Source organism: Bos javanicus, chromosome 13, assembly GCF_032452875.1.
Source record: "Bos javanicus breed banteng chromosome 13, ARS-OSU_banteng_1.0, whole genome shotgun sequence".
Classification (NCBI taxonomy): domain Eukaryota; kingdom Metazoa; phylum Chordata; class Mammalia; order Artiodactyla; family Bovidae; genus Bos; species Bos javanicus.
This window is the reverse complement of record NC_083880.1, coordinates 29,757,258-30,016,408: the sequence shown is the minus strand read 5'-3', so window position 1 is coordinate 30,016,408 and position 259,151 is coordinate 29,757,258. Positions and strand designations below refer to the sequence as shown.

Here is a 259,151-nt window from a genome sequence, read left to right as displayed (position 1 = left end):
TTTTCTATTGCTTATTCCATTAGTTTGGGTAAGTTCTGTTTTTCAAGGCATTTGTCCATGTCATCTTATTTGTTGAATTTATTGGCAGAACGTTGTTCATAATGTTCTCTTGAAAGAAAGTGGAAGTCACACTAATATGAGAAATAAAAAGAAAACCTAACTATAGCTCTTAAAAATGATAAAAAAAAATGTTCTCCTAGCATCTTTTTTATCATTTATAAGATCTATAGTTAGGTTTCCATTTTATTTCTCATATTAGTGTGCCTTCTCTTTCTTTCTCTCTCCCATTTTTTTTTTTTTTTGCTTGATCTGCTTACTAGAGATTAATACATTTTATTAGTCTTGTTCTTTATTTCAGTGCAGTTCTGCTGATAGCAAGTTCTCTACAAAAATATCTTTATTTCATAACAATTTTAGAAGGAAATTTTAAATTACATATAGTGTTCAAAGTTTTCAGTTATTTTCTTTCATCACCAAGAAGATGTTGCTCATTGAATTATGGCTTCCATTGTTTCTGTTTTGGGGTCAGCTGTCAGTCTTATTGTTCCTTCTTTGAGGTTATGTTTTATCACCCTCCAGCTGCTTTTTGGTATTTCCCTTTGGCTTTGTTTTTTTCAGCAGTTTTACTATGCTGTTCCTACATATGGTTTCCTTTATATTTACCCTGAGTGGCGATCACAATGCCTCTTGAGCCTGATGTCTTTAGTGGAAACTAAAATTTGTTTTGCTTTCTTTTAAATTCTTCTGGTTTCAAAGGTAATAATCAAATATTTCCCTGATATATAAATTCAAGAAGTAATTAAAAATGCATACAATAATCACACATATGAGATCAAAATATTAACTTTATTCCTAATAAGTTTAGAGTGGAGGAAAAAGAGAACTAAGATGATAAGCAGCTCTCTAATAATCCACCTGAAGACTAGACTTCAGAACAACTTTCCCAAGGGAGAATTTTCATCTGCAGAACAGGCATCTTTTCTCTGAATTGCAGCCTAACACTTATTTAACCACAATAGTAAGAAAGAGGGAAATGATCCCATAATCTAGAAGGTAGAGCATGTATACTTACCTCATGGAAAACTGAGGCAGAAATCTATAAACATTCTCTGTGGACAAATAAGCCAAAAAAAACAGGAGGAGCCAATTTTACATACTCAGTTCTTTATTTTAGTCTCATTAATCAGATAAACCACTTCCTCTCTCAGGTGAAGGGACAGGAAGGGGTTTCTCCCATATTTTTCCCTCCTGAGGAATCAAGTTAAAATTTCCCCCACTCCATGGTGATAAACTGCCTGAGATTAGCATTTCCCATAAGGTAGATAATACCTACACTAAGAAGCCTTTTTTTCTATCCGGTTCCTGATCCAAAAGTTTAATTAATTTTTTAGTGCATAATTTAGATTGTCTAGAAATTCCTAAAGACTTGATCCATATTCCTTTAGCTTGTGAAAACTTGCAAAAGTAAATACAAGTATATTCAAATTTCAGTGCAGATGAACTCATGGTTAGAGAGATTGTACAAACTGACAAACTTTGATTTAGTCAGAAAAAGGAATCATGGAAAGTAAGAATGGCTGAGCTGAATTATGAAGAATAAAATAAATATTCCGAATCCTAGCATGGACACAGAGGTATAACAGGCTGAACTTGGGCAATTTGTAACTTTTTACTGCTTTACACTACTTACCAATACAGTGAAAGTAGGTCAAATAGTCTAACATTTCTTCTAGTTCTAACAGTTCATGTTCCTGATGTAATAAGCCACAGTATATCTGAAAGCTCTATGAAGCTCTATGGATAGCATTATCCATGGATAATGTTATCGATGGAACTATGTTTCCCCAAAATTTGTGTGTTGAAGTTCTAACCCTCTAGTACCTCAGAATGTGACTGTTTTTGGAGAAAGTATCTAAAAGAGGTAATGAAGTTAAAATGAGGCTGTTACGGTGAGCCCTAATCCAGTCTGATAGGTGTCCTCATAAGAAGTAGAGATCAGAATTTATAGGGAGACACCAGAGGCATGCTCCGGGATGCATAAACAGCAGGAGGATGGCCGTATGCAAGCCAAATAGAGAGACCTCAGTGGAACCCAACCCCTCTGGCACCTTGATCTTGGACTTCTAACTCTAGAAAATAGAGGAAATAAATTTCTGTTGTTTATCTACCCCACCCAGGGTATTTAGTTATGGCAGCCTCAGCAGACTAATACACAAGGGGGCCCCCAGGCTACCTTGAAACTGGTTTTAGCAGGATGACACAGTGAGAAGGAATGTCTGTAGCTCCAAAAAGCCTCAGAAAGTAAGGTAAGTCTTTCTAGAATGTCTCCTGAGGAGACACAAAAGGAGAAATTACGTTGTACAACACACAGGAAAACTTCCTAAAACTTGTGTTAAGCCACTGCTTTCCCTAAAATTCCACATCTCATAGCAACTGCTTATCATCTCTCCATTCCTCCTCTTCCTCCTTCAAAATAAAAAATGAAAAGCTCCTCCAAGCTCTTCTAAGATATTTTAATCTTACCAAGATTAAATACATTTCCTTATATATCTAAATTGAAACTTCTCTAGACCTCTCCCTGGAGAAGGAAATGGCAACCCACTCCAGTACTCTTGCTTGGAAAATCCCATGGATGGAGCAGCCTGGTGGGCTACAGTCAACGGGGTTGCAGAGAGTGGAACACAACTGAGTGACTTCACTTTCCCTCACTTAGACTTCTCCCAATCCTCTCTACCTGTCTTGCTATTAGCATAAAAAAACTCATTAGTGAATCCATGCAATCCTTAAATCCTTTCTCCTTCAAAGCTGGGATAATATAAAGAAACTCTAACTCATATGTGAATATATTTAATGTGTCTTTTGTTATTTCTAACATATGTTATTTCAACCATACTAGAGTTTATGTTAATGTAGTGATTTTTGGAAAGCACCTAAAGATGGAGGCTGGTTGCCAAGGGAACCAATGATGGATAGAAGGTTGGAACTTAAGCCCCCACTCTCTGATTTCTGAGGAGGGGAGAGTAGCTGGAAGTTGAATCAATCACCTGTGGCCAATGACTTAATTGGTTATGCTTATGTAATGAAACTGGGTTTCCCAGGTGGTGCTAGTGGACAAGAAGCCGCCTACCAATGCTAGAGATGTAAGAGACGCTGGTTCCATCCCTGGGTCAGGAAGATCCCCTGGAGGAAGCAACAGCAACCCACTCCAGTATTCTTGCCTGGAGAGTCCCATGGACAGAGGAGCCTGGCAGGCTACAGTCCATAGGGTTGTAGAGTCTGACACGACTGAAGTGACTTAGCATGCACACATGCGTGTAATGAAGCCTCCCGTGTCAGAAGGACACGGTTTGGAGAGCTTCTGGGTGGAGGTGTGGGAACACGAGGAGGCTCTGGAGGAGTGTGAAGCCTGGAGAAGGCAAGGAAGCATCAGACTCTGTCCCACACATCTGCATCTTTTCTATCTGGCGCTCCTGAGTTCTCTCCTTTTATAATAAACTAGTGATCTAGTTTATTATAGGGCTTCCCTGATAGCTCAGTTGGTAAAGAATCCGCCTGCAATGCAGGAGACCCCAGTTTGATTCCTGGGTCAGGAAGACCCTCTGGAGAAGGGATAGGCTACCCACTCCAGTATTCTTGGGCTTCCCTTGTGGCTCAGCTGTTAAAGAATCTGCCCACAATGCAGGAGACCTCGGATCAATCCCTGGGTTGGGAAGATCCCCTGGAGAAGGGAAAGGCTACCTACTCCAGTATTGTGGACTGAAGAATTCCACGGACAGTATAGACCATGAGGTCGAAAAGAGTTGGACACAACTAAGCAGCTTTCACTTTCAATGATATAATATGTAAAGTGCTTCTCTGAGCTCAGTAAGCTGCTCTAGCAAATTTATCAAATGCCAGGAAGGGGTCACTGGAACCTCTAATTTATCGCCAGTCAGAAGCACAGGTGATAACCTGATCTGTGACTGATGTCTGATAGGGGTTGGGGGATGGGGCAGTCTTGTAGGACTGAGTCCTTAACCTGTGAGATCTGTCTCTTCAGCAGATAGTGTCAGAGTTGAATTATAGAATACTGTGTGGTCAGGTCAGTTAATGTGATTGCTCTCTTGCTCTCTATACATCCCCTGTCTGACCAGTGCCTGCTTCACCTACACCTACTCACACAACTGACCTTCCTGGTACTTGCCCCAGGTCTCACCAGCTGGTGATTATTCTTAATCAAAGGCGAGGTTAAGGGTGTGTTCCTCAACTGGTTTCCCTGGTAACTAATGATCCCACCTGAGGTCAATTTCCCTGTAACTGATAATTCCTCACACTCTCCTACCCATCCTACCCACCTTCCACCTCTAAACAGTGGGGTGTTGCTCCAGGAACTTGCTTCAGACATGTAAGATCCCTCCCCACCCGTTAAACCAGTGACATCTCTATTGCTGACTTCGGAATCTCTTCAGTCTTGAAGCACAGCCTTGAGATTCCCAATTGTTGTCTGAGAGTGCACAGTGGTCAGGGAAATCCCCATGTCATAATTGGGTACTGATCCTTTTTTATGTCCCATCTAGGAAAACTCAGTGATGTTTAGAAAGTGAAAATTTCAAGAAGCCAGGTTTGGGGGATGGTGGCATAAATTGCCAAAACAACAATTGTGCATTTATTTGGTTTGCTTTCTTTGTTTTCTAATTTGCTTTCTTTTATTCACAAATTACCATCTGTGTGAGTGAATCAAAACAGTTGTTTTGATTTCATATAGAAAGAACTTAAATATTGAATCATCTAACAGCAACAGAAATGTTTCATAAGTAAATTAAGTGAAAAGACTTCAGTATGTTGATTTAAAAGGAAAACACATGCTTTAATTTAGGAAAAAAACCCAGGAAATTCCCTGTAATAAAAAAAAAAAAAATGTGTTTTAAAGGACACACTGAATTCCCCTGAGGCAATAGAAACATTTTGTGTTGTATAGTTTTCCACAGATGAACTCTACAATGCCAGGGCAGGCTCTGTTCTTACATGTAAGAAAGATGTAAGATCTTTCTTACATCTTCAGTGCCAGAAAGGAAGGGAATCAGCAATTATCCTAATATTAACAAGTGATTTTGCTTTGGCGAGTCTTCTCCAAAGAAAATAAAGGTGGTTTACATAAGGAAAGCCATCAAAACAAAAGGATCCATTCAGGAGAAATCGGCAAGAATTTGAACAGCTACTGAAACTACTCTCAGTCAATTCCAGCAGGAAACTTACAGTGTTTTCCATTTCAGAGAAACACATCTTACCTCAATAATTATTTATCAAGACATGTGAAGTGAAGCAACTCTTTTAAGTATTCTGTTTTATAGAGAATAGCATAAGGGGAATTTCTGGAGAACTTAATGATCCTGTGTGTGCCATGATAAATTCCTTCAATTTTGTCTCACTTAACGATGGGGCAGGGGTCCAGGTGGGTATACAAGGAAATCTAAATCTATAGCACCAGTCCTCCAGACTCCTTGAGAATCAGGGTGTTGTCTTATTCATTCACAAGGACTCAGCTTAGTAGGTCATAGAGATGTATTTGTTTAATTAAATTACATTAAGTCAAATGGTATTTTGAAAGCTACAGTTTCATTAGGAAAGAACAGAAACTAATAGTACTCTTGCCTGGAGAATCCCATGGACGGAGGAGCCTGGTAGGCTACAGTCCATGGGGTCTCAAAGAGTTGGACACGACTGAGCGACTTCACTTCCTTCCTTGTACTTTTTCTTTGATCCAACTGAGAAGCTTCTTTTGCCTGTCCCTTTATTCCTTTGCTCTACTTGACAGCAAACATCTTGAGGAAAAGGAACCTGCCTTACTTGTCTTCCTCCTCTCAGTGTAGCATAATAAGAGTTCAATAACTACTTTTTAAATGAATGAATGGTCAATAAATAGTTCTTTAGATTCCCTTTTATTAGAAATTACAACACTATCCCCCTGCAGAGAATCTGGTTAAAGAAATTGTGACTCAGGGACACTGAAAAATAAAATCCAAAAAAGGTGATGGGATGACAATACATAGACTAAGCTTGCATGTCTTACCTCTGTCCAGTAAAAATTTCAAATCTAAAATAGATATTCTGGGGTCAGCAGAAACGCAAAAGACCAATAGAATAATACTAATAAGGACTGAATTATGTGCATCAATATACAGTCCAAACTTTACAAGTTTTAGTATTAGGAGACAACATAAACCAAATCAGAAAAAGCAGTGTAAATGCTAAGTTCAAAACAAATGGTCAAGATAAGCAGTGACAAAAGGGACATATAATTAAGGTGATGATAATCTTGCTCTAGCTGCCACCTTGACCCCAAAAACTTGCATTGTCTTCAAGGATTCCTGAATTTCCATCAACTTGTAAAAGATAATAACAAATCGTTCTTAAAGGTTATTAACGGTTTGGCATTTGTCATGTTAGTCCTCATAATACCCTAAGAGGGAAATATCATTAATCCAGTTTTATAGATGAGCAACTTGAAGTTCAGGTCTGCCTGACTCCAAAACCTATGTTCATCTTTATTTTTTAACTGAGATATAATTATATATAATAATGTGCATTTAGGTGCAAAAAATGTAGTTTAAGGTGCGTTGATTTGATACATTTGTATATTGCAATATGATTACCACCTTAGTTCTAGCTAATACCTCTAACATGTAACATAATTATCATTTCTTTTTTGTGGTGGGAACAATTAAGATTTGCTTTCTTAGCAACTTTGGAAGTTTATAGTACAGCATTGTTGACTATCATCTCTACCCTGTGCATTAGCTCTCCAGGACTGATTTATCTACCAGTTTTAAGGTTTACCAACATCTCTCTTCTTCCCCCGCATCCCTACCCCATGGTAGCCACCATTCTGCTTCTATGGTATTGCTGTTATTTAATTGCTAAGTCGTGTCCAACTCTTCTGCAACCCCGTGGACTGTAGCCTGCCAGGCTCCTCTGACCATGGGATTTTCCAGGCAAGAATGCTGGAGTGGGTTGCCATTTCCTTCTCCAGGGGATCTCTGCTTCTATGAGTTTCAGCTTTTGAGGGTTTTTTCCTGCTTCTATGAATTCAGGTTTTTTAGATTTCACATGTAAGTGATACACAGTATGTGTCTTTTCCCGCCTGACTTGTCTCAGTTAACACAATGCCCTCAAGTTCCATCCATGTTGTCACAAATGGCAGCACTTACTTCTTTCTCATGGCTACAGAATATCTGTCTGTCTGTCTATATAACATCTTCTTTATCCGTTCATCCATTGATGGACATTTGGGTTGTTTTCATATCTTAGCTATTCTGAAAAATGCTGCAGTGAATATGAGGGTGCAGATATCTCTTCAGACTCCTGATTTCATTTCCTTTGGATGAATACCAGAAGTGGGCTTGCTGGATCATATAGTAGTGCTATTTTTAACTTTTTGAGGAAACTTCATGCTGTTTTCCAAAGTTAAACCCATGTTCTCTATCACCATCCTCAATTACTCTGTATCCTTAGTAGTTTATTGACATCTGGAGCACAAATTGATCAATTTTATAAAAGTAACAAGAGTCTCTCACAGACATAGAGAACAGCTTATGGTTGCCAAGAGGGAGGGGGTTGGGGAAGAGATGGATTGGGAGTTTGGAATCAGTGATGCAAACTATTATATATAGAATGAATAAACCACAAGGTTCCACTGTATAGCACAGGGAACTGCATTCAATATACTGTGCTAAACTATAATGAGGAAAAGTATGAAAATGTGTATTTATGTATATCTGATGCCCTTTGCTGTACAGCAGAAATTAACACAATACTGTAAATCAACTATACTCCATAAAATTTTAAATAATAATAGAGTCTCACTAGTTACAGATCCAGGGCTTGAATTCAGCTGTTTATATATTTAATTCGGTATGATTTCCGTGACACGCCTCTGTCTCTCCATTGCTAGATGCTCTATTGCTTCTTTCCAAACACATTTCCTCATCTTTTTCTAACGTGAGTCATCCAGTCCCTTGTCCTTGTTGCTGAGGTTATAGTAGGTTCTATTGCAAGCCCGGTCACTGCCTTGTATGGAACAGGGACAATTGCCAGTTCTAAGAACTTGACATCTACTATCTGCTCCTGCTGCACACATCTCCCCCTCCTGCTGTATCACTCCCATGCACACACACACTGCATGGCCACCACCCAACTATCCCAACCGCCTAGTAACCACAGACTCTGTTTCCTGTTTCCACCCCCTTGTGCCTGACCCTTTCTAGTCCAACTGCCCTCCTTGTTTATTTCCTCAATTCCTAGGTCAGCCTTTAAGAAGTCCATAGTGCTCGTCACCAAGCAAACATCAGAATTTTTAAAAAATGGATCCACAGAATCAGACTTCAGTTTCTGGAAAGATGATATAGACAAGATAGCCTGAAACTTTCAATGTAAAAATGCTAGGTCAAATATAAAAATCACCCTTTTGTGTGCAAAAATCAAATCAGAAGATAATGAGGTGAATTTCTAAGACCAGGAACAAAGAAGAAATACAAATCCATTTAGGGCAGGTGGACACTGAGGCCACCTGTTACCTTTGGGCCTGACTGCAGCCACGAAATTAAAAGACACTTGCTCCTTGGAAGGAAAGCTATGACAAACCCAGACAGTGTATTAAAAAGAGACATCAGTTTGCCAGCAAATGTCCCTATAGTCAAATCTGTGGGTTTTCCAGTAGTCACGTATGGATGTGAGAGATGGACCATAAAGAAGGCTGAGTGCCGCAGAATTGATGATTTTGAATTCTGGTGTTGGAGAAGACTCTTGAAAGTGCCCTGGACTGCAAGGAGATCAAACCAGTCAATCCTAAAGGAAATCAACCTTGAATATTCATTTGAAGGACTGATGCTGAAGCTGAATCTCTGTACTTTGGCCACCTGATGCAAAGAGCCAACTCATTAGAAAGCTGGGAAAGGTTGAAGGCAGGAGGAGAAGAGAGCCCTAGAGGATGAGATGATTAGACAGTGTCACTGACTCAATGGACATGAATTTGAGTGAACTCTGGGAGATAGTGGAGGACAGAGGAGCCTGGCATGCTGCAGTCCATGGAGTCTCAAAGAGTCGGACATGATTGAATGACTGAACAACAGCAATAGAGCAGGGAAGGTAAATGACAAAGCTGGGAGCTCTTGCAAAATAGGAAGTCAGGTCACAACCTTCCCCATCCCTGCTCATTGGTTGTGCAGTGCTAAAGTCTCAGGGAAGGTGTCAGTGAGAAAAGGCATTGCCCTGGCAGGAGGATTGTGAAGGACATAAAGGGGTGGATGGCTGCCTGTCATTGTGGCCACAGAAAACCTTGCACAAAGGTGGGACATAACTTCACTGCCTTTGCAGCCTAGAAAACCATAAGCCAGGAACTTTCTTCTAGAAATGCACCAGCAGAAGCAAGTGTAATTTCTCTCAGCAGGGTGGAACCTTCAGCCCATTTTGACACCTAAGAGACCACAATCTGAGATTTTATTTTAAAAGCAGGTCAACTCATTGAAATAGTCTTGCTGTGTGGCCTGAACCATGACAGACCTCATTTGGCTATGGTTGAACATCTTAGGTCTCCTAGAAAAACACAGCCCCTATAGGCAACTGGACACCAAGTTGGAATAGATGTTCTTAATCCTTGCAGTCTAGAAGAATCACCAGTAGCAATCATCATTTTGCATTCAAGTTTTTTTTTTCTTTTTTTTAATTTTATTTTATTTTTAAACTTTACAATATTGTATTAGTTTTGCCAAATATTTTGATATCTATCTGGGGATCCACAATTCTTTTACATCCACACACAGATCCAGATCTATTTATAATCAGTATTCTGAAAATGAAGTTACATCATTAATGTCTTATTTTAAATGTTTTTACCTATAAGAAAGAAAGGAGCCAAGGAAAACAGGTGGCATGATTTATGCCTATTTCCTTTGTTTTTATCGGAAACCTGAACTCAGAAAATGTATTGTTTTTGTACGTGGTTATGATTTTGTTATACTAGTGATTTTATACTTTGCTTTTCACCCCACCCCCCTTTTCACTCTTAAGGAATAGAGGCATCCTCTGTAACATGTTTTGAGCAGATGAAGGAGAATGGTACTCAACAGCATCTGTCTCTGCGAAAGGCCTTGACAGAGAAGTGTGGAAGGGGCTTTGGGGGCCCCATGTGAGTCAGTGGCAATGATGTGCTTGGGTACAGCCTGTGTGTCATCGCTAGAGGACTTTAGCTTACAGGACTGGAACGAGAGGAAGAGGAACCTAGTCCACTATCTTGCTCCATAAACACGTGACAGGTGGGGGCCCCCAGACACACGTCAGAACCAAAGGACAAAATGCCCAAATAGCAGTGAGTGCACACAAACGGTTCCCAGTGGTAGACACACATCAGCAACAATTGGCAAAATGCCCAAAGAGCACTTGGTGCTCAGAAGAGCAGGCAGCCTGGGTGCATACTGGTGGACTTACCTGGTGTTGGAACTTGTCAGCTCGTCCAGATGCATGTTTCCGTTCCACGAAGGAAAAGTGTACATTGACAGTCACTGCCAAGCAATGGAGAAACAGGGAGGATCCCCAAAAGAGATGGTTTTGGCAGCTGCCAGGAACATCCCCCCAAGCCCCTCTCTCAGGCCAGGTAACCTCAAGCAGCAGCTCCTCACAGCCATCCTGGGGTGTCGTCCTGGTGGCTCTGCTCAGTGAAAACCCCCCAGGAGCCAGATATCGCAAGAGCCCAGCAGCCCCACACTGGGAGCCAAAAACTGTAAGCAATGGTGGGTCCAAGGACTTCCCTGGTGGTCCAGTGGCTAAGACTCCCAATGCAGGGGGTTTGATCCCTGGTCGAGGAACTAGATCCCACTTGCTGCAACTAAAGATCCTGCGTGCCTCACCAAAGATCCCACATGTGGCAATGAAGATGCCGCGTGCTGCAACTAAGACCTGGTACAGTCAAAAAAAAACAAAAAACAAAAAACCCCAACAACGTAGAAGTTCTGAAGTATAAACATCATTTTAAAACAAAGTGGGTCCAGCTGCTTGCCACTCACAAGCCAATAAAGAGCCAATAAAGAGGCAGTCATGTCTGACTCTTAGCAACCCCGAGGACTATACAGTCCATGGAATTCTCCAGGCCAGGATACTGGAGTGGGTTGCTTTTCCCTTCTCCAGGGGATCTTCCCAACCCAGGGATTGAATCCAGGTCTCCCATTGCAGGTGGATTCTTTACCAGCTGAGCCACAAGGGAAGCCCAATAAAGAGGCAAGTTTGGTGAAAAGTTGCTTTCTTTCAGAGGCCAGCAACCTGGGGGGCAAGCAGCTTCTGTCCATAGGCCAACTTCCACTGCCCCCGACAAATGGCAGCTAGTGGGCAAGAGCTTTGATAGACGGGTGGGGGTGAGGGGCAAGCTACATGCATAACAGCACAGTCAGCTCTGACAGTCATCTTGAAATTGGTCATTGGTGGCCTGACCAGCATCATCTTGATTGTCTTCAGTACAGTTAATGTTCAGTTCCAGGGTTGGTTTGTTCCCATTTCCTTGAGGCCAGTTCTCAGAACTGTGTCAGCTTATGTGATGGAATAGGAAATGGCAACCCACTCCAATATTCTTGCCTGAAAAATTCCAAGGACGGAGGAGACTTGTGGGCTATGATCTAAAAAGTCGGACACGACTGAGTGATTGAGCACACAGATGTCATGGCTACAGTCTGCTCATCATGTGGTTAACTTCTTCCAGCTGGTGGGGCTTTCAGTATCTGTAAAACAGCTCAAAAGATATGGCTCAGAATATTACCTGTAGCCCTTGCTGCTGCTAAGTCACTTCAGTCGTGTCCGACTCTGTGCGACCCCATAGACAGCAGCCCACCAGGCTCCCCCATCCCTGGGATTCTCCAGGCAAGAACACTGGAGTGGGATGCCATTTCCTTCTCCAATGCATGAAAGTGAAAAATGAAAGTGAAGTTGCTCAGTCGTGTCCGACTCTTCGCGACCCCATGGACTGCAGCCCACCAGTCTCCTCCATCCATGGGATTTTCCAGGCAAGAGTACTGGAGTGGGGTGCCATTGCCTTCTCCAGTAGCCTTTGAGGAGGAACTAAAGGTCCTTGACTTTGCTTACTTGACTCAATTATTATTGTTTTGTCCTGTTTGACTGCTCTTATTTGCTTATGCATTTTCTCCCTTCTCTGATTAAACTTTTTGTCTGGCTAAAGTTTCTCTGCAGACAAAAGACAGACGAAGGCCACAGGGTAGGGGCCCCAGGGTGCTGCTGCATTTCATTTGGGTTGTATACAGGATAATTGTATAGATTTGGGTGGAAGCATGACCTTGTCATTGTCTTTATGGTTTAAGGGGATGGTTATGGATGTTCGGTAGACAAAGAATGCAACCCACTCCAGTATTCTTGCCTGGAGAATCCAACGGACGGAGGAGCCTGGTGGGCTACAGTCCACCTGGTCGTAAAGAGTCGGATACGACTGAGCAACTTAACTTTCTCACCAACTATGGGTGTTCAGTAGACAAAGAATAGACTGTGATTATCAGTTTTATGTGTTGGCTTGGTTAGGCTACAATCCCAGTTATTCAAACATGAAACTAGGTGTTGCTGTGAAGGTATTTGAGGTTGTGACCAAGATCCATAATCATTTGACTTTAAGGGAGGTTATCCTTGATTATTTGAGTGGGCCTGATTTACTGAGTTGAAAGGCTACAAGAACAGAACTGAAGCTTCTTTAAAGAAGAAAGTTTGCCTGTGGAGAGAGCTTCAGCATATGCCGGAGGGTCCCACCCTGTTCTTCTGGATCTCCTGCCCTGTGGATTTCAGCTCTCCTCCAGAAGCTGACTCAGATGGAGGTTAGAATGCAGAAATTGCATTGGGGCTGTAACTGTACATAACACCTATTAGGAAGGAAACGGGAGCAAGATTGGACAGAATGTATGAGTCTACTGGACTCAGGCTATAACCCTCAGCCTCTCAGGAAATTTGGAGGCTGAAGAGAATTTGGACAGCAGAATACTTTGAGGTGCTAGCTGACATGTATATACAGAATAAAATAAATCAGGTACAGAGGCCAACACAATATTGTAAAGCAATTATTCTCCAATAAAAATCATAATTGAAAAAAAGAAAAGCTATGCATTGAAGTTCCTGTAAAAAAAATAAATCACGTAAAAGAAGAAATTAAAAAGGAAGCAGTATGTTTAGAATGACTTAGTAAGTTTCTAAGTAAATTTCTAAGTAAACTAAGTGAACTTCTGCACACATACTCTTTTGTTGTCTTTTTAGAACGTAATTCTTAACAATATTAGCCCAAAGTAGAGGGCAGGATTGCTTCTTGAGGGACAAAAAGATCATACTTTTTAAATGTATAAACCAGATGTACATAAAGTGCATAAACAGATATGTCTGTGGCATTAAAATTTCATGGCAGGAGTAATCTGGAAAAGATGTCTTAACAAGGCTTCTTGTGCGCCTAGTCGCTTTAGTCGTGTCCTACTCTTTGCGACACTGTGGACTGTAGCCTGCCAGGCTCCTTTGTCCATGAAATTCTTTAGGCAAGAATAATGGAGTGGGTTTCCATTTCCTTATGCAGGGGATCTTCCTGACCCAGGGATTGAACTTGGGTCTCTTACATCTCCTGCATTGGCAGGCAGGCCCTTTACTACTCTCCTGGGAAGACACCTGGGAAGGCCTAACAAGGCTCCTTGCTGCTGCTGCTGCTAAGTCGCTTCAGTCGTGTCCCAACTCTGTGCGACCCCAGAGACGGCAGCCCACCAGGCTCTCCCGTCCCTGGGATTCTCCAGGCAAGAACACTGGAGTGGGATGCCATTTCCTTCTCCAATGCATGAAAGTGAAAAGTGAAAGGGAAGTCACTCAGTCGTGTCTGACTCTTCATGACCACATGGACTGCAGCCTACCAGGCTCCTCCATCCATGGGATTTTCCAGGCAAGAGTACTGGAGTGGGGTGCCATTGCCTTCTCCGGTTAGGGACAGGCATCAGGCTGGAAAATCATAGCTCCTCTCTAAAAAGCAGCTTCCAAAAAATAAAGTAGAAGAATCTTTGTACTGGTTTCCTGGTCTACTGTTACTTTGGTTTATTTTGTTTACATTTTTTGCTTTGGACTTGCCAGGATGAGAATATTGTGTTATACATCACCTGTTGACACAAAACTTGGAAAATTATTTCTGGCTGAAGTCCTTAATCCTGCTCCCAGAGCACTCACTTGCTTATTTTTGCTTCTGTTTCACAGTGAAACCACCAAGGGGCAGGATATCCAATATATGAGCCATCAGAGTCTTTATGAAATCATAATGAGTCTTCCTGTTATCCAGAAAGGCACGGAAAGTCACTCCAAGTTACATCATTCTGTTGTGGAAACTCATGCTGGATTGTTTGCTTTTTTGTTTTAGATTTCAAAGCGCCTTTCCCATCTGTTTCCTACTCCTCCTCTCACATGGAGCTGGTCTGAGGGAAGAGAAGTGAGCCTACTCACTCTGGGCCAGAGGTCTGATTACCTGAAGTGGTATAGAAGAGCTGGTGACAAGCTCCTGTGTTGGTGATGGTCAGAGCTGGTGTCAGAAGCATCGCTTGGTAGAGAAATATCTCTGCTTCCAGGCAGCCAGCTGGGAGTGAGAAGTGTTACATCAACATTCATTGACTTCTGAATCTCATCTCCTACCCTCTCAAAATCTCTCCTCAGGTTAGCTCATCTAATTAAAGAATGAATGTAGGAATCAAAGGTGACTCATAAGTTTTCTTCATAAGTTTTTAAACTGTGGCCACACATACATAAAATTTACCATCTTAACCGTTTTTCAGTGTGCAGATCACCTACATGAAATCCATTCGCGTTGTTGTGGTCCTGTCATCACCATCCATCCTTGGAACTCTTTTCATCTTGCAAAACTGCAAGTGTTTACGCATTAAACACTAACTCCCCTCCCTACAACTCACTGGTTTTTTGTTTGTTTTTGTTTTTAAATTTTTTATTGGAGTATTTACCATGTTGTGTTAGTTTCAAGTGTACAGCAAAGTGAGTCAGTTATACATACACATGTATCCACTTTTTAAGCCTCTTTCCCCATATAGGTCATTACAGAGTATTGAATAGAATCCCCTTTGCTACACAATAGGTCCTTATTACTTATCTATTGTATTTTGCATATAGTGTATATGTGGTGATCCCAATCTTCTGATTTGTCCCTCTCCTCCTCCTTGCCCACCAGGAACCATAAATTTATTTTCTACATCTGTAACTCTATTTCTGTTTTGCAAATAAGTTCATTTGTAGCCTTTTAAAAAAAGATTCCACAGATAAGCGATATCATATGGTATTTGTCTTTTTGTGTCTGACATTTCACTCAGTATGACAACCTCTAGGTCTAGACATGTTGCTGCAAAATGGCATTATTTTGTTCTTTTACCCTCACAATGGGAGAAAATATTTGCAAATGAAGCAACTGACAAGGGATTAATCTCCAAAATATAAAAACAGCTTATGTAGCTCAATGTCAAAAAACACAACCCAATCAAAAAATGGGCAGATGCTCTAAATAGACATATCTCCAAAGAAGACATTCAGATGGTTAAAATGCACATGTAAAGATGCTCAGCATCACTAATTATTAGAGAAATGCAAATCAAAACTGCAGTGAGGTATCACCTCACACTGATCAGAATTGCTAGCATCAAAAAGCTGCTCATTAGGGACCTCCCTGGTGGTCCTTGCCATGCAGGGGACACAGGTTTGATCTGGTCAGGGAGCTGAGATCCCACATGCCCTGGAGCAGCTAAGCCCATGTGCCACAACTAGAGAGTCCATGTGCCACAACAAAAGATCCCTCGTGATGCAACGAAGATCCTGCATGCCACAACTAAGTCCTGAAGCAGTCAAATAAATTAAGCACATAAATTTTTAAAAGGGACTCATTTGTTTTTAGTCTGAGTGATAGAAGAGAGGCTGGTCCCCACCCTTTTCCTTTACCACTCATGATGATTGCCACTCATCTTTTGATGGTATCTCCTTTGGTTTGACCACACTATGCTTCAGTGCTTATTTAAAGCTCATATAGAAGTATTGTTAGTTGGAGTCAGACATAGTGATTTACGTGTGTGTGTGTGCTCAGTCACTCAGTTGTGTCCAACTCTGGGACCCCATGGACTACAGCCTGCCAGACACCTCTGTCCATGGGATTTTCCAGGCAAGAATACTGGAGTGGGTTGCCATTTCCTCCTCCAAGGGGATCTTCCCTGGGTTTATTGGGACAACCACCTAAATACAACTCATGGTGATTTTTAATTTCAGGTTTTCCAGATGTCTACTCCAGGGTGCTGGTATCTCTAATCTCCCAATGGCCAATGTTTAGGGTCATCTAAAGAGGGCATCTAATCCCTAAATTTACTGTGAAAGTCATGACTTCCATGGATGTGACTTGGAAAGGAAGACAAAGGAAATTTGAAATAGTAAGGAGTTTATAGTCACTATTATTATGTGTTTAGAGCTTTCAGATTGCTGAGTGCTTTCATTTCATGTTTAGTCTTATTTTGTCACCTCCACAAACTCTATTTTCATCCCATTGTTCAGAAATGCAGAATATAAGTCTGAAAGAGAAAACTTGGCAAAAATCATGCAATCAGGGTCTCTGCCCCAATTGTCCCCAAAAGGGAGAAGTTCTTGAACTTGTAGAAAATCCAAACTGAGTACTATAATTGCTTCCTTGGAAATTAATAATCCAATGAATAAACTAGCCAGTTGAGTTTGGGCTATTTTTTTAATTTGGTTGGGAGAGATTCAAATCTACATTTCTCATCTCAGTTTCATTTATTTGGGTCTTTGAATTACTGCCATCTTGAAAATTTGCTTAAATATTCTCATTTCTTATCTCACTTATTCTTTTACCATAATGAGGTATATATCTTCATCTTCAATCCTCTTCATAAATTTGACTGCTCACTGGTCAGTCATAGAAAATTGATGTTCCATTTCCTCTTAAATGGTCCTAGTGCCTCTCAGATTCTCTTCAGCTTACCCTCGTCTTTCTGCATTTCTGGCACTGAAGTAAATAAATGTACCTATATTAAAGTGGTAAAAAATCTCACTCTGTCCTTGTTCATTCTGTCCTTGTTCCTCTTCAGAGTTTCCTCCAGCCCCCCCCCCCGCTTTTTTTTTTTTGCCACCCCATATGGCATGCAGGATCTTAGTTCTCAAACAAGGGATTGAACCCATGCCCCCTGCCTTGAGAGCCAGAGTCTTAACCACTGGACCACCAGGGAATTCCCCAGCCCCTGTCTCTTTATAATTGGCCACCTTTCAGCTCTCAGGACCTCAGCACAAATGGTTACCTTAGGGACAAGTTGAAACACTAGAAGAACTTATCTTTATCCATCATCTTCCCTCCACTGTACTTTTTACATTGACCAACTTAGCGTGAGGAGTTTTCCTGGGCTTTACTCCTCAGCAGCTGGACCGCAGTGTCTGTGGTGGGGTTATGTCTGCAGCAGCTCCTCAGGTCTGAACCTCCCTCATCTTTCACCAGGACAGATGGCGCTCTCAGTGGGGGAGGAACCGAGCAGATGTGAGCAGCTATCTTCAGGTTGTGGGGGAGAGACAGGAGGCCTGAGCTCCCAGAAAGGGAAAATGATCTGTTTTCAAGTCCCAGAGGCCCCGCATCTAGCAAAGGCTGATCCTGTTCTCACAACGCCAGGTGATATGCGCAATTCTAGAACATCATGGAAAGAGGTGGTTTCCTCGTTTTATGGGCCATCTCATCCATTGTTAACTTTGTAAGATTCTGTATGGAAGAGAAAGACCTTGGATCTTTCTGAAATCCCATGGAAATCTTCTGTCCACTTTCACGCTGAGACTTTTTTCATCAAAGTACAGTTAATTACAATGTTGTGATAATTTCAGCTGTACAGTAAAGTGATTCAGTTGTGTGTGTGCATAAATATATATGTATATTCTTTTTCAATTTCTTTTCCATTAGAGGTTATTACAAGATATTGAGTATAGTTCCTTGTGGTATACGGTAGATCCTTGTTTATTTTATATATAGTAATCTGTTCATCTGTTCATCAGTAATCATACTGATCATAATCAATTCATATAGCAGTCAGTATATCTGTTCATCCCAAACTCCTAATTTATCTCTCCTCCCCCTACTTTGGTAACCATAAGTTTGTTTTCTCTGTGAGTCTACTTCTGTTTTTTAAATACATCCATTTGTATATTTTTTAGATTCCACATAAAAATGATATCATATGGCATTTGTCTTTCTCTTTCTGACTTACTTCACTTTGTATGATAATCGTTGCTGCAAATGGCAATATTTCTTTTTTTTATGACTCAGTCATAGTCCATTGTATATATGTACCACATCTTCTTTACCCATTCATCGGTCAACAGACATTTAGGTTGCTTTTCAAGTTATTGCGAGGCTCAGTCCTACTGACATATTTGCAGTGCAGTGTGTTTTCTGTTTTTTTATATTTTTTTTTTTCTATTTGGTTTCTTAATGAGTTTCTTTGAGTCTCCACAGTTCAAGCAGAGAAGGACTTCCCTTCATCATACGTGTTCCTACAACTGCTTTTCTCCCTCTGCTCACCCTCCCCTTTCTCTACAGAGCATCTTCTCTGCACTTACTTTTTTCAGTCTCCTCAGTCTCCTTGACATGTATTACCTTGTCACCAAAAACTGTTTTGGTACCTCTACCTGCAAATCCCAGTGTGATGTTGTAACTATAATCCTCGCTGTTTTACATGGTACTCTCTATAGATAACTGATCTGCACAAACGGTTTTGTACCTCCCTCCCTTCCTCCCAGGCATGGACTGAAACTGGACCAGGGATGAAACCTGTGACTTTGCTTTTCTTCAGCACCCAACACTCAGTCCTTGCTGTGAGGCTCCCGTTCTTCTCCCGTTCCTGCTTCTTTGCTGATAAGCTCTTCCTTCCCCTGTAATAGAAGCTTTGGAGACAGGAAAAATAGCAGTTTCCTGTTCCGCCTGAACTGTTTATTATGTTTAATTAACTCCTCTATGGTGATTTCTATTTTTATTGGCCAGGATAACACTCATATTCAAGAATTCAGTTTTCGGCGATGGTTATATTCTACAGTATATAGAAGTCAATCTGTATACTGACTGGCTTGTGTGATTTACTCCACACACATGAAAAAAAGACTGTCCTCTCCTCCTGCCTGGGAGGCATCACAGGTGGTGGTGTATGGTGACCACTTGGGCATAAAAGACAATTAAGTTCCCGTTAGGGAGGTCAAAGGCAGATCTGGTCACTGTTGGTGTCTGATGCAGATGTATGTGCGACAAAAAGAGAGAATGATTGTAGGTTAAATTTCAAAGCGTAATAAAAATTTAGGGTCTAAAACACAAAGAATTACCATGCTTTTAGGGTCTTTCTTCCCCTGGTGTAAAGAAAAGCTAAAGAGGGAATTAACTGGCAAGTCCAGAGTTTCTGATTTTGCCGTCGTATGTCTCTCGTACACTTATCCACATGGAAAATATCCTAAAAGTGCCATCCTGAAAAAGTTCAGTCTTCTGGAAGGTTTTCTTCACTGTGATAACAGCCACAGTCAGTGAGCATCGGGGAGTTAGGTAAATGCCACTTCCTCCTGAGGGAAGCAGTAAAAACCAGTAGACTGTGGGCACTCCCCATCTCTCTTCTCCAACCGCATAAGCCAGATTCTTTGGGTTGAGCATAGAAAGCCCAATTCAAAATGGCTAAAAGAAAAAGAAATGGAGTTTATTCACTCACCAAGTGAAAGTCCCTGGAAGATGCTGGCTGGATTTGTATTACTCTACCTCTTACTCCTGCTTTGCTTTGTTTTGGCTCCATTCTGAGGTTCTTACCTCTTGGTGCAAGATGGCTGCCAGACATTGCCATCTTTTATCATCTGCTCTCGTTAATTCCAGCTGGAAAAGCTCTCCTCTCTCTCAAGAGTTTCAAATTCTAAAAGTGTTTTGGAATTGATTCTAATTTGAACTGACTGAATCATGATTCCACCTCTGAACTGGCTAGATGTGGGGGTGAGGGTTTCCATGCTGACTGGCCAAACCTGGATCACATGTCACCCCTTGGAACCTGGACTGAGAGGAAAGTGAGGGTAGATGCTTTAGATAAGTATCAGTTTCATTACCAAATGCAGGGAGTCTGGATGCCCTGCAAGCAAAACAGTGAATGTGCACTGAGATCAAGTCATAGCTGCAGCTGCCTCTGGAGAAGTTTAATGAATACAGCTTTTTTCTAGAACTGTTTTTTTTTCCCCCTGTAATTTTACTATTGTAGTATAATTGTTTTCTCTATAGCTCATATCGTAAAGAATCTGCCTTCAATGCAGGGGACCCGGGTTCAATCCCTGGGTCGGGAAGATCCTCTGGAGAATGGAATGGCAACCCATTCCAGTATCCTTGCCTGGAGAATCCCATGGACAGAGGAGCCTGGTGGGCTATAGTCTGTGGGGTCGCAAAGAGTCAGACACGACTGAGTGACTACTGCTGCTGCTGCTGCTGCTGCCAAGTCGCTTCAGTCTACTACAATTGTTTTACAATGTTGTGTTAGTTTCTGCTGTACAACAAAGTGAATCAGCTGTATGTGTACATATGGATCATCCCTCTAAAGCCTGCCTCCCACCTCCCTTTTCTAGAATCTTCTAAGGTAGATTCTATTCAATTCATCCAACTACCATCTTCCCCCACTTCTTTCCTGGATGGCTGTGTCCATTTTCGTATAATTCTAACTCATGTATAATTTTCACTTGCAATTGCTATTTCCTTTCATGTCAGTGGGCAGTAGATCACCATCTCTCCCAGGTTTTAAAATCTTTTATTTTTATGCACTCAGTGTCTGACTCTTTTTGACCCCATGGACTATAGCCTACCAGGCCTCTCTGTCCATGGAATATTCCAAGCAAGAACACAGGAGTGGGTTGCCATTTCCTACTCCAAGGGATCTTCCCAACCCAGGGATCGAACCCAGGACTCCCACATTGCAGGCAGATTCTCTACTATCTGAACCACCAGGGAACCCCTGTGTGCTTCTAACATTGTGGCTAATCCCCACCACAGATGTGTATGTCAAATATCTCCTGCAGGTGAATTCTTTACCACTACACCACCTGGGAAGCCTTTTATTCTTATGCAAGCTTTAAAAAAAGTAGACCATAATTTTTGGTGTGTGGGTGTGTTTGAGGGCAAAAGTTGAAGGAAATGATTTCTAAGTTCAAAGTTAGATACACTGTCAGAATCACATTCAAGCTCTGTCAGCCACAAGTACCTACCTGCTCTTGATTTGGCTCTCAGTTTAGAACATAAATTTCCAAGGACACCAGTAAAACAAAATGCTCTATTTTCTCTCCTGTATTCCAGTTTTAACTTGCAAACATTTTGTGTAATGATACTTATAAAAGAATCAATTCCAGATTATGTTTCACGCTTTGTGGCTTTGTTAAGAGGAAAAGCATCTTCATACTTTGACAACTTGGTTATTTTTTTTTATGTGAACTGGTAAGTAAATTAACATTAAAGACCTCAGATTGCGTCCATGTCCTGACTATTGTAATTAGTGCTGCAGTGACCATTTGGGTACATGTGTCTTTTTGAATTATGGTTTTCTCAGCCTATATGCCCAGGAATGGGATTGCGAGGTCATATGGTAGTTCTATTTTTAGTTTTTAAGGAACCGCCATACAGTTCTCCATAGCGGTTGTATCAATTTACATTCCCACCAAAAGTGCAAAAGGGTCCCTTTTCTCCATATCCTCTCCAACATTTATTACCTGTAGATTTTTAGATGATGGCCATTCTGACCAGTGTGACGTGATACCTCATTGTAGTTTTGATCTGCATTTATGTAACACTTGCTAATGTTGAGCATCTTCTCATGTCCTCCTGGCCATCTGTCTGTCTTCTTTGGAGAAGAGTATATTTAGGTCTTCTATCCATTTTTTGATTGGGTTTTTAAAAATTGAGTTGCATATTTGCAAAGTATACTTGAAGTATATTTTGGAGATTAATCCCTTGTCAGTTGCTTCATTTGCAAATGCTTTCTCTCATTCTGAAGGTTTTCGTTTCATCTCGTTATGGTTTTCTTTGCTGTGCAAAAGCTTTTAAGTTAAATTAGGTCCCATTTGTTTATTGTTGTTTGGGGGCAAATGTCTTTCTCCTCCCTGACTTCCTCAGCTGGTCCTAGCCTGCACACTGCTAAAGACGGCCTGGCCATTCTCCCACCCTGTTATGCTTACCTGGCTCTCCCTTGAACGAGATAAGACAATGTGACAGGCCATGGAAGGGAGCCCAGGGACTGCTGATTTCCACTCTCCTCCATGAAGCATCTGTCTTAGTCCAGGAGGCATCTGCTTCCTTCATTCCTTGCATCTGGGGGTCTGTGCAGGGTCCACAGCCCAGCAGAATGGATTGTGAACAAGAAAGTTCAAAGTCACATGAGTGTCTGTCCTGGAAGAAACAGCTTGAAAGCATCTCCACTTCATCTGAAGAGTCAAAGCCAGCAGCACCACACAGGGCAGGCTTAAGGCCAAGCCAGTGGTCCCCACCGCTGCCCAAGAACCTTTCAGCTTCAGAACCACCCTCTTTCTGCAGGGAGAAATGACTACTTTGCATACCACAGCTGCTACCACAGCCAGGCTCTGTCCACTATCTCACCAAATCTACATGACAGCCCTTGGACAGAGGTACCACTCTTTTTGTCCCCACTCACAAAGGAGCAAACCAAGACAATGAACAATGAAGTGACTGTCTTAAGAGTCACAAAGCTGAAATCTAAGCCTGGCCAGCCTGGAGTCAGCAAATTTGCCTCCGTGTACAGAGGGTTTACTGTACACGGGAAGACACTGAAGCCTTCCAAAGAAGGCTCCCTGCAAAGGAATCCTATTCTTAGCAAGGCATTGATTTGGGAGTGGGTGAAAAGGAAACCTCTAGGTTGTGGCATTCCTCAGTCCATTTGTTTGATGCTTTTTGTCAGCTTAAGAATGTTCCTTTTGGGACTTCCCTGGTGATCTAGTGATTAAGAATCCACCTGCCAAAGCAGGGGACATGGGTTTGATCCCTGGTCTGGGAACTAAGATCCTACCTGCTGCGGGGCAAATAACCCCTGTGCCACAATTACTGAGCCAGCGCTCTAGAGCCCAAGCCACCAAAATGAGAAGCCCGAGAACCACAACCACTCAGGGCAACTAGAGAAAGCCCTCTGGCAGCGATGAAGACCCACCAACAGCCAAAATAAATACATTTTAAACATTTCTAAAACAATGTGACTTCTTATTCTCCTCTCCTATACTTTCCCACTCAGGGCTCCTGGCAGTCACCTGTCAGTGTGTGCCGAGTGAGGATCAGGCCTCTTCAATTCAGTACTTGGTTTTGTAATACGTATTTATTTACTTGGCTGTGCTGGGTCTTAGTTGTGGCACATAGGACCTTCTATCTTCACTGCAGCATGTGAGATCTAGCTCCCTACCAGGGACCAGACCTGGGCGCCCTGCACTGGGGACCTGGGTCTTAGCTACTGGACCACCAGGGAAATCCCAGCTAGCATTACTGAGCATCTACTTTGTGCCAGATATTTTTTCTAGATGCTGGGAATATGGCGACGAGTTAGACAGATGCTCTGTTCTCAGTAGAGCTTAGATTTTTAATGAGTGGCTGAATGACTAAATTAATATTATAATAATTAATGTCTAAACCCATTGTGTTGTTTGAGCTGGCAAATCACCTCTTCGACCCCACGTCCATGTTTATGGGGCCTGTCATGAAGGTCACTGTCGGAGGAAGAGAGCTTTTGTTTAATAATTAAACAGGAAAATGGCAACCCACTCCAGTACTCCTGCCTGGAAAATCCCATGGATGGAGGAGCCTGGTAGGCTGCAGTTCATGGGGTTGCTACAAGTCAGACACGACTGAGCGACTTCACTTTCACTTTTCACTTTCATGCATTGGAGAAGGAAACGGCAGCCCACTCCAGTGTTCTTGCCTGGAGAATCCCAGGGACAAGGGAGCCTGGTGGGCTGCCGTCTATGGGGTCGCACAGAGTCGGACACGACTGAAGCGACTTAGCAGCAGCAGCAGGGCATTAGGAGGACTTCCCAGGTAAAGAACGCGCCTGCCAATGCAGGAGACTAAAGAGATATGGATTCAGTCCCTGGATCTGGGAGATCTCCTGAAGGAGGCCATGGAAACCCACTCCAGTATTCTTGCCTGGGGAATCCCACGGACAGAGGAGACTGGCTGGCTAGAGTCCATGGGGGTCACAAAGAGTTGGACATGACTGAAGCAACTTAGCACACAGCACAGGGCATTAGGAGAAATGACCTGGCAGCAGGTAGCTTTGGGTCAAGAGCCTCAATATTAAGCAAAGAGGAAATGACGATAAAGGAAAAGGGTAAGCAAGTACCACTCAGGGACTTCCCTGGCGGTTTAGTGATTAAGACTCTGTAGTCCCAATGCAGGGGGCATGGATTCCATCCCTGGGCAGGGAACTAGGATCCCACATGTGATAGTGTGTGACCTAAAAAAATAAAAATAAATACCACTCAGATTGAGTTAACCTGAAACTGACTGGAGCCTACAGCACAGTGAAGCTTTCCTCCCTGTTGGGGGTACAGAATGAGCCACAAAACATGAGCTCAATTACTGTTAATTACCTTCTCCATTTTCACCATTAGCTTCCTGTCTTTTCCCTAACTATGTTTTTGTGCAGCCTAAAAGTAGAGAATTATATTTTATTTGGTGGACATACTGGGGACTTAAGCCCAGGAGACAGCCTCTCAGATAGCTCTGAAGGACTGTCCCAAAAAGGCAAGCGAGGAGCCAGGAAATACCGAAATTTGGGGGGAAAAAAAAACACAAACAAGCAAACAAACAAATAACCCCCCAAAGTAAGCAGTTGGAACATGAAAAGATTACTGCTAATTAAAGAAACACCAAACAGAACCAGTTAATGAATTTAGCTCATTTCTGTGTGTGGAAAGATGCAAGAGACTGGACTTACTGAAATCATTCCTTTGTTATGCACCTTAACTATTCTGGGGGCCAGGAGCCTGCTTTTCTCCATCCTAAATCCCATCAGGGTGCACAGTGAGGGTGAGGGGGCTGGCTGCAGAGACTGAAGCCTTGATGGCTGCAACATCCTTTGTTTACTGATTTGACAGATGACATTCCTCATCCACAGAAGCTGAGGTTTCTACTTTCCTTGAGCCCCACTGGACTACAGGACTGTCATTCAATCACCAGCAAAGGTTTGAGCTAATGGAACAGGCAACCAGGTTCTCAGGTATCTGCCAGCCTCTGAATAGCCTCTTCAACAGCCAAGACCTACTGCTGCATCCCAGACTCCTCTAGGGATGCAGAGGCATACAGAAGAACAATTATACAGGGGACCTGAATCCCCTACCCCAGGGAGTCACTGTTGTAGGTTAATACACATTTGCAACTTCTCTCAGGAAGCTGAAAGAAGATCCTATTGGAAAGGCTCATGGACTGACATGGGTATGACTCACCAATAGAGGGGAATGTGCAAGCATTAGGAACATCAGCTCCTTTTCAGTAATTTCTTCACCTTTCATCATTGTCTTTTCCAAATGGACGGCCAAGACATTTTGAAAAAAATTGCTGAGCCCTTCCAATTTCCACCTCTGGCTACATTTTATCTAACTTTAATAAAAGCATCAGCAAACAGGAGTTGGAATGGCCATGACACACTTCCTGATCTGTACAGATCTCATACTGAGTTTGTTGTTCACAGGCTGTTTCTCACTCAGGAGCAGACCAGGGGGAGCATGGGGTCAGGAGGAGAAAGGGGAGAAGGAAAGACACACCTCTTGAAATAAATTCAGACAATTAAAATTCCACCTCACGGGCACCAACATCAGGAAAGATTTCAACAGGAGAAATAATCTTAGACTAAGACACCTTGACACAGCCTCTGAAGTCAAGGTCTCTGGAAAAACTCAGCCAGGAAAGTTCTGTATATGGCATCACTGCTTTTGGCAGAGAACTCGAAAATTGAAATGAAATGCAGTCAGGCAACTTCTAAGCAATTTCAAGTAAGTACAGTCATAATTCATCTTTAGTCAAACAATGTGAGATTTTAATAAGAGCAACAGGAAAAGTTCTAGAAGGAAAGAACACTTCTGATTTCCATTGTTCTGCAAACACTCCCTCCCAAGCAGTGACTCCCCCACCCCCAACCCCACGGTTACTAAGTGGGAGTCTGGTTTCTGAAACAGGAGAAAAGGTAAACCATATTCTTTTATTCTGGTAGTGGAGAAGGATGATTATTTAATTCTTATGTAATGCCGGGCAGATAATATGCAAAGTGCAGTTGCTGGTGTGATTTTGCAGAATTTGTGTGTTCTTAGCCTCCCACCCAAGTAGCTGGAAAACATCCATGTGAGGGCACAATGTTTACAGGGGCCTCGGCTCTCTCCTTGGCTTTGAGATGGGTATTTAACCTCTTATGCAAGGTATTTAACCTCTTTCTGTTTCATCTGCAAAATGGAATGGGGCTGGTGGTTCTGAAGCTATTTATACAAGCCTCAATGGTGCTATCAAGATATATAAACTGCTCCTAAAGTGCCATGTCATCCACAGAAATTTCGTTACACACACAGTAATAACAACTATTATCTTGACCATCTACAAGTCCTGACTGTGACCCAAACTTGATTAAACTAATCAATGTCTTTACATAGGCTTCTCCCACTCTTAAGAGTTCTAGAACTCTATATTAGCATAGATATAGGATCCCAAATGGAGAAGGAAATGGCAACCCACTCTTGCCTGGAGAATTCCAGAAGAGTCTGGCAGGCTACAGTCCATGGGGTTGCAAAGAGTCAGGCATGACTGAGCAACTATCACTCACTCAGGATCCCAAATACCGGTGTTTTGGGTGAACAATAAATCTTAGGAGAAAAACAGTATAGAAGAAGGTTGGTTTTTTTTTTTTGAATAATGACAGACTCACAAGAAGTTATAAAAGACCTGCAGAGAGGTCCCTAACACCCTGCACCCAGCTCCTCACAGCTTCTCCCAAGTGTAATATCGTATATAATTAAAGCACACTATCAAAACCAGGAAATTGACATTGGCACAATACCATTCATCAGAAACTATTAACAACATTCAGACCTTACTGGGATTCGAATCCCCGTTTGTAAAACAATGTGAACATAGCTAGAGGTAACCTGAATCATTGGCAAGAAATTTTTTCTTGGAGGTAACCTGATATAGGGAATTTGAGTTTGCGGCCATCAGACCCAGATATTATGGGCAAATTATTTGTCACTGAGCCTCAGTTTGTTCATCCATAAAATAGGAATAATAATACCACCCAAGTAAGTTGTTACGAGAAGATATCTCCAATTTGAGGGTGGCATATACTAGGAACTCCAAATATAATTGTATCCTCAGTTCCCTCAGGAGACCTGACACTTTGCTCACAGGATGTTGTAGGAGTCCCAGGTAAAGTAAAACTACCTAGTTCTCTATTATTCTTTTGCTCAGGCTAGTCTTGTCTCTTAAAACCAACATCCCGGACAAAGGCATATCCTCAAAAGATATGAAGGGAGAAATTTCAGCTCTGGGATGGACTTAATGTCTCTTTTCTTAGAAGCAGCCCCCCCAGCCCAAGAAAGTGACTTGAAAACTTTGAGACTGCCCAACTGCAACAGCCATCCTCCACCCAGCAAGCTCGGGGGCCTGGACTCTGTACTCCTGTGGGCAGGAACCCACGCTGGACTTGAGGACAGACTTATCCCGAGGGTCCTCTCACATGCTCCTCTCTCCTGGCTCTGATGTGGACTCTGGAATTACCCTAAGGCTTTGACACTGGAAGTCAGGAGGAGGAGGCATCAGGCAGTCCCTAATTGTGGATTTTCTTTTCTGCCTTCTTGACTACCCCCAACCCTGTGCAGGTGCCCAGTTTGCACTAATTGAGGCATTGGTCCTCCGGTGCGAATAACACACACAAGGGCTTCCCCTCCTCCGGGTTTTATTGTATCTCACAAGGATTGTCTATAATAAGCCAACTGGGCAAGCGCCATCCTTCATTCTGTTTTTGGTACAGTGCCTGCCATGCCTTAATGCCCAATTAATAAAATTACAGTAATAACCCTCCTCTGGCCTACTGTTCTGGAGGCAGCACTGGGCCTCTGGTGAGCCTGTGTGGAACTCCCCAAACCGGAGGTACCGGACAGAGGCCCCAGGGTCCCCACAGTGCTGGTTGGAAGATGGGGTGGAGAGGGTCAGGGGACATGAGGGTTGTATGGAGGAAGGCACCCAGACAAGAGCAAGTTCTGGAAAGGAACTTGGGATGGGAGGTGGGAGTACCTCCCGAACTTTTTGTGGAGAGCGTCAACCCAGGGCCAGAATGACTGTCTTATTGGAACGTTGGAGCTATGTGCTAAGGACAAATTCCTTAAATCTCCTTAGGCTCGATTTTTCCCATCTGTAAATGGGGTCTACACTACCTACCTCTGAGATCATATATTATGAAGACAAAAATGGGAAGCAAAAAGCACTTAATAAATGTAAATTTCCTCCCCACCCTATCCTTCAACCTGGAGATGTTCACGGTCAACGCTTAGGCGCTGAGGGCCGCCTGCTGCACACATGGCCTGGGGCTTTCTGTGCCCGCGGACCTTGGACGTTGGGTGTGGAATCTCCCCTAAAGTTCCCGGGTGGATTGAGACAGGAAGAGCTGCACAGAGGCGCGATCCTGCAGAAACCAAGCTAAGTCACATGGGGAGCCCCCAGTGCCTCCGGAGGGCCATCAGCTAACCAAGTGCGAGGGTATGGGCCTGAAAGGCGGGTGTAGTTACTCCCAAGCGGCCGGGCGCTGTGGGCGCCAAGGTCTCGTCCACGGCCCCCCGAGGTCGGCGGGAGCGCAGGGTGGACCCGAGCGGGTGGCGACGCGGGCGAGCGGGTGGGCGCGCGGCCGCCAGGTGGCACCATGGCCCCGGGCCGGGGCGCCTCGGCGGGCGGGGGCGCGAAGGGGTTAAGGCGGCGGCAGCGGCGGCGCGGTGGCGGCTCTCTTCGGGGAAACCCACCGGGGCGCGCGGAGGCGGGAGCGGCCGTGGGCTGCGGGGCCCGGCGCCGCGCCGGGCGGGGGCGCGGCCAATCGGGCGGCGGGGCCCGGCGCGCGCGGAGCCAGGCGACATGGAGGGAGGCGCGGCGGCCGACCGCCCGTGACGCGCCGCTCCGAGCCGGTGATCGGCCAGCCCGCGCCGCCCGGGGCCCTGCGGCGCGGAGATGAGCAGGTCGGCGGCGCTCCTGCTCTGCCTGCTGGGCTGCCACGTCTGGAAGGCGGTGACCAAGACGCTGCGGGAGCCTGGCGCCGGAGCCCAAGGTCGGTAGGCAGCGGGGCCCGAGAGGCTCGAGGGCCGGCGGCGGCGGCGGGCTTTGTGTCGGCCGCGGGCCTGCGGCAGAGGCGGCGGGGCTCCCGGGCCGCATTGTGTCCCCGCGGCGGCCGAAACCCGAACCCGAGCCGCCGCCACCGGGCCCGCAGCCCAGTGCCGCGCTCCCGACGGGGGCGCCGCCGCCCGGGGAAGCCGCGATGCCCGGGCAGATGCTCCCGAGGGGCCGTGGGCCGCCGGGAGTGCGGGTGGCATCCGCTGCAGGCTCCTCGGGTGGCAGGTTTGGATGCAGCCGAGGATCCTTTATGCACGACGCGGACACGCGGCTCCATCTCCTCCTTCGCCCGGGCTAGAGCCGTCGCCCCCCGGTAGCCATCGCCCGCTCCCCACCTCGGGGCTCGGGTGCTCGAAGCCCGGTCACGAAGGCTGCGCTCGGCCCTTTTGTTGCGGCGGCTGACGGGGTGGCCGCCGCCCCTGGGGTGCCCCCTGCGCCCCGGACCCCCGAGGTCCGCGGTCACTGCCCGCCTACAGCCTGCCGCAGTTTGGGAAAGTTTCGGGGTCTCCTCCCCTTCCTTATCCCAGGCCTTAAGGGATTTGCTGGATAGCCCAGGAATCATCCCCGGAAGGGGAGACAGAATTGGAACTGGGAGGCCCTAATCAATTTTGTTGTTGTTGTTGTTATTTTAAATCATTTCCAGGGCTCATGCCTTTTGTCTCATCTTTGGCCTTTGCCAATCTGCTTTCCAGCCCTGGGAGGAACGTGATCGCCTCTGAGAATGGCCACAAGCCTGTCTTTTGTTTTCAAAATAAGAATGTATTTGTGGGGGACGCCTAAAGCTTCTTTTGCACCCGTTTGTGGGGTCTAAATTGAATGCTTCTCTGTTGTCTGGCTTTTCAAAACGGCGAATGAGGCCGCCCCAGGTAAACGCCTGGCATACCCCCAGGACACCGATGCTGGGCCTCGCCGGGCCTCTCAGGTCCACCTGGAGGATTTCCCTGCAGCTCTGTAGCCCCCCACCCTCGCCCCGACTCCCAGACTCCTCGCCTCGAGGTGTCCTTTCCTCCAGGAAGGTGTGTGTTCTGTGAAGTCTGCCTTGCAGACTGAATGCACCGCGAGCGGTCCATCCTCCTGCTGGACCTTACCTTTCCCTCTTTCCTTCTTGACCACCGCTCACCGTCTTCCCTTCTGACGAATTTTCCGAGCCCAGGAGTGCCTGGGAGCAGAGAACCCTGGTGGATTTCCACCTCTGATGTTCCGATAGGGAAAGTAGGTGCCCCCCACAGTCCGCTGGGTTTAGTTTGTTGAGTTAAAGGTTTTCCTATTCATCGCCTGAGACATTATTCGCTGGCATCTCTTTCATGAACTGCTTTTTCTATAGCTGTGCTGGAATAGGACCATTCTGAATTGTGTATAAATTTAGTCATGCATGTCAGGGAAGGGGGACATTGACAAGGTACAGAAAAGACTCATGTATCTCTTCGTGTAGGAAATAAATGTTTAGGACATTAGCTCATCAGTGTTGAATTGCAGCCTTCTTCATTAATACCCTACTGATGTTTGAATCAGCTATTTCAATGAATATGATATTTGTGTTTCAACAAGGCCATTAATTCCAAGGAATGGGTGGAATTTTTTTGTTTTGCACTTGAAATAGGAATATGGAAATAGTAAGTTCATGTACATATAAAATAGGGGAAGGTATAGCCTTAACTGGAACAAAACAGATCTACTAGGTTTAGGTCTAAGACCACATTTTGCAGAGATATTGCTGCTGAAAATCTTACCTAGTAACTGAAGTCTCAAAAATGGAATATTCTGTGCAGTGGGTGAGAAATGCTCAACCTTAGCAGCAGCAGCAGCAGCAGCAGCAGGAGTACCTTGGGCATCCAAGTGGCACAGGTAGTGAAGAACCCATCTGCCAATACGGGAAACATAAAGAGATGCGTGTTTGATCCCTGGGTTGGGAAGATCCCCTGGAGAAGGAACTGGCAACCCACTGCAGTATTCTTGCCTGGGGAATTCTGGACAGAGGAGCCTGGTGGGCTATAGTCAATGGGGTTACAAAGAGTTGGACATGATTTAGCTTCTAAACAACAATAACTAAGGTACTAAGGAGTGCCTTAGTATGTGGTATGGTTGAAGTGGGAGATCCAAGAATCTTGGAATATTTTTCCCCAGGATTACTTCCTTGACTGTGTAGGATGGTTTTTTAAAACGTTGAGCCCAGGAGCTCAGCCATGACACAGGGTCTCACTAGCTGGCATCTGGATTTTGAGCTCATAGCATTTTTCAGGCAACAGGACAATTGCTCCTTTGATATTAGAAGGGCACCTTCATCCAGCTGAGTTCTTCAGATGGTCTTGACACTTACATCTTGTAACATAGTTTTAAAATTCATGTCTTCTCTGCTCTCTGGGGCCACATACACAATGAAAACGAATAATCCCTCTGATTTCACTTTGCATTTTCCACAGCAGGTTGTAAATGGTTTAGCACAGAGCTGGCGTCGAAAGGGTAAAAAATTGAAGATGGCTAGCACCGCGTTGGCCAAAGAGTTCACTAAGGTGTTTCCATTCCATCTTATGAAAGACCCAAATTAAGTTTTTGGCCAACCCAATACATGTACTATAGGGCACCATGCATGCATTTTAAGGAAAAAAACACCTTCAATATTTACTTTCCTGGAAACCTAATTTGTAAGAGTTTTGCTTTTACTGTAATGGAAACTATGACATGAATCATACTTGGGGATTTTGTTTGTTTGTTTTGTCTTCGAAAGCCAGGCTTGCAGTATCTTAGTTCCCAACTAGGGATTGAACCCATGTCCTTGGCAGTGGAAGCTCAGAGTCCTGACCACTGGACCGCCAGGGAAGTCCCTGTGAATCATGCTTTGAACTTGCATTGTGTTCACACAGATGTTACGTACCAACCAAGTTTAGATTAGGAAAAACTAGAGATCTTGAGCACACAAATCATAGACCAGAGTATTCCCATTATAGTCCTGGGGCTAAATGACACCTTCTTTATTAAATGAACCTCTGTTCTGTCATCTGAGGAAACTAACATCTGCAGAATTTCTTGGCATAACTTCGCTCTTTATATATTCAAGATAAAATTTAAGGTTTGGCTCTTCCTACTGTAGCTGCTTTGAGTCAGCAAAGGGGCTTCAAAGGCAATGGTTCGCTGTCACCATGAGGCTTGGCTTTGCTGATTATGTATTTGAACTAGCTCCAGCATATGATTGCATGTTTTTATGAAGTGTTTTCATCTAAGTTGCCCTAAAGTGTTTACAGTATCTAATTTTTTTCTGGGAATTTTACAGAAATGATTATTCACAAGCATCCACTCATTCGGACTTTCTCCCTCCTCTTACACAACTGTACACTGAGACTGGCTTGATGGGGGCAGGGGGCTCAGGGTCAGGCCACTTGAAGAACCATAAGCTGTGCAGACATGGCCCACAGAGATGTATTTGTGAACCCCAACACTCTCTTTATGGGATTTCCCAGGTGGTGCTAGTGGTAAAGAATCCACCTGCCAATGCAGAAGGGATAAGAGTGGCAGGTTCACTCCCTGGGTCAGAAAGATCTCCTGGAGGGGCAAATGGCACCGCACCTCAGTATTCTTGCCTGGAAGATTTCATGGACAGAGGAGCTTGGTGGACTATAGTCCAAGGGGCTGTAAAGAGTTGGACACAACTGAGCGCACGCAGGCACACACAAAACCCAGAAAATTCTCTTTATATGACAAAAGAAAAATCAGAGCTAGGTTGCCGTTCACTGTCTAACAGTAAGGTATTTTGTAATGATGTGCGAACTTTTTGTTCATCTCAGAAAAGCTACAATCTGTCATAACAACTGAGATGAATGGTTGCCTCTCTCTCTTCTCTGTGAGAGATCTGTTCTTAGCCAAATTTAAATTTCTGTTGTTAGAACATCATGATCAGATCACGAAGGGATGAAAACTATCAGGAGGTTCATCCAACAAGCATGACTTATGCTGACAGTATATTAAGAGCATAACATCTAAATAAAACTCACATCTAAATAGGCTCACATCCTGGGAAACTGTGGGACTTGAACTTGCCAAGACTGCTGGGCTTCCTTGCAAGCCAGGTGTGGGAATGCTGTGCAGAAGCAACTGCACTGTCAAGAATTTCTGGCGAAGTCTTTGAAATGACTTTAAGAATTCTTTTGGTATCCTGTTTGTACTTGGTAACTTACAACTTGTTAACTTAAAAAATCTAACCGAGAGAAAGAAACCATTGGATGAATTCCTGAACTAATAGCTTGCAAATGAAAGTACTTTCTAAGTTTTAATCAAGCCTTCATTTTTAAACAAATTACTGATATCTCTGTAAATCTAACAGTTTATCTTTACTATTTTTGGCAAACACTGTGCTGTGCTTAGTCACTCAATTGTATCCAGTTCTTTGCAACCCCATGGACCGTAGCCCGCCAGGCTCCTCTGTCCGTGGGAATTCTCTAGGCAAGAATACTGGAGTGCGTAGCCTATCGCTCCTCCAGGGGAACTTTCTGACCCAGGAATCGAATCGGAGTCTCCTGAATTGCAGATGGATTCTTTACCAGCTAAGCCACCAGGGAAGACCTGCTAATTTAGTAATTTTAGTAAATGCTACTTACTAAAAAAGCACAGGGAAATAAGTTAAACAGACAACAGACATATATAATACTGTATGTGGAGGGAGAATTGTATGTAAATGTTTTCATCCATTAGATTTCAGAAGTCTAATTGGAAGAATTTGTCCTGTGATAACACATATACTTCAATAATGCTTTTATAGTTTGATCCAGTTATAGAGTAATATTGTAAACAAGTCATTTTTATTTGATTTCACCAGATATGACTTCAGGACTTTTTATTTATTTTATTTCTGGTTGAGCTGGGTCTTTGTTGCCACGTGTGGGGTTTCTCTAGTAGTAGAGAGCAGGGACTACTCTCCAGTTGCCATGCGCAGGCTTCTCGTTGGTGTGGCTTCTCTTGCTCCAGGGCATGGGCTCTAGGCACTCGGGCTCAGTAGTCCTGGTGCATGGGCTTAGTCGCCCCGCTGCATGTGGAATCCTCTGGACCATAGATCGAACCTGTGTCCCCTGCATTGGCAGGTGTATTCCTGCCCACTCTACTATCAGGGAAGTTCCTACTTCAGGACTTTGAAAGACCACAGCCCTGGCTGAAGTATTCAGCTCCAACAAATATGGAAATGAATGTACTTTAAAAGTATTTTTAAAATTAAGCTTCAGCATCCTAAATAGACCAACCTAGATAGCATATTCTAAAGCAGAGACATTACTTTGCCAACAAAGGTTCGTCTAGTCAAGGCTATGGTTTTTCCTATGGTCATGTATGGACGTGAGAGTTGGACTGTGAAGAAGGCTGAGTGCTGAAGAATTGATGCTTTTGAACTGTGGTGTTGGAGAAGACTCTTGAGAGTCCCTTGGACTGCAAGGAGATCCAACCAGTCCATTCTGAAGGAGATCAGCCCTGGGATTTCTTTGGAAGGAATGATGCTAAAGCTGAAACTCCAGTACTTTGGCCATCTCATGCGAAGAGTTGACTCATTGGAAAAGACTCTGATGCTGGGAGGGATTGGGGGCAAGAGGAGAAGGGGACGACAGAGGATGAGATGGCTGGATGGCATCACTGACTCGATGGACGTGAGTCTGGGTGAACTCTGGGAGTTGTTGATGGACAGGGAGGCCTGGCGTGCTGCGATTCATGGGGTTGCAAAGAGTCGGACACGACTGAGCGACTGATTTGATCTGATCTGATTATATGAAATTAATCGTTCTTAAATTCTGCAGTGTGACCCAAAACCACCCACTTTAGAAAGGGTTTCATAGTGAGTTCCCTTAAAGTTAACAGTTCAGTCTGCATATTTAAGATGACTCCACCTTCCTCTGATCAAGCCTCGGTTTGAAATGATTTGCCAGCTCCTCCTCTTCTCAGTAAAAGTGAAGCTCCAAATGTTTGCTCTTTCTTCTTTCCTTTACCCCTTGAAGGATCTATTAACCCATAGAGATTCCACTAATTAAAACCTATTTGTGGATGATTCCAGATTTTCTCTCTCTTGCCTTGACCTGGTGTCTTTGCTCTATTTCTTTCTGTCCAGCAAGCTACTGGACATCTCTAATCAGCACATGGTGTTGACAAACTCAACCGCCAGCCTCCTTCTCCAATTCACCTTACCTTAACTTAGCAGCTTATCTATTAACTGGACTAAAATCTGGATGTGCCCTTAGATCCTTTCTCTACTTTAGAAGCTGTTCAGTTGGTAATCATAAGGGTGCATCTATAGAGCACAATTATATAGATGTCTTTAGATCCTGGTAGATGGGTTTATACAGTGTCAGAAGGATCTTTGAGGTTAAGTTTATATTCTTCTTCTGAAGAGGAGGAAACCCAGTCTGAAAGTGAAGGGACCCTCAGATAATGATGTTCTCTAGCCACACAGACCCTGTGGAAGATGGAGTCATGGCCCCCAAAGATGTCCACATCCTGCTCCCTGAAACCTGTGAATACCATAGTACTTTACATTGCAGGAGGGACTTGGCAGAGATAATGCAGTTAAGGATCTTCAGATGGGAAGATGACTCTGGATGGTGCTTATAAGAGGGAGGCAGGAAGGTCAGAGTCAGGGAGGGACATGTGACAACAGAGGCAGAGGGTCAGAGAGACAATGAAGATGCTTCACGGCTATGAAGGAAGACAGGAAGGGCCAAGTGCCAAGTAATGCAGGCAGCCTCTGGACAAGGGAAAAGATGAGGAAATGGATTCTCCCATCTGGCTCCCAGAAGGAATGCTGCCTTGCTGTCATCTTCACTTTCGCTCAGTGATGCTAATCTGGGGCTTCTGACCTCCAGAACTATAGATGGTAAATTCATGTTGTTTTAAGCTGCTGAGTTGTGGTCCCTTGCTAAAGTGGTATAATAGAAAACCAATACAGTACTTGCCTGGTGGTCCAGTGGCTAAGATTCTGTGCTCCCAATGCAGGGGGCCGAGGTTCCATCCCTGGTTGGGGAACTAGATCCCACACGCCGTAACTAAGAGTCTTGTGTGTCCCAACTGAGACCTGGCACAGCCAAATAAATAAATATTAAAATAAAAATAAAGAAAACCAATTCAGGCATCGACCCCAAGGACTATGAGAAGAGATGCACCCATACACCCAGGGTAATTGTTCAGTGTGGACCACTTTGGGGGATCAAGCTGCTGCTGATAACATTTGGAGACGGGTCTGGACTTTTTTTTGCATCTATTTAACAAGATTATACCAAATTGGAACATTGTTGGGGATCATTGGGGGAAATCTTAAGGGCCTCACCACCACCACCACCACCACCACTACCACCAAAATCACTCACATTTTTCCGAAGGAGCTCAGTGGACTATGACTTTTGTTTGTTAGCAAGATCTTGCCTCGTGTTCAGGCATCATTCTTGCCTTCCCTTCTCATCTCATCAGCAGTCATTCAGTCACCTCTCTGCGTTCTCCCTCCCAGGCCTCTTTTTGCCCTCATAGATACTTGTGCAAAGTAGTGTGTCTTTCTGGAGAAGGCAATGGCACCCCACTCCGGTGTTCTTGCCTGGAAAATCCCATGGACAGAGGAGCCTGGTAGGCTACAGTTCATGAGGTTGCAGAGTCTGACACGACTGAGCAACTTCACTTTCACTTTCAGTGTGTCTTTCTGTTGTAGTCCATTCTTTCAACTCAAGCTCTCTCCATGTGACCCTCTACAAACACCATTTTACTCATGTTTCTCTCCCACAGAAAAACTTGACTCCTTCGGTTGCCCAAAGTATGGAGTCTAAATTATGACATCTGGCCTTTCCTCACATGTCTGTTCCAACTTTATCTCCTGTTCTTCGCCAGGTTAAATCATCGCCTCCAGCTAGACTGTTCCATTGTCATCCCCTGGGTGCTGGTTGTATATCTTCACTTTCTTCACTCCATGCTTCTCTTTTTTGTCCTTAAAATCCTAAATGTTGAGCGTCTACTGTATGAAGTGTGTGTGCTCAGTTGCTAAGTCATGTCCAACTCTTTGTAACCCCATGGACTGTAGCCCACCAGGCTCCTCTGTCTGTGGGACTTCCTGGGCAAGAATACTGGAGTGGGTTGCCATTTCCTTCTCCAGGGTATCTTCCCTACCCAGGGGTTGAAGCTGTGACTCCTGCTTGGCTGGGGATTCTTTACCACTGAGCCACCAGGGAAGCCCCTCTGTATGAAGACCCTGTGCTAAACACTTGTTATGCAAAAAAGGGTGATGTGGAAGGGACAGTATATTTTGGGGTAAGCTTGGTTACTTAGGGGTGCTTACCCTCTCATATTTTACAATCCAATCAGAACAGAAATAGAAAAATAAATTAGGAAGGACCTAACCAAGGTACTTTAATGTAATTAGACAAGAGTCTCTTGAGTATGATGAAACCTATTAACACTTGCATGACTAAAATCCAGCTCTAAGTTCTCTATGATATTTATTTCTAGATATTTCAAGGATTTGTCCACAGTAGGACACAGGAAGTTGTATTTGAGAGAACATAAGCACGCAGAACAGAGAAGGCAATGGCACCCCACTCCAGTACTCTTGCCTGGAAAATCCCATGGACGGAGGAGCCTGGTGGGCTGCAGTTCATGGGGTCGCTAGGAGTCGGACACGACTGAGTGACTTCACTTTCACTTTTCACTTTCATGCATTGGAGAAGGAAATGGCACACTCCAGTGTTCTTGCCTGGAGAATCCCAGGGATGGAGGAGCCTGGTGGGCTGCCATCTATGGGGTCGCAGAGTCGGACATGACTGAATCGACTTAGCAGCAGCAGCAGCAAGCACGCAGAACACCACTTATTGCTTCTAAAAGTTGTAAGTTAGGAAAGAGGTGGCCTTTTGGTGATCAAATATTTAAGCAGGGACAGCATTGATTGGACAATATTGATGCTGTGGTGATTTCCAATATCAGTTGAAGCTGTGAATAGTAATTTTCATTAACAATTAGGTAAAACTCATAGTGCTTACATTGGTGATAGTATGATCAAATACAGATTTAATATGTTCAAATAGTTCAAACCCTGAGTTTTCTATGAAATACATAAACATACTCAAATATGAGAACAGGCAAGATTTTTTGAGATTGTGGAAAGTAGAAAAGGGTTTTGAAAAAGCTAGCTTAAGAGAAGTGAGTACTGAACCTATAAAAGACTGGTTTGTTTCTCATTTGTTTTGTTTTGAGCTGTACCCCATAGGGATAGAGACAACATGAGTGTAATGAGAAGAGACAACCATGTCCAAGTCAAATGAACATTTCATGTGCCTAGACGTACTTTTCTGAGCTCGGAATTTGAATAGAAAAATTGCTGAATTCATATTGAAGGAAAGAATTTACTGTCACTTTGACAGAGCCGAACTAAGACTAAACATTGATGAAAGCTAGCTCAGTCCATAAGGTGAGTCATATTAGTAAGACCTCTGATTTCAAACCAGTAATTAGTAGCAGAGTCTCATGAATGACTTTGTTCTGATCATAGTCGAATGTGGTTGTGGTTTGTTTCCTTTGCACCACAATTAGAGCTGAGATCTTTCCTCTCAGAGAGAAGGGTCAACAAGAAGCATTTTTAAAATGGAAATCTGTCTTAACAGAGAAAATTAAAGCATGTGTGACTTGGGTCTTAATATTTTATTATTAACAGCATTCTATTCATTTGCTTGTTCTTAGTTTATTTATAATTTATAGATGATTTCTAATACTATTTTATTAGTGATTTGAATGACTACTTTGTTGGGAGAGTGATCATACTTTCTTATTAAATAAAGGTGGACAGTGGATATCTTAGTCCGTTCAAGCTGCTGTAACAGATTGCCATAGACTGGTGGGCTAATAAGCAGCAGAAATTTATTTTTCACAGTTTGGGAGGTTGAGAAATCCAAGATCAAGGAATTGGCACATGTGGTGTATGGTAGGAGCCCACTTCTGCTTTGCAGATGTCCTCACATAGCAGAATGGGAGAGGGAGCTCTCTGAGGTCTCTTACTTATCAGGGCACTAATCCCATTCATGAGATTCCCACCCTCATGACGTTATCTCCTCCCAAAAGCCCCATCTTCAGATACCATCACATTGGAGATTAGGTTTCAACATATTCATTCTGAGGGGGACACAGACATTCCATCTATGGCAGGATGGATTTTGGACTGCCTTGAATTTGTGGTTTCTAGAGCAGATTCAGACATAAACCTGCTGTGTCATGTGCTGCTCTCACCACACTTGGAGAATTATATTTGGTCATAGGAGGCCAAATTTAAGCTTGCTGTTTACCCTGAAGAACATATTCCAAGGAGAACTTGAATCTGGGTCTCTTGACTTTGTATGCTGTGCTTTCCATTTCACGTCCATAATGTTAGCAAGCACAGGGCTGGACCCAGGGCCCCAACATTCGCACAGTCCTCCAGTAGAACCTCGTCCTGACTGGTCATCACAGGTTCAGCCCCAGAATAGCTGAACCGAGTTCATCAGATGGAAGAAGTTGGGGGCATCTCATTGTTGTTCTTAAAAGCAGGGCAGCTAAGTGAGCAGCCTCAAAGCCTTGTTTGTGAAAGATGATCCAGTCCCAGAGAGTGTTTGCTCTAAACGAAATAAATAAATAAAGATACCAGAAGACCTGCTGGGAAACTCAGGTATTTTAAGGGCTATTACATTCATTTTCTACGGCTGCTTCACAGATTAGCCCAAATCAGTGACATGAAGCAGCACGGATATGACCCCACAGTTTCTCTGGGTGGGAGGTATGGGCACCGCTCAGCTGAGGCTCTGCTCAGGGCATCACAAGGCCAAAATCAAAGCACCAGTAGGGCAGGGACCTTCTTGGAGGCTCCAGGTTAGAGTTCGCTTCCAAACTCTCATCCAAGTTGTCATCAGAATTGAGTTCCTCACAGAAAGCAAGCAACGGTCCCTGTTTCTTTGCTGGCTGACAGCCGCGAGCCTGTCTTCACTCCTTAAGGCCACCTGTATCCTTTGTCACCTTGCCCCTCCCACTGCCAAACCAGCAGCAGAATGCGGAGTCCTGTTCACATGTCATATCTTTCTGATTTCTCCTTCTGCCCTGTCTCTCTGACCATGACCAGAGAAAGTTCTCAGCTTTTAAGGGTTCATGTGGTTAGGCTGAAAGTGAAAGTGTTGGTGGCTCAGTCGTGTCCGACTCTTTGCCACACTATGGACTATGAGCCTGCCAGGCTCCTTCGTCCATGGAATTCTTCAGGCAAGAATACTGGAGTGGGTTGCCATTCCCTTCTCCAGGGGATCTTACCGACCCAGAGATCGAACCCAGGTCTCCCACATTGCAGGCAGATTCTTGTTGGGCCCACAAGACAATTTAGGACAACCTCCCTGTCTTTGAGTCGTGGCCTTCCTCGCCTCTGCTGTAGTTCTTTTTGCCATTCCACGTGACATTAGAAAGTGCTACCGTGAGGGTGGGACAGCTTTGGGCATCTCGTCCTGCCCACATAGCCACAGTGTAAAGAGGGATCATGGCATCTCCAGTGGACGGAGAGGCTGCAGGCAGGTTTCCCTGCTGCTGGAGATGCTGAGAAGAGCAGGGAAGAAGACAACCCAAGGGTTTTCTTTCCAAGAGTCTCAAGAAGGACTGTTGTCAGGGAGTCTTCTCTGTCCCTTCCTGCCCTGAGGCTGTAGGACCCTAAACTCTATGGACTAAGCTCTAAACTCTGGAGGCACATGTGAGGAAAACCTAAGGCAGCTTTGTTCAGTTGCTCAGTCATGACCGACTCTGTGACCCCATGGACTGCAGCACGCCAGGCTTCCCTATCCATCACCAACTCCCACAGCTTGCTCAAACTCATATACATTGAGTCAGTGATACCATCCAACCATCTCGTCCTCTGTCGTCCCCTTCTCCTCCCGCCCTCAATCTTTCTCAGCGTCAGAGTCTTTAACAATGAGTCAGCTCTTCACCTCAGGTGGCCAAATTATTGGAGCCTAAGCTTCAGCATCAGTCCTTCTGATGACTGTTTAGGGTTGATTTCCTTTAGGATTGACTGGTTTGATCTCCTTGCAATCCAAAGGACTCTCAAGAGTCTTCTTCAGCACCACAATTTAAAAGCATTAATTTTTTTGGCTATCCCAAATTCTTTATTTAAAGTGGTCCTGAGTTTTGTCACATTGACCCTGAGAACGTGGAAGTGAAGTTTCTTTCCATAATTATAGTTTACCAAATTCTTTGAACAGTAAGTATTTGCATTGTCTCTTATAATTCCTGTTACATCAGTATAACAGTGACAGGCAGTCTCAGCTTCACTCACTTAAACATAAAAAAGTCATCAGGATGATTAACTAACAGGTACTAGGTGCTGATTACTTGCCAGGCATGATGCTGAGCACCTTGATGGATTATCTTAATTTAATCTGCACATCAATCCTACAAAAGCTGTAAATACCAGCTTCGTTTTATAGAAGAGGAATGTGAGGCATAAAGAAGTTAAACCATTTACCCCAAAAAATCACACAGTAAGTGACAGAGTCCACCATGCAACACCAGGCAGCCTTCACTCTCACACTGGGCTGCTTTATGAATTGGAGGATTAAAGTAGAACTTCCCACAGTTTTGACCCTCTTGGCATTTTACCAGTATAAATAAGGGGGCTCTGGATGGACCCGTTTGTTTTTATAAAGAAAGACAAAAATATCCGCTGTGTGAACCTTGTTGGCCTTTGAGCCTCAGAAAGCCACCCTGAACAGTTACTTCTGAGCATCCTAAGAGCATCTCCTGGGCTTGATGTTATGGGGAATGCAGATGTGTAGAAGACATAAGGGGCTCTCACCAGGAATTCTCTTGAGCTCCTGAGGGAGGTCCACTCGAGCAAGGTGGGATTTTGGAGTTACACCTAGCCTGGCTGGAACCTTCTAGTTTGTGTTCAAAGCCCATTAGTATTTGGCAAGCAGTTTTTTGTAACAAGAGGGACCTGTTAGAACCCAGCAACTGGAGAGTCATGGGTAGGAAAGTATGTGGTTATTTGCAAAACAGCCCTTCAGGTATATTTGGATTGTAAATATGCCCTTGTCCTCTTTGGGCATCAAGTGGGGGCTTTATTCACTCCAAAGTAGGTGTGAAATACAGTGTTTATTTGGCATTTAAATCTACTTGCAAAAGTTTAATCTTTTTCACTCTCAAAAAAAAAAAAGGCTTCTTAGTTCCTCTTTGCTTATACAATGATCGTGAAAATAAATTTCTAAATGATACCATTATGGGACTATAATAAATTTTTTTCCAACTTACTTCCAATATTCATGAAAATATTTGTCCACTAAAAAAATTAAAAGAAATTTACAGGGAATACCCCATACTAACCACTGGGATTCTCTAATTAACATTTTACTATACTTGCCTTATTGGTGGTGCTAGCCTGGAAAATCCAATGGATGGAGGAGCCTGGTAGCCTGCCGTCCATTGGGTCGTGAAGAGTCAGAGACAACTGAGCGACTTCACTTTCACTTTTCACTTTTATGCATTGGAGAAGGAAATGGCAACCCACTCTCATGTTCTTGCCTTAAGAATCCCAGGGACGGGGAGCCTGGTGGGCTGCCGTATATGGGGTCGCACAGAGTCGGACACAACTCAAGTGACTTAGCAGCAGCAGCAGCCAGAAAGAACCCGTCTGCCAATGCAGAAGACATAAGAGATGTAGTTTCGATCCCTGGGTTAGGAAGATCCCCTGGAGGAGGGCATGGCAACCCACTCCGGTATTCTTGCCTGGAAAATCACATGGACAGAGGAGCCTTGCAGGCTACAGTCCATAGGGTTGCAAAGAATGGAACACGACTGAAGCGACTTAGCACACAAGCACATACCTGCTTTGTTACTTATCTCTCAATTCATTCATCCTTCTGTGCATTAATTAATCCATCTCCTTTTCCCATGAATTTTAAAATATGTATCAAATTACTGTGCCCCTTCTTCCAAATGCTGCAGCATGAATATCATTAATTAGCATTCAATATGTGTTTGATTTCTCTCTCATAGGAAAATTTACATACAAGGAAATACACGCATCTTAAGTGTTGACGTATGCATTCACCTGTGCAACCCTAAATCCCATTATGGTATGGAATATCATTCCAGAAATTTCCCTTATGCCCCCTCAGTAAGTTTCTGCCCCTGCCTCTTAGGGGAAACCACTGTTCTAATTTTGTCCACCTTGGATTACTTTCTTGCCTGTGCTAGAACTTCCTATAACTGGAATCATGCAGTATGGACCCTGGCTTCTTTTGTTTACCATAATTTTTTTTGAGGTCTATCCATGTGTTTCTTGAAACAATGGATCACTTATTTTTATTGCTGAATAATATTCCACTGGAGGAATGTTCTGCAGTATGTATATCCATTCTCCTATAGAAACAAGTTGTTTCTGGTTTGGGGCTGTTGTAAATAGAGTTGCTGTGAACATTTTATACAGTTGTGAACATTTTATACAGTTAAACATATATATATGTTTTTATATGCTTTCATTGCTCTTAGTAAAATACATACCCTATAACCCAGCAAAATGTGTAGTTTCATAAGGTACCACTAGACCTTTTTCTAAATTAGTTGTATCTTTCTATACATAAATAGAATATATGTGAGAATTTCTGATGTTCCATATTCTCACCAACTTTTGGTGGCACTAGACTTTTTAATTTTAGGCTTTTTAGTGGGCAGATTTATATGTACCAAATAGACAGATACATAGATGCCCAAATAGATAATATAGTGCATACGTTTCATTTTTCAGCTGTAAATGGCTTTAGTTTTTGAAGAGTCTTGGAGCACTTTTAAAAATTAAAATTAAAATTTCACCATTATGTTTATTTTCAACAGTATTTTCATGCATACTTTTATTTTTCTTTGATATTTTATTGAAGACTGTCACATGACCACATTACCTCCCCAGTGAATATCCATCCCATCTGATCATGTAGAACTATTTTATCACATATCAACCAGATAAGCCATGGTGTGTGTGTGTGTGTCAGAGTGGAAAAGGAATAGAAGAGAAAAAGAAAATAAAAACAACCTTTCCAGAGTCTATTATTTGCATCCTACTAATGCAAAGCTAGAAGTTCTGTAGGACTGTTTCTATGCCTGTTCTCCTCTTTAAAAGAAACCTCAACATATGTACCAGTTGGAAGGTGCAAGAGTCAATACATTCCAAAAAGTGCTAGGATCTCTTAATGACCAAGCAGCTTCTAGAAATTACTGGCGGTACATCACTATCCCTTTTGAGTCATAAATGTATTGATTCAATTCCTCAAAGTATTCTAATAGCCTTTTTTTAAACTTAAGATAAACAATAAAGTTCTAAACGTATCTATTCACAGAAGTAAGACATTTTGATTCAGAGCCAGGCATACCAAGAGATGATCTACTGTAATAAGTGGAATTCCTTGAGATTTAAAATACTCCCCTAAAGACTGAGTCTATCATTTGGAAATTGAGACCAGATAGGATCAGGTGACGCAGGGGTAAAGAATCTGCCTGCCAATGCAGAAGACATAAGAGATGCCGGTTCAGTCCCTGGGTTGGGAAGATTCCCTGGAGGAGGAAATAGCAACTTGTTCCAGAATTCTTGCCTGAAAAATTCCATGGACAGAGGAGCCTAGTGGGCTACAGTCCTCCGGGTCGCAAAGAGTCAGACACAACTGAGCACACACGCACATAGGGTTGTCTGCTTATTTCCTCTGCTGGTGCTGTTAACCTGTAAAAGTATACACTGGGCGTCTTCAGCTGCATGTGCATGTCTGCATGTGGATTTCACAGAACCAAGCTGCTCCAGAGAGCCACATCTGGGACGGGGGAAAAGGTGAGTCAGGTCCTCTTTTTTCAGTTCTATTTCTCCCCTCATATGGCCTTTCCTAACTTTTATTCTACTTCAGAGCAGCCTCTAGAGAAGGAAATGGCAACCCACTTCAGTATTCTTGTCTGGAGAATTCCATGGACAGAAGAGCCTGGAAGGCTACATATAGTCCATAGGGTCGCAAGGAGTCGGACACGACTGAGTGACGCTCACTCACTCACTCAGAGCAGCCTCTTTTTTTTTTTTTAAGAAACTGTATCCATGCAAAGAACAGTGACACCTGTGTCCGATTTCCCTGCTGTGTATACTGTTGCCTTTTAGTGGAGGTGCTTCTCCCAAGTCCTTTGTCTGGCTTCTACCCAGACCTACAGATTTAGTAGCATAAATAGCCTTTCTGTTGTTTAGATTAAAATAGAGATTTCATGAAAGGAGAGGATTTTTTTTTCCTGAACTTAGAACATTTTCTTCCCACGATGCTCATGAGATGGGATTGTTCAGTCTGATTCCTGAAATGCTGACCCTGGCATTTGTTTGTTGTTTAATGTGGAGAAAAATCACCTGCTGGGAACTGCTGGTGGCCCTATTATTGTGTCAGTATTTTTTGATATTGAGAAAATCTGTGATTATTCCGAGTTAGGAAAACAGACTAGCATTAGATCCATGAAGTTATTATCCCACATATTGTAATACAAAAGGGCAGTGCTTCTTGAGGATGGCGTGAAAGACATTACTTGTGTTTCGTGCCATTTGATTATTTAAAATATTCCCATCTAATCAGAGGTTGGAGGAGATTGGATGCCTCCTTTAGAAAAAGGTTTTTCACTTTTTGCTCGGCTGATGGATTTCTTTCTTTTTTACCTACCATCTGCTGGACGTGTTTGTGACTGTGCGAAAAAGCATATGGGAAGGGGATAGAGAAGTTAATGCATTCAACTGGTGAGGGTGGAGGACATGGTGTCTGCAGTCTGGTCAAGTTTGCAGTCCATCTGCTGGAGCACAGGGAGCCCTTTTAAAATGTGGCTCTGCTCCCCAGGCAGAGTCCCTGCAGGACTCTGTATGGCCGAAGCAGAATTAAGTCTCCTTCCTAAACAACCTCCCTTGGCAGATACTCAGCACACAGTTTATGGATATACTTTTCCTTTACTGTAAACCTAAAGACTGCCTAGTGAAATTAAACTCAGAAAGGGATCTTTTTTAGTTCATTCACCTCTAGACAGAGAAAACTGTTCAAATAATTTTTAATGCACACTTTGTGTTTTCTTTAGACCTCATTCTTGTGCTGCAACTTACATTTTCAGTTAAAGTTAAAACTGATTAAACACTCTCCTATTATGAACTTTCTCCCCTATTTTTGAACTAGTTTTTTAAACTGTTGTTGAAACTCATTTGCCTTTTTTTTAAATTTAAAAATAGAATCCTTGCCTCTAATGATGGTTCTTTGAGAACCTTGATGGCAATCTATTTATGTCACATTAAATATTAAACTTATACATTCTAAATCAATACATGTTAAAATACTACATAAATGCTAAGTAAATATGAGAGAGGAGTTACTAGCTTTTAGACCAGGGCTGTTGTTTATGTGTACTCATTAGATAACATTTTGTTAATTAGGTGGGGCTATTCCCTTCTCCCATCTTCCCATTGCTAAATTCAGAATCCTTGGGGAGATGTTTCCCTGCGAGGATGGTCTGGAAAGACTTGAAATTATATGCTTCCTCCCTTTATCTTCCTGTTAGCTGCTTCGTGGCTGGTTAACTACTCTTTATCCACCCAACAAGCCACCTATCCAACCATTCATCTGCCTGCCCTCCCACTTATTCATCCATCCATCCACCCATTCATCCGTCCATCCACCCACCCACCTACCCACCCATCCATTCATCCATCCATCCACTCATCCACCCATCCATCCATTGATCCATCCAATAAAGAATCTGCTTTCCTTAGCTTTTACCACCAAAATGTTGATGTTACATTTATAAATTCCTTTAGAGTTTCAAGTGCTTTCAGGTTCATTTTGTTTCCCACAATCCCAAAAGGTATTTGGGAGAGAGATTATTCCTTTTTATACGTGAAAGATAATATAGCTTACAGTCGTATGTCAGTACCGCCTAGAAGTGGCCATCCCACCTGCACCCTACTGCACTTCTCTCAGCATCTCTCAGTTGTTCGTTCCAGGGATTCACACTCACTGTTTAGAGATAATTTTCAGCAATTATTAAGATCCAGCCCCTCTTTTCAGGAACTCAAGCCCCCTTGAAGGAAGCATCGATAAGCAAACAGCAAAGCATTCAGGGATGCAGAGGAGGAGATAGCTGTCAGAGAGGCTTCCCAGGGAAGTGGCTTTGGAGCCAGGATTTGAAGGCTAATAATTAATTATGTAGAGAAAAGTGGTGGGGGGGGGGGCAGTCCTCGGGCCACACACTCATCCATGTGAATGGTAGATTTTTCAGGGACATGAGAATAATATCACCTGCACCCAAGCCTTCTGAGTTTATAAAGCATTAGAAAAAGAGCATTAGAAAAAGAGCTGGGTTTTTTGTTTTTTTTTTTTTCCTCTTTAAGAAAAATAATCGTTGGAGTTGCTGAGCTTGCTAATAAACTCATCTCTTATCCCATTGGAGCATAATGAGTAGTGGGTGTGATTCTAAGTCTGTGAACTGGTTGCCATGTCTGCTCTGGCTTCCTCTTCCTGATTATTATCAATCCTCTTTTCCCATCTATTCTGCTTGGTTGGTAAATCTTTAACCAGATAGTCCAATATCAAAGGCCTTTCTAGTGTAACTGTCTGCAACCTGAGCCTCTTCTGCTAATCGTGTGTAATTGATTGAGAAGGCAGTTACCCTCTTTGTTCCCAATCTCCTCTCCTTTCTTTCCCTATTCTTGTTCTTGCTTTTTCAGTTGAGTTAAGAGAAAGCAGTCTACATCACAGCAGCCAAAAGGGTACAGAAAGGCCAGCCTCCTTAACATCAGTTTCAGCAGCAGAAGGAGGAGACTTTGATGTTTTGTTGTTTAATTTTTATTTTATGTTGGACTGTAGTTGATTTACAATGTTGCGTTAGTTTCAGGTGTACAGAAAAGTAAGTTAGTTATGTATATGTATCTATCTACTCTTTTTCAGATTCTTTTTCCACATAGGTTATTATTGAGTATTGAGTAGAGTTCCCTGTGCCATATAGTAGGTCCTTGTTGATCATCTATTTTATATATAGCAGTATGTATGTGTCAGTCCCAATCTCCCAACTTATCCCCCCACTGCCTGCCTACCCACTGGTAATCATGTTTGTTTTCTACATCTGTTATTCTATTTCTGTTTTGTAGATATGTTCATTTGTACCTTTTTTAAGATTGCACATATAAACAATAACATATTTGTCTTTCTCTGTCTTACTTGCTATGATATTCTCTAGGTCCGTCCATGTTGCTGCAAATGGCACTATTTCATTCTTGTTTGTGGCTGAGTAACATTCCGTTGTATATATGTACCACATTTTCTTTATGCTTTTCATCTGTTGATGGACACTTAGGTTTCTTCCATCTCCTGGCTATTGTGAATAGAGCTACAATGAACATTGGGATGCATGTATCTTTTTGGATTACGGTTTTCTCCGGATATGTACCTAGAAGTGGGATTGCTGGATCAAATGGTAACTCTATTTTTAGTTTTCTGAGGAAACTCCATACTGTTCTTCACATTGGTGCACCAACATACATTCCCACCAACAGTGTAGGAGGGTTCCCTTTTCTCCACACCCTCTCCAGCATTTATTATTTGTAGACTTTTTAATGATGGCCCTTCTTACTAGTGTGATATCTCATTGTGTTCTTGATTTGCATTTCTCTAATAATTAGCAATGTTGAACATCTTTTCATGTTCTTATTGGCCATCTGTATGTCTTTGGAGAAATGTCTATTTAGATCTTCTGCCCATTTTTGGATTGGGTTGTTTGCTTTTTTTGTTGTTGAGAGGCATGAGCTGTTTGTATATTTTGGAGATTAAGCCATGTTGTTGAAAATAGCCACCTATGCCCAGATCTTCTTGTACATAAGGGTTATTAAAGTTGCTGTGTTTATCTTTCCAAGCCCTAAAGTGAAGGAGACAAGGGAGCTGATGGTAACTATTGTAGTGATGGGGTGGGAGTGATTTTGTTCCCAGAGGAGAAGGCCCCTCCAGTGGCCATCATGGGAGCCTCAGAAGAAACATCTCAGTGTGGGGAGTGGCTGATGGGCAATCTGGAGTGGCGTGGGGGCCCTTGAATTCTCTCACCTTTGCGGGGAATTGAAAGATAAGGTGCAGAGTGCTGTAGGGAGAACCTGGAGTTAGTGCTATTTATTCACTGACTCATTCATGGATATTTGTTAAGCCCCTCCTACACTTTGTCAGACAGAATAAAATAGATTCGCGATTCCCACTGTGCCAGAGTTTACAGTATCCTGGATGCAGTGAGCTCTTCAGTTAGCAGGACTGCTGCTCCAGATGGAGATGCGTATGCGTAGATCTGCTGTGAACACCTGTACACACAGCTCTGTTCTGTGCTTTAAAAAAAATTTTTTTAAATTATTTATTTATTTTTAGTTCACTGTGTCTTCGTTGGTGCTTGCGGGCTTTCTCTAGTTACAGCGAGCCGGGGCAGCTCTTGGTTGCCATGTGCGGGCTTCTCATTGCGGGGGCTTCTCTTGTTGCAGAGCACAGGCTCTGGCACACGGGCGCAATAGTTGTGGTGCACAGGCTTAGTTGCTCCAAGGCACGTGGGACCTTCCCTACGAGGGAAGGAACCTGTGTCCTCCGCATTGGTAGGCGGATGCTTATCCACTGGACCAGCAGGGAATTCTGTGTTCCGTGCTTTTCATGGCACCGGCCCTGGCCTCTTCTGTGTGGTTCTGATTACATGTCACTTTTTTGGATAATGCTCCAAACAACTTCCTAGCTTGCTGGGAAAACACCTGGTTTGCTAATGAGTCAGTTAACAATTGTCCCCCCAAAAAAATAAAAAGAAAAAAATATATAATCATATCTAAAATTGAACTTGAAAAAAATGTTTTCTATTTCACCCCACCCTATTACTGAACATGATATAAAGCTGGCATGACCTTAGATGGTAGCATGAAGCCAAACTGCTTCGAAAACTTAAGGCCTCTGGATAAAGAAAGAGAAGACTCTGTTACTTTAGAGAAAGGTCAGTAAAATTGGAAATGTTATACAATGAAATGTAATGAAAGTAGCACTTGATAACTTCCTGAGGCGATGTGCCTGGTCTCCATATTAGTATTATCTTCAGGTGTGCGGTAGGGCTTCCCTGGTGGCTCAGATGGTAAAGAATCTGCCTGCAATGTGGGAGACCTGGGTTCAATCTCTGGGTTGGGAAGATTCCCCTGGAGAAGGAAATGGCAACCCATTCCAGTATTCTTGCCTGAAAAATTCCATAGACAGAGGAGCCTGGCGGGCTATAGTCCATGGGTTCGCAAAGGGTCAGACATGACTGAGTGACTAACACTTAGGTACGAGGTAACCAGACTGAAAGCCAGGCAGTCTTGCTCCTCTGATCACTGCTTCCCAAACTCCAACTTGGATGAGCCCCCCTGGCGGGTCTGGTTAATGTGCATCCTGACCTAGTGGGTTTGGTGTGGTCCCTAAGATGCTGTGGCTTTTACCGTGCTGCTGGCCAAGGGATCACACTTGAGATAGTAATTCTGCCACTGCCCTTCAGATCCTAATGTTTAGAGACAGACAGAGGCAGAACCAGGACGCAGTCCATTGGGTCTGGCTGCTCTCGTATGGCCTGTTCTTCAGCCACTGTGTCTGCCACCAGGTATATGAGCTACTTCTTTTTCCTTAGATTTTCAACATCTCAATTGAAGGGATGATAAAAGATGATAATGAAAGGATGATAAAGTAAAGCTACCTAGAAAATTTACTCTCACCTTATTCAAAGCATAGTTTCAATGTAGGTAGTCGGTGTCATCCATTCGGTTGTTGGGATGGACACAGATGTCTTGGAAGGGACTGCACTACGTTTTCTGTGTAAGTAGTCACTCCCTTATACATCCATACAGTTAAAATGCTTATTATGTACTTGTTATGTGCATAATAAAAAAAACCTCTCCATAGCCCCTGGTGACCCTGATTGTGGACTTCAAGTTCCATTATCTTTATTCTGTCTTTAGACCATCTCCAGCCGGACTGTGTGTGTTTATGACCTGACAAAAACAATTTCAAGGAGGAACAGAAGTTGGTGGTTGGTCTGGTTCCAGTTTGCACTTGATACTGAACTGCCTTTTTATACTGTTTCTTTTTCAGCAGAGTGAGACTCTTACAAACCGTGAAGCTTAGAAGTTTTTAATCCATGTTATGTTCGTGCGGTTTTTAGGCTTGTGCAAATGGCATCTTGAATAAGTCATTTATTGCCAGCTGTTTGGGGCTCATTTAAAGAAATAATAGTTGACTGTTGTTAGGCAGAGATGTAGAGTGCCCGATTTCGTTTCCATAATTTTTTTTAAAGAGTAAAGACTGACTAGATCTTTGAGTTGTTTTATGCAAAAGACATGGGTTTTGCACCACTCCTAGATAACACAGTGCCACAGCAGCCAGCTGCCCCGGCTGCATGTTCTTCATTGTCCCTGCACAGAAGTTGGTTCAGTCACTGCTGAGGCAACAGAATTCCTGGGTGACCTTTTCGTAATTTATCTCCATGGAGATTCTTGGCTGCCCAAAGAGTCTCGGAGACATTAGAGGAGCCAGCAGCAGGACTGATCTGTATGAGCCTTCCTCTTTCCAGCTCATGGGGTTTTGTGGTTTTGTTTTGTGTTTCTAAATGGATGGGGTGGAGTTGCATCCCCTAGTCAACGACCTTTTGCAATGTTCATCTTCTTGCCACTCATCTGGTAAGAGCCAGGATGCTTAGGACTGGGCTGGGCCATGGCTAGTTCATACCATAGGGCATCAGGGGCTTCCAGAAGGGACACAAGGGAAAGGAATTTTAAAAAAGCCCTCCCACCACTGTCTTGGTTCACTGAATCCCAGCTTGCTTTCATCCCTGAGCTGTGTGATCAGTGTCTTCCTGCCTGGGGCTCCATCTCTGCATCTCAGCATATCTTGAGGCCCCTCTCACCCTAAGGGCACACCTGTGAAACAGCACCTCTGTGGCCCCATTGCCCCTCAGACTATCCACTTCTCCCACCCCACTGCCACAAATGCTGTTGTCTGCGCCCAATTTCTCCACTTGTCACCCCCAAGTCATCCCTTGGTGGTGGTGATTTAGTCACTCACTTGAGTCTGACTCTGCAAGTCCACGGACTGTAGCCTGCCAGACTCCTCTGTCTGTGGGATAATCCAGGCAAGAATATTGGAGTCAGTTGTCATTTCCTTCTCCAGGGGATCTTCCCAACCCAGGGCTCGAACCCGAATCTCCTGCACTGCAGGCAGGTTCATTACCTCTGAGCCACCTGGGAAGCCCCAGAATCATCCCTCTGGTTAATCATCATTAACCCTCTTTTTTCTCTGTCTTCTGACACCAGCCCCTCCATCTCTGGGACACGCTGTCTGGGCTTCTGTGACTGTGGCTTCTCCTGGCTCCTCTCCTCATGCGAGGGTCCCCTTCCTTAGTCTCCTTTGGGTCCCTCCTTTCTTCCACTTTCCCCTCTGGACTCTGGAGCATCCTCTCTCCTCTGGGGCTTCCATTTCCGGTCATCTTCCCAATGGACTGACTGATCTCCATCCCATCCAGCCTCTTTCCAGACCTCCCACCTGTGCTCTCGCTGTTCAGTGGGCGGATCTCTTCACTCACAGGAGCCCAGAGCTCGGGCTTTGCCATGTCTTTGCAGCAGCCTTTCCTCCTGGCCAGAATGCTTTTGCCTGACCAACTCATTTTCACTCTTCCTAGAGCATCAGGCATCATACCCTCGGGGAGCCATCTCTGATTTCCTCTTTCCCTTCTCCAGGTCTGTACACATACCTTTGCTCTTTACTCCACAAATACTGAACATGAATATGAATGGTTGAATCACCGATGGCTCAGCGGTAAAGATTTCACCTGCAATGCAGGAGATGCAGGAGATGTGGGTTCAGTCCCTGAGTTGGCAAGGTCCCCTGGAAAAGGAAATGGCAACCCACTCCAGTATTTTCCAGGTGGGAAATCCCATGGACAGAAGAACTTGGTGGGCTACTGTCCATGGGGTTGCAAAGAGTCAGACACGACTTTGAGACTGAACATGAATGGTTGAATGCTTCCATGTTACAGGCACAGCTCCAGATGCCAAGGATTCAGCAGAAAACTCCATCCTGACACTCACCACCCTGCCGTGTGTGTCCGCCATCCATCTGTCTCTCCTCGGTCCTCTGGTGCTCAGGATTTGCTGAAAGAGTAAATCCGATTATGCAGATTTTCTACCTTCTCCTCTCTCTCCTTCTCTCCTGGCGTCTTCTCTCCATCTCTCTATAGGAGCAGAAACCGGAAATCAAACTTCGTAATTACGAGATTAGCCAGATGAAATTTCCTCACCATTTCTGCTTTTTCCATAGGGTTTGCTGAAGTCTGTGTGTGTATGTGAGATGCAAAGTGTGAGCTGAATGCTTCCTTTGTTTGATCAATTTGCTCAGCTGCAGCCAGCAACAAAAGTTTCTCCTCCTTCTTGTGCTTTGTTCAGAGCTAAAGAACTCAGTTCTTTGAAAAGAAGAGAGGGATATTCTGTTGATATTCTGTTCTGGGTAATTTCTATACCATGAAGACCGAAGTGTTTTGTTGGGGAGCAAACAGAGGGTTTTCAAATGTTTTTTTAAGCCTTGTAATACCATCATCTCTTTCTCCTGAAACAAAGCAGCAAAAGGTGACAAATGGACTCTTCTGGGGCCGGTACTGGTACAGGTGCCAGATAAAACACAAGACACTCGGTCAAGAGGTGTTTCAGTTAAACAGTGAATAAATTTTTTAGTGTTGCTGCTGCTGCTAAGTCACTTCAGTCGTGTCCGACTCTGTGCGACCCCATAGACGGAAGCCCACCAGGCTCCCCGGTCCCTGGGATTCTCCAGGCAAGAACACTGGAGTGGGTTGCCATTTCCTTCTCCAATGCATGAAAGTGAAAAGTGAAAGTGAAGTCGCTTAGTTGTATCTGACTCTTAGCGACCTCATGGACTGCAGCCCACCAGGCTCCTCTATCCATGGGATTTTCCAGGCAAGAGTACTGGAGTGGGGTGCCATTGCCCTCTCCATTTTTAGTGTTAAGTGTGCCCAAATATTGCACTGGATGTAATCACACTTTGAAAAAATCATTTGTTCATCTGAAATTCAAATTGACCAAGTGTGCTGCGTTTTTATTTGCCAAATCTGGCCACCCTTATGACTGGCAGAAGGTAGTTAGTTGCTGGAATTAGCTGTTTTTTGGCTCTTATTTTTGATCATGGTGACTTTTCAGCAAGACGTCCCAGGATTTGGTGAAAGCCGCTGGCTTTGCCAACTGTGAGAACTTTTAGAACATGTCTCAACCCAGAGCTAGAGGCACAGTGAGAAGGCAGCTCGATCCTTCCCTGAACCGCCTTCACCCTGGAGGGGACGTGACAGCAGGTGTTACGGCGTCCCACGGTCCGTCTTCATCCCTGGGGTTGCTTAGCTGTTACGGCAGTGGAAGCTGTCTGGTACGTAAGTACACTCAGTTTTGTTCAGCAGTAATTGATTATTCCATTTGTGAGGCAGAGCACAGAAAACTGTGTCCACTTGCAGGATGTGCATCTTGTGAAGAACAAAAGCGTTCCTGGTGGGTCTCACCCCTGGGTGGACGTTATCAGTACCTGTGAGCCTTTTAAAGCAATGCTGAGGCCCGGGAGGCAACCAGAAATTTGGAGTCAGGGCTCTGGTGGGGCCTGAACACCTTCCAATGCCCTCCCGCCCCGGGATTCAGCCAGAGTTGAGACCGGCTGTGTTTCAGCATCGTGCGTGGTCATGAAGGATTCTCTGAGCTCTGGTGCGGAGGAGGAACAGCACGTGGCAGAACCTTGCTTGTGGAGGGAGCACACGGCAGGTGTCCTTCTGAGCCGTGACTCAAAGGGGAGGCTTCCAGGCTCTTTCAGTAGCGGCACGATACTTACTCCGTTTCTGAGATCACTGCTAAGTGGGAGTGAGGAGGCTCTGGCTGGGAATACCAGAGAGCCTCAGATTGGAGCTAAGGTTTTATGGGAGCAGAATTCATGTTCACTTTCCATTTGTCATTAGTCCTTCGTGCTGTGCAGCTGGTTGATGTGACCTGAGGGGAGTTAACCTGAGAGAGTTACCACGTGTGGAATTGAATGTAATTCAGGGTTAGGACTGGCTGAGAGAAGCCTGTCACGGCAGCACTCCCGAACATTGTGACATGTAATTAGGTTGACACATTTGTCCTATGGCTACAAGTCCTTCGGGGCAAGTCCCTGGGTAGAGAGAGCTGGTTTGGCCCGCAGGTCACCTGTGGCTTGTAGCCCCAAGTCAGTGTCTCCAAGTGTCATCAAGGATGTATATCTGAATCCTGAGATGCTCGTGAATTATACAGTTTCCTGGGCCTTGCCTCAGAGCTAGGGAACGAGGATCTCTGGGGGGAGGGGCCTCCAATCCAGTAAAGGACACTTGTGATTCTCGTGCTGAGGTCAAGGGCTTAGTCTAAACTGCATTTTGAAGGTAGCAGACTCTGAAATCAGATGGGAGTAGAGGCCAACCTTCTCCTCCTCCTCCTCCTTTATTATTATCATTAAGAAAAATTATTTCTGTGGACCTCCCTCTGTTTGGGGCAGTGGTATCTGACTTCTTCACCTCTGCAGAAGAGTCAGGATTCCATGGGCATCTTCAGAAGTGCTAGGTACCTCCCGAGGTTGTTTCCAGCTCTGCATAGTGGCTGATAACTTGAGGACAGCTTGTCTTTCTGCTTTGCTGAAATGTATCCCTTTTCCATCTCTGATCCTTTCTTCCAATTGTTTCGAATGCAGATTTTTGAAAAAAACTGTGAGCGGAGTCTTCCACATTTAATTGATAAGCAATGCCAAGGATCTTATTGCAAATCTTCATTAATGAACAGTAAAGCTAAAGTTAGGACAATGATTTTTGCCAGCAATTGAAAAAAAAGACAAGGAAACTCTTGAATCAAATTGTAAACTTTTACCTCTTTGATTTTTTGCTAATTTGAATTTTGTAGTGATTTAGGGAATTATCTCTAGAGCATATCCTTCAGTCAACTGAAAATAGGATTTGTTACATAAATTAGTGACAGAAACCAGGAGTTCTCAAGTAGGGCTTTTTTATGAGCTAAACAGAGGTGTTTTGATACCAAAAATGGAATATTTGGGAACTTTCCCCAGTTTGTTCTAGAAATTATTAGATAAACCCTTAGATAAATGAGATGGGATTTTAAACAAATTTTTCCTTCAGTAAGTTTTTATTATCCATGCTGCTTATCTCTACTAGAACCTCTTGCAAAATGGATTCTCTTCTATTCCAAATTGGAAACTTATTTTAAGTTTGATAAATGTAGGTATCAGTGCAGATTTCTAGGTGTTCATCATAACTTCTAGGTGTTCTGCCACCTGACAATTTTGATGTCTATTGATACTGGTTCATTAATTGTAACAAATGTGCCAATTTAATATAAGATGTTAGTAATAGGAGGAACTGATTAGAGATATATGGGAACACTGTGTACCATCTTTGCAATTTTTATGTGAATCTAAAACTGTTCTCAAATTGAAAGCTTTTTCTAAAAAATAAAATAATCTCAAGAAGGAAGTTAACTGTTGGTTTAGCATGGAAGGCAAGAGGTTTTACAAAGTGATGCTTTTTAACTAAAAACACAAGTTTTATAAGAGAAAATATATGCCATATTCAAATTTGAGGCTCTTAAGACTGTCAGAATATATTCTTCACAAATGTCATTGGTCTCCTTTATTTTTTATTTCAGGTAAAATGTATATCTAATAGTATGTCTCTCCTGTGAATTTATTTATTTATGGCTATTAACAAGTGTAATGAAGGCAAAAAATGTGAAAACAGATTGTTAGTCATGACAACAGAAGCAAAAGCAGTGCCATAATTAATGACTTTGTTAATTATCCTTAACCTTTATTAATTGGTGTTCATTTTAGTGACATACACATCATAAGTATTGTTCATTCTTATATCTATTGTGAAGGTGCATCCAATATAGTGACTTTCCCCTCAACTGTTCCAGGTCTAAATTACAACAAGATGAAATTCTGCTTGTGCTTGGAGATATACCAGCTTTAAATAGAGAACTATTAAGATCTCCCTTGTACTAAATTTATTTTTTGAATAGGTGAGATCCAGGTGAGCACTGATTTTCTATAGCTCTGAAAATGTCACACGCATCTGAATCATACATCAGGATGAATTCCAAAGTCAGTATTTCAGTGAAGATATTTAATTTTTTGGACTGTTTACATGATATATCTGCTAAGAAGAGTGTTTTTTTCTTAAGTGAAAGTTTATTAAAACCATGATAAGTGAGCCGTAACAGTCTTGAAAGAGGATTTTTTTCCCTACTGCTAGTTAAAGTGCTGTGGAATTCCCTCCCCACTATTTTTCAAAGGCCTTTTGTATATTTAAACTAAAGATGCCCTTTGGATACCCTGTTCAGTTGAAGCCCCCCAAAAATGTTCAAAGTTACTATGAATTATATAATTTAGGAATTATCAGAAAAACTTGAGGTTCTAGCGTGAAGCCATGGGTAAAATATCATCTCTTTATAATTCTTCCTTAGGAGTTGATCCTCCAATTATTCCTACTCAGACTCCTTGAAACACAGGCCTGAATTGTTTTTTATAAAAACAGCATCACTAAAGAAGATGTGGTATATATGTACAATAGACTACATGAATGTGGGCAAGTTGCTTCGGTCATGTCTGACTCTTTGCAACCCTATGGACTGTAGCCCTCTAGGCTCCTCTGTCCATGGGATTCTCCAGGCAAGAATACTGGAGTGGGGGATCCAGGGGGTCTTCCCGACCCAGAGATCGAACCCACATATCTTACGACTCCTGCATTGGCAGGCAGGTTCTTTACCACTGTACCACCTGGGAAGCCCACAGTGGACTATGATTCATCATAAAAAAGAATGAAATAATGCCATTTGCAGCCACATGGATGAATCTAGAGATCATCATACTAAGTGAAGTAATTCAGACAGAGAAGAACAAATATCATATGAAATCACTTATATGTGGAATCTAAAAAAAAGATAAAGATGAACTTTGTTACAAAAGAAACAGACACACAGACATGGAAAACAAACCTATGGTTACCATAGAGATAAGGGGATAGGGGAGGGATAAATTAAGAGTTTGGAATTAACACTATTATATATATTAATAAAATAGATAAACAACAAGTACAGCACAGAGAACTATATTCAATATCTTATAATAACCAATAATAGAAAAGAATCTGAAAAGTATGTATATAAATCTGAATGACTTTACTGTACAGAAGAAATTAACACAACATTGTAAATCAACTATACTTTAATAAAAAGTATACACATACATGCATTCATACATACATACATAAAATAGATTGATTTCTGAACTCTCAGAAAAAATGCAAATGCCTCAAAAATGCTAGTACAAATTTTTAGGTATTCTAGATGTTAGTACTTGAGCTCCTGAATCTCAATTGTATTTTTTGAAAAATATAAAATCAGTGCTGTCATCAGCCTATATCTAACTTTTGAGTGTTAGGTCTTTCAAGTACCAGCCAAAGCTTTGTGCCCAGTGGGGATTAGGAATGGAAGTGTGGTAAAGGAGGGGTGTGTTTCTAGGGGTAACTTTTAAAATTCAGATGTTGGTCATTTTCTTTTTTAGACTGTCCAGCATGCTCATTTCTTAATGTTTTGCTCTTATAGGAGGTCTGAGGAAGACCTCTTTGGTGTCAGCCTCCTGACTTTCCTAGACATGAGGTACCTACCAAACCACTGGGGAGACACAACATGCTCCGGATTTGAGTCAGAAGACCTGGGTCTACCAATGCCTGGTTCCGCCCACTTTGTAGTCCTGTGAACCTGAGCGAAGTCCGCAGCTTTTGCAAACCTCAGCCCACAGGAATGTCCTTATGCTGCAGGAATGTCCTTACAGGGGGTGGAAACGTGCTACAGGGAGCATTTCTCAGGCAACAGTGGAGAAGGTTGATAAGACTACCTGTGGGTGGTATTTACATTTGTGCCAGGAGTTAACTGCAGTGCTTTTGATTGATTGGTGCATTGCTCTTGTTTTATTATTAGGTGATCTTATTAATAATGACCAGAATAAGTTTCTGCACCAGTCTGTGAAATCCGGTTGGCTCTCATCTCTCTTCCCTGGACTCAGAAGCTTTTCTGCTTTGTCTTTCACTTCTGTTTGCTCTCTTCTTGGCTCCCAAAGAAATGGCTTTAAAAAATAGTAGGGAATCATGATTTTGACAGTATAGTAAAATAATTCAGTCCGAAATAGACTGAAGCTTACTGTTTATACCAACCGTCTCAAGAGAGAAAAATATTTACCAAGTGAATTAAACTCACAGTGTTCAGCAAGTCGCACTGCCACGCTTTGCAGTCAAGTGTTTATCTTAAATGCATGTTGCAACAGGACTCTTGAGATGGCAAGTAAAAGAAACGCAACACAAGGCTGGTTTAGGGGGCTTCCCTGGTGGTCCAGTGGTTAAGAATCCACCTTGCAATGCAGGGGATTCGGGTTCAATCCCTGGTGGAGGGACTAAGATCCCACATGCTGCAGAGCAATTAAGCCCATGAGCCACACCTAGAAAGACCTCAAGCTGCAACGGAAGGTCCTGTGTGCCCCAACTAAGACCTGACACAGCCAAATTAATTTTGTTAGTGTTGTTGTTCACTCGCTCAGTCATGTGTGACTCTTTGTGACCCCATAGACTGCAGCACACCAGGCTTCTCTGTCCTTTACTACCTCCTGGAGTTTGCTCAAACTCATGTCGAGTCGGTGATGCCATCCAACCATCTCATCCCCTTCTCCTCCTGCCTTCAGTCTTTCCCAGCATCAGGGTCTTTTCCAGTGAATCAGCTCTTCACCTCAGGTGGCCAAAATTTTGGAGCTTCAGCTTCATCATCAGTCCTTTCAATGAATATTCGGGTTGATTTCCAGTAGGATTGACTGGTTTGATTCCCTTGCTGTCCAAAGGATTCTCAGAAGTCTTCTCCAGCACCATGGTTCGAAGCCAAATATTTTTTTTTTTTAAACGAGGCTGACTCAAACAGCAAAGGGTGTATTGGTTTATGAAACTGAAAAGCCAAAAGGCATGATGCTAACATCAGGCAGATTTTGATACAGCTCAGCACATTCACTAAGGAGTCCTGATTTCTTTTTTTCTGTTTCTCTTTCCTTGATGTCAGCTTTATCCTGAGGATCTCCCCTTGAGATCCTCAAATGGCTTTCAGTGGGTCATAGGGCCATATGCACCCCTGTTCCCAGCAGCCCCAGAAAGAACTCTACTATTCCTTTTTTTGTGGATCTGCTCTGGTCATGTGTCCAGGACAGAAATCACAGTGGTAAAGAGGAACAAGCTATACTTATTGCTCAGTCCAGATCGTGGGTGTCACCTCCAGAGCCAAATGGAACCTGCATTGGAAATCAGGGACTCTCGGACCCCATCTGTTCATTCTGGCCAGTTGGTCAGCAGTCCTGTTGATAAACTTTTAGTTATTAGTTCAAGTATATATGACTATTTTTTTAACTAATTAATGAATTTGGCTGTTTGGGGTCTTAGTTGCAGCACACGGGATCTTCGTTTTGTCACGCGGGAGCTTTCCTTGCAGCAAGCACATGGACTCTCTAGCTGTGATGTGAGGGCCCAGTAGTTGCAGTGTGTAGGCATAGTCACTACCCAGCATGTGGGATCTTAGTTCCCCAACCAGGGATTGAACTTGCAGCCTCTGCATTGCAAGGCGGATTCTTAACCACTGGACCACCAGGGAAATCCCAGTATATTTTAAACTCAAAAATGAAGATCTGTCCAAATATATGTCCCCCTGTCTTTTCGAGTTTCTTTGCACCCCAGCATCTACCATCTCTCATTCTGCCGTCATCACTGCACCTGGGGGCTTCCTTCCACCTGGAACCTTCGGAATCTTGGTCATGGTGACTCACTTCAGCCGTGACTTTGCCAGTTCTCCTTAGGTGTTGCATGAGCAAGGATGAATTAGTTTGGCCCTGAGCCACAGGTTCTTTGTGTAATTTACCCACTCCACAGGGTTGTTTGAAGTATTTTCCAAGGCGATGTTATCCATCCCAAGGAGCAGCTCAGCCATGAATGTGTGGTTTCCCGTCTCAACCGTGATAGTCAGCAGCCAAGTCTGCTGCTGGTGCCCTGGCGTTGCTTGCAGTCACCAGGTACTAGAACTTGGAGTGGAGATGCTGCCAAGGCTTGAACTGTTTGGAAACTAGGTTTCCAAGTCCCTGGGGCTAGACAGGGACTAGAGACAAAAATCAGTGAGGAAATCATCACTTTTGGAGAAGGAAATGACAACCCATTCCAGTACTCTTGCCTGGAAAATCCCATTGACAGAGGAGCCTGGGAGGCTGTAGTCCATGGGTCGCAGAGTCGGACACGACTGAGCAACTTCACTTCACTTCAGTGAAGGAAAAGGGATGACCTTGCTCAAATGGAAGTAGCCAGACTCCTGCATAACTTCAGTGCAAGACACCCACGCGTGGGTTCATTCTGTTCCACAGCAAGTGATGTACAGAAAGACCGAGTTCTTCGGGGCACCAATGTTCGTGTACTTAGAGGGTTAGATGCCAAGTTACCTGTTACCTGTCAGTTCTCATTCAGAATAGCCTAGCTTCTGATGAAAACCCAATAGTGTAATGTTTGTTTTTAAAAAGATATTTCTTTTTAAAATTAATTTTTACTGGCGTTTAGTTGCTTTACAATGTTATGTTAGTTTCTACTGAACAGCAAAGTGAATCAGCCATATCCCCTCCCTTTTGGATTTCTTTCCCATTCAGATCACCACAATGCACTAACTAGAGTTCCCTGTGCTATACAGTAGGTTCTTATTATTCGGTCCAGTGGTTAGGACTTCTTGCTTTCCCTGCTCAGGGCATGGGTTCAATCCCTGGTCCCCTAGGATTGAAGAGGGGATCCTGAGAGCCATACAGTATGGGGGGAAAAATCAGAACAGTGCCTGGCTAAGTACTCACCAAGTCCAACTACCACTGTTAATTCTACAGGATATTTAGTTAATAGCATCTAAAAAAATGTTTCTTCCAACTTACGCTTGCTGGGGGGAAGGGATAGTTAGGACATTTGGGATGGACAAGTACACACTGTTATATTTAAAATGGATAACCAACAGATCCTTCTGTATAGCAAAGGGAACTCTGCTTAATGTTATGTGGCAGCCTGGATGAGAGTGGGGTTTGGGGGAGAGTAGATACATGTGCATATAATATGGCTGAGTCCCTTTGCTGTCCACCAGAAACTATTCCAATACTGTTAGCCAGCTGTACTCCAATACAAAATAAAAAGCTTAAGTATACATATATATATGTTTCTTAAAGGGTGCAAAAGCACTGGTAGATTTATGAAGCGTCTACATAGTTATCCCTGTCTAGACTGTTCTGAGGCAAGCTAGGAGGTAGAGAGAATGGCCAACTAGGTCGTCTTTGCTATCCTGGTAGAGATAACAGTAGTAGCTAAGACCTGGTAAGCTCTTAGCCAGGCACTGTTCTGACTCTTTTCCCCCAGCGCTGCATGGCGCATGGGATCTTAGTTCCATGACCAGGGACTGAATCTGCACCCTCAGAAGTGAAAGTGCAGAGTCGTAACCACTGGACCACTAGGGGATCCCCAGCCAGGCACTGTTCTAAGCACCGTGGATGTGCTGACTTACTCCTTCCCTAACATCCCATGAGGGCCAAGACTGGGAAAGGTAGGCCCCTTGCTCTAGGTTACTCAGCACGAGGGACGAAGCTAGGATTGACCCCAGGCGTTCTGGTCTCAGAGCTTTCAGCTGCCATCCTGTACTGTCTTATGGTGATTTGATCTCAAATTTTTAAGTGAATGCTTCCTCTAAAACCTAGAGTGTATATTTATTTCCTTTTTACTTTTGCATTTGTTTATTGAAGTATAGTTGAATTGCAATATTATATTAGTTTCAGGTGTAGAGTACAGTGATTCAGTATTTTTACAGACTGTACTCCAATTACATTTATTGATTTTAAATGTCAAATATAAGTGTATATTTTATATCATTTGATCTGTATAAGTAGATTTAGCACAGTGCCTACCTCTGAGTAAGCAGTCAATACAATTTTAGATGTCTTTTCAGCTATCTAGTTTTGTAAGCTAGAGAATATGTTGATTTATGATGGGTACTTGAGGGAAGAAAGAGATGGTGAATCATTTCGCATACATTGTGGCCACAATTGAGTGGCCAAAAACCACCATGTGTGGCTGTGTCCTCCTGACCAAAAAAACCAAAGGTAACAGGAAGCTCTTACTCCCACTTGAGGCAGCCAATTGAGACATTTTTAATTACTTACTGAATCTGCATCGACAGACCCACTGTGAATGAACTTGTGGGTTACGGGAGCAAAGGGGTGGGAGGGAGAAATTGAGTCCAGTTGACTCTTGTATGAGTTATTAATAGAACATAACACAGAAGAATCTAAACTTACCCAACACATAAATTAAGGAGTGATTAGCTGCCATGGAAAAATGATTCTTTTTCTGTACAGTTCATCATAAATATCCTAATCTTGTGCATCCTTGGAGTGTTTAGAATGTGCTTTGCCCTAGATCCCCTGGAGGAGGACATGGCAACCCACTCTAGTATTCTTGCCGGGAGAACTCCATGGACAGAGGAGCCTGGTGGGCTAGAGTCCATGGGGTCGCAAAGAGTCAGACACGACTAAGCAACTAACTATCTAGCTTGCCCTAGATACATTTCATCAGTACTAGGTTGAAGTCAAGAGTGTAATGTATAGGACTTCCCCAGTAATCCAGTGGCTAAGATTCCACACTCCCAATGCAGGGGGACCAGGTTCAATCCCTGGTCAAGGAACTAGATCCCGAGTGCCATAACTAAGACCCAGTGTAGCCAAATAAATAAAGATTATTTTAAAAGAATGTTTATTTAAAAACATAGTTCACAAGTAAGGAGTCTGAAATGATATTTGTTGAAAAATGAATAGAAGATAAAATGATGGGATGGAGAAAACCAGTTTCTCTTGACCCTTTAGGACGCGTCCTCACCCAGGTCAGAGTCAAATGGCCTTTGCTTACCAGTGTCCACTCTCAATGTCCACCCGTCTCTCATTTCCTGGCTTGATTGGACCTGGAAGCCAAGTCCTGCTAGGAGTGAAGACAAGGGTGTCATTTGGAGAAGAGAAGAAGAAAGGGGTGCACGTTGTGGGATGTAGCCAGCTGTAGAGCTTAATTCTCCTCGAGGGCTCCCATGTAACACAGTAAGCCTTTGAAACTCCTAAGTTGCAGCAGGACATAAAATACCCTGCCATAGACAAGACGCATGTATTTGGGCTACACGGTGTTGGGGTACACTGAACGTGGGGCAAGAGAAGGTGGAACTGAGCCCGTCCTAGAAGGGCAGTGGGGTTTGGTTGGATGGACTGGAGAGGAAGGGCCGGGGGAGGGCCAGAGCCCAGACCCAGCCACACCAGGAGAGCCTGAAATGGAGGTGGAGAAGGGGAGCGCCCAGAGTTGGGGATAAGGCTGGCCGGGCCCGAGTCTGTAGGGTCCACAGGCCAAGGAAATCAGTTTAGACTCAGTGCCAAAAATCAGTTAATGGCTGTGTGGTGTTGAGCAGAAAGGTGATCTGGTGGGAGCTCTTGAAGTATCAATAATTAAGAGGAGTTTCACCTCATAATAAGGGCTTCCCTTGTGGCTCAGCTGGTAAAGAATCCGCCTGCAATGCAGGAGACCTGCTTTCGATCCCTGGGTTGGGAGGATCCCCTGGAGAAGGGAACAGCTACCCACTCCAGTGTGCTGGCCTGGAGAATTCCATGGACTGTATAGTCCATTGGGGTCGCAAAGAGTCTGAGTGACTTTCACTTTTCACTTTACCTTATAAAGCAGACACCATCCTCCTTTTTCCTGGTGGTGGATTGCAGTGCCATAAGCATGCCAAGCTTGCCAAGAGCTCTAAGTCTCAACTGATTTCTTTTGGCTTGTGGATGAGGCCCCACCAGCCTCGTCCCCTCTCTGGGCACTCCCCTCCCCACCTCCATTTCAGGTTCCCTGAGTGTCCCTGGTATGACTGGCCCAGCCACTGCCAAAAAGGTTTGGGTTATAACAACCATGAAAAAAATGAGGAAGAGGACGACATTAAAAGCTAGAAAGATTCTGGAGCAGGTTGTTTCTCAAGGGTTTTTAAAAGTTCTCTCTCGGGACTTCCTGGCAGTCCAGTAGTTAGGACTCAGCGCGTTCACTGCCAAGGGCCCAGGTTCGATCCCTGATTGGGGAACTAATGTCCCACAAGCTGTGCAGCATGGCCAATAATAATAATAATAAGACAAATAAAAGAATCTGTGATAGAAGAAGTAGAGCTGAAAATTAAAGGAAAAAGAAATTTTTTTAAAGTTCTCTCTCCACTTAAAGAGTAACTGGAAATTGTAGACAGTGCTTTGTGTGTGGAGATTTTGCCAGAAAGGTGACCTGGTACTCCACCACTCTTGGAGAAGGAGGTAGGAAGTGCAGATCATATCTTACTATTTTTTTCTCTAACTGGTTCATTCCTTTTAGTTGTTGATTAGACAGATGTGTCATGCGATGTGCCTCTAGCTCGTCTCAAGTCTTGTCACTTCCTCTGCTTCTCCGTTTTGCTCTAAGTCCCAGGCTGTGAGGGAACCGGTGTCGGTTAGATGACTGCCTCCAGATGTTTTCACTCAGAGAGTGATTAGAAGTGTAAAGGCCTTTATTTAGTCGGGGTTGGTCTGCCTGAGATTTGTTATTAGATCCATGACTAAATTGTGGTTCCTCCCCTGACAGCAAGGATATGGATGGGCTGGTTTGGTTTTTTGCCTTTTTAATGGACTCTTCCCCCCTCCCACCCCCAACCTTACATCTAAGCATTTAATAGACACTGGTGGTTAAGTGGATTTTAAGACTGTCGATGGGAAACCTCTTAACCATTCCTTGGGTAGATGTGTGTGATGTGAGTCAAACAAATAGTCAATCTCAGATGGGGGTGTGTTATAGATGGATAGTAACTGAGGCCAGGGGTTGACTGGGGTTAATGCCCTCAGAAGTGCTTTTGGGCAATGCAGAGATTGCCAGGAGACAGTGATTAAAACTTGGAGCATTAACAGTATGTTATGCTATGGGAATAAAATATATCTGGTTTCAAGATATAAAGAATGTTTCCCTCAAAGAGGAAAGAGGATGGAGCTCTTAGAGTATGGAGACTGGAGGACTGGAGAAGGATCTGCGTTGTACTGGGCTGGCCTTCCATTCCTACCCTGCTGGGCATGGGCTTCTCTGCTTCAATAACTTCATGGTCTCTGAGGAAAAGATGGAAGTAAAGAAAGTTGGGTCTCAGTTGGACAGATGACAAGTTGTTGTGACAGGTAGATGCCTATGTGTTGAATTTTCAAGTCACACTTTATCCATGTCAGTTTCCGTCTTCAGCCTTACACATTTTGGGGAGGAGACTGAGACTCATATTTATCTTGCTGTCATTCACTTCGCTTGCTATCTGTGTATGCATTTCAAGAATTCGAGCTAAAAGTTAGGTGGTAGCACTCTGGCAAAATTGATTACCCACCAGCCTTCCCATTGTGGATACTCCATTTTGAAATAGTGTGTGCTCTATGTGGACTTTGTCACCATTATATTTTCAGTAGTACTGAAAGTCGAAGCTTTTTCTGGCAGATGGATGGCTGTAACTTTGGAAGTGTTTGTGCTGTGTTTAAGGATTGTTTTTAATTGTGAAACTAACCTAGGTGCTATATCACATTGAAGTCTTAATACCCTGTTCTTTTCTCCCAACTGTATTCCCTCCCACTTACTTTAAGTAAAACCATAACACAAGGGTAGGAGTTATCATGGTCCTTTACACAAGACCTTTCTGATTGTGGAGATGTATGCACTGGTTTATTTTACGCTGATGCTATGTGCTCAAATCCTATAGTTAGCTCTCCCTTTTCTAATTCTAAGTGATCCACCAAGTAAATTTCTGATTATAAGTTGGCTTCATGGGTTGATCAACTTTTAAGGGAGAGAAAGTACCAGTTATCTGGTGAAAAGTACTGCCACCTTAAGGGGAGGTGTATTTTTCATTGCAGATTAAGACGCTGGCGTTTTGTTTTCATACATCAGTCTCCTTCAGCCTGGTAGAGGTAAGTCCATCTAGGGGCAAGATCTCCATCAGGGATGAAGACCAGACCTGGACACTGAGATGAACTTCCCAGCATATCCCCACTCCAAGGGACCACTTGATGGACAGCTTACTTGCTGTTTCTGGAAGAGCTCTACCATCCTCATGCTTTTCATTTGAACATGAATTTTGTTGTTCAGTCACTAAGTTGTGTCCAACTCTTTGCGACCGCATGGACTGCAGCACACCAGGCTTCCCTATCCTTCACTATCTCCTGGAGTTTGCTCACATTCATGCCTGTTGAGTCGGTGATGCTGTCTGACCCTCCCATCCTCTGCCACCCTCTTCTCCTTTTGTCTTCAATCTTTCTCAAGATCAGGATCTTTTCCAGTAGAGTCGGCTCTTTGCATAAGATGGCCAAAGTATTGGTGCTTCAGCTTCAGTATCAGTCGTTTCAATGAATATGCAGGGTTGATTTCCTTTAGGATTGACTGGTTTGATCTCCTTGCTGGTCCAAGAGTCTCCTCCAGCACCACAGTTCAAAAGCACTAATTGTTCAGCACTCAACCTTCTTTATGGTCAAACTCTCACATCCATACACAACTACTGGTTTGACTATATGGTCTATGGCATAGTGACCATTAAGTGTTCTGGTAATAGTGACTAATAGTGTCAGCTACGGATCATTGTCCTTGAATGAGTACAGTATCCAGTGGAAGATAACTTCAAGGCAATCAATCATACCTCCACCCCAAGAGGGAAAGGATATATGTATATGTATAGCTGATTCACTTCATTGTACAGCAGAAACTAACACAACATTGTAAAGCAACTATATTCCAAAAAAAAAAGTTTAGGTAAGTGGAATTGCCTTAGCCTTTAGGCTGTCTTCTTTAAACTCACAGTTCACATTATCTAACAGGATGGAGCATGATGGAAAAAAATTCAAATAAGAGTCTTCTTTTTTTAATGTGCTCAGGATAAGATTTGTTTGAATGTTGGAAAGCATCCTGGAAAAGAAAACCTGGGGCAAACCAAATAGAAATCTCTTGGCAGCTGTCTCTCTTCCCCAGCTGTATTCAGTTATTGAACAGCTGTCAAAGAAAGCAAAGCATTATTTGTCCATTTTGAACAATTTTGGAAAGCTGTTTTTAACCCCAGTAGTCTTTTTCTACAGCCTTCTAATCTCTGTAAAGATTTTGAAAGATCTGATAACCCACACTTGTATCAGGCCTGAAGTTACTACTTAAACATAAAGAGGCACCCAATAAGTGTTCATGTGAAATGAATCATAACCACTAGAGTTTTATTTCTTGCAAAATTTTGCACTATGGCACACCATAATATGTATTAATAGATGTTTTAGCTCGCAGTCAGCAACAGTATCTACTATTTGTTTCTCAACTGCATAATACATAATGTAAGATAGAAGTCAGAGCTGTATGTATTCTTTGCATAACTACAGAGCTGGAAATGACTGTCAGGTCAATTTCTCTTCTAAACATTTCATCTTATAGACAGGCTGAGTCTCTGCAGTTTTATGAGCTTATGATGATATGAAATGCAGTCAGCATAGTCTTTCTTTTGCGTCTGAGGCACAAGCCATTCTGATTTTGGAGCATACATTTTTTTTCTCTCTGTTTTTATTAAAGGGTTTAGATTTCTGATAGGGAAGGCTAGTGTTTGAATATATCAAAATTTGAGACTTAGAAACTATTAAAATTGTTTGTGTTTCAGTTCTTCTTTGTGGTTGAATGGTTGGCAGAAAAGTTTTATTTCAGTCAAAGTTGTACCCGAGTGTAAATTGGTTATTTGACTGTGACACTGGGTCATAGTTTTAGTGAAAAAAAAATGTAAAACAAACCTCTTGGGTGGCTTCTAAGATTCAAAGCTGATTCCCTCCAGGGAAATCTCATGAGCTACCTTATTGCTTACTTAAAGCATTTATTATTTTGAGTATTCTAAAGCATAACAAAGGGTCTTCCCTGGCAGCTTAATGGTAAAGAATCCACCTGCCAATGCAGGAGACATGGGTTCGATCCCTGGTCCAAGAAGATCCCACGTGCCACAGGGCAACTAAGCCTGTGCATTACAACTACTGAGCCTGTGCTCCAGAGGCTGGGAGACACAACTACCGAAGCCCTCACGCCCTAGAGCCCATGCTCCGCAGCAAGAGAAGCCACTGCAATGGGAAGCCCATGCCCCACAGCTAGAGAGTAGCCCCCGCTCCCCACAACTGTAGAAAAGCCAGCACAGCAGTGAGGTCCCAGCACCGCCAAAACTAAAATAAATAAATAAAATTTTTAAAAGAGTAGTATATCACCTGAATTACCTTTCTCCAGTAGCAAACTTGAATGTAGAAGGAAATTCTTTTATATGGTGGCCTTCTTGAGTCAGGCCACAAAATGATTAAATATAAGATAACCAGTGTGCTTGTGACAGTGATGTGAATTTAAGTGCCAAGGTCAACACACAATCTGCCCACATTCCATCACCATTAGACTCTCTTTTCAAATTTGTTTTTTAGAAACCATTTGAGAGCGATTAAAAGTCAGCTGAATTACCTAAATTCTTCTATGCCTTTCACTGATAATTTTCAACACATTCACTGCACAACATTACTCTAACTATATAGGTAGAACAAGGAGAAGACAATTTCCTAAGAGCATGATTGCCATATAGTTTTAAATGATCTATTTAATATAAAAGCTTAAGTAGTTTTACCTGCTGTTTTTAATCTCTTTAATTAAAAGGGCTCCAGATGGTGAAGAATGTTATAAAAGTATTTTTGTATATATTCTATGCCTTTCTTGGATTGAGGATTTTTTCGCGTTTGTTGGTTTCCCCATTCCCACTCCACTTTTTAGAGTCTTCCCCATATGTGTTCAAAAATCCTTGGCCATGTCTGATTTTTTAATTGACGGGAGATGTATTTTTTCTTTTATGGCAAACATGTGCTTTCTACTGGAAGGAACAAGTGACAGAAAAGAGGGGCCAAATTTCTGTGACTCAGTTAAGCGTTAGTAAACTCAGATCCAGCTGCTCGAAAGCCAATATTTGAGAGACGAGTGTTGGTTGAAAGGAAAGGCTGCTTTATTCAGGAGCCTGGCGACCTGGGGAGAAGGCAGCCTCATCTCCAAAGGCCAACTCCCGCTTGTCAACCAGCGGAGAGAGTTTTTAAACGGGAGTCAGTGCATAAGTGGAAGGAGGGGGCTACGTGCAGAACAGTGCTGTCAGTCCTGATGATCATCTTGAAATTGGTCCTCTGTGGTCTGATTGGTGCCGTCTTGATTGTTTTAAGTACAGTTAATCTTCAGTTCCAGAGTTGGTTTGTTTCCATTTCTTTGAGGCTACTTCTCAGAATTGTGGTACCTTATATCATGGCTACTATTTGGTCATCCTACAGTTAACTTCTTCCACCCGGTGGGGGTTTCAGTACTTACAAGACAGCTTACAGGATATGGCTCAGAATATTATCTGTAGCCCTTGAGAAGGAACTAAAGGTCCTTGACTCTGTTGGATGACGAAACTATTATTATTTTGCCCCGTTTGACTGCTTTTCTCTGCTTCTGCATCTTCTCACTTCTCTGACTAAATTCATTCTTTTACTGAAGGTTTTCTACAGACAAAGGCAGGTGGAGGACATCAGAGGCGGGTGGTCAGTCCTAGGAAGGCCCCTGGGATCTTGCTCGGTTTTAAGTAGTCATGCCATCCGCAGGCTTGACTATGGAAATGGGCATGTGTCCTGTGCTTCCTTTTGAGGCTGAATATCTCCCCTATGTAGCTACCCACACACCAATCTCCTTGCTTGTTCTCTGAACACCTTGATGAGCTTTATACTGAAACAAGGGGTGGGGGATGGGCATCCCATTGGCGACTTCATGGTTTTTCTTCTCTTTTCTTCCTTCAGCTCCCTCTGAGGCCACTTATTTCTCATAATCCATCAAGAGACCTCTGAATTTTCCTCTTGTGGCTGTCAAATGTCACTGCTTTCCCAGGCACAGCGTGGGACTGCTTCATTGTTTGCTTTTAGCAAGAGACAGGGTACAAGCTCGGTTCCCGAATAGGAAGGATCACTGCACCCACGGGGTATGGGCCAGGGCACTGTGCTCCCACGGTGGTCGCGAGGAGACACGTAGGAAGTTTCCAAGCTAAGGGAAGAGATTTAGAGTATTAAGCACACTTTGAAGGATATAAAGAAAAGGAATTATGTGTACGCTAACAGAGGAAAGCGGAGAAGGCAATGGCACCCCACTCCAGTATTCTTGCCTAGAAAACCCCATGGATGGAGGAGCCTGGTAGACTGCAGTCCATGGGGTCGCTGAGGGTCGGACACGACTGAGCGACTTCACTTTCACTTTTCAGTTTCATGCATTGGAGAAGGAAATGGCAACCCACTCCGGTGTTCTTGCCTGGAGAATCCCAGGGTGGGGGAGCCTAGTGGGCTTCCATCTATGGGGTCGCACAGAGTCGGACAGGATTGAAGTGACTTAGCAGCAGCAGCAGCATCAACAGAAGAAAGGGCTTCACTGGTGGCTCAGACGGTAAAGCATCCGCCTGCAATGCAGGAGATGCGGGTTCGATCCCTAGGTTGGAAAGAGCCCCTGGAGTAGGAAATGGCAGCCCACACCAGTATCCTTGCCTGGAGAATCCCACGGACAGAGGAGCTTGGTGGGCTACAGTCCACGGGGTTGCAAAGAGTCAGACACAACTAAGCAACTAACACTGAACAACAGAGGAAAACTAAGACTGCATATACTTCACAACTACTAAAAAATAACCAAAAAGTTGATATTTTCTGAACCACTTGAGAGGAACCAGTTTTAGCCCCTGTTAGGGCATTTAGAATATAATCAATCTGATTTCGGTGTTGACCATCTGGTGATGTCCATGTATAGTCTTCTCTTGTGTTGTTGGAAGAGGGTGTTTGTTATGACCAGTGTATTTTCTTGGCAAAACTCTATTAGTCTTTGCGCAGCTTCATTCTGTATTCCAAGGCCAAATTTGCCTGTTACTCCAGGTGTTTCTTGACTTCCTACTTTTGCATTCCACTCCCCTATAATGAAAAGGACATCTTTTTGGGGTGTTAGTTCTAAAAGGTCTTGTAGGTCTTCATAGAACTGTTCAACTTCAGCTTCTTCAGCATTACTTGTTGGGGCATAGACTTGGATTACTGTGATATTGAAAGGTTTGCCTTGGAAACGAACAGAGATCATTCTGTCGTTTTTGAGATGGCATCCAAGTACTGCATTTCAGACTCTTTTGTTGATCATGATGGCTACTCCATTTCTTCTGAGGGATTCCTGCCCGAAGTAGTAGATATAATGGTCATCTGAGTTAAATTCACCCATTCCAGTCCATTTCAGTTCGCTGATTCCTAGAATGTCGACATTCACCCTTGCCATCTCTTGTTTGACCACTTCCAATTTGCCTTGATTCATGGACCTGACATTCCAGGTTCCTATGCAATATTGCTCTTTACAGCATCGGACCTTGCTTCTATCACCAGTCACATCCACAGCTGGGTATTCTTTTTGCTTTGGCTCCATCCCTTCATTCTTTCTGGAGTTATTTCTCCACTGATCTCCAGTAGCATATTGGGCACCTACTGACCTGGGGAGTTTCTCTTTCAGTATCCTATCATTTTGCCTTTTCACACTGTTCATGGGGTTCTCAAGGCAAGAATACTGAAGTGGTTTGCCATTCCCTTCTCCAGTGGACCACATTCTGTCAGACTCTCTACCATGACCCGCCCCTCTTGGGTCGCCCCACGGGCATGGCTTAGTTTCATTGAGTTAGACAAGGCTGTGGTCCTAGTGTGATTAGATTGACTGGTTTTCTGTGAGTATGGTTGCAGTGTGTCTGCCCTCTGATGCCCTCTTGCAACACCTACCATCTTGGGTTTCTCTTACCTTGGGCGTTGGGTATCTCTTCACGGCTGCTCCAGCAAAGCGCAGCCAATGCTCCTTACCTTGGACGAGGGGTATCTCCTCACCAGCGCCCTTCCTGACCTTCAACGTGGGATAGCTCCTCTAGGCCCTCCTGTGCCTGTGCAGCCATGGCTCCTTGGACGTGGGGTAGCTCCTCCCACCCGCCTCCCCTGGCCTCGGGCTTAAGGGCGTGGGATATCTCCTCTCGTTGCCGCCCCTGACCTCGGATGTGGGGTAGCTCCTCTCGGCCATTCCTGCGCCGTTGCAGCCTGGCACTCTCAGCCGCTGCCCTTGAACTCGGACATGGGGTAACTCCTCTTGGCCACCGCCCTTCGGGCATGGGGTCCTCCCAGCTTCTGCCCCTGACCTTGGACGTGGGGTAGCTCCTCTCGGCCGCACTTTAGAGCGCCCATCACAGCCGCCTGCGCTTGGTTACAATAAACTGTGGAAAATTCTGAAAGAGATGGGAATACCAGACCACCTGACCTGCCTCTTGAGAAATGTGTATGCAGGTCAGGAAGCAACAGTTAGAACTGGACATGGAACAACAGACTGGTTCCAAATAGGAAAAGGAGTACGTCAAGGCTGTATATTGTCACCCTGTTTATTTAACTTATATACAGAGTACATCATGAGAAACACTGGACTGAAAGAAACACAAGCTGGAATCAAGATTGCCAGGAGAAATATCAATAACCTCAGATATGCAGATGACACCACCCTTATGGCAGAAAGTGAAGAGGAACTAAAAAGCCTCTTGATGAAGGTGAAAGTGGAGAGTGAAAAAGCTGGCTTAAAGCTCAACATTCAGAAAACGCAGATCATGGCATCAGGTCCTATCACTTCATGGGAAATAGATGGGGAAACGGTGGAAAGAGTGTCAGACTTTATTTTTCTGGGCTCCAAAATCACTGCAGATGGTGACTGCAGCCATGAAATTAAAATACGCTTACTCCTTGGAAGAAAAGTTATGACCAGCCTAGATAGCATATTCAAAAGCAGAGACATAACTTTGCCAACAAAGGTTCGTCTAGTCAAGGCTATGGTTTTTCCTGTGGTCATGTATGGATGTGAGAGTTGGACTGTGAAGAAGGCTGAGTGCCGAAGAATTGATGCTTTTGAACTGTGGTGTTGGAGAAGACTCTTGAGAGTCCCTTGGACTGCAAGGAGATCCAACCAGTCCATTCTGAAGGAGATCAGCCCTGGGATTTCTTTGGAAGGAATGATACTGAAGCTGAAACTCCAGTACTTTGGCCACCTGATGCGAAGAGTTGACTCATTGGAAAAGACTCTGATGCTGGGAGGGATTGGGGGCAAGAGGAGAAGGGGACGACAGAGGATGAGATGGCTGGATGGTATCACTGACTCGATGGACGTGAGTCTGAGTGAACTCCGGGAGTTGGTGATGGACAGGGAGGCCTGGCGTGCTGCGATTCATGGGGTCGCAAAGAGTCGGACACGACTGAGTGACTGATCTGATCTGAGGGCATTTAGCTCAAGATGCCTTTCCTCCAAGGTCCGAAGGGGACTGTCTTGGGTGAATGGCTTTCCCTGCAGGAGGGTGGAGGTAACTGCAGACTTTCTGTTCAATGTGCTGCCTGCAGATGTGCATCCAGGCTCGTGGCCCCTCTCTGTGTGGTGGTGGGATTTGGTCTTTGATCTGAGTAGCTGTTCCCATCCCAGAGGGGCCGAGCTGGAGCTCAGGTCCACCTAGAAGGAATCCCTGATCTCTCTTCTCCTCCGGCTTCATTCCCCCTGAGAATTAAATGGGGGATCTTCGAGCACCCGGTGTTCTCATAACAGTGGATGTCATTATGTCACTTTTCCTGCTAAGAAAGTTCCAGGTTCCCCATCATTGAGCTCATTCATCTTAACCCCTCTTGGCTTGCATGTGTGCTAAGTCACTTCAATCGTGTCCAACTCTGTGTGACCCTATGGGCCGTAGCCCACCAGGCTACTCTGTCCATGGGATTCTCCAGGCAAGAATAATGGAGTAGGTTGCCATGCCCGCCTCCAGGGTATCTTCCTGACCCAGGAGTCTAACCCAGACCTCTTACATCTTAGCACACGGCAGATAAATATATATAAGTGAGTCCCATGCTTCGGTTTAGTGATGAGCTGACAGGGTCAATCCAGATCTTTTTAATGGCATCCGACTCATCTGCTGCTGACCACAACACCAGCTCCATGACTATACCGGTTTGCTTGCTCTCTGTCTGCAGACAGCCATGCAGCCTCGGTCCAGGTCTCACTGGCCCCTTCTGTCCTCAGACCTCCCCATTTCAAAAGTGCCTTTCTTCCTACACGTTCCTCGCTTTGTCTGGCATGACCTGCCTTTCTCCTGCTCCCTTAAACTTAAAAGTCTACCTTCCCCAACCCCCACACAGCTGTCGGCACGTGTCATCTTTCATCAGCTTCCCCCAGAAGGTATCTGCGTAGACAGCTCCCCTGTTAGATACTGAGGATCCCAAATGTCACTTGACTCTTTCCTCCCTGTGTCACCCAGACCTGCTTCAGGACTCCTGGTGAGCTGAATGACATTTCTTTTTTACCTTGTGTCAGAGAATGCATGAGTCTGACTGTGGAATAAATTCATAAAAGGAGACTTGCTTGTCAAAGCACATGTGCATCCGTGACTTTGATGTATGCTGCCACATTGCCCTCCAGAGGGTCTGTGCTGATGTGTGTTCCCACCAGGAGGGAATGTGGAGTGCCCGCTTTGACACAGTTATGCCAACACAGTGTACCATCCAGCTTTTCAATTTTGCCTATCAGATGAGTGAAAAATGGTGTCTCGCAGATATAGCCTTCTTTGTAATTCTGCTTAAAGCTTCACACTTGTTGAGGATTAGAGAAGAAAGTGATGGTGTCTTAAGAGGTAAAAAGATCCCTTTGGATGGAGGTGTCCATCTTGCCTCATCACTATGTCAGCATCTGGAAAACTGGTCCTAAATGCTAGAATGGCTTCCTAGATGTCAAGAACCAAGTTCACTGGATCGTTTCTCATTGGAAGAATAGGGCCCTAAGAAGCTCTTTACTTAGCAAATACTAACTTGGCAGTTTGGACAAACACCAAAGCACGTCCTTCCAACACATGGAGAGTAAATGGTTTGGTGAGGAAGGCAGCCACACTCTGCGGTGATGTCTGCGCATTCCCAGAAGCAGCCCAGACAGTCTAAACAGAAAATACAGCTTCTCAACAAACCCAGGAATGCCTGTCATTCCAAACCCGGAAATTATACACAAGGGCACTCGTAGCATTATTTGTAGTAATGCAAAGCTGGAGACAACCTACAAGTCCAGAATAAAGGATACTCAGATGACATATCCGTAAGATGGAATGTTACATAATCTTCAATGCACATCTTTAGTAACAAGGGGAAATCTGTATATGCTAAATTTAAGTTAGAATGTAAAAATGTATATGTAAAATATAACCTTTTACTATGGAATGAAAAATGGCAATAAACCAAAAGAAAAAAAAAAAAACCACCTCTGAGAGGAAGTATGCCAGAATGTTAGATTTAGTTGTCTCTGGGAGATGGGGTTGTGTGTGTGGGATTTTTTTTCTTTCTGCTATATTTTTCTGTATTAATTTCCTACCTTATACTGGTGGTCAGGGGAGAAAAAGGTAAAAATCTCAGTTCCTCCTAGCCCCTCCTTATCTTCAATGAAAAGGATATCGGGCTGTTGTAAGGCCTGAGCTTGGGACTGAGGGGACATCAGGCTGGTCCCAGAGGAACAGAGAGGGGTTGCCAATGTGGTCAGGGTCTCAGCAAGCTTGGCATGTTAGAGAGTAGTAAACTCTTTAATTGAGGAGAGTGTTACTGAGACCTCAGTGAATAAACCCATAAGGCAAAGGCACTAAGAGGTTTAGAGTTATGGGATGATGCGGTACTAAAAGGTGATTTTCCCAGGACCCTGTCACAAGCACCCTCCATAGGAGAGAAATCCAGCCACAGAGAAGGAAGCCCAGCCTTACCTTGTGATGGTGAGGATGGTGAGGATGGTGAGGATGATGGTGAGGATGGTGATGGTGGTGAGGGTGATGGTGAGGGTGATGGTGATGATGGTGAAGGTGACGATGGTGAGGGTAATGGTGATGGTGAGGGTGATAATGGTGATGATGATGGTGAGGGTGATGATGATGGTGATGATGGTGGTGAGGGTGATGATGGTGAGGGTGATGATGGTGGTGAGGGTGAGGGTGATGATGATGATGGTGATGATGGTGGTGAGGGTGATGATGATGGTGATGATGGTGGTGAGGGTGATGATGATGGTGAGGGTGATGATGGTGAGGATGGTGAGGGTGAGGGTGATGATGATGATGGTGATGATGGTGAGGAGGATAGTGGTGATGGTGAGGATGGTGGTGATGATGGTGATATGATGATGGTGATGATGGTGGTGATGATGATGGTGATGAAGGTGGTGATATGATGATGTTGTGATGATGACAATGATGACAGCAGTGCCACCTGACATACCTGGAAGGCTAGCTACACACCAGGCACAACTCTAGATGTTATGCACTTAATATATAATTCACACACAAAGTATATGATGTGTTAAATGTTATTACTGCTCCCAATTTTTAATATGGAAAACCCAAGAGAGAGATTGGATAACTGAATCCAGTCATGCAGCTCGTAAGTGGCAGAGCTACATAGTACCAAAGTAGAACCCAGCCTGCCTTCCTTTATCAGATGGATCTCAGGTCTAAACAGATCAGGGGACAAGAAACTTTGGGAGGTGATGGCAACTTCTCTATTCATATGCATTGTGGTGGTGATTATGTGACTGTGCACATTTGTAACAATTCATCCAACTGCACACTTAGGATGGGTGGACTTGATTGCATCTAAATTATACCTCGATCAGGTTAGTTGTTTGAGAAAGGCTTGGAGGTGCCCTCTTTCCCTAATTCCAGCTGGTATCTGAGAATTTACTGCTGCGATATGAGGACAGGCTAGGCTCATCCACAGCATACCTCCTGACTCCAGAAGAGGAGAGTGAGATGGCCTAGGTGGAGCTGGTTCAGCCCCTTTCCTGCTGCTCTGGCCTTGCAGGCTCTGTGCCTTGGGGGCAATCCAGAGAGGGGGATGGGGATCAGGGTGCCCCATCACCCTGACCTTTCCCCCAGGCACAGCGGGAAGGTGGGCCATGTGGGGGTCATGCTTCCCCTCTGTAGAGTTGAGATGAAATGCCTTGGTCTGCCACCAGCGTTGGGGGATGGGGTGGAGTTCCTTGAACTCTTTTCCCGAAAATCACATGATACTAACAGGGACCTCCCTGCCACGTTCAGCCTGTGGTGTTGGGTAGCTGGCCAGACAGACCCAGTAACTGTCTTCCTTCTACGGTGAACGTGGTTCATGCCCCAAATTATGCTTTTCTACACATTGCTGGCCTTAAAAAGACTTGCAAATAGGCAATGTTACAAAAGTTCACGTCTGCAAGTGTGCAAGTCTGCTGTGTTTTTAACAATGAGCGTTCGGTTAATCAGCTAAATTAAAGAATTCTCAAACATGCCAAATGGGTTTTTCTTCTCTCTCTCGCTCTTTTTTTTTCCCAATAATGACAAGATCTCAGTGAAGATGATGATGTGCTCTCAGGCCTGTGTTTTTATACCATTGTATGTGGCCTCCCATTTGAAGTCCTTTCCAATGACAGGGTGGTGGTTTATCCTACCCAAGACCGTATGATCAGACTCGGCATGTCACCCCTGCACATCATCGGCTTTTGGCAGTGGAGTTGGCGTCTCTGGTTCTGATCAGGGAAGCGTATTGTCAACAGGAAATATCTGTCAGCGAGACAGAGGCAACTTCAGGCAAGATCCTGGGAGGAGAGGCCAGATCTCTGCGGGTCCTTGTGTTGAGTCCTGTAGGTCAAGGACAGGGCAGGGGCAGTTCCTACTTGCTCAGAGTGTGGACTCCACGAAGCTCTGCTCAGTTCTGGCAGGAAATGAACTCCTCTCCTTCAGGAACAGAGGAGACTTGCCCTCCTGAGATCACACATGCCTGCAAATCCATAAATGCATTGTTTTTTCATTTTTTCCCCAAATTCAGGATGGCACTGTGCAGAGTGAATGGAGTTACCCACCCGGCAGGGCTATCCTCTTCTTTACCCGTGGAATGTGTATTTATGTCTCTTAATCTTCCTTTTAGTTTGGATGTACTTTATTATAAAAGATTTGGAAATATGCAAAAGCACCAATTAAAATCTACATGCACCCAGGTCTCCTGTGTTTTAAAAATGGTCAGTTCCTCATTTATTGTAAAGTTGGCTTGTGAAAGTTTATCTGATTGGTATAGAGGCAACCTACTTTTTTTTTTTTAACTTTTTATTTTATATTGGAGTATAGCCGATTAACAATGTGATAGTTTCAGGCCACAGCAGAGAAACTCAGCCATACATATACACGTATCCATTCTCCCTTAAACTCCCCTCCCATCCAGGCTGCCGCATAACATTGAGCAGAGTTCCATGTGCTATACAGTAGGTCCTTGTTGGTTATCCATTTAAAATTTAGTAGTGTGTACATGTCCATCCCAAACTCCCTGACTATCCCTTCCTTCTTCATCCTTTCCCCCAGCCCACCTATGCTTTAGATACTGTCTCCAAATTCTTGCTGGGCTGGGTCTTTAGGAGGGAAACTAAGTATTAATTTTTGACTCTCAAAGCCCCAGTTAGAGTAGCAAGGAGACAAGTTACAGAGGGGAAAATGTCAGGTTGGGAAAACGAAAGATTTTCTAATATACAAAGCTGTTGGGCCGTGGAATAGGCTGTGCCTGGGGCAAGGGGTCCGGGGGCCTTTCGGCCACTGGTGGTGGAATTCTCCCTCCCAAGGCTGCTGTATCTCCCTGATTCCCCTTCTCCAGCTGCTGATTCCTAGAACAGAGAGAAGTTCCGTGGCTGCCAAGCAGCTCGTGTTGTTCCGAGTAGGATTTCCAGATGTGTTTCCATGGTGGAGGAAACGCGTTCTCATCAAGGGCTGTTTGATTCCAGGACTCTCTGGAGCTGGTTCCCCAGCCCCGTGCTCTGTGGCTGGCATCCAGGGAGGTACAGAGCTCCTGCCAGAATGAACTCAGCACTCTGCTTACTTCATCAAGAACGTCTTGCTCAAAAAGCAAGAAGTGCTGAACTCAATAGTTGGTTGATGTTCTGGTGCCAGATTTTTTTTTTTTTTTTAAGTCACAGTTTAATTTGCAGAGAGCACTTCTGTGGCTCTCCAAGTGGCCCAGCCCTCCAGGTGTGGGGAGACAGGTGAGGGGCTCATAGCAGGTGATGCTCCAGGGCACCCTGCTGTCTCCAGCCTCACCTCACTGGTTCCAGCCAGAGCCACCTCCAAGCTCCTTCAGCTTCCATCTGTTTTCAGGAAGGGGCTCCAAGGCCAAGTAATGTTGGAAACCTCCCTGCATAAGCGGAGGCTCACTTCCTTAGCTCAGCAGCAACGTGGCACCGGGGCTGGGGGTGAGGATGACGGGTCAGTAGGAGTGTCACCTCCGTGCCTAACCTTACTTCTTTGGACCCTGAACATTCTCCCCTGTGGTTCTTTCCAGAGCTCTATTATATGCAGGGGACTCTTTAGCTCCTTTTTTGGTGACCTTCTGATCTGGTCAGATTTGAAAGGCAGTGCCTGGGGCTTGGATGGCAGGCAACTTTGGGGAAATAGAGAGTGTACCAGGGTCTTCCCTGGCAGTCCAGTGGTCAAGACTTTGCCTTCCAGTGCAGGGGGTACAGGTTCGATCCCAGGTCAGTGAGCTAAGATCCTACATGTCTTGCGGCCAAAAGATCAGAACATAAAAAACCGGAAGCAATATTGTAGCAAATTCAATAGAGTTTTAAAATATCAAAGCTATTTTGAAAACAGAGAGGAGGTGCTCTAGACCCAGCAGATGTGAGCTGAAATTTCAGTCAAAGCCCCCAAATCAGCATTTTAGAGCTTGTTTAAGGGGAGTCTCAGGATGACTGGTGATCATCCCGCCTTATTGACTATTCATTTTTAATGACAAGAGGGAGATGGCATCTGTTTAAAGGAGGAAAAAAAGCATTTGCACAGAGAAGGTCACTTCACGCAGACTGGAGCCTTCAAATGCCATTCCCCACTTTTGCAGCAAATGGGTCAAAAGTAATGGAAAGGGAATCTGGGTTTAATTTTTTTCCATCTCCTCCCTCCACTCTTTTCTTTTTCTAAGATTAATTTAATTTATTTATTTATGGCTGCACTGGATCTTCATTGCTGTTCACAGGTCTTCTCCACTTGCAGCAAGCAGGGGCTACTCTCCAGTTGCAGTGCATGGTCTTCTCTTTGCAGTGGCTTCTCTAATTGTGGAGCATGATTTCCAAGCGCTTGGGCTTCAGTAATTGCAGCATCCCAGCTTAGTGTCCCACAGCATGTGGGATCTTCCCAGACCAGGGATAGAACCCATGTCCCCTGCACCCTCCATTGGCAGGTGGATTCTTTTTAATCTTATTTTTTATTTTTTTTAATTTATTTATTTTAATTGGAGGCTAATTACTTTACAATATTGTAGTGGTTTTGCCATACATTGACATGAATCAGCCATGGGTGTACGTGTGTTCCCCATCCTGGACCCCCCTCCCTCCTCCCTCCCCATCCCATCCCTCTGGGCCAATCCCAGTGCACCAGCCTTATCCGCTGAGCCACCAGCAAAGCCCCCTCCCTCCATTCTAACTGATTGAAACATTAAATGCGAATGGAAATTTTTGAAATGATATGTTGATGTTATACATGTGTTGGCAGATAGCTTGTCCCACACAGTGCTTGTAAACATACAAAAGCCTGCTCAGCCTTCAAATAGGAGTGCTTAGACTTGGAATTTAAAATTGGTGGCCCATTTTTGAAAAGGAAGGCAAGGGTTGTAAATGTGTATTGCCTGGGGGACTGAAAAGGACCATGTGGGCTGTAACTGCAGACAAAGCAGGTGATGCTCAGAGCTCTCCATCCTGAATCCCTCGGGTTCCCTCCGCCCACTGCTCCCTGGGCTCTGTTCCTCCTGGGTCTTCTCCCTTCCCGCCCCACCCCTCACCATCTTTCCCAGTGGCTAAGGTCCATTCTGTCATAGAGCCGCTTTCCAACTCTGGGAGGTGGAGAGACAGAGAGAAGATTTCTGGAGGCTAGAAGCTGAGACCTAACAGATCTTTCTCTAAGAAGAACCTTTCATTTTAAAGACAGGCCAGGGACTTTCTTGGTGGTTAAGACTCTGTGCTTCCAGTGCAGGGGCTGTGGGTTCAATTCCTGGTCAGGGAACTAGATCCCACATGCTTATAGTCAAATAAATAAATAAAGCAAGGTAAATTAAATTAAAAAAAAAAAAAAAACAGACCAGGTGGAGAGTGCTTTTACATAGCTTTTAGTATAGGGTTGTAGCTGAGAGGGGGCTGGCTCCCAGCTGCTGCTCCCCTACAGAGCCAGCCAGGGCCAATCACAGGCTACTGCACGGCTGGGCCTCGGAGTGGCTCAGATGTTAAATAATCTGCCTACAATGAGGGAGACCCAAGTTCGATCCCTGGGTCAGGAAAATCCCCTGGAGAAGGGCATGGCAACCCACTCCAGTATGCTTGCCTGGAGAATTCCACGAACAGAGGAGCCTGGCAGGCTATAGTCTGTGGGGTCACAAAGAGTCAGACACGACTGAGCGACTAACACTTTCACTTTGAAGCTTTTTAGGTCACATTTGCCTTTAAGGGGACATGACCTGCTCTGGATCCTGAGATTATTACCAAGATCAAATAATAGAACCCATGTGATAGTTCTTTGGAAGCTTTAATACCCCACGCATATATACGGTTTTTTTAAAAAAATCATATTTATGGTTCTGTTTGCCACCCATTTCTTCCCTCACCAAACTCACTCCCTAGATCCATACCCACCCTCATACAATCGTGGCAGGAGAAAGTGGAAGCAGGCCATTCTCTTACATATTTGGTCATTCAAGACTAGAAAGAAAACTGTAACTATCAAATGTAATTGGCTGATGAAGCTCAGCTTTCTCTTATGGCTAGAATGGCTGGCCCTAGACCCCAAAGGCAGCTTGTTTCTAGTGCTTAAGAATAAGCCCCAGGGATTTCCCTGGTGGTCCAGTGGCTAAGAGTCCATGCTCCTAATGCAGGGGGCCTGGGTTCAGTCCCTGGTCAGGGAAGTAGATCCCATATGCTGCAACTAAGACGTGGTGCAGCCAAAAAAAAACACCCATAAATCTCTGAGAACTATCAAAGTTAGAGATCAGAATTTAGAAATTAAACATACCTTTTACACTCTTCTTTGCTCCAAACTGAAGGTTTACCCTATCATTAAGCAAAAGTAATTTAATAATTACTAAACACTTTCTATATTAAAATGTTAGTATCTTTCCCATGGTTTTCATTAATCAAAGCAAGAAAATGCAGATTTCTTTTAGGTCTTGAAGCAAACATTTAGAAGTTAGATTCTTCACTTCCAAAGAGTTTTTTTCTTCGTAGATTTAAATTCACATGCTATACGTATGGAATCTAGAAAAAATGGTACGATGAACCTATTTGCAGGGCAGGAATAGAGACACAGATGTAAAGAAAGGACTTGTGGACGGTGCCGAGTGGGGGCACAGGGGTGGGGGGAAGGACAGGGTGGGACGAGTTGGGAGAATAGCACTGAAATATATACACCACTATGTGTAAAATAAATAGCCAGTGGGAAGCTGCTCTATAGCACAGGGAGCCCAGCTCAATGCTCTCTGACGACCTAGAGGTGGTCCAAGACGGCGGGGGTAGTCCAAGAGGGAGGAGACATATGTATACATATAGCTGATTCCTGTTGTTGTACAGGAGAAACTAACACAACATTGTAAAGCGATTATATTCCAATTTTTTACAAAATTTTAAGTAAAATAGGAAATTCCACGTTAAAAAATTTACATGCTATAGAGTATTTCACCGTAAAGTAATACTGGGGCTTGTTTTATGTGATTTTTAAAAGTGTGAGTTATAGAGAGTTCCTTGAATATCAGTTATTTCAGTAAATATGTACATTGAAAAATAAGATAATTTGGTTTCTGCTTACCCCTAGTATGTATTATATTCATGTTTAAGTTTTCTGCATTCATTAATTTATTATTCACAAATTACATGGTAATAAGGAATGAGCAAGAAAGCAGAATGTGCAAAGTTTAAAGCAGGACCACGTTTACACCAAGAAATAGCTGTTTGTGTTAAGACTGTATTTGTTTTTTCTAAAGTTGAAAAACTAGGACAGCTATTTATGGAAATATTGATTGAAATAGGCTTTGTCGAAGTAATGTGTCTAAGCTGTTCCGTATCTTTAAAAACTAACTTTCTGCTTTTAAAAACTAAACGTTAGCAGATGTTTGCCTATTTATAAGACTTTCTCTTCAAACATTTATTAACTTTCACAATGAGGTAACAGTTTTGCTTTCTGCCTAATTACAGTACACACCCTTCCTAAGAAAACCCTCTGTGTGTACTTGGACATGGAGTAGAACATATTTCACTTGGGTCGTGTGCACAGCAGCCACTGATTTTGAAAGATTAAAGCGTGAATATGGACAGCTTGAAAATGATAAAAATATTTAATCCTTTCTAAAAATTAAAAGTAAAAATCTTGGGACTTCCCTGGTGGTCCAGTGGTTAAGCCTCTGTGCTTCCACTGCAGGGGGCGTGGGTTTGATCCCTCATCGGGGAACTGAGATCCCACAGGCCAAAGGTGCAACCAAAAAAAAAAAACAATGGTAAAAGTCTTCATTTTCCCACATTGCCTCCCTGTTCCCAAATAAGCACTAAATATTCAACTAGCTGATTGATTGGAAAGGAAACATCACAATGCTGGAAGAACATATTTACATTTTTGTGTGGTCAATGTGATTGTTTGGGAGTCTTCCTCGAGTTCCTTCCTATTTTAGGATAAAATCATAACTGTTTAATCCTGTGTGTGGCTTGTTAGCTCAAGCTTTTTAAAACCCCATGGATGTTCCGTGAGGGTCATGGATTCAGTCCCCATATGGCCTATGGGTATCCAACTGCTCCAGGTAAGTGAGTGGGAAGTTATAAGATTTGTGTCGATTCACAGCTTCCTGAAAAACAAGTCAGCATTTGGCCCACTGAGGATGTGTGGGTGGTGTCATCCATGCCTGGGTTAGCACATGGGAGCATGAAATAAGATCACTCAACAAAGACCATCTCACAGTACATTAGATCTAAGCATGCATCTGCACTCACGAAATGTCATAATCTGGAGCCCTGGAAAGGATCATCAGGTCTTGCTAGAATCACTGTGGGCTGATGGAAAGCCTTGTTCTAGGAAGTGATCACTGTGGTGGGTGTTTGCTAAATTTAGTTCTGATAAGAAAGAAGGTAGATGTGACCTAATTGAGCAGAAAAACGGGAATCCCAAAGTAATTGCTGGTTCTTTGTGTGAAGATTGTTGTGTCCAGGATGCAGTTTTCTGCCATTGTCCTTATTTCTATTTTTGGGGTCATCCTTAAGAATCTTCACCCCCAAATGGATGATCATGACCATCAATTTCAAAAGAACATCTCATCCTAAAAAAGTTAAGCACATGACTAAATTTGCTGATATCAATGACAAAATGATTTAAACATCTTTCCTTTGCACAATTATAATACTTGAATGTGACTTTGTCAAAGGAGAACCAAAAGATACATTACCTGTCCTAGCCTCAGTGAAAGACCTGAACTTAAATCCATAACTTAAAATCTTTTTGCATCAACTGATTTGGATAAATGTGCTTCTGAGTGTGAAGATGGGGTGGACCTGGCAAGAAATATACAGTCAAGTTGTACCCAAATGTGAAAGCTGTGATGTGTTGATTGTAATAAGCATGAACTGCTTGGGTGGGTCCTTTGTAGGTCAGTGTCCAATGCTCTCAGACCCTGCCCTCATAATATTTTGACATCTGTTCCACTTGGAGCCTCTGCCCAAGTCTCTCTCCTCACCTGTGTTGAGAAGGCGGGGTCAGGAAGGTTTACCCTTCCTCCTGTTTCTGTCCACACCATTATGCACCCCACATATGCACCAGAAAGCCATTCTCTGTCGTCTTGGGACTGGACTTCAACAGGAATCCCTCCATTAATTCTTCCACCAATAGTCTTCCTCTGTTTTGGTCCATTTTGCCTATTTTTAAAAGATGAATTGCTTCACCCTCCTGCTCAAAAATCTTCAGTGACCCTCTGCTATCGAGGGTCTGCAATTTCTCACTCACTTCCTGATACACCAAGTCCTTCTATGACTGTCACAGAATCTGGATGGTAACTTAGAGGTTCATCAGGTCTGATCGAAGTGCTCCATTGTGCCTGCCTGATGAGCCATTTCTTCTCACTTCTTAAGTATTTTCTGTGATATGGAACATACTGTTTATCCATGCAGCCAGCACTTTTAGAAAGTTCTTCTTCATCACAAGTGTAATCCTAACTAATTCTGCACCAATTCTCTGGTCGTGGCTTATCCTCAGCTGGGAAAACCTGGAATCACCCACTGTTTTAAAATATAGATCATATATATATGTATATATATATGGCTGTGTTGGGTCTTTGTTGCTGTGCTTGGGGTTTCTCAGCAAGCAGGGGCTACTCTAGTTGTGCTGTCCGGGCTTCTCATTGCGGTGGCTTCTCTTGTGGAACTCGGACACGAGGCGAGTGGGCTCAGCAGTTGTGGCACACGGGCTTAGTTGCTTGGCAGCATGTGGGGTCTTCCAGAGCAGAGGTGGAACCTGTGTCGCCTGTGTTGGCAGGTGGATTCCCAACCCCTGAACCACCAGGGAACTCCTGGATTGTATTATTATTCAGGTATGGGGAGGTCAACAGACCAGGAGATGACTGCCATGGAGGAGATCATTTGTTATGCTCATTTTTCCCAAGAGGAAGGGGTACATCACTCCAGGGGGACACACAGGGAAGCACCAGGGCCAGCCAGGAGGCAAAGGGCCTGAGAGGAGAACATAGACAAAAGCCTTTATTGTGGATTTCTTGTAAAAGAATGTGTCGAGCAGGATAAGCAGGCCAAGCAGGGTTAGGATTGGCTAGTTTGAATAATTTCAGCAGGCTCTGGAGCATGGGGGCTGTGTGCAGTTGTCTGATATCTAGCCCTGGGAAGATTACAGCAGGTGGATAGCAATCTGGGGCTGGAATTCGAACTCCATAAAGGAGATGGTTGGGGTGTGGGCTCTGGATGGGTTAGCTTGCAGCTGAAGGCAGGCTCACAGGTGAGCCCTCCAAGGTGATAATTTACCATCTCATGGAATCAACTAGCCTTAGGAAATGCAGTCCCTCCTGCGTCAGAAAAGACCCAAGAGATCAAAGTGGCAAAATACAAAATAGACAATTTTTTAAATTAATTACTTATTTTATTTTTTATTAATTTTTGTGCTGGGTCTTTGTTGCAGTGCCTGGGCTCTTCGTTGCATGCACAGGCTTTCTCTAGTTGCAGTGCCAGGGCTTAATTGTCTCGAGGCATGTGGGCTCTTAGTTCCCTGATCAGGGATCAAACCCTCATCTCCTGCATTGGAAGGCAGATTCTTCACCACTGAACCATCAGGGAAGTCCCTAAAAAGACATGATTAATACACCTATCCACTCTGATGATCCCATCTCAGGTACAAACAAGCTACATGAATGAAAGCTCCAGCTCCTCGGGTACAATGAAGGGGTCAAGGTTATAGCACAGCCAAGAGCTCACTCTGTCTTCTTTGTAGGGGTGAAGCCTCCAACACTTCCTACTACTTCTTCCCATCCCCAGGTTCCCAGGGAACATTTTACTCACAGGCACCCTCTCCCTCCCTGATAATGTGCAGGGAAAACCATTCGCTGGGCCACCCTGGAACTTCATTTTAATCTCTTTCACGTGTGGACTTTTCTGCCTACCTTTGTGTCCCAAATTCTTTGGGCCAATGGGCTGTCTTTGGGGCACTCTTTGAACTTTTGAGTTCTGGTTGTTGTTGTTGTTTAGTCGACAAGTCATGTTTGACTCTTTTGCAATCCCGTGGACTATAGCCCGCCAGACTCCTCTGTCCATGGTATTTCCCAGGCAAGAATACTGGAGTGGGTTGCCATTTCCTTTTCCAGGGGATCTCCCCGACCAGGGAACAAACCCACGTCTCCTGCATTGGCAGAGGGATTCCTTACATGTGAGCCACCAGGGAAGCCCCACCTTGAGTTCTTGGCCTGAGCCAAATGGTTATTCTCTGTACAGTCTATACCTATGTTCCATTTAACAGGTGACATTTAATAATGCCTTTGTGAAGTGAAAGTGTTAGCTGCTCGGTTGTGTCTGACTCTTTGTGTCATGGACTATAACCCACCAGGCTCCTCTGACCATGGAATTTTCCAGGCAAGAATACTGGACTGGGTTGCCATGCTCTTCTGAAGGTGGAGCTAAAAATAGCCTGGATTTCCAAGTATAAGTCAAAACATGGCAGATCTTCTGTACTACAACCTGGAAAAATAAATCTCCATCTTATGTTGCAGAATTATTAACTGAGTTGGCAGTGAAGAGGAGTATGGAACTCATTTTCAAGGCAGGAGCAGAAAATAAAATCCCTTTATTGATGTTGATGCCAATACATGAGCTATAAAAGTTAGAAGGCAAAATATTAATCCATTTGGCACAAATGAAGAACCAATTCTATAAATGTAAATGGAGTGGAAAATATTATATGCTGACCATCACTGTGGAAAAACATCACAAGGACCAGCTCTTCTGTTGTTCAGAAGAGTCCGATTTTTTCCCCTTCACATCAAGCAGGAAAGTTAAATTGTGTTGTGAAAACTTTTAAATTTCTTAGAAAACGCCTGTAAATTGGATTCCATAAATATTTGTGTTAATTAGAACATTATAAGGTTTTATAATATGTGGGCGTGAGCATAGTCTACAGTGCTGTCTCATTAAACGAGCATTTACTCAAATAGATGTAACAAGCACAAATGGTGTTTCACTAAACAAATGTACATTTTCAAATGTTAAATGGATAGCAGCTAATTAACAGAATTTTCATTGCACTCCTCAGTTTTTGCTTATGATGACATAAATAGGACTTTTCAGCTCCTAAAGTTTAAAAGGGAGCGTAAATGATCAGTGCTTTGAAAATAAATACAGGCGTGCTGTGCTAAGTCGCTCGATCGTGTCTGACTTTTTGCAGCCCATGGACTGTAGCCCGCCAGGCTCCTCTGTCCATGGGGCTTCTCTAGGCAAGAATACTAGAGTGGGGTGCCATGCCCTCCTCCAGGGGATCTTCCTGACCCAGGGATACACATTGCACCATAATGCTTGGAGGGCAAACCCCTCAGATTCTGCTTCTCCCTCTTGTCCTACAGGGAAGGCTGTGCCATTGTAGAACATACTGGAATAACCCTGGAAATTTAGTGCAGCAGAGTGGTGGGTAGGTGGGAGTAGGTGTAGAGGTGTGGGAATGATTAGGATTTGCCAAGAGAAAAGGGAAACCTTGGTCCTTTCTGATAGAATTTTAAAACGTGCTGGTTAAAAAGAACCTTCCTAAGCCAAAAGGCACTACCCAAAGCCTGGGACTGTCTTGTCTCGGTTGTTTTTTCTCTGACTCTCCCGCCCCCTCTCCCAGGATCCTAGCCTCAGTACTTTCACAGTTCCCTGGACTTCCCTGGATTCCTGAGTGGCTGTCAAGAACTGTAAAAGGGGGACTCCCTGGTGGTTCCATGGTTAAAACTGTGCTTCCATTGTAGGGGGCACAAGTTCAATCGCTGGTCAGGAGAACTAAGATCCTGCATGCCCTGCAGCCAAATAAATAAATAAATACAATATAATTGATATCTACAGTATTTTTAAAAAAAATTGTAAAGAGACTGAGAGTCTGCCCTACTTGTCAGCTAGTAAGCTAGTCAGCTGTGGTTTTATAGATGCTGGTAGAAGACACAGGGTTTCCCAGGTGGCGCTAATGGTAAAGAACCTGCGTGCCAGTGCAGGAGACGTAAGAGACGCAGGTTTGATCCCTGAGTTGGGAAGACCCCTGGAGGAGGACATGGCAATCCACTCCAGTATTTTTGCCTGGAGAATCCCACGACAGGAGCCTGGCTGGCTGCAGTCCATAGCGTTGCAAAGAGTTGGACACATCTAAGGTGAATTAGCACTCACACATGCAGAAGACACAACATTTTGGAATCAAAGACTCACAGCAGTAGCAGTGCCAGAGGATCAGCGATCTCATCCTTATGCTTCTCCTAGAGGGCAATTCAGAGGGGGCCCAGTGATACGTGTACATGAGGTGGGTTACGTTACAGGAGAGAAGCCTGTGCTAAGTTGCTTCAGTTGTGTCTGAAGCATATTTGTGCCATATTTTACATTCCACCTATAAATGATATCATATGGTATTTCTCTTTCTGACTTACTTCACTTAGTATGATAATCTCCAGGTACATCCTTGTTGCTGTAAATGGCATTATTTTGTTCTTTTTTATGGCTGAGGAGTATTCCATTGTATATATGTACTGCATCTTATCCATTCATCTGTCTATGGACATTTGGGTTGTTTCCATGTTTTGGCTACTGTGAATAATGCTGCTATGAGCATAAGGGTACGTGTATCTTTTTCAAATTATAGTTTTGTCTGAGTATATGCCCAGGAGTGGGATTGCTAAATCATATGGTAATTCTATTTTTAGTTTTCCAAACAACCTCCATACTGTTCTCCACAGTGCTTGCACCAACTTACATTCCCACCAAGAGTGCAGGAGGGCTCCCTTTTCTCCATACCGTCTCCACTATTTAAGTAAACATCCTTGAAGAGACAGTCCACAGCCACTGGTAGTCAGTGCCTGGCTCATGAAATGTGCAGAAATGCAGGAGCCCATGAGAATTCATGTTCAGCAGAACATTAACAGTGACTTCTGCCACCCTTCCAGCTCTCTGTGTCCTTGGGAATTGTCAGTGATGGGTGTGAAGGAGAAAGAGTATCTTCCACAAACCACAGTCAGCCGTAGTCAGCTCCCTGCATGAACCTTTTTAGGAAGGCATTCATAAACTTCCTGAAAACCTTTGACAGTCCTTGTTTCAGAGTCAGATGTTGGGAAAGAGGAAGCTCATTAAACCCTCACCATGTGCTGAGCTGCATGCCAGCCCCTTATACTTGGCATCTCATGGCAGCCCTCAGAGACAGTTATAGGGGGCATCACCTGCATTTTTTACAGATGGGAAAACTCGGGTTAAGAGCACAGAGCAGTAAGTGGAGAGAAGAGAAACAAATCCAGGAGGTCAGAGCCCCAAGCCCTGTGCTCTGCAAAACGCACTGCAAAACGTCTTTCCTTTTTCATTTTTCTTCCATTGAGAGGCTTTTGGAGAAGGAAGAGGTGTGAGGAGTGGTTTGTTTCACCAGGTAAAGTTAGAGGAACACTGGCAAGGGGGCAAAATCGGGAATGATCTTGTGCCCACAGACACCTTACATACATCATCCCCTTTCTTCTCCTGTGAATCCTACAATGTTTTCAAGGCATCTGGAACCCCTGTTATATGGATGAAGAAATGGAGACTCATGAGAGCTAAAGTCTTGCCAGCTCCTTCCTTTTCTGACTTCCCTCATGCTGATTAGCTTTGGTACTTTGGGATGCCATGCCTCCAATTTTCCCCTTCTCAGAGCGCATCTGGGTGCTGCAAAATTGGACCCGTGACCACTTTTCATTAACCTCCTCACCTGAGTCCTGGGATATGGCAACCTATAGAGATTTCCCAGAACAACTATTCTAGGAGCATAGTACTTAGTTTCATAGAGACTATGAAAACAAACATGTTTCTCTCTGCCTTTATGTTTCTCAGATTCTGGAATTTATTTGCTTGTTTACTTAGATTTAATCAAAGTAAACAAAAAAAGGAATGGAGACTCAAAGAGGCTGACGGACTTGACTGAGACCACCTAATTCTGAAATGAGGAGCCCGGAAGCTGACCCCAGATGATTTGGCTGTGAAACATGTTCTGTACATGCCCCCCCGCACCTCCTGCCCTCCGAGTACCGCGCCACACCCCCCCCGCGCCGAAGTTCATATCAAAGACCCTAAAGCACCCTAGTGATTAAGCTTCATCTAAAACAGAAAAGAAAAAATTTTATGGGTATATAGAATTTTTAAGAATTTTATTTATTTATTTTTCATTTTTATACAATTTTTAAAGGTTACTTTCCATTACAGTTCTGAAAAGAAAATTTTAATAATAGGTCCACTCTAGCTTGCTTGTTGGAGAAGGCAATGGTACCCCACTCTAGTACTCCTGCCTGGAGAATCCTGTGGACGGAGGAGCCTGGAAGGCTGCGATCCATGGGGTCGCTAAGGGTCGGACACGACTGAGCGACTTTACTTTCACTTTTCACTTTCATGCATTGGAGAAGGAAATGGCAACCCACTCCAGTGTTCTTGCCTGGAGAATCCCAGGGATGGGGGAGCCTGGTGGGCTGCCATCTCTGGGGTCGCACAGAGTCGGACACGACTGAAGTGACTTAGCAGCAGCAGCAGCAGCTTGCTTGTTAAGTAATTCTGCTTCTTTGGAAAGAGAAGCACATGTGTGTAATTTAACCACTGCTCTGACCACAGCTGCTTCCAGGACCTTTGCCTCATGTTTTGATCTTGTATCTTTATCTTTCATGCAGTGACATTTCAAGTGCCAGCGAGCCTCACACACTTGGACTATTCACAACCTTCCAGCAAGTCTCTTTGGTTTGCCTTTTTTGCCCCTTTTTAAAAATTCTAAAAGTAATTAATGTCAGCTTCCCCACAACTCTCACCATTTAGCACTTTCTAACTGATCTCTTCCTAGAGAGAGAAATGACTTGCTAAAATTTTTTTTAATAATAAACATCTGAAAGCTTCTTATTCAAAAGAAATGCCATGTAATTTTGCTCTTGACTGCGACCTGGACAAACTATTAAAAGTGCATATCTTTTTTTTTTTTTTGAGTTCAAAATTTTCTTTAGAATATATTTTAAAATTCATTTAAATGTTTGTCTTATTGCATATCTTTAGATATAAGGTGATCTGGAAAGACATACACATGCAGAGAGAGAATTTTTCCTCCACCAGGTTCCCTTGGCAACCATTCCATGAACATCTTCCAACACATCTTTAAAGCTTGGCTGTGGTGTGTATGTTAATTTTATAGACATGCTTAATGCTGCTCATTAACTTCACAGTTTGCAGATTCTTCCAAATTCTCTTAAGGGGACTTTGTACCTTTGTGAAAAGCTTAAAATACCAATAAAACCGAAGTCTTCTTCAAGTGGTTTCTTATAGTGATTTCCTTACAAATCCCTCCGGCTTCTCTTGTCACTGCAGTGTTGCATCATCACTGTTCGTTTCTTTAACTGTGAAGGAGATTGTATGAAGCTTAGAGAAAAAGTTACCGTATTTACACTTCGCTGTTGTAGTCATAACATGCTTTCCCATAGTGGCTCAGATGGTAAAGAATCCGCCAGCAATGCAGGAGACCTCGGCTCAATTCCTGGGTCAGGAAAATCCCTCTGGAGACAGGAATGGCAACCCACTCCAGTATTCCTGCCTGGGAAATCCCATGGACAGAGGAGCCTGGTGGGCTATAGTCCAGTTCAGTTCAGTCGCTCAGTCGTGTCTGACTCTTTGCTACCCCATGAATCGCAGCATGCCAGGGCTGCCTGTCCATCACCAACTCCCGGAGTCCACCCAAACCCATGTCCATCGAGTCGGTGATGCCATCCATCCATCTCATCCTCTGTCGTCCCCTTCTCCTCCTGCCCTCAATCTTTCCCAGCATCAGGGTATTTTCAAATGAGTCATCTCTTCTCATCATGTGGCATCATCAGTCCTTCCAATGAACACCCAGGACTGATCTCCTTTAGAATGGACTGGTTAGATCTCCTTGCAGTCCAAGGGACTCGAAAGAGTCTTCTCCAACACCACAGTTCAAAAGCATCAATTCTTCAGCACTCAGCTTTCTTTACAGTCCAACTCTCACATCCATACATGACCACTGGAAAAACCATAGCCTTGACTAGACGGACCTTTGTTGGCTAAGTAATGTCTCTGCTTTTTAATATGCTGTCTAGGTTGGTCATAACTTTCCTTCCAAGAGTACACGTCTTCTAATTTCATGGCTGCAATCACCATCTCCAGTGATTTTGGAGCCCAGAAAAATAAAGTCAGCCACTGTTTCCACTGTTTTCCCATCTATTTGCCATGAAGTGATGGGACCGGATGCCATGATCTTTGTTTTCTGAATGTTGAGCTTTAAGCCAACTTTTTCACTCTCCTCTTTCACTTTCATCAAGAGGCTTTTTAGTTCCTCTTCACTTTCTGCCATAAGGGTGGTGTCACCTGCATATCTGAGGTTATAGATATTTCTCCCAGCAATCTTGATTCCAGCTTGTGCTTCCTCCAGCCCGGTGTTTCTCATGATGTACTCTGCATATAAGTTAAATAAGCAGAGTGACAATATACAGCCTTGACGTACTCCTTTTCCTATTTGGAACCAGTCTGTTGTTCCATGTCCAGTTCTAACTGTTGTTTCCTGACCTGCATACAGGTTTCTCACAAGGCAGGTCAGGTGGTCTGGTATTCCCATCTCTTCAGAATTCCCACAGTTTATTGTGATCCACACAGTCAAAGGCTTTAGCATAGTCAATAAAGCAGAAATAGATGTTTTTCTGGAACTCTCTTGCTTTTTCGATGATCCAGCGGATGTTGGCAATTTGATCTCTGGTTCCTCTGCCTTTTCTAAAACCAGCTTAAACATCTGGAAGTTCATGGTTCATGTATTGCTGAAGCCTGGCTTGGAGAATTTTAAGCATTACTTTACTAGCATGTGAGATGAGTGCAATTGTGGGGTAGTTTGAGCATTCTTTGGCATTGCCTTTGGGTTACAGTCCATGGGGTTGCAAAGAGTCAGACACAACTGAATGACTAACACTTTCTCTTTCATATCTGAGGAAAACAAGGATGCTCTGTTAGGTTTATATATATATGCATCGATTTTTATGGGAAAGTTCTTAACAACTGGAACTGAGGCTTTTTCTTTTCGATATATTTAGCATCATTTTGGTATTCAATAACTGCTTCAATTCTGATTTCTTTTGAAGAGTTAAAGCATTCTTTTATTTTAAATTGGTTTGATTTTTTTCAGAAAAGTTTCCCCCAAGATAAGCAATTATATTTTAATATAGTACTTTTAAAGCTACATCAACATGATTTCTGCTGTCATTTTAAAAGAGTGGGATTGTATCAGTGTCATTTGCTTTTAGATAACTTTTAGGTGTGATCGTAGAAACCCAGTTAAACTATTTCGCTTGGGAGCACTTGTTTATATATGTAAGTTGTACAGTTGAATCAGGTAAATCCAGCAGTAGTTTTTGGTTTATTCTGGGGTATATACCCTAAATAAACCCTTGATGAGTTGCAAGAGTATAATCACTTTATGGTTACTTTTATAGCATAACCTGTGTGTGGAAGCAGCCTCAGAAAGCCTCATTTTGTACCAGGTATAATAGCAGAGAATGACTTCTGCCATTTAACTTATTGGCGAATAGACAGACTTAACAGCATCTTCATTCAAAAAGTCATAGCAGGTTGTTGGTATTTGAGTATTGCATTTTCTATTTCCATTATACAGTGCTTCAAGTACAGGGAGAGAAGGCATCCTGTCACTTGAAAAAAAGATATGTCATACATGTATATATCATGTATTCTATGTACATTACCATAGCTTCTTTAATTGCTGTACTAATGTGAATGTTTATCATGTATTTCTACGTTCTTGGCAATTTGGTGTTGTTGCTTAGAAAGTGTAATTAATGAAATGATCTGCAGTTCCATCCTCTTTATATATCTCTTGTGGGAAGGGAGAAGAATCCATTGGTTTATGGCACCAGAGATCCTGGCAGCCCTGCCAAGACATAAGTTCAGGTATGAGAGGGACAGACACAAGGGGTTGAGGTGAGAGAATATTCTGTGTGCAGAGCCTGTGGAGATGTGATGGGGAGTAAGCTCAAAGCATTTGCCCTGCAGAGCATGGGTGGCCAGCAGGAGGGTGCCTGGGACCGGCACTTACTCACTTCCTGCACCAGGGCTTTCATCCATGTTCCAAACAAGCTGTGACCGGGAGTCATCACTGAGCCATCTTTTCATGAGGTTCAGGTGGGAGTCAGTTGCTAGAGACTGGAAAACACAGAAAGGCGCAAAGTGGGATCCTGAGTTCCCAGGGCTGCAGCAGCAAACATATCTTATGGGCTTTTTCAAGTGAGTAGAAGTTCAAATGGAAGTTTGGAGATCATAGTCCTCCACTGATAATTAAGGTACACATTTGTGAGGAAAGCCTCACATGGGTGGGAATTCTGTATCAGATATTGTGACCTCAGGTTAATAGAGAGGCTTTAGGGCACCTCTTGATACAATCAAGAGCAAAAGGTGGTTAATAGAGAACAGATGCTGAGGGGACCATCAGGGCAGCCAGAAGACATTCATGCCAGCCTGTGTGTCCCTCTGACACATGCCTGCATTTGTCCCTTCTCTTCTGCACAGAACACCAAGCTCAATATTATTTTTAGAATGAAACCCACACAAAAATTGTCAAATGCTTTGAGCTCTATTATATATTATGGGCTTCCCAGGTGGCTCAGTGGTAAAGAATCCTACCAATGCAGAAGACACAGGAGACATGGATTTGATCCCTGAATTGGAAGGATGCCCTAGAGAAGGAAGTGGCAACCCACTCCAGTATTCTTGCCTGGAAAATCCCATGCACAAGGGAACCTGGTGGGCTACAGTCCATGGTGTCACAAACAGTCAGACACAACTGAGCACATATGTATGCATTATGTATTATATTATACAGACAATATGTAAGAATGTGATATAATATTTATATAATCTATATAACTATATATTATGTAATATATAATATATAATGGTAATATTATATAATGCAAGTAATATATTAATACACATTGCAATTATGTAATTAATATACAATTCATTGACTATTAATATACTAATATTGATATATTGGTATCATATTTTAATATATTTGCATACTATAGTGATATAATTCATATTAATATATAGATTATATAATGCATGATATTATAGATGATATCTAATATTGTAATAGAGCATCACTGCCCTGAGTGCAGCCCTTAGCACACGGTGACGCTGTGCACCATTACCCCCAAGCAGCCAACTGTCAGCGAGCAGCCGTTAGTGAGGGCATTTTCAGCTAATGGTCTATGGAGTGGTAGTTGTCAAGCAGAGAATGAGGTAAGAAGCAGATCCAAGCCTTCTCCTTGAGGCCCTCCAGCTCACTCACCGTTGGGCCAGCAGATGAGTGAGGGGCCCAGGGAATAGGCTGGGGGCTGCATCTACAGGGCTCCAGAGCTCTCGCCAAAGCTACCCAATGACCAGACCCAGGCCTTGAGGCTGCAGTGACCCTCTCCCCCATCCCCGCCTCTGTGACTTCATGGCAGTGGCCATCTGCAGAGGACACAGTCTGTGGGACTCAGGCCCCGCCATTTGGGCTGCCTGAGGAGCCTGAAAGCCAGCTGGGTCCTGGACACCTGGCTCCCTCAGCCATCACAGCTGGACAGCGCCTGGGACCTGGCCTGAGGAAGCCACCAGCCTAGATCCTCTTCCTTTCAGCCAGGACTGGACCTCGAAGGATGAAAGTCATACCTTGGGACCTTTCTTGTCAAAACAGAGTAACATTGGCGTGGTGGAGTTGTACAGGAATGTCGTTAGCTGACTGTGACCTGACCTCAGGAACAAAAGCTCAGACACAAAGAACTGATGGTATTTACAACTCATCCCTCACCTCCCTCACCTTTCCTAGAAAAGGGCTTAGCTGAGAGCTTTTAGGGAATTTGCGGTTTTTAAGGCATGAGCCACCTGTCTTCTTGCACAACCCTAAATAAACCTTTCTCCCCCACACTCTGATGTTTTGGTATTGTTTGGCCTTTGTGCATTGGGCACACCGGCTTGTGTTTCAGTAGCAATATTACACAGTCTATAATATTATAGATATGTCTCTTTTAGAAAACATATAATTTGCTTAAAGGATATGATTCACTAATTTTTTTTAATCAAACTGTTGAAAAACAAAGGAAAAGTATAATGAGTCCCCTACATACGAATGAGTTCCATTCTGAGAGCATATTCATAAGCCAAATTTGTTCATAAGTCCGCCAGAGTTACTGTAGGTACCCACCTAACACAATCGGCTATATAGTACTCTACTGTAATAGATTTATTATACTTCTCACACAAATGATACATAAAAAAACAAAAAAGAAAAAAAACATGTTTCATCTTACAATACAGTAATCTTACAGACAGGTGAACTAACATGATTGTACATGAGAATGCACATTCACACGATTCACTAAATTTTAAGAAGAAAATAAAATTGAACAAGGTAAGATGCATATGCACTCTATGAGACCAGAGAAAATAAATTATAAGAAAACGCTAGTAAAATAAAATGCATTCTTGTTTCATCAGATATCTTACAAAGGAAGATAAACCTTTCGTATTTCTAAAAGAAGTAAAGTAAGTGGATAGAAAACTCCCCCTTTACATGGCCAGCTCGGGATATACCTGTAATTGCTGTATAAAGAAGTGGCAATTCTATAAATATACAGATATTGTTAAAAGTTAGCACCAAGTAGTATGGAGCAGAATCTCTTCAAGCAAAGGTCAGGTAACATTTTAAAAATAACCTCCCATTTAGAAAATATTTTCAAATGACTAACTTTTTATATTTTGACATAAGAGATGGGAAGCTGTTGTGACTCCCCTGAATTTGAGTTAAATATAACTAATCACAGCGCTGGAGACTGAGTCCAGTGACTCGCTTTTCTGCTGCTCTCCCTGATGGTCAGCAGCATAGGGCATTTGGGCAGCTTGGACTGAAAGCCTTTACTTGATCTGCTGGTGGAAATGGACTTTCTTCCCACAGAGCCTGATGGACCAACCCAGCAAACACTTGGTTCCCAGCAAGGTGGGTTGCTGTGGGAACCAACAGCTCTAAACACCAAAAGGGAAGAAAAATATTAAAATCCCAGCATCAAGGCCAATTTGAGGGAGTATAAAAAAGCATGAAAAATGATCAGAGGAAGCCAAAAACTTCACAGAAAGAAACCAAAAAAAAAAAAAAACCCAAGAAACGATGGAGCCCATAGATTTCACTTTTCCTTCCATGATAAGTCAGATCTTTTTACAGTAGATGTGAAACCAAGGCCTGGTGGCTATTCAGACTGAGATGAGCATGGTCCTCCCAGCTGTGTTCCCAGTGAGACCCACAGAAGGGGCTGCGACCTGGAGCAGTACTCTTCAGCAGGTGACTATAGGACCGATGAAGAATGTCGATTGTAGAGTTGGCATGAGAAGTTATGAAGTAAATGTCTTCTATCATTTGTGGGAAAAAACTAAAGACATAAATTACTATTTGAATATAAAAGGGGAGGAGAGGAGGCATGGCCCCTCGGTGTCCAAAGGCAGTTCTGCTAAGTGCTGTGCCCCTGTGAAGGGTGCACTGCGATTCCTTCCTCTCGCTCCTGCTGTGGTCTTTGCTCTGAACTTGCTGTGTGGGTGCCTCCTCTCCAACCAGCAATTTGAAACAGGCTTGTCTCCTTTAGTTCTAAGTCTGTGGGCAGATAGGGGATGATGAAAAGATCATGCTAGACTAAAAGATAATGTTTAGTGTTCTACCCACCAAGCAGATATGCTCTTTGAAAATGACTTGGTTTGTGCCCACAGAGTCAAACTTTTCAAATCTGCCAAGAGTAAAGGAGTTCTGAATTATAGGGGAGGAAGAATTCCTGAGCACTTGTTTTTCCTTCTTGATTCTACCACTGGTCCATGAGAATTTGAGAAGCATGCTGTAGAGGTGGTAACTGAATTCCTGATCGTGAAATAATGCTGAGTAAGAGTGTGAAACAAGAAGAGGTCTGAGCACACACTCCCAGGGTCCACCCACCACGCGCTGCAGAATCGGAACCCATGATGGATGCAGCGGTAGTCAGGGTTCTCCAGAGAACAGAGCCAATGAGATGTATGGGCCTATAGGAAGAGATTTATTCTAAGGAACTGGCTCACGTGATCATGGAGGCTGACAAGTCCCAAGGTCTAAAGGGTAAGCCGGCAAGCCAGATGTCCAGGAGAGATGATGGTATAGTTCTAGTTCAAACACTCGTAGACTTGAGATCAGGGAAGATCTGACATTCAGTTCAAGTCTGAAAGCAGGAGATGCCAATGTTCAGAGGCTGGTAGGCAAGAGGAAGTCTCCCTTTACTCTGGGGGGACATTTTGTTCTCTTCAGGCCTTCAACTGATTGGACAAGGCCCACTCACATGAAGGAGGGTGATCTGCTTTATTCAGTTAAATGTTCATCTTCTCCAAATCACCCTTACAGACATACTCAGGATAATGTTTTTTATGGAAGTATAGCTGATTTACAATGTTGTGTTAGATTCTGTTGTATAGCAATATGATTCAGTGTATGTGTGTGTGTGTGTATATATATTCTTTTCCAGTATGGTTTATTACAGGATATTGAATATAGTTCTGGGTACTATACAGTAGAACCTTGCTGTTTATCTGTTTTGTATATAGTAGTTTGTATCTGCTAATCCCAAACTCCTAAGTTATCCCTCGCCCACACCTTCCCGTTTGGTAACTGTAAGTCTGTTCTCTGTCTGTGAGTCTGTTTCTGTTTGTGTCATATTTTAGATTCCACATATAAGTGATGAAAGTGTATTAGTTGCTCAGTTGTGTCTGACTCTTTGCAACCCCATGGACTGTAGCTCACCAGGCTCTTCTGTCCATGGAATTCTCCAGGCAAGAATATTGGAGTGGGTCTCCATTTCCTTCTCCAAGTGATATTGTATGGTGTTTGTCTTTCTTTTTCTGACTTACCTCACTTAATATGATAATCTCTCATTCATGCTGCTGTAGATGACATTTTTTCATTCTTTCTTATGGCTAAGTAACAGTCCACTGTATATATGTACCACATCTTTTTTATCCATCTGTTGGTGGATATTCAGGCTGCATCCATGTCCTGCTTGTGAATAGTGCTGCTATGAACACTGATGTGCATGTATTAGAATTAATAGAATTAGAATTTTCAAATTAGAATTTTCAAATTAGAATTTTCTCTGGATAAATGCCCAGGAGTAGATCTTCCTGCATATTTAGGTCTCGGGCCATTTATAGGGTCTTCCTTTTCTCTGCAAAATGAGATAAATAAATAGTATGTAGTGCCCCACCTCTTCTCAGAGGGTGAGATAGTTGGATGGCATCACTGACTTGATGGACATGAGTTTAAGCAAGTTAGCATCACTAACTCCAGGAATTAGTGATGGACAGGGAAGCTGGGTGTGCTGCAATCCATAGGGTCGCAAAGATTCAGACAAGACTGAGCAACTGAACTGAACTGCCCCACCTCATGATAAGATCACTCCCTTGGTTGTCTTTTAATGGGAATAATCTTGTTTGCTGTTGAATGGATAATATAAGTGTTTCTATAAAAATGATACCCCAGTGGGACATTTCTGTAACTTTCACTCAATTTTGCTGTGAACCTAAAACTGCTTTTAAAAATAAAGTCTAATTTTTAAAATATGAGCTAAATGTAGACCTACCAAACGGGTGGGCTGTTCCTGCTGTTCTTTATTCATATAAATAAAACAAATTGCAAAATTTTAATACATATGACACCCCAGTAGTCTGTAATAATTACCTAACCACAATGATGTGTTTTCACATCCTGTTACACCAAAAGAAGTAGCTAAATAATCTTTTTCAAGGTATATAATTGCAGAATATATACTAGGTTTCCCATGTTAAAGTGGTAGAACCCAGGGCATTGATTATAAGAAAACTCTTCTCTTTTTTTACTTAATTTTTATTGGAATGTAGTTGCTTTAAGATGTTAATTTCTACTCTACAGCAAAGTGAATCAGCTATATGCATACATATATCCCCTCTTTTTTGGATTTCTTTCTCATTTAAGTTATCACAGAGCACTGAGTGTAGTTCCCTGCGCAATAACCTCTTTGCTAGGTTCTCATTAGTGATCTGTTTGATGCATAGTAGTATACGTGTGTCAGTCCCATTCTCTCAACTCGTCACGTCTTCTTTATTCCCTGCTTGGTGTCCATACCTTTGGAGAACTCCTTTCTTGTGTTTACTCAGAAATTATTTCACTTTTTCCAAGTTTCCGCTGCTTTTGCCTTCTCAGCCAGCAGTGAAGAGAAAGCAGAAACTTTGTAATCCCGGTTGCTAGTGAATGTTGCATTTCAAGATTATGTAAATCGTCCGTGTGCAACACCACAAAGCACCTTCCCACTTGTCCTGTTGTAGAGGGTTTCTGCTATGAGAGTATTAATTCATTTATAACTGGGGGCAAGTAAGACCAGCTCCATAAGAAAGCAAATGTGTGCTGAGAATCTGCATTAAGATAACACTGATAAGATTGGCAGGAATCGACTAGATATGCTTTGTAATGCCATATGCCTGATTTTCTTGATGTTGATTTTATCCCTCTTTTGGCAGTAGTTTTCTCCTCCTATAGTAGGGAGTAACCAGGTTCAGTTTTTGTAGCACTTTTTTTCTCTGCAAGGTTTTTGAGAGATTTATTTGGTGCAGACCTCATGTAACTCCTGGGTCTAGGGTTCTTTAGCTATTCCTTATGGTCATCTAGCCAAAAAACACATTAACTGTGTGATACCAACCGAGCCCTTGAACACTTTAATCAGTAGGAATCAGGAAGAGAAATTCAGTCAAGATTTTTTTGGGAAGGCTGCAGCACGAGGGATCCAACAAAACCAAGTAATAGGTGCTTTTCCTCCCTCCCAAGGGAGGAGGTTCCTTAAATGGAGTAACAACTGGGGCGGGTCCATGGTCTGGGCAGGACACATTGCTTAGATAGTCTGCCCACCCCCCTGGTGGTACTGTGTGCAGGGACTACTTTTCAGTCATGTCTTCATGATTACCAGCACAGCGACCCTGAGCTGTACACATCCATGTTCATCACAGATTGTTGAACAATTTTGCTGCAGGTCACAATTTTGCTGCAAACCTTAGTGCCTGCAGGGTCCTTGTGTAGCAGCCTGAGCTTTGCTTAGGCTGTGTTTACCAGCAACACTGGGCAGGATCAGAAAGCGTGGTATTTGTTGCACAGTGTCTTAAAGGAATAGAGATATTTCTCTTAATTATTATTGTTGGGGGCGGGGGGCCGCCAGGAGGAGCCAGGAGGAAAGGAGTTTGTTATAGGCAGTGGTTTTGAAGAAGATAAGGAATCATGTAAAGTAAAAAAGAATTGCTAAGAAGAGAATGTTTCTGGTTAAAACGATTTATATTTTAGATGTAGATCTAGAATTTTTTTTTCTAATTAAAAACATTATTTTGGCTGCACCTTATAGAATATGGGATCTTAGTTCCCCGACCAGGGATCAAACTTGTGCACTCTTCATTGGATACAGGAAGTCTTAACCATTGGACGCATGAAGTCTTAACCATTGGACCACCAGAAAAGTCCCCAGTCTAGATTATCTAAGCATATCCCATGAATACTTGCTACCTCCCTTCGCTGTTATTACAGAATCGCTGTTGGAGTTCCCCAGTTAATAACCGTTCTCTGTTGCTCTGCCTTCTTCCAGAGGTCACCCTGAAGGTCCACATCAGTGATGCCAGCACCCATCAGCCTGTCCCTGACGCGCTCATTGAGATTTTCACCAACCAGGTCTCCATTGCCTCTGGTACCTCGGGGACAGATGGCGTCGCCTTCATCAAATTCCAGTATAAGCTGGGCAGTCAGCTGATTGTCACGGCCACAAAGCATGCCTACGTGCCAAACTCTGCCCCCTGGAAGCCCATCCGGTTACCTGGTAAGGTGGTCTTTACCTTTCTCTAAAACAGGGCATATAATCAGGCTAGGGGTGGAGTCAGACACAGAAATGACTTTGTAAGCGTTAAGTCAGACAATTAGGAAAATACATGTGCATTCTCTGCCCTAGTTTTTGGTGCCTCTTATGTGCAGGGAAGGTGGAATCTGGTGTGAAGCTGGCTGGGCTCCACAATGCTATTTGTACAATGGAACCAAAGCCTTTTCTACTCATTTCTCCACTGTTCCATTCTGTACACGATGGGTCATAACCAGCCAGTGGCATTGGGACAGTGCTCTGAAATGGGGCTTCCTCATCTCACTTTAGCATCTGAGAGCAAGGCTGCCAAAAGGTGGGCCTGATGGCCAGACTGTCTTTCTCTGGCCACCTTCTTACCTGCTCAGGAAAGGCCCTCCTGGTGCTCCTCCACTCTCAGTACTCGATTCCACTTCTAGCGCGTCTAATCACCAAATGTGTCATGGTGTTTCCACACATCCAGCAATGTGTCGCCGAGTCTGCAACCCCAGCTGGTACTTGCTAGCTTACCAGTTTATTGTAAAGGTTATTAAAGGACCAGCCAGATGAAGACATGTGTAGGCCAAGGTCTGTGGGAAGAGGCGTGGAGCCTCCATCCCTGGCCAGCTGTACCACCTCCTAGCACCTCTGGTGCTCACCAACCAAGAGGCTCACCCGACCCCATCCTCTTGGGTTTTATGGAAACTTCATCATGTGGGCATAACTGATTAAAGCATTAGCCATTAGTGATTGATTCAACCTCCAGCCACTCTCTCCTCCCTGGAGGTCAGGGGGAGAGGACGGTGAGACTGAGAGATTCCAGCCTCTAGTCACACAGTTTCCCCTGGCAACCAGTTCCCCTTCTTAGGTTATCATGAAGCTTTCCCAAAAGTCATTATATTAACTGAAACTCCCATTGAAAGCCCCATTCATTTGATACGAATAACAAAAGATTCCTTTATTGCCCGTATCACTTAGAAAATTCCAAGGGTTTTAGGAGCTGTGAGCCAGAAATGAGACCCAGACCAAATATATATTACATATTATAAATCACAATATTGCATGACCTTTCACCCCTGCAAAGCAGTTGGCCTACCACCAGGGGCAAGGATGGAGCCTGACGTGAGTTCAGCTGGGGATGGGGTAGGTGGGAGCACAGATGGTGCCCCCTCTGTCCCTTTACTTCAGACTCCATCTAGTGCCTGGACCACATTATCTGCCAGCACATTTGTTGCCAGGGTAATGGGGGGAGGATGGACTTTGGAAACCAGATGACCTGGGTTCTGGCTCCAAATCTATGCTTGAGCCCCTCCGGCTTTGATGCCAGTCTCTGCAAAATGGAGCTGATACCACCTTGTAGAGCAGTTCTGAGTAAAAAGTATTTAACGTAGGTGCACTCACTTACAGGGTCTAAAACATGGTAGGTGCTCAATAAATGCATAGCACCTAACACAGTGCCTGGCACAAGGCCAGTATTCGTGCTCACCTCTGCACCACGGGACCCGCCTCACCATGGTTCCCATTGCCTCTGGGGCCCATGGAAGCTAAGTGTGGCTATGCCTGTCTCATCCAGCCCCAGCACCTACCCTCATCCACGAAATTCTCTTTAGTTCAGTTAAACCTGTCAAGTGCCTACTATATGTCAGACACTGCCCTGGCCACTGAGAATAGAAGTTTAGAAACTCAGGACTTGCTTCTGGGAGGTTTATCCATTAGTTATGAAGTCAGCCACAGAAGCCAGTTCCTCCTAATGGGATCAATACTCTGATAGATTTATGTGCAGATGGGGATGCTGGGGAGGACAAGTCCACCAGCCTACATGAGCAAATGAAGGAGTTTCCTGGGGAGGCTGAGAGGGCAGCTGAGTCTTGAGGATGAATAGATATTAGCATCAGAAGATGCTTGTAAAAATATACAGATTCCAGGACTCACCCATTTGACTGGACAGATTGACCAAGGAATCTGGATTTTAATAAACAGTTCCTACTCCCTTCTAGTCAAGGCTATGGTTTTTCCAGTGGTCATGTATGGATGTGAGAGTTGGACTATGAAGAAAGCTGAGTGCTGAAGAATTGATGCTTTTGAACTGTGGTGTTGGAGAAGACTCTTGAGAGTCCCTTGGACTGCAAGGAGATCCAACCAATCCATCCTAAAGGAGATCAGTCCTGGGTGTTCATTGGAAGGACTGATGCTAAAGCTGAAACTCCAATACTTTGGCCACCTCATGCAAAGAGTTGACTCATTGGAAAAGACTCTGATGCTGGGAGGGATTGGGGGCAGGAGGAGAAAGGGATGACAGAGGATGAGATGGCTGGATGGCATCACCGACTGGATGGACATGAGTTTGAGTGAACTCTGGGAGTTGGTGATAGACAGGGAGGCCTGGCGTGCTGCAATTCATGGGGTCACAAAGAGTCGGACACAACTGAGTGACTGAACTGAACTGAACTGAACTCCCCACAATAACCCCCATCACCCAGGTATTTATGGATAAAAATGTTGACTGTAATTTGGGACCACTGCTTTGAGAGCTATGGAAAGTGGGTTGGAAATAGGTACAATTGAGGAAATCCTTTAGGAACATTTTAGAGAAAAGGAGATAAACCTGAGGAATATTTAGCAGGCAGAATTCAGAAAGCCTTGGAGAATGGATGGGAGAGATACAAGGGAAAAAAGTTGAATGAATGTGAGTTGAATCTCAAATTTCTGACTGGTGATGGAGTGGATAGAATAACAGATGGGTGATGGGCCACCTTGTGGTTCCCTAAGGTTGACTGAAAGAAATCCCTTACTCCTTCCCTGTGTATATCCCTGTCCCCAAGCTTGGGGCTCCTACAAAAGTGGGTGGAGGTGGGGGTGGAGGTGCAGGAGATGGGAAGGAAAAGCATGAGTGTTGGGGTCATAGTCAATGACGAATATAGCATAGATTGGATTTAAGCTGCCTGTGGGACACCAAGCATGTTCAGCCTTTAGTTTCCACTTTGTGGCTATTATGACTGATGTTGCTATGAACTTTCATGTACAAGTGTTTGTGTGAACACATATTCTCAGTTCTCCTGGGCATGTGCCTGGGAGTGGTGTTCCTGGGTCACACAGTGACTCTTTGTTTAACGTTAGGAGGAACTCTGGATTGTTTTCCCAGCACCAAGGTCCGTCCTTCTTTGTCAGGGCACTTTGTCACATTCTGCTTGTCGTGTAGCTATTGATTGTGTGTCTTAGCCTCCATCTAATGTAGATCCCTTAAGGGCACAGACTGTCCCCAACAGTGATCTATTCTGCACATCTAGCTCTGGGCCTTATACATGATGGCAGCTAAATAAATGGACTGTGTAGAAAAAGGGGTCATGTCCATGGCCAACCCCTCATTGGTCCCCTCTGGCACTGTCCAGAGCCAATTGTGCTGAATATTGGATTGGCCAAAAATTAATTTGGGTTTTTCTGTAGAATCCTACCAAAAACCTGAATGAACCCAATAATTGCACTACTTAGCATTTGATATTTCTGGCTCCTAATATTTTCCTTGAAAGTTACTTTACCTCTCTAGGCCTTACTTTCTTCCTCTTTAAATGTAGAGACTACTCTCTCAATGGGAACATGTACATTACCATATGTAAAGTAAATAGCCAGTGGAAATTTGCTATATGACTCAAGGAGCTCAAACTGGTATTCTGTGACAACCTAGAGAGGTGGGATGGGATGGGAGGTGGGAGGGAAGTTCAAGAGGGAGGTAACATACGTATACTTATGGCTGATTCAATCTTCCCTATGGGCTCAGCAGATAAAGAATCTGCCTGCAATACAGGAGACGTGAGTTCGATCCCTGGGTCAGGAAGATCCCCTGGAGAAGGAAATGGCAGCCCGCTACAGTCCTCGGGGTCCCAAAGAATCAGACACGACTAAGTGGCTTGAATCTGAAGCAAATATGACATCTGTTCAATGTGAATGATGGATACACAGATACCTATGGCTGATTCATGTTAATGTATGGCAGAAACCAATACAATATTGTGAAGCAATTATCCTCCAGTTAAAAAATTAAACACAACAACAACAACAACAACAACAACAACAAAAAAACATAGGAACTTAGGCCTGGATGGAGTCTAAGAGGCCTTTGAACTCTCCATGGAATTTTCCAGGCAAGAATACTGGAGTGGGTTGCCAATTCCTACTCCAAGGGATCTTCCCCACCCAGGGATTGAACTGGCATCTGTTACATCTCCTGCATTGGCAGGTGGATTCTTTACCATTAGTGCCACCTGGAAAGTGTCATCTTATTAGTTCCCAAAATACAGAGGAAAAAAAAATTTTATCATGAGGTACCCATTAACCTAAGCACACTTGTGAGTCTTTTTTAATGTTAATATCCAATATTTTACATACATACACTGTGTGCATTGTAGCTTTATTAGATTCCTAATGTGAAGAGGTTCAGATACTTTACTAAGAACTTCTAAAGAATAGAAAATATGTAGTTAACTGTTGTAGGCTAAGCAGTTGTTATATGGGAGACTGCAGGACTCATGGAGTTTTGAAAGACTTTTGCTAACAATACTTAAAGGACAAACTGTTTCCTTTCTCTCTGTTTATGATAATTCTGACACCTAGTAAGTGGGTTTTCTTCTCAAACCAACCAGTTCTCCTCCTCTCTGGATACCAACTGGATGTCTTACAATTCACTTCCATTCTGACAGTTGTTCAGTCACTCAGTTGTGTCCAACTCTTTGAGACCCCCTAGCACGCCAGGCTTCCCTGTCTTTCACCATCTCCTGGAGCTTGCTTAAACTCATGTCCATTGAGTGGTGATGCCGTCCAACCATCTCGCCCTCTGTCATACCCTTGTCCTCTTGCCTTCAATCTTTCCCAACATCAGGGTCTGACAATAGCTGTCCAAAATTAGCCCAAATGCTACCGATTAAGGGCTCAGTCCCATGAGACTGTCCTCTAATTCAGACACAAGCCCTAAGTGGTCATCTGTACTTCTGACCAATCAGCTATAAATCAGAGGTTCCCATGCGCCCCTCCCTTTCTTTCACTGTAATGACTCCCAGAACTCAGAAAAGCAATGACTTACATTTGCTGGTTTATAACAAGTATCATAATGGATGCAGATGAACAGCTACATGAAGAGGTGCAACAGGTGAGATTCAGAAGGGTCCTCGCTATGGGAGCTTCTATCCCTGTGGAGCTGAGGTGCACCAACCTCCTAGTACATAAATGTACTCACCAGCTTGAAGTTCCCCAAAGCCTATACCTTTGGGACTCTCATGGCAGCTTCATCAATTATGGCAGGTGTGATCAATCATGAACTGAGCTTTCCACCCCATCTATTCTCTCTGGATGATGGGAAGTGAGCCTGAAAGTTCCAAGATTCTTATCATGGTTTGATCTTTTTGGTGACCAGTCCGCCTACAGGAGGCCACCCTGAGTCTCCTCATCATATCAGAAAGATACTCTGGTGACTCAGGAATTTGAGCCAGGAACCAGAGGTAGAGAAAAGATATATATTTATTATTATGTCACATTACTAAAAAATCAGTGCTGTTGATTGACTTGAACCCAGAGAATCCAAAGAATGCAGAGTACTTAAAAAATTGGCATGGGCACTTTGATTTAGAAATCAGAATTTCCTCATATCCATCTTTGTTTCCGCAGTATTTTCTTCACTAAGCCTGGGCCTGCTTCCAGAACGATCCGCTACCCTGATGGTGTATGAAGATGTTGTCCAGATAGTCTCAGGATTCCAAGGTATGTCTGATACTTAAAAAGAGGAGCGATGGTAACTTTGGGGCCAACTGTTAAAATGTGAGGAATGGGTAGTCAGGTAGTGATGGCCACGAGCATGTCCACAGCTGGACATAATGGCTCTAGTCCCTACAAGTGCATGGACACATTGGCATTTCGGTGAAACTGTTGGCTGTGGCCTTGTTTGTTATCAGCCCAGCCTTGAAGTGCAGAGGAGTAAGAAGAGACTCCGCCCTCTTTCACACCATGTCCCTCTCTTCTCCAAAGGTGAGAAAATTCATCCCAGAGTCAGAATCCAGACCCTGCCTGGGACTCAGTGACCAATGGATAGGGTCACTCTGAAAAGTTTCATAAGCATTTGAGTATATAGAGTTTCAGGGGATTTTGTTTGTTTGTTTGTTTTTAGTTTTTTTGGCTAGGCCTTGTGGCTTGTGAGATCTTAGTTGCCTGACCAGGGGTTGAACCCACACCCCCTGCAGTGGAAATGCAAGTCCTAACCACTAGACCCCCAGGAAACTCCCTAGAGTTTCAGTTTTGCAAAACAGGACAGTTCTAGAGATCTGTTGCACAACAGTGCAAATATACTTCACATTGGTGCACTGGACACATAAAACTGGTTAAATGGGGACTTGCCTGGCAGTCCAGTGGGGTTAAGACTCTATGCTCCCAATGCAGGGGACATAGATTTGATCTGTTTGGGAAACTAAGATCCCACGTAGCACGCCCCTCCCCCGCAAAAAAAACCTGGTTAAGACAGTAATTTAATATTAGGTGTTTTTTACAATAAAAAAAACTTCTCCTCCCACCCAAAAAAGGAAACAAAAAATTCCCAGGCATTCAAGTGTGGCCTTTTTCTATCTCTTATCCCCTTGTGTTTTTAGCCCATCTCATGTGCAGTGGTGTAAATGTGACCTCACCCCTCTAACCTCTCTTCCAGAAAATCTGGTAGAGAAGGTTTGTGGAATTTGCACTTTGTTTGGGGCTGGCATTGGAACTGGGAATCAGACTTGTGTCAAACCTTTTTTTTGCTGAGATGATTGGTTTCTTCCATCTTAGCCACGGGCCTGAGAATGATATTTCCTGTCTTTTAATGTTTCATCAGATTCTTTTTTTTGTTTACTTTTTGTTGTTGTTCAGTCCTTAAGTCATGTCCAACTCTTTGTGACCCCATGGACTGCATAACACCAGGCTTCCCTGCCCTTTACTATCTCCTGGAGCTTGCTCAAACTCATGTCCATTGATTCAGTGATGCCATCCAACCATCTCATCCTCTGTCACCCTCTTCTCCTCTTGCCCTCAGTCCTTTCTAGCATCAGGGTCTTTTCTAGTGAATAGGCTCCTCACATCAGGTGGCCCAAATATTGGAGCTTCAGCTTCAGTATCAGTCCTTCTAATGAATATTCAGAGTTGATTTCCTTTAGAATAGACTGGTTTGATCTCCTTGCAGTCCAAGGGACTCTCAAGAGTCTTCTCCAGCACCACAGTTCAAAAGCATCAGTTCTTTGGTGCTCAGCCTTCTTTATGGTTCAACTCTCACATCCATACATAACTACTGGAAAAACCATTTTTATTTGTGCTAAGTTGCATCAGTCGTATCCGACTCTGCAACCCCATGGACTGTAGCCCACCAGGCTCTTGTGTCCTTGGGATTCCCCAGGGAAGAATACTGGAGTGGGTTGCCATGCCCTCCTCCAGGGGATCTTCCCGACCCAGGGATTGAACCCAGTCTCCCAATCTCCTGTATTGGCAAGTGGGTTCTTTACCACTAGTGCCACCTGGGGAGCCCCCTGTTTTTCTTTGTTTTGTTTACTCCTTTATTTTAATACTATTTACACCAATCATTCTCTGCCTAACCACATCCATGTGCCACCTCCAAGTGAGGTGACTTTATTCCTTTTTTTATTGCATAGCTGTGGGAACAAACAAGGAGGTTAACATGCTGCTCTTAGATGATGTGTGTAAAGAGAAATAAGGAGAAATGTCTGGGAGCATATGTGAACTGAGTTTGGGAGAGATAACAGGAATAGATATATAGATTTTAATGTCATCTGCAGTGAGCCCTAAGTCATCTCCTGCTTTTCTCCTAAGAGACAGCAGAACTAGGCCTGAGTCCTCAGCATCCTTTCACATCAGGACCACAGTGGGGGCTGTTGGGCTTGGGACCTCCAGTTTCTCCTTAATTACCTTTTCCATTGTTGTTTCACAACTGAAGTATAATGGTTCCCCACCTCCAGTCTTATGCCAAAGAATGCTCAAACTACCGCACAATTGCACTCATCTCACACGCTAGTAAAGTAATGCTCAAAATTCTCAAAGCCAGGCTTCAGCAATATGTGAACTGTGAACTTCCAGATGTTCAAGCTGGTTTTAGAAAAGGCAGAGAAACCAGATTGCCAAAATCCGCTGGATCATTGAAAAAGCAAGAGAGTTCCAGAAGAACATCTATTTCTGCTTTATTGACTATGCCAAAGCCTTTGACTGTGTGGATCACAGTAAAGTGGAAAATTCTGAAAGAGATGGGAATACCAGACCACCTAACCAGCCTCTTGAGAAACCTATATGCAGGTCAGGAAGCAACAGTTAGAACTGGATATGGAACAACAGACTGGTTCCAAATAGGAAAAGGAGTACGTCAAGGCTGTATACTGTCACCCTGCTTATTTAACTTATATGCAGAGTACATCATGAGAAACGCTGGGCTGGAGGAAGCACAAGCTGGAATCAGATTGCTGGGAGAAATATCAATAACCTCAGATATGCAGATGATACCACCCTTATGGCAGAAAGTGAAGAGGAACTCAAAAGCCTCTTGATGAAAGTGAAAGAGGAGAGTGAAAAAGTTGACTTAAAGCTCAACATTCAGAAAATGAAGATCATGGCATCTGGTCCCATCACTTCATGAGAAATAGATGGGAAAACAGTGGAAACAGTGTCAGACTTTATTTTGGGGGGCTCCAAAATCACTGCATATTGTGATTGCAGCCATGAAATTAAAAGACGCTTACTCCTTGGAAGGAAAGTTATGACCAACCTAGATAGCATATTCAAAAGCAGAAACATTACTTTGCCAACAAAGGTCCGTCTAGTCAAGGCTATGGTTTTTCCTGTGGTCACGTGTGGATGTGAGAGTTGGACTATGAAGAAAGCTGAGCGCCGAAGAATTGATGCTTTTGAACTGTGATATTGGAGAAGACTCTTGCGAGTCCCTTGGACTGCAAGAAGATCCAACCAGTCCATTCTAAAGGAGATCAGCCCTGAGTGTTCTTTGGAAGGAATGATACTAAAGCTGAAACTCCAGTACTTTGGCCACCTCATGCGAAGAGTTGACTCATTGGAAAAGACTCTGATGCTGGGAGGGATTGGGGCAGGAGGAGAAGGGGGCGACAGAGGATGAGATGGCTGGATGGCATCACCAACTCGATGGATGTGAGTTTGAGTGAACTCCGGGAGTTGGTGATGGACAGGGAGGCATGGCATGCTGCAGTTCATGGGGTCGCAAAGAGTCAGACACGACTGAGCGACTGAACTAAGACATATATCTTCAATGATTTGATATGTGTATATATTATACAGTGATCACCACCATAAGTCTACTTAACATCCATTATCACACAGTTTTTTCTTGTGATGAGAACTTTTAAGATCTACTCTCTCAGCATCTGTCAAATATACAATCAGTTCAGTTCAGTTCAGCCACTCAGTCACGTCTGACTCTTTGCGACCCCATGAACCACAGCACGCCAAGCCAAAAGCATCAATTCTTTGGCGCTCAGCTGTCTTTATAGTCCAACTCTCAAATCCATACATGACTACTGGAAAAACCATAGCCTTGAAGCTGAAACTCTAGTACTTTGGCCACTTGATGCAAAGAGCTGACTCATTTGAAAAGACCCTGATGCTGAGAAAGATTTGAGGGCAGGAGGAGAAGGGGACGACAAAGGATGAGACGGTTGGGTGGCATCACTGACTCAATGGACATGAGTTTGGGTGAACTCCGGGAGTTGGTGATGGACAGGGAGCCCTGGCGTGCTGCAGTTCATGGGGTCACAAGGAGTTGGACGCGACTGAACTGAACTGAACTGACAAGATGGACCTTTTTGGCAAAGTAAAATCTCTGCTTTTTAATATACTGTCTAGTCAAAACTTTCCTTCCAAGGAGTAACCGTTTTTTAATTTCATGTCTGCAATCACAATACGCAGTGATTTTGGAGCCCCAAAAAATAAAGTCTGACCATTTCCACCGTTTCCCCATCTATTTGCCATGAAGTGATGGGACCGGTTGCCGTGATCTTAGTTTTTTGAATGTTGAGCTTTAAACCAACTTTTTCACTCTCCTCTTTCACTTTCATCAAGAGGCTCTTTAGTTTTTCTTCACTTTATGCCATAAGGATGGTATCATCTGCATATCTGAGGTTATTGACATTTCTCCCGGCAATCTTGATTCCAGCTTGTGCTTCATCCAGCCCAGCATTTCTCATGATGTACCCTGCATATAAGTTAAATAAGCAGAGTGACAATATACAGCCTTGACGTACTCCTTTTCCTATTTGGAACCAGTCTGTTGTTCCATGTCCAGTTCTAACTGTTGCTTCCTGACCTGCATATAGGTTTACTCAAGAGGCAGGTTAGGTGGTCTGGTATTCCCATCTCTTTCAGAATTTTCCACAGTTTATTGTGATCCACACAGTCAAAGGCTTTGGCATAGTCAATAAAGCAGAAGTAGATTTTTTATGGAACTCTTCTTGCTTTTTCGATGATCCAGCAGATGTAGGCAGTTTGATCTCTGGTTCCTCTGCCTTTTCTAAAACCAGCTTGAACATCTGGAAGTTCACAGTTCACATATTGCTGAAACCTGGCTTGGAGAATTTTGAGCATTACTTTACTAGCGTGTGAGATGAGTGCAGTTGTGCAGTAGTTTGAGCATTCTTTGGCATTGCCTTTCTTTGGGATTGGAATGAAAACGGACCTTTTCCAGTCCTGTGGCCACTGCTGAGTTTTCCAAATTTGCTGGCATATTGAGTACAGCACTTTCACAGCATCATCTTTTAGGATTTGAAATAGCTCAATTGGAATTCCATCACCTCCACTAGCTTTGTTCATAGTGATGCTTCCCAAGACTGACTTGACCTGTTATTTACCTGGGGCCATACTATGGTGGAGGTAGTGAAAATAATGGCGACTTCCTTCAAAAGGTCCCATGCATGCATTGCTACACTCGGTGCCCCCAACCCTGCAGCAGGCCACCACCAACCCATGCCTCCACCAGAGACTCCCGGACACTCACAGGCAAGTCTGGGTCAGTCTCTTGTGGGGTCACTGCTCCTTTCTCCTGGGTCCTGGTACACACAGATTCTGTTTGTGCCCACCAAGAGTCTGTTTCCCCAGTCCTGTGTAAGTTCTGGCAGCTCTATGGTGGGGTTAATGGTGACCTCCTCCTCCAAGCTTATACCATACCCAAGTCTGCTGCAGACACCAGGCCATGTATTACATCCCCAGAACATATTCATCTTATAACTGGAGGTTTGTGCCTTTGACCACCTTTATCTGTTCTTCTCACCCCCTGCCTCCTGCCTTTGGCAACCATTCTAATTCCACTTATAGGTGAAATCATACAATATTGTCTTTCTCTGACTGATTTATTGTCTTTCTCTGGCTGATTTCTCTGACTGATTTATTTCAGTCATAATGTCTAACATAATGTCCTCAGGGTCTATCCACGTTGACCCAAATGGCAGAATTTCCTTCCTTTTTATGGCTGAATAATGTTCCACTGCATATATGTGTGTGTGTGTATACATATACATATATACACATACATACACTTTCCGTATCCATTCATCCATCAGTGGACACTTCCATTGTTTCCGTGTCTTGGCTTTTGTGAGTAATACTGCCATCTTTGCCTGAATAAATAACTTCTGACCCTGGGTGACTCAGCCACTCATGGCCACAGCAGAACATGCGGCTGGAGGAGTTACTTGTTTTCCGACTCTCCAAGATTGCTATTTCATCCCCTCTAACCCCCACACCACTGTTTTCTCCCATTCTGTGTTGTTGTTCGGTTGCCAGGTGTGTTCTGACTCTTTGTGAAGCTATGGGCTGCAGCACGCCAGGCTTCCCTGTCCTTCATCATTTCCCAGAGTTTGCTCAAACTCATATATCCATTGAGTCACTGATACCATCCAACTAGCTCATCCTTTGTCATCCCCTTCTCCTCCTGCCTTCAGTCTTTCCCAGCATCACAGTCTTTTCCAGTGAGTCAGCTCTTTGCATCAGGTGGCCAAAGTATTGGAGCTTCAGCTTCAGCATCAGTCCTTCCAATGAATATTCAGGGTTGATTTCCTTTAGGATTGACTGGTTTGATCTCCTAGAGTAGACTAGAGATCTCCCACTCTTTCGTGGGCAAGTATTCAAGCCCATGTGTCTATGCTTAGTTGCTCAGTCATGTCCAACTCTTTGCAACCCCGCCAGGCACCTCTGTCCATGGGATTTTTCCAGGCAAAAACACTGAAGTGGGTTGCCATTTCCTTCTCCAGTAGATCTCCCCAACCCAAGTTCTTCTCTCTTCCTTTTCCTAGAATTGAACCAAGAACCCAGAAGAGGTGAGGATCTTAGCTAATGATAGAATCATGAGATGCAGCAGATCTGTGATCATACCAGGCCACCTACAAGCCCAGATTCAAAGGGAACAGAAAGTATGAATCCGAAAAGGGGGCTGGCTGTAGCAGAAAGAAGCAGACTGGGGATTCATGGAGTCTTGTTAATGGCACAGCATTCAAGTGAAATCCACCAACCCCTGCCACATGGTCCCAGAGCTTCCCTAAGCCCAGAACTAGGCATCCATGTGCCTTCCACACCTTCTGGCTCCAACCTTGGATTCCACCCATCCCTGCCTCCCTTATGCCCCCTTCATTCCTTATCAGTAACCAGGAAGGAGAATTAAAACAGCCCTCCAGCTGAGGGTTCTGTATCTTATCACAAAACCACCCTTCCTGCCATATCTGGCAGTATCGTCTTAGCTCCCAGACAAAACTGAAAAACCTGAAGAGTGAGGAAGGGGTCATGTTCACCTTAACACTCCCAGGGCGTGGCCCCATGCCCACTTTAGTATCGGTATACAATGAGCAGTTCACTGAAAGGTTGAGTAAATGAATATTTAAAAATCCATCCAGATCCCACTGCTTTTTGTACTTCCTGTATAGATCGCTCATGCTACAGTTAATTATTTGCTTTGTCATGGCTGCTAAGAGGAGGACAGTTCATCGGTTCCCACATGCACACAGACACACAGCCAGAGTATTAGAATTGCTCTCTCTGTCTCTCTAAGGAGCAAGAAGTTTGGTCGTATTATAAGCCTAGGGATGTAAGACATCCAGGTAGTTTTTGTTATGATTAATTTGTTCAGTCTGCTGTATCACTTCCCTCTTTTATGTAACCAGAAACTGAGAACCATTTATTTCTCCCTTTCCCTTTCTCATTTGCATTCCAGCTTTTAAAAATTGTCTGCTAAGTCACTTCAGTCGTGTCCAACTCTGTGCGACCCCATAGACGGCAGCCCACCAGGCTCCCCCGTCCCTGGGATTCTCCAGGCAAGATCACTGGAGTGGGTTGCCATTTCCTTCTCCAATGCATGAAAGTGAAAAGTGAAAGTGAAGTTGCTCAGTCGTGTCTGACTCTGAGACCCCATGGACTGCAGCCCACCAGGCTCCTCCGTCCATGGGACTTTCCAGGCAAGAGTACTGGAGTGGGGTGCCATTGCCTTCTCCGTAAAGATTGTCTACACTTTGTTAATGTTTAAGTTCACCTAACTTTTTGAGTTGTACTAGTTGTACCTTTCCTTGTCTCAGTAGAGTACAGACGTAGCAGGATAACACTAGGTGATCTTGTTTCTTGTTTTCTTACCAGCTGGAAGGAGAACCTTATGTAGATCATTTTTGGTCTTTGCAGTTCTGTTCTGAAAAACCAATATAAACTGAATTTCTAAATGTTATATTCAAATTTTTATTCTCAAACTAGTCAAGTGTAGGTGCATTTCTTTATTTTTTAAATGGAGTCAGAGAAGCAAAAAAATAAACTCTTGCCAGTCAGAAATGTAAGTGCTGTCAGCCATTTGAATTTTTGTGTTGCCTAGATGTTATGTGTCAGACTCCCCCAGAGGAAGGGGGAGATGGTGAGATGACAGTTTGGTGACAGAGCCTCACACGTATTGTGTGCATAGTTTGGGGTGATGCCCCGTTGTTTGGTTTTATGTGACACTAGAGCAAAAGATTTGAAAGAATGAAGGCCACTGGCTGAGAGATGGAGATGAGAGAAGCAGAGGTGTTCTCATTAGCAAGATTTAATGCTTCAGGTGAAGTTTTGTTTTGAAATGTTTACAACCAAATAAAATAGAATAAGCTCATGGTTAATGAGCATTTTCCTTGAACAATAAAAAGACTGCTGACGCTCACTTGTTTTCCTATCTGTAGGTAGGTATCTAAATTCAGACCACATACACCCTAAAACCGTTCTCATCAGACCAGGTGGAACTATGGAGATTGCTTTCTCTCTCTCTGTCTCTCTTGCTCTCTCTCTCACACACACGCGCGCGTGTGCACATACAGGCACACATGCACACATGGTTCAAAGTAAGCACATGTTTCCAATGGAAATGACTTAGCACTCAGTTTCGTTTGGAAAGTCAGGAAAGCGGTTGTCTTATCATTGTTGCCTTTTCATACTGTTCATAGGGTTCTCAAGGCACGAATACTGACGTGGTTTGCTATTTCCTCCTCCAGTCATTGTTGACAGCGTTTTATACAGAAAGCCTGCAGCAGTTTCAAGTTAACAGTGTGGTGAAGCAGAAGGGCCAACATAGGCACCGATTAACAGAGGGCTCTTTACCACCATAGGCTGGATCCATAAATATGCTCCTTGTCACAGAATGCTTGCAAATTGCATTTTTTCCTCCTTTTTTTAAAAATTGAAGTATAGTTGATTTACAGTGTTAAATTAGTTTCAATGTACAACATAGTGATACTCCACTTGAAGTTATTATGCAATATAATCTATATTCCCTATGCTGTATCTTATATCCTTGTACTTATTTGTTTTATACCTAGCAATTATACCTCTTAATCTCCTACCCTTATTTTGCCGCTCCCCCCTTCCCTGTCTCTACTGGAAACCACTAGTTCGTTCTGTGTATCTTGAGTCTGTTTCTGTTTTGTTATAGTCATTCATTTATTTTATTTTTTAGATTCCACATAAAAGCTGTATCATATATTTATCTATGTCTGACTTAACTTCACTCAGTATGATAATCTCCAGGTCCATCCGTGTTGTTGCAGATGGCCTCATTTCGTTCTTTTCTATGGCTGAGTAATATCCCATCATATATATGTACCACATCTTCTTCATTCTGGAGAATCACTTCTCCAGTGCTTCAGTATTCTTGCCGGGAAAATCCCTTGGACAGAGCAGCCTGACGGGCTACAGTCCTTGGGGTCGCAAAGAGTCAGACATGACTGAGTGACTGAGTATAGCACACACAGATTACTACGTGAAATAATGTGTGTACCAGAACTTTGTAAATCCTAAAGCGCTGAACTTCACCTCTCATAAGTGGAGCTGTAGTTTGAGTCTACGTTGGTCTCTGATTTGTTGCCTCCTTTATTAATTTTGGAAGTGGTGGATCCATTGAAAGTTTCCAGGTAGGGTAAGGTCATGGTCAAAGCAGAATTTGAGAATCATCAATAGATGAGGCAGGAAAGGGATGAGGCTAGAGCACAGGGAAGTTAGGAGACTTTTGTGATAGTTGAAGGCAGGGATGGTATAAGATCATGTAGGGTGGAGGCAGAATGGAAGGAAAAGACAATGCTAGAAACATTGATAAGGGAAGATGGGGCAGTCCCTTGAATGAATGTGCAGAAGAGTAGAAAGGGAAAACAATTTTGACAACCCGGAATCACACCTGGGTGTTGGGGGGAGTAGGTCTTTGTCAAGTGGGAGAGAAGGTAGTGATGGTTTTAGTGCCTGGTGGGCATCCAGGTCAAGGTGCTGAAAAGGCATGGAGCTTAGCAGAGTCCCCGGCAGGACAGGAAGGTAACTGTGAGGCTGCAGCAAGGGCGACAAGTCAGGAGAGAGTCAGGAACAGGCAGAGGCAACTGTGCTGAGCCTTCAGGATCTCTCCTCAGAAGTAGGAGGAAAAGAAAGCACTCGTAGAGCAAAGGCCTGCGACTCTGCAGAGAGCAGAGGGCAGGACCGCCACCGCCAGCAGGGAGGGCTGCTGGCGGGGGTGGGGAACAGTGCACCCCATTGTGAAGGGCTGGAGGGGTGAAGGCGAGCGAGGGTCACAGGGTTTGCAGATTATGCAGTCGTCAGTTGACATTTCCAAGGGCAGCGTGCACTGAGGGTGAAAGCCACGTCCCTGGGCATTGGGTGGAAGGAGAGGAGACTGATGGGGAGAACAGAGTGAAAGTCGTGTCTCATTGTTCTCAATGAGAAACTAAGGAATATATGTGTTGACTGGAGAAGAAAAGCCCCTAGAGAGAGACTTTTGATGAAGTCCAGAAAAACTGGTCAAATAACAAGTCTTACAATAAAACAAGCAAAAGTCAGAATACTTGGGTTGACCTTGGGGGAGGGCAGGGCTAGAAAGGCAGCAGAGGTGATGGAAGAAAGGTTTTGAAGTGCAGACAGAAGTGGTTCCCTGGTGTTTTCAGTACAGTTGGGTATGAGCATTTGGGGGATGGCAGTCGAGCCCCAAGTTTGAGAAGAACAGCGAATGTTTGAAGCAGCTGCTGTGGGGAGTGTGGGGGAGGGACATCCACAGAAGAGAGACAGCCCTGTCCCCCTCCACCATCCATCCACACCCAGTCCAGTCCTTCCTGAAAAGTGTGGGAACGTAGCAGCTTTCATACATAAATTTAGGCTTAAGAACATACCATTCCCTGCCCAGCCTACACATACCCACTTTAGATTGTATTTGCACTGTGGCTTAGAATATTTCAACCCTTATACTCCTTAGATGTTCCTTTGGCCGTTTCACCAGGCAGAGGTCTTGCCTTTTCTCCTGGGAGGACTATGTTTGATCCCCCACAGGTATCAGTGCGTGCTGGTCACAGCGTGTGTCAAAGCAGCTGGACCAGCCACATCTCCTTCTAGGAAACCTGCCTCCTCATCGCCCTTCTGTGGCCCCCCCCCCCCAGTACTCCTCCTGCCACCGAAAACAGACACGCATGTCTGGCCTAGGAGCAGGTTCTCCTGCACAGAAAAGGGAAGGAAGGCAGCAGGGGCAGAGAGGAGGGGAGAGATGCAGCTCCCAGGGAAATGCACGATGAGCCAGGGAGTAAGAGCAGACACGAGAGTGAAGCAGAGACAGACACACAGAGACACAGAGGCAGAGAGAAGTAGACACGCAGAGAGACAGAGACAGGAGGATTCAGAATTGGATGACCTATGATGTAACTTATATGTGGAATCTAACAAATAATACAAATGAATCTGTTTACAAAACAGAAATAGACTCACAGACATCAAAAACAAACTTATGGTTACCAAAGGGGAAAGAGGTGGGTGGGGGTAAACTCGGAGTTTGGGATTAACAGATGCACATTACTATATATAAAATAGATAAGCGTCAAGGATTTACTATATAACAGGGAATACTATTCAATATCTTGTAAGAACCTATAATGGAAAATAACCTGAAAAAATTATATATGTATAACTCAATCACCTTTCTGTTCACCTGAAGCTATCATAATATTGTGAATCAATTGTACTTTAATTTTAAAAAATAAGGAACTGGGGCTTCCCTGGCAGTCCAGTAAGATTAAGACTCCACGCTTCCACTGCAGGGGATGTGGGTTTGATTCCTGGTCAGAGAAGTTCCACATGCTAAGAGATGTGGCCAAAAAAAAAAAAAAATGAGGAACCAATGACAAAAGGAGTCACCTATTTAAAACCCCCTCAATCTGAAAAGGATAACTTTTTAAATAGAATTTAAGGAGAACTTTTAAAAACTAAATCATCAATTTATTAAAATTTTAAATATAAAAAAAAAAAAGAATGGAGATGAAATGCCCAGTGGCTTGAGAACTGGGAACAGCCCTGGTTGTGGTATCAGGGTCCTAGGCTGGTCCCCGTAAGGCCTGGCTGGACTGCTTTCCTGGGGCTCAGCAGGATTCCCTTTCATCTTTCAGCAGCCTCCCCTTTTCCTTGGTCTAGGCTGAGTGGGTTTCTGTTTCTTTCAGCCAAAGGAGCCTTCATAGTGACCTCAACCTGCCCATCTCAGGGGGTCTGAAGGGGCACACGGTACCCGACCCCTGTTCTGAGGTAACCAGCCTGGCCTCTGCTTTCTGCCTCGACCCTCATGAGGAAACGGCCCCTCTTTGCACCTTAACACTGCAGACACGCCCTCCCTTCCTTCCTAGTAGTGAGTTTCCCATTTCTCAGTGTGTAAAACCCAGACATCAGCAATGTTGTTTAGAATGAAGAACAGTGGAGAACGGGAACCAAATCACAGAAAGTTCACTATCATTGAAAAAATAATAGTGACCTAAATGGGAGGGAAATCCAAGAAAGAGGGGATTATATGTATACTTACAGCTGATTCTCTTTGCTGCACGGCAGAAACTAACACAACATTGTAAAGCAACTCTGTGCCTTTGTGCTCAGTCGCTCAGTCGTGTCCAGCTCTTTGCAACCCCATGGACTGTAGCCTGCCAGGCTCCTCTGTCCATGGAATTTTTCAGGCAACAGTACTGGAGTGGGTGGCCATTCCCTCCTCCAGGGAATCTTTCTGACCCAGGAATCGAACCCATATCTTCTGTGGCTCCTGCATTGGCAGGCAGATTCTTTACCGCTGAGCCACCAAAGCAACAATACTCCAATAAAAATTAATTTTAAAACATTAAAAAAATAAAAGCAGCTCAAGCAGTTTGAGACCACTCCAAAAGTCATGTGTCTATCTAACAAAAAAATAAAAAAGAAAAGAAAATGGGAATAGGAGGATAAGATGTTGAAATATAGTTGAGGGTGAGGAGATGGATGAGAAAGGATTGCTTTGACCTTCAATCTCTGAGGACAGCTTAGAGAAGAAGGAAAGAGGCAGACAGAAGGTGTGGGAGGTGGATGGGAGAGGGATCCGGTGAGGCCAGTGCTCCCAGCATGCGTGGAGCACCCCCAGATCATGAGGCACCCAAGCTCTGTGCAGACCAAGGAGGGGATAGCAAGAAGACATCACTGTGGTGTGAGATCAGAGGAAGAGGAGAGAAGGCTAAGGCAAGCTGAAAGTTAACCGACACAGCAGCAGGGATGCCAGGGCATCACCACGGCTGTGTTTTAGGGGTAAGGAAAGGACACCAATGGTCTGGAATGGAACAGGACTGATGTGCGTGTCCACCTGGCTTCAGTGGAAACAGCCAGATTAAACAGGACCATTGCGAGCTTGGGCATCTGGCTCCCACGGGCTCCAGAGCTGGGCCAGTGTTTATGGAGGACCAGTCATTTGAGAAATGCAGTCAGTAGTTTCCAGGAGGTAAGGGTACCATCGTGACCTCCTCAGTCATCCATGGTCAAGGCAGCCACCCCGTAAGTCTGTGTTGCTGGTGAGCCCATTTGGGCTTTTGTGGCCTCACCTATCGGAAGAGACTTAGATTAGATGATCCTTGGAGCTCCAGAACTCCCTTATTGACAGCAGTTCTGGTTTTTGTTTGGTTGGTTTTCGGCCATGCTATGGCAGCTTGCGGGATCTGAATTTCCCAACCAGGGACTGAACCTGGATCTCTGGCAGTGAAAATGCCAAGTCCTAACCACTGGACCACTAGAGAATTCCCCTAGAACACTTCCTGACAGGCTTATTCCTCCCCTAAAAGTTTCTGATCCAGAGTGAAAAGGAACCTTGGTGGAGACGTGAAAGAACATGAGCCCTGGGCAGAGCTGCTGTGTCAGAACAACCACGAATTGGAAGGAGAGGGAGCAGCCAGCTGACCACAGAGAAATATGGTCTCCCTCAAGCCTGGAGCAGGTTATACAATGGCCAGAACATCAGGGCAGACCACTGTGTTTGAGGAATCACTTTATTTAACCCAGAGAGATGTGTACTTCCATCAGTAAATGCTCCCAACTCCCATCTCTGTGAGTTTTTGTCTTCATGATGTTTTTTGCTGATTGTGTGCAAACTGATTTAGTACGTTTATATCTCGTGACCCTCACTACATCATTAGATAAAAACACGTTCAGGTTTTACAGTCAAAACAAGATCTGGAGCAAAGTCAAACTGCGGATGGTGTCACAAGGTAACTGTCTAACGGGGCTGTCGGCTCAAGCCGTCCTTCTGCACAGGGTTTCCTGGAAGGAGTGGTTCTCACATCCGTTCAAGAGGCTCATCATAAAATCTGTAACATAATAGTCAGGAGTTGGATGCACCCACCAGAGTAGACGGAAGGCCAAGAGACATTTCACTGTGGGTTCTTTGCATTTCTTGTCCAGCGGCACATCTGCCGCCTGCTCTGCTCCAGCGTGATCTATGCACTTAGACTGGATTTTACTAGGAAGACTAAGGATGTGTTTGTAACAGTCTCAAAGGATTTCTCTTGCCTTGTGTGTTTCAAGATGTTAATTGCCACTCATTTCACTTACGTAGACTCTCTTTCCCAAAACGATACCCCTACCCGTAGACCAAGACTGGGCAGTGAAAAGACTGCTCACAAATAGAGCTTTTTGTGAAAAACCTAAATAACATCCTGTGTCAAAGCAGGCGTGACAATGGGCTATTATTTCTGTCCCCATAATAGCATGTTGTCACATCTCTGTGCCCCGCGTGAATGGGCCATGAGAAGGGATGTGGGGAGGAGTGGGGGCAGGGGAGCCACGCTGAAACCTTAGAGGAGCCTCTCCGGGGTTTGCATTTTCTAAAAACAGAAACTGCTTCTCCGGGAGGTAACTCAGAGGTTCATATCTGCAGGTGCCCGGCCGCAGCCTCGAGTGCACTTCCAGAGAAGAGCCCTGCGGCTGCCAGAGAACACCAGCTACAGTGACCTGACCGCCTTTCTCACAGCCGCCAGCTCCCCCTCCGAGGTGGACGGCTTTCCTTATTTGCGAGGATTAGATGGAAACGGAACAGGTAACAATCTCGTCTGTCTTCTGCAGGGGGAATCTGTGTTTGCATCTTTTATAGGTGTTTGTATCTTTCTAAGTGGAGGACCAGAGGTGCAGAAGGGGGAGATCTGTCTACAAGTTCTGGTGCACTGAAACCGTCATTTAAGGAATTTATTCTGCACCACTGCGGGGTTGAATTTTCATGAATTTGAAATGCTGAACCTTTCTGCTGGGACCAGTTGCCTTAAGCACCCTCTCTGAGCTCTCCTTTGGCTGCCTAAATATATTTAATTCCCAGAAGTTCTTTCCATTGAATTTTTCAAGTGTCAGATCAGAGTTGGAGGTTTTCTGTCCTGTTTTCAACCTCGCTCCACTTGCCCCTGGAACATTTTTGGTGGAGCAGCCTGCCCAGCTGTGCAGAGATGTACACCCCTACTCACCACACATTACAGCTGGAAAGGGAAGGGTGGGTGGCATTGAATCTGATTCCCAGAGGAGCACAGCAGCGCCCCCAGCCACCAGCACATGGAGCACTTCAGGGCGGGGAGACTCTGGACTGCAGGGGCTGAGTCCATCCAGCCTTTTCTCACAGCCTCCCTTTCTCTGAGCTTGCTCTTTCTGCCTTCCACTCGGCCAAGTGTTCAGGCTTTATAGTTGATTTTGAATCATCTCCTGGCAGATCTGTAAGTCCACTCAGTCATTCTCACCCTATGCCGGTGGGACTCACAGAACTCAAAGATCACAGAAACAGAAAGCCACCAGTCAGAAAACAGGTAATAATTCCTTATTGGTGAGAGACTGCCTTTTACCTCCATTTGCGCTCAAGAGAACGCCGTGCTAACGTGGTCCCCGTTCCTCCTTCTGGTGAACAAAGGGTGGTGGAGTCTCAATTCCTGAGTCATTTTCTTGTCTCCCCCTTTCTCTTTCCCCAATACTTTACATGAGTCACAACATAAACTTGAAAAACAAAGGCTGTTCTGGGTTGAATCCCATGAGGTGAGTAGGTTGCTGTATTTCCCAGGGATGCTTTGATTGAATTTCGCCTAATCGTCTAGTGCTTTACAGAAACTGATCATCCTGCAAAAGCCTTTCATCCCTGCAACATATGATCCATTTTGTAGAATGTGGATAAATGTCTGGTTACAGTTCAAGGTCACCTGGTGATTTGTTACCTGTTTTTCTTCCCTCTGTGATACCTGTTTTGAGAAATGTTTCTTCTTCCTTGAATGTTTGTGTTGATAATGATGCAATAAATTGTCAATCACCAACACCCAGAAGAGTTGCATGGTTCATCTTAAGTGAATATTGTTGGGGAAAAAAGTTGACTTTTCATTTAAATAGATAGGCCTGGGAGGGAAATAGTATTTCAGGGAACATAATAATCTGAGGCCATCATGAAACCGCCAATCCAGCCTCCATCATAAAACCCCGAAGTTGGCGGGATGACCTCAGTCATTTTTCTGTGCTCCAGTTCCAAGATGTCTTGAATAAATTATAAAACGCAAGATGACAGTAAGGCAGAGAGAAGACATAGAACAATTGATTTTAGAGGAGTTGTTTTATTTTAAAATCACTCTGTTATTTCAGAGGGAAGAGAGAAAGTCTTTGGAAGGTTATATTCAGCTTGTTTTCCACTGAAATAACTGGCCAGTTGACCTAGGAAGAATCAGGCCTCCTCCCAGGAAAGGCAGCCACCAGCGTGGTATCCACTTGGCACCCCTGCAGCCCATTAACTGGGGCTTCTCTTCTGCCCCACCTTTGCCTCCTGTTTTATAAAATGCGCCTAAGAGGTTTCAACTTAGTGTGAGAGCCTGGACCACACTAATCCATGTGAGATGGCAGGTTATCAGTAGAATTCAGTGAAGTAAACAGAGACCATAAGTGTGATTGGAGAGTGACTGGCTTCCCTGGTGTGTCCTAAGGGGGGTTATTTATTCCTGCCACCACTTTGAAAGAGTTTCCAGAGCTGTAGAAATGCAGCCACGTGGAGCTTTCAGTTGCTTCCTCACTTTCTCTTCCCTGTGCATCCTCACAGCCTCATGCTTCCCCTGTGGTTGCTAAGAAAGCCCAGACCTGCTCTGTGATGTTCGCAAGGGTTTTTAAGAAATTACTTCTGCTGGCAACTAAGGGAAGACAGAGAGGAGTCAGTGATATGACTAACGTGCAAAGCCAAACAGAACTTTGGATGCTATCTGGGCAAAACCCCTTTTGTTCTAAGTGATGAGTCGGCGGCCTCCTAGCTTGGTCCTAGGGTGCTGCTTCTGCTTGTCTTTATTGGGATGTGATAGGAGTCAGGTAATATCAAGATGGAACATCAAGAAGGAGAGAGTCCTTGTATAGAGAACTCCGTGTTTTGTAAGGAGTTGCCGTCTCATAAGAAGGGCTGGAAGGTAAACAGTGTAGCCCTTCAAAGCATGAGTGCTTCCAGAATAAGAAAAATGGGGGGGTCGAGAGCCCTTTGGAAGGTATGGAGTGGAAGCACTGAGAGAGGAGAGAGCCCTCAAGAAAGCAGATATAATTGCTTGCCATGTCTTTGAACAGAGAACTTTCTAAAGAATGTTAAATCTCATGCACCTGGTAGTACACATTGCTTTAAATGAATATGCTTCTTTCTTCAGTGCTGTTCTTACTTTGAATATTTGTAGTACAGTTTGTTTCTTTCTATAGATTCATAAGAAAGCATCTAGTCCAACCTCCTTAGTTTTGCAGCTCAGAGCAACAGACCCCAGAAGAGTGAAATAACTTGGGGGAGGCCACATAATTAGTTGGTAGCAGATCTGGTTCTGGGACTAGGGCTTCCTGGGCCAGGGATGTGCAAGATTATACAAAATGAAGACTCAAAAGGGGATGAGTAGGGACAACAGGGATGCCATTTCTAAGAGTCAAGAGGCAGTGTTAAGTGGAAGGAAAGGATGGAGGGTGAGAGTGGAGTACTTTTCTGCTCTACCTGCTGCTTCCGGGGTTAGACTTCCTGCCTGGCGTTTTAATGAAAGAAGCAGCCTTGGGGACTTCCCTGGTGGTCCAGTGGTTAAGACTTCATCTTCCAATGCAGCGGGTGTGGGTTCGACCCCTGATCAGGGAGCTAAGATCCTACATGCCTCATGGCCAAAAAGCCAAACAAACAAAGCAATTAAAAAAAACAAAACAGAAGCAATATTGTAACAAATTCAATAAAGACTTTTAAAATGGTCCACATCCAAAAAAAACTTTTTAATTTTTTTTTTTAAAGAAGCAGCATTACCTAACTGAAAACGTTATCTGTAAGTTGCTTATATAAAGTCAGGTCACTTAATCTGTCTTTAAGTCCTGTCTCATCCGGAGAGTTCAGCAGAGCCTAGAGAGATCTGGCTTGGCTTCTGTGTTGCCTTTGGGCAATGGATACATTTAGGTCCTCTGTCCACAGGATGTTGTGATAAAAAAGGATGGTGAATTCTGGGTTTTGGTTCTCTTCACCCTACAATGAAATGGTCAGGTTAAACGATTTCAGAACTTGAATCTATGCTTCCGATGTGGACCTTTTGATAAAATCCTTATCTCCATCCCTTTTTCTTCAATGGAAAACAGAGATGGATGTGAATCATAAAAGGTAGTGCTAACATTACTGCTGCTACTGCTGCTAAGTCGCTTCAGTCGTGTCCGACTCTGTGCGACCCCAGAGACGGCAGCCCACCAGGCCCCCCATCCCTGGGATTCTCCAGGCAAGAACACTGGAGTGGGTTGCCATTTCCTTCTCCAATGCATGAAAGTGAGAAAATAAAGTGAAGTCGCTCAGTCGTGTCCGACTCCTAGCGACCCCATGGACTGCAGCCTACCAGGCCCCTCAGTCCATGGGATTTTCCAGGCAAGAGTACTGGAGTGGGTTGCCATTGCCTTCTCCGAAGTGCTAACATTAGCTGTATAGAAATTTCTCTGCAAAGAGGTTAGCTACCACTGGTTGGTGAAACTCTCAAATTCACTAGATTGGTTTTAAATGTTTAAATTTAGTCCTAACTGGAGGTTTGCATTAACTCAGGTAGTTAATTGATAAGTAGATAGGTATATAAGGAGCTTAATAAGAAACCCAATAAATTATGTTCTAATGTAGCTTAAATTTTTCTGTCAGTGTGTTTTCATTGTATTCAAGGGAAGATTTTAAATTATGACCGAATACATTTTGTATGATATATTATATTTCACTGGAGAAAAATTCTTCTCAAATGGATCCCTTAAGTGTATAAATATAATACCGCTTTCATAAGCATTCCCCAATTTATCTGTAAAGTAGATAGTCCTTAAACCATTGGCTTGGAGAAAAGGCCTCTAATGTAGAATAATTGGTATATTAAATTCCTTTTAAACAGATCAAAATAACAATGGCAACCAAAATAACTCATAAATATTTCAAGTGCAAGTTTTCAATAGTGTCCTTTTAGTAGAAGTTAATATTTTGAAGTACTCCTTGAAGAAATTCATTCTTTTTTTTATTTTTTAAAAGCAGTCTCTGATTTAAAACATTTGGTTCCAATGTGGTGATCTGCCAAGTAATTAACATGTGTACAGGGCTCGCTTTGTAGAGAAGTTGATTTCAGGGTTTCACACACATGCCTTCTCTCCCAATGCAGACAGTCCCCCTTCCATTTTGAAACTCCTTTTGAAAGCACAGGACAGTGGTTAGAATGGACAGACCTGAACTTGGATGTCAGCCCTACCACACACTAATGTCCATCTATGGGCCTGTTTCCATGACTCCCATCTCTGAGCCTCAGTGTGTTTATGTGTAAAATGGGGATTTTTACCTACCTTAGGATGTCATGGTGAGGATTGTGCATATAAGATGCTGAATGCAGTCCCTGGTTTGTAGGAGGCCCAATCCTTGTAGATGTTAGCCGTTACATTTTTCTGTAAACAGTTTCTGCAGCCCCACCTGGGTCTTGTGTGTGCATGTGATGGAGACTGCCTCTTGCTTCCAGGAAACAGCACCAGGTACGACCTAACCCCTGTCACAGCCGTCAGCGTCCACTTGCTCAGCAGTGATGGAACGCCGGTGCTGGTGGATGGCCCCATTTATGTCACCGTGCCCCTGGCCACACAGAGCAGTCTGAGGCACAATGCCTATGTTACGGCGTGGCGGTTTGACCAGAAACTGGGTAAGCAAACTCCCGTGCCAACGATCGGCTAGTGGACTTCATTACTGTTCGATTTCCATTTTAAGAAGCCTGTGCTAGTCTCTTTTCCTTGAAGTTATTGAATGCTGCTGCTCACAGCACTTTGCATGGTTTCTGGTGGGTAAGGCTTACACCTTTTTTTTTTTTTTTCCACACTTAAGCTAATTTGCTTAAGAATCTTTAAAGGTTATTAGACTTGAATTGCCTCTCCTAATCTTTTATCCTTTTATTCTTTAGAAGATCCCATAATCTCTCTTGGTCTTATGGTTTTCTTTTTTCTGTGTTCTGATAAAGGAAGACAACATTGCCAATATTATACAAAAAAGAAACTAAAAATCACCTAGAGAAACCTACTAATCGTATTTTAGATTACAAGCAGACTTTGCTTTATTGCACTTTGTAGATACTGCATTTTTTACAAATTGAACATTTGTGGCAACTGTGTATTGTCAGATGATGGTAAGCATTTTTCACAATAAAGTATTTCTTAATTTAAATAGGTACATTAGCTTTTTTAGGCATAATGCTGTTTCATACTTAATTGACTAAAGTATAGTGTAACAGAACCTTTAACGCACTGGGAAACCAAAAATTCTTGTGACTGTCTTTATGTTTAATATAGTGCGATAGGCCTGGATCTGAACCCACAGTATCTTGGAGATGAGCCTGCATTTCCTTCCAGCCATTGCACTATGCATGTGTATATTGGTTATCTCTTGCGGCATAACAGCCGGCCCTAAAAGTCAGCAGCTTTACACCACAGTGAACATCACCATTTCAGGGAGTCAGGATCCCGGAGTCAGGAACCCAGGCACAACTGAGCTGGGTGGTTCTGAGTCAGATCTTGAGCAAGGATGCAGTCAGGCTGTCAGCCAGCTCCTCTCAGGATCCAGCAGGGGCTACCAGTGTGCTTTCAGGTATCAGATCCTCACTGGCTGGTGGCCAGAGGCTTCAATGCCTTGCCACGTGGGCATCCCCACAGGGCCACTCACACATGACAGCATGGTTCCACTGAGCTGTGGAGCAAGTGACCCAAGAGAAATTGACAAACAAAAAGTACAAGATTTCAGGAGGCTCAGTGGTAAAGAATCCACCTGCCAGTGCAGGAGACATGGGTTCGATCCTGGGTAGGGAAGATCTCCTGGAGAAAGGCATGGCAACCCACTCCAGTATTCTTGCCTGGGAAATCCCATGGACAGAGGAGCCTGATGGGCTATAGTCCATGGGGTCACAAAAGAGTTGGTCACAACTAAACAATAACAACAACAAACAAAGGGGCAAAGGAGCAAAATGAAAGTCACCATTAGGCGACTTAGGTCTTTTGTCATCAAAGGTCAAAGTGGCCTCTTCCTCCTTCTTTCCATATGCAGGTGGTCACAGAGCCCAGTGCTGTTCCAATGCAGGGAACACCACACAGGTGGATGGACAGCAGGAGTAGACATCATGGGCCCTCTTAGAGGCTGCCTTCCAAAAATACACATTTAACGTGAAGGGGATTATATGCTATGTACTGTTCTATGCTAAGTCGCTTCAGCCGTGTCCAACTCTGTGTGACCCCATAGACAGCAGCCCACCAGGCTCCCCCGTCCCTGGGATTCTCCAGGCAAGAATACTGGAGTGGGTTGCCATTTCCTTCTCCAATGTATGAAAGAGAAAAGTGAAAGTGAAGTTGCTCAGTCGTGTCCGACTCTTAGGGACCCCATGGACTGCAGCCTACCAGGCTCCTCTGTCCATGGGATTTTCCAGGCAAGAGTCTGGAGTGGGAACTTGCCTTTAAAAAGCATTTGTTATCATGAACATCTTTCCCTGGTATTATTATTCCATAGCAATGGTTATTCTGCAATGTCAATATTAATATTGCATAGTATACCCTTGTATATTTATGTCGTAATTCAGTTGCTCAATCTCCTACAATTAGAAAAAAAAAGTTACTATTCTTACCAGTGCTGGGATAAATGTCTTTGTAGCTAAATCTTTGTATATGGCCATGATTATTTCCTTAGGATAAAATTTTAAAAGAAGATTTGCTGACTTCAAAAAGTACAAAACTCTAACGCTTTTAATATGTATTTACGACTTTTCTTCCAGAAAGTTTTACAGTTGACATTTGTAGTAAGATTACAGGAAGGAGTACATGCTTGTGTTTAGGATTTTGACAACACAATGGACCTTATACCCCACTGGTTTCTCAATCCCATGAAAGTAAAACTTGAAAAGACAAGTTTTTAGAAAACGTAATTCAGAGTTTTAAATTGTTAGACCATGCATACAAATTCTTGGGAGATTTTTGGTATCAAATGTATTTTCAAAGACACCTAATCGTCTAGTCAAGGCTATGGTTTTTCCAGTGGTCATGTATAGATGTGAGAGTTGGACTGTGAAGAAAGCTGAGCACCGAAGAATTGATGCTTTTGAACTGTGGTGTTGGAGAAGACTCTTGAGAGTCCCTTGGACTGCAAGGAGATCCAACCAGTCCATTCTAGAGGAGATCAGCCCTGGGTGTTCTTTGGAAGGAATGATGCTAAAGCTGAAACTCCAATACTTTGGCCACCTCATGTGAAGAGTTGACTCATTGGAAAAGACTCTGATGCTGGGAGGGATTGGGGGCAGGAGGAAAAGGGGACAACAGAGGATGAGATGGCTGGATGGCATCACCTACCCAATGCACATGAGTTTGGGTGAACTCCGGGAGTTGGTGATGGACAGGGAGGCCTGGCGTGTTGTGATTCATGGGGTCGCAAAGAGTCAGACACTACTGAGCGACTGAACTGAACTGAACTGAATTCTTTGAGTAGTCAAATTCTAGTTCTATGAATTTATATTTGGAATTAAATGCTTGTTGGGCTTTCTGGAGTTTGCAGGGGATGTGGTTTGTTTTACGTTGGTTTTGTTTCTTTTTCCAAACAATTACTAACAGACTGCATAGTTATTTGTGTTGAATTCCATGGCTTTACCAGATGCACCAAACTTGACATTGTTAGAAGGATCATCCTCACACATGGACATGTGGCACTGGGTCATGTGGGCACTTTGTCATTGGTGTGCATTCTGCATGGCTTGGTGACTCTTTGAGTCACATGTTCCTGGTCAGGATGTAAGGAGTCCTGGGCTCCCATGAGAAAGCAACTTGAGGGAACCCCTGAGGAAGACAGGAGTTCTGTAGGGAGGAAAGGATGTGGATGATGAAGCAGGGACAGAAAGTAGAAGGAGAGGGGAAAGCTTGCGTTTTGCCTCCTGAAGCCCTGGATCTGCCATTTGGGAAACTCTGAGGCCCGGCCCAGGCCAACCACCTGTCCTGTTTCCTCACTTGTACAGCATGCATTTTGCCTGAGGCTCTTCGTCCCTTGTATATTCTCCTTCTCACATTGTCCACCCAGGTTGGTCCCCAACACGTCAAGGCAGTGCTCCAAAGTAGAGTGTGTGGTTAAGAGCAAGGACTCTGAGACACAACGGATTAGAATTTCGATTCTGCTAGCTATTGGCTGTGTGATCCTGGCCAAGTTACATAACCTCTCTGGGCCATAGAATAGTACCTAATGTTATGGTGAGTGTCTTTATTTGTCAGAGTACTCCAGAGAAACAGAACCAATAGGATGTGGGTGTGTGGGTGGGTGTGTTATGTGTGTGCCTGTGTGTGTGTGTCTGTGTCTGTGTGTGTCTCTGTGAGGGAGAGAGATTTCTTTTATGAAACTGGCTGATACACTTGAAGAGGCTGGCAAGTTCAAAATCTGAAGGATGGGCTGGCAGACTGGAGACCCAGAGAAACACTAATGCTGCAATTTGAGTCCAAAAGGCCATATGCTGGCAGAATTTCTCCTTGCCTGGGGGAGGTCCACGTTTTTCTTAAGGCCTTCAACTAGTTAGATGAGGCCCACCTACAGGAAGCATAATCTACTCAATCAGTGGATTTAAATCTACTGAATTAAATGTTAATTTCATCTTAAAAATACCTTCACAGCAACCTCCAGGCATGTTTGATCAAATATCTGAGTGCTGTGACCTAATTAATTTGACATATCAAGTTAACCTCCCCAGGGAATAATGAGTTAATATTTGTAAGAAGCTTAGTTCAGTGCCTGGTACATAGTACACCTTAAGAGTTTATTCAGTAAACAAAGATAAGGGTTTCTTTAGCACTCTGCAGAAGGGTTTCTCGAACCATGACATCCAGACCACTTCTTTCCAGATTCTTGTTAGCTCAGTTTTTATTTATTTACATATTTGGCTGTATTGGGTCTTAGTTACAGCATGAAGTATTCTTGTTGTGTCGTGTGGGATTTTTCACTGTGGCACACAGACTCTGGTTGCAGCGCACGGGCTCAGTAGCTAGGGACATGGGCTCAGTAGTTGCTCCACAGCATGTGGGATCCTAGTTCCCTGACCAGAGATTGAACCCGCATCCTCTGCATTGCAAGGCAGGTTCTCAACCACTGGACCACCGGGGAAGTCCTAGTTAGCCCAGATTTCTTGAAGGATTGTTGTCCACATGCTGCTCCCACTTCTCACTCACTTCAATCCTGCTTCTGTCTCCCAGTCTCCTGAAACCACAGTCGTGATACTCAGAAGCAGCTGCCTGATTGTGGAATCAAGTGACCTCTTCATCCCGTTTATGTCTCTGAAGCATTAGAGGGTTTCTTTTCTCTAGACAGGAAGGCCCACCTCCCTTGGCTCTCTGACTCAGTGTCCCCCAGGGCCCTCCTCTCCTGCCATATGGGCTCTGCCCTGGGCCCAGCTCCTAATTCACTTTATATGCAGTCACTGGGGCTGTATCCTCTGACTTCTCATACTCGCACAGCCACCCATCCACCTAAGTCTGCTCTCTGATCTGTGTTCCTGACTGTCTATTAGACATCTGCCTTTAGATATCCTTCAGGAAACTCAGATTCATGTGCCTGTAACAGACAGGCATGCTTCTGCCTTTATGCCTGTTCATTTCTGTGTTTCCTCTCTTTGTTAAGGGTACCACACACCAGTAGTTACCCCACATTTATTCTTTTTTTAAATATTTATTTGTTTGGCTGTTCCAGGTCTTAGTTGCAGCAGGCAGAATCTTCTTTGCAGCATGTGGGATCTAGCTCCCTGACCAGGGATCAAACCAGGCCCCCCTGCATTGAGAGCCCAGAGGGACATTCACCCCCGCTCATTTATTCTTTTGCTTCACCTCCCTGCACCACTGGCAGCCATGTCTGGTCCTTTGCAAGATCGTGCTGATGTCAGATCAGCGTTTCTTCAACCTACCTTCTCATCTCCTTCATTAACCTCTGTCTGGGTACAGACTCTGCCTTCTTTCTGACCAGTTCTTGTAGCTGTCTACCTGTCTGCCACTCTCCTTCCCTCTACCAGGGCTTCTGGGTTGCCACTGGGCTGTCTGTCAGAACCACAGACCCTTTGCCCTGTTAGAGCATCTCAGAGCTACTCATCATGAGGCTGTCCACACTCAGCACGGCACACAGATGTCTTCAGAGCTGTCCCCACCCAGCTCTCCAGCTCACTTTCGGCTACTGTCTCCTGCACACCCTCCACTGCTCCCACACCCAATTGTGTGCTCTTCCCTGGATGTACCTGGTCCCCCTCATCACTTGTCACACTGCATGATTGCACGAACAGAGTCTCTCCTCTCAAATTACCTTCTCCATCTTCCTACCAATAATTTGGTCCCTCCTAAGCATGTTGTCCATTTAGCGGTGGCACTAGAAGTCTGTAAGAACATGGCCTTACAGTGTCTCAGTCATTATCCGTGTCCTCATTGAGTCTTCCTTATCTCTGAATCCTCATGATCCAGAACAGTCCCTGGCACTTGCAAGGCACCCAGCTAAAATGTTTGCTGAATGATTGAATCAGATGAGGAGCATTTAGATATTTTAAGATTTAGAGCAGTTTAAGATATTATAACGTTGGTAAAAGATGATTCTATACATAGAATTTACCTTTACATATCTATATATCTATATCTGTATATGTTTAGACCTGTATCTATATGTTTAAAGAATGATGCTTTGAGTGGTTGTCTGGAGAGAGAACAGTTGTATTGCATTTTCTCCACCCTAGAGCTTCTATCCCTGCTGCTGTGCTTCTTCTACTCCTTCCTGCCTCTTCATTTTTGAATGGATATATTTGAATATAGATAAATAAGGTGGGGGTATAAAAGGCTGTATTCCTAATACAGTGATGCTTTCGCTAGGGAGTCATACACAGATTCATCATAACAATATGGCACAGGTCTGTAGAAGCAGCATCCTTGCTCTCATTAGTTTATTTTGTATACAGATCACAAAGATCAAAAGCTTATTTAAATTTTTTTTGTTTGATGTCTGTGGTAGACTGGAAAATTGCCCCCTCCCCCAAAAAGCTCCACATCCTAACCCCTGGACTCTGTGAATATGACTTGATATGGTACAAGGACTTTGCCAATGTGATTCAGTTGAGAATCTTGAGATGGGGAAATTCTGCTGAATTATCCTCATGGATCCACTGTAATCACAACAGTCCTTATAAGCAAGATGCAGGAGGAATCAGAGATGGTGACATAATGATGGAAGCAGAAATTGGAGGGATGCGCTTTGAAAAGGAGAATGGGACCTCAAGCCAAGGAACAGAAGCAGCCATGAGAAGCTGGAAACAAGAAACTGAAACGGATTCTTCCGTCAGTCTCCAGAAAGAACCAGCCCTACTGATCCTCTGACTTAAGCCCAGTGAAACCGATTTCAGGCTTCTGATCTCTAGATATAAGAGAATACCCACTTGTGTCGTTTTAAGCCCCTGAGTTTGTGGTTGTTTATTACAGGAGCAAAAGGAAATTAATACACTGTAGAAATCAGTGAAAACAAAGAAATGTGCATTGTCATGAAGCCTCTAAAAAGTAAGTTATCCAATTCTCTACTTCCACTCTGGAAATATTCTCGATGGCGTTGAGCCTTCTGTCATTGAGAATCTTCATTGTATGGTTGATCTAGTTCCACTTAAATGGTCTTTTTCACTTAGCCCATACAGTGAAAATTGTAACTGTCGAATTCCAGGCTCCAACAGATTGTTTGAAAAGGCAACATTTGAAAGTCATTCAAAAGTGATCAAATGAATCAGAACAAGTTTTCTGAAAACTTTGTCTTTAAAGTTTTGGATGGACATTTCAAAGAAATCATATGTTCTTTAACTTACTAAGCTCAACAGAAGCCTACATATTTCATAAGGGTGTTTCTACTATTATATATAATCCATAATGTCATTATTTAAGTAGAAATTAAATTATTGCAGTTAAATGAAAAGTTCCAAGAATATTATAAGATCAGGGGAAAAAAATAGGAACACATATTAAGCATGTAGCACTATTTACTAATTATCTACTATTTATGATTGATTCAAATGCAATTAGCATTTCAAACCAGTTTAACACTTTAATTGATATACTTTTCAGGTAAATCAAAGTACTTGAATTTCAAAGTGTTTAACAGCCAGAACTAGTAACTTGTGAATCCATTAAGAATTTCTCATTTAAATAAGGGTCAACAAACTATGGCCTGAAAGCTTAGAATGGTTTTTACACTTTTAAATGTTTGAAGAAAGAATCAGAAGAGGAGCATCTAATGACACATGAAAATTATATGAAATCTAAGCATCCCTGAATGAAATTCTATTGAGTGCTATGGACTGAATGTTTGTGTTCTCCCCAAATTCATATGTTAGAATCCTAATGCCCAAAGTGATGATGGTATTAGCCTTTGGAGGTCATGAGGGCGAAGCCCCCATGAATGGGATTAGTCACCTTATGAAAGGGGCCCCAGAGGGCTCCCTTGGCCTTTCCACATGTGAGGACACGGCATGTGAGGACACAATGAAAAGGCACCTCTGTGAACCAATGAAACCAGCTCTCACCAGAGCTGAATCAGCCAGCACCTTGATCTTGGACTTGGCATCCTCCAGAATGAAGAAGTGCATTTCTGTTGTTTATAAGCCATCCAGTTAATTTTGTTACAGCAGCCCAAGTGGAGTAAGACATTAGAACACAACCATGCCATCTTTGTTCATGTTAGGTCTGTGAGAGCTTTTCCTGCACCAACAGAGCTGTTCCCACAAAGTGAAAAATATTTGCTATCTGGACTGTTACAGAAAAAGTTTGTGACACCTGATCTAAGATGCATTCCATAGGGGAGCTCTGACCACTTATTATTAAAATGCAAGTGTATTCTCCATCTGCAGGGCCAAACAGGGTGCCTGATTCAGTCAGTGTGTACTTCCTGTTATCCAGGCAGCCTTCCAGCACTTTACCCTGAATGACAGCCGATGCTTAGTGATAACACCTTGGTTATAGGGCAATATACATTTTAATGCTAATTCAATTACTTCCATTCCTGACTGCTGGATAACTGAAAGTTTACTCATGAGAGAAACGGTAGAGGTACCTACTTTCTTTTTTTTTTTTTAGATTCCACATATAAGTGATATAATATGATAATTTGTCTTTGTCTCACTTACTTGACCTTAGTATGATAATCTCTAGATCCTTCCATGTTGGTGCAAATGGCATTATTTCATTCTTTTTTATGGCCGAATAATATTCTGTTGTATATTTGAACCACATCTTTATCCATTCATCTGTTGCTGGGCATCTAGGTTGCTTCCAAGTCTTGGCTATTGTGAATCGTGCTGCAGTGAACATTGGGGTCCATATTTTTTTCGAATTTTGGTTTTCTCTGGATATATGTCCAGGAGTAAGAATGCTGGATCATGGGGTAGCTCTATTTTTAGTTTTTTAAGGAACCTCCATACTGTTCTCTATAGTGGCTGCACCAACTTACATTTCCACCAAGAGTGTGGGAGGGTTCCCTTTTCTCCACATGCTCTCCGGCATATATTAGAGATACTCCCTTCCCAATACCATTAGAGTGGATTCGATTTGGTGCTACTGTTTTTCACAGTTTTCTTTTTCTTGAATGACAGTTGGTTTTTTTTGGTTTTTTATTTTGTTTTGGAACAGGCAAAGAATTTCCCATTAAAAAAATTATCATCTCCATATTTTAACCCACATGTTCAAACAAGGGTGACCTAATAGATAAATGGTCTCCTAGAACAGAAGTAAAGCTGGATTTTGCTTAAAATGTTACAACAGTATGAATTGGTTGATAGTGGTGTGGACTCTCAAGAAAAAAGATTTTTTTTAAAAGCCTGACTTGCACACATTAGAGTCAAAACTTTTGCCGCATTTCCTGGCAGTGCCGATCTTGCTGCAGCTGCCCTGTTAAAATGCCATTTGATTTACGGTACAAGGTGGGGCCTCTATTCAGTGATGTACGTCTTTTCCTTTGACGAATTAGCAGATTTCTTTAACCCGTGATCTTCTGATGATGCTGTCTCTTTTGCAAAGCAGTATAGTGCCAGGACCTGGGGCCTGAGTATGCAAGTGTGTCTGAGGGGATGGGATACAGCGACCTCATCAGGAATGTGCAGGGGCCAGTTTGACCTTTGAAAGAAGCTGCTTTTCTTCCCCAATAGGACAAATGCAGTTTTGTCGGTCATGGTGAATGCATCTTAGCCAAGGCTTTCAGGACAGTAAAAGATGGTGTGCTGGCTTGTTTTTATAGCATTTCCTCTCTTTAGCTCGTAACTGGGACAGCAGATGGCTGCCCCATGTCCCAGGTGGTCAGACTGCAATCTGATTCGATGCCCTGGGGAACGGTCACTTATGAATAAGCAAACCAGGTCAGTGGTTTGAATTGAAAGTGACCGACTGACCTTGCGTGGCCGAGAAATCATGATTTAAGATCCTCTCTATGATAAGTTGCTGCTGTTTCATAATAACTTGGGTTACTTGGTTTGAATACTTTCATTCTAATGAGGTGACAAAAATCAAAGCAGATTCCAAGTGAAGCTACATTGCAGAATCCAGTTTTAACTGCCTTCCCAGAACGCAGCCTGCAGAGCGGTGTGCGTTGCTATAGAAATGCTGGTTACTGAACCAGCTTCTTATCATTTATGGCGCATACGTATCAGGCATTCAGCGATACTCGCTCATAATTGGCCGGTAGTGGGTTCGTCTCTGCATAGATGGTGAGCTTTACTGTTGATGCTGTTGCTCATCGAACTAGCCCTTTTAGGTAAGTCATGGCCAGCCTATCCCTGACAATGGAGCTTGATTTAAAGTACAGATCTAGAATTTTGTTACATTTCATTGTTTCTCAAGGGGAGAAAAGGATGGGAGTTCTTAAAACACTATATTCTATTTGTCACTTAAAGAAAATGAAAATATTACTGGTGTGTCTTTTTCTGTATATACCGTGAGCCATGCCTCTTACATAGCAGGTGACAAATTGCCAGACAGGTGTAGTGACTGAATGACAAGAATGAGCCATAGGGCATTGTGTGGGCAAAAGTTAGAACAAAAGAAAGGAATTCATGTTTCTAAAAGTTAAGTATGTATTTACATCTGTGATGCTAACTTTAGAACCATGCATATCATCTTTATAATTTTTTTTCCAAAATGACCAGACTCAATAGTTAAGGGAATTAAACAAAGAAAGAAGCAAACTTACCTGCTGAAGTACAATGTCAGTATATCCTTGAGAAAGATCACCTGAAATGGGTCTTCTCACAATGAAGGTGATCTCTTAGAAACAAAGAAATAATTCTCAGGAAAAGAGTCTCTGTATTCTCAGATATAATGTGCACATGTGTAAAACTGAGTTACTTTGCTGTGCAGCAGAGATTGGCACAACATTGTAGATCCACTGTACTTCAGTTTTTAAAAAATTGTCCATACCAGTGAATCAGGCTTCCCTTAGGTATATAGTGAAGGGGGGAAGATAATTTACCTGCAGAGAAAGCTAATTGAAGTGAAATAACAGAAAAGAACCGTTAAAAGTGTAGGACTTAATCTGGATAAATTTTGCCAGTCCAGCAAAAACTTGGGCCAGAGACCTCAGCTGCCAGGTGGCCAGCAAAATGTGACCTGCTTTTGAGACACAGATTGGTGTCTTTTGGCTGCTGCAGATCATCAGCATCACAGTTGGGATGTTCTACTCCTGTTGCCCGAGTGGAACGGAGTCTGGCCATGGAACACATGCACTGCCCACAGGGAGACCGAATGCTGAGTGATCTCAGAACATGGACATTTGTTTCCTGATGTTGCCTAGCAACTCAAAAAACACTCTTGTACTATCAGTCCATTCCTAAAAATTGTTAAGCCTTTTGTGTTTGTAGCCAGCCCCCGCAACAACAACAAAAAAATGAGACAGTTTAGAAAACAATACCATCACTTTAGCTAAATTATAGCCATATATAGCTCAGGTCCACTTTGTTTCAAAATCCTATCCTTAGAGACTTAATTTTCCTAAAGGGTCCATTTATATAGGAGAACTTTTCATGCTGGTGTTGAATGGAAACAATTTTTGGCAAGTTTTACAAATGATGGCTGCCCACTTTGTGGCCTCAGAGTGTATATAGATCAGTATGTTCCTCCTGAAAGAAAATGTCTTAAGTTGTAGTCAACTCTTAATTACCACTTATAAAATAATTACTTTGTGGATTATCTATGGCAGGTGTGTATTCTCCCTACTACCTGAGATCCTCAGAACCTTCTTGCTTTGCTGTCCTTTGGCCTGGATTTGAAGCACTGCATCTATTATTAATATACTCGTTCTGAGATTGGCCTGGGTGAAAAATAATTAGGAAGGCAAAGCTGCCATCATTTATTTTAAAACCAAGTATTTTTTTAAAAATAGTTTCCGTTTTCAGTGATCTCCACTGAAATGAGAAATTAAGAGGTAAAATTCATTTTCATAGGTCAGGATGTTGCACTGGTTGTACAGCATTTGGCAAGAGTGTATCGAATACAGGCAGGCTGTAGCCCAGCAATTGAGACAGCTTGGATGTAAACACTGGCTCCTGTGGATCTTGAGCAAGTCCATTAATCTCTCAGGGCCTCAGTTTTCTCATCTGTAAAATGGGAATAATAGTTATCATTTCCCATCTCATAAAATTGTTGAGAATGGAGAACCCTTACAATGGTGCGTAGTACTGGGTAAAGTGTTCTGTAAGTATTAATAATTATTATAATCATCATTGTTCTAATTCAGCCCATATTTAGTTTGTGCGTTTTGTGTAAAGCATGATATAAGGGAGACAGACAAGATGTACAAGTACAGTGAAGCCTTAGTATCTTTAAATTGAATACCCAGGACTTCCCTGGTGGTCCAGTGGTTAAGAATCCACCTGCCAGTGCAGGAGACATGGGTTCGATCCCTGCATTACAACTTGCCATTTCATATAAGCAGTTTGAAATATACCTAAATTGGAGGGGAAGAAATATAGGACCATTTGGGGAAAGTTGTTTGGTTTTTCTTTCATTGTCTACTCATTCTCAGCTGGGCTCATTCATTAGTAAAACAGGTAGGACCATAAATCAACATTTTTCATCACTGTTTTCATAGCAACCCTACATTCTTTCTTAATCAGAAAGAAGCTGAAATCCAGCACAGGGAAGTACCTGGTACACATGTATGTTATCCTAGGAATGGAGAAGGGGAGATTCAAAACACAATTTCCTTCAGGCTTTAAATCCTCTTCCTGTTCTAGAATATCAGATTTTGGTGCATTCCTCCTTCTATGCCAAGACTTAATGTGGCTTAACAGAATAATGGACTGGTCTGGGGATGCAGAGCAACTATCCATTCCCAGATATTTTGTTTGGCCCATACAGTTGATTTGGGGGCATTTATTTGTTTGTTTTGTTTTAATTTGCTGCCAACATTTAAATATTGAAAGATTTCCTGGGGAATTCTGTTCTTGGCTTCTCTTTTTAAAAAAATGAACAATTCACTCATTACAGCAAATAGATAGTGAACATCTTTGTGCCAGACTTTACTCAGTTCTAGGCTTTTGGTGAGAAAAAATGCAGCCATGAAATTAAAAGATGCTTACTCCTTGGAAGAAAAGTTATGACCAACCTAGACAGCATATTAAAAAGCAGAGGCATTACTTTGCCAGCAAATGTCTGTCTAGTCAAGGCTATGGTTTTCCCAGTAGTCATGTACAGATGTGAGAGTTGAACCATAAAGAAAGCTGAGCACTGAAGAATTGATGCTTTTGAGCTGTGGTATTGGAGAAGACTCTTGAGAGTCCCTTGACTGAAAGTAGATCCAACCAGTCAATCCTAAAGGAAATCAGTCCTGAATATTCATTAGAAGGACTGATGCTGAACTGAAACTCCAATACTTTGGCCACCTGATGCAAAGCTCATTGGAAAAGACCCTGATGCTGGGAAAGATTGAAAACTGGAGGAGAAGGGGACAACAGAGAATGGGATGGTTGGATGGCATCACCAGCTCAATGGACATGAGTTTGAGTAAACTCCAGGAGTTAGTGATGGACAGGAAGGCCTGGCATGTTGCAGTCCACGGGGTCACAAAAAGTCAGAGACGATTGAGTGACTGAACTGAACTGAATGACAAAACAAGTCAAGGAAGGCACCTGTAATTATGAAGTTTTTGTTCTGAATAGAGGAGACAGACAATGAACCAGTTTACTTTGTTGGCATTAAGTAAGTGCTGTAGGACAATTTAATTTAAGCAGGGTGATGTCAGGGAGAATGATTGGCTGGACAGAGGCTTTGGAGGAGTGCTATTTGAGCTGAGATACCAGGACACATAGGAACCTAACATGGGACTGTCTTGGGGGGCAAGAACATTCTGGGCAGAAAAAAATGGTCAACGCAGAGGTCACCAGATTGGAACCAGTTTGGCCACACCTACAGCAACCAGTTCACTCAGAGGCACTAAGCCTTCATGCACTGCAGCCTATGGAGTGAACTCAGATGTGTGTCAACTTCCAATCGGCCGTCTGACAAGTGACTAGATTATTCATGAAATATATTAGAAATATTTCTGAAGTTGCTTCAAGTACTGGCCACCCAGCTGATGCACCCCGGCAACATTGTAGGAAATGGTTCTAGGGTTTTCTGAAAGATTCACCACACCCACAAAAGTACAAATAATATGGAGCTTTGCTACTCAGAGAGTGATCCTTGGACAGGGGGTATATTCAAACTCCAAAATCTCACGATTTGCTCCAAGACCCACTGAATCAGACTCTGCATTTGAACAAAATCTCCACTATACCAGGCTCTTGAACAAAGCGCTGGTTGGGAGCATCTTACCACATCTGTCCAGATGCTTGTCGCCTCACTCTCTTCTGCCACCCTTCGTTTTGAATGAGTCTTCTAATGCTGAAGATAAGTGGCCATGCCTCCTAAATCCTGGACTGTGTACCTCACCTAGCCCCATCTGACATGTAATTGCAAGATGAATGTTAGATTTAGTGGGTAATGAACAAAATTTCTCCCCATATGGGCTTAATTAGCCTCCACTCTGATACTACTTTCTGGGAATTTATATATACCTATTGTAAATTGAAAATTCTCTCATTAAATTTTATTAATGCTATTATGCATGCTAATACTTCTGGCTACCTATTTAAGGCATACACTTTGTCTAGCCCTCCCTGCCAGAAGCTTTACAGTTTCCCATTACTGCCGTCTCCTAAAATTTGTTTCAGTAAGCCTTGTGATCACTCAGCTAAAGTTTAAAGGAGAAAAAAAAAAATCAGTTGCTTGGATCAAATTTATTTTTAAGAATCTATTCCTCAAAATATGCCCTAAAAATACCCAGGGAACATGTTATAGCTGAATACAGATGCGCTTCTTGTTTTAATTTCTAATTATTCATTATACCTGTGATTTTATGCTTTGAACAGAAGGTCGTTGGTTATAGTGAGTTACCGTTAATTTTATTCTTCTTTAAACCGGTCCAAAATGTACTTGCCTGAAGCTACAGGAATCCAACCATCTGTATATGACTTTCACTCTTCAGTTCCATTGCTCTCAACTAGCATGGTTAGATAATTTACCACCAGGTAAATAAATACTTTGCAGTGTAATTGACAAGGAATGTATCCTCCTCACAGAGTTCATGGAAAAATAATTCTAAGAAAGGGAACATACTATTCAAAGGCATAGACTTTAATTTGGAAAAAAAGAAGGCTGCTCCACAGTGTCATAAAAATAGGCAGTGTCGCTATTTCTGCCGTACCGATGAATGTGACTTAAGGGCTGGTGGACTTTTCTGGTTTTTCTGGATGATCTCATCCCACTAAGGTTTTGTTAAAGGATGTGATAAAACAGACTCAGACTTTGACACTTCTAATTGTACAGCTGGTAGGAAAATGCAGTAGAGGTTATGGCTTAAGATAATGCAGATGGAAATCCTGGGAAGTAAGTTTGTACTGGTTTCTAGAGAAATGCAACATACTTGGAAGCGGGGGGTGGGGGAGTGGGGGCGAGAAGCGGGCTATGATTATCAGTAGTAATAGTAATAAGCACTCACTCTGGACCTGAGCAGTATATCTCTCTTAGGAAGTCTGCCCTCAAACATGTGAATGCCCACGATATCCATTATTCACCGGAAGTCACCACAGCCTAAGTGAGGAGATGGTCATCGGCCAAAGCCAACAGCTGAAGGGCAGGACAGAAGAGGTTCCTACCATCCAAGTTCATGCATGTGTCATGCATGTATGTGTTCTCACCTCTTGCCATGAATGTTTCCAGATAGTTCATGGTGAACAGTTAAGTTGTAGGAATAGAAGCATTCTATTTCACAGTGAATATTCACCTTTAAATTGATAAAACTTTTTTGAGATGTATTTTCTGCATGGCTGTGACATTTCTTCGCATCCCAGCTTATAGGCCTAGTCAAAATCACTGCAGCCTCTTTCACAAAAAAAAAAAAAAAAAAAGCATCAATTAGAATATGTTAGGGGAATTCCCCGGCAGTCCAGTAGTTAAGAGTGTACCTTCCAGTGCGGGGGGTGTGTGTCCAATCCCTGGTCTTGAAGTTAAGATCTCACATGCTTCACGGCCAAAAAACCAAAACATAAAACAATATTATAACAAATTCAATACAGACTTAAAAAAAAAAAAAGAATACATTAGCTGTGCATGTTGGTAGAATCCTCAACTACAAGTGCTTAAGTGATGAAGCGTTTATTGTTTATGTGACAAAGGAATTGTGAAGCAGCCACCAGAGACTACCTGTCCCTAGCTGGACCCTCCTCGAGCGGCAGAGCTGGAATTCACACTAGGTGTTATCTTAGGAAAGGCAAATTGTCCATGCTGTCAGTTGGTCCTTGATCGTGCTGGACTTTCATCTGCCCAGTGTCCCAAGGTGTGACATGGTCACAAGTCCCATTGTAAGAGTCTTTCTCTGTATATTGGCTGAGGTGCAGGCTGCCAGCTGCAATGTGTCATCTATTACAAGGGCAGGTTGTTCACTTACAGTTTCCTTTTCAAAACCAATAGTGCTCCTCTTAACAGTCTTTTCTGCTTGTTACCAAATGCTGAGATGAGCTTGTGCAGCAGATAAAATACAGGCGTCCAGGCAGAATAAGTGGGCCAGTCAGGAAAAGCAAGGAAAATCAGAACCCTGTCAGTCATATTCTAATGAGACATTATGTTTGGAGCTCTTTTTTCACATTTTAGAGTTCTTTTCCCTTTGAATTGCTATTTGTTTAAAATTTGAACTCTTCTTTATATTTTGCAAATAAAGGCTGGTTTCATTCCTGCTTGGTAACCAAGCAAGAAAGTGGCACCCCTGGTGATTGCTAAGAGATCCCATCAGACCTTATAAGCTAAATGCAAGGGGTATCTTTCTGAGCCTGTCAATTACTGTGTGTAATCAGCATTGTGGTTCAGTGCAGCTTCCAAGTAAAGACCTCATGGTGCTTATACCCACAAACCTTGCCAGCTGTATAGGTAACTAAAGTCTTTCTCCTTGAAAGGATCTCTGAATCTTTCCCTTGTATGAGGTTTCACTCTAGAGAATTCAGACGAAAACTGATCTGCGAGTGTGTGTTGAAGAAACCAAGTAGTGAACTTGGATTCACAGTATCTCAGTTCCACGTCTGGGTTCATCCGTCACGTGGCTGCCTGTGGACTTTATTCTAGATGCAGTCTTCATGTAGCAGGTTATCTGGTTCCCTGGTGGGGATATGGGAGTTGGTGGCGGTGAGAGAGAAGAGCTGGTAAAAGCCCATAGGAAGGGCAGGGGAGGGAAGGGGAGGGAGGAAGTGGGAGAAGGAAGAAAAACACAGCCAGGGTTGAAACTGTTTAGTATTAGAGCAAACAACTTTGTTCCTCCGTAGGGACCTAAGGGCATCAATATTTAAGGACCAGCATCAGTTGATCATAACAATAACCCTGAATTACCATGAAAAAATCAAAATTATATTCTACTTTATGAGGCAGGAGTAAATGACACTTTTTAGAATTATAGAAAACTGCCTTTTCAAACTTTGGCAAATCTGACCCAAGTTCTATGAAAGAATAACTCCCAAACCATGTTTGGGAGATGTCCCGGGGGTTGTAGAGTGGGGGAGTTCTCGCCATCTGTTTGCAGAGAAGCTTGTCTTTTATCTGTTTATCTGTTTTATATACTAATTTCTTAATTGTCTTAATACAAAGATTCAATTAAAGAGAAAGAGTTCAAATGCTTTAAAAACAATTTGGAAGCTGATGATCTAGAAATTTTAGTACCGTGGGATTTCATTCCTCCGGTGATGCCAGAGAACGGCTCTCCCACCTTCACACACATGCAGCCTCCGTAGTTGGCACAGCACAGCGCTCCGTCAGCACAGAGACACAAGTAGCCACCAGCTCGCCTGCTCCTGACACCCACTGCACAGTCAGCCACCCTCCCTGGGCAATGGCCACATGCATGAAGGTGGCATGCATGGATCGTCCCCTGATCTGTCTGAGCAGCGCTGAGGTGCCCACAGGAACGGGAAGTCCTCACTCTTTGTACCCTGGCTGCAGGTCCAGCAGTCACATAACCCACTCAACAAAAGAGACTCTGCAGAGGTTGGTCTGTCCTGCCTCCGTTCCAGGCACCGGCTCCCCATTCACGAGTACAAGAATCTCTTATGTGTGCAGTTCCTCAGGTGGGAAAACACCCTCATCCCACACCCTCAGGATTTCAGTGATGAGAAGCATATGTTTCTGGTACACAATTCATTAATTCTTGTGTTCCCTGCAGCCAGTTTCCTTCCGCAAAACACAGAAAGCTTGGAAATAGTTTTTGCCAATAACAGCATGATTGTTGAATCCTAAAATGGAGTCACCCTCTATTCACTGAACACGTGTACATTTTACGGAAAACTTAGTCCGAAATAAATGCTTCTTTCCCAGCTGGCTTTGTTCCCTCTGGTCAGAAAGAGAAGAATCCCAAGCTTAACTGCACTCCTGTAAGGAGATCTCTCCTGCCAACCACACCCAGCTTTTCACAGAAGGTCATCTGATATTATTTGGCAGGAGAGGAGGTTGCACGTCTGGCTTTCACACTCAAATACCACCGTGTTCCCACGCTGGGAATATTTCTGGGTGCTGAGAAGACAGAAGAAATATAGGACTTGGGGTTAGCAGTTTAGGTGAGGTATGCTTCTGGAAAACAGATGACGCAGTAACATGTGCCCTGAGGTTGATGGGACCTGGAAGGCCCCTACATGCAAGAGGGACTTAGGATAAACAGGATGTGACTTGAATCTTGAAGGATGGGTAAGCTTTTGGAAGAGAGGGAAACCATATGAGGTTGAAACAGTGGAGGGCAAAATCCTGGACTCGGGTAAAAGTGTCTGTTGGGAGGACCAACCTGGGAAGAACTAAGCGGGTGGAGAAGTGAGGGAGGGGCAGGCGGTCGGAACAGCTCTGACCTCACCTTTGTGCCTCCAAGGATGGGTCCTGGTGGCTTTTCATCGCTAACGGCACCGGGACCCCTGCGCCAGCCCTCCCCGGGCTCCCTCCCTCTTGTCCCCGGCATCACGCATCAAGCTTGCCCGCTACACTCTGCACCCCTCTGTGCTTCTGTTCCCTCCTCTTTCTCTCTGCTCGCCCCCACCCTCCACCCCCACGTGAAGTCCTGCCTGTTCGCCAGAGCCCACCTCATCCCCAGGGGGCATCCCTTCCTCACTGTGCTCCCAAAGCAGCTGGTGTTCTGCCTTCCTAGCTTTTCTGGCTCCCACCAGCATCATAGGCTCCAGTGCCTGTATGGTATGTGTGTGTGTGTGGGTGTGTGGGTGTGTCCACTCACTAGGCTTGTTCCTAGTGTAACTGGGAGACATTTTAAAAGTCCATTTCTGGGGAAAAAAAAAAGGGTCCATTCCCAAGACTTCTTGGTGGTCCAGTGGTTAAGACTCCACTCTCCTAATGCAGGGTCCCGAGGTTCGATCCCTGGTCAGGGAACTGGATCCCTTATGCCACAACTAAGACCTGGCTCAGCCAAATAAATGTGAAAAATAAAGTCCATTTCCAGTTGATGCGGCTGTGTTGCGCTGTAGAAAGCCAGGGCAACATAGCCATCCAGGTAGGTGGCTTTCCCCTGAGTGATCAACAGGAATTAGGACTCTGAGCCCCCATCTCTTTTCCTCTGGGTCCCTTTAGCCTAACCTCGTATCCGCTCCACTTGACGAGCAGTGACTCAAGAATCTAATCTGAGGGAAACTGCAAACCAAAGAATGCAGGCCGCTTCCTGGCTGATAGGAGATCCTGGCGGGGCTGCTCCTGTGGGAGAGCGTGTGGGAGTGGGGTGGGGTGTGTAAGTCATGAGCTAAACAGCGCGGGTTCCCCAGGGGAAAACCGGAAGCAGTGGCAAACAATCCCTTCTCTGCCTTCAGGCAGACTTTCTGACTCAACACAGAACCGCTTTAGCTGCATGTGTCACGTGCCCTGGTTTCCATTTCCTCAGCAGCTCCTGGAGTGAGTGTGTGAAGCTCAGAGTGGCTGGACCATCTCTGGCTTGATGCTCTTCAGCCAATGTATCCTCATACTTCATAGAGCTTCCAGCTTATTTTCTCGTCTAACTTGAAATCCTCCGGAGCCATGGTTCAGCCAGTTGCATGGGGAGGTCGGACAATACAAAGCACCCACTGATGCCTGGCCTCCCCCATCTTCCTTCTTTGTTCAACTCCTGTCTTTGAGGAAGAGGAGGAAGAAGGGTGAGGAGGGAAGAGGAGAAGGGGGGAAGAGGATGAGGAGGGGAAGAGGAGGAGGAGGGGAAGAGGAGGAGGAGGAAGGGAAGAGGAGGAGGAGGAAAGCTGGGGGGAGGAAGGAGGAGTAACATGGGGAGAGGGAGGGAGGGGAAGGGATGGGAGGCATGCTGGGGCACCTTTCTACCCAATACATTTGAATGTTGCTATGGCAACTGATAGGCCCTAGAAGCCCTGCCAAGTATTGTTTTTTTTCCCCTCGGAGGGGAAGGAAATCCACTCTCGCCACCTTGTGTGTGCATGCTAAGTTGCTTCAGTTGTATCAGAGTCTTCACAACCCTATGGCCTGTAGCCCACCAGGCTCTTCTGTCCATGGGATTCTCCAGGCAAGAACACTGGAGTGGGTTGCCATGCTCTCCTCCAGGGGATCTTCCCAACCCAGGGATGGAACTCGAGTCTCTTATGTCTCCTGCATTGGCAGGCAGGTTCTTTACCACTAGCGCCATCTGGGAATCCCAGTGGTGTGTATATACCTAGGAAAGGCAGGGATTTGGAGACTGGAAGGTGGAATATTTGGTGCATAGCTGATAAATTTAGGCCTGGAGGGGACAGGAATCCACACATGGCCATTTCAGGGGGTGGGTGATCAATCATAGGGGGAGCTCTGTGTAAGTGACCCATATGTCTGGGCTGGTGGGTCCAGTGGGTATGCGTGGGCTGGTGGGGGCCCTAGCCAGCACTCTCCCTGGGAACCTTACAAAGTGAAAATGTTGCAAATGCTGGCAAGTTCAGTCGGGAATGCAGCAGGGCAGAGTAGAGGAAATAGCACCAACCTTGAGGACAGACAGACCTACTCTGCCCCTGCTTTGCTCTCTACCCCTGGGACAGCTCAGAAGAATTCCATGTCTCACCAGTCTCCAGTGTCTAAAAGGGGAAAACGAGTCCTCTTCTGTAGAGTCGTTGTGAAACTACTGATAACATGTATAAAGCACGTCGCTGTGACGAGCCAGCACACAGTAGGTGCTCACTAGTGTGAAATACTCTTTAAAGTATTAACTGAAAGGCAGCATGGACCTGGACTCACTCGGTGTCTCTCAACATCAGAGCCAACTGGAAGCTTCATAAACTACTCACCTGAGCCAGGCTTCTGGGTTAGAATTGGCAAAGATGGGACCAAAGAGTCTCTCTCTATATATATTTTTAAACTTCCTGAAGCAACTCTGATCGCACCAGTCTGCAATTCCAAATAGAAAATCCGTTTACTTGCTTGAGGATAAGGAATATAAACAGGACTGGAGTTTCCCCTCCCACCTACCCTTTCTATGCTGCTTTTATTCTGCTTCTAAATTCCAAAGGCTTCTGGAGGAGATGGGCCATGGTGACAGACGAGTAAACTCCAAAGGCTTCTGCTAAAATTATCTGTGTTTGGAAGCAGGGACGTGTGATACAGTGGCTGAGAGTAATGTAATCAGGAGGCCAGGAAAAACGCTTTCCTGAAAGCTAGATGCAGTTGCTCCACAAGAGTTGGACCCTTTGGCTTTCTGATGGGTTCTAAATGGGAAACTTAAGGTGATTTGTACCATGTGCTTAAGCCTTAACTAGGAGTTCCACGTGCATCTGGCTGAAGTCTTTTTCCACATCCCACAGGAACGTGGCTGAAGAGCGGTCTTGGCCTCGTGCACCAGGAAGGCAGTCAGCTGACGTGGACATACATCGCCCCTCAGCTGGGGTACTGGGTGGCTGCCATGTCTCCTCCCAACCCAGGTAACAGAGTCCCCAACACCTGAAGGCAACCAGTTTTTTTTGACGGTTCAGGCTACCTGTGCTTTTGAAAGTGACTTCAGCAGAGAGATCGCATCTTTTTAAAACATGGTTGAACGTGTGAAAAATCAAATGATGAGAAGAAGGTATTTGGTGGGGGTGGGGGAGTTCTGGTTGGCACTGCCCCATCCAGGGTAAGAATAATGCAAAGAAAATAGTCCTGTCTCGAATCTGTTCTGCTCACACAGCTGCCATAGGGAATTCTTAATCTAAAGCCCACAGAAGTGGTTCAGACCTCCTCCCTAATTCCTGAAACAGCTGTGGCCTGGTAGAAGAGAGGACGTAGGAAAAGGCGCTCATTAGAGGGAGCAGCAGCAAGTCACTGTTGAAGGCTTCCTGGGGCAAAAATCTCAACTGGGCATTTCTGAAAGGTTTAAAAGCAAACCTGTTGTTTTATGTCTAAAAGAATATTCCTCCACTCAGGATAGATGAATTAATTCATATTTTCCCCTAAAATTTAATTTCACCAATATTTTCACCGAAAGTGTAAATTTATTTTTAAACCTAACCACCCTGATTTATCCCTATGAGTATTCTAGAATTGTTTTGTTTTGTTTTGTTTTTTCAAAATAGTTACCTTAGGAGAAGTCTTTCCAGTGCTGGCTTCCATTACTCACAATGCCTTGCCTTTAGACTCTGTCTCCTTTGGACTGCTGTCCTTAGTGAAACTCTTCATGGGTGGCCAGTCTTCATGCTCAGAGTTTCCAAGGGTTCCTTTGTTGATTTTTCTTAGACATATCTAAAATGCACTGATCGCCAAGATTGGTGAATAAACTAAGTAGTTGCGCTAGGTCAAAATGCTGGGGATTTCCCTGGTGGTGCAGTGGTGAAGACTTCACCTTCCAATGCAGGAGTGCACATTTGACCCCTGGTCAGGGAGCTAAGAGCCCCCATTCCTCAGGGCCAAAAAGCCAAAACATAGATTGTAATATTGTAAAAAATTCAATATCAACATTAAAAATGGTCGGCCTCAAAAAATAAAATAAAAATAAATTTTAAATCTTTATTTAAAAAGATGTGCTATGATTAAAAGCTGACCCTTGTCAATTAACCAGGAAGGCAGTTCCAAAATGGAAGTACAAAATATTTTATCAATGGAATTATCACTGGAATGAACACTTAGGACTCCCAAAGTAACTGATTTGAGAGAGGCCAACCCGAGATGGGTGTTGAAAAATCTGTTGCCTTTACTTTATAGTCCCACCCTGAGAAAACGTACACTTCACATCTAGGTTTTAAGAGAGTGCGTTTCCCTTTACTGTATTGTTCTTGTAGCCATGTGGGCATGAAGTGAGTACATAAATGTCCCAGTCTCCAAATTTGAAGTGTCTAGAATATGATTATGAGTAAAGAAAGAAAGTCCTTAAAAACCAAAGCCTGTGCATCAGAGTTAAATTTTATTTTAGATCTATTTCCAAGAACCCTGATGATGTGTTATGCGACAGATTAATAGCTACTTCTGTAAAGAAGAGAGGGAACTAGATACTAGATGTAGGTTGACCCAAGCTTGCTGAGGAGCAACGAAGGAAGAGACAAAAAGCCATAAAAACATATATAGTATAAACCCTGGTGGCATTTAATGTAGAAATACATATACTGGTAATCTCACAGTATATGTATTTATCATCACTTTTATTAAAACAAATCACAGCAATGCTGTGCTTTCACGAACCCGAAACCAACAAGAAAATAATTAGAGTTTTCTCTTTCATTCTCTGTTTAAGAAGGAAATGAGGGAAATCTTTATAAAGATTTCCATTTAGCAGAAGATATTTGGTTGGCCAAAAAGTTCATTCAGGTTTTCCCATACCATCTTAGGGAAAACCCTAAAGGAACTTTTTGGCCAACTCAATAAAATAATAACATTTTGGGTACTTTAAAGGACTGAACTTCCATTATTTGGAAATTATTTTTTGTGTATCTCAGATTTCTTGGTGACCCCTGCCAAGGTATTACCTGTGTTTGTGGGGTTGCTCTGTGTTAAAAAAAAAAAAATTGTTTCTCTGAACAATTAAGGCTGTAAACAGTTAAGGCCATTGTGGTCAGTAATTTTTCCAACTTTTTTAAATATTCACTTTCACCCCATTGAAATGATTAATAATTGGGAAAGGATGATGTTGTCTTTTGAACGTAAGTAATGTCACTATTTTCAAAAATCAACAAGTCTCCTTGGGTTTATCTAGCTTAAGAGACTTATCTCCTAAAGATTAGAAAGAAATGTATCCCTTAAAATATCAAAAATCAATGAATAAGTGGGTCTTTATGGTGTTTAATAATCATAACAATGCTCCTGTGATGTTATATGTAATAACTATTCCTTCCTTCCCATCTTTTGGAGCACTGTCAGCATACTTAGACACCAGTAAGTGCCCAAACATTGTAATTTGGGGGAGATTTTCATTATTGCTGTCAATCCCTTGTTAGCAATGTTAAGACAGATTCTTACTGCTATTGAACATAAGGAGTAAGTTAAAGTACCTCTTGGGATTCTTCCCAAGGTAAATTAAAGAGAAAATAGGTTTAATTCTGATCACCTTGTCTGTAAGTTCTGGAGAGGTCTGTGGCCACATCAGGTTAGCCATTTTGAAAAGATACTAGAAAGATGTTATTTTTTTTAATAGGAGGCATTTTAGAAACACATGATGTCCCTGTAATAGGCTGTAGATTTTTTTAAGTCATAGTAAATTTATTTCATACACTTCAACTTATTTGTTAAGGCCAAGGGCTCAGTACATAGTAATCATTGCCCAGGTAAAATATCATGTTTTGATTTGTTTTTTCCTTCTGCAGTGTCATAAAATCCCCAGGTCTTCATGCCATGTCTCTGAGTGGATGAGTCCCACTCATGATATGATGATCATGTATCTAGTTTTCTTATATTCAAAGGTCATGTATTTAGAATGATGAACATGGTACTAAATGCAGCTCTCTTCTTGACTAAGGAGGGACCGTGGATGCTACATACAGAATTTGAGTATTCACAGTGCTCTGGTGATGGTTTGGGAAATCCCTTTCCATTGAGGGGAATTTGGGTGATGCTGCAGGCACAACATCTAAAGGATGTTTGCATCTGGCCCCCGTTCCACACTTCAGCCAATAAGAATAAGAAAAAAGGGACTTCCCTGGTGGGCCAGTGGTTAAGACTTCACACTCTCATTGCCGAGGGCCCATGGTCAATCCCTAGGTTGGGGAACTAAGATCCCACATGACACATGGCCAAAAACAAAGAAGAATAAGAAAAACATTATGCTCTCTTTTTAGTGGAAGGTGTTCACAAATCTAAAATGCCCTTTTCTGACCTTCCAGGTCCGGTTGTCACACAGGACATCACCACGTATCACACAGTCTTTCTTTTGGCCATCTTGGGAGGAATGGCTTTCATTCTTTTGGTTTTGCTGTGTCTCCTTTTATATTATTGCAGGTAAAGTTTTATCATTGGGGCTTTTTTTTAACTTGCAATTTCTTGCACAAATATTGATATCGAGGTCCTTTTCTGAGTTGAGGTACTTTATTTCTCATAACAATGTATCCAAGGGTCTTCCCTGGCGGTCCAGTGGGTCAGACTCTGAGTATCCAATACAGGTAGCACAGGTTCGATCCCTGTTCGAGGATCTAAGATCCCATATTGCCACATAGTGCAGCCAATAAATAAATATTTAAAAAAATTTTGTTGGGCAAGAACTGAATATCTGTCATATAAGTTGCAAACAAAGTGGGATATTACACTGTGAGTAATGTCTTTTTTAGAGGAGTCATAAAAAAATAAGCTCAACAGTTGTCACAGTTCCTTCAGAATAGTCCTAAGTGGTAATCAAGAGATGATATTCTCAAGGACAGAGCCAAACTTTTCTTACTGTGATGCCTCATCTGATTGACTTGCGAGAATATTTATTGTTGACTCTGCTTTTGAATGAATAATGTGGATGCACTTGGGGTACAGTCTGCAGATTTCAGCCCTCAGCATCAAAACAAGGCTGAGGGTATAGGGTGAGAAGGCTTCTGGCTGCTGATTAGTGTTGTCTTGTTTCTTCCTGTGGGAACTGAGAATTAGGTTTAGGCTAGAACCCTCACTGTTCTGAGATATTAATCTTGGGGTTTGTATCTTTGATCACAGGCGGAAGTGCTTGAAACCCCGCCAGCACCATAGAAAACTGCAACTTCCCGCCACCCTGGAGAGTTCCAAAAGGGATCAGTCTACTTCCATGTCACACATCAACCTGTTGTTTTCTCGTCGGGAATCAGAATTCCCCGGTCCACTCTCTGTCACCAGCCAGGGCCGCCCCCCGGATGCCCCAGGCTCAAAGGAGCTGATGAGTGGAGTCCATTTAGAGATGATGTCTTCCAACGGAGAGGTGGACATGCACACACCCATGCTGAAGCTCTCCTACAGCACCTCCCAGGAGTTCAGCTCCCGGGAGGAACTCCTGTCTCATAAGGAAGAGGACAAAAGCCAAATCTCCTTTGACAACCTGACACCGAGTGGGACGTTGGGAAAAGACTACCATAAGTCGGTGGAGATCTTCCCCTTAAAGGCTAGGAAACCTATGGAAAGGGAAGGCTACGAGTCCCCTGGCAACAGTGATTACAGAAGGAGTTACAACGCCATGCTCTCGCAGCCTTTATTCGAAAAGCAGGACAGAGAGAGTCAGGCCTCCGTGACCCACATTTCCACAGGAAGTAAGCTCACCATTCAGGAACACATGTACCCCGCGCCTTCATCTCCGGAGAAAGACCAGCTGCTGGAGCGCAGACCTACTGAATGTATGATGTCGCGATCCGTGGACCACCTGGAAAGACCTACCTCTTTCCCGCGACCCGGCCAGCTGATCTGCTGTAGTTCCGTGGACCAGGTCAACGACAGCGTTTACAGGAAAGTATTACCCGCCTTGGTCATCCCGGCTCATTACATGAAACTCCCAGGGGACCATTCGTACGTGGGCCAGCCCCTGGTCGTCCCAGCCGACCCGCAGCTGGAGATCGAAAGGCTGCAGGCTGAGCTATCCAGCCCGCATGCAGGGATCTTCCCACACCCCTCCGCGCAGATCCAAGCGCAGCCCCTCTCTTGCCAGGCCATCTCGCAGCAGCACCTGCAGGACACGGGCGCCCGGGAGTGGACCCCGCAGAGCGCATCCATGTCGGAGTCGCTCTCCATCCCAGCATCTCTGAACGACGCGGCCTTGGCTCAGATGAACAGCGAGGTCCAGCTCCTGACAGAAAAGGCGCTGTTGGAACTTGGGGGTGGGAAGCCCCTTCCCCACCCCCGGGCCTGGTTCGTCTCCCTGGACGGCCGGTCCAACGCGCACGTCAGACATTCCTACATTGATCTCCAAAGAGCAGGGAGGAACGGAAGCAATGATGCCAGTTTGGATTCTGGCGTGGATATGAATGAACCAAAATCCGCCCGGAAGGGAAGAGGAGACCCCTCGACTCTGCCGCAGAGCCACCCACCCGTCCAGGAACATCCGCAGAAGGAGTCGAGGGCCGCGGACAGCTCGGCCTACACGCAGCTCGTGTACCTGGAGGACATGGACCAGAGCGGCAGCGAAGGCGGCACCACGGCCGGGACACCAGAGGACAGTGCTCTGCGGTGCCTGCTGGACGGCTCCAGCCGGAGGAGCGGCGGCCAGCTGCCCAGCCTGCAGGAGGAGACGACGAAGCGAATTTCGGACGTTGCCCCTGAGCCAGCGGCCAGTCCCGACCAGAGGAGATCCGCTCCACAGGATGAGGAAGACGACGAGGATGATGACGACCAGGGCGAAGACAAGAAGAGCCCGTGGCAGAAACGGGAGGAGAGACCCTTGATGGCATTCAACATCAAATGAGCGGTCCAGAGCCACCCAACCCGGGACCAGATCCAGTTGCCAAAAATTCTTTCTTAAGGAAGCGCTTACCTGTGTGTGGAGGAAGTCGAGCTACGTCTGCCGTGGGCAGTGGACTTTTTTCTGCAGTTACCCTGTTCACTGTCTAAGTGTTAGAGAGGAAGTCAAGTTCTTACTCAGAAGAAAGGATGATGATACAGGATGCCTCGCCTCCAGGAAGAGGGCTGAACGTAGTGTCTGTCTGAATGTCAGTGTCGTTCCCCGGACTTGATGTGTCCACCCTGGAGGACACTGAAAAACCACACGTGATGTCCTGATGTCACTAGGTTCTGATGATAACCTCAGTTCTCCTCCAGATTCTGGGAACAGAAGAAACTCTTTTTGCATTGCTTGAATCCATTTTATCATGATAATGCTCCTGTGAAATTATTATTGAGAAATTAGCTTGGCACTTAGTGTCTGGAGGTATGCATTATCTCAAAGGAAAACTATGCATCGCTGCTTCGTGGTCTTACTTTGCTTAGGTTTTTGCTTTGGTTAGATTTCGTTTCTGATTTGCTTTTTACAGATACACACACACACACACACACACAATTAGGTTGTAAGGATTTAATTCCTTCCTTGTCACCTGTTCTGCTTCTCGGTGGTTTATTTCGATATCACCTTTCAGGAACTTCTGAGTGTCACCTCTTAACATCCAAGCCTTTTAATGAAATAGTACTGAAGTTTTTAATCAGCTGCCAGTCCTTCAATTCTGGTCCCATTAACTCCAAGTGCCTTTTTTACAGTGATGACAGACAGTCCCTTACTTTGCTTTTTTTGTTTGTTTTTCTTAACTTCTTTGATTGAACTGCCTGGATTTTATAAAGTTATTAAACAATCCCCTTTTCTTTCAACTGCATGCTGCCAAGTGCCCATTTGTGCTCAGAATTCTCATTTCAGCTCAGTGTACTCTCTCGTCCTCACGTGTGACGTGGATTCTGTTTAGCTAAGCTAGCCTAGAGGACACTTTAGTGATCCCCTCCCCCACGCCACCCCTTTGACCACTAGGCACCATTATGGTTTTATTGGCTGTTTGTATATACGGTTACGTATTAATTCTGAAATCCTATGGGCTGATCTTGCTCACCAAACACGGAGTATGGGCTGAGCAAGTAGACTGAATGTGACTATTAAACAAATCTTATGTACTATCCAAAAGTGCCAGAATGACTCTTCTGTGCATTCTCCTTAAAGAGCTGCTTGATTATCCAAAAATGAAAACTCAGAATAAACTCTGAAGAAAAAAAAAAACCCCTATCTTGTGGTTCTTTTCATTCATTCTGGGCCATTATTGGTTATAGAGTTGCCATTAAGAATTCTCTTTTCATTCCTAGGGAGTCTGAAAGGGCAGTTGTTGAACTTACATTCAAAGGCTAACCTATGGTGGGGAGAGATAAATTGGGAGATTGGGATTGACATATACACACTGCTAAATATAAAACAGAAAACTGTAAGGACCTACTGTGTAGCACAGGGAGCTCTTCTCAATACTCTGGGAAAAGAATCTAAAAAAGAATGGAGATATATATATATATATGTGTGTGTATATATATATATATATATATATATATATATATGATTCACTTTGCTGTACACCTAAAACTATCACAATGATATAAATCAACTATACACCAATAAAAATTAAACAAAAGAAACTAACACATAAGACACCTAGGAATTGACACGTGGTTAAATCATAAAAGCCCACCTTGCTGTTCAGTTTCATTCAAGAAAACAAGGTAACATTTTATTGTGTTTCCATACTTTACAAGAAACTGGTGTGTTCTTTTCTTTTCAGTATTGATCCAGCGTCAAAAAGATGTCATTCAAATGACCACAACCATCCCAGATGTGTGAAAACTATTCATCAAAACCATTCATGGAATCATCAATGTAGAACAAATCAGTGGAAATAAGTAAAGCAAACTAGTTTTGTTATAAAATCTTTAGTCATGAATTCCACAAGGCAGAAAACAAGTCAAGCTGATTTTTATGATTTTAAATTCTCAAATGTCGATGTTTAGTATTTTGCTTTTAAAACGGTTGAGAGATTTCCTGACAGTGTTTTGAAGTATCTGAACAGATGCGAATCTGTGGTTTAACAAGTCGGGGACTGTTTAGAAGTGAACATTCTCACCAGTAGGTGGCAGGTGAACCCTGGCAGACACCATTAAGACTCCAGGTAAGCACCATTTGTCAATTACCCTCCAAAGAAGTGGCCTCTGGAAGAATACTAGAGCAGACATAGGTGATGGGGGAATGCCAAGAGGTCCCCACCCATTTGCAGCTCAACCTGCAGTGCTGCCAGTCATAATCTCCTTAAAGCATTGGTAACAAGAAGAACTTCACTTACAATGCATGTTACCTGTGTAACACATTACCTGTCGGTGCTAATGATGTGAGATTCAGCAGGAAGATTGGGGGAGGGGGGCTTTCCTGATTCCTTTTCGTTAGGCAGGATAATGAAAAGTGTGGAGCAGCCAGCCGTAAGCATGAGACTGTTCCTAGAAAGACAAGGCCGTGTATTTGCCAAAGGGAAATTGATTCTGCCAAAGATGAAGCTCACTCATCTTACACTGATCCAAAAAGAGGCTCAGAGGCTAACTTTTTTGCTCAAGGAGCCAACTTTGGTCACCAGACTCGAATTTTCTGGAAAGAGCACCCTAAGTGTGTGGACTTTAAACAGTGTATTTATCTTATCACAGAGTTCCAGGTCAGTTATATTGCGTGAAGAACTAAAGCCGTCAAAGGCACCTTGCTTCTGCCACCTAGTGGTGACTTTTCACCTGCATCTTAAGGAGACTAGACAAATAGCTCTCTTCTGGAAAGACAGGTGAGTGTGCATATAAGATGCAGCGGGCGCTGCTTCTGTCTCCCAGGTGAGATGAGTGAGATCTGGCTGATGTTTGTTGAATCTCTACCTGGAAACATTATGTTGGAAACAATGCATTCAATTGTCAAAATCTTGTGGGGTTTATTCTTTATTTTTCACCTAACTAAATGGAGGCTTGAGGTTAAGTAATTGAGGTCACTCAGCTAGAATCAGTGGTGTGTCTCATACATGGCCTGCCCTCTGGAAATGAATGCATTTAAATTAAAAATGCATTACAAATCATAATAAAATGCATAATTGTAAATTCCATTTGATAATTCATTCTCGCAGAATGCTTTTGTTGATTTCTGTCAGAGCCAGCCTATTGCAAGCAGCAAAAGCATAAACATTTGTTGAGAGTTTTTTACATTAATGATTAATTAATGTAACTGAAACGATGAAGATGCATCTTGGAACTTCACTCACTGATCCATCATGGAGTGACTTCTTTGCTGAATCAGATAGTAAGACTGGGGAGGAATTTATGAAAGAAGTGAATTTATGTGTGGTAAACCATGCCAGGAGATATATAACATTATTTAAACAACAGAGACCCTGTGCTTTAGGGAACTCTATTTAGTATAAACACAGATAATGCTAAAACAGGGAGGCAGAGTGCCCAAGAAAATGAAACCAGAACCAAAAGGAAACAGAGCATAAAATCTAAAAATAATCAAGCCACACATACAATAACCTCTATATATGATTTCTCATGCTCATCCCCTTGAATTTTACTTTTGCAGACTTCTGTATTTGGAGGACAAGGAGATAAAAATGAATAGTTATAGATAGAAATGTGTGGTGATTTTTCAACTATTTCAGAGTCCCACAATTTCTTTTTCTTTTCCTTTTGGTCTTTAGAGTTTTTCTTAGTTGAGCTATAATTGACATACAACATTATATTATATGACATACAACCTTATATATACAGTATTATTATTATATATTCTTTTAATTTTATTACCATTATATTATTTTCAGGTGTACAACATAATGATTCTGTATTTGTATATATTGCAAAGTGATCACCACAAATAAGTCTAGTCAACACCTGTCACCATACATAGGTAGAGAATTTTTTTCTTGTGATAAGAACTTTCAAGATCCACTCTCCTAGAAACTTTCAAATATGCAGTATAGCGTTATTAAGTATAGTCATGATACTGTACATTATATCCCCATGACTTTTTAATTTTTTAACTGGAAGTTTGCAACTTCTTTAGGTGAAGTAGAAATTTCAACCCCCTTTCCCGCCCCCCTGAAACTATATTTTCAAAGCTGTGATATAAATACACACCAAAATCTCTGATAAAAGTCTTTATAATTCTTTACAGAGATTGTGACTTGTTTAATACTGGTGTTCTGGTACCCAGAAGTGGCTAATAATTCCTATTAGACTGTTTCCCCTCAGTAGAATGAACAGTCATTAGAGCCCCTAAGAACGTGGAATATGGAAGAGCCTTGGTAATCTCACACAGGAGGAATTGGAGCCAAGAGTGTTGAAGCGACCTCCTCACAGAGGCAGTGAGGGACCACATGGGATGACTTAGTTTGTTCAGGCTGCTTTTCAAAATGCCATAGACTGGATGCCTTATGAACAATAAACGTTTATTTCTCATGGTTGCGGAGACCACGAGATCAGAGCACCCAGCATGATGGGGTGAGGACCCTACTGATTCACAGCAGACATCTTCTTGTCACATCCTCACAGTGTGGACAAGGGCAGAGAGAGCTCTGTGGGGCCTCCTCCATAAGGGCACATATCCCACTCATGAGGGCTCCACCTCATGACCTAATCACCCTGAAGGTCCCACCTCCTAATGCCATCATCACCTTGGGCTCTAGTATCCCAACATATGAATTTGGGGAGGACACAGACACTCAGCTCATAGCACGAGACAGAGCCCTGTCTCCTGACACCTAGCCCTGTATGTGTCCACCTCCTCAGATGGCTTCTCCATCTGCTCCTCTTTCTGGCAGCTCATCTGCACCCTCTGCCATCTGTGACATGCCATGTGCAAACATGACCAGAGTATGCAGCCTTGTAAGCCATACTGATGAATGAAATTCCAGGGTCACGGAAAGAACCCTGGATTTGGACACAGAACACTTAGCTCCGGGAATCAGACAAGTGACCAACTTCATGAGTTGTAGAAGGGTACCTGCACTGCTTATCTCTTGAGAGGAGGAAAAGAGGAAGTTGAGTTCAAAAAAGACAATATTTGTACACCCATGGCTGATTCATGTCAATGTATGGCAAAACCACTACAATATTGTAAAGTAATTAGCCTACAATTAAAATAAATTAATTAATTACAAAAATAAACCTCCTTATAAAATGCAAGCTCTGTAAAAGTATAAATTGTTACAGCTCTTCCTAATTATCCTTTTAATCTTGTAGTTTCCTAATCCTGCTGCTATACTGTGTGTGACAGTCATCTTTGTTGTTATTTTTGTTGTTATACCAGCAGCTTCTCAGCTAGTTTTTAGGAAACTGATAGCAGAACAACAGGATCTTTCCCCGTGCTTACTGCTTCCCACATGCTTCAGCTGAGTGATCCTTCTCTTTGTCCAAATAAGATGATTTGCCAAATATCTGATGTAAACCAGGGACCTCAATGAAAATGCAGCCTCCTTACATGATGGTCTCACACGTGTAAGGACATACCTACAAAGCAATAACGTTGAGGTAGGTGCCCAATTACCGTAACTTATTTGCAAGTGGCCACCAAGGTAAATCCCTTTGCAAAATACAGTAGCAGGCTCTTAATTCCTTAAGTTAGTTGCTCATGTGCTTGTAACCTGAGAAATGCTGCTGCTGCTGCTACTAAGTCACTTCAGTCGTGTCCGACTCTGTGCGACCCCATAGATGGTAGCCCACCAGGCTCCCCCGTCCCTGGGATTCTCCAGGCAAGAGTACTAGAGTGGGTTGCCATTGCCTTCTCCGAACCTGAGAACAGTGGTGCTCAAACCCAGAAGCACAGAAGCATCACCTGGGAGCTGGAAAACATGTTCAAGTATCTGGATCCCATCACAGACCAATCAGAATCAAAATTTCAGCAGGGGAAACCTGGCACTGATACTAAAAACAAAACAACAACAACAAAACACTCCCCCCAGCTGATTCTGAGATGTTAATAATTAGGCTTCACTACCTTAGAAATTCTGAAGAAACGTCACAGTTTGGTAGCGCCTTCTGTTGGGCAGCTCTGAGAATGATGGGTTTCCCCTTTGTTTCTAGGGTAGGTTAGCAGTCCTGCTGTAGATTTGCAGTTGGGAAGGGCAAACACAGTCAATAACATCCCCTCAGGCTGAGCAGCATGTGCCTAAGACACGTGACCAGTGCTCTCCTCTGTTTCGTTCACACTGTCAAAAATCTAGATGTTGACAACCCTCTGTCCTACTCACATACTATATATTCCCCTTCTATTCTGTTCCCCTTCTTGTGACACCTATGGCTATTTTAGAGCACTGCTTGTGAAGGATTCCCATGGCTGTGTCTGCAGCCCAATCTGCTATTGGAATTCAGACTTGGTTTCCAACTGCTGCCCATGCATCTCCATCCAGCTGACCCTTAAACACCTAAACCAACTCGTCCCAAAGTGTAATCATCATAGATCATCCCATGAACCTCCCGGCCTGCCCTCCACCCAAAAAAACAAAAAGCCCAGTTTTCCTAACTTTCCTCCTTCATCTGCTACCCCAGTGTAAAGCCTCACCATATACAATTTCCCCGGCCAGAAACTTCAGGTCACCCTCCAAACCTCTTCCAACCTCACCACCCGGGTTCAATATTCACATCCTATCAATTTTGCCTGCTGTCAGGAAGCAATGTGAATCTTTCATGTTTCTGGCTGGTCAGGGCTTTCTGAGCAAAATTTACTGGCATCCTGGGTCTAAGGCTAAGTGAATACAACCATTCCTTGGAGGACAGAGTGAATTACTCCACAGAGATTTACAGATTTATCTCCCCTGGAGCTATTCTTTCATTGATCTTCATTTACATTCATTATAACAGAAAGGGACCTTTCCTTCTCTTCCCAAAAAGGATTGTTTTAAAAGCTCCAAAATTCTTAATTCAGGGGTTCCTCTCCCACAGACCTCCTTTCATATGTGTGATGTGGTATCTATCTTCATCACATTCCCCACCCCCACAGGATGAAATGAAGCATATGATAAAGATAGGTCTGCCGCTGATCCAGAAACCTTGTTTTTGCTGTCAGGATAAAATAAATACTTACATGAAGACTTATCATATGCTAAATATCTCCCAGACTGTCCCTCTTCCCCCCATTTCTAAGCAACACTGCTGTCACAGCCCCCCCCCCACTCACCCCACCCCAGTCTCCTCATTCACGCCCACACTGCTGTAAGTGTGATGTACAATCCAATCATGTCACTTATATGTAATAGTGTTCGTGTGGTTGCAGATAATAGACACCAAACTCAAACTAGCATCAGTTAAACGAGAGACTTCATCCTTAAAGGGAGATTTGAGAGGCGGGCAAAATAAGGTGTGATTTATAAAAAGGATTATACATTTCATCTTCATCCTTGTTCCTGGCACAGAACTCCTAAAATCCTTAGAATTTCCTAAATGATGAGAGTATTAAAGATGTCTTTCATAACAAATTCCTTTCAACCACACCTGAGTTTGTGTTAATGAAGTGATTTTAGGGCCACAGCTAAGGATGGGAACTAGTTGCTTGAGGAGCCAATCCAGTGATTGGAGGGTTGGAACTTGCACTCCCAAACCCTTGACCTTGGAAGAGGGGAGCAGTGCTGGAGATTGAATTGATTGCCAAAAGCCAATGACTTGATCAATCATGCCTATGTCATAAAACCCCAAAAGGATGGGGTTGAAAGAATTTCCAGGTTGGTGAACACTTGGAGATCTGGGTAGAGTGGTACACACAGAGGGCCTGGAAATTCCTTACCTCCTTCCCCATCGCTTGCCTTGTGCATCTCTTCCATCTGGCTGTCCCTGAGTTATAGCCTTTTATGATAAACCAGTAATCTAGGAAGTAAAATATTTCTCTAAGTTCTGTGACCCACTCTGCTGCTGCTGCTAAGTCACTTCAGTCATATCCGACTGTGTGCAACCCCACAGATGGCAGCCCACCAGGCTCCTCTGTCTCTGGGATTCTCCAGGCAAGAATACTGGAGTGGGTTGCCATTTCCTTCTCCAGTGACCCACTCTACTCAATTAATGGGACCCAAAGACAGGGTGGTGGTGTGATTTATAGCCATTTGATCAGAAGCACTGGAAGCAACCTGGACTGAGACACATGTGAAGTGTGGGACTGAGCCCTTAACCTGGGGAGATCTGATGCTATTTCCAGGTAGGTAGTGTCAGAACTGAGTTAAACTGTAGGACACCCAGCTGATGGAGAGTTGCTTGGTGATGTTGGAAAACCCACATATCAGAATTGGTGTCAACATTTTATGAAGGAACCAAACCACAAAAGACTAAATATAATAATGGTACCCCCAAACTGGATTCATCTCTTGGTGGCTATTGAGCCAAAAGACACAACCAACCCAAAGAGCAGGAGGAGGGATTTATTACTTGCAACAAGTAAGAGAATGGGAGTATTGTTCAGTCACTAAGCAAAGTCTGACTCTTTGTGACCTCATGGACTGTAGCCCACCAGGCTCTTCTGTCCATGGGATTTCCCAGGCAAGAACACTGGAGTGTGTTGCCATTTACTTCTCCAGGGAATCTTCCTGACCCAGAGATCAAACCTGTGTCTCCTGCATTAGCAGGCAGATTCTTCACCACTGAGCCAGCAGGGAAGCCCAAGGAAATGGAGTATGCACATTTAAAAAATAAGTAACAAACTTGTGTAAAAAAATTTTTTTAAGTAAGAGGAACACCAGGGATATTTCCTAAAGCTGTGTCTCCCCAAACTGCAAAATGGGGGACGTTTTAAGCTAAGGGTACATGCATATTCATGAAGGGGCTTAGGCAGAGAAGAATTGAGCATTGAATTGGGGCAGACATTGAGTCCAGATTCTAGTAGAGTGAAGCTTCAAGGGTGAGCAAAGGTGGACATCATCGATCCTTCAGATCAGATCAGATCAGATCAGTCGCTCAGTCCTGTCCGACTCTTTGCGACCCCATGAGTCGCAGCACGCCAGGCCTCCCTGTCCATCACCATCTCCTGGAGTTCACCCAGACTCATGTCCATCGAGTCAGTGATGCCATCCAGCCATCTCACCCTCTGTTTACCCCTTCTCCTCTTGCCCTCAATCCCTCCCAGCATCAGAGTCTTTTCCAATGAGTCAATTCTTCGCATGAGGTGGCCAAAGTACTGGAGTTTCAGCTTTAGCATCATTCCTTCCAAAGAAATCCCAGGGCTGATCTCCTTCAGAATGGACTGGTTGGATCTCCTAACAGTCCAAGGGACTCTCAAGAGTCTTCTCCAACACCACGGTTCAAAAGCATCGATTCTTCGGCGCTCAGCTTTCTTTATAGTCCAGCTCTCACATCCATACATGACTACTGGAAAAACCATACCTTTGACTAGACAGACCTTTGTTGGCAAAGTAATGTCTCTGCTTTTTAGTATGCTGTCTAGGTTGGTCATAGCTTTTCTTCCAAGAAGCAAGCATCTTTTAATTTCATGGCTGCAGTCACCACCTGCAGTGATTTTGGAGCCCAAGAAAATAAAGCTTCTTACTCTTTCCATTGTTTCCCCATGTGTTTGCCATCAAGTGATGGGACCAGATGCCATCACAGCAGTGGCCACAGGACTGGAAGAGGTCAGTTTTCCTTCCAATCCCAAAGAAAGGCAATGCCAAAGAACGCTCAAACTATCACACAGTTGCACTCATCTCACACGCTAGCACAGTAATGCTCAAAATTCTCCAAGCCAGGCTTCAACAATACATGAATTGTGAACTTCCAGATGTGCAAGGTGGATTTAGAAAAGGCATAGGAACCAGGGATCAAATTGGCAACATCTGTTGGATGGTCTAAAAAGCAAGAGAGTTCCAGAAAAACATCTACTTCTGCTTTATTGACTATGCCAAAGCCTTTGACTGTGTGGATCACAACTCTGGACAATTCTGAAAGAGATGGGAATACCAGACCACCTTATCTGCCTCCTGAGAAATCTGTATGCAGGTTAAGAAGCAAACAGAACTGGGTATGGAACAACAGACTGGTTCCAAATCGGCTAATCAACTAAAATTTTAGTATGCTGAATATAAAAGAGGAATTGAGGAAATGTAATTTTTTTAAGGAACAGAAACCTCATCTTTGATTCACTTTGTATCCTCAGACTTGCACAGTAGTATGTGTGCGTATAAAGGAGAATATAAGAGCTCAAAAAAACACTGACCGATAAATTATAAATACAAAGTTGCTGAACCATGTAGTGGCTCTTGGTGTTTCCTCTACTTATAAAACGAGTTATTAGGCAGATGAAAAGCTGTTTGCTCAGTTTTCTCAATCATTCTTTTCTTTACACCCTTAGACATAAAACCAAAATGACGTTTCTTCTCATGTATTTGAACAGATGTCTTCAATGCCATTTTCTGGCTGATAATTCCTTCTCTGAAAATGATGCCCAATAGACAAGGTGGAGCCTAATGGCCGAATCTCCATAATGAGAGTAGATTGATTGGTCACATTCACAGTGATTGATCCAGATAGGAGCCAATCAGAGTTCTCTAGCTTTTTTTTTTTTTTTTTTACCAGAACTGGGAAAGGTAACACTAGTGGTGGAATTGCATATATGAAATTGCAATGTTGCTAAAAGTCATATTCCTTTGATTACCTGAGGCACCCCACTAGCTTTCCAATAAAGTTCCCATTTTGCCTAAGGCAGCCAGGCCACGATGAGAGAGAATAATCCTGACTCACACAAGGAAGAGGTGAGTGAGAGGAGATTCCTGGCTGCCAGAGCTTATCTCATAATTTAATTATTCATCCCCTTCTTTCCATTGCTTAAAATGTTCCAGTACCCTTCCTGTAAATTCCCCCTTTGTCGTCAACCAGTTTATTTGTCACCACTATGTCACAGAGGCCAGAAATAAAGCATATATCTACTAGCCAGATATAACACTTGGCTGAAAAAACTACATGAAAATTTTCAGGTCCAACCATAGGCAGCTACAAAGCTTTTCTGTGTAGGGAAGCTGCTCTCCTGCACCAGGGTATGCACACACACAGACACAGACACACACACACACACACACTCCAGGGGGAAGACGGGACACTGCAGGGACTGGTGCGCTTTCCCAGTTAGCCTCTTGGCTTATCCTAGAGTTGTGATTAAAGACTTGATCTGATTCCTTTCAGCATTTTGTGTTAATTGAATACCTCAACACCAGGCAGCTCAGCTCTTGAAACAAACTAGTCAGTGAAAACGGGGTATTGATTTGCGTTACATGAAGCAAACACATTACATACAATTTAGACACTTGAAGACTTGTTTTGCTTTGGAAATCAGCTGGAATGTACACTTGTAGAAGTTTTTAGCCTTTTATAAAAAGATATGAACATTTTTATCAGAAAGTCCTAGATCACTCATGTCCACCCAACCATTACAACCCTAAGTCACCACTGTATTGATCACCAGTCACCATGACAAAACAAAGTCTTATTTTGCTACATTTTAGATGCTCTCCATTCTATTAATACAAGTGAGAATAAAAGATCATTCCTGACTTCCTCTGCTTTAGAATTATAGTGTTTTCCCATTATAGAAACAGAGAAGGCACATAAGAATCATGAATTTTGTGAATGACAATCAAAATCATTTTCTAATTTGGTTCACAGAACATAGTCTCCATCCTTGATATTAAGCAGGGAGTGAGAACAAAGACTTACCAAAGTTAAGATACAGAACCTGTCTGATTAACAGAATGAGTTTTTAAATTGTCTTTTAAATTTTATTTTTCTGTTGGTTTTTTTTTTTTTTTTGAAGTATAATTGATTTATAATCTGGTGTTTCAGGTATACAGCAAAGTGTTTCAGATATATATGTGTGTCTGTGTATTCTTTTTCAAATTCTTTTCCCTTGTAGGTTATTACAAAATATTGAATATAATTCCCTATGTTATACCATAGGTCTTTGCTGGTTATCTGTTTTATATATAATACAATATATCTGTTAATCCCAAACTCCTAATTTTTCCTATTCCTTTTCCCCTTTGGTAATCATAAGTTCATTTTCTATGTCCATGGGTGCATTTCAGTTTTGTATATAAGTTTAATTGTGTCATTTTTGTATATTGCACATGTGATATGGTATGGTATTTGTTTTTCTCTTTCTGACTTAATTCAGTTAGTATGATCATCTCTAGGTCAATCCATGTTGCTGCAAATGGCATTCTTGCATTCTTTTTTATGGCTGTGTAGTATTCCATTATATATACATACCACATCATCTTTATCCATTCATCTGTTGATGGACATTTAGGTTGCTTTCATGTCTTGCTTATTGTGAATAGTGTTGCAGTTAACACTGGGGTACGTGTATCTTTTTGAATTATAATTTTGTCCAGATATATGCCCAGGAGTAGGATTATATAATAATATAGTAGCTCTATTTTTAGTTTTTAAGGAACCTCCACACTGTTCTCTATAGTGGCTACACCAATTTACATTCCCACCAACAGTGTAGGAGGGTTCTTTTTTTCTCCTGTGTTGATTTGTTTTGGATTAATTTTTAAAATCTCCTCTTCTTCCCTTTTTTCTTAACTAAGTTTCTTTGTTTCTCTTAAGCTCTACATTCGACCTTGTATACACCTTGGCAGGTGTACCTATGAATGTGCGTGGGGACAAATCCACTTGTGGCTGCCTTTACGATGACATGTTGCCTTAACATACACCCACACTATAAACCCAAAGCACAGTGAGTGAACATCCAGCCAACTCATCTGACCAATCCCAATGTCAATCACAGCTGTCAGTTTAGGAATAGGTGCCTTTTCTGCTGAGACAAAGCCCAGATTGACTTAACTATAATTCACAGGTAAAATAGATCAGGGCTAACATGATAAGGAGAGCCCAGGGAGGTCCAAGAAAGAGTGACATTTATACTCCATTTAGAAAGTCAAGGGAGAGAGTTTTTTGGGGAAAGAGAAGTGGAGACAACAGGAACCAAGAGTAGGATGCTGTCGGTTTACAATCTTATTTACAGAACTCAGTTCTACAGAACTCAGAAATATTTCTCTGAATGTTTATTCTTTGTGCATAAGACTCCAGATAGATGTACCTAGAAGATATAAAGCTGAACTTACTACCACATTAACATCTTGAATTTTTCAGCAGTACCTTATTTGTTTTAATCGAATAAAAAACTTAATCCTGCCATGTGCAATGCCATGGATGGACCTGGAGAACATTATGCTAAATAAGCAAGACAGACACAGAAGCGTACTGCATGATATCACTTACACGGGGAGTCTAAAGAAATAAAGTCAATCTCATAGAAACAGAAGGTAGAAGAGCAGTTGCCAGGGCTGGGGGTTGGGAGAATTAGGAAGAGCTTGGTAAAAGGGTACAAGTTTTCCATTATAAGATGAAAAACTTGGTGACTAGGTTGATAATGCTGTGTTGTATAGTAATTAGAATTTGCTAAGAGAGAAAAATGTAAACATTCTCTCCAAAAAAAAAAAAAATAGATAAATATGTGAGGTGATGCATGTGTTAATTAAAAGCTGGGAATCCTTTCACACACAGGAAGTGTCCTTAACTTTATCCTTGGGGACATTAGCTGTCAGATGATGGCATCTCTCATAACTTAGAATCTCTCTGATTTTAGGAATACCGTAATAACAATGACTTCTTTTTTCATTTGAGAATAACCTTTGGAATAATTATAAAAATGCCATAGTATGACTCAGAGTTTTTTCTGCCTCTGTCCTCTGAAGCCTGTAACACAGGCTTCATTCCTGCCCTAGGAATTCAGGATTTCAGAAACCCTTGGTGGATTAAGTCACCACATTCTCAATGAGATTACTCACCCAATATGATTATCTGCTATCTGCTTGCTTTGATAAATTCACTCCCGATTGTTTCAATGTATGATCTAATGACTAAAAGATCTTCACGACCAAGATAATCACCATGGTGTGATCACTCACCTAGAGCCAGACATCCTGGAATGTGAAGTCAAGTGGGCCTTAGAAAGCATCACTATGAACAAAGCTAGTGGAGGTGATGGAATTCCAGTTGAGCTATTTCAAGTCCTTAAACATGATGCTGTGAAAGTGCTGCACTCAATATGCCAGCAAATTTGGAAAACTCAGCAGTGGCCACAGGACTGGAAAAGGTCAGTTTTCATTCCAATCCCAAAGAAAGGCAATGCCAAAGAATGCTTAAACTATTGCACAATTGCACTCATCTCACACGCTAGTAAAGTAATGCTCAAAATTCTCCAAGCCAGGCTTCAGCAATACGTGAACCGTGAACTTCCAGATGTTCAAGCTGGTTTTAGAAAAGGCAGAGGAACCAGAGATCAAATTGCCAACATCCACTGGATCATCAAAAAAGCAAGAGAGTTCCAGAAAAAACATCTATTTCTGCTTTATTGACTATGCCAAAGCCTTTGACTGTGTGGATCACAATAAACTGTGGAAAATTGTGAAAGAGATGGGAATACCAGATCACCTGACCTGCCTCTTGATAAACCTATATGCAGGTCAGGAAGCAACAGTTAGAACTGGACATGGAACAACAGACTGGTTCCAAATAGGAAAAGGAGTACGTCAAGGCTGTATATTGTCACCCTGCTTATTTAACTTCTATGTAGAGTACATCATGAGAAACGCTGGGCTGGAAGAAGCACAAGCTGGAATTAAGGTTGCCAGGAGAAATATCAATAACCTCAGATATGCAGATGACACCACCCTTATGGCAGAAAGTGAAGAGGAACTCAAAAGCCTCTTGATGAAAGTGAAAGTGGAGAGTGAAAAAGTTGGCTTAAAGCTCAAATTTGAGAAAACAAAGATCATGGCATCTGGTCCCATCACTTCATGGCAAATAGATGGGGAAACAGTGTCAGACTTTATTTTTGGGGGCTCCAAAATCACTGCAGATGATGACTGCAGCCATGAAATTAAAAGACGCTTACTCCTTGGAAGGAAAGTTATGACCAACCTAGACAGCATATTCAAAAGCAGAGACATTACTTTGCCAACAAAGGTCCGTCTAGTCAAGGCTATGGTTTTTCCTGTGGTGATGTATGGATGTGAGAGTTGGACTGTGAAGAAAGCTGAGCACTGAAGAATTGATGCTTTTGAAGTGTGGTGTTGGAGAAGACTCTTGAGAGTCCCTTGGACTGCAAGGAGATCCAACCAGTCCATTCTAAAGGAGATCAGCCCTGGGATTTCTTTGGAAGAATGATGCTGAAGCTGAAACTCCAGTACTTTGGCCACTTCATGCGAAGCGTTGACTCACTGGAAAAGACTCTGATGCTGGGAGGGATTGGGGGCAGGAGGAGAAGGGGATGACAGAGGATGAGATGGCTGGATGGCATCACCGACTCGATGGACGTGAGTTTGAGTGAACTCCGGGAGTTGGTGATGGACAAGGAAGGCCTGGCGTGCTGCAGTTCATGGGGTTGCAAAGAGTCGGACACGACTGAGTGACTGAACTGAACTGAACTGAACTGACAAAATCCTTTCATGGCCCTTCTGCCATCTACCTGTTCATACCCTCTGCTTTTGACCGAGACAGAAACAGGGTGACGGCTCTGTCTGACTCTCTCCTTCCAAGTGTCACCAGCCCCAGTACGGAAAGGTTCTGAGTTGTCTAAAATTGTTGTGAATAGAAAATTCCCATTCTTGCTTCAGGTTGTAGAACTCCTAACCAGTCCACAGAGCCCCAAGTCCTGTAGCCCCAGCATTTGCTTCCGTGGAATATGCTCTAAGCACTTTACTTGTAAAACTTCTGTGGTCCAAGAGGAGCAGATCCTGCACCTGCCATGCCAGGCTGTCAGCCTTGGTTCTCCTGATACAGTTTTGTTGAGGAAACATATATTTGAGACACTAACCAAGCGTGCAAGTAGACAAGATATAAGACTCTGACGTCTGTATATGAAACTCTCCCACCACAAGGATGGTTGAGTTTAGGTTAATTCACACAGAAAAACTAAACAGAAAGAGTACTATAGATTTCATGCTGAATTGAAGCCTTGGAGCCTCAGAAGTCCATACACACACACACACACACACACACACACACACACACACACACACATATGTCACTCAGTCGTGTCTAACTCTTGTGCGACCCCATGGACTGTAGCCCACCAAGGTCTTCTGTCCATGGGATTCTCCAGGCAAGAATACTGGAGTGGGTTGCCATTTCCTTCTCCAGGGGATCTTCCCGACCCCGGGATCAAACCCAGGTCTCCCTGCATAGCAGGCAGATTCTTTACAGGCTGAGCCACCAGGGATCCCCAAAAGACCCTGGGGATAGTTAATAGATTAAGTGGTACAGCCAGCATGCCCCTTCAAGATTGTAAAGTTGTGAACAGAGTGAGCATCTTTGAAAGATAAATTCTGTCTGATAGAGGAAACTATGCCATGGAGTAATCGGGAGTGGCTCATCTCTATGTGGAAGCACACAGGAGGGATGCCTCTTGCTAAATAATGTCACAGCTACATGTGGTTCAGAGTTCAGAGAACTTAGGGAGGCCAGGCCAGATTCATCTACAAACTTCAGCCTTTACTCTCTTAAGAATGAGTTAGTCCTGCAGAAAACAAAGGGGAAAGTGAGGGGGCAGGGATAATTAGGAGTATGGGATTAAGAGACACAAACTACTATATATAAATTATATAGGGACTTCCCTATATAAGTCCAGTGGTCCAGTGGTTAAGACTCCCAGCTTCTACTTCATCAGGCATGGGTTTGGTCCCTAGCAAAGAACCAAGATCCTACATGCTGTGCAGCACATCCAATAAATAAATAAATAAAAGATAAGCAACTAAGAATTTACTATATGACCCAGGGAACTATACTCAGTTATCTTGTAACAGTTTCTAATGGAAAATAATCTGGAAAAAAAATATGTATATATAAAACAAAATCACTCTGAACACCTGAAACTAACAAAATATTGTAGATCAACTATTGCTGTTGTTCAGTCACTACGTTGTGTCCGACTGTTTTCGGCCTCATGGACTGCAGCATGCCAGGTTTCCCTGTCCTTCACTATCTCCTGGAGTTTGCTCAAACTTATGTCCATCGAGTCACTGATGCCATCCAACCATCTCATCCTCTGTTGTCCCCCTCTCCTGCCTTCAATCTTTCCCAGCATCAGGGTCTTTTGCAATGAGTCAGCTCTTCGCATCAGGTGGCCAAAGTATTGGAGCTTCAGCTTCAGCATCAGTCCTTCCAATGAGTATTTAGGGTTAATTTCCTTTACGATTGACTGGTTTGACCTCATTGCTGTCTACTATACTTCAATTTAAAAAGAAAAAGTGTCGGAAACTGCGTTAGGCATTACTGACAAAATGGAGGCACAGCCCCAACCCCCTCTCCTCATCTCGTAGGCACGGCCCCGGATGAAGGAGTTAGGCCTTGCGATTCTGACTTGTTCTTTCCTTTCTTCGGTTGAGTTGGCTGGAAAGAATGTTAAGGTGCTTGAGAGAAGCATGAGAAAGCACAAAGCCTTCTACAGTTGTGCCCAGAAAATAATCTATAAAATAATCATTGACATTTGTTCAAGGATCTTTACAAAGAATGTCCCAGGATGAGCACGTAGGCCGCAGCTTGAGGCCATGGGAAGGATTATTATCTGAGACCTGTTTGTGAGGGGAATGTTTATGGCAAAAACATTCTGAGTTTAGGGTTTAGGATAATTAAGAATAGCTAGAAACCTTTTTAGGAGATAATGATCTTAAAGATGCTAGGGGCAAACAGGATTTAGAAAGATAAGAAATAAACTGAGGAATGTAGCATGAGTTACAATGTAATCACAAGTTAAGTACAGTAAATCTGGATAGGGGAGACTAAAAACGTCAAACCTCTGACCTAATGCTTTTGTCAAAGTATAAAAGAGAACCTGAAGCTTGAAATAAACATGTAGTCCCATACTTTGAGTCAGGGGCTACATCAAGATGTAGTTCCGTACTATGAGTCAGAGGCTACGTCATCATCGCCAACACTGTCCATCTCTTCAGGTTGAATCCCTGGCTGCTGGAGCTGGACTCCAGCAAAAAAGAATGAGATAGTCTTGCAAAGAATGCTCTGAATGACTCAGAAAGGGAAAGGGCTTTGCCAGAAGCTGATACTGGTGTTGCAGAGTACAGGTGTGCAGACCTCACAAAGAAAACATCTAGGAACTTTCCCACTCTCTTAGCCCACTTACAAAAGAGTCGTGAGAGTGGGAGCATCTTGGAGGCTTTCTTTAAACAAAACAGTGCTGTGAACTCCAGTCCTCTGCCCCTAAACCCAGGGCCAGACGCTGAGGAGGGAGAAGAAACCTCTAAGAGCGAGGAGACTGGAGTGGCAGGAGGAGGGCATGAACCACAGCCCTCCGGTCTGATCCTGTGTTCTCCATCATGGTGACCCCACCCGGGAAGGAAAGTCCAATGGCAAAACCAGCAGAAGTTTTGACTGTTCACAGGACTGAATTTTCTGATTAATAAATTGAAACTCATTTTGTCACCTAAAAGTTTGTATGCCTTCCCAAGTGGCTCAATTGGTAAAGAATCTGCCTGCAATACAGGAAACTCAAGTTCAATCCCTGGGTTGGGAAGATCCCTGGAGAAGGAAATGGCAGCCCACTCCAGTACTCTTGCCTGGAGAATTCCATTGACAGAGGAGCAGGGTAGGCTACAGTCCATGGGATCTCAGAGTCCGACCGACTTGTGACTAAGTTTCACTTTCACTTTCAATGGTCTGTAAGACTGATGTTCATTGAGAGTGACCAGAAATGTCCAACCTGACAGTTTCTGCTTTTTATTATTTACTATTAAGCATTTTTTTTCAGCTGATTTTTATTTTATTTATTTTTTAATATAAATTTATTTACTTTAATTGGAGGTTAATTACTTTACAATATTGTATTGGTTTTGCCAAGTGGTAGCCATGTGAGCCTGGCTTGACGGAAAGAAAGAAAATTTGCCATTTCATTCAAACAACTGGTTAATTTGAAAGCTAGTGCTTAGAAATTGTTGTAGGACTTAAATCAACCAATTCTTCTAAGTAAAAAATTTTGGCTAAATTAAACTATTTATCCTCCTTTCCCCTTCCCCTTCCATTAACTTTAGAATACAGATACAACTTTTTTTTTTTAATCTCCTGCCCCATCCCACCCCTCTAGATTGATACAGAGCCCCTGTTTGAGTTTCCTGAGCCATACAGCAAATTCTCATTAGCTATCTAGTTTACATATGGTAATGTAAGTTTCCATGCTACTCTTCCCATACATCTCACCCTCTCCTTTTAGAACCAGGTTGTTATCTCTGTTTGTGTGCCCTTCCAGCCCAGCTATATGGCCTTGTTAATACACTGGTGTGATTACCAATGGACATTTATAGAGACTCAACTCTGATGCTTTGTTATAAAAGTTACTGCTTGAAAAATACCTGCAGATGGACTACTGGAGGCAAATGGGCCTGGGTCCCTCTTGTTCAGGCTGAAATGCTCCTCTTCCTCCTTCCCAAAGGAGGAGGATCACAATCTGACAGTTTTTAACAGACAGATGTAGTTGAAAAAGCCAAACTCTTTACTTCAAATCAATAGAGGTGTCACACGAGTGTATGTTCCTCAGTTCTTTGTCTCGTCACAACATAGATTTGGAGCAACAGACATTAAAGCCCTCGGCGCATCACAGCTCTCGGGTCTTGGACAAACCGTGTTACAGCTCTTAGGCAAATCAGTGTTACAGCTCCATTTTATTTAGAAGATAGCAGGAGAATCCAAGACTCAAAGAGAAGAGAGTGGAGGAGTGCATAGGGAGAGAGAGAGAGAGAGAGCGCGTGAGAGAGAGCGAGCTCATGTGCGCACGTGGGAGAGACAGTCCAAGAGAAAGCACTTTGGCTCCTCCTTTTATATGTTTTTTCCTCCACCTGGGCCTGCCCTATGCAAATTGGGCTTAGCCAGGAGTGCTGTTTGTTCTGTTTGTTCTGCCTGAAGTCTTCACTCTGGTCCTCGGACCTTCCTTGTCTTTTAGCCACCGCCATTTTGGACTCCTTTTCCCTATTCTACCTACCTAACAGAGGAAAAGCTTGCAGGAAAGATGAGTAGGGCTCAAGGGAGGCATGATTCCCCTGCTAAACACAGGGACACTGACCCCACCTGCACAGATGCTGGGTTGCAGCATAGAGGCAGGCGATAGAGGAACCAGCATCCCCATCCTAAATCATTATTTTGAATTTTCCCAGGGCAGAAGCCTAGACAAATGCACAACCATTAGACTGAGGGCTGCTGCTGCTGTTGCTGCTAAGTTGCGACCCCATAGACGGCAGCCCACCATGCTCCCCCGTCCCTGGGATTCTCCAGGCAAGAACACTGGAGTGGGTTGCCATTTCCTAGGCCTAGATAAAGCGCAACTAAGAGACTGAAGGAGTATGCTAGACACACTCTTTGGCTTCGTTACAAGCCCATGAAGTTGATTCTATTCTTTCTGTGCTTAAGTAGAACTTATTTCTTTAACTCTAACCTCACTTGATATTGGACGTTTCCTGTTCATCATTCTTTTTGTTGGATCTGATCCTGATAAAGAGATAGTTCTGTATGACTCACTGTCTTTGACTTCCTACTCCAATTTTTTTTTTTTTTTAATTTGGTTCACCCAGGTCATAATGCCTCCATCACTATGAATGGGGAAAATGAAAGAACTCAAAGAAAGCTCTCTCATAAGTGAGCCCAAGGGAATTCCCTGGCAGTCCAGTGGTCAAGACATGGACTTTCACTGCTGTGGGCCCAGATCCCTGGCCAAGGAACTAAGATCCCACAAGCTGAGTGGTGCAGCCAATAAATAAATAAGTACACACACACAGACAATAAAAAATAAAGTGTGCAAGTTGATGGTTTAAAAAAAAAAAAAAACCAGCCCCAGTTGGTCTTATTTCCTTATACCATACATTTGTAACAGCTAAGGGAACAGGCAGAGTGTTTTTACTGATATTTTTCCCCCCAGTAATTTCTCTTTCTTCAGTATCCTAAGCAATTGGTTTTCAAATTATTCTAAAATATAACAGAGTTCTGTGAGCTCAAGAGCTGAGACAGAATCTCCCAATCTTTCCTGATTTATCTATTTCAGATGTCATGTAATGACTTTTTCTAAAATGATTTCCGTTTAAAAAAAAAAAAAAACAGCATTTTAAACTGATTGTGCTAGGCTGTGGCAAGAAGGATTTGTTCTTAGCTTGCAGTCCTGCTGTTTCATTTTTTTAAAAAGTATCAGAAGGAGAGAAGCAGTCGGAGGCAGTTGAGGACGGCAGCGGAAGCCCTAGGGCAGAGGAGGGCACTTCTCAGCATGGGGAGTTGGGGGCTCACATCCAGAGAAGAAACAAAGCGGGGACCTGACTCCACTCGGCATCCCCTGGAGCAGTGTGGCATCTCCACACTGGCTCTCAAGGGGAGGACTAGGGAGGACAGGAGCTTCCAAAATTGAGCCATTTAAGGGATTTAGAAAATTAACCTCACACCTGCCCTCACAGCTGTAATTCAGAGGAATAAGGGGGGAAACGTGCAGAGACAGAAGCTCACTGCTTCCAGATCTACTCTCATGGTTACATGTCATCCCAGAACGAGGAGCCAAAAGGCCCTTAGAGGCCCCCGGTTCAGTCTCCTTATCTGAAGATTTAATAAAGGGTTAGATTGAGGCTGGTTTCACTGACCGCAGAGAGGTGACCTATAGCTGTGAACAGCAAGAGTGGCTAACCAGTCCAAGTGAAGCCCTTGAAAAATAGATATTCTCCTCTAAAGAGAATCATTTGAGGAACTTCAAAGACAATACATCAGGAACTTGATAGAACTGGTGAATTTTTTCATATGCTATTTGCCCTACATATGGATCCCCTGACATCATTTATCCAAAGTATTCAACCCTGAAGATATTTGGAGGAGGGATGGCTGAAAAATATCTATGCATAAATTACATGTTGCTATTTTTAACTTGAATTTGCATTAACTATTCCCTGTTCCCTTCTGTATCAGAGATGGTGGGTGACTTCTGCTAAGTAATAATTTCCTCTTGAATAAGAATCAGATTTTCGTCCCTTTTTATCTTTCCGCTTTTTCTAATGACTCCTCTTGCACTTACCGAGGTCCTTAAAGGCTGAAATAAGAAGATAAATTCTCTTAAAATAGTGCATGTTGCTTTAGTTCATGCAAGATCATTCAGCATTAAGCAGTTACTTCTCAAGTATAACCAGCAGGAAGCACTAAACAAAGTTCTGGGATGCAGAAATAAATGTGACAGGGGTGCATGTGTCTTTGGAATGATGGTTTTCTCTGGGTATAAGCCAGTAGTGGAATTGCTGAGTCATACGGTAATCTATTTTTAGTTTTTTAAGAACCACCCCCCTACTGTTCTCCATAGTGGATGTATCAATTTACACTCCCAACAACAGTTCAGGAGAGTTTCCTTTTTCTCCACTCTCCAGCATATATTGTTTGTGGATTTTTTTTTAGTAACGGCCATTCTGACCAGGGTGAGTTGATATCTCCTTATATGAGACTCTACTGTCTAGCTCAGTGGTGTGCTCAGCTGCTCAGTCATGTCCAACTCTTTTCAACCCCATGGACTGCAGCCCAACAGGCTCTCCTGTCCATGGAATTTTCCAGGCAAGAACACTGGAGTGGGTTGCTATTTCCTACTCCAGGGAATCTTCCCAACCCAGGGATCAAACCCGAGTTTCCTGCATTCTCAGGCAGATTCTTTACCACTGAAACCACCTGGGAAGCCCCAGAGAACTCACCTTAATGCTCTGTAGTGACCTAAATGGGAAAGAAATCCAAAAAGAGATATGTATATACACATATATATAAATGTATACACACACGTGCACACACACAGATGGGCTTCCCAGTGGCTAGTGGTAAAAAACCTGCCAGCCATTGCAGGTTAGTCATAAGAGACACAGTTTCAATCCCTGAGTCGGGAAGATCCCCTGGAGGAGCGCATGGCAATCAACTCCAGTATTCTTCTTGCCTGAAGAATCCCATGGATTCTCTTGCCAGAGAAGCCTGGTGGGAGGCAGTCCATCAGGTCACACAGAGTCGGACATGACTGAAGCCACTTAGCATGCATGCAGGCATGTATACATGTAGCTGATTCACTTTGCTGTACAGCAGAAACTAACACAACATTGTAAAGCAACTATACGCCAATAAAATTTTACTTAAAAAAAAATGTAACAGGGTTCTGCTTTCAAAGCTCACTGATGTAACCAGTCCTGCATTAAGCATAACCAATCATTTTTAAACCTGTTTGTGATTATCTCACCCTGTTAGAACCACGAAAGGTAAAGCAGTGTTCCTGAGTGTTGGGGCTTCTCCTCTTCCTGTTATAAATTGTTATGGCCATGCTGATGTTTGGGGTTTAGAAATGTTTTAGGACATGCCATAGAATGTACTGGTCAGCACAAGATGTAGAGAAATGGATTGAGGTCTGGTATGGATCAGTATTGGAGAAGGCAATGGCACCCCACTCCAGTACTTTTGCCTGGAAAATCCCATGGATGGAGGAGCCTGGTAGGCTGCAGTCCATGGGGTCACTAAGAGTTGGACATGACTGAGCGACTTCACTTTCACTTTTCACTTTCATGCATTGGAGAAGGAGATGGCAACCCACTCCAGTGTTCTTGCCTGGAGAATCCCAGGGATGGGGGAGCCTGTTGGGCTGCCGTCTATGGGGTCGCACAGAGTCAGACACGACTGAAGTGACTTAGTAATAGTAGTAGTAGTATTGTTGGATTGGATCAGTATTGTTCTCCCACGTAAAAATAAATGGGGCAACAAAAGATCAGCCATTCGCATCTGCTATAATAGCTCTAGTGACGAAGGACCAGTGGGATCTGTGGTGTTGGAGAAGACTCTTAAGAGTCCCTTGGGTTGCAAGGAGATCCAACCAGTCAATCCTATAGGAAATCAGTCCTGAATATTCATTGGAAGGACTGATGTTGAAGCTGAAACTCCAATACTTTGGCCACCTGATGCGAAGAACTGACTCATTTGAAAAGACCCTGGTGCTGGGAAAGATTGAGGGCAGGAGGAGAAGCGGACAACAGAGGATGAGATGGTTGGATGGCATCACCGACTCAATGAACTGGGTTTGGGTGGACTCTGGGAGTTGGTGATGGACAGGGAGGCCTGGCATGCTGCGGTTCATGGGGTCACAAAGAGTCAGACACGACTGAGCAACTGAACTGAACTGATTGGAGTATGGTTGATTTACAATATCGTCCTAGTTTCTGCTGTACAGCAAAGTGTTATACACACACATATAGCCACTCATTTTTAGATTCTTTTCACATATAGGCCATTACAGGGTATTGAGTAGAGTTCCTATACTATACAGTAGGTTCTTATGAGTTATCTTTTGTATATAGTACTGTATATATGTCTGTTCCAATTTCCCAATTTATCCCTCCCCCTCTTTCCCCCTTGGTAACCACAAGTTTGTTTTCTACATTCAGATGATATCTTTTTTCAAACATAGAAATATTTATTTTTTATGAAATCTTGCTTTCATTTCACTTTCTTTCTACTAAGAATTATTTACAATACCCTTTGTGAGTTGTTTACAGAATCTCTGATTACTAAGAAAATTACACAGGAGATAGTTACATGCACTGCTTCTAGTTAAAAGCAGAATAAATATACCAAGATCAACGTGTTATGTCATTCTAACAAATAACCAAAATTTAGTCTTGCTTTAATATAATATTTGATAGTAAAGCATTTCTTTAAATAAGCCTATCAAACATTTACTGTGCAAATGTTGTCAAAACTTTAATACATATCATTGCTTCAATTCAGCTCATTATTTGAAATTTTATATATGCATATATAAGTGTATAATATATATATCCAAAGCAAATAGAATTTGCTTCCTGAAAACCATCTATAGCTTTCTATAGCCATTCGGTTTTAAGTGCACATTAACAATACCTTCTTTATATTGAAAACAGTGTGCATTATTTGTAGTGAAAGAAAAGTCATGCCTTGATTAATGTAATTTTAATATGCTATGCTATGCTATGCTAAGTCACTTCAGTCGTGTCCGACTCTGTGCGACCCCATAGACGGCAGCCCACCAGGCTCCCCCGTCCCTGATACCAAACTCTTATAAAGCAAATTATACTTTTTATTCTCAGTATCTATACTTAATATTCTTTAATACTAAAAAAGATTACATGCCAGATGATATCTTAAAAGCCAACTTGACCCTTCCCAACCTTCCATAGGAACAAAAATGTCACTGGGATTAGAAACCCAGAGGCAGCCAAGGCTTGGCTGGAGAAAGTCATCAACATTACTGCATCTTTCTCCCATCAAATCTTGCCTAAGGAAGTGATGTCTAGCCTTTTGAGAACATTCTAATGTAGGGTCAGGGGGAGTTGGGCCACTGAATCCGCCTGCAATGTGGGAGACCTGGGTTTTAATCCCTAGGTTGGGAAGATCCCCTGGAGAAGGGAATGGCTACCCACTCCAGTGTTCTGGCCTGGATAATCCCATGAACTGTATAGTCCATGGGGTCATAAAAAGTTGGACATGACTTGAGCGACTTTCACTTTCACTGCTATTCATTTGCAATTTTTATCATTTCTTTTTGTTCAGCTCCTCATACATAGGCGTTTTGTTTTTCAAAAGACTGGTGTCAAAGAATGCTTCATGGGATTCAGTCACTCGGGTGTGACAACTGAAATTGAGTGACTCTAGATTATTCACATGAACCCCTAGAAGTCATCCTGACTGCGTTACAAATTGGAGAAATGCCACCACAGAGGTATGCAATTGTGCTAAGTGATAGCTCACACTGTCACAGTTATCTCAAAAGAAAGGCAGGTGTGACTTGAGCTATCAGTACAACAGCTAATTTAGAAAATGTTGATGAAAGCAAACCTTTCTTCATCTCTAATTACCCACAGTACAAAGGATTTGTTCTACTCACAGGTAGTCATGAAGAACACTCTACCTAGTTTAAAAAAAAAAAAAAGAGAGGATTCCAAAATAAGACATAACAGTTCTAGAGCTCAGGGATGCTGGCAGCAAGGCAAACTGCACCCCCACGGTCATGTCCAATAGCTCACGCACAGAGCCGAGGACCGGGTGCTCCCCAAGGACCCAGTTCTGCTTCCCAGCCTCAACGTGTCAGAAACCAAGGTTGAGAATCCAAAACAGCAGGGGGAATAAATCTATGCTGGAAAATCAGAAGGAAAACAGCAGTATCGGGTTCTGAAATCCAGGATAAAAATCAGACACAGGTAAGCTGAGAAGCTGGCTGTTCAGAGCGAAATGAACCCGAGTTAACAGTCCAGATTCAACATTCAAGTCAGAGCTGGGATCTGGCTAGGAAACATGAAGCTCAGGAAGAAGGCAGGAGGTACCTGGGAGGAGCATCTTTGCCTACCCTCTGCCACTCTGTATCCTCATTCTTACTTATCCAAGAGGATGACTCACCAAAAGTTTGAAAGGCAGCTAGAAATTCAGCTTCCCTGAAACCCAAGCATGCTCTTCCTGTCCCTACCTGTGATGAAAGGAGCTACAGGATTAGAAAGTACCAGACTGTTCTTGCTCTGCCCAATCAGAGGTTCCAGGCCCCAGCAGAGGAACATGCAGAACAGCCAAACAAAAGCCTGTGCTTCACCGCAAGCAACTTGACCTTTACTTTCTACTGTGGTGTTTCTGCCCTCCAGAGAGGTCTGGTTCCTGAAGAATCTCCAAAAAGCAAAATGACACCTCTCTTCATTTCTTTCTGCCTTATCCAAAGGGAGAGAAAGAAAGAGGGAGGATAAGGGAAGAGGATGCCAGAGCAGCCATAGGCTGATTTCAGTGAGGAAGAAGAAGGAAAGAGTTTCATGCGAAATAATGGGATGTAGAACATTCAATTCAAAATTGATTGTTTTTTGTTTTGTTTTTTTAATTTTTATTGGCATATAGTAGATTTACAGTGTTGTGTTAGTTTCCGATGTTTTTTGTTTTATTTTTTTAGTTTCTTCTGTACTAGGTCTTCATAACTATGCATCAGCTTTCTCTAGTTGCTGCAAGCAGGGACTACTCTTCATATCTGAGCACAGGCTCTAGAGCACACACACACACTCTAGAGCACACAGGCTTCAGTAGCTGTGGCACTCAGGCTTAGTTGGTCTGGGGCATGTGGGATCTTCCCGGACCAGGGATCAATCCTGTATTTCCAGCATCAGCAAGCAGATTCTTAACCAATGGGCCACTGGGGAAGTCCTTGTTTTAATTTATTTTGGAGGATAGTTGATTTACAATGCTGTGTTAGTTTCAGGTGTCAAAACTGACTGTTAAAATCAACACTAAGGAGGGATTTAGCTTGATTCTTACAACCTCAATAGTTACTCTTCTATTCCCCAAATATCCTCAAAGAAGTTGGGGTAATAGTATGCATTTCCATGCTGAAAGAATGCATAGAGGAATGAATGGACCAATTGAGCCACTAAATATGGAAAGACATGTGACATCTTTCAGAAGGATCATCATAAAATCATGTGAAAATTTAAAACTGACTTCTCTTAAGGTTATGCCATGAAATGAGTCACAGACATACCATGAAAAGAGCACACAGGAAGGAGTGCTCTTAAATATCCACCTTTGTTGGTGGGAGGGAGGTTCAAGAGGGAGGGGGACGCGGTTTGATTCCTGGGTCAGGAAGTTCGGTTCCCCTGGAGAAGGGATAGGCTACCCACTCTATTATTCTTGGGCTTCCCTGGTGGCTCAGACGGTAAAGAATCTGCCTGCAATGCGGGAGACCTGGGTTCAATCGCTGGGTTGGGAAGATCCCCTGGAGGAGGGCATGGCAACCCAGTCCAGTATTCTTGCCTGGAGAATCCCCATGGACAGAGGAGCCTGGGGGGCTACAGTCCATGGGATTGCAAAGAGTCGAAGCACAGCACACATACATACAGCTGATTAATTTTGTTGTACAGCAGAAACCAACACAACATTGTAAAGCAATTAAACTCCAATAATAACATTTTTAAAAAATCCATACTTCTTAAAAGCTTCTGGTTATTTGCATTTGTATTGAGAAACTCGAAATGTCCCACAATAATTTTTAAACACAACTGACTCCATGGGTGGACCCATGGAGGGTGCTGGGGGGATGGATATGATGACACTGCAGATAGCAAAGGATAGAGGTGTGATGCTTGAATTTCTTAACATTTACAGAGCAGGTCATAATATCACACTATTGGAATATTTTCCCAGCAGTAGGTACGGTTTTTAATAGTTTTACTAAGGAGATTCTTTTTCAAAAAGTGCAGTATTCTTTGCATTTTCTCCTGAAATATATATATATATATATATATATATATATATATATATATAAATTATGAAGTCAGGCTTGATCTCAGAAAGATACTTCTGTAAGTTCATTTGTCCCAAATAACAAATAATTTTAGAAAAATGAAGTACAAGTTAAAGCATAAAGCATGATGGCAGGTGTTATATAATCCATTATCTGGGTTGAAAAAAAAAGTGTGAAAAGATAGTTGTATAAAGAAATCACTTAAAATTTCATCATGCATATTGGATGCACTTCTACCTTTAAAATTGTGGTGTCTTCTGCACAACTATGTCAACAGTCCATATGACGAAAAAAACCTTTCTTAAGCTATTCACTATTAATTTTATCATAGGCATGAAATAATTCCTTTTACTGAAGATAGGATTACATTTTCTGCTGCTGCTGCTAAGTCGCTTCAGTCGTGTCGACTCTGTGCGACCCCATAGACGGCAGCCCACCAGGCTCCCCCGTCCCTGGGATTCTCCAGGCAAGAACATTGGAGTGGGTTGCCATCTCCTTCTCCAATGCATGAAAGTGAAAAGTGAAAGGGAAGTCGCTCAGTCATGTCCAACTCTTAGCGACCCCATGGACTGCAGCCTACCAGGCTCCTCCATCCATGGGATTTTTTAGGCAAGAGTACTGGAGTGGGGTGCCATTACATTTTCTAGTAATGTTTAAATGGTTGGTGAAAATGTCAGAACTATTATTCTGAGTGGAAAGTTTACTTTAGACCTTAAGATGCCATGCACTCAGGACTTCCCTGGTGGTCCAGTGCTTAGGATTCCACGCTTCCACTGCAAGAGTGCCGGTTGGATCCCTGGTCGGGGAGCTAAGATCTCACATGGATTGTGGCCAAAAAACCAAAATATAAAAAACAAAAACAGAAGCAATATTGTAACAAATTCAGTGAAGACTTTTTAAATGGCCCACATAAAAAATATATTTAAAAAAACTATAAATGGAGTATAAACTTTAAAAACTGTGAATCAATATATATATTGTGTGTGTATGTGTGTGTGTGTGTGCTAAGTCACTTCAGTCGTGTCTGACTCTTTGTGACCCTATGGGCTGTAGCCCGACAGGCTCTCTGTCCATGGGATTCTCCAAGCAAGAATACTTTGGTGGGTTGCCGTGCCCTCCTCCAGGGGATCTTCCTGACCCAGGGATCTAACCTGAGTCTCTTACATCTCCTGCATTGGCAGGCAGGTTCTTTACCACTTCTGCCACCTGGGAAGCCCAAAATATTGTATACCTGTAACTTACATAATATTGTACAGAAAGTATGTCAATAATAAAAAGAAAAAAAGAAAGTACTGGTCTAGTTGAAGGATTTGGCAAGGAAACAGCATGGTCCTGACGTTGGAGAGAAAGGCCGAGGCTGCTCTGAGTCCCCTGGATTCTGTCCTGGGGGTGCCCTGGCCTCTGCATCTAACAGATCTCAGGGGTTTTCCTAGAATCCAGGGCCTGCTGAGAGGCTCTGAGAGCAAGGCCTGCTTTCCCAAGCTCCTAGATGCTTAAGGAGCAAACAACAGGCTCATCTCAGCCTGGGCTCCCTTAGCTCCCCCTCCCTTCTCAGCCAATTTTCCCTAGAAACTAAAAATGAAATTGAGAAGAAGATCATTAAACAGCAAAATTCAGCTGAGGCTGGAGCTGAGGCCTCAGGAGAATAACTGGTCCACACCATGATCTCCACCTCTGGTTATCTCATCCTCTGGGCATCAGGAGGTGACAGGTGGTAATCGCTGGAGTGCACTTCACCATCTTGATATGACTCCGCTTTTCTCATAGCTTCTGTTTTGCTGATTTCGTCTTGTTTCGAGAGGGTTTTCTGTAGTTGCAGCAAGCAGGGGTTCCTCTTTGTTGTGGTGTGTGGGCTTCTCACTGCAGTGACTTCTCTTGTGGAGCACGGGCTCTAGGTGCACAGGCTCAGTAGTTGTGGAGTACAGGCTTAGTTGCCCCGAAATCTCCCTGAACCAGGGATCAAACCTGTGTCCCTTGCATTGGCAGGTGAATGCTTAACCACTGGACCACCAGGGAAGTTTTCATTTTTGTTTTTACTTCTCCTTCCTCTGTTAAATAAATAACCATTTCCCTACATCTCCAGTTAAAATTCCCAAAAGAGAGAATCCAGCTTGGCCTTCAAACCCTTTGGCAGGGGATGTTTTCAGACAGGGTTATTTGATGGTTCTGCCTGCCCCAGGCAGGCTGCCCTGTCTCCCTGCAGTGACTTGCTGGCAGGGCGCTCCCTCTCCAAGCAGGTGGTGAGAATTCAGGTCTACAGAGGCGAGCCTGGCCTGTCTGTGTTGGTAGAATTCTCTCAGCTCCAAGTAAGATAATATCCAAATCCCAGAAACCTAAACACTAGGAGGTTATTTTTCTCCCCTAATGAAAGCCTACAGGTGGTGGTCCTAGAGCTCAAGACTCTGTGACGCAATGAGGACCAAGCTCTTTTCTTTCCCATCTAACAGGTGGCTGGACAATAGTTGCATCTGCTCACTGAATGCAGCACACCATGAACTTCCCCCGATGGCCTCCAGGAATAGTCTTTATGTCTCATCAACACGACGGGGTTGTAGTGCCACCTCTAGTTTCTAGAGAAGCTGCCAAAGTGAGTATCTGGCATTTGCAGTGTCTGTCTACAGGGGCAAGTGGATTCTGATGACAGAATAGGGTTGCACATTGTGTAGACCGGCGTCTGCTCTAACAAGAAAGCAGGCACTTGCAACACAGCACCGTGAGTGCTGTAAGAATTTGCTAAGATACTATTTTGGATAAGTTACATAACCTCGTTGAGGCTCAGATTCCCAAATGGAAAATGAGAATAATGCCTACATCACAGAGCTGGTGTAGAGTTAATATGAAAGAATATATTAAAAAGTCTCACTCAGCTATAAAAAGGAATGAAATAACAGCAGTTGGAGCAACATGGATGGACCTAGAGATTGTCACACTGAATGAATAAGTCAGAGGAAGACAAATATCATATGTTATCACTTTGGTGTGGAATCTAAAAAAAGATACAAATGAATTTATTTACAAAACAGAAACAGACTCGCAGACACAAAAAACAGATTTATGGTTACCAAAGGTGGTGGGAGGGATAAATTGGGAGGTTCAGTTCAGTTTAGTCGCTCAGTCATGTCCAACTATTTTCGACCCCATGGACTGCAGCACGCCAGGCTTCCTTGTCCATCACCAACTCCTAGAGCCTGCTCAAACTCATGTCCATCGAATAGGTGATGCCATCCAACCATCTTATTCTCTGTTGTCCCCTTCTCCTCCTGCCTTCATTCAGTACATATGACTATATACAGGGACCTACTGTATAGCACAGGAAACTCTACTCAAATAACTCTACTCTAATAACCTCTATGAGAAAAGAATCTGAAAAAGAATAGATGTATGTATATGTATAAATGAATCACTTTGCTATAAATCTGAAACTAACTCAACATTGTAAATCAGCTATAATTCAAGATAAAATAATTTTTTTAAAAAAGTCTCTGCTCTAATACCTGATGTAACAAATACACCTCTGTTTCATCCTTTCTTACAGAGAAAATATACAATAAATACACACTGACCAAATAAAATAGTGTTCACCTGGAACATGATCCTCTTGAATTTTGTTGATGTTTGTTTTTAAAAAATCAATTTGACATGCAAAATAGAAGTTCAGTTCATTCATTCAGTCACGTCCGACTCTTTGAGACCCCATGGACTGCAACACACCAGGCCTCCTTGTCCATCACCAACTCCTGGACTTGACTCAGGCTCATGTCCATTGAGTTGGTGATGCCATCCAACAATCTCATCCTCTGTCATCCTCTTCTCCTCCTGCCTTCAATCTTTCCCAGCATCAGGGTCTTTTCAAATGAGTCAGCTTTTCGCAGCAGTTGGCCAAAGTATTGGAGTTTCAGCTTCAGAATCAGTCCTTCCAATGAATATTCAGGACTGATTTCCTTTAGAATGGACTGGTTGGATCTCCTTGCAGTCCAAGGGACTCTCAAGAGTCTTCTCCAACACCACGGTTCAAAAGCATCAATTCTTCGGCACTCAGCTTTCTTTATAGTCCAACTCTCACATCCATACATGACTACTGGAAAAACCATAGCTTTGACTAAACAGGCCTTTGTTGGCAAAATAGAAGTAAATGTAAACAATTCAAAGGCTGGCCTGGTAGGAATTGACTTCAAATGTAATCATACATCTTTCTATTTACGAGAAAGCTCTGTAACTACTCTTAAGCATCTAATGTATTTCCCTTAGACCATCTGAGTAGCCATCGTCATCGTCCCTTGGGTGTGGAGGCTCATCAACCATTCCTTCCTGCAACCAGCTTGTTGCTGAAGCAATGGGGGATTTATGTTGTTGTTGAATTTGTGTGTGTGTTTGGCTGGTTTTTTTCCTCCACTGTAGAGTCTCTGGGACCATCTGGGGTCATTTCTTATCTGAAATAAATCACACTAACTGGCAGTTTTGCCTCCAGACTCTGGTCCTTGCAAGAGGTTCAAACACTGTAGTGACATCCATTTCTCCCATCTACATCTTTGACAACATAATTGGTGGATGCTTCTTAGTGGATTCAACTTGTTCACATTTGATTTCAAGACTCTTTATCAAATTATCCTAATTATATCACTTACCAGGTCTATTCACGAGTTCTTTCCCTGCCAACTATGCAAAAGACATTTGGTTTTCTTTTCTCTGCTCCAATTTGTCATCAAAGGCTTCTGCTCTCTCTACCTAAGATCCAAAAATTCTTATTTTTATGCAAAATTCATCTCTAAGCCCACATCCTCCAGGAAACTCATACCAGCAATGATGTGAAGTCATATCTGTCCAACTAAAGAAGGCCATTTGAACATTTGGTCTTTAACAAGGCAGAAGGCCAATGGACAGTGATAAATCATTAGTTTTTTCCACTGGAACTGTAAGTGCTGCCACGCTGTGTGGGAGGCCTAGCCTCGTGGTAATTCTATACATATATGTAGTGCTTGAACTTCTCTGAAATACTTTCTCTGGCACCACTTTCTCTACTGTTTCATTTAGTGTAATGCCCTCCAAATCCATCTGTTTTGCTGCAAATGGCAAATTTTAGTTCTTTCTATAGCTGAGTAAGACTCCATTGTGTATATATGCCACATCTTCTACATCCATTCATCTGCTGATGGACTCTTCATTTGCTTCCATATCTTGGCAATTGTAACTAATGCTACTATGAACACATAGGGCTACTATGAACACTTTGCAAATTAGTGTTTTTACTGAAGTCTGGTTGATTTATAATATTATGTTAGTTTCAGGTGTACATTCAGGATCCAATGTTTTTATAGATTATACTCCATTTAAAGTTATTACAAAATAATGGCCGTATTTCCCTGTGCTGTATAGTACGTCTTTTAGCTTGTTTTTTTAAACACAGTAGTTTGAGTGTCTTAATCCTCTACCCCATCTCACCTTTTCCCCTTCCTCCTACCCACTGGTAACCACTAGTTTGCCCTCGATATCTGTGAGTCTGTTTCCGTTCTTTTTCTATAAGTTAGGCTATGAGGACTAAACGGCTGTAACATCAAGCATCGACTTCCCTCAACGATCAAATCAGTTTCCTCTGTTGATGGTCACACAACGTACCACCAATAGGCAAGACTCTGGTGTTAAAGGGGCAAGTTGAGGTCAATGAGGATGAAAGAACATATTAATAGTTGGGGACTCCCCTGGTGGTCCAGCAGCTAAGACTCTGAGCTCCCAGTGCAGGTGGGCTGGGTTCCATCCCTGGTCGGGGAACTAGATCCCACATACTGCAACTAAGAGTTCACATGCTGCTACGTCCCATGTGTCACATCTAAGACTTGGCGCTGCCAAATAAATTAAGAAAAACAGTTAGTACCAACTCATTTCAATGCTGAGTAAATAGCTGAAGTGCCTCTTCTGAGTGCATGAGAAGGATAACCTAAGAAATCTCTGTGGGTGAATGGTTGTGTTTAATGAAAAAGGATGACTTTAATCACTTTGTACAAATTTCTGTAAAAGCATTCTCCAATTCAGAATTTTTACAAATTCAACCAGGCTATAACCCTCAACAAATTTTAACAATGAGTTTTTACTCTATGCAAATCTTTCAAATGAGCATCTTCCCTGGCTATAAACACAAAGAGGAAGGTACAGGGATTTGAATCTAACTATAGTTTCTTCTACAAAGGATGGTACCGTTTTTGCTAGGAGACACTATTTACAAATAAATAAAATGATACATAGATGGAGGATTTGGCTCTGTTTTTATTTTTATAAAATCAAATGGGTATGCTTTTTCTTTAGTCACTGCTTTCAACCATGCTTTCAAATCTCCCTTTCCCACCCTTAGTGATATGTTGGGCAGACTCCAGGGCTTTCAGTGACTTCAGGTATTAAAAACTCACTCCAGTCACATGCAGTTTGTATCTTTAATCTTTGGTCCAGTGCCAAGTCCACCCCCATCTTTTGATTCTGGTGTTTGCCAGTGGCTCAAAGGATCTCCCCACATGCCCATCTTCTGGCTCCTCTAGAGCGCATGTGGTAGGGAAGAGGGATTAGAGAAAGACAGTGTAACTTGTTTGACTTAATTGGTGCAAATATAATGTCCTCTTGGTGATCAACGCCCACTGACATGCTGCGACATCTCTGGCAGGTTCCTCGGCACCCCCTCAGGCCCTACCTTGAGCCACAGGGAGCAAGCCAGACTCACCCACAGTGAAGTTTCATATGTAGCTGGTCTGCAGTTCTCAGGGTGACACCACCCTGCTGGTTTGAACAAGTAGGAAAGCCTTTCAGCAGAATCCGAAGCAGCAGGAGGTGAAAACCACACTCACACTGATCCGAAGAAGTGCTTCTCAAATGCACAATTGCAAAAGGTAAGGCGCAGTCGTAGCTTCCTTCACAATTAGAAATGGAGTCACTTTTTAAAATATATATAATTTTATTTATTTAGGGCTGTGCTGGGTCTTTGCTGCTGTGCAGCCTTTCTCTAGCAGGGCGGGGCTACTCTTTTTGCGGTACGTGGAATTCTCATTGTGGTGGCTTCTCTTGTTGCAGAGCACGGGCTCTAGGGTGCTCAGGCTTCAGTAGTTGTGGTGCATGGACTTAGTTGCTCCTCAGAATGTGGGATCTTCCCAGACCAGAGATCAAACCCATGTCTCCTGCATTGGCAGGTGGATTCTTTAGTACTGAGCCACCAGGGAAGCCCAGAAATGGAGTCACTTTAAAAAAAAATAAGATCAAGTCAACCTGAGTGTAAAGCAGACCAGCTATTAGGAAGAGTTAACACAATGCCAAAGTAAGAGACATTGTTTTTGTGAGCACAAAGTGGAATGTGCAGATTATCAACCTGGCAGGAGTCTTTTTCTGACAGTCCTGATATATAGACAGTTATCACAGTTGATGATAAAGAATGTGTCCATCTTTAAGATTTTCTTTTGGTCTTTGCTTTCCTGTGGCTTATCAGTTAGTTATTGATGCAGAAAAAAACCACACTCCACAACTTAATGGTTTTAAACAATAACCATGGATTCTTTCTCACACATCTATGGGTCAGCTAGGCAGTTATGCTGATCTCCGTGGGGCTTGCATATGTGTCCGTGGTCAGTTGGTGGACTGACCGAGAAGGGGAGAGCCCAGGAGGGAAAGCGTTCCACTGGGCAGAGCAGGTCATGCAAACCCTCTCAAGGCTAGATCCCTTTAACATTCCCTTTGGCCAAAATTTATTAGTTCTCTTATTAATAAAGATGATGTATGCTAGATACATGGGGCTTCCCAGGTGGTACTAGTGGTAAAGAACACGCCTGCCAATGCAGGAGACGTAAGAGACACTGGTTCAATCCCTGGGTCAGGAAGATCCCTTGGAGGAGGGCATGGCAACCCACTACAGTGTTCTTGCTGGGAAATCCCAGAGACAGAGGAACCTGGCAGGCTACAGTCCATGGGGTTGCAAAGTTGGACACGACTGAAGTGACTTAGCATGCATGCATTCTAGATACACACCCTGTATCATCAGAATTTTTTTTTTGGCTGGAATGAGATAGAGCAGGCAGAAGGGTATATTCTATGTGACAAAACTGCCACACCATCACTTCTGCTGAATTTTGTTGGTCATCCTAAAATCAAATGGTGGGAACATTGGTTCCATCTCTTGATGGGAGGAGCTGCAATGACAAGGATGGAGATTTGAATTCATACCTTTGCAGTGAATTTATCAATCTGCCTTCTGGCCAGTTAGTCACATCTTTCTTCTTTTTAAAAAATATTTGTTTACTTATTTTACTTGGCTTCTTCGGGTCTTAGTCGTGGCACTCAGGATCTTTCACTGTGGTGCACAGACTCTCTAGTTTGTGGCACATGGGCTCAGTAGTTGTGGCACAAAGAGCTTAGTTGCTCCACAGCATGTGAGATCTTAGTTCCCTGACCAGGGATCAATCCCCCCACAAAACACCCCAACATCTCATCCAAATTATGCATCAACCTCAAAGTTCAGGATCTTATGATTTGCAATACAGTGCAATATTATTCATACAGTAGAATATCATTCAGCCTTAGAAAGGAAGAAAATTCTGATACATGGTACAACACAGATGAACCTTGAGGCCATTTTGCTAAGGGAAATAAGCTGGTCACAAAAAGACTGCATAATCCCATTTATACAAGGAATCTAGACTGGTCAAATTCACAGGGATAGAAAGTAGTCAGATTCATAGGTGGTTGCCAGGGGCTGGAGAGAGGGGTGAATGGGGAGTTGTTTAATGGTTATAGTTGCAGTTTTGCAAGATGTAAAAGTTCTGGAGATGGGCTTGCACAACAATGTCAATGTACTTAATGCTACTGAATTGTGAACTTAGAAACAGTTAAGATGGTAAATTTTATGTTGCATGTATTATAGCACAGTTTTTTAAAGCAAAAAGTTACAGCAGTTTAAATAAAACAAGACTAATTATACAACTATGATCTTACATCTATAATAAGAGATGAGTCAAGTAGGATAGGAAATTTCCAAGAGCCTCTTTTAACACACTAGTAACCACTGTGCAGTAGTCTCTTCCCCCAATGAAATCTTGGATCTGAGGTTCTAAGGATACCATCTGGTTCCAATCCCCCAAACTCTGGGATTAAAATAGGGAAAAGAAGACATAATTTTTAGAAATATAGTGAGTTTCTATGCATTGTTGTTGTTCAGTCACTCAGTTGGTCCGACTCTTCGAGACTCCATGGACAGCAGTATGCCAGACATACTGTTAAATCCTACTGTTTCTATGCATAACAATAGCGTTTAAGAACACCAGGGTCATCTGCAAACTCTATCCTGCTTCACATAATTAATGATGACACACATTCGTATTATGTAATACCTCCATCCACTGCTGAAAAGTCACCTGTGCCAACTTCTTTGCATTCTGGGGAACACATATTCCCTATTTATCATTGCTTTCCAGTGTTCAACTGGTTTTTGATACTCTCATTTTATTTCTCCAGAATTATTTGTTTTCTTACTCTTTTTTGAGAGGTTCTTAGGAGACATTTCTTGAGAATTCAGATAAATATGTGTCTGCTGAGTTTCCCTTGGTCTTTTTTTAATTGGAGTATAATTGTTTCACAACATTGTTAGTTTCTATTGTACAACAAAGTGAATCAGCTGTATGTGTATGTATATCCCCTCCTTCTTGGACCTCCTCCCACCTCCCCCATCCTTCTAGGTCATCACAGAGCACCGAGCTGAGCTCCCTATGCTACATCGCAGGTTCCCACTGTTTTACACATGGTGTATATACATCAATCCTAATCTGCCATTTCAACCCCCTTCCCCATCCCTGTCCACATGTCCATTTTCTATACCTATGTCTCTTTTCCTGCCCTGCAAGTAGGTTCATCTGTGCCATTTTTCTAGATTCCACATGTATGTATCAATATACAATATTTCTGCCTTTCTGACTTACTTCACTCTGACAGACTCTAGGTCCATCTACATCTCCACAAATAACCCAATCTTGTTCCTTTTTATGGCTGAGTAATATTCCATTGTGTATATGCACGACATCTTTATCCAGTCATCTGTTAATGAACATTTAGGTTGCTTCCATGTCCTGTCTATTGTAAATAGGGCTGCAATGAATATTGGGGTAAATGTGTTTCTTTCCATCATGGTTTTCTCAGGATAAATGGCCAGTAGTGGGATTGCTTGGAGAAGGAAATGGCAACCCACTCCAGTATTCTTGCCTGGAGAATCCCAGGGACAGAGGAGCCTAGTGGGCTGCGGTCTATGGGGTCGCACAGGGTTGGACGCGACTAAAGCAATGTAGCAGCAGCAGTGGGATTGCTGGGTCATATGGTAGTTCTATTTTCAGCTTTATAAGGAACCTACATACGTTTGTCCATATGGCTGCATCAATTTACATTCCCATCAACAGTGCAAGAGGGTTCCCTTTTCTCTATACCCTCTCCAGCATTTATTGTTTGTAGAGGTTTTCTTTCTGACTGGTGTGAGGTAGTTTTGATTTGCATTTCTCTTTTTTAGAGAACCCTTCCAGTAGTTTATAGCAACTGATCTGATTTGCTCTTGGTCAGGAGTCTGCTGATTACCCAACCAGGTTACCATTATCCAACTTTTATGTCCAGAGGGAGGAACCAAAGGAAATTCACTGATCTATATTTGCCTAAAGTTTGAAGCCAGAGCTCATATGTGACTTTTGGTCTCAGAAATCGTTGAAATTGTGAAAGAAAGCCTATATTTCCTTCGTGGTTTGGCCCCATTTTCCACTTCTTTCAGAACCTTTGCAAGCTCAACCTCAGGCAGTCATAAAAGTCTGGTGAACTTTGAAATTGCTCTACAATTTTTGTTTTTAGGTACTTCTATCATTTTAAGGGCATGGTCTTGCTTGTGGGGAAAAAAAATAGAAGCCACAAAATGTTCTCAATACCTTTTGCAAAAAAAAAAAAAGGACCTACACCAAAAATTACAGGTAGCTTTTTAAAGTCTCGTTTCCCTCACTGGGCATTTCTAATAACTATCTTTCCACTGCCTTTGTAAAACCATGCAGGCTTCCCATAACCTAGTGGGACCCTGAACTCTGTCCATGAATGGAGAACAAAGGGAAGGACCGGGTGTACAGAGTGCAACAGCAAACAAGACTTTGGACTTGATGTGCCTTTTCTTTGGCAATCCATGGAGTGCCTCCTTACCCTCCTGCCTTCACCGGGAGAGACACGGAACCATTTCAGCCTAGAAGGCCACCCACTTCTGCTTGGAGGTTTAGGTCATAACCTTCACTTGAGGACGCCAGAATGACGCCCCTGACACTCTTCAAGCCCCATTTCCCCCAAGATGGCTGTTGTGGGCTAAGCGGTCCAGCAAAAAAAGGGGCAGCTCTACACTGTCCTCTGTCAAGAGTTTTAGGGCCACGAGTCCGGTTGGAATGGACAGGTGGGAAGGCTGGAAGCACTGTTTAGACTTTGACTTTATAGTACACTGGACAGAGATGTATGAAATGAAATCTTTACAAAGATTCCAAATCTTTACAAAGATTCCAAAGACTTCTTTACCAATCTTTACAAAGACGTATGAAATGAAATCCCTTCACAAGGGATGGGGTTTGGGTTCTGGAAATCAGTGGTCTGAGCACGGCCTACCCCTGAGTATGAATTTCCTGCAGAGTTGAAAGTTCTTAATATGAACAGATGTAAAATCGCGTTGTCTATTTTCCAAAAACGAAGACTCAGGATTTGCGGTCAGCGGGTTGCGGCGTTCAGAAGACTGAGGCGTGTTCCAGGGCTACGCCCCTGCGCACAGTGCGTGCCGCTGTCCCGCGCGCCCCCAACCCCGGACGGCCGGGGCGCGCGCACCGCCCCCAAACCCGGCACAGAGGGGCTGGGCGGAGCGAGGCTGGGCGGGGCGGAGCGAGGCTGGGCGGGGCGGAGCGAGGCTGGGTGGGGCGGGGCGAGGCTGGACTGGGCGGGGCTGGGCGCGGCGCGGCGCGGCGGGGCGGGGCGAGGCGGGACGGAACGAGGTGAGGCGGGGCGGAACGAAGGTGAGGCGGGGCAGAGTGGGCGGGCGCGCCCGGAGGAGACGGCGAGCTGCGCTAGAGGGAGCTTCTCCCGCTGCCGCCTTCGCCGCGCCCGCCCCCCGCGCTCGCGCCCTCCAGCGCCGCCTCCCAGCCCGCGCCGCCGAGATGGCGGAGGACAGCGAGTCAGCGGCCAGCCAACAGAGCTTGGAGCTGGACGACCAGGACACGTGCGGGATCGACGGGGACAATGAGGAAGAGACGGAGCACGCCAAAGGGTAGGCGCGCCCGGGCTCCGCGCGGACGCCGGCTCCGGGGCGGGCGGGCCCCCGCGTGGCTTTCGCGCGGCTCCGGGGCTGCTGGAGGTCCGGGGGTGCGGCTCGCGAGGGGAGCTGGGCGGCGGGGGAGAGGCCGCGCGCGGGTGGGCGAAGGGGCGCCGGGACCAGCCACGCCGCTGTCACCCGCCGGCCTCGCGCGTCCGCATCCCAGCCGGCGTGTGACTTGGTGGCACCGAGGGGAACGCAACGCCCTTCCCTTTGTGGCGGCCCGGCCGGTGGGAAGTGGTTCTCCTCTCTCCTCTTCTTGTCATCCTCCTCCGAAGTCCTCCCAGACCCTCCCACCCCTCCCCCAGCCGCCACCACCCCCGGGATAACGAGCCTCCGATGGCGGGGAGCAGTTTGAGATTTGCCCTTACTGGTTTCCGCGGCGCTGGCCGGGGAGCTGCGGAAAGTTGTGCTGCCCTGGCTGCCTTGCCCCGCGCGGACCCGGGCAGGGGGCGCCGGGGGTCCCGGCTGGGTTTCTGGGGTCGCACAGATCCGCCCCCGCCGAGTGAGTCCGCATCTCTGGAGCGGTCCCGACCCAAATTTCAACTCAGTCTTGGGGGGTCGCTCCCGCCGACCCGACCAGATCCTGTTTGCTGCTTGATGTCCAAGGACACCCGTTTTAACACCTGATTAGGTTTCTTCTTCCTTTCACTGGCTCCCATTCTCCCCCGCTGCAGACTTAATTCACTCTCCTTTGGGGGGAAAAGATTGCTTCGGTGAAGGGGGGTATTGAAGTTCTGTTTTTATAGATACGGGGGTCATTTTAAATCCCAACTTGTGTTTACATTAATTAGCCTTTTACCCAGTTGGATTCGAACTATGCTCTGGCGCCCAGCACTTATCCCTTTAGAAGTGAGATTTTGCAAACCATGGTGACTGGCGAAGAAGTGGGTCAGCTTAAAAACATGATAGGGAGGCCTTAGTCACAGATGGCTTATTTATTCAGTTCATGGAGAGGATTCTTTAAATGATTGATGATTTAAAGTGTGGAGTATTTACATTCTATTTAACGTCTGCTTGGAGATTTATTTAAGACAGGAACTTTGAGTTTTAAAGTGTTATAAAATATTAAAAGAGATCAAGAAAGAGAAAAGCTGACTAAATGTATCTTTCATCGGCATGAATATTTTTCAGTGGCAGCTGCAAGTACAGAATGTTAGAATTCTAGTCTGAATATTTTTTTAAAAAGAGAGGAAAGGAAATTCTGCAGACATCTGAGCTCCAGTTCTGTTTATGCAGTGATAGAAATTCGTCTATGATAGATAGCTAAATATAGATATGTTATTGAAACAATGGCACTAGTGCCAGAAATGGGCACAGATGCAAATGTGCCGAGTTACCCCCCAAACTTTAGCACCTGTCTTTCTAGCAAGATCCTTGACAGTCTGTCTTCTCCCCTATTAATGTCTCTTTGTTGTTCTTCATCCTTTTGAAGGTTTGATTATGTACTTCTTTGCTTATATAGTCAAGAATGTCCCATGGTACAGAAAATTACTCACCTGTGTAGTAGGTGATGGGGAAGCTGCCGCCAGGAACCTTGCAGTTCCCACATTCACACCCGAAAGCATATCCATGCCTTCTTCCAAGGTTTTCAGTTTAGTGCATCGGCACATTAATTATACGTTAGCACAGTTACTCAAAATTAGAGCTGCTCAATGGACTGAAATATTTTCCCCAAGAACAGATGACATGATTTAAGCTTCTAGAAGGAAGAAATTGTTGTAATGGGTTTATTGTAGTCTATTAAAATGTAAGGAGATTAGTAAAAATCCAAGTGGCTGTGCTAGTTGGACCACTTTTTTGGATTTTAATTCAGATGGCATGTGCCAAATATGGGGGAGTAATTGTGTTTTATTTGGCTTGGATACTGATGATATGGCTCAGTGGAAACCTAGATTTTTTTTTCTTCTTAAGTAGCTCAAGTTTATAAATGTTAAAATTTGAAAGACACCTCTTTTCTACACCTGGCCTCTTCATGCTCCACCAATTGAAATCAGGTGACAGATAATGAGGCTTTGAAGGAATGGATATTTTAAAGGTGAATGATCACTTGGAGGCTACCAGGTGTGGGTCAGTACACAGAGCAGTCATTCACTAAATAGTACACTTGTGGCCTGAAAGAATTAATTTACATCCACTGTTGAGTATAATGTATTTACTTATTGTCTTACACATACTAAAACTAGAGCCTCAGGAGAAAAGTGTGCACGTGTGCTCAGTCTTGTCCAGCTCTGTGCAACTTAATGGACTGTAGCCCACCAGGCTCCTCTGTGCATGGGATTTTCCAGACAAGAATACTGGAGTGGGTTGCCATTTTTTCCTTCAGGGGATGTCCCCAAACCAGGGATCGAACCCGTGACTCCTGCATCGCAGGTGGATTCTTTTAAATTAGCATTTAAGTTAGCAGCAGAACCAAATCTCTCTCCTTGCTTTACAAACACTGACTTTCAAAGTGCGTATTTCCTGGACAAATTGATGTGTCTCATCCCCTTTTCACTCAGAGAACTTTCCCCTCATTATTCACTGTGGTGAATAGTTACCAAGAATATTTACATAGGGAATAAAATAAGCATATATGACGATGTCTTTGTTGGCAGATAAGTGACTGAACTATCCCCTAGGGTAGATCTGAAATAGTTTTGGTATTTGAGGGTTATTCCCAGACATTTTAAATATATTATTTTTCTTAACAAAAATTAAAGATCTGGCATTTGGGAAAGTTTAAAACTTTGAAATTCTTTTATCAGAGACCCTGCAATGGCACCCCACTCCAGTACTTTTGCCTAGAAAATCCCATGGATGGAGGAGCCTGGTAGGCTGCAGTCCATGGGGTTGCTAGAGTCGGACACAACTGAGCGACTTCACTTTCACTTTTCACTTCCATGCATTGGAGGAGGAAATGGCGACCCACTCCAGTGTTCTTGCCTGGAGAATCCCAGGGACGGGGAAGCCTGGTGGGCTGCCGTCTATGGGGTCGCACAGAGTCGCACACGACTGAAGTGACTTAGCAGTAACCTCTCTTTTCTTACCTCCAATTTAAGGGGAGAATATTGGAAGCTACTCTGTGTACCATGTCATTAGTTCTGACTTTGTTGTTGATCTTTTCTTCAGTAAACTGTAGGGTCTGTGGGAAGATGCAGAAAATTACTAGAATTCTCAATATATATTTTTTATTATGGAAAACTTAAGGGATAATTCAAAACTGCTATTTCTGAAATGTGATCTGTTATCTATGGCGCTAGTGGTAAAGAACCCACCTGCCAATGCAGGAGACACGAGAGACGAAGGTTTGATCCAGGGTCGGGAAGATCCCCTGGAAGAGGGCATGGCAAGCCACTCTAGTATTCTTGCCTGGAAAATCCCATGTACAGAGGAACCTGGTGGGCTGCAGTCTGTGGAGTAGCAAAGAGTTGGACACAATCAAAGAGACTCAACACACATATACATTAATACAGTAAATCTAAATGGAAAGGTGAGCTAACAACTTTTGCTCAAGCAACCTCCTGATTTGGGAAATAACATTTAAAATGATCAAAGGTTTCCATCTGAAAGGATGCTATCACTCTGGGGCTCAGAACAAACTTCTTGCAGGGCTTGGCCAAACTCTAAGAAAGTCTCTTAAGTGTATTAGACACATGCTGTGCTATCTTCAAATTATTTATTAACCCAAGTGTACATGGTAGATATATAAAAGTTAAAGTCAGTTACTGGGTTAACCCAGGGTTTGGAACCAAGTTCAAGAAAGAGATTGGTTGGTTGGTCTACGGTTATTCCTGTTGAAAATATATTAATGACTTTTACTTTTTGGAAGAGTAATATGCTTAATGAAAATACAAACAGTAAGATATATGGAGAAAGCAAGTCCCTTAGTCATCTTACTTCTTAGAGATACCACTATTAACCGTGTAATTTATTGTTATTTATATTTATATACATATATACACGCACATATATTTACCTAAGTAAGATCATACATTATATAGATGCTTTTGTTATTTTTTATTTTTCACTGACTCAATCATATAGAAACTCAATTATATATAATCATATATAAACTCAATCATATATAAACTGACGCAACCATATATAAACATAAATGTTTATATATTTATGTGCATGTGTGCTCAGTCATGTCTGACTCTTTGTGACCCTGTGTACTGTAACCCAGCAGGCTCCTCTGTCTATGGGATTCTCTCCAAGCAAGAATACTGAAGTGGGTTGCCATGCCCTCCTCCAGGGGATCTTCGTGACCCAGGGATCGAATCCGAGTACCCTGTGTCTCCTGCATTGGCAGGTGGATTCTTTACCACTGAGCCACCTGGGTACCCCTTTATATATTTATATGTGTATGTAAATGTATATTTAACATAAATAAGATCATACTTTATATAGACTCATATTACCTTGTATTTTGCACTGGCTGTGAGTGTTGTCTGCTAGACTGTTCTGCTATTATGAAAATGTGTGATACAGAGATCACTGGTCGCTTGAAATGTGACTAGTGTGACTGAGGCACTGAATTTTAAATTTTATTCCATTCTAATTTGAAACTAATAGAATTTAATAGCCACATGTGGGTCGTGGCCAATGTGTTAAACAGCTCAGATCATATCCTGCCTTTGAATTTTGTAAGCCTTCTTGGTATTCAGAATACTTCCTCATTCTTTTCTTGTGTTTTACAGAATATGTCAAGTTTCCATACATCCTTTATTTTTTTCTCCTCTAATGGTTGAGGAGATTTATATCCTATTTTTCTTCTTCTGGGAATTACTATTAAGTTTCTAACAAGGATGCTTTTTTCCTGTATTTCTCTGTCAATGTAAAAACTTAACCAATGTCTAAAATATTCTACTACCAAACAAGACAAACGGTATAGGATATTTGGATTTCTCCTTCCTTTACATATCCTAGGTTTTGTTGAAATAATCTGGGATTTTAATTCCATCTGGCTTTTCTTTTTGCCCTTGTATTATATTAAAGCTTTTTTCTTAACTGTTGTGTTATATTCACATCCATAGTTTAAAAAATGTCTTAAACCGTCTTGACAGCTTTACTGTTTTCATTGCTAACCACTATTTCTTATAAACTGCACCTTCTCCTTTCTTCTTTGAGTATTTTCTCATTTAATTTTTTTATTAGAGTGTGTAGATGATATATTTTCTAACCTCCTATATGTCTGAAGATGCTTTTTTTGCATGAGCCAGAGTCTGGATGCAAACATAATTCTGTGATAATCGTTTTCCTTCAAGCTCCGTAAACATTATTTTATTATCTTTTTATTATCTTTAGCATTTAGTGGAACAGATGTTTCTCTGCCTGTCTGCTTCTCTTTCTTTTATAGGCAACCATATTCATTTTCTTTGTTTTGCCTTGTTTTCAGTCTAGAAGCTGCTGGGATTTTTCTCCTCATTTTTCTAAAAACCAAGGGTTTTTGTATCATTTTATCTTCCAGGATCACCCTTTTCTTTAACATCTAACAAAATGGCTCAACCTCATACATATTCCTGGGGGTCTTATGGCTACTGAGGTTTTTATGGTCCTCCAGCACGTCCTTATTGCCCCTGTCTCCCTCATCACTAGCTCTGAATGCTTTGGGTCCTGTAGCATTTCTCCCTAGACTTTTTTTTTTTTCTCACATAATGAAAACCAAAGATGGTATTTAATTGGAATGAGAAGAGAAAACAGATTATAAATTAAAAAATCTTAGAAATACTACAAGTATAATTATATCCAGAAAAACATCATATTTTAAATTATAACTGTCTGACACATCTTTATAATACAATTTTACTTACATTTTGGCTGATTAGTTTCTGATTGCTTTTTTGTGTGAGATGATTTTGTAATACTTCCTTTGGAGGGGTTATGCAGATAATCCAATGTTTCTTTTAACATGGTTGATTAAAATTTGTTTGACAGTTGGATAGTTGGAATTCTTAAGTACTGTTGTTGTTTAGCTGCTTAGTCATGTCAGACTCTTTGAGACCCCCATGGACTGCATCACCCCAGGTTTCCCTGTCCTTCACCATCTCCTGGAGCTTGCTCAAACTCACGTCCATTGAATCGGTGATGCCATCCAACCATCTCGTCTTCTGTTGTCCCCTTCTTCTGCCTTCAATCTTTCCCAGCATCAGGGTCTTTCCAATGAATCAGGTTTGACTGTAGCCTAAGGCAGAAAACAAGTTCAAATTCAATGTCAGACATTGTTGTTCACCTGAGGGATTCAGTGGCATCCATTCCACTCCACCTGCAATAGGTTGCAGCCTCCTGCAGTGCCCCTCTGAGAGTGGTCTCTTAGTTCTCCCACTTCCGCCTCTTCTCCAAGTTCAGAGTCCACCTCCATCGCCCTTTCTTTCATGGCGCTTTCCCCAGTCATTGTAACTGAGGGTGACAGCCCCTGGCAAAGGCCCTGTGGCCCTTACCCAGTGCATCTTCACCCGGTGCCTCTGCCCCCGTCACACCCCCACCCGTCTTCTCAGCCATCTTCTCAGGCAGACCCTTGTTTTACCGGAAGGAAGCTCTGGCTCACAGGTAGGTGACTTGTCGCAGGGCCACATGGTACACCGTAGGCAGGAGAGCAGAACTTCCCCATTGAGGGAAGCTACAACTTTCCCTGGAGAGAGACGTGAGCGTCTGTGTCCTGTGCTGCTGTTATTTCCGCTTGACCCGCACAGCTCGACCTGTACTGTAACGAATAGGACTTCTGTATGTCACCCTTGACTTTGCAGGGACCTTCGTCTTTTATAATTAGTAGTATGAGCATATGGTACAAACTTCAAGAAGCACAAGAAGGGTATCCTGTGAAGAGGACTTCTCATTCTGCCAGCCTTGAGTTTCCCTCCCTGTGAGCATCTCCTGATGCCAGTTTTTGACGTGTCCTCTTGGTGGCATCCTACACACGTACAAGGCTGCGGGGTGTGTGCATGTGTGCACGAGCGTGCTTACGTGGAACAGGCATTCACCACCAATGGCAGCATGCACCTTCATTCCTGCACCTTGAATTGTCACTTAACAGTGTATCCTGGAAATCCATATACATATTTTTGTGAAAGTGAAAGCTGCTCAGTTGTGTCCGACTCTTTGCGACCTCATGGACTATACAGTCCCTGGAATTCTGCAGGTCAGAATACTGGAGTGGGTAGCTTTTCCCTTCTCCAGGGGATCTTTCTGATCCAGGAATCAAGCCGGGTTCTCCTGCGTTGCAGGCAGATGGATTCTTTACCAACTATCAGGGAAGGCTATTATATATCAAAACCCATAGACCAATCTCATTTTTTGTTTATTTGGCTGCACTGATCTTAGCTCCCCAACAGAGGATTAAACCTGGGCCTTTGAGAGTGAAATCGTCGAATCCTAACCAACCACTGAACTGCAAGGGAATTCCCTCAACCTCATTTTTCCAAAAAATTTTTATTTTTTTATTTAGTTATTTTTATTTTTGGCTGTGCTAGATCTTTGTTGCTGCACTGGCTTTTCTCTAGTTGTGGGCGAGCGGGGGCGACTCTCTAGTTGCAGTGCATTGGCTTCTCATTGCAGTGGCTTGCTTCTCTTTCTGTGGGGCACAGGCTCTAAGGCGAATGGGCTCAGTAGCTGCAGCTTTTGGGCTCTAGAGCACAGGCTCAATAGTTGTGGTACACGGGCTTAACTGCTTCAAGGCATGTGGGATCTTCCAGGATCAGGGATCGAACCTGTGTCTCCTACTTTGGCAGGTGGTTTCTTCATCACTGAGCCCACCAGAGAAACCCTGAACCTAATTTTTTAAAAGACTGTGTACCATCATTGCATGGATGTCCCATTACTCATTTAATCTGTCCCCTGTTCTTAGATCATGAGGCTGTTTTCAATCATTTGTGCTAATGAAACAACGCTGAAACAAGTATACTTGGATGTATAGCACTTCTTCAAAATATTTCTTCATGAATAATTTAAAAGCTGTTCCCAATAACAAGTTTTAGGCAGGCGGTGTGGTGTGTGGAAATGAGTATTAAACCAGGAATTGAAAAACTCCCCTTCAGTCAGATGTCGAAATAGAGGTCAATGAATCTCTCTGGGTATGAGTGTCTTGATTGGGAAATTGAAGAATTTGACTCTCAAATTCGTAGGATTTAGCAAGTATGCACTTTGTCCTGAGCCCTGTCCCATCCCTCAGGTTTAAGAACCAGAGACCTTTTGCCTCAGGTACTGTGAGGCCCCCAGAGCTCCTTGGATTAACCTTCTGTTTTTCACAGCCCGGAGGTCGGGGGCAGTATAAACAATGGCAAAAGACAGATACCTGTCCTGACTGACTCCTGACTTGTCCCCACCTTTAAGCTGTCATCCTAGGCATTGCCAGCTGTTCCTTCTCTTTCAGACACGTTTTCTGAGCTCTGGGGTGTTTCTGTGTTTTTTTACATTTTTATTTTTTAATTTTGTTTTTAAAACATTTATTGAAGTATAGTTGGTTTACAATGTTGTGTTCATTCCTGCTCTATGACAAAGTTATACATGTGTATATTTTTCTTATTCTTTTCCATTCTGGTTTGTCATAAGGCATTGAATATAGTTCCCTGTGCTATGTGGTAGGATGTTGTTTTTTTATCCATCCTCTGTGTACTAGTCTGCATCTGCTTTTGCTTTTTTAAAAAAAATGTCATTGTCTCTTTCTTCTACCATCCCAAAGTGGACCATGACCTCTGGCTCCCTTTTGGATCTGGGAGGTCCTGTCCTTTATGTTTGAGAACTCAAAGTTCACTTTTGTGATTCCTGGGGAAGAAGGCCACCTGCACAGCCTCCATTCAGCCTCTGAACCTTGACTGCCCCCTGAAATCATGTTTTCTCTGCATCTCGTTTCTGGCCTTTGCACTTGGTCTCATATCACAGACTCATCACTCAGCTCTTCTACTCGAGGTCAAGCAAGAACAGAAACTCTGTTCCAGTGTTTCTACCTAGCCTTTCAGAGGCATCGGTCCCTGGAATCCCTGCAACCTAGATGAGATCTGGCTATTACCTTCCTTCTGTTGGAGCCTCTTGCCCCTCCTCACATATTTAACTGCCTGAGATGATGATTTTCCTTCCCTGCCAGGTACATCTTGTCCCTTGCTTCTGCATCAGATTTTTCTGGGAGTGTGGCGGGGCAGGGGGAGCCTAATGTTTTGTTATACGCTGTAACCATAAGGATTTCATCAATACGTAGAACATTCCTTTAATGAGAGAATTGGTTAGGTCCATGAGCATCATTGGAATTATTCAAAAGAGGAAGTATTAAAAATGAAAATTGGGTCTAGCAAGAGAATTCAGAAATAGGGATATCATTTGAAAAGCACATCAAATTGTGAACTTTGCTGGCACATTAATCTTATTAAATTTAACAGTGGTAATGAAATATTGAAATGAATCACAGCCAGAAAAAAAATTTTTTTTGACTTGTTAATCATCTTCCTTCACTCTGAAAGGTCTGGAAATGAGAAAAGTCATAGAATTGGGAGCTACTGTGTAACTGTGTATGGGCTGATCTTCTATCATAAAAACATTTGTGGGAGAAGGAAACGGCAACCCACTCCAGTATTCATGCCTGGAAAATCCCAGGGACCGAGGAGCCTGGTGGGCTACCATCCATGGGGTCGCAAAGAGTCAGACACGACTGAGCGACTTCTGTGTTTTTGAAGCTCAAAGGGATATGGGTCACTGAAAAGGATATAAACCAGGGCAGAATTTCTTAAAGAAGTAACAGATTAGTTAGTTACAACATCAAGATAAATGGAATTGAAACAGAGATGCTACCAAGAGAGTTGGGCAGTACTGCTTAAATAATGCTCAAGAGTTTCTATTCTTAAATTGTTTCCTCTGGAGAGAAGAGGAGCAGCCCTGGGCCCACTCCGCTCTGCCTTTTCTGTTCCCCACTTTGGTTGTGTGTTGTCACTTTCAGAATTGCACTTTTTTCACCTTGTCATATTAGCTGCCAAAGTGTGTTTTTATAAACATGGGGTTCTAGAGCGCTGGCTTCCTGGGGCAGAGGAGAGAAAGAAATGTGTGTTGTACAAAATCAGTACGTTCATATGTTTAATAAAATAGTTCTATTATTGGAAAAAAAAAAAAAACATTTGTGAGCATGAGTGAGAAAGGCTGTAGGAAATTGGTTAATTTTTCACTGATCTGGACTATCTCGAAGGCTATGCTCTACCAACACCCTCAATCCTTTTTGGAAAACTTGATTTTTCTACTTGTTTTGCTCACCATTTCATCTTGAAGCAGTGTTAAGTGCAATGCAAGCAAATACACTTTTAAGAAATTTGTGGAATATCTGAGCAGTTTATATTTAGTTTTTCAGTTATGTGTAATGATCTTAAAGATATACAAACAGTTTTTAGGAGCATTTAAAATATTTCCTCCTTCATTCTGATCTTGGATAATCTGCAAAGACAAGTCTTACTTCACAGACTAAACTTCATGCTGGACTATTTCTGACCAGTGCATATTGATAAAATTTTATGATGAGTTAGCAGGAGACTCAAGTTTGATCCCTGGGTAGGGAAGTTCCCCTGGAGGAGGAAATGGCAACCCATGCCAGTCTTCTTGCCTGTGAAATCCCATGAAGAGCCTGGCAGGCTACACTCCATGGGGTTGCCAAGAGTCGGACATGACTGAGCATGTTTCCACAGCCTTATTAGAATTGGATTTTTGTTTGTTTAATGATTTATTTTTTTAATTGAAGGATAATTGCTTTACAGAATTTTGTTGTTTTCTGTCAAACCTCAACATGAAAGAATTGGATTTTTATGGGAAGCAAGCTTCAAATGTGGTGGATAATAGTGAAATAATCATGAAAAAAGAAGGCTACTGAGATAGAACCTGTTTTCCCACATTTAGATTATGGTAAAATCTGAAAGAACTAGAAACTTGGGAACAACCCAATATCTAAAAGGGGGAATTGGTTAACAAACTGTAGACCAGAAACTAGGAAAGGGAATCATCCAGGGTCCTACTCTAGCTGGGCCAGGATTGCCCAGGGCTTATTGGTGAGCCACTGCCAGAGACAGCCACCCTCTACTGCTGACATGGAAACATTGGGATTGTTGGCTGGTCCCACTGTGGCCGCTGCCCCATGCTCCAGCCTCAGTAGCTACCGCTGCCTGTCTCCTTGGCTGACCTTTATAATGATTAAGGTCATTGTCAGTTTCTGCTCCTCACTGGTCACAAAATTCTAGGGTAGCTTTGAGCTTGGAGCGCTCCAAGGTCTTCTCTGTGACTTTCTGCTTTGACCAGAGATGATGTGGTTCTAAGGAACCTCTGGGAAGGAAGTTGCTGAGCTAGGGATGAAGCTCCCTAATTGATGAGGTGGCTGAAATCCTGATGAAGGTCGTGCTGTGATGAAGCCAGGTGCTGAGAGCGTCAAGGTTGGCTTCTTGCTCTGGACTGTGCATCGCACCTGGGGAGGAAGCAGATGAAGAAGTCATGACTGGAATTGCACAGATTGGCTGCTGAGAAAACAGACTCACTCAGGACTTCCTTGTCAGTCCAGTGATTAAGGCTCTGTGCTCTCAATGCAGGGGCATGGGTTCGATTTCTGATTGGGGAATATCCCACAAAATGAATGGTGTGGGCAAAAACAAACAAACAAACAAAAAACCAGACTCACTCAAGGCACTTCTATTAAGAGAACCTGAACTGTCGATAAAATCAGTTCTTGAGTGGGGCAGCCGTGTGATCAGCCTGTATCAGATGGGTGCCCTGATGGAGTATGGGAACAGCCTGTGGCCAGTACTCTGGAGAGTTTGAGTTGACCTCAGCCCGACTCCCGTGCAGCTGGGGCTGTGAGTTTTCTTCCATCAACTGGGCACTGTGATGCTCCTTGGGTTACCCCTATATTTTTCTTAAACTGTGCCAAATCACCTCATATATATTTTCTCCTGGGTAGTGCATTTCCCTCTCAGTAAAGTGACTTGAGATCCCAAACAGAATACACATACACACCTATACACAAACACATACAGATCTGTTACTATTCAATAAAAGACTGCCTGGTTAATTTTTTTAAAATGTTCATAAAAGAAGAGGTCATTCCCCAAAGAAGACCTCGAGATTGCCAATAAATACTTAAACAGATACTCAGCCAGGGGCAGTGGATAAATAGGAGGTGATATAGCATAGTAATTAATTGGATCCTGGAGCCTGAGTGACTGATTTGAATCCTTGGCTCTGCTGCTGTTTAGCTGTGATGTTCAGCAAGGTATTTAACTTCTGCATATTGTGGTTTCCTCTTCTGTAAATTGGGAGTAACTATAGTCAGAGGACTTAACCTCACACAGTTGTTGTGATAGTTCACACATAGTGTAGATATGTAAGGTGCTTGCCCCGTGAGTGTGCTGAAGTGTTAACTGTTATGCCGACAACCATGATGGTGATGAGAATGGTGGTATGATGGTGGTGATTATGATGTTGATTGTAGTGGTGGTGGTGGTGGATATGGTGATGGCGGTGGTAATGACTATAATGTTGATTGTGGTGATAGTGTTGATGGGGTGATGGTGGTGGTGGTGGTGGTGGTGGTGGTGAGGATGATGGTGATGATAGTGGTTATGGTGATGGTGGTAATGATGTTAATGGTGGTGGTGATGTTGATTGTGGTGATGGTGTTGATGTGGTGATGTTGATGGTGGCAGTGATGAGGATGATAGTGATGATGATGTTGAAGATAGTTATGGTGGGGGTGCTAGTTTATTGCCAAAATGCTTGTACCAGCATTATATAAGTGTTCCCTTACTTCACATTTTCCCCGTATTATTAGACTTGAAAATGTTTGGCAAATCAAGGAGAAAAAGTAGAATCTGAGGTGGTTTCATTTTCAGTTTCCTCATTGCTGGTGAGGTTGAGCATCTTTTCATAAATTTTTTGACTGTTAGGATTTCCTCTTTTGCAAATCGTTTATTCATATCCTCAGCCCATTCTTCTCTTGGTCTTTTATCTTCCTAGTGATTTTTACATTGATTTCTCATTCATCCAGCAAATATTTATTTTATACCTCAGACACTGTTAAGGTGCTAAGAATACAATGGAAGAGGCTGTCTTATGGATTTTACGTTCTAGTCAGAAGAAGACAAATAAATACTATATTCTTAGCTCTCAAGAAGTTATATGAAGAAAAATAAAGCGGGATAATCATAATAATAGCTATCCTGGACTGAGTGATTTCTCTGTGTCAACTACTAACATATTAACTCGTTTTAGCCTCACAATTTTGGGAACACCATCTTTTGAAAACTTCATCTTTTGCAGGCAAGGAAACCGAAGGACAGAGAGGTTAAGTAATATATTCCAAGTCACACAGCTGGGAAGTAGTGGAGGCAGGTTTCAAAATCAGGTGGTCCGACTCTAGCTAAGGCCTGCAGTCCTAACCAGGATAGTATGTTGCCTGTCTATACTATGCTGGAGATAGAATGTAAGCAGGAAAAGAGCTTGCTAGTACTACTTTATCATGTGTTTTATAAATACCTCACCTCCTTCCTCATGTCCTTCTGTAGTTTTAAAATTTTGTTTATAATCACTTTGCCACAAAATATTTCACTTAGATGTAGTCAAGTTTTATCTTATAGTGTGTACTTTTGGGTCCTTATTTAAGAAATTATTTCTTTCACTGATATGAAGTGAATGACTTTTACTGTCATTCTTTTTAATTGGATTTTTAAAACAATGTTTATTTCGAGGTGTTCTGGTCATGCCAAGTGACTTGTGGGATCTTAGTTCTCCCACCAGGAATTGAACCCATACCCCCTGCATTGGAAGTGCAGAGCCTTAACCACTGCACCACCAGGAAAGTCCCTGTTGTCATTCTTTTGCTTATTCATTCAACAGATATTTACTTGAGCATCTATCATATGCCAGATGCTATTCTAGGTATGGATAGATGTTAGCAAAGCCAACACAACTCATTTCACTACTGATTTATGATGTAATCATCATATATCAAGTTCTTGTATGTAATGAGTGTTACTGGCCTGCCTACTCCACTTCTTTGATCTATTTATTCTTGAGCTTTGTTGTATCTTAATAATATTTTAGTTGTCAAGGCATTGTGGTTATTATAGACAGTTTAGAAAATGCATGAAAATACGGAAATGATTAAAATCAGTTATAATCTTACCATTTTCTATGCAGGAAATTGGAAATCAAAGGGGAACTTTTTGTAAAATAATTATAATATCAAACTATTAATGGTCATTATGGGGAGGGGGTAAGTGATCCCTCTGATGGAATCCTCTGAAATCTAAAATTGTTTCTTGGGACTTCCCTGGTGGTTCAGTGTTAAGACTCCACCTTCCAATGCAGGGGGCTCAACTTCCATGTGGCACGGCCAAGAAAATTTTTTAAAATTTAAGAGTTGTTTATCTTTGGCATTCCATACCATACATCAAGCTCTTAAAATAGACCTGTTAGTTATGACAGGCTATTCAGAAAACTAAGATCATGGCATCTGGTCCCATCACTTCATGGCAAATAGATGGGGAAACAGTGGCTGACTTTATTTTTCTGGGCTCCAAAATCACTGCAGTTGGTGATTGCAGCCATGAAATTAAAAGACGCTTACTCCTTGGAAGGAAAGTTATAACTAACCTAGACAGCATATTAAAAAGCAGAGACATTACTTTGCCAACAAAGGTCAATCTAGTCAAGGCTACGGTTTTTCCAGTAGTCATGTATGGATATGCGAGTTGGACTATAAAGAAAGCTGAGCACTGAAGAATTGATGCTTTTGAACTGTGGTATTGGAGAAGACTCTTGAGAGTCCCTTGGACTGCAAGGAGATCCAACCAGTCCATGCTAAAGGAGATCAGTCCTGGGTGTTCTTTGGAAGGACTGATGTTGAAGCTGAAGCTCCAATACTTTGGCCACTTGATGCGAAGAGCTGACTCATTGGAAAAAACCCTGATGCTGGGAAAGATTGATGGCAGGAGAAGGGGACGACACAGGATGAGATGGTTGGATGGCATCACTAACTCAATGGACATGGGTTTGGGTAGACTCTGGCAGTTGGTGAGGGACAGGGAGGCCTGGTGTGCTGTGGTTCATGGGGTCACAAAGAGTCAGACACGACTGAGTGACAGAACTGAACTGAACTGAAACTGCTATAAGGACTAGACCCTACAGTGTAACTGTTCAACATGATAAAGTTTTTTCCTTATTGATGGGACAGCCCTGGACAGGTATACACATGGATGGTAAGGGGACTTCCCTTCATCTTGTCAATCAGGGTTTGGCCCCCTTTCATCACGTGACTCTGCCATCCTCTACTGTCTCATCTGACACCTGCCTCCAACCAGCCCGGGGGAGGGAGAGCATGAGGGAGCACCCCCAGGCTCCTCTCTGGGCCAGCAGAAAGTGGGGGTTCATGTATACTCTTATGCCAGTGACTGGAACTCAGTCGCATGACTATACCTGACCTGCCAGCAACAGGGAAGCATAGTCTAGCTGTGAGCTCCCAGACCAAGGGGGAATGGGTCTTTGTGGGCAGCTGGCGGTCTCTCTCTCTCTCACTTGTTTCTCCTGGAGCAACTGTAAAATGTTTACAGTTTCCTATAAAATGTGGCTTTGCTCATTCCATTAAGTCCTAGTCTGCAGAATCTCTGACTATGTCAAAGAGATCTGCAGGATGTGCTTATTAAATGTTTGACATTTCCATGGCTGAGAAATAGTCCGTTGGTTTACCCGTGGGGTTTGAAACGTGCCAAAGATTCTCTTTAGGCAGAGTTGCAAGTATCTGGCCTTCCTGGGGTAGCAAAATGGGGACGCTTTTCCTTATGGATTTTTCATATGAATTGTGGGGGAGGTGGAAAATGGAACTTCTCTTCTTAAAAATCCAAGAGATCTTTGTAAAAGGGCTGCATGATTTCCGTGGCTAAAGGTATGGGATTCAGTAATCAACTTCAGGCAGCGAGTCTGAACCCTTTTCTCCATCGGATTTCCCAGAAGAATCTTCTCGGGCAGGGATTTTCCTCTTATCCTGAGGGCTTCTCAGTATCTTTCCATCCCATGGAAGAAATTTCATCTGCCACTTTTTCAGCAGCTTTGTTGAGATACTATCCATGTACCTGCGATTCACTCATTTAAAGTGTACAGTCCCATGGCTTTCATTGTATTCACAGAGTTGTATAGCTGTGACCAAAATCAATTTTAGAATGTTTTCATCACACCAAACTGAAACCATGCGTCCCTTAGCTGTCACCCGCTGACACCCCCTGTCCTCCCAGCCACTCACAACCACTGATCCATTTTCTTTCTCTTTAGACTCGCCTTTTCTGGCCATTTTCATATAAACGGGATTATACAGTGTGTGGCCCTTTGTGACTCTCTCATTTGGTGTAATGTTTTCACAGTTTATCCATGTTGTTGCATGAATTAATACTTCATTTTTTAATTGCTGAATAATATTCCATTGTATGGATATACCACATTTTCTTTATTCACCAGGTGATGGGTATTTGGGTGGTTTCTTCTACTTTTTGGGTATTATGAAAAACGCTGCTATGGATATTTGTGTACAAGTGTCTGTGGGCACAGATATTTTCATTTCTCGTAGTCATCTACCTAGGAGTTGCATTGCTGAGAGATGTGGTAGATCTTTGTGGAGCATTTTGAGTAACTGTCGGACTGTTTCCCAGAGTGCCTGTGCCATTTTACATTCCCACCAGCAGTGTATGAGGGTTCCAGTTTTTCCACATCCTCGCCAAGTCTTGTCATTATCTTTTTTGGTTCCAGTTGTCCTAAAGATAAACTTTGCAGCTCTGATTCCCAAATTCTAGTCTCCTTAAGGCTAGACCCCTGCCACCCTTTCCCTGCATGCAGTGCAGTGCGGAGCACATAGTAGACAGCTTAGTGAATACAGGGTAATGGGCTGCAATCAGCTTCACCATGCAGGTAGGGAGAACTGTAGCTTTCAGAGATCTTCTTCCTGGCAGTGTGTGATTGGAACTACCCCAAGAACCAGAATTATTCACTCATCCATTCAAGAAGTACTTGTTACAAAAATCTACTAGTATTGGGCAGTAAAGCATTGGCGACCTCAGGGGCACAAACAGGAACAGCTCTCTTCCATGCCCTTCACTATTGACACAAATGCACACATAAGTCACACAAGCACAGTGCAGCAAGTTCACTACTGAACAGGCACCAGCCATGGGAGCCCTGGGGAAGGAAAGCCCGAAATAGAAGGACTCCAAAACCATGCTACCCATGGCGTATTTCTAGCTCCGTTATCTGGCTGCGATGTTTGTTTAAACCCAATCGCTAGTCAGATATTTCTGGAAGTCCTTAACTACTAGATGATTTTTTTTCCCTACTAGATGATTTTAAACATAAACATCACAACGGTGCAGATTTGATTCTACCGGTGAAAACAAACTGCTCGTTTTGGGGACGGGAACGCATTACTATTTTTAGACCAACAGGGTGTCATTTGGCGGGGTCTTCATGTATTGCAGAAAACGAGCACTACTTTCTATTCCAGGATTAGGGAGAACAGGAAAACACACATCTATAGCTCATCCACTTTCCCTTTTCTAAAAAAAAAAATAATAATTGTTAGTGTCTTTTATTTTATATATTTTTATTTTTTGACAGAACCACGTGGCACGTGGGACCTTAGTTCCCTGACCAGGGATCGAACCTAAGCCCCTTGCAGTGGAAGCACAGAGTCTTAACCACTGGACCACTGAGGAAATCCTTCATGTGCTTATCTTTTAAACACTTTTTCTCACTGTTGAACATGACTTTCATGCTTTGACTCTGCAGAGAAGTGAATTAGTCACTGTAACTCAAAAAGTTTGTGATTTAATACATAAATGGCCACCAGAAAGAAGAGTTCCTCTGTGACCTAGATATGGGGTGATGAGACTGCCACCTGGGGTCCTCTTAGTGGTAAAGACCAAGCCCACAGCTCTGTTGGGTTAAATCAGCACAGTTGTTTTCCCTGGCACTACACGTGGCGGGTGGGGGTCTCTATCCTCAGGGGACCTCTAGCCTCGGCTGTCGGAGGCCCATCGCCTTCCAGTGCAGCATCTTGACGAGGCTGCCAGGCTGGCTGGGAGGGGAAGTCAGCAAAGAGAAGGCACAGCACCCTCACATGCTCCCCCCTGGGAGCTCCACCTGTTCCATCTCCGTGTCTTCCATTGGCTCAGCAAACAGCCTGCTTGGGCCCACCTTTCCTACTTCAGGTGGGGGAGTGTATGGGTCATCCCCTGGAACGTCCACAGGAGGGGGTCAGAAGTACTGGTGAGCACCAGTAGTGTTTATCTGAGTAGGAAAAACCCAGTTCTCCTGCTGTGTTCTCCTGACTGTAACCACTGTAACCCCCCAGCTCTTCTGACACCAAGCATGTCTGCAGTGCCAGCAGGGATCCTGCGTTGACTCTGACATCATCCACCTGGAGACAGCATTACATCCCACAGGTGGAGGGCCCGGTCCCACCAGTTTGCACCCTCCCCCCTGGGGACACAGTCCTAAGTCCAGGCTGTCCCCTGTGCCTCTGACCAACCAGCTACAAACTTGAGGTTCTTCCCAAGAACCCCTCCTTGTAGTGGTTAATTTGAATTCACAGTCCTCAAGAAAACACTTTTTAGGGAATTTCTTGGTGGTCCACTGGTTAGCACTCCATGCTTTCAATGCTGAGGGCCTGGGTTTAATCCCTGGTTGGAGAAGTAAGATTCCGCATACCACGCAACTTGGCCAAAAAAAGGAAAAGGAAACACTTTTTACTGCTTACCAGTTGATTGTAAAAGGATGTGCTAAAGGATACAGATGAACACCCAGATGGAAGGGGTGTGTGGGGCAAGGGGTGAGGGGCTGAGACATGGAGCTCCCAAACCCTCTCCAGGGTCCATGCTCCCAGCCTCTCCCAGGTTCACCAGCCGGGAAGGTCTCTGCTCCTGAAGGCTTATGACTGATAATTAACTCCATTTCCTGCCCCTTCACATATCTGGAGAACTGCAGATGGGGGATGAAAATCTCAAGCTTCTGATCATGGCTTGTTCTTTATGACCATCCAGGAGCCCACCCAGAGGCACCTCATGAGATCAGAAGACACTGCTACTGCCACCCAGGAAATTCCAACAGTCTAGCAGCTCTGTGCCAGGGACTGGGGCCTTATATTATCTCTATTATTTCACATATATTTTTAAAGAGAGAGATGAGAGACTTTCTGTTCTTAGGGAGCCTATACTCTAGTGGGAAAAGCAGGTAAGAGCACCAGGTTTTGTGAGTGCTAGATGGGAGGGTATTGTGTGAGTGGCTCAGAAGGTAAAGAATTTGCCCGCTATACAAGAGACCCAGGTTCAGTCCCTGGGTCAGGAAGATGCCCTGGAGAAGGGCATGGCAATCCACTTCAGTATTCTTGACTGGAGAGTCTCATGGACACAGGAGCCTGGCAGGCTCCAGTCCTTGGGGTCGCAAAGTTGGACCCAGCTGAGCGACTAACACTTCCACTTCAGAGGGCAGAAGGAACATTGAGTTAGGAGCACCTACTTCAGATTAGAAAGGAACAAGAAGGATTCTTGAAAGAGGTGATTCTTGGCTTAACTCTTTTTTTTTTTTTTAATTGAAGTATAGTTGATTGTTGTGTTAAGTGGTTCAGTTACACATACATATATTTTTATGTATTCTTTTCCATTATGGTTTGTTATAGGATATTAAATATAGTTTGTTTACCCATTCTATATATAAAAGCTTACATCTGTTAATCCCAACTTCCTGTTCCTCCCCTCCTTCAACCCCCTCACCTTTGGCAACCACCAGTCTGTTCCTTGGCGTGCTGCGATTCATGGGGTGCAAAGAGTCGGACATGACTGAGTGACTGAACTGAACTGAAGTGAACTGAGTCGGATCTCTATGTTCATGAGTCCGTTTCTGTTTTATAGATAGGTTCATTTTTTAGATTCTAAATATAAGTGGTATTATATGGTATTTTTCTTTATCTTTCTGACTTATTTCACTTAGTATGATAATCTTTTAAATCCATCCGTGTTGCTGGAAATGGCATTATTTTATTCTTTTTTTATGGCTGAGGAGTATTCCATTGTATATATTCTTTATTCATCTGTTAGGGGCTTGCCAGGTGGCTCAGTGGTAAAAAGAATCCACCTACCAATCCAGGAGTTGCAGGAGAAATGGGTTCAATCCCTGGGTCAGGAGGATCCCCTGGAGGAGGAAATGGAAACCCACTTTAGTATTCTTGCCTGGAGAATCCCATAAATAGAGGAGTCTGGTGACTAATTCCTCAACCAGGGATTGACCCCACTATCCCTGCATTTGAAGGGTGAGTCTTAACCACTGGACCACCGGCTAAGTCCCCTGAGGCCACGTCTTAATATGTGAAGCTTTCATCTTCTGGACTAAAGAGACTCTTGATGAAAGTAGAAGAGGAGAGTGAAAAAGTTGGCTTAAAACTCAACATTCAGAAAACTAAGATCATGGAATCCGATCCCATTACTTCATGGCAAAGAGATGGGGAAACAGTGACAGACTTTAGTTTTTGGGGCTCCAGAATCACTGCAGATGGTGACTGCAGCCATGAAATTAAAAGACGCTTGCTCCTTGGCAGAAACGCTATGACCAACCTAGACAGCATATTAAAAGGCAGAGATATTACTTTGCCAACAAAGGTCTGTCTAGTCAAAGGTATGGTTTTTCCAGTAGTCGTGTATGGATGTGAGAGTTGAACCATAAAGAACGCTGAGTACCGAAGAATGCTTTAGAACTGTAGTGTTGGAGAAGACTCTTGAGAGTCCCTTGGACTGCAAGGAGATCCACCAAGTCAATCCTAAAAGAAGTCAGTCCTGAATAAGATGGTTGGATGGCATCACCGACTTTATATACATGAGTTTGAGTAAGCTTCGGGAGTTGGTGATGGATAGGGAAGCCTTGCATGCTGCAGTCCACGGGGCCACAAAGAGTTGGACATGACTGAGCAACTGAACTGAACTTCACCTTCTGGAGATGTTGGGGGTGGGGAACAGTTTCATTCAGAGTCTGGCAAGTACTGCCTCAATGCTCAGTGGTGTCCGACTCTTTGTGACCCCACAAACTGTAGCCTGCCATGCTACATGGCAGGCTGTGTAGCCATGGGATTCTCCAGACAAGAATACTGGAGTGGGTTGCCATTTTCTCCTCCAGGGAATCTTCCCAATCCGGGACTGAATCCGTGTTTCCTGTGCCTCCTGCACTAGCAGGCAGATCCTTTACCACTGAGCCGCCCTGGGAAGCCCAAATACTGCCTGGGTTTTTGTATTCTCTAAAGTGTGAGTCGCTCAGTCGTGTCTGACTCCTGGGACCCCATGGACGGTACAGTCCATGGAATTCTCTTTCATTCAAATGCTGAGAATCTCATTCTTGAGTTAATCTCTCTCTGTTCTCATTTCTTATAGACAGCTGGGAAAAGCCAGCATGCTTTCAGCCTTCTGCCCAGAAATCTTTTTGCTTAGTTTCATGCTCATTAGGTCTATTTTCTATTTTCCAGCTTCACTCCTGGTTAAATAAAAGAACATTTAAATCTACAGTGAGACTTTTTTTCTAACTATCAGATTGTCAGAGATGAAAAAGTATGGTTATATTTCAGTGCTAGTAGAGATGTAGGCGAACTAATGTTCTTATTTACTGTTCTGTCCATTGTTCCTCTGTGTGTGTGCATGTGTGCTAAGTTGCTTCAGTTGTGTCCAGCTCTTTGCAATCCTATGGACTGTAGCCTGTCAGGCTCCTCTGTCCATGGGATTCTCTAGGCAAGAATACTGGAGTGGGTTGCCATGCCCTTCTCTAGGGGATGTTCTCAATCCAGGGATCGAACCCAGGTCTCCCGCATTGCAGGCAGATTCTTTACCCTCTGAGCCACCCAGGAAGCTCAGGAATACTGGAGTGGGTAGCCTATCCCTTCTCCAGCAGATCTTCCCAACCCAGGAATTGAACCAGGGTCTCCTGCATTGCAGGTGGGTTCTTTACCAGCTAAGCTACCAGGGAAGCCTCCTATAGGTAAGGTAATTTTTCCTCTCTGGCTCTGTTCATCTTTGATTTTCTGTAGTTTGAAAATGATCTTGCCAAGATGCTGTTCGGGTGGCATTTATCCTGCTTGGTATTCTCTGAGCTTCTTGGATCTGCGGGTTAGCTCCTGCTGTAGATTTGGGGAAATGCTCAGTCATTATTGTTTCAAATATTTCTTCTGTTTCTCCCTCCTCCTTCTGGTGCTCCCATTATAGGTATGTTACACTCTGGTTTCCTCACAGTCCTTGGATACTCTATTCTTCTTTTTTCCATCTTCTCTTTGCTTTTCAAGTTTGGAGGGGGTGGGGTGGGTTCTGAGGTTTTCACTGCTATGTCCTCAGGCTCAGGGATTCTTTCCTCAGCCACATCCGGTCTGCCAATAAGTACATCAAAAGACATTCTTCATTTCTGTCACAGTGTTTTGATTCTTCTCGGTTCTTTCGGGATTTCCACCTCTCTGCTCACATTACCCATCTGTTCTTGTGTGCTTTCTGTTTTGTCCATTTGCGCCTTTAGCATATTAATCATAGTTGTTTCCAATCCCAGGTCTGATCATCCTACCATCCCTACCTTGTCTAGTTCTGATGCTTGCTGTATCTTTTCCAACTGTGTATTTGGAATGCCTTGTCATTTTTTTTTTTCCTTGATAGTCAGCCATGATGTACTGGGTAAAAGGAACTGCTGTAAATAGGCCTATGGTCATGCCGTGGTGCGAGAAGGCAATGGCACCCCACTCCAGTACTTTTGCCTGGAAAATCCCATGGACAGAGGAGCCTGGTAGGCTGCAGTCCATGGGGTCGCTAGGAGTCGGACACGACTGAGCGACTTCACTTTCACTTTTCACTTTCATGCATTGGAGAAGGAAATGGCAACCCATTCCAGTGTTCTTGCCCGGAGAATCCCAGGGACGGGGAAGCCTGGTGGGCTGGCATCTATGGGGTCGCACAGAGTCGGACATGACTGAAGTGACTTAGCATAGCATAGCATAGCATAGCATGCCGTGGTGAGGTGTGGGGGCACAGGAAGCATTCTAAGGTCCTATGGCTAGGTCTCAGTCTTCTGGTGAGCCTGTGCCTCTAGACTGTGACGTCACAGACGTGGGATAGAATGGCTTAAGGGGGCTGGAGTTGGGTATTTCCCTTCCTCAGATCAGTTAGGCTCTGATCATAGCCCAGCTGGTTAGTTTCTGGTTGACTAGTTTCTGCTGAGAACAGTCCTTGTTAAGAAGCACAGAATGTCTGGCGTATTTCTAAAATGATTCCTCTGCCAGAAGTATGAGGAGATTCTTCTCCAGTATCTACCATGTGAACCTGATTGGGCTCCAGGTGTAAAACTCACAGAAGTGTGGGAGACCCCTGTGACTGGGCTGGTAACTCTCAGGCTTGTCCACACACAGCCTCCAGGACTTTGTGAATTACAGTCCCGGGGTTCCTCCCTGAGCACTGGCTCCCATGGAGGTTGCCACTTGTGAGTCTCTGCTCCCAGAAACTGTTGCTCCAATCTTGGGGGCAGCAGTTTGTCCTGTGTCCCTCCCTCCCTTAGGGATCTCAGAGGAATTGTTGGCTTTTCAGTCTGCTAGGGTGGAGTGGTGACTTCCAAGCTCCCTACATGCAGAACCAGAAACTGACTTACTGTTGGGGTGGAAGCTGGTAACTGCTTTACTAAATACCATATTTTGTAAAAATAAAAATATGTGCCCTTTGACCTAGCATTTCCACCTATGGACAAACCAGCATGAATGCACAAAGATATAAGTACCAGAAGATATTTTTGCAGCAGCATATTTAATATAGGAATGTTGCATAAAATATGCTATACTTACACAAGGGAATGCTACCCAGTTGCTAAAAAGAAATGAAGTAGCTCAATATATCCTGACATGGAAAGAAAGAAATCCAAGACACATTTGTTCAGTGGAAGGAGAAAAAAAGCCAGATTTCAAAATAGTGTGTTTAAGATTCAATTTTTGTTTAAAATTTACTCATAGTAAAAACAGAGGCATGCTTATAGAAGAAAGACTATTTTTAAAGAATTTATGCCAGAAAAACTATTGGTTTCCTTTGAGGGACCCTTTTATAAGGCTTTTCCAGTCCTGTGGCCACTGCTGAGTTTTCCAAATTTGCTGGCATATTGAGTGCAGCAGTTTCACAGCATCATCTTTCAGGATTTGAAATAGCTCAACTGGAATTCCATCACCTCCACTAGCTTTGTTCGTGGTGATGCTTTCTAAGGCCCACTTGACTTCACATTCCAGGATGTCTGGCTCTAGGTGAATGATCACACCATCGTGATTATCTGGGTCGTGAAGATCTTTTTTGTACAGTTCTTCTGTGTATTCTTTCCTTAATATCTTCTGCTTCTGTTAGGTCCATACCATTTCTGTCCTTTATCGAGCCCATCTTTGCATGAAATGTTCCTTTGGTATCTCTGATTTTCTTGAAGAGATCCCTAGTCTTTCCCATTCTGTTGTTTTCCTCTATTTCTTTGCATTGATCGCTGAAGAAGGCTTTCTTATCTCTTCTTGCTACTCTTTGGAACTCTGCATTCAGATGTTTATATCTTGCCTTTTCTCCTTTGCTTTTCACTTCTCTTCTTTTCCCAGCTATTTGTAAGGCCTCCCCAGACAGCCATTTTGCTTTTTTGAATTTCTTTTCCATGTGGATGGTCTTAATCCCTGTCTCCTGTACAATGTCATGAACCTCATTCCATAGTTCATCAGGCACTCTATCTATCAGATCTAGGCCCTTAAATCTATTTCTCACTTCCACTGTATAATCATAAGGGATTTGATTTAGCTCATACCTGAATGGTCTAGTGGTTTTCCCTACTTTCTTCAATTTAAGTCTGAATTTGGCAATAAGGAGTTCATGGTCTGAGCCACAGTCAGCTCCTGGTCTCGTTTTTGCTGACTATATAGAGCTTCTCCATCTTTGGCTGCAAAGAATATAATCAATCTGATTTCGGTGTTGACCATCTGGTGATGTCCATGTGTAGAGTCTTCTCTTGGGTTGTTGGAAGAGGGTGTTTGTTATGACCAGTGCATTTTCTTGGCAAAACTCTATTAGTCTTTGCCCTGCTTCATTCCGTATTCCAAGGCCAGATTTGCCTGTTACCCCAGGTGTTTCTTGACTTCCTACTTTTGCATTCCAGTCCCCTATAATGAAAAGGACATCTTTTGGGGGTGTTAGTTCTAAAAGGTCTTGTAGGTCTTCATAGAACCGTTCAACTTCAGCTTCTTCAGTGTTACTGGTTGGGGCATAGACTTGGATTACTGTGATATTGAACGGTTTGCCTTGGAAACAAACAGAGATCATTCTGTCGTTTTTGAGATTGCATCCAAGTACTGCATTTCGGACTCTCTTGTTGACTATGATGGACACTCCATTTCTTCTGAGGGATTCCTGCCCGCAGTAGTAGATATAATGGTCATCTGAGTTAAATTCACCCATTCCAGTCCATTTCAGTTCGCTGATTCCTAGAATGTCGACATTCACTCTTGCCATCTCTTGTTTGACCACTTCCAATTTGTCTTTCCAATCCCAAAAAAAGGCAGTGCCAAAGAATGCTCAAACTTCCGCACAATTGCACTCATCTCACACGCTAGTAAAGTAATGCTCAAAATTCTCCAAGCCAGGCTTCAGCAATATGTGAACCGTGAACTTCCTGATGTTCAAGCTGGTTTTAGAAAAGGCAGAGGAACCGGAGATCAAATTGCCAACGTCCGCTGGATCATGGAAAAAGCAAGAGAGTTCCAGAAAAGCATCTATTTCTGCTTTATTGACTATGCCAAAGCCTTTGATTGTGTGGATCACAATAAACTGTGGAAAATTCTGAAAGAGATGGAAATACCAGACCACCTGATCTGCCTCTTGAGAAATCTGTATGCAGGTCAGGAAGCAACAGTTAGCACTGGACATGGAACAACAGACTGGTTCCAAATAGGAAAAGGAGTTCGTCAAGGCTGTATATTGTCACCCTGTTTATTTAACTTATATGCAGAGTACATCATGAGAAACGCTGGACTGGAAGAAACACAAGCTGGAATTAAGATTGCCGGGAGAAATCTCAATAACCTCAGATATGCAGATGACACCACCCTTATGGCAGAAAGTGAAGAGGAACTCAAAAGCCTCTTGATGAAAGTGAAAGTGGAGAGTGAAAAAGTTGGCTTAAAGCTTAACATTCAGAAAACGAAGATCATGGCATCCAGTCCCATCACTTCATGGCAAATAGATGGGGAAACAGTGTCAGACTTTATTTTTCTGGGCTCCAAAATCAGTGCAGATGGTGACTGCAGCCATGAAATTAAAAGACGCTTAGTCCTTGGAAGGAAAGTTATGACCAACCTAGATAGCATATTCAAAAGCAGAGACATTACTTTGCCAACAAAGGTCCGTCTTGTCAAGGCTATGGTTTTTCCTGTGGTGATGTATGAATGTGAGAGTTGGACTGTGAAGAAGGCTGAGCGCCGAAGAATTGATGCTTTTGAACTGTGGTGTTGGAGAAGACTCTTTAGAGTCCCTTGGACTGCAAGGAGATCCAACCAGTCCATTCTGAAGGAGATCAGCCCTGGGATTTCTTTGGAAGGAATGTTGCTAAAGCTGAAACTCCAGTACTTTGGCCACCTCATGCAAAGAGTTGACTCATTGGAAAAGACTCTGATGCTGGGAGGGATTGGGGGCAGGAGGAGAAGGGGACGACAGAGGATGAGATGGCTGGATGGCATCACTGACTCGATGGACGTGAGTCTGAGTGAACTCTGGGATTTGGTGATGGACAGGGAGGCCTGGCATACTGTGATTCATGGGGTCGCAAAGAGTCGGACACGACTGAGCGATTGATCTGATCTGATCTTTATAAGGCTGTTGATGTATATATAATGCTGTTACTTAATGACATTTGTCTTTAATGAACATGTACTTGATAATTAGGTAAAAATTCAAGTAAGAAAATAGGAACAGATAGAGCTAGCTAAGAATGATAGAAGAGGAGACTTCCCCGGTGGTCCAGTAGTTGAGACTCCGCACTCCTGATGCAGAGGGCCTGGGTTCAAGTCTTGGTAAGGTAACTAGAGCCCACATGCCACAACTAAGACCCAGCACAGCCAAATTTAGAGTAAATGAATACATAAATTTCAAAAAGGAGTAATAGAACTGATATTTCAATCACGTTTCCCTGCATCAGGTGATAATGCAATAATAATCTCTGACTCTGAATTTATCTCTGGGGATACTGTGGGAGAGCAGGCTCAAAGAAATGGGAATTTGAAATCTCCTTGTGTCTCTTTTGGTCTTTCAGAAGATGACAGCTCTAAGATGACAAGGGTTCCAAAGAGAAATATTTTACCAGTGATTGTTTTTTGTTTTTTCATGTAGAGTTTTTAATTGTTAATTCATCTAATAAAAATCTTTATCAGGAGACATTTCCCCCTCTGCAGAGAAGCACTTTCTTTGGTTCTGTTATGTCAAGATTAGTGGTTTGTGTACCCAAGAGACATTTATAATGACATATTTTACAACATGTGTCTCTCCCTGACTAAAGAGTACATTGGCAGAGTGGATACCTGTGAAAGCTATTTGCCTTCCATGATAAAATAGCATTTATTTCTATGATTCTCCTGCTTAAATGACATCTAAGTACCCTGCAGGGTCACTGAGTGTAGACTAATAATCTTCTGAGTTCCTGCTCCCAGTTCCAATGGGGAGGGAGGAACTTCCCACATAACACAAGGGGCTTCTCAGACTCCAGCTGGGTGTCCCACAATTCAACTCAGTTCTGACACTGTTTTCTCAAAGACAGCATCAGATTCCACAGGTTACGGGCTCAGAACCCCCTCCTTTTGGGTTTTTATGCAGCCTCCCTTATTTCAGTTCAGTCACTCAGTCGTGTCCAACTCTTTGCAACCCAATGGAATGCAGCACACCAGGCTTCCCTGGCTATCACCAACTCCCGCAGCTTGATCAAACTCATGTCCATTGAGTCAGTGATGCCATCCAACCATCTCCTCCTCTGTCATCCCCTTCTCCTCCTTTCAATCTTTTCCAGCATCAGGTTCTTTTTAAATCAATCAGTTCTTTGCATCAGGTGGCCAAAGTATTGGAATTTCAGCTTCAGCATCAGCTCTCCCAGTGAATATTCAGGACTGATTTCCTTTAGGATGGACTGGTTTGATCTCCTTGCAGTCCAAGGGACTCTCAAGAGTCTTTAACACCACAATTCAAAAGCATCAATTCTTCAGCGCTCAGCTTTCTTTATAGTTCAACTCTGACATCTATACATGACTACTGGAAAAACCATAGCCCGGACTAGACAGACCTTTGTTGGCAAAGTAATGTCTCTGCTTTTTAATATGCTGTCTAGGTTAGTCATAACTTTCCTTCCAAGGAGTAAGCATCTTTTAATTTCATGGCTGCAGGCACCATCTGCAGTGATTTTGGAGCCCCAAAAATAAAGTCAGCCACTGTTTCCACTGTTTACCCATCTATTTGCCATGAAGTGATGGTACCAGATGCCATGATCTTAGTTGTTTGAATGTTGAGTTTTAAACCAACTTTTTCACTTTCCTCTTTCACTTTCATCAAGAGGCTCCTTAGTTCTTTGCTTTCTGCCATAAGGGTGGTGTCATCTGTGTATCTGAGGTTATTGACATTTCTACCAGCAATCTTGATTCCAGCTTGTGCTTCGTCCAGCCCGGCATTTCACATGATGTACTCCTCATATAAGTTAAATAAGCAGGGTGACAATATACAGCCTTGACATACTCCTTTCCCTATTTGGAACCAGTCTGTTGTTCCATGTCCAGTTCTAACTGTTGCTTCTTGACCTGCATACAGATTTCTCAAGAGGCAGGTAAGGTGGTCTGGTATTCCCATTTCTTGAAGAATTTTCCAGAGTTTGTTGTGATCCACACAAAGGCTTTGGTGTAGTCAATAAAACAGAAGTAGATGTTTTTCTGGAACTCTCTTGCTTTTTCTGTGATCCAACAGATGTTGACAAATTGATCTCTGGTTCTTCTGCCTTTTCTAAATCCAGATTGAACATCTGGAAGTTCACAGTTCATGTACTGTTGAAGCCTGACTTGGAGAATTTTGAGCATTAGTTTGCTAGCATGTGAGATGAGTGCAATTGTGCAGTAGTTTGAACATTCTTTGGCATTGCCTTTCTTTGGGATTGGAATGAAAACTGACCTTTTCCAGTCCTGTGGCCACTGCTGAGTTTTCCAGATTTGCTGGCATATTGAGTGCAGCACTTTAACATAGATGCAGTTGATTACATCATTGGCCGCTGGTGTTTGATTAGACTCCAGCCCTGCTTGCCTCCCTGAGGTCAGGGGGTGGGATTGAAAGTTCCAACCTTCTAATCACAGAGTTGCTCCCCTGGTAACCAGCCCATACTTCAGTTCAGTTCAGTTCAGTCTCTCAGTTGTGTCTGACTCTTTGCAGCCCCATGAATTGCAGCATGCCAGGCCTCCCTGTCTGTCACCAACTCCCGGAATTTACCTAAACTCGTGTCCATCTAGTCAGTAATGCCATCCAGCCATCTCATCCTCTGTCGTCCCCTTCTCCTCCTGCCCCCAATCCCTCCCAGCATCAGGGTTTTTTCTAATGAATCAACTTTTCGCATTAGGTGGCCAAAGTATCAGTCCTTCCAAAGAACACCCAGGACTGATCTCCTTTAGGATGGACTGGTTGGATCTCCTTGCAGTCCAAGGGACTCTGAAGAGTCTTCTCCAACACAACAGTTCAAAAGCATCAATTCTTCGGTGCTCAGCCTTCTTCACAGTCCAACTCTCACATCCATACAAGACCACTGGAAAAACCATAGCCTTGACTAGACGGACCTTTTTTGGCAAAGTAATGTCTCTGCTTTTGAATACGCTATAAGCATTTAGGGAACTGTTATCCAGGAACCATGGGTCAAAAGCAAATACATATCTGGTCATCTGAATATATATGTATTTCACATCAATCATAAGACTGCACATCCTAATGTAGTATAACATATGTTTTTCCTAAATGATTAATTTCACGCAGTTCAGATTTTACATAGTGACCTGCCTGTTGTTGTTTTTACAAACCCTGTGAATTTTCTAACAGAAGTCCCGGCGGGGATTTGGGTGCCAAAAAGAAAAAGAAGAAACAGAAGAGAAAAAAGGAGAAACCAAATTCTGGAGGCACCAAGTCAGACTCGGCGTCCGATTCCCAGGAGATTAAGATTCAGCCGCCTTCAAAAGTGAGAACTGTGTTTTATTTTAATCTCCGTGGTGTTGTATGCCTGTGAAAGCGGGTCTGGGCAGCTTAGGCAAGCACCCTGTTGGGGCAGAGGTGTAGTTAGGGTGTGCCATCACTGTGTACTGCATGGCAGGGTTCTCTGTGGGATATTTACAGCTTTCCCAGAACTCATGCTGGCACCCAGATAACTAAGCAGTTCGCGCTGGGCTTCTGTGTGTGTGTGTGTGTGTGTGTGTGTGGTCTGCCTACAACTCGCCCCTTTCTTAGCAAACTAGTTTGTAGCTTGTAATCATAGAAGGACGTCTGTGTGACCTTGTTAGGTATTTAAGTTACACTTAATGTTTGATTCCTTTTTGTTCAGAAGATATTCACATTTTTTATTTTCCTGGGTGTCTGTCTAATTACTTGAATACAGCACCATCAGGCAGATGTCAGCGGGAGCCACCACGGGTAAGTCTCCTGTTGACTTTGCCTTGGACCAGTCTGCAGCGGCCAACCCTAATTCCATTGCCAGAAGGTGGAAATAACCAAACCAGAAGTGGTCTAGCTGGGCCCTGTGTCCTGTATCCCTCTGGAGGTGCTGATGCCAGATGCCCCTTCCCTGGGGTCACCCCGGTCACCCTGGCTGCAAATACAGACCTCGTGTGCTAGGCCCAGGAAAGACAGAACTCTTGATGCCAGACACAGCAAAAGGGGGTGGAGTTAGGCATGTAACAAAACAGGTTATCTGATTGTTGTAGCTCCAGGTGAGCTGGGGAGCCCATGGTATCCTGGCAGGAGCTCGGTCCTGGCCCTGTGGCTATCGAGCCAGGTGCCTCTGCCAGGCTTGCCCCTCCCAAAGCTACCCAACTCACAGGCTCTCGTGAAGTCATAATCAGACCATCTTTATTATGTGGTTTTTATACTATATACATGGCAGTCGTTATGGTTACGCAAGTTTTGTGGGGTCTAAATTTCTTTCTTGCACAAAGTTTACATCATATGACAGTGGGTGAGTCTGGCAGGTGGTTTTGTTGTTGTTGTTATCAGTTTTACACATAAGGACCAGGAATCACCAAGAAGGAAAATTACTTGCCCCAGGTTTTCCCTGACTGCTTTTGTGGGGTAAGAATAAAGTACAGTCTCCATGGGTAGATTTTCATTCTGGTTCTCAGATAATAAATAGTCTATCCACAGTTATAAGTTTCAAGGTAACTTGTATAAGCTGGCAAGATATCTTTTTTATTTCTTAAGGTTGCTTCATCAGATAAATGTAGTGTTACTTACATGCATTCATGACTATCTCCTTATTCCTTCTGTTCTCATCCCCAGCTGCTGCCAGTCCCCGTACCCCTGGTGATTTTGGGTCCTTCCCCTACCTCTGGTCACTTAGAAGCAGCTACGTAATGGGAATTTGGGATTAGCAGGTGCAGACTCTTACATATAGGATGGATAAACAACACAGGGTTTCCCTGATAGCTCAGTTGGTAAAGAATCTGCGTGCAATGCAGGAAACCCCGGTTCGATCCCTGGGTCAGGAAGATCCACTGGAGAAGGGATACGCTAGCCACTCCAGTATTCTGGCCTGGAGAATAGGCTACCCACTCCAATATTCCTGGGCTTCCCTTGTGGCTCAGCTGGTAAAGAATCCGCTTGCAATGCCAGAGACCTGGGTTTGAGCCCTAGGCTAGGAAGAGCCCCTGGAGAAGGGAAAGGCTACCCATTCCATTGTTCTGGCCTGGAGAATTCCATGGACGGTATAATAGTCCATGAGGTTGCAAAGAGCCAGACATGACTGATCGACTTTCACTTTCTTTCACAAACAACAAAACCCTAGTGTATAGCACAAGAAACTATATTCGATATTCTGTGACAAACCATAATGGAAAAGAATATGAAAAAGAATATATCTATGTATAACCAAGTCATTTTGGGGCACAGCATTGTAAATCAACTCTACTTAAAAAAATTTTTTAATTAAAAATAAAATGAGTGGATGAATAGCATTTTAAGGAAAAGGAACCAGGCAAGGCAGGAGGAACTGCTAGTATGATGTGGTAGAGAAAGTCTTTCTTTTTTAGTGAAGTCAAAATTGTTTTAATGTGGGCTTTTCACTGCATCTTAAAAACTGAGGCTCCTTTCCCTTAAACTGATGCCAGCTCAACATAAAACCATCAATTACAGTGACTTTTAGAGATTCTTGAGTTTCAAGAATATTGTGGTTTATGCTCAAGAACCAAAATAAAATGATATTTGGGTTCTTATACACTTCATGGTGATTAAAGACTTGGACATTTTTTCCATGGTATTAAATTGGAAACTAGTGGACAAGGAGTACAGTTGGTGTTTAGTATTTCCCAAGGAGCAGATAAGGAGAAGCAGAGGCATGTCTGACTCTTACATCGGAAATACAGCAGTGGGAGACTAATGTGGGATCCTTACCCAGTCTCACCTTTCTAAACACTCCATTTGGTGCTATTCCAGAAGGTGATTGGATAGGTTTAAGAATTTACCATAGCCAAGTTTACTGCCCTGTCACCGTGGATTTGAAAGTTGCACTTACTTGAATCTACTTTAAGAACATCATCTGTAAAAACATTGAATCACTGTGTTGTACATCTGAAGTTAATATAATATTGTAAATCAACTAGACTCATTTAAAAGAGAGCATTGAATACTGAGCATTGGGATATAGCTACTTCATGAATGGTGATTTTATATAAAGACTGCTGGTCAGCCTGCTTAGGCAGAAACCACTCTGAGAGTTTCTTCGTGGAGACGGGGTACCATCATTGGCTTCCTTGAAACAAAGATGCTGATGCATGTTTGTTTTGAAAGAGTTAGAGTTTGGTATATTCATGTTAGAGGATTTAATTCAAATAGCAGGGAAGAATTACTATGGCAAATTCAGTGCAGACACTGTAGATATATTTTTGTAAGACTAGGTTCTACTTGGCCTATTGTAACATAAATGGATGCATGTTCAAGCATTATTAGCTTAAATATACTGTCCTCTTACTTTCTGTGTAAGTTGTAAGTCTCTTCATTGTGTTTTGGGGCTCAGATGGATGTAAATTCATTTGGCTAGGAATCTGTTACTTTTGTGTTGGAGGCTCAAAGGAGACCCAAAAAGAGACATCTAAAACTACAGTAAGTCAGAACAACAATATAACTTTGTTAAATTAGTATGTGTAATTGACGTATGAACCTGATGATTTAGACCTCAAGCAAAATATAAGATAAACAGCTTACAATATTTGTGGTAGGCCTGGGTGATGCTGTTAGACTTCCAAGTGGAGATATCAAGACTTTAACCTACTTCTAGTTAGATTTCCAGCACTTTGTTTCTTGGAATCATTTTAGGGCAAGAATCTTAAGGGAACCTAGTGAGTCAAACTACCACAGGATGATCTGTATTAAATATTTTGTACTGGGGCTTCCCTGGTGGCTCAGATGGTAAAGAATATGCCTGGAATGCAGGAGACTCGGGCTTGATCCCTGGGTTGGGAAGATCCCCTGAAGAAGAAAATGGCTACCCACTCCAGTATTCTTGCCTGGAGAATTCTATGGATAGAGGAGGCTGGTGGGCTACAGTCCACGGGATCACAAAGAGTTGGACACAACTGAGCGACTAAGACTTTGACGCTGAGTCAAACAAGTCAGCTTCCCAGATAAAAGGATTTGCTCTAGGTCACTGACTTCAGATTCAGAATTGAACTAAGTCCAGACCTGCTGTTAATAAACCACTGACGGTCGATGGTACCTTTCCTTGGTGCCTGTGATGTTGACAAGAACTGAAAGTTCTGAGACTCTTTCTAACCACTTCTGAACCCACAGCGAAGAGCGTTCTTTGTATGGCATCAAAATTCTAAAACTCATCAGTAATTTTGCATGTTGAGAAAACCTCACCAATTTCCATATTCAGTCTTATGTCCCAAGGAGTCGGACACAACTGAGCGACTAATCTGATCTGATTACATCATTTGAGGGATTTTCCAGGAAAAAAAAAAAAAAAGAGCTAAGGAATCTTCAGAAATGCCAGAAATATTGGTTTTAAGGAAGGAACTTTAGTATTTAAAGGCATTGTCAATTTTATAGACTGAGGATACACTTTACTAAAAAGGAAGGTTATTTACCACACTTGGGTTGGGGCTAACAGGCTATGGTTGCAAAAGGTTCTGAATTCGTGGAGGAAACTGCACATCCTCATTGAAGGATTTGTTTTCTGGTGGGGCATCAGAATTAGTAGCGGGTGGGGTGTGGTCCAGGATAAGGCATCCTTTGAGAGTCCTTTCTTGATGAACTTCCTCCTCCACCCAGCACTAAGTTCAGGTTTCTTTCTTTCTTTTTATGAACTAAAATTTGCCTTGTCCACCTCATTTCCATTCTAGAAGTTCTTTCTTTTGTCCCCGAATTGCTCCTGCCAAGCATTAACTCCATCAGTGAAGCCAAAACCAGGGACTGACTGGCTGCTGTATGATGCTCACGTTTGCATTGCACGGCAGCCCTTTCTGCTGCTCTACTCACATGAGTAATTAACCATGAGGACCATTTGCAGATGTTTGGGAAACTGAAGCAAACATTGGCTTGATTTACTAGAGATTTTCCAGACTGTCAGAACCCCATTAAACCTATAGGACTGTTGTTGCCTTTATCCTGTACCTTTGCTTATATTTTAATGTGTTAGCATACTTGAGCCCAGGGTCCCCGCTTAGAGGAGGATCGTGCGTTTTTCCAGCGAACGCTGTAGCCTCCGAGGCAGGCGTGCATGTACCTGCCCTAGGTTTGGGAGCAGCGGCAGCTTCCTCATACTCTGTGTCTGTGTGTCTTTGCTGTTGTAGAATTCCACCATCCCAATGCAGAAGTTGCAGGATATCCAGAGGGCAATGGAGCTGTTATCTGCATGCCAGGGCCCTGCCAGAAACATTGATGAGGCTGCCAAACACAGATACCAGTTTTGGGACACACAGCCGGTACCCAAACTAAGTAAGCTTTTCTGCCTTTTCCCTCTGAAAACAAAGCTGGGTTAACAACAAACAAAAAAAACACAAAAAGAGACTTGATTTCACTTATATGATTTGTTTCAGACCACAGATTCTGAGTCATATTTTTCCTATTAAAATAAATATTGAGTGATGACATTGGCTTTTAGTAACAACAATTTTAATATAACTCCTGTGCCTACAAAAAAATCTAGTGTCCCCACACTTCAAACATTAGTGTATGAAGTATATAGATATACACATAAAAGAGGAGCCTCCCCACCACCAGTGTTTTGGTTCCAGTCTTCATGGAGTGGTTTTTCCTTCTACATAAATTTTCAGCAGTTTCACACCTCAGTTATCCCAGAAGACACAGGAAATTTGCCTATTAAATCTTACTGAAATAGAAAATTTTGCCCTGTTAACAGTAGGATTCTGAACATTCACCCATGGTGTTAATGATTACCAGTATGGTAACACTGCATATAAGTGAATCAGGACACTTTGTGAAGGCCTTCGTAAGGGCTCTGGGTCACGTCAGAACTTCATTACTGGTCCTCTTTCTGCAGTGCCAGGCCTGCTCCATCGTATTTCACTTAAACTTCTACCACTTAAGTTTCTGTAAACATAATTCCATTGTTACCCTTTCACATTATGCAAAAAAAAAAAAAAAGAATAAAATTGGCCAAAAAGTTCATTGAGCTTTCTCCATACCATCTTGTGGAAAGACCGGAATGAACTTTTTGGCCAACCCAACAGATGCTCTAAATGCCATAAAAATGCTTATCAGTGTATTACAAGCTCAACCTGTTGCTTTGACTTATGTTTATATAAAGATAAATAATTGTATCATTTCCATATATTTCTTCAATGATAGTTCCAGATTCAAAATTTAATGTATAATATATAATATTTAATATAAGGGGTTCATTGCCATCCCAAAGTCTTATTAGCCAAGTTATGTACAGATAGCCAGTTTCATCAATTATAAAGCAGGAAACAACTGTCCTCCATGCCTTCAAATCATGGATTTCAAACTTTTTAAAAGGGATTGTTCCTTTACCACCCACGCTCACCCCACGCAGCTTCAAAAGCAAGAGCTTCAGAGCGTGAACAGAAGCAGAAAGCAGTGATCTTCCCTTGATTTTAAGTCTCTAGAAATTATTTGGTGAGGAAAGAAGACCCTCTAGAATGAATTTACTGGATTTTAAATGACACTGAATTGAGTGACCATTGGCTAAAGGGAATGAAGGTTTATTGATCTGAATGTATTGGGTTTGGCTAAATGCTGCTGGTGGCTTTTGGGTCGTGGCTCAGGGGAGAAGAAAGTCTCTTTAGCTGGCACCCACCCCAGTGCACCAGCCCTCTGCTCACCTCATTTTAGCCCCTCCCCTAAATCCTTGCCTTCTCTATGCACCTCAATTAAGGCAGAGCCAGGTTAATGGCCGAAGAGGGAACCTGAGGTTGGGGAGAACGTTTGAAAGTCAGGGAGACTATCTCATCGTCTCTCTCCAGAGCTCTGTTCCAGTTCAGTCAAACACACCCCGCCGTTTGGAGCTGCCTGAATGGGGTGAGCCCCTGGTGTTGTGTACATCAGCCAAGCCCTAAGAGCAACTCCCCAGGGACCCCAAGGGAGCAGCTGGGCCCCTGGCCACTGGGGCTGACCTGAGGGAGCCTGAGGTACTCATGTGGGGATGAGCTGGTAGACTGGAGATAAGATGAATGGCAAAGTCAGGGATTAGGAGGAGAGAAAAGAAACCCTTTAGGGTGGGTGCAAACTCTGTGACTTCCCCCTGTAAAAAGGTCTGTGATGGTAAGAACTGTACCTGAAGGTCATTTATTCAGCAGATGTTTGTTGAGTATCTGTTGTATATGCCAGGCGCTGGGATGCAGACACGGGAGCCAGTAGAGGGAAAGCAGGATTAACAGTGAGCAGGTAGGGAGGACACATCCACGTAGGAAGAGCTTTCGTTGAGGAGGATGCTATGAGGAAGTGATGTGTAACTTACGTCTGAAGAAGCAGGAGCGGCTGCTTTCACGTGAAAGCAGCCGGGGACAGCCTTTTGAGCAGAGGCCCAGCCCAAGGGAGGCCGGTGGGGCAGATGTGCTGAGGGTGGCCAGACAGGCAACAGGCCACGGCCAAGAGGCTGGATTTTATCCCAGCTACACTGGGAGGTTCCAGAGGAAGGACTGGAAAAGGGCACCTTTGTGGAAATTGCTGGAGACGCTGATGGCTTGAACTGTGCTGCCAGCAGCCCGGACAGAAGTAGACAGTCCTGAGCTGAATTTTGGATTGTGCTGGGAGGGGTCAGAGGTCATTGCAGCCCTTGCCCCCTGTTTGTTGAAAAACAGAGTTAAACAGAAAACATCTCTAAGACTGTCATAGCAAACCTACATTGCCGGCAGTTGTGCCGTATGATTAGTCTCTAGTCTGAGGCTTCAGATTGAGGAATCACTATTGTTTTCTTGTGTCCAGTTTGCCATCGGATGACGAGTTATTTCTCCTGTAATTGTTCAGATAGCAGTTACTCTCCACCTCCACGTAACTACCTTACCTCCCTCTAGAGGTAGCTGAAACAGTACAGTATTTTTAAAGATTATGTGAAACTCAGTAGCCCTAAAGCATGCTTTTGTTTCCTGTAACTGACCGTTTGGGGTCATTGGAACACTTTGTAATTGAAACATCTCTCTTTTTGTTTTTTTCTCCTTCTCCCTGTATCTAGATGAAGTAATAACATCTCATGGCGCAATTGAAGCTGATAAAGAAAACGTGCGTCAGGAACCATACTCCCTGCCGCAGGGTTTTATGTGGGACACTTTAGACTTGGGTAATGCCGAAGTGGTAAGTAAAACCTTAGACCTCAGTCCCTGCCTTGGCTTGGGTTGCTGCTGTGTCGTTCCCTAGCGTCACAGGTGGGACACGTTTGGTCTCATAGCTCCGGGAGCTGTACACCTTGCTGAATGAGAATTACGTCGAGGATGATGACAACATGTTCCGGTTTGACTACTCGCCTGAGTTCCTGCTGTGGTGAGTCTCGGGGTTGCCGCTGCCTGGTGGGGATGCGACTGCAGTGGGGTTGGGCTGTCTCTGTCCCTGTTTTCTCGGACACTCAGCACACTCGTTTTCCTCGCCCGTGTTGACTTCAGGGCTCTGCGTCCCCCAGGCTGGCTCCTTCAGTGGCACTGTGGGGTCAGGGTGTCTTCAAACAAAAAGCTGGTGGGGTTCATCAGTGCCATCCCCGCAAACATACGGATCTATGACAGGTACGTGGTGAAGCTTGTCCCTTGTTGATTTTGACGTATTGCTTCTTCAAGAATTGGGGTTAGAATAGGCTTCTTTTAAGAGATACAGATGGCTAACAAACACATGAAAAGATGCTCAACATACTCATTATCAGAGAAATGCAAATCAAAACCACTATGAGGTACCATTTCACGCCAGTCAGAATGGCTGCGATCCAAAAGTCTACAAGCAATAAATGCTGGAGAGGGTGTGGAGAAAAGGGAACCCTCTTACACTGTTGGTGGGAATGCAAACTAGTACAGCCACTATGCAGAACAGTGTGGAGATTCCTTAAAAAACTGGAAATAGAACTGCCTTATGACCCAGCAATCCACTGCTGGGCATACACACTGAGGAAACCAGAATTGAAAGAGACACGTGTACCCCAATGTTCATCGCAGCACTGTTTATAATAGCCAGGACATGGAAGCAACCTAGATGTCCATCAGCAGATGAATGGATAAGAAAGCTGTGGTACATATACACAATGGAGTATTACTCAGCCATTAAAAAGAATACATTTGAATCAGTTCTAATGAGGTGGATGAAACTGGAGCCTATGATACAGAGTGAAGTAAGCCAGAAAGAAAAACACCAATACAGTATACTAACGCATATATATGGAATTTAGAAAGATGGTAACAATAACCCTGTATACGAGACAGCAAAAGAGACACAGATGTATAGAACAGTCTTTTGGACTCTGTGGGAGAGGGAGAGGGTAGGATGATTTGGGAGAATGGCATTGAAACATGTATAATATCATATATGAAACGAGTCGCCAGTCTGGGTTCAACGCACGATACTGGATGCTTGGGGCTGGTGCACTGGGACGACCCAGAGGGATGGTACGGGGAGGGAGGAGGGAGTAGGGTTTAGGATAGGGAACACATGTATACTTGTGGCAGATTCATGTTGATATATGGCAAAACCAACACAGTATTGTAAAGTTAAAAAATAAAATTTAAAAAAAGAAGGGCCTGGAACGACTGGCCCAGCTATGAAAAAAAAAAAAGTGACACTAAGGAAGAAAACAGAGAGTAAAAGCTTCCTGAATCCTGACATATTGAAACTCACCGTGAACAAATTTGCAAGGCAAACAACTTCCCAAATTAGTGTTTATCTAGAAAAATTCCCATTATATGGTTATGACACAAATGTCCAATAATAAAATATTGGTTAAATGAATTATGCTGTGCTCATATCAAATAAATCACTGTTCCATCAGAAAAAAAAAAAAAGAATAGGCTTCTTTTTCCCAATGTCTAACCTATTTATTTATTTTACTAGAATATAATCGCTTTAGAATGCTGTGTTAGTTTCTGCTGTACAACAACGTGAATGAACCATGTGTATACATATACCCCTTCCCTCTTGAGCCTCCCCCTCCCCCATCCCATCTCTGTTGGTCATCACAGAGCACCGAGCTGAACTCCTTGCGCTATACAGCAGGTTCCCACTAGCTATCTGTTTTACACATGGTGGTATATATATGTCAGTCCCAAACTCCCAATTCATCCCACCTCCTCCTTCCCCCACTGTGTCCACACATCCATTCCCTACATCTGTGCCTCTATTCCTGCCCTGCAAATACATTCATCTGTACCATTTTTCTAGATTCCACATATAGCGTTAATATACAGTATTTGTTTTTCTCTTTCTGACTTACTTGACTCCTTATGACAGGCTCTAGTTTCATCCACATCTCTACAAATGGCTTTTTAAAACGCCTGAGTACATGTTGTTGATGGTAGGGGAGGTTGTGCCTGTGGGGAGGGCAGAGGTACATGGGAACTCTGTACTTGCTGCTCAGTTTTGCTGTGAACCTAAAACTGCTCTAAAAAATAAAGGTTGTGAATTCATTTTAAAAGGTTGTGTACAATAACCAAAAAAGACAGTTGTATTTTTCTCCATCTTTCTCTGCTTCCCAGTCTGATACATGCACACCCAGGTTACGTATATATGTACCTAGTAGAGAAAAACAAAGATATAAATAGGTACTTCAGATTTGTTTCTGGGGAGGAAAGTACTTGAAGGAATTTTTTTAGAAGTCTTTTTATCCATAGGATATGTATGTTCCATTTTTGCCCTGGGTCTCCAGCCTACAGAGTCAAAGATAGAGCTGTGAAATGCAAAGATTTGGTGCATAGGTCTCTTCACATTTCAGTATGCTAGGTGATCTTATTTACTGCTGAAACGCATTTGATCTCAAGGAATATTTTGTGCCAAGTGAAATGCCTATATCTGGAACCAGAGCAGCGGATGGACTTTGAAGCTCTAGAAGATTTATTGTTGCTTAGAAAAGCACCAGCTCTGGCCTTGTCAAGGTGCTTCCCAGGGATCCCAGAGATTGCATTATACTCCAAAGCAGTATCTTATTAGATTCTGCATCTGGGTGACCCAGTTTCTGCCATAATTGTATATGTTACAGGAAAAACAGATATAGAAGCTTTGAGGCACAGCCGATCCAGTTTCTAAACTGAAAACTTTAGAACAGACCCAAGTTCTCAGATTTATTTAGAACAAGAAGGTTTACATCTCCACAACCTAGAGTTTATGATCATTTTGGTGGCGGCATGTGGGGAATAGTGTGTTAACCTGAATTTGTAAGATATCTAAATGGTAGAATATTTTACTTAAATATTATATTAAGGGAGGCCTTTCAGTTTCATATTCTTTGAAATGTTATAGGTGTTATCTTGCTTTTTAAAAATGTTCTTCTCTTACATTGGATCTAATTTTCAACACCTTTCTTTCTTAGTGTGAAGAAGATGGTTGAAATCAACTTTCTTTGTGTTCATAAGAAATTGAGATCAAAACGGGTAGCCCCAGTGTTGATTCGAGAAATAACCAGGAGAGTGAACCTGGAAGGGATTTTCCAGGCTGTTTATACCGCTGGAGTGGTTCTTCCAAAGCCAGTGGCCACGTGCAGGTATCAGCATCACACCTTTATCTTGCACATCACCTTTGCCTAATGCTTCAAGCCTCCTTGTCATGTTTCTACAAGTAGTATTCTCCACCCTTGTAACCTGGAAGGGTTTTGGCTGACCCATGATGATGATGTTGGTTGGTAGCAGAGATGGCGATACAACCAAGAACCATTAGCCCAGTATTCTTGCGGTAAACCCCACAGCCACATGTATATGAATGATGCTGTGTGTCTATTTCTGTGTCTCTTCATTTGAAAGGCTAGTTGCTGCCTTGTGAAACCCAGGGCATCAGTTATCAGGAGATGTCCCTGTAGTACCATTTTCTTTCCCTCTCGAACACTCAGTGTTGTACCAGTGCTGTCAGGAACTGCTCCAAAAGCTTGATAAGCATCTAGCTGGAAAGCCTGAACATACTTGTCTGCTATGAGTGAAAAGAAGGCTAAAGCTCTGTTCTTATTACTTTATTATTTCATGTGCTCTTTTCAAGCTTTCAAAAGTTAATCCAGTAAGAAAATCATATATCAGATTTCACTTGACTAACCTGTTTCTAGAGCATCAGAAAGAGTCTGTGTCCCTCTACTATTTTTAAAAAATTTTTTGTATCTTCTGGCTGCGCTGCACAGCATACGGGATCTTAGTTCCCCAACCAGGGGTTGAGACCTCACCCCCTACACTTGCAGTGCAGAGTCTTAACCACTGGATTGACAGGGAAGTCCTTCCCTCTCCTCTGTTTTTGCATGTGTGTATGCATGCCTGCTCAGTCGTGTCCGATCCATTGCTGCCCTATGGGCTGCAGCCCACCAGGCTCCTCAGTCCATGGGATTATCCAGACTGGAGTGAGTTGCCATCTCCTCCTCCAGGGGATCTTCCCAACTCAGGGACTGAACCCAAGCCTCCTGCATCTCCTCCACTGGCCGGCAGCTTCTTTACCACTGAGCCACCTGGGAAGCCACTGCTATTTTTTTTGACTCAAATAAGATGAAACTTCAGGAAAAAACTTCAGAGTATAGAAGACAAACCTGTAAAATGCCTCTCTCCTATTCAGTTATTCATAAATAAACAGAATAAATAAGACTTCCCAGGTATATTTTAATATAATCTGTAATCATTCATTCCAGTACCTAAGCCAGAATCATTTAAGAAATTCAAACTCATTTCTCAAAAAGTTTTCTTCCATGTGCATTATATAAATGTGAAGGTTACTAACTTCAGGGAGTCTTTTCATGCTTTTAAAGTTTTTGGTTTACCTTCTTAGAATCTGTGATGGTCATTCAATACTTACAAACTGGACATTGTCAATATTTCTTCTGCAATTTTAAGATTTTTCTATATTAAAAGAGACGGAAGGTTACCAATGTCAAAAGAGCATAACTGGAACATCATTTCGAGGTAAAAATGACAGATAAAATAATTACATAGGCAGAGGGCCAGGACCTGCACTGCACCAGGCCCTACATGATGTTTGTTCAGTACTTCTGTAACAGCTGAGCTGAGACAAAGAGTAAAAACTTGGAGAGTTAGAAATCAATCAGACCTTAAAGCCTGTATTGTATTTCAGATACTGGCATCGATCACTAAACCCCAGAAAATTGGTAGAAGTGAAATTTTCTCACTTGAGTAGAAATATGACTTTGCAGAGAACGATGAAGCTGTACAGACTTCCAGATGTAAGTAAGAATGGCTTGCTGTTTTTTGAAGCTATTAACAACTGAAACTTTTAACATAGAAAAGAATTATTTGCAGGAAGCTAAAAACTGGTTCATGTGTCTGAAGATGTGAATATGTAGCTTAAAAGACTTCAGAGAACTTCAGGGCCAGGAGGAGAGTTCATTTGGAAATACCAGGTTTTGTTTTGTTTTTTTTAAGGCTTTTAAAAGGTCTTCAGTTTGGGGTTGGATGGGGTTGAACTCCGAACTTGCAGGTTTTTAAATTTTGAGCACTTACATTCTATTCAGGAAGAGGGAAGAAAAGTCCCAGCTTCTGATGGTTTCTTTGCACATGGAATTAAGGAATAAGGTTTAAAAGAGAAACCTAGGGAGAGGAAATAATGTCTTACTGAATTAGCATCGTTTTAAACTAGAAACTTCTTAGTGTGAAAAGTTGTCCCTTAATAAGGGAAAATTTAAATGTGCTTACCAGTTTGGCTTTTATTTGGGGCTCAGATGGTAAATGAGTTCTCTGTCGCTCCATAAGAAACTACCACAAAGGCAGAAGCTGAAACCAACACATGTACTATCTCTTGGGTTCTGTGGGTCAGGAATCAAGGCACAGCTTAGCTGAGGTCTTTGCTTCAGGCTCCTTGTGAAGCTGTCATCAAGGCATCAGCCAGGGTCAGAGTCTCGTCTGAAAACTTGACTAGGGATGGATCCACTTCAAGCTCACATGGCTGTTGCCAGCCTTGAGTTCCTGGTGGGCAGATGGACTGGGGTCCTCCATTCTTTGCTGGCTGTCGGCCTGAGGCTGCCTCAGCTCCTCATCGGTGGGGGGTTCTCTGAAGGGCAGATCACAGCACACGGGGAGAGTCTACAGAGAGCATCTGCTAGCAAGATGGAAGTTAGAATCCTGTGTAGTCAATTCACAAAGTGAAATCAATACTGCCATATGTCATTGGTCCCACCCACACTCAAGATAAGTGGATGGTGTGGGCGTGAACTCCAGTGAAGGTGGGCAGGCATCACTGGGGCCATCTTGGAATCTGTCCACACAGATGGGATCTGTAGTGTGAAGTTTTGATTTCATCAGAGCTGTTCTTTCTTTGGGTTATAGTAAGTACTTTAACTCAGCTGAGGGATTCACATAGAGTGTAGCTGTGTTCCTCCAAACAAGGCGGGGAAGGACTTCCTCTATGGAGGTGTGGCCAACTCCAGCTCCTCTTGTCTTGGACCAGTTGTGTGTTTACCAGAAACATGTGATCAGTGGCTGCACGGATTGAAGTCTTTCCTTCATCGACAGAATCAACGTGTTTCTGACTTAGGCAGAATTTCATAAGGAGAGACGTGGAGATGAAGGAAACCAGGGATTCCAGGGCTTCCCATCTGGCAGAGGGACCAGAAAGCATGGTCTCCTTTATGTCTAAGCTGCAGTTGGAGACAGTGGGGCTTGAACTCGTGAACTCACTGCCTGTCTGTAAGGCCAAGGACGGAGGGGGAACATAGTTCAGAACAGAGGGAAATAAAAAGTGTGGTGACATAACGAGGGAGGGTCCACGTGTCCTGGGAAAGGAGGACCAGGGCCCCTCAAGCTGGGGTGACAGACATGAGGCTAAGTATGTGGAGACTCTGGAAAATGCCCTGAGGGGTCACCTCAGGTCATCTAACAATGACCATCACAATTTACTGATCAACTAGAAGTAACTTCTGCTAATGGCCAAGTCCCAGAGACACTGAGAAGGGTGGACTCACATAGGGGCACAAATGGCTGTGAGAAAAAAGGGCCCTGGAGGGGCACAGCACACGGCTGAGACAAGACACAGCTGATGCTCAGTGTCCTCCTGGCCAAGTGTCAAATGCTTTGCTATCTGTGAGTTAAAATAAGAACTTGAAGCAAGCCTCCTTTTTCCAGTAGGGGCGAATGCTGTTCTTCCTTGGTCTCCCCTGATTTCAGTTTCTCAACCTAACTCTGTTTAGCTTGTGTGTAAGAAAAGCACCTCCTTGTCTGTATAGTCACCTGAAGTGGAATGAAGCATAAGGAAATTTAGTAGCTGTCATTGGTTTATCCAGGATGATTAGAGGTGCGGAAAGTTATTTTTGATTTGACTCTGTACATTGGCCTCCGTATTCTTGTACAAGCATCCATCAGCTCACAGGTAACCACGTTTTGAAACGTTAGTGATAAATTGCTGGTCGGACATTGGTGGTGAAAGCAGACTCTGGCATCTTGGTTGCAGTCAACTCGGTTACAGAAGAGCATACCTCTTCCAGCCATGGTGCTGTGGTGACTGCCTTTTTTCTTCTACCATAAGTCTAAGCTGATAAAGTGCAGTCACGTATATTAGCATATTCTCTCAACCACCTTCTGAATTTGGTATTCTTACCTCATTGCACAGATGCAAAGACTGAGGCTTGTGAAGGTTCTCCAAACAACTCTTGTTGGCTTGTTCCAGCCTCCTTTACTCTTTTTAAGTCATAGGGAAGGAAAGAAAACTAAAGAGTAAATTAATTTAAAAAAAAAAAAGAGAAAGGATAGAAGAGATGCAAGTAGAGACATTGAAAAATTGGAAGGTGCCACCAGCAGCAACCTTGGTGTTGGGCTCCTGGCTTAGAAGCTGGATGAGGCAGCAAAAGCCAAACTACTTCCTTCTCTCCCAGGACCAGACAGTTATCGTTTGAGAACATTTTTGTATTATGAAGTGTAGAGAAGAGCCTTACTGAACACAGGTTTTTTGTTCAGCCTCATTTTCTGCTTTGTTGTAACCGTGTCAGCTCACCGTGCCAGCTTTATGTGTTGATCATAGACTATACAAGTTAACGTTGATTGTGGCCGACGTTATGCCAAACAGTTAACATCTGTAACCTCATTATTCACATTGATCAGAGGGGTCAAGTCATTGTTCCCAGTCACAGAAGAGAATGTTGAGACACAGATTGATTTGCTCAGAGTCTTCCAATCAGGACAGAACCATCCCCACCAGCTCATGCCATTAGCTACCGTTACCAACGAGACAAAAATTTTCCCAAGAGGAACAGTTTCCTGCCCTTTCAATGCTGGTTTTTCGTTTTTATTTAATTGGAGTATAGTTGCTTTACAGTGAATGTCAGTTTGTTTTTAATGTGTTGAGACTTTCCAAACAATGTTGGACTTTTTTTTGTTGTTGGTCAGTGCTTTTCAAGGTGAAGGATTTTTTTTTTTTAATGTGGACCATTTTTTTTTTTTGGTCTTTATTAAATTTGTTATAATATTGGGTTTTGTTTGTTTGTTTGTTTTACTGTTTTTATTTTTTGGCCACAAGGCATTTGGGATTTTAGCTCCCAGACCAGGGATGAAACCTGCACCCCCTAGGGGCATTGGAAGCTGTCTTAACCACTGGACCACCAGGGAAGTCCCAAGGTAAAAAAATTTGAAGTAGATAAAAAGCAGGAGTCAGGTTACTCTCCCAACATCTTTACGTTGTGTTGCAAGAAGTGTATGCCTATGAAGCCATGCTGAAACACAGATATTCTTGGTTTAGTAACTGTAGGTTTTTTTGGTTTTGTTTGTTTAGTGTGTAATGTCTTACTGCTCCTTCTTAAATCAAAAAAGTATCCATAATCAAGGCTTACATCTCTACTCTGGAATCTTGGCTCCAAATCAGTTCACACTACATAGCTTGATGGAGAACAGCACTGCTTCTGTTTTTTAATAGGGCTCTGAGCTTGATTTCCTTATAAACTTAAAAGCAAATTTTATACACATTTCAGTGTATGGAGAGTCCGATGAGTAATACATATTAGCTCGACCATGGGAAAGTAGCTCTGATTCAGAAATAGACTTTGCTTATGAAATTTAAGATTTTCTCAGTTAAGTCCCTGGAAATTTTTTTTGCTTTTTATTGAAATCTCAGAAAACATTGCCATCTGACTCGGATTATGCCAAAGCTTAAATTTCTACCTAGGCATGACATTTCCCTCCACCTCTTCCTGAAAACAACAGCTATCATATAAAATAGAATTATTTTTTTGGCCACACTATGCAGTTTGCCGGATCTCAGTTCCCTGATCAGGGATTAAACACAGGCCATGGCAGTGAAAGCCCAGAATCCTAACCACTAGGCCACCAGGGAACCCCCTAGAATATAATTTTATATATTAAAATTTATGTCATGCTTCAGTAGATTTCCTGGAGAGGATATGACTTTATGATGTTAGAAAGAAACAAGTTTAGGTTCTGAGATATATAAGCCATTGTTGATCAGGAAGAGCATATATTTTTCCCCCGTTTCTAGTACCTTTTCTGTTTCATAATTGGATGTAATCTGATGTTTCCTTCTGCTTTAACTTAGCTCCTGTAAAAATTTGTTTGAAGTGCTTGAAAATTGCTGTTTATATACTTCCTCACTGCCCATTTGCCAAAATATACTGTTTCACTGAGTCCTCCTTGTCTAAATTCTATTACCCATTTTCCTAACCTTCAGAGACCTGAGGTAGCAGTTCTCAAAGTGTGGTCTAGGGGCCCCAGGAAGTTCCCAGAACACTTTGGGGGGACCTGTGAAGTCAGTTATTTAGAATAACACAAAAATAATTTGCATCTTTCATTATCTTATAAGTGCACTGTGCAGTCTTCTAGAGGTTAAATGGAACGTGAGCTTATATATTCTTTTGCTTTAAAATTTCTAATTTCTAATACAATAAATATAGATAAATATAACCCATGTAAACAAAGCACTTTGGGAGTATTAAATAATTTTTAAGACCATAACAAAGTTCCAGACCAAAATCTTTGACAACTGCAGCTTTAAGGATGTCTGTCAGGCAAAAAAAGATTTTGATTTTACTGATTTCACAATATGAGTGTTCAATGAATAAGAATTGTGCTGCAAAAGCGTATTTTGCTCCAAAAAGGAGTTGGCAAGCTTTATTCCTCATTTCTGAATGTTCTCTATGAACACAGAGGAACATCCTCATCCTGTTACTGTCATGAGATAATCTCATTGTTTGAGGCTCATTTTATTTCATTTCATTTATTTTGAGCTGTGGCATGCAGGATCTTAGTTCCCCAACTGGGGATCAAACCTGTGCCCCCTGCAGTGGAAGCACAGCCTTAACCACTGGACCACGAGGGAAGTCTCGATATCATTGATTGTTACTGAATCAGTAACAAATGCAAAAACAGTCTAATGTTAAGAAAGACTATTTAAAATTTATCAAGGTCATCCTCATAGCAGAAAAATAACCTTTTCAAATGACTGCAGTATACATGCGGTATGGTTTTGGTCTTCCTACCAGCATTTCAAAATGTATATTTCTCATTTAACACCATTTAGCAGTCATATAGGTTTCCCTCTTCCCACAAATTGCAGAGTAGAAATGCTCTAAATAACTAAAATTGGCTTACAGAAACAAAAGGAAAATATTGGTTTCATGCCTGGCTTGCACTTGAATGCCAGGCGAAAGAAATGCCATCTCTTCAGAGCTGACAGTGACTTTTTTCCATGTCTGCAGCCTTCACCTCACCCTATTGGGTAAATGATTGTGCTAAAAACCTAAGAATTCGTGCATTCAGTCATTCATTCAACACCTATTCAGGCCATTATTAACCAAGGGTTAAGCCTTGGATTGGAGAAAGCAATGGCACCCCACTCCAGTACTCTTGCCTGGAAAATCCCATGGATGGAGGAACCTGGTAGGCTGCAGTCCATGGGGTCACTAGGAGTCGGACACGACTGAGCGACTTCACTTTCACTTTTTACTTTAATGCACTGGAGAAGGAAATGGCAACCCACTCCAGTGTTCTTGCCTGGAGAATCCCAGGGATGGGCGAGCCTGGTGGGCTGCTGTCTCTGGGGTCGCACAGAGTCAGACACGACTGAGGCGACTTAGCGGCAGCAGCGGCAGCAAGCCTTGGATGGAAGCTGGGACCTGGAGAGTTCAGGTCCTTTGGCTTTGTTGTTGTTTAGTTGCTTAGTCGTGTTTAAATCTTTTGTGACCCCAGGGACTATACCCCGCCAGGGTCCTCTGTCCATGGGATTTCCCAGGCAAGAATACTAGAATGGGTTACCATTTCCTTCTCCAGGGGATCTTCCCAACCCAGGGATCAAATCCATGTCTCCTGCATTGACAGGTGGATTCTTTACCACTGAGCTACCTGGGAAGCCCCCCTTTGGCTTTGAGATCCACAGAAATGCTGGAAGTCTGAGTTTTCTATTAAATGTCAAGGACTTAAATTCTCTTAATTTAGAGTATTAAACTATTTTAGTTTCATTATGGTATCTTTATAGATTCTGTAAATCATAACTGGGTAGTACATAGTAAATACTCAGCTAAAGACTGTTGGATCTGTAAATACAAAGAACACCTCTCCCGTCTCTTCCCAACACGAGTCAGTAATTGACCAGCATTCCTTGTCACAGAACCTTAGTAACCTCAACATGACTACTGACGTCCATTAGAGCCAGCATTCAAGATGAAAACCCATTTTCCACCTTGGTCTTCTCTAACCACCACTCTGGGGGCATGCAGGAATTGTGATGATCTAATCTTAGAGGCAGCTTTTAATTTAAAAGTGCTCAGAAATAATTTAGGACAGATTAGGTAGAATAGAAGTATTTATATGCAAGTTATTTGTCACTTAAAAATTTATCCAGTATTTCTTCAAGGAAAAAAAAGTATCAAGTTAACTAGAAGAAATGAAGTTGTTTTTGTAGTTCAGTTCAGTCGCTCAGTCGTGTCCGATTCTTTGCGACCCCATGGACTCCAGCGTGCCAGGCTTACCTGTCTTTTGCCAGCTCCCGGAGCTTGCTCAAACTCATTTGTAAGTAATTAGAGTTTTGTCTTTGTACAGACAAGGAATGTAGTGAGCTTTCTCACTTCCAGTGTCAAGTGTCCTGGTATCTGGACACTTCTTATACTTGATGCCTTAAGCTCTTTTAAGGATAAGCACTTGAACAAATAAATCCAGATGGGGCCTTGTCCCGACCTTTGAGAGTCTGTCATTCCTATTTGTTGTTTTTGTTCAGTCACTCAGTTGTGTCTGACTCTTTGCAACCCCATGGACTGCAGGACATCGCCAGGCTCCCCTGTCCTTCACAGTCTCCTGGAGTTTGTTCAAACTCATGTCCATTGAGTTGATGATGCCATCCAACCCTATGGCCTTATGTAAAAACTGTGACTTATGAGATCAAGGATTCAGATGCCTATTATGATCACCTTTTAATTGACCACCATTGGTCAATTAATGACCAGCAAGACCAAGGCCAGTACTGGGCAACTAGCCATTCGTTCTTGGTAACTAAAATGCCTGCCTTCCCATGGTGACTGTTATGATTGACTTTTCTTTCATTTTTGTTTCTCATGAGAACAAAATAGCTACATCTTATTCATGGGCTATTGGACAAAATGAGTTTCTCAGCCATTCTCAACTGTGTTTTCAAAATGTCAAACATGGCAGTCTTACAGCATGATATTCCAGAACACATGCTGGGATTGTTTTGCCCTGTTATGTAGGCCAGCAGTCCCCAACCTTTTGTTCCTAGGGAGTAGTCTCATGGAAGATAATTTTTCCACAGACAGGGGTAGAGGGCAGGTGGTTTCAGGATGATTCGAGTACATTATATTTATTGTGCAGTTTATTTCTATTATTATTACATCAGCTGTACCTCAGATCATCAGGCATTAGATCTCAGAGGTTGGGAATCCCTGGTGTAGGCTGTTAAATTTCTTGGCATGGGTATATAGGTGAATTTATAGTGTTCCCATTGGTTTCGTTTGGGTCATAGGGAATACTAACCGAAGACCTGGTACACAAAGATAGGATAGAACACATTGTGTAGCTTATGTGCTTAACTAGTACATCTCACAGAGAAGGCAATGGCACCCCACTCCAGTACTCTTGCCTGGAAAGTCCCATGGACGGAGGAGCCTGATAGGCTGCAGTCCATGGGGCTGCTAAGAGTCGGACACGACTGAGCGACTTCACTTTCACTTTTCACTTTCATGCACTGGAGAAGGAAATGGCAACCCACTCCAGTGTTCTTGCCTGGAGAATCTCAGGGACGGGGCAGCCTGGTGGGCTGCCGTCTATGGGGTCACACAGAGTCGGACACGACTGTGGTGACTTAGCAGCAGCAGCACATCTCAAGCTTTCTGTGTATACAAATCACCAGGGAATTTTGTGAAATTGCTCATTCTGACTTGGTACATCTGGGGCAGGCCCAAGAATCTGCATTTCTAACAAGCTCCCATGAGATGATGGTAATGTTGGTCTGGGGACCACACTGGCTCCAAGTTTGTTTAGTCCTCTTATTTAAACCTCCCCATTGGTTTTGTGTTCACTCCAACAGGCTACAAAAACTTCAGGCTTGAGGCCAATGGAACCAAGAGATATCAAAGCTGTTCAAGAACTCACCAACACATACCTGAAGCAGTTTCATCTAGCCCCGGTGATGGATGAAGAGGAAGTAGCCCACTGGTTCCTCCCTCAGGAGCACATCATTGACACTTTTGTAGTGGAGGTAAAGATAAGGTGATAAGATAGTACAGAAAAGTATGAAAATACTATGCGACTGAGTCCATTTCCCAGAAAGACCCTAGAGTGCCTATCTCCTTCCTCTGTGTCCATGACTCACTGCTTCTATACCAAGCTTCTGCTCACTCTGTTAGAACAAGCTGTGCTTACAGTTTTCATTCCTGGCACAAGAGCACACTTTTACTACTTAATAATAGGAAATCAGGATACTGCTCTGATGTTGCCTGTGTGATTAATTGCTTCCCTCGGTTTTGAAAAGGACAGTTTGGATGACCTCATCAGAGATGAACGGTGTCTCAAAGTTTAATACTGTTTTGCTTTTGCAAAACTGGTTGGAATTGAACTGCCTTTGTTCAAGATGGCATAATTCAATCACTTCATTCAACCTTGTCTTGATTTGTAAAAGGTTTTCTATAGGCTGAATACGAATACTTTGTACTGTAGTCCATTTCTGCGTTCTCCATTCTGTTCCATTGATCTGTGTCTATTCCCCTACCGATATCACGCTGTCTTAATTAATCTGTAGCTCTGTAGTAAGGCTTGATATCAGGTAGAGTGATTCCTCCCATTTCATTTTTCTTTGTCAAGATTGTTTTAGCTAATGTAGTTCCTTTGCCTTTGCATATAAATTTTAGAATAAGCTTGTCTTAATTTACAAAAGACCTTGCTGGGATTGTGATAATAATTGCATGATATTCAGCAGGATTGCATTAATTTAGGGAGAATTAACATGTCTTCCAATCCATGAACATGGTATGTCTCCATTTATTTAGGTCTTTTCAATTTTATTTTGTCAGCGGTCTTTAATTTTCAGCATCTAGATCCTATACATTTTTTAAAGTTTCATTTTCCACATATTCCTTGTTAGTATGTAGAAATGTGATTGGTTTTTCTGTGATGCTCCTGTATCCTGCAACCTTGCTGAAATCACATATTAGTTCCAGGAGTTTATTTGGAAATTTCTTGGGATTTTTACATGGATAATTTTGTCATCTGCAAATAGAGTCAGTTTTGCTTCTTCCCTTCCCATCTGTATGCTTTTTCTTTCTTTCTCTTGCCTTATTGCAGGGGCTAGATCTTCTGGTACTTCATTGCATAAGAGTGGTGAAGGCTGACATCCTTGCCTTGTTTCTGATATTAGGGGAAGAGCATTTGGTCTAACCCCATGACTTACACCATTATGTTAGCGGTCAGTTTTTCATGGATGCTCCTTATCAATTTGAGAAAATTTCCAACTTGCTGAGAGTTCTCATCATAAACGGATGTTGGATTTTGTCCAGTGCTTTTTCTGCTTCAGTTGATATAATCATACGGTTTTTCTTCTTTAGTCTGTTGATATGGTACATTTATTTACTTATTTTCAAATATTTGACCACCTCACATACCTAGGAAAATTATTCTCTTGGTTATGGTGTATAATTCTTTTTGTACATTATTGGATTTGGAGTGCTAATATTTCATTGAGTATTTCCTGAGTTCATGAGAGATACTGATATGCAGTTTCTTTTTTTTTTTTTTTTACTGTCTCTGGTTTCTGTATTAGGAAACCACTGACTCATAAGAGGAGTTGGGAAGTGTGACCTCCTCTTCTATTTTCTAGAAGAAATTGTATAGAATTCGTGTTAGTTCCTTAAATGTTTGCTAGAATTCTCCAGTTGAACCCATCTAACCTTAGAAAATTCCTTCTCATTGTCTATTAGTACAGGCAGACATCTTATCACTCTTTGTTTTATTATACTAGTCAGATAGTGCATTTTTAACAAATTAACAGTTTATGGTAACCCTGTTGGTGCCATTTTTTTCCAACAGCATTTGCTCACTTTGTCTCTCCATGTCACATTTTGGTAATTCTTTGAATATTTCAAACTTTTTCATTATGATCATATGTGTTATGGTGATTTTTGATGTTACTGCTTCAAAGTTCTAAATGATGATTAGCATTTTATAGTGATAAGGTATTTTAAAATTATGTATATTCTTTTCTAGACTTAATGCTGTAGCACACTAATAGACTATAGTATAGTGCAAACAAACTTGCATATAAACTGGGAAAACAAAAAAACTCATGTGACTCACTTTATTGCAATATTTGCTTTATCGAGGGTGTCTGGAACCAAACACGCAATATTCCCAGGGTATGCCTGTATATCATGTTTACATGATATATCTGTTTCAGTCCTTTTACTTCTAAGCCATCTATGTCATTGATTTTGAAGTGATGTTTGGGCCATGTTTCCTTATGTATTCTGCAGAATTTCTCCTGATTGGTATATTTTGACTATTTACACCTGATGATAATTGATACATTAGAGCTTAAGTCTTCCATATTATATTTTCTGTTTGTTTCTTCTGGCTCTTGCCCCTCTCTTTTTCCTTGCCTTCCTATCCTTGACCATTTTTTGATCTGTCTTTATTTATTTATAGTGCATTTGAGTATATTTGTATAGGTCTTATCTGAGTATGGGGCTTCCCAGGTGGCGCAGTGGTAAAAAATCCGCCTGCTGATGCAGGAGACACAAGAGATGCGGGTTAGGTCCCTGTATTGGGGCAGGAAATGGCAACCCACTCTAGTACTCTTGCCTGGAAAATTCCATGGACGGAGGAGCCTGGTAGGCTATGGTCCATGGGGTCCCAAAGAGTTGGACACAACTGAGTGACTTCACTCTAGTATTCCTGCCTGGAAAATTCCACAGAGGAGCCTGGTGGGCTACATCCATGGGGTCACAAAGAGTGCTTGTGCTTGAACACAAGCAAGCAAGATTTGAGTATTATAGTATATGGATATAAATTATCAGTTCTCTGGTATCCACATTGCACCACTTCAAGTGATTTTACTTCCATTTAGGTCTCTTTACTGTCTCAAAGTTTAAATATCACCATCTTGAGTATCTTGAGATTTCCTTTCTATTTGAAGGATGTTATTTGGCCAGTGTTAAAGGTATGTCTGCTGGCAACGAATTCTTCTAGTTTTCATTTGTCTGAGAATGTCTTATTTGCCCTTCTTTCCTGAAAGAAGCTTTACCAGATACAGAATTCACAATTGATGGTTCTTTTCATTCAGCTCTTGAGCCACTTGCTTCTGGCCTCTGTGGTTTCAGGTGAGCAGACCATTTTCATTTGAATTAGTATTTCCTTGTAGGTAATGAGTTGTTCTTCTGTGGCTACTTTTAAGATCTCTGTCTTTAACTTTGGGAAATTTTATTATGATGTGCATTTCTTTTTGTTATCCTCTTAGAGTTCACTTGGCTTCTTGAATCTCTTCTTAAATCTCTGCCACCTCTGGGAAGCTTCCAGTCATTGTCTCTTTCAGCCCATTTTCTTCTTTCCCTCTGAGTCTCCAGTGATATGAATGGTGAATCTTTTATTGCTGCTTCACAGATCCCTGAGGCTTAATTTTTTTTTTTCCAGTCTGTTTTCTCTCTCTTATTTCAGATTGGGTAAATTCTACTGGATTCTTCAAGTTCAGTGATTCTATCATGTCATCTCCACTCTGCTACTGAGCCCATTCAGTGATTTTTTTTCTCTCTTAATTTCTGCTATGGTATTTTAAAATCCTTAACAAAATAGAAAATCTAGGCCTTTAAGTCATCTCTAATATTTGAGCTGCTAATACAGCACATCAGTTTAGCTTAACATCTTTAATTCTTAATGTCTGAAAAAAAGGATTATTGAATCAGAAGCACTCAAAAAGTGAATAAATCCATCCCTCTGGAAATTTCTGCTAAAACAAATACTAGCAATGCCATATGTGGTCTAGCCTCTGCACCTGTATAATTCAAATATAGCTTGAATTCTTTGCAGACTGGCATAGTAACCACATATATACCTAGTTACCACAGCTAACTGAAACAACCCAAACAATATTGACTAATTTCTTGTATTTCTTGTACCAGTGATGGTGAAACAAACACCATCTTTTTTGCATCCCTTTTGATATTTGATAGCTTCAGATTTTCTCAGTCATTTACATACGTATACTTTGGTGCAGAACCAATGCCTTTTACAAGCTTCGAAAAAAAACAACTCCCAAACTCTATCCCACTTCATTTCAAGCTGATAAAATTCCTGCCTTGTGCCAAGAAGATGTTAGGTATTACACAGTATCCTTTAGTTGGAAAAGGTAGTATCCTGATCCTTAATGATCTTATTCTTGCAAAAACAGTGAATTGACTTTTATCACTGTCCCTATAAGTCTGTAGTCACTAGTCAACCAAAGAGAAGCATTCCTTCTTAAGAACTTACTGCCAGGCACCAGTGAGCACTTAGGCTGAGGCACAGCTCCACGCTCTTCCCTGGCCACTGCCCAGCACACGGTGGGGCTCCACATCAGACCTGGAGGATGGAGCAGGAGCAGTTGCTGTCCATTCTGATGGAAAGCCATGGTGCAAGTCAGAGATTACAAAGTGAGCTGAAGTGCCTGGATGACACTTGTTCGAGGAGATGTTTATCTGACGTTACCTTTGTTCTTTAGAACTCCAGTGGTAAACTAACTGACTTCCTGAGCTTCTACACACTCCCCTCCACAGTCATGCACCACCCGGCTCACAAGAGCCTCAAAGCCGCCTACTCCTTCTACAACATCCACACGGAGACGCCCCTGCTGGACCTCATGAGCGACGCGCTCATCATCGCCAAGCTGGTAGGTGACTCACTCCTGGCTGTGCTGTGTGTGCGTCTCCAGATACGTATGTCAAATTATATAAGTGTCTTGTATTTTCTTCCACATAGGAGAATTCATTTGAGATATTTTACTGTTGACCATCAGTCAAAAGAAGAATTTTGATAAGAGGTTTTTTAAAAAAAACTTTAGTGACTGTTTTCATTATCAGCTCTATTGTAACTTAACCAAAAAGACATTTTGTACAAATCAGAAACTTTTAACCCTTATATGAAAGTACATGGGACTTCCCTGGTGGTCTAGTGGTTAAGACTTAGCCTTCTAGAGCAGAGGATGCAAGTTTGATCCCTGGTCGGGGAGCTAAAATCCCCCATGCCTTGCGGCCAAAAACCCAAAACATAAAACAGAAGCAGTATTTTAACAAATTCAATAAAGACTTTTAAAAGGTGGTCCATATAAATCTTTAAAAACAAATAAAAAACATAAAATTCATAATATAAGGAATATAAGAAAATTACATGATCATGTTATACAGGTATATACCTTGGAGATACTGTGGGTTCAGTTCCATATGGTTCCAGATCACTGCAATAAAGCAAGTATTGTGATAAAGTGAGCCACATGAACTTTTGGTGTCCTAGTGCATATAAAAAAAAAATTCAAAAGTTATCTTCACGCGATAGTGTGGTCTGTTAAGTGTGTGGTAGTAACTAAATAACTTAGAGATCTTAATTTTAAATATTTTATTCCTGAAAAAAACATGCTATCCATCATCTGAGCCTGCAGTGAGTGATATTCTTAACATCAGAGACCACAGATCACTGTAACAACTATAATAAAAATGAAAGAGTTTGAAGTATTACAAGAATTACCAGAACGGAACAGAGACATGAAGTGAGCAGATGCAGTTGGAAAAATGACCCTGACAGACTTGCTCAATGTGGGGTGGCCACAGACCATCAATTTGTAAAAAACACAGAATCTGTGACATGCAATAAAATGAGACCTGCCTGTATGGGGAAAATGTGAATGTTGTGTTACAGTGAATAACTGGCAACAGCAAGTTTTTTTATTTAGTCTGTGAATTTTGAAATTACATTTAATTAATAAAATTATTAAGAGAATTTAAAACGAAAAGAATTAAATTCAAAATGTGCCTTAATGGATTTGCATTATTTTTTACTTCCTGAGTATAGTAGTTAGGATGATTGTTAAATTCATGCTACAAATAAAACATTTTCTTTTAAAAGAACAGAAATCAGCTGATGTAAGTGTTTTGATACAAGTACTGAATGAGATAATATTGCCTATGAGAAATCGGGAGCTACACATCAAAAATGTTTTCCTTGTATCCTTCTAGTATTTGATCATTGGAAACATTTTTTTTTAATCTATTAGAAGCAGACCCCAAAATCAGCATTTGCCTTTCTTTGATCTTGTAGCTCATTTTCAACTACCTCCCCACAAAAGGCCAGTAATAAATTATTTAAAGTAAAACCCCTGAGAAACAGAAATGCAGGTACTTCATCTGTGTCACATTTTGCATAGTATTAACTAGTATTTTTTAATTCTGTTTTTACTATAATAATGTTACTAAATTTATTTCCCAGTATTAGCCCAAGACAAATACACAATTTCAAGTCTTTCCAGGTTTGGTTTCTTGGCTGTAGGTTTAGGTAAGTCAGAACTTAGGAAGGCCGGTTACTCACAGTTCTGGTGTTGGGGCCATCTAGACAACTGTTGCCTTCAAAAACTGGGGCAAAATATTTCTTGAAACCTTAATATTTTTTGTCACTGTTAGCCATCAGACTGTATTTTTTGATTCAGCATTTCTAGATAATCTTGTTGATTCCATCATATTCACTACTTGCTAGTTTAATAGGATAGTTGTGAACTGATTTATTAATGCATAGCATATACTGCAGACATTAAACCTCGTTATAAATGCATATTCAATTCAGGCTACTAGTAGGAGAATGAAATGTTGTACTGAAATACATCATATACAAAATACTTCAAACCTTTAATACTTTAACATTTTTTTAAAAATTTCACATTGACAGAAAGGATTTGATGTATTCAATGCACTAGATTTGATGGAAAATAAGACATTCTTGGAAAAACTCAAGTTTGGCATAGGCGATGGCAATTTACAGTATTACTTGTACAACTGGAGGTGTCCAGGGACAGAGTCTGAAAAGGTGAGTGAAGTTGATGAGTCTTTGTAGACTTGATAAACTTAACCTACAAAACCCCATACTTGCTTCTTGTCAGAGTGTTGAGAGGTTTTTAGTTTTTTTCTTTTTAGTAGCTTTTTAAAAATATATATCTGTGGGACTTCCCTAGCAGTCCAGTGGTTAAGGCTCTGCACTTCCACACCAAAAGGCAGAGGTTCAGTCCTTGGTCAGGGAACTAAGATCCCACATGCCACATGGCAAAAAAAAAATTTAAATAATAAAAAATAAAAGAATAAAATAAAAATATACATATGTTGTACTACATTGATTTAATTTTTCTTTCTCACTTGTGTTTATTGTTCCATCTCTTCCCTCCCTTTAGGTTGGACTCGTATTACAGTAGATGGATATTTCTATTGATACTTCTAGAACTCTGACATCATCATTCGTTAATACCCTAAAGATTCCTGGAACTGCCATTCCAAAGAAGAGTAAAAGCACAACTTTAAGTGACATCAAAGTGTCAGTAACAGAAGAGATGGAAAAGCATCCATTTGTGACCACACCTGTAGAACACATTTCTAGCTGACATTAACATCCATCCTTTTTTTCCACTGTTGACCCGTTTATAGGAGGGATGCAGAGGGTACAGAGCACATTCCTCTGGTTCTCAACCTTCTGGCTGTCTCCTGATGAAGAGGAAGGGGTTTCTTCCTCTCTCTAGAAAAGGGACTGCTTTTCTATGAACTGAACAGAAGTCACAGAATTGTGTAAGAAAATCTTGGCCACTGTGTGGAGATAAACTGCTGCATTTCTGTCTATGAAGTGATGGTCTGCAGATCCACGCAGCAGATGAGGGAGCCACTCAGAAGGTGTTTACTTCCATCACCATACGCGATCTCATCGGAACCAGCACTTGTGTAACTCAGTGACACGCAGTGGGTGTGAAAGTGAAGAGCAACATAAAAATGTCCTGGGCTCTTATTTCTCAAGAAGCGAAGTTGCCAAATCAGTAAACACACAAATTGTACTTTGATCTCCAGCAGGACGATGGATTGGTTCCAAAGCAAGGTTTGGGGCAGACATGAAGTGTGCTCTCTGAAGAGTGTACACCCCTGCCAAAGTAGACTTCTGCTCCTGCACAGATTCTCATTCTTCTCGGCAACAGCCAGGATATGTGAGGAAAAGGACTTCAAAGCCCGCAAGTCAAAAGACATGCCCAGAGGAGTTCATCAGTGCCATCAGGACACTGAGAGTTTGAATGTTTTTTATTACTTATGCAGAATTGCACATATTCCTCTATGCTGACTCTAACTTACCGTGAAAGCTGGCCTGCCCTAGGAAGATGTCTTATTTGTAAATAAGTCTCATAGTTTTGTTACTGATGGTGTTTTTATCTAGGATTTGAAAAACTTCTCAGTGTGCATAAATACGTATATATATTGCCAACAGTCCAAGGGGAAAAGATGGTGGATGAGGCCACCTCAACTGGCCTTGAGTCAAATTCCACAAAGTAGATACTTCCTGCCTTTACGTACCAGTGCCTCGGCCGTTCGGTCCATAAACATCCAGGTCCCTTAGACAACAGGATGGCCTTCCTTCATGTTATACGTGGTCAAAGGAAACAATCATACCTTATACCAGGCAGGAGCTGGCAACCTGTGGCCCGTGAACTAAACTCAGCCCATCGCCTTCTTCTGTACAGCCCAGGAGCTAAGAGTGGTGTTTATATTTTTTTGAATGGTTGAGGAGAAAAAAAAAGACAAAAGAATAACATTTTGTGACTCAAAAATTACAGGAAATTCAGATGTCAGCATCCATAAATAAAGTGTTGTGGGAACATGGCCATGGTCATTCATTTGTGTTGCCTGTGTGTGACTGCCTTACTCTACAAAATACAGAGTTAAGAACTGTTCTGACAGAGACTATGAACCCAAAGGCCTAACACATTTACAGCCTGGCCCTTTACAGAAACAAATTCTGTTGCCCCTGATTTCCCCTAAGGAGCTGAGAGCAAATTTCCCAAGCTTCTGCTCATCTGGAAGGCCAGCTCACAGCTGTGATGCCCTGGGACCTCCACTAGGGGGTGCGCGTGGGCC

General features: G+C 43.1%; 2 protein-coding genes across 5 annotated transcripts; both read left to right on the top strand.

Moving 5' to 3' along the window:
* The first annotated feature begins 29,150 nt into the window (after nt 1-29,150).
* Nucleotides 29,151-159,280, top strand: FAM171A1 (family with sequence similarity 171 member A1). 3 transcript variants are annotated; one of them, XM_061436122.1, is made up of 8 exons: nt 29,151-29,354; nt 104,119-104,346; nt 110,014-110,106; nt 125,054-125,212; nt 130,137-130,313; nt 151,995-152,111; nt 155,475-155,589; nt 156,283-159,280. In XM_061436122.1, the coding sequence occupies exons 1-8, from the start codon at nt 29,258-29,260 to the stop codon at nt 157,988-157,990; spliced, it is 2,694 nt and encodes an 897-aa protein (XP_061292106.1). In that variant the 5' UTR covers nt 29,151-29,257; the 3' UTR covers nt 157,991-159,280. The 3 variants fall into 3 exon arrangements, with proteins under 3 accessions (XP_061292106.1, XP_061292107.1, XP_061292108.1); XM_061436123.1 differs by lacking the exon at nt 130,137-130,313 and having other exon boundaries at nt 29,160-29,354; XM_061436124.1 differs by lacking the exons at nt 29,151-29,354; nt 104,119-104,346; nt 110,014-110,106 and adding an exon at nt 125,867-125,960 and having other exon boundaries at nt 125,107-125,212.
* Nucleotides 159,281-198,376: 39,096 nt separating this feature from the next.
* NMT2 (N-myristoyltransferase 2) lies at nt 198,377-258,896 on the top strand. 2 transcript variants are annotated; one of them, XM_061436113.1, is made up of 12 exons: nt 198,377-198,656; nt 228,791-228,926; nt 233,746-233,890; nt 236,610-236,728; nt 236,823-236,914; nt 237,034-237,150; nt 239,931-240,101; nt 241,658-241,766; nt 250,073-250,243; nt 254,729-254,896; nt 256,939-257,076; nt 257,435-258,896. In XM_061436113.1, exons 1-12 carry the CDS (start codon nt 198,547-198,549, stop codon nt 257,453-257,455), a joined length of 1,497 nt encoding a protein of 498 aa, XP_061292097.1. In that variant the 5' UTR covers nt 198,377-198,546; the 3' UTR covers nt 257,456-258,896. The 2 variants fall into 2 exon arrangements, with proteins under 2 accessions (XP_061292097.1, XP_061292098.1); XM_061436114.1 differs by lacking the exon at nt 228,791-228,926 and having other exon boundaries at nt 198,569-198,656; nt 256,939-258,896.
* The last annotated feature ends 255 nt before the right edge of the window (nt 258,897-259,151 follow it).

Bases quoted from the DNA above. Each gene is read 5' to 3' on its own strand.
- NMT2 (XM_061436113.1), top strand. From the start codon at position 198,547: ATGGCGGAGGACAGCGAGTCAGCGGCCAGCCAACAGAGCTTGGAGCTG. The intron at 236,729-236,822 runs GTAAGTAAAACC...TTGGTCTCATAG, and splicing joins ACTTGGGTAATGCCGAAGTG to CTCCGGGAGCTGTACACCTT. The intron at 254,897-256,938 runs GTAGGTGACTCA...TCACATTGACAG, and splicing joins CGCTCATCATCGCCAAGCTG to AAAGGATTTGATGTATTCAA.
- FAM171A1 (XM_061436122.1), top strand. From the start codon at position 29,258: ATGAGCAGGTCGGCGGCGCTCCTGCTCTGCCTGCTGGGCTGCCACGTC. The intron at 104,347-110,013 runs GTAAGGTGGTCT...TTGTTTCCGCAG, and splicing joins GAAGCCCATCCGGTTACCTG to TATTTTCTTCACTAAGCCTG. The intron at 155,590-156,282 runs GTAAAGTTTTAT...CTTTGATCACAG, and splicing joins CTCCTTTTATATTATTGCAG to GCGGAAGTGCTTGAAACCCC.